Source organism: Manis pentadactyla, chromosome 11 (assembly GCF_030020395.1).
Source record: "Manis pentadactyla isolate mManPen7 chromosome 11, mManPen7.hap1, whole genome shotgun sequence".
NCBI lineage: Eukaryota > Metazoa > Chordata > Mammalia > Pholidota > Manidae > Manis > Manis pentadactyla.
In genome coordinates, this window is record NC_080029.1 from 44,128,356 (window position 1) to 44,416,713 (window position 288,358).

General features: G+C 39.4%; 1 protein-coding gene and 1 non-coding gene across 3 annotated transcripts; both read right to left on the minus strand.

Moving 5' to 3' along the window:
• Positions 1-13,316: 13,316 nt before the first annotated feature.
• Positions 13,317-220,751, minus strand: PELI2 (pellino E3 ubiquitin protein ligase family member 2). Of its 2 annotated transcripts, XM_036918601.2 has the most exons (6): positions 220,282-220,744; positions 169,711-169,840; positions 37,717-37,818; positions 28,564-28,761; positions 23,051-23,239; positions 13,317-18,026 (listed from the first exon to the last, which is right to left on the minus strand). In XM_036918601.2, the coding sequence occupies exons 1-6, from the start codon at positions 220,356-220,358 to the stop codon at positions 17,460-17,462; spliced, it is 1,263 nt and encodes a 420-aa protein (XP_036774496.1). In that variant the 5' UTR covers positions 220,359-220,744; the 3' UTR covers positions 13,317-17,459. The 2 variants fall into 2 exon arrangements, with proteins under 2 accessions (XP_036774496.1, XP_036774507.1); XM_036918612.2 differs by lacking the exon at positions 37,717-37,818 and having other exon boundaries at positions 220,282-220,751.
• LOC118929470 (U6 spliceosomal RNA) lies at positions 75,455-75,561 on the minus strand. Its single transcript, XR_005031585.1, has one exon. It is a non-coding gene; the product is annotated as a U6 spliceosomal RNA (small nuclear RNA).
• Positions 220,752-288,358: the final 67,607 nt, after the last annotated feature.

Consider the following 288,358-nt stretch of genomic DNA (forward strand, 5'->3'; position numbering starts at 1 on the left):
ATGTATTTGGCAAATCTTGAGAAGCATTGACTTTCTGAGCAGAGAAGTTTTTAGAGCCCTGAAACAGAAATTGGATAAATAAGAGCTGCATGGTCGAACCTAGCTCCTGTCCTGTAGTTTCTAATACAGGCTTAAGACTTCTTCCTCTTTGTTTAATGTAATGCAGCAAACTAAAGCTCCCACCAAGAATAACTAGAAAGGCCATAAAGCAAAATGAACTTTAAAATTATGTCAAAAGGCAGAAGAGGGATGCTGATGCCCATGCATCACAACTAGACAGGTGTATATTTTGAAAAAAGAATCGCAGAGAAGTGAGATGTTGATCTGCAGCCTCTTTTACCCAGGGATATTTGAAGATCCTGGATGAAGAATGAGAGCCTCAGAATCTGGTCAGAGGAGTGTTACTAGAGTTGGAGAAACCAGCAGAGGTCCCTACAGTCTTAGAAGGTTGGAACGACAAAGCCAATAGAGGATATCAAATTACTAGCTGTGAGTATGAGCATGCTGTGCGCATCCACTAAAATGTTTCACAGAAGGAATGGAGAATAGTGATCAATCCTGTAAGAAGGTAAAGTAGAAGCCAGATAAAAGAGATGTTGCTTTTTTTTCCCATCTACTGAGACAATCATGTGACTTTTGTCTTTTATACTTATTATGTGCTATGTCACACCGACTTTTGTATATTTAACCATCCCTGCATCCCAGGAATAAATTCCACTTGGTTGCAGTATATGATCATTTTAATGTGCTGCTGGATTCAGTTTTCTAGTATTTTGTTAAGGATTTTTGCATCTATATTCACTGGGGATATTGGCTTGTAGTTTTCTTCCCTTGTGGAATCTTTGGCTTTTATTATCAGAATAATGCTGGCCTCTTAAAATGAATTCGGAAAGGTGCCCTCCTTATCAATTTTTGGAAAGGGTTTGAGAAGGGCTGATATTAAGTCTTTGAATGTTTGTTAGAACTCACTGTGCCAAGTACATAAAGACTTTTCTTCGTTGGGAGGTTTTTGATTACTGATTCAATTCCATAGTAGTTATGGGCTGTTTAGGTTTTCTATTTCTTCATGACTTAGTGTGGGTAGGTCCTGTGTTTCTAGGAACTTACCTATTTCTTCTAGGTTATTCAGTTTGATGGTAGATAATTGTTTAGTTTCTTATGATACCTTTTATTTCTGCATCATCAGTTGTAATGTCTTTTTTCTTATTTCTGATTGTATTATTTGAGACTTCTTTTTAGTCTAGCTAAAGGTTTGTCAGTTTTGTTTATCTTTTCAAAAAACCAATTCTTAGTTTGATTTTTTTCTAACTAAAATATTTCTATTTTATTTCTGTTGTTATTTCATTCCTTCTAACTTTGAGGTTGGTTTGTTCTTTTTCTAGCTCTTTGAGATATAAAATTAGGTTGAGACTCAATTCATCCTGAAACCTTCATTTTCTAAAGTAGATTCATCCTAAAGATTAAAGAATGTAAGCAGAAAAGAAAACCCATTAAAAAAGATAACTATAGTCAATTGGTCAAGTTAAATAAGAAATTCTCATCCAATGGAAATGTTGGTGGGTTGTAGGGACTTGAAATTTGCCTAGCTTATTGGATCTCATAGCATAGGTTGTAGGATTGAGTTGTTACTCTTACTTTATACAAGAAACTAGCAGGAGAACCAGTCAAGCATCCTGATGTTTTCCACCAGCAACACAGGTGATAATCCAGCTTGGTATCCATTCAGTCAAGAGGTTGACTGTGCCAAGTAAATAAATTAATTCTAAAAAGCAGAATAGGACTTTGAGACTATCAAAAATAAGTTAGATGCATTTTTAAAAATTATTTTTTATTTTGTTTGTTTGGTATTGTTAATGTACAATTACTTGAACAACATTATGGTTACTAGACTCCCCCTATTATCAAGTTCCCCCACATACCCCATTGCAGTCACTGTCTAGCAGTGAAGTAAGATCCTACAGAATCATCACTTGTCTTCTCTATATATACTGCCTTTCCCATGTCCCCGCAAGCTATATTATGTATACTAATCATAATGCCCCTTTTTCCCCCTTATGCCTCCCTTCCCATGCATCCTTCCCAATCCCTTTCCCTTTGGTAACTGTTAGTCCATTGTTGGGTTCTCTGATTCTGCTGCTGTTTGTTCCTTCAGTTTTTTCCTGGTTCTTATACTCCACAGATTAGTGAGATCATTTGGCACTTGTCTATCTCCACCTGCTTCATTTCACTGAGCATAATACCCTGTAGCTCCAACCATGTTGTTGCAAATGGTAGGATTTGTTTTCTTCTTATGGCTAAATAATATTCCACAGTGTATATGTACCACAACTTCTTTATCCATTCATCTATGGATGGACACTTAGGTTGTTTCCATTTCTTGGCTATTGTAAATAGTACTGTGATAAACATAAGGGTGCATATGTCTTTTTGAATCTGTGATCCTGTTTTCTTAGGGTAAATTCCTAGGAGTGGAATTCCTGGGTTAAATGCTATTTCTATTTTTAGTTTTTTGAGGAACCTCCATACTGCTTTCCACAATGGTTGAACTAATTTATATTCCCACCAGCAGCATAGGAGGGTTCCCCTTTCTCCACATCCTCACCAACATTTGCTGTTGTTTGTCTTTTGGATATTGGCCATCCTAACTGGTGTGAGGTGATATCTCATTGTGGTTTTAATTTGTATTTCTTTGATGATTAGTGATGTGGAGCATCTTTTCATGTGCCTGTTTGCCATCTGAATTTCTTCATTGGAGAAGTGTCTGTTCAGCTCCTCTGCCCATTTTTTAATTGGATTATTTGCTTTTTGTTTGTTGAGGTGCATGGGCTCTTTATATAATTTGGATGTCAACCCCTTATCACATATGTCATTTACAAATATATTCTCCCATACTGTAGGATGTCTTTTCGTTCTACTGATGGTGTCCTTTGCTGTACAGAAGCTTTTAGTTTGATATAGTCCCACTTATTCATTTTGGCTTTTGTTTCCCTTGTCTGGGGAGATAAGTTCATGAAGAAGTTGCTCATGTTTATGTCCAAGAGATTTTTGCCTATATTTTTTTCTAACAGTTTTATGGTTTCATGACTTACATTCAGGTCTTTGATCCATTTTGAATTTACTTTTGTGTATGGGGTTAGACTATAATCCAGTTTCATTCTCCTACATGTAGCTGTCCAGTTTTGACAACACCAGCTGTTGAAGAGGCTGTCATTTCCCCATTGAATATCCATGGCTCCTTTATCATATATAAATTGACCATATATGTTTGGGTTTATATCTGAGCTCTCTAGTCTGTTCTGGTCTATGGGTCTGTTTTTGGGCCAGTAACAAATTATCTTGATTTCTGTGGCTTTGTAGTAGAGCTTGAAGTCAGGGAGCATAATAGGGAGCATAATTCCCCCTGCTTTATTCTTCCTTCTCAGGATTGCATTGGCTATTTGAAGTCTTTTGTGGTTCCATATGAATTTTAGAACTGTTTGCTCTAGTTCGTTGAAGAATGCTGTAGGTATTTTGATAGGGATTGCATTGAATCTGTAGATTGCTTTAGGCAGGATGCCATTTGGACAATATTAATTCTTCCTACCCAAGAGCATGGGATGAATTTCCATTTATTAGTGTCCTCTTTAATTTTTCTTAAGAGTGTCCTGTAATTTTCAGGGTATAGGTCTTTCACTTCTTTGGTTAGGTTTATTCCTCAGTATTTTATTCTTTTTGATGCAGTTGTGAATGGAATTGTTTTCCTGATTTCTCTTACTGCTGGTTCATCATTAGTGTATAGGAAAGCAACATATTTCTGTGTATTAATTTTGTATCCCGCAACTTTGTTGAATTCAGATATTAGATCTAGTAGTTTTGGAGTGGATTCTTTAGGGTTTTTTATATACAATATCTTGTCATCTGCAAACAGGGACAGTTTGACTTCTTCCTTGCCAATTGGATGCCTTTTATTTCTTTGTGTTTTCTAATTGCCGTGTCTAGGATGTCCAGAACTATGTTGAATAAAAGTGGGGAGAGTGGACATCCTTGTCTTGTTCTCGATCTTAAAGGAAAAGCTTTCAGCTTCCTGCTGTTAAGTATAATGTTGGCTGTAGGTTTGTCATATATTGCCTTTATTATATTGAGGTACTTTCCCTCTATACTCATTTTGTTGAGAGTTATTATCATGAATGGATGTTGAATTTTGTCAAATGCTTTTTCAGCATCTATGGAGATGATCATGTGGTTTTTGTCCTTCTTTTTTTGATGTGGTGGATGATGTTATAGATTTTTGAATGCTGTACCACCCTTGCATCCCTGGGATGAATCCCACTGATCATGATGGATGATCTTTTTGATGTATTTTTGAATTCAGTTTGCTAATATTTTGTTGAGTATTTTTGCATCTATATTCATCAGGGATATTGGTGTGTAATTTTCTTTTTTTGTGGTGTCTTTGCTTGGTTTTGGTATTAGAGTGATGTTGGCCTCGTAGAATTAGTTTGGGAGTATTCCCTCCTCTTCTACTTTTTGGAAAACTTTAAGAAGGATGGGTATTAGGTCTTCACTGACTGTTTGATAAGATTCAGCAGTGAAACCATCTGGTCCAGGTGTTTTGTTCTTAGGTAGTTTTTTGATTACCAGTTCAATTTCTTTGCTGGTATTTGGTCTTTTCAGATTTTCTGTTTCTTTCTGGGTCAGCCTTGGAATGTTGCATTTTTCTAGAAAGTTTTCCATTTCTCCTAGGTTATCCAGTTTATTTCCATGTAATTTTTCATGTATTCTCTCATAATTCTTTGTATTTCTGTGGTATCCATAGTGATTTTTCTTTTCTAATTTCTGATTCTGTTTATGTGTGTAGATTATCTTTTCTTCTTGATAAGTCTGGCTAGGGGTTTACCTATTTTGTTAATTTTCTCGAAGAACCAGCTCCTGCTTTCATTGATTCTTTCTATTGTTTTATTCTTCTCAGTTTTATTTATTTCTGCTTTAATCTTTATTATGCCCTTCCTTCTACTAACTTTGGACCTCATTTGTTCTTCCTTTTCTAGTTTCATTAATTGTGAGTTTAGACTGTTCATTTGGGATTGTTTTTCTTTCCTGAGGTAGGCCTGTGTTGCAACATATTTCCCTCTTAGCACGGCTTTCACTGTGTCCCACAGATTTTGTTGTTGAATTATTGTTGTCACTTGTCTCCATATATTGCTTGATCTGTTTTTATTTGGTCATTGATCCACTGATTATTTAGGAGCATGTTATTAAGGCTCCAGGTGTTTGTGGGCTTTTTTCATTGTCTTTGTGTAATTTATTTCTAGTTTCATACTTGTGTGATCTGAGAAGCTGGTTGGTACAATTTCAATCTTTTTTAGTTTACTGAGGTTCTTTTTGTGGTATAGTAAATGATCTATTCTTGATAATGTTCCATGTGCATTTGAGAAGAATGTGTATCCTGTTGCTTTTGGATGGAGTGTTCTGCAGATGTCCGTTAGGTCCATCTGTTCTAATACGTTGTTCAGTGCCTCTGTCTCTTTACTTATTTTCTGTCTGGTTGATCTGTCCTTTGGAGTGAGTGATGTGTTGAAGTCTCCTAAAATGAATGCATTGCACTGTGTTAGTATTTGTTTTAATTCTGTTAGTATTTGTTTCACATATGTAGGTGATCCTGTGTTGGGTGCATAGATATTTATAGTAGTTATATCCTCTTGCTGGATTGACCCCTTTATCTTTATGTAATATCCTTGTTTATCTCTTACTTTCTTTGTTTTGAAGTGTATTTTGTCTGATACAAGTACTGCAACTCCTGCTTTTTTCTCACTATTACTTGCATGAAATATCTTTTTCCATCCCTTTACTTTCAGCCTGTGTATGTCTTTGTATTTGAAGTGAGTTTCTTTTAGGCAGCATATAGATGGTTCTTCTTTTTTTATCCATTCAGTAAACCTATATCTTTCGTTTGGTGCATTCAGACCATTTACATTTAGGGTGATTATCAATAGGTACTTATTGCCATCACAGGCTTTAGATTCATGGTTACCAAAGGTTCAAGGGTAATTCCCTTACTATCTAACAGTTTAATTTAACTCAATTCATATGCTATAATAAACACAACCTAAAGGTTCCTTTTTTTCTCCTCCTTTTCTTCCTTCCCCATTCTTTGTATGTTATGAATCATATTCTGTGCTCTTTGTCTATCCCTTGGGTGACAACTATTTAGCCTTAGGAATACTTCCATCTATAGCAGTCCCTCCAAAATGCACTGTAGAGGTGGTTTGTGGGAGGTAAATTCTCTCAGCTTTGGCTTATCTAAAAATTGTTTAATCCCTCCTTAAAATTTAAATGACAGCCTTGTCGGGTAGAGTATTCTTGGTTCAAGGCCCTTCTGCTTCACTGAGTTAAATATATCATGCCACTCCCTTCTGGCCTATAAGGTTTCTGTTGAGAAGTCTAGTGTTCACCTGATGGGTTTTCCTTTGTATGTGATCTTTTTTCTCTCTCTAGCTTCTTTTAAACATCTGTCTTTATCCTTGATCTTTTCCATTTTAATTATTATAATTATATTTAATTTATATATTATTATATTATATTTAATTATTATGTCTTGATATTGTCTTCCTTGGGTCCCTTGTGTTGGAAGATCTGTGCACCTCCATGGCTTGAGGGACTATCTCCTTCCCCAGAATGGGGAAGTTTTCAGCAATACCTACTCAATGACACTTTCTCTTTTTCTCTCTCTGGTACCCCTATAATGCGAATATTGTTCCTTTGGATTGGTCACACAGTTCTCTCAATATTCTTTCATTCTTAGAGATTCTTTTTTCTTTCTGTGCCTCAGCTTCTTTGTATTCCTCTTCTCTAATTTCTATTCCATTTACCGTCTCTTCTACTACATCCAATCTGCTTTTAAATCTCTCCATTGCATGTTTCATTTCAGATATGGGATTTCTTAATGATTGAATCTCCAACTTAAATTCGTTCTTAAGTTCTTGAATATTTTTCTGTACCTCTGTAAGTATGTTTATAATTTTTATTTTGAACTCTCTTTCAGGAAGATTGGTGAGTTCAGTTTTGTTTGGCCCTTTTTCTGGGGTTTGTGAGATTTTGGTCTGAACCATGTTCTTTTGACATTTCATATTTCTGTGTGGTGCCCACTAGTGCCCAGAAGCTCCAGTCTCTGGAGCTGCTCAGCCCCTAGAGTGAGGTTAGGGGTTGCAGGGGAGTGGCACTGGTGCCTGTGGGGAGGAAAGAGCTTTTTCCTGATTCCTGGCTGCAGTGCTTGTCTCCAGTATCAGAGCCAGTGGGCCAAGCACACAGGTGTAAGCCTCTGTGCTTAGCATCTCTAGCTGCTGTAGGCAGGGCCTCCCTCTGGCTGGCCTGACACCAGTGCAGTGACTGCCGGTTTGCGAGCAGATGTCCGCAGGCCAGGAGGAAGGCGCAGCAGGCTGAGTGTCATAGTTGGGGGCCTCAGAGCTGAGTAGGCAGCCAGGGGGATGGAGCACCTAAAGCTCCTCAAAGTTCCCAATCTGCTGGGCAGAGCACACCCAGACAACATTGTCCCCCTATTCCTTCTCCTGCTCAGCAAGCTCCGTGCAAACCCCGCCCCTTCAGCAGCCTTCTAGCTCCTAGGAAGCCTCTCATAACACCTGCCTCTCCTCTGACAAGAAGCAGCCCAATGTGGATCCCCTCCTCCAGAAATGGCCGGAATCTCAGTTTCTCAAGCACTCTGCCTGTCAGAGCTCCCCAACATCTAGAGCACCACACAATATAGGTTTCTGCTCACAAAGCAGATCTCCAGGGCTGGGTGTTCAGCAGTCCCAGGCTTTCACCCCCTCCCTGCTCCATTTCTTTTCTTCCTGCCGGTGAGCTGGGGTGGGGTAGAGCTTAGGTCCTGCAGGATTAAGGCTTTCATATGTTACCCTGTTTCGTGAGGTCTGCTCTGTTCATGAGGTCTGTATGCAGTCTGGTGCAGCCTTCTTTCTTGTTGCTGTTTTAGGGTTAGTTGTATTAATTAACTATATTTTTGTACTATTTGTACTTACCTCTCATGCCACGATCTTGAATCTCTCTAGATGCATTTTTTAAATTGAGAAATATCTACCAACTGAAAGAGGAGTGCATCATTGTTAATAGTCTTATTCTCAAATGTGTAGTCACAAGTATATTTGCTATGTATGATTTTAATAAAACAATGTTATCATGACATGGTCATCAGCAGGAAACATGAAAATATTTCAAGCCACAGATGCTATGATACAGAACTGTGCATAAGCAACAACAGCTATATTTCTTAAAAGATTAGGGTTTAGGACTACATGAGTAGTGATGGCTAACACTGGGCTCACATTTGTTTCATTTCAAATAAAAGTAATTTTGAAAAAGTATGGCAATAGGTTCATAATGTCTACAGCCTACCAATTGTACTCCCCCCAAATTTTAAATACATTATATGGGATAAAAGGGAGTCTGTGGTCAAATAAATTTGGGATGTACTAGATTATCTTCCAAGGTTATAAAGTTATTTGGCCCTTTTTACAGAATAGTTTTTGGAACTTATTTTCTAAAGAGGACATGTTGGGAAATGTTCCTGCAAGGGAACTATATAAACCACTATAACTTACTGAGCACTTATTTATGCACCACAGTGCATATGTTCAGTTACCTTCACAACCCTAAGGAGTAGACACACTATTGTCACTCTGTTTTATAGATGAGGAAGTACTTGCCCATCCACTTAACCCAATGAATCTAAATAGTGAACATTTCTCCAGAATGTACACAGAAATCAGACTTTGGAATTTAAGTTTCCCTAAGATTTATTAGAAATATATTGCTCACTAGTAGGAACCCAAGGCCTATGAAATGTGCTGTGATGACACCAAGTTTGCTGATCCACAGCAGGTTTCCACATGTTGAATAACAATTTTGAGAACTCAGCAAGCCCCCCGAGTTATGTATAAATCTCATCTTTAACCCTAATTCCCTCAAACTAATCTGACAACTTCTGGAGATTTTTTCCCCTGTAAGGTGGAAATGGTTAAGAGCATAAGCTAAAGAAATTGATGGTAAAGGATAGGGAATGAAGTTTAGAAAGGAGGCAATGGAGTTGAGTCAAGTCCATTCACATTAAGAGAAAATGGAAGCTGGACTCAGAGGACAAGAAGAACCCTTGACCAGCAATGCCATCTGTTCCTGTGTCCATGTGAGGCTGCGTACCTCAAGTTTCCAGGAAACATCCTGGGTCAGCCAAAACCAGTAAATACAATAGGAATTCAGTCACTTGCACCACACAAGCATACAATCAATACAGATGTTTAGTTGAAGAATTTCTCAAAGCATGAACATGGATTACCTGCAAAATCATTTAGGTTGTCTGTTCAAAGTGTAAATTCCTGGAGATACCTAGAAAACTAGAACATAATCAGCCTCTGATGATGCAGCTAAGGAATCTGTATGGTAAGTAAACAACTCAGGGCACTCTGCTGTAAGCTCAAGTTTGAACCTAGAATTAGGCAAGAAAGAGTCCATTACTCCTCCTTTAAATAACAAGAATAACTTTAATATTCCTCAACTACAGTCTGTTTAGAAGACAAAAGAAAAAAGAAATGCTTCAGAATAGTGTATTTGGGCATTCCAATTCAAGTCCCATAATTGCCCAGGGGACACAACAACTTGAAAATAGTTTTCTCAGGCTTATAGCTTTGGCAGCCATTATCCACGGTCTCATTTCTCCAGCCTCAGACACATTTTGTGCTCCATAAGAGAGAACTTCCTTTTGCAGCTGTTTAATGAGAAACCTACCACGGACATACAAGTTATCATTTTTTGCTCTGTTCTCAAAGCCACATTTCCAAACTTATATAAAACAGTGTCTGTAATTAAATAACTTTAAGACCAGAATGATATTGAAGTCACAATTACAAATTCATATTTTTAAGTTGAGAAAGCTGTATCTCCAAATATTAACAGTGTTTATCTCTAAGTGGTGGAATTATAAATAGCTTTTATTCTTCATACTTCCCAGGTTTTAAGTTTTTTATTATAGTCCTTGGTTTATATTTAGATTATAAAAGTTTTCATTCATAAAAATACTTTTCAAAGAAGGTGGATTTTGACACCTCAGAATAGCATTCTATTCTTTCATGAGCATTTTATTCTATATTTTCAGAAATAGCATTGTATTTCTACTTTTTCATCCTAATGGCAAATAAAGGAGGCAGTTAATCTTAAAAATATGAAGCTGTTCAAAGGACACCACCAGTAGAACAAAAAGACATCCTACAGTATGGAAGAATATATTCATAAATGACATATCTGATAAGGGGTTGACATCCGAAATACGTAAGGAGTTTATACACCTCAACAACCAAAAACCAAATAACCCGATTAAAAAATGGGCAGAGGATCTGCACGGACACTTTTCCAAGAAGAAATTCAGATGGCGAAAAGGCACACGAAAAGATGCTCCACATTGCTAATCATCAGAGAAATGCAAATTAAAACCACAATGAGATATCACCTCACACCACTTAGGATGACCACCATCCAAAAGACAAACAACAACAAATGTTGGTGAGGATGTGGAGAAAGGGGAACCCTCCTATGCTGCTGGTGGGAATATAAATTAGTTCAACCATGTGGAAAGCAGTATTTAGGTTCCTCAAAAAACTAAAAATAGAAATACCATTTGACTCAGAAATTCCACTCCTAGGAATTTACCCTAAGAAAACAGGATCACAGATTCAGAAAGACATATGCACCCCTATGTTTATCACAGCACTATTTAAAATAGCCAAGAAATGGAAGCAACTTAGATGAATGGATAAAGAAGAGGTGGTGCATATACACAATGGAATATTATTCAGCCATAAGAAGAAAATAAATCCTACCATTTGCAACAATGCAGTTGGAGCTAGAGGGTATTACGCTCAGTGAAATAAGCCAGGCGGTGAAAGACAAGTACCAAATGATCTCACTCATCTATGGAGTGTAACAACAAAGCAAAAACTGAAGGAACAAAACAGCAGCAGACCCATAGAACCCAAGAATGGACTAACAGTTACCAAAGGGAAAGGGACTGAGGGTGGTGGATGGGTAGGAAGGAAGGGATAAGGGGACTAAGGGGCATTATGACTAGCACACATAATGTAGGTGGGGCACGGGGAAGGCAGTATAGCACAGAGAAGACAAGTAGTGACTCCATAGCATCTTAAAATGCTGATGGACAGTGACTGTAATGGGGTATGTGATGGGGACTTGATAATGGGAGCAATGTAGTAACCACAATGTTGCTGATGTGATGTTATATCAATGATACCTCAACAATAACTAAAAAAAGAATATGAAGCTGTTCCCAATCTTTCCAGCAGCTTTAATGGCAAGTGGAAGAGTGATAAGAAGGAATGAGCTATGTTGTAATACTTTGGAAAACATCTCAGGGTAGGCAAAAATGGGAGAATCCTGAGTATTTTTATCTGAAGGACTAAGGTGGGGTACTGTATTTTAATTCCAGGATGCAAATTTTCACAATCTAACATCTTGAAATTTAGTGTCTTTAAATATCTGTTATGAGGTGTAGTTCACATACCATAAAAGTCACTCTTTTAGAGTAAAATTCAGTTTCATTTAGTGAATTCACAGAGTTGGGCAACCATCACACTATCAAGTTTAGAACGTTTTCATCATGTAATAGTCACTCCTTACTTTTCTCTCTTTCAACAACTGGCCACCACTAATCTACTTTCTGTGAATTGCCTATTTCTGAAATATAATATGTGACCTTTCATGTCTGACTTCTTTTAACATGTTAAGTTCATGCATGTTGTACTTCATTAATGTTCATAGTCAAATAATATTCTGTTGCATAGATGTATCTATTTTGTTTATGCAGTCATCAGTTGGGACTTTTGGGCTGGTTCTCCTTTTTGGTTACTGTCAATAATGCCACTATGAACATTTTTGTACAAGTTTCTGTGTGAATGTTTTCAATTCTCTTGGGCACATATCTAGAAGTGAAAATACTGGGTCACGTGCTATTTTACCTTTTGAAGAAATGCCAAGTTATTTGTTCTGAAGTGGTTGCACCATTTTACAATCCCACCAACAGTGTGTGAGGGTTCCAATTTTTCAACGCATTGTCATCACTTGTTACTGTCTTTACTTTAGCCATCATAGTGGATATAAAACCATATCTCATGGCTTTAATTTGCATTTCTCTGATGCCTAATGATGTTGGGAATCTTTATGTGCATATTGGTCATTTGTACCTTCTTTGGAAAAATATTAAAATCTTTTGACTTTAAAGTTTATCTTTAAAGGTTATTTTTATTGATGAGTTGTATGAGTTCTTCATATATTCTGGATGTCTTTTTTCAGTCTTAAAATTTCCAAATAGTTCTCCCATTTTTTTTACTTTCTTCACAGTGTTCTTTGATTCACATTTTAATATTGAAGTCCAATTTATTTTTGTTGTTTGTGGGTTATTTTTGAAGAAATCATTGACTAATCCAAGGTCACATAGGTTTTCCTCTAAGAATTCCATAGTTTTAGTTCTCTGATCCATTTGGGGGTAATTTTTATATATTGTGTGAGGCAGAGATCCAACTTCATTATTTTGTAAGTGGGTGTCTAGTTATAAGTGGGTGTCTAGTTATCACAGCTCTGTTTGAAAATACTATTCTTTCCTCATTGAATAGTCTTAGTACACTTGTCAAATGGGATGTATCTCACAATCGCAACTATGTTTTTCTGTAACAGCACATTTTAAAATTCATAGCATCTTACTAGCTTTGACAAAGTACTGGAACACTTAACTCCTGAAATAAAAACCTATATAAATGCGTGGTTGTTTTGGGGGAATGAAAAATCTATTTCTCTAAAATCTATTTCAATGCTAAGATTCTTGAATATCAATGTGATGAAAAAAGCCAAATACATATATTTTCTTATGAAAGACATTAGTTTAAGGCTTGAAGGCTTACACACAATCCTTTTGTTGAAACTGAATGAGTATTGTCAGAGAAGTAGCAATATGACTATAATGCTCATGAAGGAAATCCATTAATTCTATAAACCAGATTAAATTTTCCTAGAATTTAGATTTATTTGACAGTGATGTAATGTCACAAGAAATAGTAATATAAACACCAAAGAAATTTTTTAAATAAAAAAATTAAGGGAATTTTCAGAATCCAGATTTAAACATATATTGTGCAGAATATTAAACAGTAAGATCAACTGGGATCAATTTGGAAGTTTGAGAAATGCAAAAATCAAGACTAGTTTTGTATCAGCTTCCTGAGTGTCCTGATGAACCCAATGATAGCCACAGAGTCTGAAGACAATGATTCACAAACATACTGAGATCCATTTAATAGTTTTTGAAGATTTTTCCTGTAAAATGGCTTGTATTTCCACAGGTACAATAGTGAAGAAATAAACTTTTCAATTTGACATGAAATATAAAAGAACAGTTTTACAAATATATCCATAAAATTTAACTGCTTTTAACACTATACATGGTAAATATGACCACCCTCTTAACTTCTAGACTATGTAGTACAGAAAAACAATCTGTCATCTCAGTTAAAAGGAACAACTTCCCTTCATCAACTTTTTTTGTTTAGAAACAGTTAAGTAGAACTGGAAAAATATTTGCTTTTCCTTATCTTCCTCTATAAATTCTTCACAGGATGAAAATTTACTTGAGAGGATGTAAGTTTTACTAAAAAGAAATACTGAACCTTCTTTTGTTTTACTACTTCAATAATGCTTGCATTCTTTTAAAAACATCCTGAAGTTGTCTCATTGGCCTTTGACTGGGTCCTAAAAAAATGATAATAGAGCTGTGCTCTATTGCCAGCACTGAAGGAGGAATGTTGGGCCCTCAGCCGATGAAGGCTAAATCATGGAGATATAAGATTGACAGCCAAGGGAACAGAGCTGGGTCTGGCTTACAATGAAGGTTCTGTGGTTTGTCTATCAGAAATTCCACCATTAGAAAACAAGATCGCATGAAGATTCCTAGTTCTCAGCATTAACAATGTTGTGATCACACATCCTTCCATGCAAATCCAAAGAAGAGAATGGCTTTAAAAAAGAAGTTGGTTGAAATATGGAACTGTAGGTAATGATCCTGTAACCTATGTTAAATTGAGGAGAAAACATACTCCTTTTAAACTCTCAAAAGTGCCAAATAACAATACTGAGCTCTCAAATAGCAGGGGTTTGAGTTCATGTAAGCAAAAATAAAGCATTGAAGCTTTATGAAGAAAAGAGTTCTCCTCGACTTTCCTAATACAGTATATGTAATAACTTCCCTACTGATACTCGAAATAAATTCTACTACAATCATGTATACCAGTTCCTGGCATATTTCTGCATCCAGATTCATTAGTCTCCTTAACGGAGCCCTTCAGTTTTCCAATGGCTTTCTCCTTTCTTTAAACCCTAACCCTGGAATTTTATAACCAGTTATACCACATGGCTTCCCTGAGGCACAAAGGTACCAAACCCTATAATTAAGTATTGAGGAATGATATATATGCTATTTATATTAAAATTAAAAATTTTGGGGGGCCACAGTTAGAAAAAAAGAAACTCACAAACCCAGGAAACTTAATACTTACTCTGCAGTGTGAACTGTAGCCCTTTTTGCAGAAAGAGGAACCAAATAAGGGGAATGTTGAATTTGTAACATGCGTGACCTGGCACCATTGATTATTAATAATAAAAAAATTCCAGACTAGAAAAATATTCAGAGTTGTATCCATCCGCTCTGAATTTTTCTTTTTTTTTTTGGTAGTAAAGTGACATAAACTGAAAAAAATAGTATCTATGGGAATACATTGCTGGGGCTTCACTTCTGGAAACCTATTCACAAAAGGCATTTTGGTCAGGCTGAGATCAAGATAACTGGTCAGCAATTTCTTATGTGTACACGAAGGGGAGTGGGACTCACTCTTCAGTGTGACGGCAGCAAGACATAAAAACAGAAGTGACCTCTGAGAAATCACTTGTTCTGAACTGTAGAGTTCTTTATTCTTACAAACTAAATTGCTCTCACCTCCGGAAAAAAAAACTCATTAGCCAAATTACAAGGGGATCTTCCTGGAAATGGCCAAGATGAACACGGGTTCTTTTCTGCAGATTTGCCACCTCCATGTGGTGCCTTAGGTAAGGTGCGAGGGGACCTCACTTGGAAGTCAAGGAAAAGAGGCGCTGATAGAGGGCAGTACCCGTACTCTGTACCCCTTCCAAGAGCTTGGGAATTTATTAGCCAAATTACAACTTAGCTATCTGAGTTTACTGAAAGTCAGTAACTTTTCAGGTTGGAAGGTAACTATATTTTGGGGTGTATGTTGCATGTAGAACTATAGACCTTGAGCTACAATAGTCCTTGAAAGGGAATTAAATGATAACTTTCCTGAAAAAAAAAATGTTTTTGCTAGGTAAAATCCAGCCTTTCTAGATGCAAGACCATTTATTTACCTCACAGGACGCTTTTAGGGTATCAAGTCTCCTTAAACCCAGACAGCAAGAAAAGGGACCCTGTGCTGCCTTTATCACTGTGGAACCCCAAGCAGCAAAGGCTGAAAAGAGAGGCTGTCAGTAAAAGCTAACCACTGGAGACTGGCTAGATCAAAAGGCATCCGATGTCTTCTAGGCAACTCCATGGCTCTCTTTCATTTTCTGCCTGCAGGTAGGTAAGATGCCAATGAAGGGACTGTTGTTGGATTTTCACATCACTTAAAATTGCCAGAACAAAAATGCCTCATCCTAAACAGTAATCTCCACTGAAAGTAAAGCTACTTTAACATGGAGAGGCTGAACATTTTATGTACTAAGTCAAATTAAGCAGTGGCAATCAAGAGTAATATATCTTATCACTTTAAGGGAAAGGACATTCAAAATGGGTTAGAACAATTGAAAATAAGCAAAATATTTGCTGGTAAGCAAAACACAGAAAAACCAATTCAAATATGGATACGGTATATCAGAATCATATAAATTATATATCTTTATGGAGGTTAAAAAATGTAGGACAGATGTGCAATGGTTGATTTATGAGGCTGTTAGTTTAAATATATACTTGCCCCACATGGTGGAGATCTACTCCCTCTCAGCCAGCCCTGGCAGTCTCATGTCCTAAAGGATCTTTATATTCTGGAAGAGTAATACTACTGGTACCAAGCACAGAGAATGAGCATCCAAGAATTATTATTCCAAATGAAATGAAACTAACAGAGAGGGATGGTGGAGCTCATATGAAATTCTGATTTAATTATTCCTCAGTAAACACTCATTTGCTCTCTTGAAATCAGGAATTTCAAATTATCTCTGCAGATGTACCACTTGGTGTTGTGTATATCTAATGATCACATTTAAAATTAGTTTGATTTGCAAACATTTTCAAAACTTACAAGGCTCCATAAGCTGCAAGGGAAGGTGACAGATGGCAGAAAGGGAGTGAACAAAAACGACTGTACCATTGTGTCATGTTGCTTTAGGCTTGCAGAATTTTGCCTTTCTTAAGAAAGAAAAAAACCTTATGAAACCCCCACAAGTGATTCTGAAAAGTAAAATCTGATTTTTAATCACTCTTAAATCTTAAACAATTCAGTAAGCAAATAAATAAACTTGAGCTTATAGTACCTAAGCCAGGTTTCTGCTGAAGTAATCACCCACAGTTAATGAATTTTTAAGAGGTGCTACATTTGAATCCAACAGTTTTAACCACACAAGGTGCATATCAGGGAAAGACCATATTAGACAGAAGTCACAAAAGGCCGGCTAAAAAGTTATGGAAGATTCTTTGTTTGAAATGTTAAGGTATTTGATGGATGTGTGTATAAAGTAATTCTTTTTCGCTGAAGCTAAAAGAAGAAAACATGACAGCATATGAATGCTCTAATCTCCCCCCAAGAAAAATAAATCCAAAAAAACCCCCAGATTTTAAAATAACCGCCTGTGCCTAAGGTTATATCTTGTGCACCAACCACATATTATAGGGCCGCTCCTTTGGTTTTGGTCAGATTCTAGCCTATATCAAGTACTTCCAGACACTGCATGTCTTTCAGTTACACTTACATCACACAGCACGGAAGGTTGCACATTAAGAGCCAACAACTTTTGAATAAATTTTTTCTACAGTGGTAAAATAAGATTTAAAGTCTTGTCTGAATTTACAAAGAAAACACTTGTTTAAAAATCCAAGGTTAAAATAAAAGCACGGCATTTTAAATCCAATCACTACAAAGACATTATGGTTTAATCAAGCAGATTTCAATGACAATGCTGCTGTTCTGAGCATGCAACACACCACTGGCATCTTCTGTTCCTGGCATATTTCATCACTGTGCCCCATCTTTTTTCCCAGCCTTAGGATCCCCTCCATTAATAAACAGCATTATAAAAAGGTAAAATCTAGAGTTAGTGGCAAAATCTTCACAGTAACTTGTTAATTAAATTGTAGGTGGCTGTTAAGGGCATCAGTCAACTGGCCCTTGGAAAATTAATTTGATGCAGTTCTGTTCCCCAGCCAACTGTGTGGCACAGAAAGGGCAGGCAGCATGAAATGCGTGAGTTCCATGAGGCAACGGAATCTGAGACCAATATTTTGCAGACTTCTCTGAGCAAACGTGTCCACAAGGTGTAAAAGCATGAGTTGGTGGTCCTGCATCTACATAAAACCCTGCCTCGCAGCCAAGCCAGAGAGGTACGTAGGGGCCCACAGTTCTGCACATGGGACACTCCCTCTCGTTGGCCTCAGTGTCGCTCCGATGACCCCAGTTGTGGTACCCGTGCACATGGCCACAGCTGAGGTATGCCCAGGGCTGCTTCTCCTCTACCACCTCTTTCCTGTTGATGCTGGGGAAGGCCAAGGTATTGAGCCCCACAGGACACTGCGGCCGGGCGGCATTGATCTCCTGACGGAGGGCTTCAATGTGTTTCTGAGTTGGAGCGTGGAAAAGGCCATCAGCTGTTCTCCAGAGAAGAGTGGCCCCACACAGGTCAATGAGGGAGCCATCCTGCAGGACGTTGGTCTCGCTTTCCACCTACAAGTTTGACAGACATGCCTTTAAAAGCAAAATTCAGCAAATTATGCCAACATTCCTTCCTCTCAAAATAAACAAAAATCATCTTTCAAGTAAACACAGGGAAACAGTTTATTCCATTGCCTCTAAAAAACAGGACTCAGGGAGTAACTTAGCCTCCCCGAGACTCATCTTTTATTTGAACACTGGATTTAATACACATACGATATACACAAAGTCCTCAGTGCAAATATATCTAGCTTTACCTGTTCCATGAATGTAGTGGTTATTTTAATAAACTTCACAAATCTCCTTAAAGTCTTATTTTTCCTCAATAACACAGTTACTCCTTGATCTCAAGGGACAGGAAATGGCCTGCTGGCCTATCCAGGGAAGGCTCATTCACCTGAAACAGAGCCAATCCAGAAGACCCTTGTGGAACCAGCAGTAACTGCAGAAGTGGTTCAATGACACCTCCGCTGACCCTTAGTTCATACGATCCATCATTTACCCTTAATTCCTAAGGGTTGGAGCAGAAGTGTTCATGGTCAGCCTTCATTTTTAAAGGTTGGCTGTGCCCTGTACACCATGTGCTTACAGGACTGATTAGAGTTGACGAGAAGTACAGCTAAACATGGTCAACAGGAATGAGATCACTACCTCCACGTGCCACAAGTGTTCTAAGTTCTGCAGGTACAAGTTCTATAAAACTTCGCCTTCATCCTGAAGAGTCATGTTCTCTAGTAGCAGGACGCAGACATCCTGGAGCCTGGAGCCAGCGAAGGTCAATGAGGTGCTGAAGGGGCTGTGTGAGGCCACATCACCACAGGGGAGCAGAGCATGGGCTCCCAAGCTTCCTGCTCTGGTTTGAATCCCGGCCCTGTCACTTATTGGCTTCTATGACCTTGGGCAATTACTTAAGCACCCCATGCCTCAGTTTCCCCTTCTGCAAAGTGAGATAAGGAGACTGTGAAGGTTAAATAAGGTAATACGAATAACTTTCTTAAAACATTGTCTGGCATGCAGTAAGCACTAGTTAATGTTTGCTATTCCTTTGATGATGATAGTAGGTCAGAAATGGTTTTTAAGAAGGGTTTCCCTTGAACAGAGATTTGAAAAAGATGTTAGGAGTCAGTGTGTGGGACAGAAGACACACCAGAAAGAGGCACAAGAAGGCATGTGCATTGAAGGGGCAACAAGGAGTTCGAAAGGTTCAACAGACAGCTGAAAATGGCTGGATGGAGCCCAGATGTTGGGGGGCAGAGCAAGAGACTCTGGCTGGAATTTTGGCTTCATGTACCCAAAGGGGATCAGTGGTGAGTTTTAGGCAGCTATAGAAGAACAGGTTTGCCTTTCCAAAAGGTCATATCCAGAAGTGTGAAGAATGGGTTGGATGGGTGTAAGACGAGAGGTGAGGAGACACAGAGGTTCTGTCTCCAGTGCACCCTGACAAAAAGTACCAGTGGTAACAGACAAGAGGACAGGTACTGAACAGGAGGAATTGGACCTGGCAGCCCTTAGCTCCTGATTTGAGGAAAAAACACTTTTATGTATTTGGCTTTCCTGTGTATAAAGAATGGGGCTTCCCACCAATAGGGAATATTGGAAAAATGACAGATTTGAGGAAAAGACAGTTAGTCTGGTTTGGGGGTATAGAATCAGAGGGTTGTGCAGTGTGAGAGGTGGTAATGCACAGAAGGCACACGTGACTGCAGCTTGGGTGACAGACCTGGCTTAGGGAAGCATGTCTGGGATTTATCACTGAGGAGAAGCCCCGCAAGTGGGTGAGACTGCCCAGGCAGTGTCCTGGGCATGGTGGCAGAGAAGGCCAAGGACAGAGCCAGGAGCACAGCCCACCAAGGCTGGGGCAGAGGAAAAGAACTGTGTAAAGGGAAGAGAGAGGTATGTGTGGGAGGAGAGAAATTGTGTCATTCTTTGGCTCAAGGGACTTGGCTGGCTCTTCACTGTCCTCAGGATCAAGCTCAAACTTACAAGTTCATTCACTGTGCGGCCAGTTGACATGAGCATGAATGAAGGCCACCCTACGCCGAGGGTGCCGTGTTTGAGCCTGTATGCATGCCCTTGGAATGCCCACAGACACATTCACAAGTGCCCTCTTTCTAGTATTCTCTGTCACAGCACACCCAGCCCAAGTCTGAAAAACTCCCACCCCCACCCCACTGGACTGGGAAACTCTGCCCCATCATTCAGGTCTCACTCGGATGTCACTTTGCCTGGAGTTTTCCTTTAATGAAGAAGGCAGCCCCTCCCTAATAATAAAGAACCAAATATTGCTAGTTAAAAAAAGTTAAGGTCCCAAGAAAATGATAAAGCGTACTCTTGTAAAGGACAAACATGTGACCCTGAGCCCTTTCAAGTGGCCTTTTTAAAGTCTGAAGTTCCCTCCTCACCCCATGCCCGCACTGAGTACCCCATGGTCTCCTGTCTGGTACCCTGACCTGACAGTGCATCCTGAGGCTCCCTTCCCTTCTGACCACAGGTCACTCTCAGAGAAGGTCTCATCTCAGCCCGCACCTGTGCCGAGAACTCTGATGTGGTGAGAAAGTGGGATCTGGTAGTGGCCATCCTGTGGAACAGCCCTTTCTTTCCTTCCTACAGGGAAGTTCTTGGTAAAAATACCTTATCACAAATTTGGGTCTATGGTCTGTCTCAGCAATATTATAAAGTGTTATCAACAAGATAAAGGAATAGGACAGAATTCAAAGTTTATCTGCCTGTTTTGTTTTTTGTTTTTATTCAGGGGGTTAAGCTCCTGGAAAGGCATATCCTCCACATTTAATTAATTACGTTCATCAAATACAAAGTACCAAGGCTCTATCACACTTGGTGCAATGATGAGACCATGGCAATTTGCTGTTAACAATTCACATTTAATGCTGAGTAAAATATTAATACAAAACCTTTTATCAGCACTAGCTTCACACTGAGGAGGCATCTACTACTTTAATAAAAAACAAACATCTGGACTTCTAGAAGATCACTGTATTCTCCAAACTTTTATGATGAATTGCAAAAGAGTACTGCCAGAGACTGCTCCCAAAATCTAATCTCCAGATAGACAAAATTTATATCAAATGCTACTAGCAACATGTACAGGGACAAAGTGTCATAAACTGAAACAGAAGCTCAAAGAATCAGTAGGTTTTCAACTTGGACAAACTGTTTTCCAGGTAAACAGGGGGTGGGGGTCCAGGGGAGGATGGGTCCTTTCATCCCCACAGTATCTCCCACAAACCCAAGATCAGATTGACAGAAGCCTGGAAACCTTTATTGTTGGCCAGGTCAACCATACACTATCAAACAGAACAACACAACTTTATGTAATCTAAGGGACTAACTCCAAAATTAGTCTATAATGCAACCCATTAACACAAGCTCTTCCTGGAGTTCTTTTCAGTAACACCATAACCTTCTCTGGCTCACACAGCTGCCTGAGCTAAGTCAATGCACAATCGCCAGGCAGGTAACACTCATCCTGTGATGTGCCCTCCTGGACAACCAGTCCTTGGTGGATTCCCATGTACACTTCACAGCGACCCTGGGAGGCCAATGCTCCTGTGTAAACAGTCTCAGGTGACACCCAGGTGTTACTCCCCACAAGATGGTACTGAGTACCAGTGTAGAGTCCAGACCCTGAATCAGGAAGCCCTGAGTCTCAATCTCATGTGCTGCCACCTCCTAACTCCATGGCATTGGGCAATATTTAAGTTCTCTGTGCCACACCTTCCTCATCCATCAACTGAGGATGATTTCACTTCCCTGACAAGGTTTCTGTGTACATTAAATGAGCTAATTCAGTGCCTGCACCCAGCAAGCATTTACTCACCTTTTACCGTTGCTATTCAAATGATTAATAACAGTTTGGCCAACCTAGGTCAGTTTTGCATAAAATCGTCTTAGAATCACAAACAAAAAGTTATTTGGAAAAACTGGTTTCACATTCTCTTTTCTATTTACAATCTCCTGAAAAGCATTTAAACCAAGTTTATTGAGTTAGCTTAGCTTTTCTTAGAAAGTGCTTCTTATATTCACTCTGTCATGATGCTCCAAGGCTGGGCTTTACTATAAAATGCAGAGGCTGTATCATTAGCTCAATAATGGTGTAAAATAGAAATAAAAATAACAATGCTCCAAAAATAAACATCCAGTAGAGAATAGCAAACCAGGTTAGTAAAACAGTCCACCATTTTTTCTCTCTTAGAAATATGTAGTTATCATCTTGCTGAAAAATGTTAGATCACTATGTGCTTTTCTATGGGGGTTTTGAAGAAAACTTTAGTTCTCTCTTAGTCTAACTTCTACCTAGCAATTAATTAGAATTACCAGAGTGGAAAGTTCACTGAGAACCTTTGGTCTGTTCAAGATCAGAAACCCTAAGCTTCTCATTGAAGGGATTGTAATTGTTCTCCATAGGAGAAAGGGTTAAAAAACCAACTGCTTTATAGCATTTGGGATAAGTAGTAATATTTATAGGAAAATATTAACATGTCAAGTCAATGTACCATATGAATTATTTCAGGTAAAAAGCTTTAGCTATGATTTGGTGAATTAATTATATAGGGAATATGCATTTATTTCTTACTATGAACTCAAGAAAAGCTAACTTGGTTATCTTTTAGTTCCAGGAAGTCTACTCTATAATTCTGTAATTCATAATTTTTATTAGTCTTGGGCTGTTCAGGATTTTTCTAAATAAGCAAAGTTTTACACTAAAAATATATTCACTCTTCTTAAAGTGAATTTAAGTACAATTTGTGGTGAAGTATATCATGAAAGATTATGCTCTTGAAGTAAGGAAAAAAAAGATAATTTTCTTCTACCATGGGAAAAGCTTAATCACATTAAAGGCAATAAGCTCATTTCCCTCTTACTTTTGTAAGTAACTATAGAATTCTCATTCTCCTGGGTCAGTGGTACATAGCACTTGCACCTGTACTAAGGTTTTGAATTTCAGAGGAAGAAAATGACAGGCCTTAAGTTAATTTTTATAGTATAGTACATTTTCCAGAGTGAAGTCTACTCACCAGCTTTCCCCTTTGCTGGGCCGACCTGGTTTCTCTCAAGGTGTACACATCTCCACAGACAGAGATCTCCCGCCAAACGCCAGGCTGGGACTCCTCAGTGAAGCCCCCTCTTGGATGCATCACCAGGACACCATTAGTAGTGAGCCCATCCATGTGGCCATCGGGATTTTTCCATTTTGCTGCTTTTTCCTAGAGAGCAGACCACAGAACAGAAAAAGTACTTAAAACGAAGGGATTCTATAATCTCTTTAAAATATTAGGTAGGAGCAGAGAAAAGTGATGTATTTTCATTTCCTATTTAAAGCTAATAATCAAAAAGACAAAATATGCAATTATTCCAACAATATGAAAGAAGTGCTAAAATGGATGAATGACTTATCCCTGGATATGCATTCATCTGAGAAGATATTATATTCATCTCAGAAGCCTAAAAACAGAAAGGAAGAAAAGATCCTGATGGCTTGGCCTCTCCCTCAGAGATTGTTTTAAAATCCCTCAGGAGATTACAGGAATCTACTATGTACTCTTCATTTCTATTTGTGCAATGTCGTCATCCTTTATACGTACAAATGCTTTATATACACTCATTATCTGGGAAGTATATAGAAGGAAGAAGGAAAAAAAGAATTTTTATTGAAATACAAAATTTCAAAAATTGTTAAGCTAACATGTTGTGGCCACTGTGTTTTCATATAAATCAATGTTTATATCTTCAAAGATGGAAGGCAAAGGAAGCTTGATATAATGGCAGGACAGACATTTTTGGAAAAAGAAACAATGGAGAGACAAACTAACCAAAAGGCAAGTGATAAGATGGCAGTAGTCAATGCTTGCATATTAGTAATCAACTTAAATGTAAATGGATTAAATTCACCAATCAAAAGGAACAGAGTAGCTGAATGGATAAAACACAAGACACAACTATATGCTGCCTATGGGAGACTCATCTCAACTCAAAGAAACTTAAGGCTCAAGCAGAAAGGATGGAAGATATTCCAAGCAAATGGAATTCACAAGAAGGGAGGTATAGTCATACCTAGAGCAGACAAAATAAACTTCAAGCCAAAGAAGGCTAACAAAAGGCAAAGAATGTCCTTATAGAGTGATAATGAGGTCAGTACATCAAAATGATATGACAATCATAAATGTACATGCCTCAACACCCAAGCACTTAATTATATTAGGCAAATAAAAACAGATCTAAGGGAGAAATAGACAACTATACAATAATTGTAGGGGACTTCAGTGCCCTACTATCAGTAGTGGATAGATCGTCCATACAGAACATAAACTAGGGAACAGTGGAATTGAACCACACTTTATTACAAATGGATTTACTAGACATCTACAGAACATCCCATCCAACAGCACAAGAATACAAATTCTTTTCGAGTGCACATGGGACACTCTCCAGGGCAGGCTGTATGATAGGCTACATAACAAATCTCAGCAAATTTAAGAAGACTGAAATCATACTATCTTTCTCTGAACACAGTGGTATGAAATCAGTAAGAGGAATATGAGATCATCAAATATATGAAAACTGAACACAGTTATACACAACTACTGGGTCAGAGAAGAAATAAAAAGGGAAATAAAAAATTGTCTTGAAACAAATGAAAACAGAAATGCAACATCTCCAATGTTGTGGGACTCAACAAAAGTAGTTCTTAAAGAAATGTTTAGAGTAATAATTGCATATATTAAGGAAGCAAAACAATCTCAAATAAATAACATAACTTAACCCCTTAAGGAACTAGAAAAAGAAGAACAAATTAAACCCAAAGTTAGGAGAAGGAAGGAAATATAAAGATCAGGGTGGAAATAAATGAAAGAGAGCAGAAAAACAATAGAAAGAATCAAGACTAAAAGCTGGTTCTTCAAAAAGATAAATGAAATTGACAGACCTTTAGCTAGCTAAGAAAAAAAAAAGACCCAAATAAATAAAATTAGAAATGAAAGAGGAGGCATTACAATGCATTACAATTGGCACTACAGAAATATACTGAATCATAAAGAGACTGCTATGAGCAATTATACGCCAACAAATTATATAACCTAGAAGAAAGGGATACCATTTCTAGAAACACACATCTTAACAAGACTGAGTTAGGAAGAGAGAGAAAATCTAAACAGACCAATAATGAGTGAAGAGATTGAATCAGTGATCAAAAAACTGTCAGAGAAAACTCCAGGACCTGATGGCTTCCCTGGAGAAATCTACCAAACATTTAAAGAAGAATTAACACCAATTCTCTTCAAACTTTTCCAAACTATCAAGGATGTAGGAACACTTTCAAACTAATTTTACAAGGCCAGCATTACTTTCATATCAAACCCAGATAAGGATACCACAAGAAAACTCTAGACCAATATCCCTGATGAATATAGATGCAGAAATGCTTTAAAAAAATTAGCAAACTGGATTCAATAACACATTAGAAGTGTTATAAACCACGAATCCTTCCTAAATCCTTAATGTCCTTATATCCATGACATCCCTGGATATTGTGGGATTTATCCCTGGGATGCAAGGATGGTTCAACATGTGCAAACCAATAAATATATCAAAACAAAGAGAAAAATCACATGTTCATATCAATGATACAGAAAAAGATTTTGACAAAACACAACATCCTTTCATGATAAAAACCCTTGACAGACTGGGCATAGAAGGAACATACCCTCAACATGATAAAGGCCATATATAACAAACCTACAGCTAACATATTCAATGGGGAAAAATTGAAAGTGTTTCATCTAATATCAGGAACAAGACAAGGATGTCTAATCTTACCACTCCTAATCAATACAGTACTGGAAGTCCTAGCTAGATCAATTGGGCAAGAAAAATAAATGAAAGGCATGCAAATCAGAAAGGAAAAAGTAAAACTGTTACCATTTGCTGATAAGACCTTATATATGGAAAACTCCAAAGAATCACTCAGAAATGGTTGAAATTTAATCAACAATTTCAGTAGAGGGATACAAAATTAACATAGAGAAATCAATTGCATTCCTTTACACTAATGATGAAACATCTGAAAAAGAAATAAACTACTCCATTCTTAATAGTATTAAAAACAATAAAATACTTAGGAATAAATTTAACAAAGGAAATATAAAAAGACCCATACAATGAAAACTACAAGACTTTGTTGAAAGAAAATGAAGATGAAAACAAATGTTCATGGATCAGAAGAATTAATATTGTTAAAATGGTATACTACTCAAAGCTATCTACAAATTCAATGCAAACCCCATCAAAATACCAAGGCATTCTTCACAGAAATAGAACAATCCTGAAATGTGTGTGCAATCACAAAATATCTTGAATAGCCAAAAGCAATTCTGAGAAAAAAGAACAAAGACAGTGGTACCATGCTTCCAGATTTCAAAGTATACTACAAAGCTATAAAAAAAAACAGTGTGGTACTGGTACAAAAATAGACACACTAATCAATGGAAAAGCATAGAAAGCCCAGAATTAAATCCTGGTATATATGGTCAACTAACACTATTCAAGTGAGCTAAGAACACCCAAAGAGGAAAGAATAGTCTCTTCAACAAACAGTGCTGAGAAAACTGTCGAAACACATGCAGAAAAATGAAACTGGACCTCATCTCATGCTACTCACAAAGATTAACTTTAAGTGGATCAAAGATTTAAACATAATTCCTGAAACCATAAAACTAGAAAAAAATGTAGGGAGTGGCTGTGTTTCCATTTTGTGCCTGGAATGGTCACTGTAGGTACTACTCCTTGTGTGTGTGCACTGCAATTACATGCAGATCTCCCTTTTCCTCATTATGCCTGACCTCTTCATTTTTTACTTCAAAAAGCTATAATTTGGCTTTTCTTTTGATGCTTAGTTTTATACAAGGGCATGTTACATTTACCTGAGGGCTTGATGTTGTCAAATCTGGCAGTAAAACCAAGAGAAATCACTTAAAAAGTTCTTGAAAATAAAAGAAGGAAATGAAAAAAACAGTTGGTGCAAGGTTGAACATATTTTGATGAGATTAACTGCATTGTTAATGGGAATGTAAATTAGTCCAACAACTACTGCAAATAATATGGAGGTTCCTCAAAATTTTTAAAATAGATTATCATGCAATCCAGCAATTCCACTTCTGTGTAAATGTGCAAAGGAAATAAAAACGGGATTTTGACAAAATACAGACACTCCAATGATTACTACAGCATTATTCACAATAGCCAAAATATGGAAACAACCCAAATGCCCATTAATGGATGAATGGATAAAAAAGATGTACATATACACAATGGAATATTATCCAGCCATGAGAAAGGAGGACAGCCTCCCATTTGTGATAAAATGGATGAAGCTGAGAACATTATGCTAAGTGGGGTATGTCAGAAAAAGACAAGTACCGTATGATGCAATTATATATGGAATCAAAAAAGTTAAACCTGTAACAGAGAGAGTAAAATGATGGTTACCAGGGGATAGTGGGAGGGATAAGAGTAATAGTGTTTAAGAGTGCAAACTTATAATGAGTAGTAAATAAGCCATAGAGATCTAATGTACAGCATGGTAAATGTAGACAATAATATTGTACTATTATTATGTAATGTGGTAAGTATTGCTACATTGGCAACATTACAATACATAAATGTATCAAAGTACCACACTGTACACCTTAAACTTACACAACGTTACATGTCAAATTTATTTAAAAAATAATAAAAACAATAAAAAAAAGAGATGAGGAAGAAACAGTGCCCCTTCTTTGGCTTGAATTTGTCATGCTGCAGGGTACATGCAGGTATCTTAAGGTATCTTCTCATGGCATCTCTCAGTCATAGTAAGAACTGAGGAAGCTGAAGGGCCCAAGGAGGCAGAGGGCACACTGTACCACTGAATTAACCAATCCTGTAGCTGACATTCCTTGGCACTTCTTGGTACATGGGATAACACATTTTCATTATTGTTTAGGCCATTTTTTTTCCTGCTAAAATATCCTGATTCAAAAAGGAACTATATTAAAACTGAATATTTACAAGACTAGAGTTTCTTTTATATGGAATCCTTATAAGGCAGAGAATTTTCATCCATTTTGTTCTCTGTGATATCACACCTGCAACAACCAATATGGAGTACTGCAAACAATAAAAATTTTTTGAATGAATGAATGAATAACTCGCTAACATTTTCCTTTGAGTGCTAGCTAATTCTAGATTTGGACTTTTATTTTTCTTTCTGAAATAAACCCCCTTAAATCTACCATAAATATATTAAGTACAATTTTAATATACATTTTTAAAAAATTATTGTTCATATTTTAATTAATATAACAAATAACAAGTAATGGCTTAATTATTTTCAGATTTTCAGTAACAGCTTTCCCAACTGGCCATCTGAACACTAAAAATCTCAAAATCTAACTAGAGGTATCATGCTAGGTCAATATTTTGGCCACAGTTACATGTTATATATGTTAAAAATGGGTGTTTTTCTCAAAACAATGTACTTGTTAACATTACTTACTCCAAGAAATATATTTTTGGAAGAGTCAAATCCGGCTGCAAATATCCGTGCTGTATAAGGTTCGTTCCTATCACACACAATTCTGCAGGCAAACCTGGATATGGTGCTTTGTGTGATCTGGGCTTCATCGTTGTTCTGACTGCCAGAAATGGTGTCTGTAACCACGAAGTCAATAGGGCTTTCTGTTGATCTGCCCACCTGAATAAATCAAATATACTCATCACTCACTTGAAAAATATCAAGCCACCATATTTTGTTCAAATGGAATGAATGTGCAGGATCCCTTTAGCATTCATTATCTCTGCACTGAGGGTAAGAATTCAATGAAAAAAAAAAACCTTTCAGTTTTGTTCCTTTTCTTATTTTACTCAGGGAGATATTATAGTAACCAACCGTCAGATATTACATATTAAAGAGCAAAGCTCAACTTTCTATTCTGGAGGACATTAGATCTTGTCCCAGATTGTAGCTCTTAGATCAGGTAAAAACATTTTTTTCACAGCAAATCTTTTAATTTTTTAACTATTTCCAGGTGGAAAATGAAACAAGATTTTAAAGGAGGCCAAAAAACAAAGAGACTCCTGACCCCCCCTTTTACCCAGCTCCAGGGGCTGGATTTCCCCACTCAGTAAATAACGCGGTGACTCACAGAAACGAGTAAGAATGGCCCCAACCTAGACAGAGAGATCAAATACCTGTTTATCATTACTCAGTGTGAATGAGAGTGAGGTAAGGGGCTCTCTAAGTTGGCCCAAAGTTTCAGATACAGTCAAATGAAATATTTAAATAACTGGTCTTAACATTTCGATTTTGGATTTTTTAACAACTCTTTGGGAAAGTCTAAAAAGTCTCCAATAATATTAAAATAAATTTTAATAAATTAAAATTGTCTTACTTTCCTTGGTAAGTTTAAATGCTGCCAGAAGTAACATTTCTTTAGGAATACCAGAGTGCTAGCAAAAGTGTTCATATTCAATAAATCCAAGTAAGACAGGCACTGCTCTGTCTTGTGGACTGAGGAGAGTTAAGTTTTTGTTTACAAATAAGAAAAACCTCAAGTTCAAATATTAAAATGTTTATGTAATGATGTTTCGTGAATCCCTACTTGGAAAATAGTGATGTTATATATGCCAAAGAGACTTCTTAAATTAAAATCATTTATATGTAAATGAAGCACTTCTCATTAAATATGATAATAATGTTCTCTACTAACAATAGTGACTGATTCTAAAGCTTCCAATGGGAAGAACAGAGTCCCCAGATGTGTACATATAAGGCCCCCAGAAGTCAATTTCCCAGTTCTCTCTCTCCTGATCTTAAAATTCTATCTAAAACATAAGCAATATAATACACTTTTTATCCAAACAAATAAGGGTGAAAAAAATATTATCCTATATATATATTATTTTGCTCTGCTTGCTTCCTGGAACAGTATAATTAAATTTCTTTTGTACATGTCACATATACATTCTCATGCATAGACTATCTCTGTTAAACCAACAGACAACAGACATCTATTTTCCCTTGTTTTTTATAATCCTTAATTTCTTGCCCTAAAGAAATATGCCTGGAATAAACTAAACTACTGGCTTCACTATAGCTCATCAACTTGAATAGAGGCATATTGGCTGAGAGTTTGCATTTCAGGTTTAGAAATCATCTGACTTGTTAAAAAATGCAACATAAAATCTAAATTAGAAATATTATAAAATCATATCATACAGTTCATCTTTCTAAAGTTGCAGAATCTTCCTTCTGGTAGATTCATTTAAAAGCTGAGCGTGTAACTCAGAAGCTAGTAATTCAGACTGCTATAATTTTTTTAAAGCCTTTTTTTAGCTACTCTCTTAGCTACTTAAGTATAAAATACAGTATTAACTTTAAACACCACGCTGTACATTAGATCCTCAGAACTTATTCAAATTACAAAACTTACAGTTAGAATTTTGTTCTGTTTGACCAATATCTTCCCATCTCCCCACCCATTGGTGACCACCATTCTAGTCTTTGTTTCTATGATTCTGATTTTTTTTGTATTTTAGATTCAAAAATCTAAATCTTATATCTATAAGTGATATCCTACAGTATTTACCTTTCTTTATTTTACCTTAAAGAGCTTTTATTATAAAAGTAACAGATACTTATTGCAAAACATTTCACAAATAAAGGGAAAGTATAAAGGAAAAAATAAAGGCTACTATAAACTCAGAACAAACCTGAATCGCTATTCCAATGAGGTTTAAGGAGTAAAATGTAAAAAGATTTAAAATTGCTTGGTCACCACACAAAACCCACAGCTCTCACAAAGATGTAGTCTCTGACCTAATTTTTGTCACCTCCATGGAAGAGGGCAAAGACTTTTCAAGCTCTGTTATAAGCTAAAAGCTAAAACCATACTAGGAGAATGTCATTCAACTGGCTCCTTGTCTTACAGAGATTACTCTCTTCCAGAAAGGCCATTCTGATTTCATCCTGATAGATTAAATTAATGTCTTGATAAATAACTTGGAATTGACTATAAAACTTGACATTTTATTCCAACTGTAACATACTGCTAGGATCAATTACTTCAAGTCATGATATTTATCTGACTGGTCATACAAGATTTGTTTACCAATTCACTTCCATTTAAATCTAACCTAACCTATAGAATGCGAGTATAATTTTACATGTTAGGACACAAATCTCATGTTGCTTTCACTGGGAAAAAAAAAACTAAGCCACTTTCCTACTGAAATCTCACCCAATGTGGAAAACTTGAAGCTTGTCCTTTCTTTTGGCTACTGGATCAACTCGAATTATTTTAAGAGCAGTCATGTAGACAAGCCAAAATGTTTCTGAATTCCATCAGCTATTCATGTTGCTCATGTACACAAGCCAAGATGCTTCTGAATTTCATCTGATACTCATATAGTGTTGATATGCATATACTAGCCACAGGGAGAATTAACTCCCTACCACTGACACTCATAGACACAGCACCATTTGGCACTTTAAATTTTATATACATCAGAAAAGTCTGGGTTTGTCTGGTTGTCAAAATCAGTATATGTAAGACTGGAAGGGCCTAGAATCCTCATTTTTTCCAGCCAATCCTATCCATGGCCCTGCATCTGGAACCTTACTTTTTGACTTCCCTCCTATGACAAGGATGAAATATTGTTGCTCCTTTCCAAGACCAGTCTCTCCACTGATGCTTGGGACCCCAATATTCTCCCTTTCCCAAGGATTTTGTTACTGATATTGCCTCCCTCTCTCTCCTGAATCATTAATTTCTTTCTTTTTATTGGTTTGTGCCATCAGCTGTCAAACACATTCTGGAGCTTCTCAAACTCTGTGACTCTATGGGGCAAAAGACCAGTTTTTAATTTTTTAAATTTCATCTTTATCACCTTTTATAAAATACAATAAAAATGAGTACTGGAAAATGATAAACGGCTTGGATGTTTCAGGATGCCAAACTGCTAATGTCTCCAAACACCTTCTCTCAATTTCCTAGTCATCTTATTCTGCACTGTTAACAGACATTTCACTGCTCAGCTAAGCACGGTTTGAGTAACACTGTTCTAGACTAATCTCTCATCTTTAAAAAGGCTTTGCTTCGCCTGTGAGCAACCCTCAAGCTAGAGCCACATTTCTCTGATTCACTCAACAGCAATACTTCTTGACAAACCTGTTGCAAGTCACCACCTCCATTTCCTTACTCATCCCCTTAATGTCTCTCCTCAACCTACTTCAGCTGAGCTTCCCTCCCCAAGGCTTCACTGAAACCACTCCTACAGAGGTTTCTGGGGCTTCTTATTCAGCCAGCATATCCTGGCACAGCTGTACCTGGTATTCAAATAATGAAACTCTTCCAGGCTAGTTGGTACATTGCCCTCCCCTTCTCTTTCTGTTCTTTCTCTAGGTAATTTCAGCAAATCCCATTTATTAGACAAAAAGCCCTGATCCCTCTCCCAGCTTCAGACTAGCACATCCCACCTCCACTTGGATGTCTAATAAGGATCTCAAACAAAACATGTTCCAAACAGAACCCAGATCCCCCTTTCAACCACTGGAGTCCCTCTGTCAATGATTGGCATCCAATTTGCTCCAGCCAAAAATCAATATCCAAGAATTACCCGTGAGTCTTTCCTTCCCTCCATAACAGATCGAGCTCTGTGGAAACCCTGCCAACGCTACCTCCCAAACACCCATTCATCCTTCGGCTTCTCCCCACCTCAGCTCCAGGTAGCACCAGCTCTTCCTTGGATTGCGCTACCTTAACCTCCAAACTGGACTCCTCATTTTCACACTTGCCTCCTGCATTCTTCTCCAGACAGTAGCTGGAGATACCTTTTAAAAATACAAATCAGATTATATCTCTTCCTTGCTTTAAGTCTTTAACAGCTCCCCCAACACTGGGATAAAACACAAATTCTTTACAAGGCCATACCTCTTGCAGCCTCTGCCTACCTCTCTAATCTCATCCCATTTCACTTCCCTCCTCCCTCACTCGGTTCCTGCCCTGGGGCCTGGTCTGTTTGCCTCCGAGTGCAGGTTCCCTAAGGGGAGCCTTAGCTGTCAGTGACTAGATGAGTATCTGTTAGGTGCTCAAGAAACAAAACTGATGGAGGATCATGTGTGAGACACACACACACACACAAAGAAATAGGTATTGAAAAAAATATAGATATCCTTTAACATTTTTCTCAACTAAATAGAAGCTAATTAAGTGTTACTATCTAAAACTACTGTAAACCAATTAAATTAGAAATCAAACAAACAAAACCCCAAAATGTAAGGCATTGCAGCACCCAGGCTTGAAGCCTGTAAGACTGAGAAATCAGAGACGATGAATGCTGGCTCCAGGGTCTAGCCAGTTTCCGTGCCACCACACTCAGAGGCATTTGGCATCACACTTCACTGCAGGGACTCTGTAAGACATTTCCTCACTTCCTTTGATTCCTTTCCTAAGTTATTTTGTTTTTTATATTTTACTTTATTAATAGCTACACTCTTTTTCCTTCATGTACCACTATCCTAGAATATAAGCTCAAACCCTGACTATTCTCAGACTTTCTCACTCAACGCATCTCTTAAATTCATATCTAGTTTTGATTTTTTCTCAGGCAATTAATATTTATGAGTTATAAGCCTACTAACTGATTTCACCGTGGAAAATGCAGCTCAAGGTACTTTTTTGGGTCATTCTGATGTTCTGCTTTTAAATGCTCAATTAACCTATGAATCATTTTAATGGGTAATAGGTAAAATGAACAGCCCTCAACACCAAGGTCCATACTTGAGAAATATGAATGCTATGTGCCTTTTGCTTAGAAATTTTTGTCACTGGTAGGCTTTGGACATACTGATAAAAGATGGAAAAAATTAAAAGCACCTTGGTTTGTTTTCAATGGTTAAGAGTTGCTTAATTCTACTCTGCTTAGAGAGATCTGACATTAATCCTCTAATACATCCAGTTAGTCTGTGAATGGAATCAGATTATTTTAGTAAAAATGACAAACATGGTATGTTTTCTTAATAAATCTATAAATTCTTGTGGAATCACCATGCTTGGTTTAAAGAGGTTGCATTGGTACTATCTAGAGAATACGGAACTCAGGAGACCTAAATCTTAGTTCTGCCACTAATGCCTTCTCTGCCCTTAGTTTAAGCTGCTTTCCTTTCAAAGATCCAGATTTCTCAGCTGTGAAATTAAGAAGTTAGTAAAGTGTAAGTTGGTATTTCTCAGTGTGGCCCATGAACCTTTGAGGGTCCCTGACACCTTTTAAAGGGGCCAGGTCCATGAAGCCAAAATTGCTTTCATAATGATATGAAGATATCACCTTTTCCATGGTGCTGACATTTGCTCTGACAGTACTAAAGAAATGATGTGCTTTAGCAGGAATTAAAGCAGTGGCACCAAACTGTACCTATGGTCTTTGGACTCGCCATTTGCAGTTAAAAAAAATAATGCCAATTTCACTTATGTATCCTTTTGATGAAACAGTGGAAAATTATTAATTTTATTAAATATCATATCTTTTAATATTCTGTGTGACAAAATGGGAATTGTGCATAAAGCACTCAGAAGTTCATGACCACATGGAGGTTCCTCAAAAAATTAAAAATAAAACTACAATGTGATCTAGCAATTCTACTCCTGGGTGTTTATCCAAAAGAACTAAAATCATTACCTTGAAGGGCTATCTGCTGCCCCTTGCTCACTGCAGCATTATTTATAACAGCCAAGATATGAAAACAGGTGAATGGATAAAGATGTGGCATATACATATAGTGGAATAGTGTTGAGTCTTAAAAAGAAAGAAATCCTGTCACATGTGACAATATGGATGAACCTAGAGGAAATAATGCTATGAGAGAAAAGCCATTTACTGAAGCACAAATAATGCATATTACAATGATATAAACAGAGTAGAATGGTGGTTGTCAGTGGCTTGGGGAGGGAGGTGGTGAGAGAAATGGGAAACTGTTGTTCAACATACAAACAGTTTCAGTTATGCAAAATAAGTTCTAGAGATCTGCTGTATAACATTGTGCCTATAGTTAAAAATACTGTTTTGTGCACCCAAAAATTTGTCAAAAGGGTAGGTCTCATGTTAAGTGTTCTTACTATAATTGAAAAAAACAAGAAGTAATAACAAGAAGCTGAAAAAAAAATCCAGCTAAATCTTTAATTCATTCTATACTTGCAGAGATGAGAGGGAAGGAAGTGAACAATCTGAGTGGAATGTGATCGTACAATAGTGAAAAATACACTATTTATGTCACAGCATGTCACTAAAGAATAGTAATGAAATTACATGTGCCATCAGAGTCACTTGTTGATTTTTTAATTGATAAAAAGTGTACCACTGACAACTGTAAAATTTTGATTCCGTTTTTTAATACTGGGAATCTTCTATGTAAAATAATAATGAATGTGTTCGCTAATTAACTTCTGAGTGCTTTAAGTACAATTCCCATTTTGTCACACAGAATATTAAAAGAATTGAGGTTTAACAAAATTAGTAATTTTCTACTGCTTCATCAAAATGATACGTAAGTGAAATTGGCATTATTATTATTGTTATTATTTTAGCTGCAAATGAAGAATACAAAGAACATTAATAGTTTGGTACTTATTTAGGGAGAGACTGACTTTGGAAGAGTGATAAGAAAAGGTATATAGAATATTATAGAATAGAATAGCATGAAGAGTAAAACCACTGTTAATATTTTGTCTAAATACGATTAATCTTACTTTTGAGTTCTAACTGGCTCTTAAATAACTATGTCTAAATCTATGACTATGTAAAATTGTTTAATTTTTCTAAATTAGCTATCACATTAACACGGTTAAAAAATCAAAACATGTGAAATACCTCCTAGTGTACCACCTGGTCAGCCCTCTTGCCCACAAAGGCAACTGCTTTATAAATAATGTCTTCTTAATTATTTTGGGGATTTTTGCATATATGCATCATTTAAATTATTTATACTAATTTAATACTTGATTGATATACTATTTAATATATTTAACAGCAACAGCCAATTATTTAACATTTAACATTAAATAATCTTAATTGGATATCATACTATCAAGGGCCCAATATATTTGATAATACTAATATTTAATTCATTAAATACATTTGGAGTACTTCCTGGGTCTATACATAGAGCTTCTCTGTTTTACAGACTTGGAAGCCTCCACTGTATGGCTGCACCTGAATTTATTAAACCGGTACCCTACTGAACGGTAGATTGTTTGCAATCTTTTGCTATTAAATCATGCTTCGAGCAATAACTCAATAAAAATGTCATTTTGGATATATTTAGGAAAATTTATAGGAAGAGAAGAGCTGAGTCAAAGAGTGCAAGCATTTTGTATTTTTCATAGATATTTCCAAATCACTGCTCCATAGAGGTTATACCAAATTCTAGGATGTAGGAGAGCTTCCCACATCTGAAATCTTTTGGATTTTTGCCAATCTGATATGGAAAAATAATCTCTCTCTGATTTTAAGTCACATTTCTATAAGTCAGGTTGAGTATATTCTTATTTTTAAGAGCTATTTATATCCCCTTTTTGATGTTAGTATCTATGATACCTTTTTGACATCTGTTTCAACATCACATCATTTACTTAATAATTCACCTTTCCATATAGATATGTGAAGCTTCATGGTTCTCAATTCATGTTTGTTTTGCCATATTAGCCTTAAATTTCTGTTGTCTTAAAGTACCAAATCTTGGATATATAATTAATTCCTTATTTTTTAAATTAACTGATGCATTTTTAAATTAATTCCTTTCCTCTGCTTTCTTTTGATGTATTTCTGGACTATCTTATTATACATCACTAAAGGTATTCCCAAATCTGTATATTCTTACTGTCATTAAAAAAAAAAAAAGAACTAAGATGTTTAGTTCTTTAATTTCCTTCCATCCTTTCAGAAAATGAAAGCACTTAAAAAGTTTTTACATTTTCTTCTGAGTACAATGTCACATCTCATGAGTTTTGCTATATAATATTCTCATAGTCATTTTTTTAAAAGGACTATAATTGTAGTTTTGATGTCTTCTTTTATTCAAGTGTTATTTAGGGAGTATTTTGAACAAGTTGGCTTTTAAAAGTGGCTTTAAAATTTTTTATTCTTGTTATTAATATCCCTTTTTAATTACATTGAACCTGAGAAGGTAGTCTTTATAATGTCTTCTTGCAAATTTAGAATTAAGTTTTCCCTTAGTCTTTCAAAAGCCAAACAAGAATTAATTTTCAAATATATTATCCTCACATCTTTCTCCTTGTACATCACCAAACGTTACTGTGCTAGAAGTCTTAATTATATACCAAAACACAGAATTGAGGGGGAAATGTGTTAAAAATTTCAATTAAGAAAAGATGTGTTATGGGGATGTAATGTACAGCATGGTGACTACAATTAATACTGTATTGCATATTTGAAGTAGGTGGTATAGTGTCCTGAAATTCTCATCATAAGAAAAAAATTTTTTTATAACTATGTATGGTGACAGATGTTAACTGGACTTACTGTGGTGATCATTTTGCAATAGAGACAAATATGGAATCACTACACTGCATATCCAAAACTAATATAATGTTATGCTAATTACATCTCAATAAAAAGAAAGAAAAGGAGATGTTACCTGAAACATATCCGTATCTTTATCATGTGTATACTCAACCACCACAGTCTGATTCCTTGACAGAGTGTATGATATACTGTGTTGACCTTTGCAGCTGATAGCCTAATAATAAAAACATATAAAAGTTCATTAAAACCTCACTCTACCAGCAAAACCAACAAAAGTCAGCATTTTCATAGAAGTCAGAGCCTGTCCCTGTGCTATGCTCTGAATTGCAGCAAAGCTTACAGTCGTAATTCTTGTTTACCCAATATTCTTAGTATGAACAATATTTTAAGTCAAAGTAAAGCTAATTTACTAGATTGCAAAATTTGATTTAATCACATTCCAGGAAAAAAAAGAACTTTCTCCTTATTACATTAATTCAGTGATAGAATTTTTAGATTAATAAGATTTATTTCAAATTTTAAAATTTATTTCATACTACAGTAGGCAAGTCAATAACATCCTGCTATATAGTATTTTTCCTACGTAAGATTATAATCACAGTTAAAGAATCAGTGAAAAAAATGTAACTGATCTGTAAGGATTTCTATATACTATACTATCCTAGCCAAAAATAATCATACTTATCTTCTTGTACATTTTATTTAAATCTTGTATGAGCAGTTGCTTAACCCAGATATTTGTTAAATAACCATAGCTAAGTTAGTTTTAACTTTTCTATTTTTAGACTAAAGCTAATAGTCTGTTTCAAGGAATCTAGAAAATGCATTTTTAAATAATGCATTTTTAAATAATATAGTATTCTTATTTTCTCCATAATGGTACATTTGAACATATCTTAAGCCGTGATCACATACTTTTAATACTTTCAAATGAACCAGAAGTTTATTTAAATTGTACTCCAAATTATTTTAATTACATGTTATTCATTCCACTTTAACCTAATTTATCTTCATTTCTACTCTTTTACATTAAGTATGAATAACAAAACTTTAATAAACCTTCCATTAAACATTTATTGAATTAATGACATGGCATGAAGACCAAGAAAACATCTGGAAGCAGCTGGACAAATATAGCATGTTAATGAAAATGTACTCTTGAACATTTGTATTTGACTAATATAACAGCTTAGAGCAAGAAATAGTACAACATCCCAAACCAACTTTGACGTTAGCCTGGTTAATCCCATGGTTATTAAATCATCTGCCCCGAAGAGCTTCACGAGGGAACTGATGTGTTGTGGTACATGCTCAAGATAATTTGAAATACTAATTTAGATACATAACATGGTCAGAAATCTAAAAAAGACTTCTTAGACTACTCAACTCCACTAACAAATATAATCTTAAATTTTTACTGGTCTGAGTCAGATAAATTCAATGGTGGTGATGTAATTTTTTGAAAGCCAAATAAATAAAGAACTATTTCCAGTTTAAGATAAATAGATGTTTTTTAGTTAGGTGAAAAAACTCACTTTAAGAAAAATAACTTTATTAAACTCAAACTTTTTCTTTCTTAGTAAAGCAGATTTTATTCTGGTTATAAAAGTAATACAAAAAGATAATACAAACTCCTTATTTAAAAAGTCCAACAGTGGAAAAAGCATAAAATCATCTGTACTCACTCCACCAAGAAATCTACGTGTCTGGATTTTTCTCTCTGTTGACAAAAATATATACACCCACTTTGTAAAAGCAGGACCACTCCAAACATGTTGTTTTATAACCTTATTTTTTACTTAATATATCACAGATATTCTTGATATGTAGAATGAGAAAAGGAAGTTGCCAAGTATTAGATATGTTCACAGAATGATTCATATTTTGTTTAAAACTTCTGTGTGTTTGTAACTAGATACACAGCAATATGATTTTATTTGTGGTGGGAGAAGAACTAGCAGGGTACAAAACAAACTTTTGACAGCGGGGAATGGAATAGAAGCAGGGTAAGTAGAGGAAACATCATCATTTTACTTTATATATATCTGCATTATCTATTCTAGAAAGGCATGTATTACTTCAGAAATTAATAAAAGTATACATAACAACTTTTTATATTAATTAAAATTATGTATGTCATTGTTTTGGGTTCTTCTGCACTATTGCATTGTATGCCTGTTATAGCATTTAAGCAATTGTCTGTTTAAGGACTTTGAGGCTGTTTCCGATTTCTGGTATTAAGAGAGTGTAGATGGGATAGGCTTGCATATGTTTTCTGCCCTTTCTCATCAGTTCTGAGTATTATCAATTTTTTTTATTAAGGTATCATTGATATACAATCTTATGCTCAGGTTTCACATGAGCAACTCTGTGGTTACTACATTCCCACTATTATCAAGTCCCACCACATATCCCAGACAGTCATGTCCATCAACATAGTAAGATGCTATAGAGTCACGACTTGTCTTCTCTGTGTTATACTGCCTTCCCCGTGCCCTTCTATATTATGTGTGCTAATCATAATGCCCATTAATCCCCTTATCACCCACCCTCCCCAGTCCCTTTCCTTTGGTAACTGTTAGTCCATTCTTGGGTTCTGCGAGTCTGCTGCTGTTTTGTTCCTTCAGTTTTGCTTTGTTGTTACACTCCACAAATGAGGGAAATCATATGGTACTTGTCTTTCTCTGCCTGACTTATTTCACTGAGCATAATACCCTCTAGCTCCATCCACACTGTTGCAAACGGTAGGATTTGTTTCCTTCTTACGGCTGAATAATATATATTATTCCACTGTGTACCACATCTTCTTTATCCATTCATCTACTGATGAACACTTAGGTTGTTTCCATTTCTTGTCTATTGTACTGGGCTGCTGTATTCTTAGGGTAAATTCCTAGGAGTGGAATTCCTGGGTCAAACAGTATGTCTATTTTTTAGTGTTTTGAGGAACCTCTATACTGCTTTCCACAATGGTTGAACTAGTTTACATTCCCACCAGCAGGGTAGGAGGGTTCCCCTTTCTCCACATCCTCGCCAACAACTGTTGCTTGTCTTTTGGCTGTTGGCCATCCTAACTGGTGTGAGGTGATACCTCATTGTGGTTTTAATTTGCATTTATTCTTAGCAATGTGGAGCACCTTTTCATGTGCCTGTTGGCCATCTGAATTTCTTCTTTGGAGAACTGTCTGTTCAGATCATTTGCCCATTTTCTAATTGGATTATTTGCTTTTTGTTCGTTGAGGTACGTGAGCTCTTTATATATTTTGGATGTCAACCCCTTATAGAATATGTCAGTTATGAATATATTCTCCCATACTGTAGGATGCCTTTTTGTTCTACTGATGGTATCCTTTGTTGTACAGAAGGTTTTTAGTTTAATAAAGTCCCAATCATTCATTTTTGCTTGTTTCCCTTGCACAAGGAGATATATTCATGAAGAAGTTGCTCATGTTTATATTCAAGGGAGTTTTGCCTATGTTTTCTTCTAAGAGTTTTATGGTTTCATGACTTAGATTCAGGTCTTTGATCCATTCTAAGTTTATCGTTGTGTATGGAGTTAGATAGTAATCCAGTTTCATTCTCTTACAAAGAGCTGTCCAGTTTTGCCAACACTAGCTGTTGAAGAGGCTGTCATTTCCCCATTGTATGTCCATGGCTGCTTTATCATATATTAATTGGCCATATATGTGTGGGTTTTTATCTGGACTCTCTATTCTGTTCCATTGGTCTATGGGTCTGTTCTTGTGTCAGTACCTAATTGTCTTGATTACTGTGGCTTTGTAGTAGAGCTTGAAGTCAGGAAGCATAATCCCCCCTGCTTTATTCTTCCTTCTCAGAATTGTTTTGGCTATTTGGGGTCTTCATGGTTCCATATGAATTTTAGAAGTCTTTGATCCAGTTCGTGGAAGAATGCCGTTGGTATTTTGATAGGGATTGAACTGAATCTGTAGATTGCTTAAGGCAGGATGGCCATTTTGACAATATTAATTCTTCCTAACCATGAGCATGGGATGTGTTTCCATTTATTAGAATCTTCTTTAACTTCTCTCATGAGTGTCTTGTAGTTTTCAGAGTATAGGTCTTTCACTTCCTTGGTTAAGTTTATTCCTAGGTATTTTATTCTTTTTGATGCAATTGTAAATGGAATTTTTTTCCTGATTTCTCTTCCTGCTAGTTCATCCTTAGTGTATAGGAATGCAACAGATTTCTGTGTATTAATTCTGCAGCATGAAACTTTGCTGAATTCAGGTATTATATCTAGTAGTTTTGGAGTGCATTTTTTAGGGGTTATGTATAATATCATGTCATCTGCAAACAGTGACAGTTCGACTTCCTTCTTACTAATCTAAATGCCTTTTATTTCTTTGTATTGTCAGATTGCCATAGTTAGGACCTCCATATGTATGTAGAATAGAAGCAGGGAGAGTGGGCATCCTTGTCTTGTTTCTGATCTTAGAGCAAAAGCTTCCAGCTTCTTAGTGTTAAGTATGATATTGGGTGTGGGTTTGTCATATATGGCCTTTATTATGTTGAGGTACTTGCCCTCTATGCCTATTTTGTTGAGAGTTTTTATCATGAATGGATGTTGAATTTTGTTGAATGCTTTTTCAGCATCTATGGAGATGATCATGTGGTTTTTGTCCTTCTTTTTAATGTGGTGGATGTTGTTGGTGGATTTTCCAATGTTGTACCATCCTTGCATCCCTGGGATAAATCCCACTTGATAATGGTGTATGATCCTCCTGATGTATTTTTCACTTCTGTTTGCTAATATTTTGAGTATTTTTGCATCTATGTTTAACAGGGGTATTGGTCTGTAGTTTTCTTTTTTTGTGGTGTCTCTGCCTGGTTTTGGTATTAGAATGATGCTGGTGGCTTCATAGAATGAGTTTGGAAGTATTTCCTCCTCTTCTACTTTTTGGAAAACTTTTAGGAGAATGGGTATTATGTCTTCTCTAAATGTCTAATAAAATTCAGCAGTGAATCCATCTGGTCTGGGATTTTTGTTCTCGTGTAGTTTTTTGATTACCGATTCAATTTCATTGCTGGTAATTGGTCTGTTTAGATTATCTGTTTCCTCCTGGGTCAGTCTTGGTTGTATTTTTCTAGAAAGTTGTCCATTTCTTCTAGTTTATCCAGTTTGTTAGCATATAGTTTTTCATAGTATTCTCTCATAATTCTTTGTATTTCTGTGGTGTCTGTAGTGATTTTTCCTTTCTCATTTCTGATTCTGTTAATGTGTGTAGATTCTCTTTTTTTCTTAATAGGTCTGGCTAGGGGTTTATCTATTTTGTTTATTTTCTCAAAGAACCTGCTCTTGATTTCATTACTTTTTTCTACTGTTTTATTCTTCTCAATTTTATTTATTTATTCTCCCTCCTTCTTTATTATCTCCCTCCTTCTACTACCTTTGGGCCTCATTTGTTCTTCTTTTCCCAGTTTCAATAACTGTGAATTTAGACTGTTGATTTGGGATTGTTCTTCCTTCTTTAAAAAGGCCTGGATTGCTATATACTTTCCTCTTAGAACTGCCTTCGCTGTGTCCCACAGAAGTTGGGGCATTGTGCTGTTTTTTCATTTGTCTCCATATATTGCTTGATCATTGATCCATTGATTATTTAGGGGTATGTTGTTAAGCCTTCATGTGTTTGTGAGCCTTTTTGTTTTCTTGGTACAATTTATTTCTAGTTTCATACCTTAGTGATCTGAGAAGTTGTTTGGTACAATTTCAATCTTTTTGAATTTACTGAGGCTCTTTTTGTGGCCTAGTATGTGGTCTATTTTGGAAAATGTTCCATGTGCACTTGAGAAGAATGTGTATCCTGCTGCTTTTGGGTGGAATGTTCTATAGATGTCTACTAGGTCCATCTGTTCTAAAGTGTTGTTCAGCGACTCTGTGTCCTTACTTATTTTCTGCATGGTTGATCTGTCCTTTGAGGTAAGTGGTGTGTTGAAGTCTCTTAAAAAGTATGCACTGGATTCTATTCCCCCCTTTAATTCTGTTAGTACTTATTTCACATATGTAGGTGCTCCTGTGTTGGGTGCGTAGATATTTATAATGGTTACATCCTCTTGTTGGACTGAACCCTTTATCATTGTGTAATGTCCTTCTTTGTCTCTTGTTACTTTCTTTGTTTTTAAGTCTATTTTGTCTGGAAGAAGTATTGCAACTCCTGCTTTTTTATCCCTATTGTTTGAGTGAAATATCTTTTTCCATCCCTTCACTTTTAGTCTGTGTATGTCTTTGGGTTTGAAGTGAGTCTCTTGTAGGCAGCATATATATGGGTCTTGCTTTTTAAACCATTCTTTAACTCTTTTGATTCTTGCATTCAGTACATTTACATTTAGGGTGATTATCTACGGATATATACCTATTGCCATTGCAGGGTTTGGATTCGTGGTTACCAAAGGTTTCAAGGGCAGCTTTTTTACTATCTAGCAGTCTACCTTAATTCACTTATTACACTATTATAAACACAGTCTGATGAATCTGTTTTCTTTCCCTTCTTTTCTTCCTTCTCCACTCTTTATATGGTAGGTGTCATATTCTGTACTCTTTGTGTATCCCTTGACTGAGTTTGTGGGTACCTGATGTAATTTTGCATTTGTTTACTGTTTAGTTTGTCTACTTCCTTTGCTGTGGTTTTATTTTCACTGGTGATAGTTATTTAGCCTTAGTCACACTTCCATCTAGAGCAGGCCCTTTAAAATACACTGTAGAGATGGTTTGTGGGAGGTAAATTCCCTCAACTGCTGCTTCTCTGGGAATTGTTTAATCCCTCTTTCAAATCTAAATGATAATCTTCCCATGTATTCTTGGTGGTTCAAGGCCCTTCTGTTTCATTGCATTGAATATATCATGCCATTCCCTTCTGGCCTGTAAGGTTTCTGCTGAGAAGTTTGATGATAGCCTGATGGGTTTTCCTTTGTAGGTGATCTTTTTTCTCTCTCTGGCTTCTTTTAATACTCTGTCCTTGTCTTTGATCTTTGCCCTTTTAATTATTATATGTTTTGGTGTTGTCCTCCTTGGGTCCCTTGTGCTGGGAGATATGTGGACTTCCATGGTCTGAGACACTATTTCCTTCCCCAGATTGGGGACGTTTTCAGCAGTTATTTCTTCAAAGACACTTTCTATTATTTTTTTCTCTCCTTCCCCTTCTGGTACCCCTATAATGTGAATATTGTTCTGTTTGTATTGGTCACACAGTTCTCTTCATGTTCTTTCATTCCTAGAGATCCTTTTCTCTCTCTCTGCCTCAGCTTCTCTGTATTCCTGTTCTCTGAATTGTATTCCATTAAGAGTCTCTTCCACCTCATCCAGTCTGCTTTTAAATCCCTCCATTGTTTTTTTCATTTCTTTTATCTCCCTTCGGAATTCATTCCTTAGCTCTTGCATATTTCTCTGTAGTTCCATCAGCATGCTTATGACTTTTATTTTGAATTATTCTTCAGGAAGATTGGTGATTTCAGTCTCACTGAGCCCTCTTTCTGGTGTTTGAGGGATTTTGGATTGAACAAGGTTCTTCTGCCTTTTCATAGTCCTGGAGCAATGGGAGTGTTCGCAGGCAAGTGGTGTGGGTGCCAGTTGGAAGGACAAAGTCATTACTGCTTCCCAGTTGCAGTGCCTGTCTCCGCTGTCTGTGCCAGTCAACAGCACACAGGGGCAGCCTCTGGGTTAATTCCCTAAGGTAACATGGGCAGGGTGGCCCTCAGGATGGCCTAGGGTGATGGCAGGCATTGCAGGTGAGCGACGTGGGTTCTGCTGTGAAGACAAAGCCCTTTCTTGCTTCCTTGTCTCAGTGCCTGTCTCCACTGTCTGAGCCAATCAACTGCATGCAGGGAGTGGCCTCTGAGTTACTCCCCTAAGCTGCCATGGTTGGGGTGGCTCTTGGGATGGCCAAGGGCGATGGTGGGGGTTGCAGGTGAGTGGCACAGGTTCTGTCATGAGGACAAAGCCCTTTTTGGCTTTCTGGTCGCGGTGCCTGTCTCCATTGTCTGGGCCAGTTAGCCGCATGCAGGGTGCGGCCTCTGGGTTAATCCCCTAAACTGCTATGGGCGGGGCTGCCCTCGGGATGGCCTAGGCGATGGAAGGGGTCGCAGGCGAGCTGCATGGGTATTTTCAGGGAAGGCAAAGCCCTTTCATGCTTCTCTGTTGCCATGTCTGTCTCCGCTGTCTGGGCCATTTAGCCATGCACAGGCAGAAGCCTCTGCATTAAGTTGCGTAGTTGCTGTAGGCCAGGCTGCCCTCCAGCTGGTCTTCAGCTATGGTGGGGAGAGCAGGTTTATGCACAGATGCTGGCAGGGAGGAAGGAGCGGCAGGCTGCTTATAATGGTGAGGGACCTCAGGGCTGCCCTGCCAACCAGGAAAAAAGGGTGCTTGAAGCTCCTGAAAGTTCCTAACCTGCTGGAATGAGTGTGTGGGATGATTTTGTCCACCTGTTCCTTCTCCTAAACCCTTGGCCCTTTAGCAGCCTTCTGACTGTTGAGAAATCTTTTAAAGCATCTGCTTTTCTTTTGCCCCAGGGCAGCCGGTTGTGGGAACCTGTTTGCAGTCTTAGTCTCTGACTTTGGGTTTCAGCTCCTCTCATCTCCAGAGCACCATGCAATGCGGATCTGTGCTCCCAGGGTACATTTCTAGAGCTGGGTATTTAGCAGTCCTGTGCTTCCACTTCCTCCCTACTCTGATTCTCTTCCTCCTGCCAGTGAGCTGGGGTTGGGGGAGTGCTCAGGTCCCGCCAGGTTGCATCTTTTTTACTTTACCCTTTTTCGTGAGATGTTCACTTCTTCCAGATGTAGACTGGCTGGTGGTGTGCTCTTACTTCTGGTCACTTTTAGGAATAGTTGTATTTGCTGTATTTTTAAAACATATGTGGTTTAGAGAGGAGATTTCCGCCACAGTTCTCACACTGCCATCTTTTCCCCCGAGTCTAAACTCAAACTTTTAAAACTAATAATCAGGGGGTGATTATTTATAAAGTAATTAATCTTAGGGTTCCTTAAAAGTGTATATTGCATTTGAGAATATTTAGTTCATGAATACATCAGCTTCCTTGACACATATACATTACATAAAATAAGAATGTGTATAGTTTGCCAGTAGTCAACAAAATAAGGAGTTAATGAGTACCATAACAGGACACCTTTTCAAAAGTTACACATTTTTGTATGATGGAACATTCTTAAGTACAGTGTTTCTCAAACTTTCTCTGAAGTTGCCTGGACTGGATGAGACTTACCTGATCCCTCAGAGATCAGGCTGCAGTGAAGTTGCTTATGCTGAGAACATCTTACCTTAAAAATGATTACAAATTTTGTATTCTCCCCCTAACATGCTGGCTAGATGTAGCATTTACCTATTTCCACATCAACTTGGAAATCGATGCCCCAGGAAGATTCACTGTGCTCTCCCCATGACCTGGCGCAGCCGTGGGCGCAGGGCCACAGATACTTCTGAGCCACTTGGGGAAGCCCCTGAAGTAGCCATTTTACAGGCACTAAGTTGTCACTAGACCCAATTCTTCTGAGGTATTTTGTTCTAAAACCATTCTTGTGACAAAAACTATTATAAGCCTATGTAACACATGAAAGAGGCAATGAGATGGAAAGCATTGGGATACTTGGGAATCACCCACAGCAAAGGGGGTCACTAGATCTTGGTGGACACTTGCCTGGCTGCCCCCAAACAGGGAAGAAAGCTCAGGGACTTGAGGCCTTGAATGCCTGATCCATGACACCTTGAATGCTGAACTCATTTAAAGAAAATTTACAATTTCAAAGTTCTGCAGTATTTTATGTGGCTAAATGTAAAAGACCAGGGTTAGAAAAGGTGGAAGCTGTTGGGTTAGGAAAACACTTTTTTCTGAGATATTTTTGATTAAGAAAGTCCAGCCAACAGTTATATTCTGGAAGCCTCTGGATTTGGGGAAGTAAAAAAATATTCTGCAGGGAGAAAAAGTCCTGGAAGTGGTGGGTGACTCTGGGCTTGCAGGTAATGTATTTCCCTGTAACAAGGATGGCTGAGGAGCTCCAGAATGTGTGTGACAGCCACCTCTAAGGGCTTCCAGTTCCAGCAGTGACTTCCCTCTGTTCATGCTAAGCCAGCTGAGGAGGCCTGCCTGGAAAGAGTCTTCCTGACAGGCTGCACCCGCAGGGAGGAGATGCAAGGTGATGAGCTGGCCCTAGAAGAGCTGGCCCTGGGATTTGGAGTCAAAGATGGCAGTCAAGACCACGCAGCTAAGGCCATCCATGGGATCCTCAGGGAAAAAAAGGTGCTGACTTCCTTTGATTACATGAATTAGGACTCACATGACCTTGTATGTGTATTCAAGTCTAAAGTGAGGCCAGATTTGGGTGGTTGGGGGGGAATTAAAAGGAGAGTTTGAGCTTGAAATCAGTTTTTGCTTTCTTTCTGGCCAGTGCATAAGGCATTAATGCTTTTTTGTTGTTAAAAACATCAGTTTTTCAACAATACTTCTTAACATTTAAAATATGATTTTCAGAAAAACAGGTTCTAGTAAATTACAGATTCACTGACTTGAATCAATCGTTTCAGGTATTTGGGAAATAAAAACTTTCCCAAGACACCAAGTTGCTTTGAAATCTCTGTCTGGACTATCAGAAAGGAGAATAGGTAAGGCTGTCTCTTGGCACTCACTGTAATGTAGTTCAAACACAATTACTATGACATAATGTGATTTTACTATTCCCATTCAAATTTGGAAACTAAGCACTTTAAAACTGTAAGAAGAACCAGCTCAACCAGCTGGCCTGGTAAGCAACACTGATCTCCTATAGTCACTTCTCTCTCGTGAGAAGACAGGGCCGCTGACTGCGTCTCACAACACCGTGTGCACCTCAAAGGCAGGCCAGGTCTCATCCTTCCTCCCGTCTGTAGCACTGAGGGAGTGGGGGGCCTGAGTGAATGGCAGATGAACAAATGAACTGCTCAGACAATGAGATGTAGAGCTTCTCTCCTCAGATCTCTCCCTCTCCTCTACTTTTTTCTAGCAAAAGTCTCTAGTGAGACTCTCAGCTCAAATTTACTGTGTGTAAATTTTATTATATTAAAAATAATCACAATCGGATTATGCTAGATAATTAAAATTACAGATCCACACAATAAAGGACTCCAACTTTATCCAGTTTAGCAAATTAAGCACTACTGTGCATTCCCAGGTGCCTAAACCAGCCCCTTCTGAGTCATGACAGTTTCTTCCTAGCTGAGAGTCTATATTTTCTTAGCTTTACTCTGCTTGTTTTAAATGCTCAGCTGAGCCATCCTCTGTCATTCAGGGCAACAGCTAGAATTGGTCGTCCCGGTTCAACTTAGACTACATGTCAGGGAGTTCTCCAAGCCTCCAGACTCACACAAATGTGGTTCATAATGCCTAAAGAATTTCCTTCCTCTTATAAACCCATAGGTACATACATAAAGGCACTTAGAAAGATATATAATATGTAATAATTCCAGAAAGGCAACCCTGCAAGATGCATAATGGGATGGATGCCTGTCTTCATGGAAGTCAAAGAGCTTTCATTCAAATTTTAGAAGTACAAAGGAAATAAATACTTTATTTGTTAAGAAGTAATTGTGTTAGCCCCCAGTCACAAAAGAAAAGGGAAAAAGCCCACTGAGAAACTAGAAACTAGGTTTCTAGAAAATGCTAATTTATTATAGTTATGACTTAGCTCACGTAAGCCCTATAAAGCTAAGTGAACCCTTACCAACTTTGGGAGAGAGAATGGAATCCACTATTGTGATAGACAATGCTGGTGACCTACTAGTGTCTTCACAGAGCTCACCTCCTGTGAAAAAGCCTGAAAATGCCAGTGCCAGCTCTCCCCGGCTTGTCCACAGCTAGAACACGGATCTGAGCCAACCCTGGCTAACAGGACTTAGGAGCAAACTGTGTGGAGCTCCTGGGGATGGAAACATCAAGAGCAATTCTTCCCTTTACTGTTAATTAAAAATGAATGTGCTGTTTGGAGCTGAGGTGGCCATCCCACAGTACAGTAAAGTCAAAGACTCTCAGAGAAGAATGAGCCATGGCTTCTTGGAGTGAACCAAATCTGGAACTACCGCCCTAAACTTCTTCTGAAAGAAAAATGAGTTTTAGGCTGGGTGTGGTGTTACTTGTATCTCTGAAACATCATTATACTGCTTGGCTCAAACTTCTCTCTCCTGGGCTTCTGGGTTTCTATTTGAGCCAACAGCATAACGATATTCCCAATCATTCAACACTTAAAGAAGCCCTCTCTTGTCATTGTTATCCATAAACAATTAGCATCACTACCATCATAATTAACAGGGAGTTAATGACAGCTCAATGATTTTACTGCATTAAGGCAAAATAACAAATACAAAGTAGAACAAACAATGTAGAAATTTCACATTTTCTCCTCAAATACAAAGTAATTGTTGGGTAACCAGTAATTACAAAAACGATTTATTCCCCAAAGATTTACAAGCAGTTCCTTTAAAGCCCATAATTTTCTGCTCTAGAGATTATTAGGTGCAATCTCATTAGTCTTCCCTTGAATGTGGGCTGCCCTTAGTAACTTGCTTGACCAAAATGCAGGAGTGACTAGGGGACTCCCACAGCTGGGTCAAAAGCTGCCTTGCAGCCTCTGCTTGCTGCCCTCCAGCATTCGTTCTTGGGGTCTGAAGCCTCCACATTAAGAAGCCTGATTACCTGCAGGCCACCACATTATAAGCCCAAACTGCAAGGAGAGGCCCTTTAGACTGAAATGCCATGTGGGGATAAGAAGGTCTCAGAGCACTAAGACATCTGAGTGAAGGAGCTGCCTTGAGAGTGGATCCTCCAGTTCCAGCTGTCCCAGCATTTGCCATGTGGGTCAAACTGCCCGTGCATGCCCTTCCCAAATCCCAACCCACAGAATCATGAACAAAATCAAATGATTTCTGCTAAGCCACTAGGTCTGGCATTAGTTAGCTACATGACAAGAGGCAACTGGACCAATCCCTTTGCAAAGCCTATTGCTCTGGTGCTAGAGCATTTTTCTTCTGCTTTAAGTGACTTATCATTTAAGACATCATGATTATGTTTTCTCCTTACCTATGTCCACAGGCCTGGGGTTAGGTGTATCTACTATGGAAGGCAGCACTGTGCCTGCATGCAGAGTAGAGGTTATGTTTCTAGTGGAAGTTTCATGGGTTTCTGAATGCAAGTTAAGAGGTTATCTGTGGTTAGAGAAAATATACAGTTTTACTGTGATAACCTTTAGTTGTTGAATGACTGAGATGTGAAGAAAATAGTATATTAGTGTTTAAAATAATTAAAGATTACATAAAAGGAATCTGAAAAGCATTCAAAAGATTCAGGGGAGGCAAAAGCCACAGAGTATGTCACATGGACAATTTTTAGTCCTTATATATTTGCAGCAGAAACAGAAGGGAAAACTAGGAAGGCAGGAGACAAAAATAATTAGTTATGTTAGAAGCCATGAAACTAAACTTTGGCAAACCACTTGTATGATGTATACCAATGGCACGCCTTGCTCTATGTCATTTAAGGGAATGCAATATTTGTGTACTCTGTGTGAACCTGAATTTCAAAAGAAATGAAATCCTTTTTCTGCAAATCTGCACCTACTTTCTCTATTACCAGGACTTTCTTAGAACCAAATGAATCAAGTGTTAAATAATCTCTCTTGTCTAGACACCCTGGATGCTGACTCTTCTAGGACCACAATTACTGCTCCTGGGCCACAGTGTCTGACTAAACCAAATGAATGTGTCTTTGGAAACAGCAGCACCCTGTGCAGTCTCCTCTGAGAGCAGGTACAATTAGTGTTGTTTTTACCTCTCGAAAGAGAGGGTTAGACACCTGGTGAGGCTTATTTACTGGAGGCACCGTTTCCAATTAGCCTCAAGTTATCACAGAGCTGCTCTGAAGAGTCTGTGTCTGTGTCTGAATGTAGCTATGTACACGGTGGTGCCATTCACTGCTCCTCACTCTTCAGTTTACAACCAAACACCTCAGGAAGAAGTCAGCCTGCCTGAGGGGACAGTCCTAGGAAATGTCCTGTGAACTCTACTCCGGAGGAGCTAGTGGCCCCTTTGTCCTTCAGGTTCCACCAAGAAACACAGTATGAGTTGTGGTCTCCTAGCCTTCTAAATGACATCCACACTCAGCACTCTTGAATAAGGCATGGAAGAGGAAGTACAGGCTCCCTGGCCAATCACTCCGCAGGTTTGAGTAAGTTTATGTTCAACTACTTTAACTGCTAATTCTAACTTGTAAGTTAATATTTCAGTCTATCCTACAATTTAAATAAGTAACTATGCAAAATGATTGCTGCAGAAATGACCTGATAAAATGGAAAAATAACTACACTGACCTCCCACAGCTATTCTGATTCTTAAATACAAGCATTTTATGATAGGATGTAGTGTTACAGAAATATCTTAATTGGTATAGAAAAACATAATGGAATCTGTTTTGGGATAGACTGAATAGGGCCAATGAATCGAACCTCTTGTTCAAAACAGTTTCTGATATTTATGTTTATGGCAGAAATGTGCACATTTATGAGCAAATGAATGAGTATGTTGTGAACTGTGCAGCAGCTTGGCAATAACTGGTAATAATGATTTTACCATCCCGGACACCATGACCACTGTGGTGCTGGGCAGTGTGGGAGGGTATTCGAGGGGACCAGTATATATGCACACATGACAGCTGTCCTGTGAGGTCACTGGCATTGCATCATTTCACTGCAATATCCACTGACCATCCAGCATGGGCAGAAGAAAATATTCTGCTAGATGGCTGTCTCAGTATGACTATCTGGTTTGTCCAGCTGAACTCCAAGTCGACATGTGCTTTAGAAAGAGAAGTAAAATCATGTGTAGACGTGACAGAGATCAACTTAATAAGTGGATTCTAATTTTGAGAAAACACACTGGACCCTAGGTTTAAATCCTCGTTCAGTCACCCACCAACTAACAGTATTATATAACCTCTCTGATTCTTCAGTGATCTTTATAACTCATCAACAGAGGGAGTTAAGATCAGTATCATTATCAGTAGGGAGTCACTATCGGGTCAGTATCAGTATCAGAGGGAGTGGTATCAGCAGCACTGATAACAATGTATTCAAAGCAGAAGGCCAATATACAACATAGCATTTTCTCTAATAAAGACTTCTACTTAGAGCTCGGCTTCATGACCCAAAGGCGCTTACCGTAAGTTCCTTGTAGTCTGTAACATGTGCTGTGGAGATTATTATTCTGTTTACCTTTAAGTATACGTTAGATATTGACTATATTAATTAGAGATAATTCTGGGATGCCAAACTTGTTTTCCTAGAACTAATGACTTTTATGTCAGGCTGACAAGTATAATTAGGCAATAAATTCTCAATCAGTCTGGCTCAAATTGCTACAGGGAAGGTGAGGTCTCTGCTAGTCTTGTCAATTTATATATAAAATATGTATGAATGCTACTTCTAAAGAGAAGAGGTAGCTAAAGGAATTTATTTTGCACAAACATATTCTTTAAAATATTCTATCCTTTCAAGGAGCCATATTTCAAACAAGTGACCAAACCATGGCCATGATTAGAAATCACAAAGTGCTAACTTGGATTCCATCAAAATTAACAGTGTTTTGCTCAATAAATAAATCAAAATAAGAAGCCTTTTTGTTAGAAGCAATGACTTTGAACTTGGCATTGGGCCACTCCCACATCCATCTGAGATCAGCTTATTGAGCTATTTGATAAACTTTGGCAGAGAACCTACTGCCTACACAGTGCTGGAGAGAGGCTGGGGCAGATGTGGTCAGTCAATGCAGCAAACACAAACGCCAGAGGGCAAGAATGTTTAAGGGGAGCCTGTTTCTAATTTGGAGTCACTCCTAATGACAATGAAGCTGGATTTGGTTGTGGTACCAGTCACAAGAGATGACCTGACTCAGACACAGTATGGAAACAAGGAAACACCAAGGGCATCAGTGGGGCAGTCAGGCAACAACACTTTCACATGCCCTGCAGAGAGCTGTCCCTGGGGATTCTACCACTCAGAGCAGATGAAAAGCCCCTTGAGGGCAGGAACTCCTGTCTTTTTAAATCAGCCTTCAACTCAGGCAGTATGTGTGTGGTTAGCAGTACACAGCAGGCTGAATTCCCACTCCATCACCAACTGGCTGGGAGACTCCTGGTGAGAGACGTAGGCGCTCTTACTCTGTCATCTTAACAAGTGCTGGTCCTGCGTCCAGGAAGATCATTGCTGTTTCAGGACAGAGGATTCAGCTACTTTATATCCACACAGTATATCACAAAGTGCTAAACAAGAGAAAGATTCACATTCAAGTCTGTATGGATTATCTCACTGTATTTTTAGAACCTCTTAAGCAAACCTAATATTTAATCTCCTTTTTTAGTTGTATTTGTCTCATCTCTTTTGGAAAATAGGGGTGAAGTACAGTTTTCCCACATAGGAATATCATGACAAGGACACATATCTAGAAACATAAACATGCTCACATTACCAATCACATTCCCTGCACTTGTCACCAGAAATGACAGACTATTTCTAATGGTGACTTGAAAAATATTGTTTAATGGAGACCCTGCAGACATCTCCCCTGCGACTGTGTCGCAGCTCCCATAATGCAGGAGAGGATGAGGAAGGAGCATCCTGAAAGTGCAAGGCGATGGCCTGGAACTTCACTGAACTCAACGCACACACAGCAGGTGTCAAAACTAGACCCTTGGCGCCTGGGATCTGACTCTGCAGCAAGGACCACCCCAAGGTCATCTGGAGAAGGATGGGGGCCACACTTGCCTGGTAAGAGGTGGAGAAATTGCCTTCCAACAAATGCATTGTTTCAAACAGCATTGCATTTGCTTTTGAATAATTTATGGTTCTCGAAGTGAACAAGAAGGGGCATGGGAAGAAATTAACATACACTATTCTTGTAAAATGCCAAGTATTTCAGTGAAATTTAAAACAATGATGGCATTTCTTATTGTTATATACCTTAAGACAAAGCAAGAGAGAGACCTAACTGCAGTCTCACATAAAAACAGGAGTCAATAATCTTTATGGGGGGATAATTAGTCAATGGACAATGCTTCACAGGATGCTTGTGAATCTGCCTGCTGCAGAATCTTGTATTACTTATCTATATATACAACTATTTGCAGAAATATGAGCTACTTACAGGAAACAAACCTAATTGAATGTATGAACCTGAATAAATATGAGCTATAAATAAAGACAAAGCATCTTGCAAAATGCCTAAGTTGAAAAAGTAAAATTCATTGTTCAATAATTTCATTTATATACTTTTTTTTGTCATTAATCTACAATTACATGAAGAACATTACGTTTACTAGGGCCCCCCCCTTCACCAAGTCCCCCTCACAAACCCCATTACAGTACTGTCCATCAGCATAGTAAGATGCTGTAGAATCACTACTTGTCTTCTCTGTGTTGCACAGCCCTTCCCGTGCCCCACCCCCATTATACATGCTAATAGTAATATCCCCTTTCTTTTTCCCCACCCTTATCCCTCCCTTCCTCCCATTCTCCCCAGTCCCTTTCCCTTTGGTAACTGTTAGTCCATTCTTAGGTTCTGTGATTCTGCTGCTGTTTCGTTCCTTTAGTCTTTGTTCCTATACTCCACATATGAGTGAAATCATTTGGTGTTTGTCTTTCTCTGCCTGGCTTATTGATACCCTCTAGCTCCATCCATGTTGTTGCAAATGGTAGGATTTGTTTTCTCCTTACGGCTGAATTATATTCCATTGTGTATATGTACCACATCTTCTTTATCCACTCATCTACTGATGGACACTTAGTGTGCTTCCATTTCTTGGCTATTGTAAATAGTGGCTTTTGGATGTAGAGTTCTATAGATGTCTATTAGGTCCATCTGTTCTCATGTGTTGTTCAGTGCCTCTGTGTCCTTACATATTTTCTGTCCAGTGGATCTATCCTTTGGAGTGAGTGGCGTGTTGAAGTCTCCTAAAATGAATGCATTGCATTCTATTTCCTCCTTTAGTTCTGTTAGTATTTGTTTCATATATGTTGGTGCTCCTGTGTTGGGTACATATATATTTATAATGGTTATATCCTCTTGTTGGACTGAGCCCTTTATCATTATGTAATGTCCTTCTTTATCTTTTGTTACTTCCTTTGTTTTGAGGTCTACTTTGCCTGATACTACTGCAACACCTGCTTTTTTCTCCCTGTTGTTTGCATGAAATATCTTTTTCCATCCCTTGACTTTTAGTCTGTGCATGTCTTTGGGTTTGAGTTGAGTCTCTTGTAAGCAGCATAGAGATGGGTCTTGCTTTTTTATCCATTCTATTACTCTGTGTCTTTTGCTTGGTGCATTCAGTTCATTTACATTTAGGGTGATTATTGAAAGATATGTACTTATTGCCATTGCAGGCTTTAGATTCATGGTTACCAAAGGTTCAAGGTTATCCTCTTTAGTATCTTACTGTCTAACTTGCTTATTGAGCTATTTTAAACACTGTCTGGTGATTCTTTACTTTTCTCCCTTCTTATTCCTCCTCCTCCGTTCTTTATATGTTGGTTGTTTTATTCTGTGCTCTTTTGTGTTTCCTTTAACTGCTTTTGTGGGTAGTTGATTTTATTTCTTGCCTTTAGTTAGTATTTGGTTGGTCTGCTTTCTTTGCTGTGATTTTATTTTCTCTGGTGACATCTATTTAGTCTTAGGAGTGCTCCCATCTAGAGCAATCCTCTAAAATACCCTGTAGAGGTGGTTTGTGGGAGGCAAATTCCCTCAACTTTTGCTTGTCTGGGAATTGTTTAATCCCTCCTACATATTTAAATGATAATCATGCTGGATACAGTATTCTTGGTTCAAGGCCCTTCTGTTTCATTGCATTAAATATATCATGCCATTCTCTTCTGGCCTGTAAGGTTTCTGTTGAGAAGTCTGATGATAGCCTGATGGGTTTTCCTTTGTAGGTAACCTTTTTCCTCTCTCTAGCTGCTTTTAAAACTCTGTCCTTTTCCTTAATCTTTGCCATTTTAATTATTATGTGTCTTGGTGTTGTCCTCCTTCGGTCCCTTCTGTTGGGAGTTCTGTGCACTTCTGGGGTCTGATCGATTATCTCCTTCCCCAGTTTGGGGGAGTTTTCAGCAATTATTTCTTCAAATACACTTTCTATCCCTTTTTCTCTCTCTTCTTCTTCTGGTACCCCTATAATGCGGATATTGTTCCTTTTGGATTGGTCACACAGTTCTCTTAATATTGTTTCATTCCTGGAGATCCTTTTATCTCTGTCTACGTCAGCTTCTATGCATTCCTGTTCTCTGGTTTCTATTCCATCAATGGCCTTTTGCATCTTATCCATTCTGCTTATAAATCCTTCCAGAGATTGTTTCATTTCTGTAATGTCCTTCTGGACATCATCCCTTAGCTCTTGTGTATTTCTTTGCAGCTCCGTCAGCATGGTTATGAGCTTTATTTTTAATTCTTTTTCAGGGAGATTGGTTAGGTCTATCTCCTTCCCAGGGTTTGCCTCTGTGATCTTGGTCTGTATCAAATTCTTCTGCCTTTTCATGGCGATAGAGGTATTTGTGGGGAGTTGGCGTGTGTGTTGGCCAAGAGAAAGTCCCTTCTTGTTGGTTTGTGGCCTTCCTCTCCTGGGAGAACCGCGACCCCTAGCGGCTTGTGCTGGGTAGCTGCATGCAGGCAGGGTTTCTAATTCTTGCCCAGCCACTGTGGAGCTCCGCGGTTGCCGTGGGTGTGGCCAGCCTCAGGCTGCTTCTTCAATATGGCAGAGCCGTGTCGGAAAGGGAATGGGCGGGAGGACATTTTATCTCCGTGAGGGGCCTCTGAGCCGTGCACTGCTGCCCAAGGGGTTAGGGCGCCCGGAGTTCCCTGGGATTCCCAGCTGCTGGGCTAAGTGTCCCGGGATGCTTCCATCCAGCTGTGGGGTCCCTGTTCCTTTAAGACTTTCAAAAAGCACTCGCTTTTCTTTGTTCCAGGTGCACCGGCTGCAGGGACCCGTTCATAGGTCTTACTGTCCTGTTTCCCTAGTTTCTAGCACCCCCCCCACACACACTGTGTGTCTGCGCTCCGGTGTGGATGGCTAGGGCTGGCTGTTTAGCAGTCCTGGGCTCCCTCTCCCTCCCTGCTCCGAATCCTCTCCTCCCGCCGGGAGCTGGGGTGAGGGGCGCTCGGGTCCCGCCGGGCTGGAGCTTGTATCTTACCCCCTTCGCAAGGCACTGGGTTCTTACAGGTGTAGATGTAGTCTGGCTGTTGTCCTGTGCCTTCTGGTCTCTCTTTTAGGAATAATTGTATTTTCAAAAATATATATGGTTTTGGGAGATTTCCGCTGCTCTACTCATGCCACCATCTTGGTTCTCCCATTTATATACTTTTTTAATAATGCATTTACTGGATAAAACAAGGTGTATCTTCACTTATATGTCATTTCCAAATATGTGTAAGTCAAATTATGCTGTACACCATAAATGTATATAATGCTATATATGAATCACATCTCATTAAAAATGAAAAAAGAGAAAACAAGGTATATCATTTCTAAAGAGCACTGGATGAAAAATACATACATATCCACCATAAACTATGTGTTGCAGTGAGTCAATAGTAAATGCAAGCCCTAATTTGTGTCATGAGCAGGCAAACTTCCAGATGCTATAAATTGAATCTGATATAAATTGATTTTATACTAACATACTCAAAAACCTGCCATATAATTATTTTAATATGTAGGTCAGTTTATCAGCTGTCAAAACAATCCCTTGAGTACTAAAGAATAAAAATAACTGAAATTCAACCTTGCTCAAAATAAAACAAAGTGCAATACCCTATTGATTATTTATAGTGATGGAAGCAAAAGTCTTCACTAAAAGATGTCAAAACAAGAGAAGGGAAGGTTTTCACTCTCTTCCCACATTTTACTTGAATTTTTATTTTTAAGCCTTGGCCTACACTTAAAGCTTGTCTGCTAAAGACTCTCATTTTCTTTAGGGAATAAAACCAGTTCAATAAGTCCACATCATAGTTACACAGATACATGAAAATATTTACTCTCAAAAGACATTTATCCTGGCAATTGGTACTTCCAGGATGTTCAACCTGCTAGAATCATACAAATTCCAATTCTAACATATAAAATTTTGAGTAAGACAACAACTGCCTTTCCTTGGAAGTACAAAGGAACATACAGGTACCTAATGCATGTACCTGCCACCATTACAAGCCATTCAAAATTGTTTTGGTAGAAGCCTGGATATACATTTGGATGTTAATTCTCAAGCCTCATTCAACTGCACTTCTTAAAAGGGCCCCTACTATGTATGTGTCCTTGGAACATACTGTGAGTCTCTTTCTTAACCTCCTTAGTACTACACTGACTTTGAAGAGTTGTTGGAAAAACTCAGATGATGTTTGTAAAGGACCCGAAGTACAATGTCTAACACATAATAATTACTACTATATTCAGCTATTCTTATTAAAATATCCATAATCTCTATCAGATAATTCTTAATTTTATAAAGTCCTCCAGGTTCTTGATTGTTTGGTAAGGCAAAGAATATTTTTAATTAGGGAATATGTGCACAAAGTGCCAAATGTTACCAGTGAATGGTATGCTTCCTTCCATTCAAGTCCTTGATCAGAGAGAGACAGACACTATTACTTATTGTGTATCTTTCTGGGGAAAATCTATGCATGCATGTATGTTTATTTATGTATATAATATTTATATAATATAATATAAAAAATATATATAAAATGATAGCATTTGTACAGTGTTCTGTTCCTGCCTCTTTCGGTTAACAATAACAGCTTGTAGAATGGTCCCCATAACCTAGCTCTTAGTGCTGTCTCATTCTCTGTGATGCATGCATATATCTAACTTATCTAATAATTTTTTTTTCTACTTTACAAGCAATGCTGCAGTGAATATCCATGGATTAATTTTGCAAAATGGGGATATATCTATAGAGTAAATTCCTAGAAATAAAATAACTGGATTAAATGTTACATGAATATTGAGAGGTATTGTCAACCTATTTTTCACAGAAGTTGTAAGTTAAAGTCTTACCAGATGTAGATAAGAGTGTGTTTCTTCCACCCTTACCAACATAAGAGTTATTGTTATGGTGTGTACTATCTAATATGTGAAAAATGATGTCAAGGTGACTTCAATTAGCATTTCTACTATAATGAACAAAGCTAAACATCTTTTAAAAAATGCTTAAAAGGCATTTTCTTTACTATGAACTGTTTACATCATTTACCCATTACTCTTTTGGGCTACTGGTCTTTTTATTATTAGTATGTAGGCACTCTTAGTATTTTAAGATATTACCCCCATTGTCTGTGATATGAATTACAAATTCCCCCACTCATTTGTATTTTGACTACTTAAGGTGGGTTTTTCCCCACATTTTTTGGAAGTTTATGCCATGAAGCATTGGTTTTGTTTTTGTTTTTGTTAAATGGCTTCCAGATTTTACCTCCAAATTAGCAAGGCTTTCCTCACTCTCAAATAAAGCAAGGAATTTTCTGGTTTTCTTTAGCACATTTACAATTTTACTTTTTATGTTTAAAAATATTACTTGAACTTGTCTGAACAGTCAGGAATGCGTGTAAAGATACAATTTCTATTTTTGGTATATATAAAGGTCATTACATGCACACCATACAAAATATGTTTCTCTTTCTTCTTGCATTTCCTGTGTATTTTGTTTAAAGAAAATGATGTTATTTGATATATAACTCTTAGACATTCATTGGGTTCACCTCTTTCCATTACACAGAACCCTTTGACTTACCACATTTTTAACCCTGAATTCAGTCAATATTAAGATCACAACTTCTGCTTTGCTTGCATATCATTGGTATGCTCTTCTTCATTGATATGCTCTTCTCCGTAATTTTGCCCTTAGTCTAAATCACTTTGTTTTAGATGTGTCTGGTATACAGTCTGTATGTGTATTTTTCTGTAATCCAATTCTTTTAAGATGTATATGTTTAGAACTTTTGCATTTAGTGATAAGCACAAGGTATATGCTGTATTTTCTGCTGGTATTGCTACTATCGCCTTTTATTAAAAACAGCTTTAGTGAGGTATAACACACACAATAAACTGCATCTAAATTTAAAATATACAATCTTTTGATAATTTTTGGCAAGTTTTGATATGTTTATATACCTATGAAACCATCATCATAATCAAAATAATATATATTTGCATAAACCACGTAAGTTGTCTCATCATGTCCCTTTGTAATTCAACTTTCCCTTTCAACCAACCCCTTTCTCATGCCTGGGCTACCAATTAATTGATTTCTATCACTATAGACTAAGTTTGTATTTTCTAGAAATGGAATCTTAATTATGTACTTTTGGTCTGATTTTATCTATCATTATTTTGAGATTCATGCATGTTGTTGAACTGTATCAATAGTTCATTACTTTTTATTGCTGAGTGGTATTCTCTTGTAAGGATATACCACAATTTGTTCATCTATTCACCTGTTGATGTTTTGGCTACTGCAAATAAAGCTCTTATGAACATACACTTTAATTTCTCCTGGGTAAATATCGAGGAATGGAATGTTTTACTTTTTAAAAAACTGCTAATTTGTTTTCCAAATTGATTGTACCATTTTGCATTCCCATTAGCAATAAATGTGAGTTGCAGTTGCTCCAAATCCTTTCAACTCTTGGTGTGTCATCTTTCAATTTTAGCAATCCTTGAGTATAAAGTGATACCTCATTGTTTTAATTTCTATTTCTCTAATGATATTGAGAATCTTTTCATGCGCTAAATCTGCCATCTATATATCTTGTTCAGTAAACTGTTCAAATCATTTGCCCATTAAAAAAAATAGGCTATTTTCTTATTAAGTTTTGAGAGTTTATTTCCAATACAAATTCTTTATTAGATATATGATTGCAAATATTTTCTCCCAGTCTGTAACTCATCATTTCATTCTCTGAACAATTTCTTCCAAAGAGTAGAAACTTTTAATTTGTTCAGCAATTTATTATACCATGAATCATGTTTGCTTTATAGCTAAGAAATCTTTGCCTAATCAAAAAAATCAAATGTTTTTCTCCTATGTTTCCTTTCAGAAGTTTTACATTTAGGTCTATGATCCATTTTGACCTAAAATTTGTACATGGTGAAATGTATGGATCGAAGTTCATATTTCTGCATATGGATATCTGAATGGTCCAGTACCATCTGTTTAAAAGGCTGTTTTTCAACTGAATTGCCTTTGCATCAGTTATCCATACATGTGGACTCATATTTCTGGATTCTATTGTGTTGATCTTTTTATATATCTTTATAGCAATACCGTGATGCTTGATTTTTGTAGCTTTAAAAAAAGTCTTGAAGTTAGTATGAGTATTTTAATTTTTTTTTCAAAACTGCAAAAGCTACTGGAAATTTGATTGGAATTATGTTGAACTTATAAGTCATTTTGGGAAGAGTGACACCAAGAAGTGACTGAGTTTTCTAATCTATAAACATGGTGTATTTCTCCATAAATTCAGAGATAAAATATTTCTCTCCGCAATATTTTGTAATTTTCAGTGTAGAAATATTGCACATTTTTTGTTAGAGTCACCCTTAAGTACAGTTAATTCTCATTATTCATAGTAGTTACATTCTATGAAGTTGCTGCAAACACTGAATTAATGAATTCTAAGGGGACACAGGGTTAGGGTCCACTGAGCCTCTGGTCACAACACTTTTGTCAATCAATCAATACATAACCTTGCTTGATGTGGGTTTCTGTTTAAAGACACTTTGTTTAATATATATATTTCTTATAAATAATTGTTTTAAGTATGAGAACTGGAACAAAAAGGCAGTAAGTGTCACCTTGTTCAAATTCAAATGGCAACTCAAATTTTTCATCCTTGCTGCTCTTTCCCACAAATGATTGGGAAAGTGCCCATGTACTGAATTTGGGATTACAAATAAATTTTAGTGAGTATGCATATCTGCAAATATGGACTCTGTGAATAATGAGGATCAACTGAACTGTATATTTCCTATGCTACTGTAAATGGTATTTTTTAAAATTCAATTTGTGAGCTTCTGCAGTGTCTTTTAAAAACATCTTTCACATTTTGGTCTGTTTTTGCCTTCTGTATTTTATATGATTTCTTAGAAGGGTTATATTTCTATTGTGGTTATTTTCATGTGTATAATTATAAATATGGTTGCACTCATTAACTCTAATAAGAGCAATGATAAATGAGAATATTTTAATTTCCTCTCTACCATCCTCCCATACTCATATTTTTAATTGATTTTACAGTATTTATTGTTACCATTAAATATATCTTTCTGTTTTAATGGATAGTTTTTGTCTCCCAGCTATAAAATCTAAGGATATTTGCATGCATACATTACCTCTCAACTTTTCTCCTCTTCCTGTTATTATTTCTACACTGTCAAAATTTATAACATGTACATTTTATTACGTATCAATTGCTTTCTCTTTTGTTTTAGTCCTAGAGACCACACTGAGTTTTATGTTTAGATGTCAATCTCTTTGCCACTGCATCTCCATTCACCTTCTGTTTGGCTGAAATTTGTCTTTTGGTAATTTCTTCAGTAAGGGCTCATAAAAATTCTAAATCCTGAGTTCTTGCATGTTCATTAATTATATTTAAAAGAAATTTTGAGCAAGAAATCTTGGGTTACTGTATTATGAAATCCTTGGGCAAAGGAATCAAAGCATAGCAAAGTGCAGGAACCTTCCAAAAAAACTGCAGATGAAATGGGTAGCAAAAATTGATAAAGTGTACTATACACAAAAATGATTTTTGTGCATAGTCCATCTTAAAAGTTACATATTCTGGCTATTTTTGGTGAGAATATCATCCAAATATATCAGGGATGTTACATAATACAAGAATCAAGTGGTGACAAAACAGCCACCAGGATATCATATGACAGTGGGAGAATGTCAAATCAGGAGAAAGACACTCACTGTGAGGCTCAGCCCCAACACTACCTACCCAAGTCCTTGGGCACATTGCTAAAACCCTACAAACCTGGCAAAAGAGGAAAGAAGTGGCATAGATTTTAAATGCCATTTCCCCATTGTAAGAATACAGTGTATGTATGGAGAAGAATTATTTTTATCATCTTCTCTCCAAACTCAGCTAGTATTAAACTCAGTTTACATTTCTTGAGAAATTAAGGGATGAAAGACAACAACAGAAGGGACATCTCAGAGAAAATAGTCTAATGTGAAAAAATCTGTAGATAATCCATTTATACATAATCAAAAAATCAATGGGAAAGTAAAATAGCTTGATATTGAGTGCAGTGGGGATTCAAATCAGATTTGGTTATTAACTCAATACGATTATGACTATTGATTGAAGTGTCTATCCATGCAGTAGATAAGAAAATGTTTATTCCTTGGGTGATGCTGTGGAGCACAACTCGCAGAACTGTAGCTGAAATGACCAGGGTCAACATTGTGTTATTATACCTGCTATCTAGCTAAAGGAAGACAAATGAAAGGACAGATTTGCCTTGGGACTCTGCCTGTAGATTGCTGCTTAAAATAAACCTGGCCTGCCTCCAATATATTTTGGAAAGAGAGAGAATGTAAATAAATTTGACAAATAAGATAAATGTGCTATCTAGTAGATGAAACCTGTGCTGAATGGTAAACCCTAAAGATGCCACCTATTAAAGCAACTTTCTATGTATAAAACCATGTGAGGCCACAGCAGACAAGTCTGAGTTAGGGCACTCAAAGTCAGCACTCTTCAGCTGTATATTTATGTGCTGGATTTTATTAGGTTAGTAATATACACACAAAAAATACTCTGCTTGGATACAACTCTAAAAACAAGAAACTCAAAACAGATTTATAAATTAAGATACACAGCTGTACCTTAATAACCGAATTAATAACAATTTCTGCATAATAGTACTTTTTCAAGGTAGAGTGTTTTCATGTATATTATTTTACTTAATCATATGAACCACACAACTATAATGTGGATATAATTATCCCCATTTTATAAAATAACTGACTTGGAGAGCATAATTGATTCCCTTAGTGAATGGATGTCTACATTGCATTGCATACTCTCATCATAATTCACTGCTTTTCTACAAAAGAATTTCCAAGCTTGGGGGAGGAGTGAGATATATATATAAACTTTCATAATCATTTATAATATATGACACCATAGTTTTGGGAATCAATTTGAAAGTGATGTAGGTCAGTCACCTATTAACCCCTTTCCATCATTAGAAAAGAAGAACCATAAGAGAAATAAGAGGAGAACCAGGAAAGCATGGCAACATGCAAATCAAATCTATAAATGAGTTACGAAAGCAGTGACAATCATAGGGACAGAGAGACAAAGCAGGAGAAAATCGGGACGGCCAATGGATTTAGGTCATTTGTACAATCACAGCACACAGTGACAAAATATTAATACTAGTTGAAATTGAGGCATATTCTTCAGAAATTTCTAAAATCTCCTGGACAGCACACCAGCCTTGCCAATACCATCCAGTCTGAAAAATTGCCAAGCTTGATTAAGCTGGGAAGATTTGTGGTATGTAGAACCTATCTCTCTGTAGTCAGAACATTCAGAGGGAGAAAAAAATACTTCAATTCCTTCCCATACAAGAGTCCTTTGAAGATCTAGAGAGAGAGCAGTTTGCACCTCAACTTCTGGTATTTCCTTCTTTTGATGAAAATCTCTCATTTCTGTTGATTTTCTTCAAAACACATGCCTTCAAATCCCTTCACTATCAGCACAGATCTGTCTACATTCACTATGAAGTCTCCATAACAGAACATCGCCATCTATACACATGGGCTGATCAGAACAAGCAAACAATTCTGCTTGTATCACTTTCGCATAAGGTACTGTTAGCTTCAGGAGGTACTCATCATACTCATGTGAACATTATCAAACCCTCAAATTTAGTTCATGAAAAAATGTTTTACATACAAAAACTTAGCTTTAACTATAATTTACATTTAATAAAATCCACCAATTTTAAGTGCACAATTTGATGAATTCTGACAAATGAATACACCCATTACTAACCATCTCTTCAATCAAGATACAGAACAGTTCCATCACTCCAAACAGTACCTTCATGACTCTTGGCAGACTATCTCCTCCCTACTTTCCCAACAACCAACCTGATCCACTTTGTTACTATAATTAAATCTTTACTAAAATTCCATATGAATGAAAAAATAATATGTAGTCTTTTGCATGTGGCATCTTTAAATTATCAAAACCTTATGAGATGTATCTATGCTGTATATATAGGTAGTTTGTTCCTTTTTCCTCAGGAGTGGTGTTTCCATTGTATGGATATTTTATGATTTGCTTGTCCAGTCATTAGTTGACACATTATTTCCACTTTCTGACTATTGTGAATAAGGCTTTGAATATTGTTCACATTTTCTCCTGGGAAAATTAAATACCTAGGGGAGGATTTGCTGGGTCATATGGCAAGCAGGGAGAAAATCTGTTATTTCTTTTTTTAAATTCTGGTATCATTAATATACAATTACATGAGCAACATTATGGTTACTAGACTCCCCCCATTATCAAAGTCCCACCACATACCCCATTACATCAGCATAGTAAGATGCTATAGAATCACTACTTGTCTTCTCTGTGCTATACTTCCTTCCCCGTGCCCCCCCCACATTATGTGTGGTAATCATAATGCCCCTTAATCCCCTTCTCCCTCCCTTCCCACCAGTCCTCCCCAGTCCCTTTCCCTTTGGTAACTGTTAGTCCATTCTTGGGTTCTGTGAGTCTGCTGCTGTTTTGTTCCTTGTTTTTTCTTTGTTGTTATACTCCACAGATGAGTGAAATCATTTGATACTTGTCTTTCTCCGTCTGGCTTATTTCACCGAGCATAATACCCTCTAACTCCATCCATGTTGTTGCAAATGGTAGGATTCATTTTCTTCTTATGGCTGAATAATATTCCATTGTGTATATGTACCACCTCTTCTTTATCCATTCATCTACTGATGGACACTTAGGTTGCTTCCATTTCTTGGCTATTGTAAATAGTGCTGCGATAAAAATAGGGGTGCTTATGTCTTTTTCAAACTGGGCTGCTGTATTCTTAGGGTAAATGCCTAGGAGTGGAATTCCTAGGTCAAATGGTATGTCTATTTTGAACTTTTTGAGGAACCTCCATACTGCTTTCCACAATGGTTGAACTAATTTACATTCCCACCAACAGTGTAGGAGGGTTCCCCTTTCTCCACATTCTCACCAACATTTGTTGTTGTTTGTCTTTTGGATAGTGGCGATCCTAACTGGTGTGAAGTGATATCTCATTGTGGTTTTAATTTGCATTTCTCTGATGACCAGCGATGTGGAGCATCTTTTCATATGCCTGTTGGCCACCTGCATTTCTTCTTTGGAGAAATGTCTGTTCATATCCTGTGCCCATTTTTAAATTAGATTATTTGCTATTTGTTTTTTGAGGCACATGAGCTCTTTATATATTTTGGATGTCAACCCCTTATCAGATATGTCATTTATGAATATATTGTCCCATACTGTAGGATGCCTTTTTGTTCTACTGATGGTGTCCTTTGCTGCACATAAGCTTTTTAGTTTGATATAGTCCTACTTGTTCATTTTTGCTTTTGTTTCCCTTGCCCAATGAGATATGTTCATGAAGAAGTTGCTCATGTTTATGTCCAAGAGATTTTGCCTATGTTTTCTTCTAAGAGTTTTATGGTTTCTTGACGTACATTCAGGTCTTTGATCCATTTCAAGTTTACTTTTGTGTATGGACTTATTATGCAGTAATCCAGTTTCATTCTCTTACATGTAGCTGTCCAGTTTTGCCTACACCAGCTGGAGAAGAGGCTGTCATTTCCCCACTGGATATCCATGGCTCCTGTATTGTATATCAATTAACCATATATGCTTGGGTTAATATCTGGACTCTTTTCTGTTCCACTGGTCCATGGCTCTATTCTTGTGCCAGTATCAAACTGTCTTGATTACTGTGGCTTTGTAGTAGTGCTTGAAGTTAAGAAGCGAGATCCCCCCTGCTTTATTCTTCCTTCTCAGGATTACTTTGGCTATTCGAGGTCTTTTGTGGTTCCATATGAATTTTAGAAGTATTTGTTCCAGTTCGTTGAAGAATGCTGTTGGTACTTTGATAGGGATTGCATTGAATCTGTCGATTGCTTCAGGCATGATGTCCATTTTGACAATAATTCTTCCTACCCAACAGCATGTGACGAATTTCCATTTATTACTGTCCTCTTTAATTTCTCTTAAGATTGTCTTGTAGTTTTCAGAGTATAAGTCTTTCACTACCTTGGTTAAGTTCATTCTTATTCTTTTTTGTTTTTATTCGTTTTGATGCAATTGTGAATGCAATTGTTTTCCTGATTTCTCTTTCTGCTAGTTCATCATTAGTGTATTGGAATGAAACAGATCTCTGTGTATTAATTTTGTATTCTGTAGCTTTGCTGAATTCAGATATTGGATCTAGTAGTTTGGGAGTGGATTCTTTAGGGTTTTTTATGTACAATATGTCATCTGCAAACAGTGACAGTTTGGCTTATTCCTTACCAATCTGGATTTCTTTTATTTCTTTGTTTTGTCTGATTGCTGTGGCTAGGACCTCCAGTACTACGTTGAATAAAAGTGGGGAGAGTGGGCATCCTTGTCTTCTACCCAATCGTAGGTGAAAAGTTTTCAGCTTCTTACTGTTAAGTACAATGTTGGCTGTGAACTTGTCATACATGGCCTTTATTATGTTGAGGTACTTGCCCTCTATACCCATTTTGTTGAGAGTTTTTATCATGAATGGATGTGGTATCTTGTCGAATGCTTTTTCAGCATTTATGGAGATAATCATGTGGTATTTATCCTGCTTTTAGTTGATGTGGTGGATGATATTGATGGATTTTCCAATGTTGTACCATCCTTGCATCTCTGAGATGAATCCCACTTGATCATGGTGTATGATCCTCTTGATGTATTTTGAATTCAGTCCCCTAATATTTGTTTTAAGTAGTTTTGCATGTATGTTCATCAGAGATATTGGTCTGTAATTTTCTTTTTTGGAGGTGTCTTTGCCTGGTTTTAGTATTAGAGTGACACTGGCTTCATAGAATGAGTTTGGAACTATTCACTCCTCTTCTATTTCTTGGAAAACTTTAAGGAGAATGGGTATTAGATCTTCTCTAAATGTCTGATAAAATTCAGCAGTGAATCCATCTGGTATGGGATTTTGTTCTTGAGTAGTTTTTTGATTACCCATTTAATTTTGTTGCTGGTAATTGGTCTGTTTAGATTTTCTGTTTCTTCCTGGGTCAGTCTTGGAAGGTTGTATTTTTCTAGAAAGTTGTCCATTTCTTCTAGGTTATCCAGTTTGTTAGCATATAGTTTTCCATAGTATTCTCCAATAATTCTTTGTATTTCTGTGGGGTCTGTTGTGATTTTTCCCTTCTCATTTCTGATTCTGTTAATGTGTGTAGATTCTTTTTTCTCTTAATAAGTCTGGCTAGGAGTTAATCTATTTTGTTTATTTTCTCAAAGAACCAGGTCTTGGTTTCATTAGTTTTTTTCTATTGTTTTATTCTTCTAAATTTTATTTATATCTTCTCTGATCTTTATTATGTCCCTCCTTCTGCTGACCTTGGGCCTCTTTGTTCTTCTTTTTCTAGTTTCAATAATTGTGAATTTAGACTATTCATATTCAATTGGGATTGTTCTTTCTTCTTTAAATAGGCCTGGATTGCTATATACTTTCCTCTTAGAACTGCCTTCACTGTGTCCCACAGTAGTTGGGGCATTATGTTGTTGTTTTCATTTGTCTCCATATATTGCCTGATCTCTGTTTTAAATTGGTCATTGATCCATTGATTATTTAGGTGTATGTTGTTAAGCCTCCAGGTGTTTGTGAGCCTTTTTGTTTTCTTTGTACTACTTATTTCTAGTTTTATACCTTTGTGAACTGAGAAGTTGGTTGGTACAATTCCAATCTTTCTGAATTTACTGAGGCTCTTTTTGTGGCCTAGTATGTGGTCTATTCTGGAAAATGTTTCATGTGCACTTGAGAAGAATGTGTATCCTGCTGCTTTTGGGTGGAATTTCTATAGATGTCTGTTAGGTCCATCAGTTCTAACGTGTTGTTCAGTGCCTCTGTGTCCTTACTTATTTTCTGTATGGTTGATCTGTCCTTTGGAGTAAGTGGTGTGTTGATGTCTCCTAAAAAGTATGCACTAGATTCTATTTCCCCCTTTAATTCTGGTAGTACTTGTTTCACATATGTAGGTGCTCCTGTGTTGGGTGTGTAGATATTTATAATGGTTATATCCTCTTGTTGGACAGACCCCTTTATCATTGTGTAATGTCCTTCTTTGTCTCTTGTTACTTTCTTTGTTTTGAAGTCTATTTTGTTTGAATCAAGTATTGCAACACCTGCTTTTTTCTCCCTATTGTTTGCATGAAATATCTTTTTCTATCCCTTCACTTCTAGTCTGTGTACATCTTGGGGTTTGAAGTGAGTCTCTTGTAGGCAGCATATTGATGTGTCTTGCTTTTTTTTATCCATTCTATGACTCTTTGTCTTTTATTGGTGCATTCAGTCCATTTACATTTAAGGTGATTATCGATAGACATGTATGTATTGCCATTGCAGGTTTTGTATTTGTGGTTACCAAAGGTTCAAGGGTAGCTTCTTTACTATCTAACCATCTAACTTAACTCACTTATTACACTATTATAAGCACAGTGTGATGATTCTTTATTTCTCTCCCTTCTTTTTCTTCCTCCTCCACTCATTATATGTTAGGTGTTTTATTTTGCAGTCTTTGTGTTTCCCTCAACTGATTTTGTGGATACCTGATTTTATTTTGCATTTAGTTAGTATTTGGTTGCTCTACTTTCTTTGCTGTGGTTTTATTTTCTCTAGTGACATCTACTTAGCCTTAGCAGCACTTCCATCTAGAGCAATCCCTTTAAAATACACTATAGAGATGGTTTGTGGGAGGTAAATTCCCTCAACTGTTGCTTCTCTGGGAATTGTTTAATCCCTCCTTCAAATTTAAATGATAATCTTGTTGGACACAGTATTCTTGGTCTGAGGCCCTTCTGTTTCATTGTGCTGAATATATCATGCCACTCCCTTCTGGCCTGTAAGGTTTCTGCTGAGAAGTTTGATGATAGCCTGATGATAGTCTTGATTTTCCTCTGTAGGTGATCTTTTTTCTCTCCCTGGCTTCTTTTAATATCCTGTCTTTGTCTTTGATCTTTGCCCTTTTAATTATTTTATGTCTTGGTGTTGTCCTCCTTGATCTCTTGTGCTGGGAGATCTGTGGACTTCCATGGTCTGAGAGACTATTTCCTTCCCCAGATTGGGGACGTTTTCAGCAGTTATTTCTTCAAAGACACTTTCTATTATTTTTTCTCTCTCCTCCTTCTTCTTCTGGTACCCCTATAATGTGAATATTGTTCTGTTTGGATTGGTCACACAGTTTTCTTAATGTTCTTTCATTCCTAGAGATCCTTTTTTCTCTCTCTGCCTCAGCTTCTCTGTATTCCTGTTCTCTGAATTCTATTCCATTAAGAGTCTCTTCCACCTCATCCAGTCTGCTTTTAAATCCTTCCATTGTTTCCTCCATTTCTTTGATCTCTCTCTGGAATTCATCCATTAGCTCTTGCATATTTCTCTGTAGCTCCACCAGCATGCATATGACTTTTATTTTGAATTCTTTTTCAGAAAGATTGGTGATTTCAGTCTCACCCGGCACTCTTTCTTGTGTTTGAGGGATTTTGGACCAAACAAGGTTCTTCTGCCTTTTCATGGCAATGTGAGTGGTCACTAGTGAGTGGCGCTTGTGTCAGCTGGGAGAGCAAAGTCCCTTCCAGCTTGCTGGTCACCTTGCCCATCTCCATTGCCTGTGCCAGTCTACCGCACACAGGGAGCACCCTCTGGGTTAATTCCCTGAGCTGTCATGGGTGAGGTGGCCCTCAGGATGGCCTAGAGAACTGGCCAGCAGCATGTGTTTGCCGCAAGAACAGAGCCCTTTTGTCCCTCCTGGACTCTGTGCCGTGTCCTCTGTGCCATTCAACCCTGTACAGGGGGCAGCCTCTGGGTTAATCCCCTTACAAGTGGTAGGCAGGGCAGCCCTCGGGAGGCCTAGGACATTAGTGGGGGTCATTAGCCAGTGGGGCATGTTTTCCGACAGAAGAGTCCCCCTTCATGCTTCCCGAACTCTGCACCAGTCTCTGCTGCATGTGCTGGCCAACCACACACAGGGAGAAGCCTCTGGGTTAATTCCCTGAGCTGCCATGGGTGGGCTATCCTCGGGATGGCATAGGGCACTGGTGGGAGTTGCAGGCAAGCAGTGTGTGTTTGCTGCAAGAAAAAAACCGCTTTGTGCTTCCCGCACTCTGTACCAGTCTCTACTGTCTGTGCCATTCAATCGCACTCAGGTGGCAGCCTCTGGGTATGGCCCAGTTAGGCGTGTGCAGGGAGAAGCATCTGTGTGGTTGCTGTGGGCGGGGTTGTTTCCTGGCTCTTCTGCAGCAATGGCAGGTCAGCTGGTTTGCTTGCAGTGCCAGCTGGGGGAAATGAACGGCAGGCTGCTTATTGCCATGAGGGGCTTCTGAGCTGCATTGCCACCCAGGGAATTAGGGTGCCTAAAGTTTCTTAAAAGTTCCCAGCCTGATGGGCTGAGTGTGCCAGGACGATTTTGTCTGTTAAACCCTTGTCCCTTTAAGACTTTTAAAGTGCCTGCTTTTCTTTTGTCCCAGGGCAGCTGGCTATGGGAACCTGTTCACAGTCTTAGTCTTGGATTTTGCTTTTCTGTTCCTCTAATATCCAGTACACCATGCAATGTGTGTCTGTGCTCCTGGTGCAGATTACTAGGGCTAGTTATTTAGCAGTCCTGTGTTTCCACTCCCTCCCCACTCTGATTCTTTTCCTCCCACTGGTGAGCTGGGATGGGGAGAGTGCTGGGGTCCTGCAAGGTCATGGCTTTGTATCTTACCTTTTTCAGTGAGATGTTGAGTTCTCGCAGATGTAGATGTAGCCTGGCTGGTGTACTGTATTTTCTGGTCACTCTTTTAGGAATAGTTGTATTTGCTGTACTTTCAAAATATATATGGTTTGGGGAAGAGATTTCAACCACCCTACTTATGCCACCATCTTGAGACTCTCTTCCTTCTGTTATTTCTTTATTCACACTCATGATTTGTCTAATACCAAAAGTATGAGTTTTCCATACCATATAATTCTGACACTAACTGCCTGGCATTAGTGCAGACCCTACAATTAGTTAGTCCCACTTCAGATATCAGTTGAGAGTAGGAGGTCCCCAGGTTACTCACAACTTCTATGCAACTTGGCTACAAACTGATGGCTCCCATTACCTCTAACTTTGATAATTTTCTAGAGTGGCTCATGGAACCCAGGAAATGTTTCCTTACTACTATTGATTTATTACAAAGGATATTTTAAAGGATACAAATGAACAGCCTGATGAAGAAGTGCATAGGAAGAGGTATAAAAGGGTCCCAAGCACTGGAGTTTCTGTCCATGTGGCCTTGGGTATGCCACCCTCTTGGCACATGGATGTGTTCATTTATCCAGAGGCTCCACAAACTCCATACTTTTTATGGAGGCTTCCTTCTGTAGGCATGATCAATTATTAACTCAATTTCCTATCCCTCTCCCCTCTGTGGAGAATGGAGAGTGTGGGGCTGAAAGTTCCAAGCTTTTAATCAGGGCTTGGTCTTTCTGGTGACCAGCCTCCATTTGGGAGTCTACCAAGAGTTAATTCATTAGAATAAAAGATATTCCAATTACCTAGAACATTCCCATGGATTTATGAGCTCTGTGTTGGACTCTCTTGTCACTCAGCGATTACAAGGGTTTTAGGAGCTTTCTGTCAGGAACTGGAGTCAAAGATGAAATATTGCAGAGAACCAGGGGTAGAGACCAAGATATATATATTTCTTACTATTTCATATATTGCAAGTGTACATTAATGTTTTTCCACAAAAAAGCAATCTGGCATTTTGATTGGAATTATGTTGAACCTATGGATCAATTTTTGGAAAACTGACATCTCAATAATATCAACTCTTCCAATTTTTGAACATTATTTATTTCTCCATTTTATTTAGGTCTTTTAAAATTTATCTCAGCAATGTTTTCAGTTTTTTGTATGAAGTGTTGCATATATTTTGTTAACTTTATCTACATTTATTTCTTATAATATCTTTATTGCATCATTTTCAAATTTTCTATTCTCAGTTATTCAATGCTACTATAGAAAAACTGATTTTTGTATATTGGTTTATATCTTACAAGCCTGCTAAATCCATTTATTAGCTTGAGAAGTTTTTTTTTTTTATCTACTGTAGGACTTTCTACATGGACAATCACATTGTCTGAGAATAAAAAGTTTCACTTTTCTGCCCTCCCCAAGTTGTATTCATTTTATTTCTCTTCCTTGCTATACCATACTGCTAGGACCTCCATCACAATGTTAAACAGAACTAGTGAAAGTGAATATGCCTCCCTTATTCCCAATCTAAGGGAGGAAAGCATTCAGTCTTTCACTGTTAGGTATGGTTAAGTCTAAGTTTTTCTTAGACATTCTTTACCAAGTTAGAACATTTCTTCTGTTCCCAGTTTCCTGAGAGACTTCATCATGAATGAGTATTTAGTTTATCAAATGCTTTTTGTGCATCTGTCATTTCTTTTTAGTTTTCTTTTTAGTCAGTAGATATGGTGATTTACCTTGACTAACTTTTGAATGATGAACTAACCTTGCATTCCTGAGATACTCAAAGCAAGAATCTTACAATTTCTTCCCTCCTACCCTTGATGTCACTGTCATATATTTTACCTCTTAATATGCTATAAACCTCTAAACTTCCTATATTATTATTAATTTTTCTTTAAGAAGTTAATTGTTTTAAAGAGATTGAAATAAGAAAGAAATGCCTTTTCATGTATCTTCCTTTTTACCATGCTTAGGGTGCTTTGTGTAAATACAAATTTCCAATTGGTATCTTTTATTTTCTGCCTGAAAAACTTCAATATTTCTTTTTCTAGTTTGTGAGCAATAACTGTTTTCAGCTTTGTTTGAAGTAGATCTTTATTTTCCTTTCCCTTTTGAAAGATATTTTTTGTTAAGTACAGAATAATAGGTTTTTGGTCTTCCCTTTTTTCTCTTTCTTTCCATATATCCCTTCTAGCACTTTCAAGAAGTTAATCCATTGTCTCTGCAATATTTCTGAAAAGAAGTTTTTTTGTTCTTTCATTTTTGTTCCTCTGTATATACATCCTTTTTTTCTCTGGATGCTTTTGAGATTTTCTGCTTATTGCTGGTTTTCAGCAACTTCATTGTGATGTGTATTACTGTTGTATTTCTTATGTTTCTTCTCTTTGGGGTTCACTGAGTGTCTTAGGTCTCAGATACATAATTTTTATCAAATTTGGAGAAATTTTGGACATTCTTTTCTTTCCTCCCCTATACCTATTTTTCTAAGATACCAAATACACATATTTGAGACCATTTTTCTATAATTTACTGTGACTCTTTTAATTTGTTTCAGTCATTTTCCCTCTCTTTGCTTTTTTTTTGTTATCATTAATCTACAATTACATGAAGAACATAATGTTTACCAGGCCCTCCTCCTCACCAAGTGCCCCCCACAAACCCCACCACAGTCACTGTCCATCAGCGCAGCAAGATGCTGCAGAATCACCACTTGTCCCCCCTGTGCTGCACAGCCCTCCTCGTGACTCCCCCCACATTATACATGCTAATCATTATACAAAAATATGGAACACTTCACGAATTTGTGTGTCGTCCTTGCGCAGGGGCCATGCTAATCTTCTCTGTATTGTTCCCATTTTAGTATATGGATGCCGAAGCGAGCACCCTCTCTCTGCTTTTACTGAATACTTTCTATTGCTATGTCTTCAAATTCACCAATCTTTTCTTCTTCAGTTTTTAATCGCTGTTACCTCATTCAGCTCATTTTCCATTTGACACATTTCATTTTTCACCTTTGGAAGTTTTGGTTGGGTTTTTTTTTTTGTACTTTCACTTCTTTCTTAAACATGTTCATGTTTTCATCTACATCCTTGATTATAGGGAATATAACTGCAGCAGTTGTTTTAACCTTCTTACTATTAAATCCATTTGTAATTTCTAGATTTGTTTCTGTTGACTATTTTTCCCCTTTCCATACAGGTCATTATTTACTACTGTTTTGCATTTCTGGCAGTTTTTGATCAGATGCTGGACACTTAATTTTATGGTTTTGGGTAGTGGATTTTGTTAAGGGTGTTGGACTTGTCCTGGCAGGCGGTTAAGTTACTTTAAATCAGTTTGCTTTCTCAAGGCTTGCTTTTCAGCTTTGTTAGGGCAAGCCCAGAGCAGACTTTGATCTAAGGATAATATAGCCTCATTACTTAGGCAATAATCTTGTGCAGACTCTATCATATTTCCCTTGTGCTATGAGATCGTTCCATTCTGCAGGTGGGAACATGAACTAATCCCCAGCCCTTTGTACGCTACAGAAATCATTCAACCTACCGTTTTTCCAGTGTTTCTTCCCACCCCTGGATGGGGTTTTACCCCATAAATGTGTAAAGCACTCCTTAGCCAGGGTCTCAAGGAGCACTGTAGTCTCTGCTGCTATCCAGAACTCTTTCTCCCTATAAAGCTCCATTATCTCTGGTACTGTCTTTCACAAATTCAAGCTGCCTCAACCATAATCTCTGGCTCTTCAACTCAGTGAGAATCATGAAGCTGTTTGGTTCCTCATCCCTGCTCTTGGGTCTGGAAACTGCCTCAGGCAGTAAATGGGGGAGAAAGAGGAGGTTGCCTCATTTATTTCTCTTCTCAGGAAACACAGCCCTGAGTTGCCTGTTGTCCAATGTATGCAAAAAGTTATTTAATATATTTTGTCCAGTGCTTCAGTTTTTGAAGCAGTGAGAGGGAAGGACTTTGTGTAGCAATTAATTCTTGATGAGTAGAAACAGAACTCTATTCTACATAAATTTAGAAAACCTCTAGAGAAGAGGGAGTGAATGACAGCTGGGAGAGAGGAGAGAATCTCACATACTTGATGACAATTTTAAACCTAATTCAACTTCTTGCATTATAACACTTCTGATAACATTAAATACTAAAGTCATACTCTAGTTCTCCACAATGCTATTTTATTCTGAGCACTTAATAAAAACTGATATTTATCTTGCTCATTTACTGTCTTCTTCCCAGCTCACATTATAAAGTAAGCTCTGAAATGGTAAGAACTTTTTGTGTTGTTCATTGCTATTACTTCCAGGACCTAGAAAAGTTTCTTAGACACACATACTACACAACTAATTTATGAGAGATTTATGTACATCTATTCTTTGACTTAGTAGGTACCTCTCTCACAATAGAAAACACACTTGCTATAAAGATAATTGTGGTCAAATAATATCCTATTTTCCACTGATATCCACTATATATTACTGAAATAGGGCCCTATATATTTGCAGGCAAATATTTAGGAAAAAAAATACTCCAATTCATATTATGAAAGGAAAAACAACACTATATACTTTGATTGTTGTCAAAGTAGATAATATATAATAATGTGGGTCATCCTATGTAACTAATCAGAGCTATGAGATGAAGGGAGACCTGTCTGAAATCTACCTGCAATAAAATCTTTTGTTATATAAAAAGTTATCAGCTAGGTTAACTAGTGATTTCATTTATTCTATATATTAGCTACTTCCCAAGAAGTTCTGAAGGTTTTTGCTTTCTAATTACAATGTGTGTTAAATAAGAAAAGCAGACTCAACCAACCTCAACATAAAACTTTGCTAGAAGATCCAAGGACAAATTGAAGTTCTTATGTACATATATCCATTCATATTTCAATAATGTTTTCTGGTTACCCCTTTTCTCCAGACAATACCTGGCTTCTGGCATTTCTAATTAATTTTTATTTTGAATTGGATGGTATTTTTCATCTAAACTAACCCAAACTGAATCCACCATGACCACCAATACACAAACACATCTTATAATGTTACAGGTTAAATTTGTTTTCACATAAGTAATGTTATGATTATATTTTCTAAAGCTTCTTTCAAAGCTTGTTGACTTGGCAAACGATGGGAATAATTTATAGTACTTTACATACAATAATGTTCCAATAAAGACTCTCTACTAATGAACACAGTGTAGGAACATCTCTGCTTTGGGCAGTCTTACTTTAAAACAGGGTTATGCTACCATTAATGATGATAATTATTTTCAAAGCCTAAACACTCTTTCTCAAGACTGGCTACTTACAGCACTCTGTACTATGGTGACTATACACTTGTTTATAAATTGTCAGCTCTTTACTGTCTAACTAGCACAATGTCTGGTACACAGAACACTCATAAATGCTTGCCAAATGAGTAAATTATTCAATCAGAATACCCTATCCTCTCAAGCATTTTAAATGCCTGAGATATTATTACCCTGTGCTATTCTCAAATTAAATGAATTAAAAATTCTCACAGCTTTACTTCATAATGTATTTATGCATCACTATGAAAAAAAACAAGAGAATTATGGTACACAATGTTTGGAGTCTCAAGCTGTCATGCCAATTTAGACAGAAACACAAGATGAATGTAAGTTGAACTAAAATATCATGTATGTGACTACTCTTGATGTAGCAACCCCCAGAGCTTTAACAACGTATCCTGATATGCTACACTAGCTTTAAATAACACCTTTAAAAGTTTACATCTAATGGTCCCCATCATTTATGCATAGAGTCCTCTTTCCAAGAGTTACAGGTGTCACACTTGAATCTTGGACTTGGTTTTGCCAACAACTGCAGAGCTGCAGGGTACGGTGAGACTAAAGCAGAGTGTGGAGTTAAACAGGCAGTCATGATCACAGGTCCACAGCATACCAACTCTGAGAACACAGGCATGTCACTTAACCTCCCTGCATCACAACTTTTGGGGATAATGATGCCCACCTCAGAGAACTGTTGCTAGGGTTAAACAGGGAAGCCAGTGGAAACTACTACTCCTTGACCTGAAGTTACTTAACCTTCATATATTACAATGTTCTCAGCTATAAAGTATCAGTAACTACCCTACTCTGCATGGTGTTTGTAGGGATAAAATGAAATACGAAAATAAGCTTGATTTTTTAAGTTTAAAGAGCTACACAAATATTATGCCACTATCTTCCCAGGAGGATCATTCTATTTGTGAATAGAAAGAGGTATACTAAGGTTAAAAAGTACAAATATCAAACAGAAGAGCACCTCTGTCAGTGACCCTTCACAGGGCCTGATATACCACTAACCCTGCCATGGGAAGTGGGCAGCTGAGTGTTTAATGGTTCACAACTGAACCCTCTTCTGAGGAAGTTCCCTTGGACAGCTTAATTTGAAGATGCCTGGGAGATGATGCTCTTCCCCAAGGGTGGCCTAGAGCCCATAACTAATGGGAAAGAAAAAGGTCAGACCCCAGTCTCCCGGCTCCCAGCAGGGCAACTGTGTGACCCCATGCTTCAGAGCTCTCTCCAGAAGGCTGAGGCTAGACTTTGGCTAAAAGGAGATTTTTTCAGCTTCTCCTCGGGTTCCCTCACTTCCTTACTGGTTTTTCCTAAAACAATTCCTTAAGAAAGCACTTACACAGGCTTTGCTCTAGAGAACTTAATCTAAGAAACCACCCATCTCTCTCATATTGACTTATCTGGCTAAAGTCTGACCGGCCTCCGCAAACTGAAATGTTTCCAGGATGGCCCAGGCTTTCATTCAGGCCTTCCAGTCTACCAGTACAATGCTCCTCAAGTCCAGAAACAAGACAGAAGTCAACAGTTGGGCAGAACACATGGTATGACAGGAGGGATAGGATACACACCCTTGCTTAGAGAATCCTCAGAAAGGAAGACAGGGTTTTCCAAAAGCTGCAGTTAAAGGGAACTTCCAGCTCTTACAGAACATCAGAGCATACCTGCCTCACCCCTGAAACACCCCTCCAATCTTGACTGCTCACAGCAGTCAAACACATCTCTCAGAAAGGCTTTCCCCACCTCAACAGCACTTAAATGACCTCATGATTCACATATCCACAGGGCCCAGATCAGCTGCTGGCCACAGCAGGCACTCAATGACCTTTGATGGAATGAGTTATTGCAGAGCTAATGCACACATTCTAATGGACAAAGAAGTACAGCACACATTTTCTGCCACTGTTCCCAGTCTACCTTCTCTGCTTTCCCACAGAACTCAACACACAGGTTGCCATGCTACTTCCAGTGCTGTTCAAGTCTTTGGTGTCAAGGGAACATAAGTGCCTCACTTCTTTACAAGACATACAAGCACCCCATGCTATATGCCTAGCACCATGTTCAGAGATTATAAAGATTAAGTTAGGCATATAGTTCCTGTCCCCAGGTTACTCACACAGGACCTTGTACCTCATAGATTACTCTAAACGTAGTTATTGAGTTAAACACACAGTAGCTTGGAAAAGTTGGGTAAGGATCCTAGAAGGGGGCGGTCCTTGAGCAGGATGCTAAGGTAATGGGATTTAGAAAGAATGGAGGAAAAAAGGTACCTTGGGGAGAGGAAGGCCTTCACAGAAATGGAGACAAGACTTGTAGATAAGAATAATACTGTGATTAAGGGCTGGGAGACAAATGTATAACATAAGTAAATGATGCCAAACAAATAGGAACAATTAACTGTCCAGGGTACTTGGTCTCACTTTTCTTTCCTCCCATGGATACCTGGAAATGGAGTGAATATCCAATATCGCTTGAATTTTAATGGATGTTAATACCTTAAGGTTAGAATTCTCATGGGTGCATTTCTGGAAAGTAAAAGATACCCATCTCAACCCTTTGAAACCAATAGCATTTCTGAGCACCAAATAATCCATCTTCCATGGTCAAAACACAGAACTAGTACTGGGATGAAACGATTAAAGTATTCCACCGTTTGCAGGAGGCGGAGCCAACATGGCGGCGTGAGTAGGACAGTGGGAATCTCCTCCCAAAAACATATATACTTTTGAAAATACAACAAACACAACTAGCCCTAAAAGAGAGACCAGAAGACGCAGGACAGTGGCCAGACTGCAGCTACACCAGCGAGAACCCAGCGACTGGTGAAAGGGGTAAGATACAAGCCCCGGCCCTGCGGGACGCGAGCGCCCCTCCCCCCAGCTCCCGGCGGGAGAACAATAGGCAGAGCGGGAGGGAGACGGAGCCCAGGACTGCCGAACACCCAGCCCCAGCCATCCGGGCCAGAGCGCAGACACAGTATATGCCCAGGGGGCCCTGGATACTGGGAGAACAGGGGGTAAGACCTCAGAGCGGGTGCTGAAGCTGATGCCCCTGTGACAAAGAAAAGCGGGGGCTTTTTGAAAGTCTTAAAGGGACAGGGACTTAACAGCTTGACGGAAACAACCCAGGTCACAGTACAGCAGCTGGAAATTACAGGGAAAACCGGGTGCACTAACCCCCTGGGCAACAGCTCTGAGACCCCTCACGGAGGCAAACAGTCAAGCAGCCCCCCCATCCATCACCCCACTGGGCGCTGCGAAAGCAGAGAAGCAGCCTGAGACAAATTCCGCCCACAGAAAGGGAAATTTCTCCCTTCCGGCCAGGCAAGACACAAAGACCCACTCTACACGCAATTACCCAACACAAGCCACTAGGGGTCGCAGTTGCCCCAGTAAAGAAAGGCCAGTAGTAAGTGAAAATTTTGGCCCTCCCAGCTGACAGTCAATAGCACCTGTCAACATGAAAAGGCAAAAAAATATGATTCAGACAAGACTAACCCAGACAGCTTCGGCATCTGCTACATCTTCCCCTGAGAAGGAATCTGGGGAGATAGATTTAGCCAGTCTACCTGAAAAAGAATTCAAAACAAAAGTCATAACCATGCTGATGGACTTGCAGAGAAATATGCAAGAACTAAGGAAGGAGAATTCAGAAATAAAACAAGCTCTGGAAGGACTTCAAAACAGAATGGACGAGATGCAAGAGACCATTAATGGACTAGAAAACAGAGAACAGGAACGCAGAGAAGCTGATGCAGAGAGAGATAAAAGGATCTCCAGGAATGAAAGAATTTTAAGAGAGCTGAGTGATCAATATAAAAGAAATAATTTAAGAATCATAGGCATTCCAGAAGAAGTAGAGAGAGAAAAGGGGATAGAAAATGTCTTTGAAGAAATAATTGCTGAAAATTTCCCCAAACTAGGGGAAGAAATGGCCTCTCAGACCACAGAGGTACACAGAACTCCCATGACAAGGGATCCAAGGAGGGCAACACCAAGACACATAATAATTAAAATGGCAAAGATCAAAGACAAGGACAAAGTATTACAAGCAGCCAGAGAGAAAAAAAAGGTTACCTACAAAGGAAAACCCATCAGGCTATCATCAGACTTCTCAACAGAAACCCTACAGGCCAGAAGAGAATGGCATGATATACTTAATGCAATGAAACAGAAGGGCCTCGAACCAAGACTACTGTATCCAGCACGAATATCATTTAAATATGAAGGAGGGATTAAACAATTCCCAGACAAGCAAAAGTTGAGGGAATTTGCCTCCCACAAACCACCTCTACAGGGCATCCTACAGGGACTGCTCTAGATGGGAGCACTCCTAAAAAGAGCACACAACAAAACACCCAACATATGAAGAAGGGAGGAGGAGGAATAAGAAGGGAGAGAAATAAAGAATCATCAGATTGTGTTTATAATAGCTCAACAAGCGAGTTAAGTTAGACAGTAAGACAGTAAAGAAGCTAACCCTAAACCTTTGGTAACCACAAACTTAAAGCCTGCAATGGCAATAAATTCATACCTTTCAATAATCACCCTAAATGTAAATGGACTGAATGCACCAATCAAAAGACACAGAGTAATAGAATGGATAAAAAAGCAAGATCCATCCATATGCTGCTTACAAGAGACTCACCTCAAACCCAAAGACGCGCACAGACTTAAAGTCAAGGGATGGAAAAAGATATTTCAAGCAAACAACAGAGAGAAGAAAGCAGGTGTTGCAATTCTGGTATCAGACAAAACAGACTTCAAAATAAAGAAAGTAACAAAAGACAAAGAAGGACATTACATAATGATAAAGGGCTCAGTCCATCAAGAGGATATAACCATTATAAATATATATGCACCCAATACAGGAGCACCAACATACCTGAAACAAATATTAACAGAACTAAAGGAGGAAATAGAATGCAATGCATTCATTCTAGGAGACTTCAACACACCACTCACTCCAAAGGACAGATCCACCAGACAGAAAATAAGTAAGGACACAGAGGCACTGAACAACACACTAGAACAGATGGACCTAATAGACATCTACAGAACTCTACATCCAAAAGCAACAGGATACACGTTCTTCTCAAGTGCACATGGAACATTCTCCAGAATAGACCACATACTAGGACACAAAAAGAGCCTCAGTAAATTCCAAAAGATTGAAATCCTACCAACCAACTTTTCAGACCACAAAGGCATTAAACTAGAAATAAACTGTTCAAAGAAAGCAAAAAGGCTCACAAACACATGGAGGCTAAACAACACGCTCCTAAATAATCAATGGATCAATGACCAAATCAAAATGGAGATCCAGCAATATATGGAAACAAATGACAACAACAACACTAAACCCCAACTTCTGTGGGACGCAGCAAAAGCAGTCTTAAGAGGAAAGTATATAGCACTCCAAGCATATTTAAAAAAGGAAGAGCAATCCCAAATGAACGGTCTAATGTCACAACTATCAAAATTGGAAAAAGAAGAACAAATGAGGCCTAAGGTCAGCAGAAGGAGGGACATAATAAAGATCAGAGAAGAAATAAATAAAATTGAGAAGAATAAAACAATAGCAAAAATCAATGAAACCAAGAGCTGGTTCTTCGAGAAAATAAACAAAATAGATAAGCCTCTAGCCAGACTTATTAAGAGGAAAAGAGAGTCAACACAAATCAACAGTATCAGAAATGAGAAAGGAAAAATCACAACAGATCCTGCAGAAATACAAAGAATTATTAGAGACTACTATGAAAACCTATATGCTAACAAGCTGGGAAACCTAGGAGAAATGGACAACTTCCTAGAAAAATACAACCTTCCAAGACTGACCCAAAAAGAAACAGAAAATCTAAACAGACCAATTACCAGCAACGAAATTGAAGCGGTAATCAAAAAACTACCAAAGAACAAAACCCCCGGGCCAGATGGATTTACCTCGGAATTTTATCAGACATACAGGGAAGACATAATACCCATTCTCCTTAAAGTTTTCCAAGAAATAGAAGAGGAGGGGATACTCCCAAACTCATTCTATGAAGCTAACATCACCCTAATACCAAAACCAGGTAAAGTATTCCACCGTTTGTATGAAAGGCGCAATGGAAGCATAAATACAGATGTCGAGGCAACACTTGGGAGAGAAGACTGTTTTCTTGGTGAATTGGTAATCAATCATGCTAATGAGGTATTCTCTCAGAGGAAAGTCCTCTTACAAAGTGCATGGCGAGTAGAAGCACCCAGCACATGACTTCCCGTCACCACCAGCACTTAACGAACATTCGTGGTTTCAAACAACTAAGCCTAGGAATAAGCAGCAATGGCCCCAGGTCTTTCCTTCACTCCAGACCCCAGTGAGAGTCATTCCCCTTCCTCTAATCCTCAACTAGCTGCCCAGTGTTGCAGATTTAGGCCCCAATTCCTGAGCTTGTCATTCAAAACTCAATGGGTTTTGGCCTCACATTACCTTTCTGGCCCAATCTCTCAATATGTGCCACATGACTTCCCTCTACTTTCCAACCCACCTGGTCCTCCCTTGCCTCTCCACCTTGGTTCACTGCTCAACCTGAATGCCTCCTTTCATATTCACACCTTAACAAAATGTGAAGCCCTGGTTAAAGATCACCTCTTGTGTGAAGGTTTCCATGACTCTCCTGATGATCAGAATGAATCACTCCTTGTTCTAGGCAGCTATTTTACTTCTCTGTGCTGTAAATTCCTTCAACTAAAAAATGGGAATAATGATCTATATTTTGTCACTTCAGAGTTATTGCAAGGTTCAAATGAGATGATGCATGTGCTTATTCTGAACTCTAACATCTTAAAAAGCTGAAGAAAAATGTGCACAGAACTTACTACTCTCATTGTTTACTATGTTAAGTGATGCCACACGTTTGTCTCAAGACACGTTCATTGCTTAATGATCATTACCATATAGACACTGAAAATTATTTTTGTACTCTATTTCAGATTCATGCAACCATTTTCAATGGTTAAGGCAACCCAATATTCTACAAGTATATTTCAACTAATTATACTGTTTGATCTAAAGAATTTCCAGGAAAAAGATGGCGGTGTAAGAAGGCAAGGCAGAAACCTCCTCCCAAAAGCACACAGAACATGAAAATACAGCAAATACAACTAAACCTGAAAATGACCTGAAGACTGCAGAACTGACTACCTACATCTGGGGAAGAAGAGAAGATCTCAGGGAAAAGCATAAAGGAGCAAAGCCACAATTCAGCAGGACCCAAGTCTTCCCCCTCCCCCAAACCACAGGCAGGAGGAAGAGGAATGGAGTGGGGAGGGAGTAGGAGCCCAGGACAGCTGAACACCTGGCCCTGGAGATCTGCTCCAGGAGTATGAACCCACATTACATGGTGCTCTGGTGATTAGTAGGACTGAACTCAACACTCAAAAACAGACAGAACACTCGGTGAGGCTGACATTCCAGCTGCTTGTGGAGAACCAGAATGCTCTATGGCCCCACCCCCAGGACAAAAGCAAAGCAGGCAGTTTGAAAGACTTCCCAGCAGTGAGAGGGGCACCAGAGGGGCAGGGTTATACAGTGCTCTCTGCTCAGGAGAAAGATCAGGTGTACAATACCTCCCCAGCCTGCCCTCAGCCCAACAGCTTAGGAACTCTCAGGAAGTCTCGAAGCTCCACCCTCCTCACTGGCAATGCAGCCCCCAGGCTTCTCCCTCTGGCACATAGCCCGTGCACCAGCAGTGCATCAACCTTTGCTTCCAGGTAGGCAGAAGGAGACCCTCCCAGCTTTCTCAGCCCTGTTTCAGGCCAGCTGGTAGCCATCCCTGAGAGTTCATTCCTCCCAGCAGACACTGGTCCTGCTCGCCTGTGGCCCCAGCCATTGCTGCAGGACAGGTGAAGGGTGGCTCTGCCCACAGCAGCTCCCCGAGTATTCTTCATGTGTGCAATGATCTGACAGCCCTGACAGCCCACCTGAAATCATATCACTACAAGCCAGCCAGAAAGATGCCCTGCCCACTGCATGCCAACAGCTGGGGTTGCCACAGAGGAAATTGAACTTCTGGGCCCTAGAAGGCACCTCCTATAGAAAGCTATTATTTCATAGGAAACACTATAAAAAATGAAAAGGGGAGGAATTTGGTCCAAACAAAACTATAAAACACCAGAAAGAAGGCTGAAACTGAAATTACCAATCTTCTTGATAAAGACTTCAAAGTAAAAGTTATAAACATGCTCACAAATGTACAGAAAAGTATTCAAGATCTCAGTGAGGACCTCAACAAAGAGACGACCTCCAAAAGAATAACTCAGAGCTGAAAATTACAGTATCTGAAATGAAAAATACAATGGAGGGACTTAATAGCAGACTTTCACAAATTGAATAAGTTGTAAAAAGATATGGAAATTAGGGAGCAACAAATCAATGAAGCTGAAAAACAGAAAATAGGATCTCTGGGACTGAAAGAATAATAAGAGAGCTGTGTGACCAAACAGAAAAATATTCTTATAATGTGGGTACCAGAAGAAGAAGAGAGAGACAAAGGGATAGAAAGTCTCTTTGAGGAAATAATTTTTGAAAATGTCTAGGCTGGGGAAGGAAATAGACACTCAAGGTCATGGAAGTACAGAGAACCTTTAACAAAAGGAACCCTAGGAAGACAACACCAAGACATATAATAATTAAAATGGCAAAGATCAAGGACAAGGAGAGAGTACTGAAAGCAGCCAGAAAGAGAAAAAATACTACTTATAAAAGAAACTCCATCAGGCTATCAGCAGACTTCTCAGCAGAAACTTTACAGGCAACATGGGAGTGGGATGATATATTTCATATGACGAAACACAAGGACCTCCAACCAAGAATACTCTACCTGACAAGATTATCATTTAAATTTGAAGCAGGGGATAAACAATTTTCAGATAAACAAAAGTTGAAGGAATCCACCACAACTAAACCACTCCTACAGGATATGTTAATGGGGCTGCTCTAGATGGAAATGTTGCTAAACCTAAATAGCTGTCACCAGAGAAAATAAACCTACAGTAAAGGTAGTAGACCAATTAATTACCAAGCAAGTATGAGATTAAATTTACTACTCAAAAAATCAGTCAAGGAATACACAAAAAGTGAAGAATATGAAACCTAATACACAGAGTGGAGGAGGAAGAAGAAGAAGACAGGGGGTAAAAGTACCCTTACATTGTATTTGAAATAGACTAATAAGTGATTTAAGATAGACTGACTGTTAGATAGTAAGGAAGCAATCTTGAACCTTTGGGAACCACAAATATAAAGCTTACAATGGCAATAAGTACATATCTATCAATAATCATCTTAAATGCAAATGGACTGAATGAACCAATCAGAAGACATAGAGTCGCAGAATGGATAAAAACACAAGACCCATATATATGCTGCTTACAAGAGACTCATCTCAGACCCAAGACAAACATAGACTAAAAGTGAAGATATGGAGAGATATTTCATGCAAATAATAGGAAGAGAAAAGCAAGAGTAGCATTACTTACATCAGACAAAACAGATTTCAAAAGAAAGTAACAAGAGACAAAGAAGGACATTACATAATGATAAAGGAGTCAGTCCAACAAGAGGATATAACCATTATAAATCTATGTTCCAATATAGGAGCACCTAAATATGTAAAACAAATACTAACAAAATTAAAGGGGAAAACAGACTGCAACACATTCATTTTAGGAGACTTTAACACACCACTCACACCAACAGACAGATCAGCCAGACAGAAAACAAGTAACTAAACAGAGGCACTGAACAATACATTAGAACAGATGGACCTAACAGATACATACAGAACATTCCACCCCAAAGCAGCAGGATACACATTCTTCTCAAGTGTACACAAAACGTTTTCCAGAATAGATCACATAGTAGACCACAAAAAGAGCCTCAGTACGTTACAAAAAACTGAAAATGTATCAAGCAGCTTTTCAGACCACAATGGTATGAAAGTAGAAATTAATTATGCAAAGAAAACAAAAAGTCCACAAACACATGAAGGCTTTAACACCATGCTCCTATATAATCAATGGATCAGTGACCAAATAAAAACAGAGATCAAGCAATATATGGAGACAAATGAAAACAACAACTCAACAGCCCAAAACCTGTGGAATACAGCTAATGCAGTTCTAAGAGGAAAGTATGTAGCAATACAGGTTTATTTCAAGAAACTAGAATAATCCCTCCAAAAAACAGTCTAAACTCACAACTAAGGAAATTAGAAAAAGAAGAACAAAGGAAACCCAAAGTCAGTAGGACGGACATAATAAAGATCGGAGTAGAAATACAGAAAGAATCAATGAAACCAGGAGCTGGTTCATGGAGAAAATAAACAAAATAAATAAACCCAAAGTCAGACTTATAAGAAAAAAAGAGTGTCCACACATAAACAGAATCACAAATGAAAAAGGAATAATCAAAATAGACACAATGGAAATACAAAGAATTATTATACAATACCATGAAAAAGTATATGTCAATAAGTTGAACAAACTAGAAGACACAGGCAACTTTCTAGAAAAATAAAACCTTCCAAGACTGACCCAGGAAGAAATAGAAAATCTGAACAGAACAATTACCAGTAATGAAATCGAACTGGTAATCAAAAAACTAAGAATAAAATGCCTGTTCCAGATAGCTTCACAGCTGAATTTTATCAAACATTTAAAGAAGAGCTAATACTCATCCTTCTTAAAGTACTCCAAAAGTAGAAGAGGAGGGAATACTTCCAAACTCATTCTATGAGGCCAGCATCACTCTAATACCAAAACCAGGCAAAGACACCACAAAAAAAGAAAATTACAGACCAATATCCCTGATGAACATAGATGCAAAAATACTCAACAAAATATTAGCAAACCGAATTCAAAAATAGATCAGAAATATCATCCATTATGAACAAGTGGGATTTATTCTAGGGATGCAAGGATGGTACAATACTTGAAAATGAATCAATATCATACACCACATCAACAGAAGGACAAAAATCACATGATCATCTCAATAAATAGAAGGTATGCACTTCAACATAATAAAGGCCATATATGACAAATCCATAGCCAACATCATACTTAATAGCAAAAAAAGCTGAAAGTTTTTCTCTAAATTGGGGGAACAAGACAAGGTTGCCCACTCTCACCACTTTAATTCAGCATAGTAGTGGAGGTCCTAGCCAAGGCAATCAGACAACACAAAGAGACAGAAGGCACCCAAATTGTTAAGGAAGAAGTTAACTGTCACTATTTGCAGATTACATATTTATTACACATAGAAAACCCTAAAGACTCCACTAAAAGATGATTAGAATAATTGAATTGAGCAAAGTTACAGGATACAAAATATGCAGAAATCTGTTGCAATCCTACATATTAACAATGAATTAGCAGAAAGAGAAATCAGAAAAATAACTCCATTTCAAATTGCATCAAAAAGCATATACCTAGGATAAAAGGGTTGACATCCAAATTATATAAAGAGCTCATGCACCTCAACAAACAAAAAGCAAAAAATCCAATTAAAAAATGGGCAGAGTTGCTGAACAAACACTTCTCCAAAGAAGAAATTCAAATGGACAACAGGCACATGAAAAGATGCTCCACATTGCTAGTCATCAGAGAAATGCAAATTAAAATCACAATGAGATATCACCTCACACCAGTTAGGATTGCCACCACCCAAAAGACCAACAACAACAAATGCTGGCGAGAATGTGGAGAAAGGGGAACCCTCCTACACTGCTAGTGGGAATGCAAACTAGTTCAACCATTGTGGAAAGCAGTATGGAGGTTCCTCAAAAAACTAAAAATAGAAATACCATTTGACCCAGGAATTCCACTCCTAGGAATTTGCCCTAAGAATGCAGCCACCCAGTTTGAAAAAGACATATGCACTCCTATGTTTATCACAGCACTATTTACAATAGCCAAAAAATGGAAGCAACCTAAGTGTCCATTAGTAGATGAATGGATAAAGAAGCTGTGGTACACATACACAATGGAATATTATTCAGCCATAAGAAGAAAATAAATCCTACCATTTGCAACAACATGGATGGAGCTAGAGGGTATTATGCTCAGTGAAATAAGCCAGGTAGAGAAAGACAAGTATCAAATGATTTCACTCATCAGTGGAGTATAAGAACAAAGAAAAAACAGAAGGAACAAAACAGCAGCAGACTCACAGAACCTAAGAATGGACTAACAGTTATCAAAGGGAAAGGGACTGGGGAGAATGGGTGGGAAGGGAGGGATAAGGGGGAATAAGGGGCATTACGATTAGCACACATAATGTGGGTGGGGGGGACACAGGAAAGGCAGTATATACAGAGAAGACAAGTAATGATTCTATAGAATCTTACTATGCTGATGGACAATGGCTGTAATGGGGCATGTGGGGGGGACTTGATAATAGGGGGAGTCTAGTAACTATAATGTTGTTCAAGTAATTGTACATTAATGATATCAATATAAAATTAAAAGAAAAAAGCATATGCCTAGGAATAAACCTAACCAAGGAGGTAAGAGACCTGCAGTCTGAAAACTACAAGATGCTCATGAGAGAAATAAAAGAAGACACCAATAAACAGAAATCTATCCCATGCTCATGGAAAGGAAGAATATTGTCAAAATGGCCAACCTGCCTAAAGCAATTTATAAGTTCAAAGCAATCCCTATCAAAATACCAACAGCATTCTTCAACAAACTAAAAAAAAATTGTTCTAAAATTTATACTGAACCACAAAAGACCCCAAATAGCCAAAGCAATCCTGAGAAAGAAGAACAAAGCTGGGGAGATTACACTCCCTGACTTCAAGCCCTACTACAAAGCTACAGTAATCAAAATACTTTGGTATTGGCACAAGAACAGAGCCACAGATCAATGGAAGAGATTAGAGAGCCCAGATATAAACCTACACATATATGGTCAATTAATATATGATGAAGTAGCCATGGACATACAATGGGGAAATGATAGCCTCTTCAACAACTGGTGTTGGGGAAACTGGACAACTATATGTAAGATAATGAAGCTAAATTACTAAGTCCATACACAAGAGTAAACTCAAAATGAATCAAAGACCTGAATTTATGTCATGAAACCATAAAACTCTTAGAAGAAAACTTAGGCAAAACTCTCTTGAATATAAACATGAGCAACTTTTTCCTGTACACATCTCCCTGGGCAAGGGAAACAGAATAAAAAATGAACAAGGGGGACTACATCAAACTAAAAAGCTCTGTACAGCCAAGGACACCATCAGCAGAACAAAAAGGCATCCTACATTATGGGAGAATATATTCACAAATGATTCATCTGATAAGGGGTTAACATCCAAAATATATAAAGAACTCATATGCCTCAAGATCCAAAAAACAAATAACCCAATTAAAAAAAGAATGGAGGACCTGAACAGACACTTCTCCAAAGAAGAAATACAATGTGCAACAGGCACATGAAAAGATGCTCCACATTGCTAATCATGAGGGAAAGGCAAATTAAAACCACAATGAGTTATCAATCACCTCAAATCAGTTCGGATGGCCACTATCGAAAATATAAGAAACAACAAATGCTTATGAGGATGTGGAAAAAGGGAAACTCTCCCACACTGCTGGTGGGAATGTAAATATTTTCAACGATTGTGGAAAGCAATATGGAGGTTCCTCAAGAAACTAAAAACAGAAATATCATTTGACCCACTAATTCCACTCCTAGGAATTTACCTCAAGAAAACAAGATCCCTGATTTGAAAGACATATGCACCCCATGTTTATCACTGCACTATTACAATAGCCAAGATATGGAAGCAAACTAAGTGTCCATCAATAGATGAATGGACAAAGAAGATGTGGTGCATATACACAGTGGAATATTGTTCAGCCATAAAAAGAAAAGAAATCCTTCCATTTGCAACAACATGGATGGATCTAGAGAGTATTATGCTCAGTGAAGTAAGTCAGGCAGAGAAAGCCAAATACCAAATGATTTCAATCATTTGTCAAGTATAAAAGCAATGCAAAACAGAAGGAGCAAAACAGCAGCAGACTCTAAAGACTCTGAGAAGGGACTAGTGATTACCAAAGGGGACGGGCTGGGGAGGATGGGTGAGGAAGGGAGAAGTAGATTAAGGGGCACTATATTTCGCAATCACAATATAGGTTGGTGACAGGGATGGTAGTATAGCATGGAGAATACAATTAATGACTCCATAACATCTTACTACACTGATAGATAGTGACCGCAATGGAGAAGGTGAGGACTTGATAATATGGATGAATTTGAACCACTGTGTTGTGTATTTGAAACCATCGTAAGATTGTATATCAATGATACTTTAATAAAAAAGAAAAAGAATTTCCAAAAGGATCATCAACACTGATGCCAGTTATGTAGCAGCTAGCCTAACAGAACCAAAATAGCACTCATGCATGTGTGTGTGTGTGTACATGCAATAAAACCGTGGGCATTTTTAGACCTTTTTCAGATATTTTCCAAACTATAGACATCTGTTGTTTATATTTCAAGTTGCCTCAAATATAAAAGTATCATCCTTCCAGACTGGGTAGCAAAGACTACTCACTAAATAACTACTTTCTTAATCAGATTCCATTAAGGCATCAGACAAAATCTGTCATGACATTTTTGTGCATATGATGGAGAAATACAATTAGAAGATTATTACCATAAATAGATTTTTATCTGGGTAAGGATTATACCTAAAAGATCAGTTTTGATAACAGAAGCCCCCTGGTGGAAACTATATAATTCTGCCCTAACCTCTACTGAATTGAACATCTGTTTAATCCATGATTTTCAAGATGTCAAGGAGAGTAGGCTGATCACAATAAAAGATGAAGTAAAACCAATAAATCCACCGAACAACAGGGTCAAAATCTATCCAAAATATAAAACATAAAAAGAGACCATATCTAACAAGATAAAACATTTTTAAAAAATAAATTTAAATTTTGATGTGTAGGTTCATCAATCAGGTCTCATGAAGAGATATATATATGTACAGGACTGTTCCCTACACGCTAAGTAGCATGAAGACAACCTAAACATCCATTAACAAGGGAATAGCTCAATGAATTAACGGGATATAGTACACTTTGCAGCTATAAACAGAAAAACTACACTGGACTGAAACATAATGATAAGGAAGAAAGTCTGATACATTTTGGGTGATAAAAGTAAGTTGGGGATATTGTATACATACTGTCCTACTCTTGTTTTTGTTTTAAAAGAATACTACATACATGTGTTTTCTTTCTTTTTTTAAAAATTGGGAATGTCTAAACCATTGATGTTTAATTTGTTATACTTCATTATATATATAGTTGTGTTTTATTTACCTTTTTATTCCTTGTTTTCTATTGTCCTACGTGTAGTACATCCCTATTTTAAGAAACCTAAAGTTCATTTTGGATGAAGCAGTTTTATCATCGTATTATTCTTTTTATTCTCGGTATTTTCTTCTGATGTATTTCTCAACACACTGATTCTCACCTGTCTCTAAACTGCTGTTATACTCATTCATTAAGTTTTATTCATTTTATTAGCCTGATGCGGGGAAGACATTTCTATTTTCTTCCCCTCAGTTTTATTGAAATATAATTTACACATAACATTGTGTACATTTAAGGTATACAATGTGTTGGTTTGATACAAATATACACTGCAAACTGATTACCACAATAAGACTAGTTAATATATCTAACAACTCACATAGCTTTTTTTGTAGTGAGAACATTTAATAATTACTCTTAGCAACTTTCAAGTATTATATAATATTAATACAGTATTAACTATAATCACCATGCTGTGCATTAAATCCCCAGAACTCATTCACCTTGTAGCTTGTAGTTTATACACTTTGGCCAACACCTCCCCATTTCCCCCACTTTCCAAACAACACCATTTTACTATTTCTATGAGCTTGGCTTTTTTAAGATTCTACATATAATTGATATACAGTATTTGTCTTTTTCTGACTTAGTTTACTTAGCTTAATGCCCTCGAGGCCCATCCATATTGTTTCATATCACAGAATTTCCTCCTTTTTTAATGGATGAGTATTATTCCATTGTATTTAAAAACAGAATCTTCTTTATGCATTCACCTGTTGATGGACTCTTAGGTTGTTTCCATGTCTCAGCTATTATAGTAATGCTGCAGTGTATGTGGGGGTGCAGACATCTCTTCAACATAGTGATTTCATTTCCTTCAGATATATACCCAGAAAGGATTGCTGGATCACAACATGGTAGTCCTACTTTTAATTTTTGAGGAACCTTCATACTGTTTTCCAAATGGCTATACCAATTTATATTCCCACCAACAGTGCATGAGGGTTTCCTTTTTTCCACATCCTTAGCAACTTGTTATGTTGTCTTTTTGATGACAGCCATTCTAACAGGTGTGAGGTGATATCTCATTGCATTTTGGATTGCATTTCCCTGATGGTTAGTGACACTGAGCTTGATGTAGCCCTGTTTATTTTTTGCTTGTCTTTTTGGTGTCATATCCAAAAAAAAAATCATTGCCAAGATCAATGCCAAGGACCTTTTTCCCAGTTTCCTTCTAAGAATTTTACAGTTTCAGGTCTTAAGTCTTAAATTCATTTTGAGTTAATTTTTGTGAGTGGTATAATAGGGTTCCAGTATCATTTGTTTGCATGTAAATATCCAAGTTTTTCTAACACCATTCATTGAAAAGACTATCCTTTCTCCAGTAAGTATTCTTAACTCCTTTTACAAACATTAGTTTACTATATATATTTTCATATGCATATGAATGTGCATGTGACTGTATATGTAAGAGCAACATTTGAGCTCTTAACTATGTCCCAGACATTATTCTATATGTCCTTTATATATATTAACTAGTTCATGCTTTACAATGAAACAGCTACAAATTCATATCTCCTATTTAGGGGCAGAACTTAAGTGGTAGGGCAAGAATGTAGAAAAACAATCACATGTCATACTAGAGCTACTAGAGCGGGGAAGAGTTTTCTTCATATATTTCTGCATCAAGATTTTCAGAGAACACACAGTAATTAAAAAAAGAAAATGTGGCTGAGGCAGCAGGTGTGAAACAAGTTGTGCAATATGAGTCAACAGTGCAATGAAATAATCAAAGAGAATAGGAGACACAGCTCTGCTACTTACTGGGTAAGTTTCCTTGAGCCATTGACTTAACACCTGAGCCTTAGTTTCCTTATCAGTGTACTGTTGATCTTCAAGCCTACTTGCAAAGTTACATGGGTTAAATAACACAGAACTGTGCCAAGCCCACACTTCCTGGCACACAGCCGGTCTGCTTTGGTAAACACTGCTTCTTAGACAACAAGAAAATAATTCTAATCAATACAGGTAGACCACAACTGTCCTGAAGAGCACTTGAATACAGAGACCAAGGGGCTAGAATGGATAAAGGAGATTCAAAACAGACAGGAAGAAGTGTTGAAAAAACTGGAGCAATTTGCCCTAGAAGTGATGTCTTAGTGGAGGATTAGTGGTTGACTTTACATAATGAAAGGAATATTAATTTTTTTGAAATGATTTTTTTTCTGTTTGTGATGGACAAAACCAAAACCAATACATAAAAGTTACAGGAAAGAGGAATCAGACTCACACACATATATATAAACCCTGTAAGAGCTGTAGCTGTTGTAAATGGAACCAAGTTGCTCAACAATGGACCTGCAATCCTTCTCAAGTCATGGCAGGCTTCACATCCTCTGCCCCACTAGGGAAAGTTCACAGAGAAATGTGCCAGGTATGCTACAGAAGCGGTTTGTGCCTACTTGGGAAGGATGGACTAAATATTCCTAAAGTCTCCTGATAGTTTAAGATTTATAGGATCTATGACATTCAAAGAAGCTATTCAGTTCAAAGAGTCTATTGGTTTATTAAGTATTGATATTTTTATGAGTGAAATGGTCTGGCTATCCTCATTTTTACAGATGAATAAACAGCTTCCAAAGGAAGATGATTTGCCTGTACAAATCAAATAATACAGACTGAACCCCAGTCCAGAATAATACTTCTTCAACCTCTAAAGCAGTGTATCTCAAATCTTGCCAATAACTTCACTCAGTGGGCATATGGTACACATACAGCTGATTAACTGCAATACAAATTTTTATATGTTCATAATTTTTGAGTATCAATAAAACATTTAAATAATAAGTATTCCATATCAGCACATTCTTACATCTGAATTCAGTGATATATTTAATCAATTGTCTGGATCCAAATCTTGCCTGATTAATATGTTTTAGTTTAAACAAGTTAGAAAATCACAACTCATTGTGTTATACAGATATCTGGGAAAGCTGCCATGTCCTCTTCCAGTGGGTAGTAGATTTTTGTATTAAGCAAGAATCCAGACCTTATAGAGAAACTTCTCATTAAAGGTTCCTCTTGACATCTGTCAGAGCCTAAGTCATCCCTAAAAGCTGAGAGATGGGATGTTTCAATTTTGGAGAAAGTAGCGCACATTGTTCGTTTTGTGTTCACTTGCCTCAGACTTTTACATATGCCCAACATATCATTGCTTCCTTGATGAAACCAGCCTAGGCTAGTATAGCGTTAAATTCTTGGCGAACAAGTGATCAGCAGCATCGTCAAGATTTTTAAAATTCTGAGTATCTTATTTTGTCATCGACCAGGAAGAGACAGATTAAATTAGGAAAGATTAAAATACTTACACTATATGACAACTAAGACGACAAGTGGCATCACAGGTATGGTTTTTATTCACATCAGGGACATGAGAAATACTTTATTTCATATCTTATTCAAAAAGATCTTGTCAGCTAGCAAAACACAACCTAGAAAAGCTGAGATATTTGCTTGCTGAATATTTCTTCATACAGCCCTAGTGGAAAATACACACTCAGTGATGCAGCCTTCATCACCCTCTTACTGGAACATGCAGAGTGTGAATCAGCACCTGCAGGGCAACATCTTCCTGGCTGCTACTGGGCTGGAGCTCTGTCACTGGAAATGCTAAGGAACCTTTCAGTTGACATCAGAGCTCACACACACAAAAAAACCTCTCCTTCTAAGCAAAGGGTCTCAATGGGAAATGACTGCATACTTCCCCCTGACTCAAGCTGTCAAACATATGCTGAAGGCTGACTCATACGCTGCATATCAGCGATTCCAGCAAACTGTAAAGCAAAGCATCATTCACACACATGTGACTGCTCTCCCATTCTACATACCAGTGATGCTACATGACAAGTGACAGCAGCATTTGATAAAGGGTAAAGCAGATTCCTCTTTCCCTTTGAGTGTGTTCTCATCAGCTTCACGGTTGATGTTGCAAACTTCTCAGTAAATCTGCTTTTCCTGTAACGAATGCAACTTTGAATGATGCCTCTGAGGTTTTATTCTATTCTGGGCCTCTGCCAACAAAATGCATCAATTTCACCCTGGAAAACATTATTTTTCCTTCATCTGGGAAGACTCAACTGGTTTACTAGAAAGGCCACTGTACTTTGTCTGAAAATGACTCAAAAGTGTTGAGAGTTTCATGACACTATTTGACAAAGTTTCAGAACAGAGAAAGCACTGGAGACTATGGACAAATAAGTCACATGCCAAGTAAAATCCAATTTTCAAAGAGTCATTGTGGTACTTTCTATCTACAATTTTTCTTTTTCTGTTACTTGAATGAAATTATCGACTTGACAGATTCACTGGTCCCTGGACACTAAGATTCACATTCTGTAATTACATGGGGTTTCTATCACTGTATTTATGATGTTATTTTAAGCTGTAGTATTTTATTCCTATTTTTGTCACTCCTTCTATACTCCAGTGAACCACTTCTGAATTACTGACCCCTTTTTGTGAACTGAAGAAAATAGCTAAAAAATTAAAAGATTAATAAAATAAAAATAATGTACGACTGTATGCTTACTATATGCTATGCAATAGTTGGAAGATTTTACATGTGTTAACTGATTTACTTTTCACCACCACTTTCGGAAGGACATAGTATTATTATCCCAAAGTTATAGATGGGAAAATTGAGGTATGACTTCACTTGCCCAAGGTCACAATGAACCAGGATTTGGGACCAAGCAGTTCAGCTCAAGAGCCTGTATTCTTCCCACACTATGCTTCCCCTCAAACAGGAGAAAACATACTTGGCAGACATCAGGACTGTTAGGTAAAATAAATGCACTGATGCAGTTCTTGTAGTCCACAGGTATTTCTTAGAAGGAGTATGTTAAAACAAGCTTGCCTTGAGAAGTCCGGAATAGCTTCTCAGGGAATTCACTGCGTCCCACTTCCCGGGAGAGATAATCTGGCTATGTAGGTCAAGAGACAAGGGGGTTAAAGACTGCTTTCCATCCTGTGCCTTAGGTCACAGCAGGGTGGAAATTAGCCTTCCTTGGCAAGTTGGTTACACAGGTTACATGACCTACCAAGTTACCCTCTTGCTCCTTTTGACTTCCTGTTAAGCAAGGGGCAGCTTTAGCTTTCTCATCCAGGCTCCCCTACCCCATTTTGCTAATATAATTTATTAAATGGATATTCACTGTTTTCATGGTTATGACTATGTATATAATGTTCACAGCTGAGTTTGTAGTGTATCAGTATATTTTCTTCCTTAATAAGTCTCTTTCTCCTGGAATTAATTGCAACCTTGTTTACGTTCTTTAGTCTTCTATTTTCCTATCACTAATTCATCTCTAAACTTTCTGCCATAACTGTAAAACTCTCTACAGAAACCCTTCAGGCAATCTATCAGTGTTTTCTCCTGACCTCCACATGCCTCACAGAGCTCTTCCTTCCAGAGGCCTCCACCTATCCAGGCAGAGCTGGAGGCCCAATACTCAGCTGTGTGCCCTCTCACCATGCTGGAAATTCCCTCTGCTTTCCTCTTGTGCTGGAGCTCTTGTTTTCTGCATAACATGTCTTCCTCTTTCCTGATTTTACTCCCTTATATTTGTGGAGCACATCCCCAGCAGGTAAACATTTTAGTCTTTATATATCTAAAAACATCTTACTTCTGCACTCACACTTGGCTTGGCTGGGTACAGAAATTAGGCTGGAACTCATTTCCCCTCATAAATAGCATATCGTTTTCATACTGCAAAGTTCAATGCTACCTGACTTCTGATCTTTTAGGCATAACCTCATTTTCTCCTCTCTGGAAATTTTTACTATCTTCCCTTTATACCTGGTGTTCTAAAAATCTCACAGGACATGCCTTGGCATTAGTTACTTTTTAGTTTTAATGTGATCCCAACAGAATTTATTTTTTGTGGCCTTCACCTACTCCTAGTGCATTTAACGGTGCCTATCATAGAGTAGGTGATCAATAAATCCAGGTAGAATGAGAGGACAAGACATGCCTGTACTTGCTGGGCCCTTTTAATCTGGAGGCACATGCATTTTCCTAAACTACTTCCTTGTAACTTTCTCCCCATCATTTTCTCTGGAACCCACATCTGTTGGATGTCAGATTCTTGAACTGATTCCCAATTTGAGTATCTCACTATTCAGCACATGGGCAAGTACTTGATCCCCTATTTTCAATAATGCACCATTTTCCTGCTCTCAACAAACACTCAAAAGAGAACATGGGCCTGTCCTCAAGCCAGTTTATTCCTCCGTGCAATGATTACAGGCTTTGGTCACCACCCAAGTGCACCTTGTCAAGAGGCAGTGGTCCTGTCCAAGCACATGCTGACATATTTCTGTGACTGAGTGTTAGGGAGCGAAGGATGGAAGCAAGAGATAAACTTCGTCCCTTCTTTCCTAAGATGCCTCTAGACTCTCTACAAGCAAATGTGTTGACCCCTTCTACAGCAACCTTCAAACTCCACATACAAGTATTTCCTCCCTGAAAAAAGATGTAATAATCTGCCTCAACCAACACTCTGAGACACCCAGACTTACACATATCATAGCCTAAACCATGTGACCAGAAACAGCACACTGTTTAATCAGGTGGGGGAAGGATTCAGATTCAAGTAGCCAGACTTTAGAATGTGGTTTCCTACCTACAACTACACTGCCTCAGAGACTCAAGTCCATCCAAGGTCAGCTGTTCCACTAGAGCTCTGGACCCTTCCTTTCTTGAATATCAAAATCTCTTTACCCACTCATGCCCTCTTCTATAGCTCTTGCTTTCTCCTGTACTGCCTCCTTAGACTGGAATTCAAACATGCTTAGAACTCACCTGTCTTCAGACCCCTCTTGATCCTCATCTCCCTTTACACTGTCTAACATCTTGAAAGAAATCTTTTTCTACTATCCCCACTTCATAATCATTCTTACTCATTGATTCTCTAAAATATGGTATTCATCCCCATAATTCTAATGAAACTGCTCTTGCCAATCATCACTAACAAGCTTGTCACACTTTCAGCATCATTCTTGTCTCTTCTCTCTCCCTTATCCTTCACATGTGGCCATTTACTGAGCTGGTCAGTTCTACCTCCTATGCTTCCTGGAACCCATCCTCTTCTCTCCACCCACAGTGCACCATCATCTCACTGCTGGGTTACTTCAAAATGTCTTTGACTTTGAGTCTTGACCTCCACACTGCACCCAGAGTGACTTTGCTAATACATAAATCTGATTATGTCATATCCCTGCTTAAACTACTGCTGTGGCATCTCGCTGCCCTTGAAATAATTTTCTAAATCCTTAGTATAGCTTATAAGACCTTCCTGATGTGGCACAAAGATCTTAATGGATACAGGACTGGGAGTTCAGAGGGGTTAAGAGACTTGCTGTCATTGCCAGTCCACCAGTAGTGGGAACAGAGTTTGAATCTGGTCCTTATCTCCAGATCCTACCCTTTTATGCTATTGATGAATTATTTTATTGTCTATTCTATAGGATCCATCCTCCTTGTCATTTCCATTAAGAAATGGGACCAAGAATTGATTATAGATGAAGAAACATGGACTCAGGGAACTTGCTACAAGTCCTACAGTTACTCAAGTTACTCAGTGGTCTAGCCACAACTCAACCTGAGCTCTGTGCTCGATGGGCTTTTCTAGGGGGCTTCCCAAATCACAGGTGCTGAGTACGGGTGGTTTCTCTCCACAGGTACATGGCAGGGGAGTCGGGGTGGGGGGCTCTATATGGCACTAAATTCAGAATTAAAAGAGCTGGGCTCTAATAGGTCCTCTACTAACTGTGTAAACTTATTCAAGTCCTTTCACTTGCATGAGTCTTTGTTTCTTCATTTGTTAAACGGAGCTACAATATGGTGTGTGTGTGTGTGTGTGTGTGTGTGTACATGCATAGACATATACAATATACGTTATATATGAGAGGCTTACTTTTTGCCTCTCAGGGTTCTTGTGGAAATGAAATGAGAAAAGAAACAGGGAAGTACTCTCTCTACAAATATGTTGTTGTTAGTACTAATAAAGGCAGGTTGAAAAGAAAAAGCCTAGAGCATGCTTAACCAAAGAGAGCATTACAACATTCCTGTTTATCTTGAATAAAGCTAGTTCTCATCTGTCGGATAGGATTACCAAACTCAAATATTTAAACTGAGTTAGATAAAGTCAGGTATTCTCCTGTAAAGTCCATTCAGAACTTTTAGAAAGCAGATATTCTAAGATATTCTATTCTTGAGGATTATTTCCATATTCTAAATACTTGTTCTTTATCTTTCAAGATTATCTAAAACTAATAAAAACAACTATTTTGTTTTGTGAAAACAACTATACAGACCAAGGCAGAAAATAAGTATTATTTGTGGTTTAATAACTAATGTGTTCCATTATGTTAGCCCTTTTATTAAAATGAATGTATACTTTAAAAAACATCTCCAAGTCACTAACAAATACTAGCATAGAAAGTCCTTTCTAAAAAATATGGGATAAGATTTAGAGTTAATTCATGCTTCCAATCAAAATCAATGAAAAAAACATTTTTCACCATTAATAATAAAGCATGTTTAATTTACTGCTTGAGTATCTTTAATTACTTCAAGGAAGTTTTCAAGTACCTTCCTAGCTTGCTCCTCTTCTAACCTCTTTTATGTCCAGGCAAGGTTTTCTTTTTTTCTAGTTCACTTGGACTGAACAAATCCCTTCATGTGAACCTCAAAAATAACTTTAACCCAAAAAATCCTCCTGGTTAATAGTTTTATCAAATAGGTTCACAGGCCCTGAAACTGTCAGTCATCTGGCTTGAGTTATGCTTTATGTCCTTGGTACAATTAGTTTCATGAACTATCTTAGTAACTGATTAATTAGATGCTAGATTCACTGTCTTAAATCTAAAACAAATCTTGTCATAAATGTAATCACAATAAGTACCAAACTAGTGAGCCCCACAGTCAAAAGTCAGGGAAATCACAACAGGAGAAAAGAGGGACCAAGGTTTTATTTCGAGAAGAGCAAAATAATTTTAGAGATGGATTAAGAACACTTAACACCTTTAGCTGCTAGTACCATGGCTAGCAATGCCTTCTGAAAATATTTATGACAAGAATCTAGATTATAACTAATAGATTTTTTGATACATTATGTACTAGATAACTGAAATCAGCAGGAAATCTAATTAGCGAAGTCAATATAAAATGGCAATTGACATCCAATGTTGGATAAAATGAGATTTTAAGAACTTTAATCTCTTCCCTTAAATTAAAGATAGTAAATGAAAGTCCTCTGTAAAATACCTTTTGAGTCACTATAACTACAAGAGGCATATTATTAATTCAGTAGATTTTGTTACTATTTATAACTGAGTAACTATCAACTTCCGCAGACAAAATTGATTGGCAACATATCAAGCCAAAGTGCTAGGTTTTTAAACCCAACAATTTAGGAATTTTTGAAACTCTAGATTATTTTATAATCAAGGAAATTGTTCTTAAGCAAAGATAAATAGAATCGTATTGGGGCTTACTATGTCTACTCCAAAAGGAATCTGGTAACAGCGCATCATTTATCTTTTTAAAATGTACTATTATCCATAATTTCAGGATGAATAAAATACGGCCTAAAATGGTTCACATGAAAAAGATCAGGGTGGTCAAAATACCAACAGCATTCTTCAATGAACTAGAGAAAATAGTTCTAAAATTCATATGGAACCACAAAAGACACCGAATAGCCAAAGCAATCCTGAAAAGGAAGAATAAAGCGGGGGGAATTATGCTCCTGACTTCAAGCTCTACTACAAAGCCACAGTAATCAAGACAATTTGGTACTGGCACAAGAACAGAACCACAGACCAGTGGAACAGAATAGAGAGTCCATATATTAACCCAAGCATATATGGTCAATTAATATATGATAAAGGAGCCATGGATATACAATGGGGAAATGACAGCCTCTTCAACAGCTGATGTTGGCAAAATTGGACAGCCACATGCAAGAGAATTAAAGTGGATCATTGTCTAACCCCATACACAAAAGTAAATTCAAAATGGATCAAAGACCTGAATGTAAGTCATGAAACCATAAAACTCTTAGAAGAAAACATAGGCAAAACTCCCTTGAATATAAACATGAGCAACTTCTTCATGAACGTATCTCCTTGTGCAAGGAAAACAAGCAAAAATGAATGATTGGGACTTTATTAAACTAAAAAGCTTCTACAGCAAAGAACACTATCAACAGAACAAAAAAGCATCCTACAGTATGGGAGAATATATTTGTAAATGATGTATCTGCCAAGGGGTTAACATCCAAAATATATAAAGAACTCATATGCCTCAACACCCAAAAAGCAAATAACCCTATTAAAAAATGGGTGGAGGATATGAACAGATAATTCTCCAAAGAAGAAATTGAGAAGGCCAACAGGCACATGAAAAGATGTTCCACATCACTAATTATCAGGGAAATGCAAATTCAAACCACAATGAGATATCACGTCATGCAGGTTAGGATGGCTAACATAGAAAAGAATAGGAACAACAAATGCTGGCGAGGATGCAGAGAAAGAGGAACCCTCCTACACTGCTGGTGGGAATGTAAGTTAGTTCAACCACTGTGGAAAGCAGTATGGAGGTTCCTCAAAAAACTAAAAATAGAAATACCATTTGACCCAGGAATTCCACTCCTAGGAATTTACCCTAAGAATGCAGCAGCCCAGTTTGAAAAAGACGTGTACACTCTTATGTTTATCGCAGCACTATTTACAATAGCCAAAAAATGGAAGCAACCTAAGTGTCTATCAGTAGATGAATGGATAAAGAAGAGGTGGTACATATACACAATGGAATATTATTCAGCCATAAGAAGAAAACAAATCCTACCATTTGCAACAACATGGATGGAGCTAGAGGGTATTATGCTTTCAGTGAAATAAGCCAAGCAGAGAAAGACAAGTACCAAATGATTTCATTCATCTGTGGAGCATAAGAACAAAGGAAAAACTGAAGGAACGAAACAGCAGCAGACTCACAGAACCCAAGAATGGACTAACAGTTGCCAAAGGGAAAGGGACTGGAGCGGGTGTGGGAAAGGAGGGAGAAGGGAAATAAGGGGCATTACGATTAGCACACATAATGTAGGGGGGGGCACGGGAAGGCAGTATAGCACACAGAAGACAAGTAGTGACTCTATAGCATCTTACTACGCTGATGGACAGTGACTGCAATGGGGTATGTGGGAGGGGACTTGATAATGGGGGGAATCTAATAATCACAATGTTGCTCATATAACTGTATATTAATGATACCAAAAAAAAAAAAGAAAAAGAAAAAGATCAGGGTGGGGGATAGGAGGAGTAAGGAATGGAGAGGGAAGAACTGACAACTCAGTGAATTAGAATGAACCAGGTGACAGAGCTCCTACAGAAGGGCAGAGGGCACTGACGAAGGAAGTATCTTGGCAGCCCACACTCTGGCAGTCCATCCTCCGACCAGGTGGGGCTATATTTGCAATATCTGATGCGGTGCTGACTACGCAGTGCCTGAGGAGCTGACAAGCTAGATACCTAATAGAAGGAAATCATCCTGATGTTTAGGGATGGAGATCTCAAGTCATACCACATGGAAAAGGGAGATGTACCTTGTGCTGTTTCAAAAAGAAGAATATTAAACAACAGGAGGAAATTAAAGGGAGCTAGAATTTAGTTCCTTATAAGAAGAAAGGATCTAAAAGTTGGAGTTGTCTGATTAGAATGGAATTCTTAACAAGTAGTGAGCCCAAATATTAAAGTGGGGTCTGGATGCATCTCTGACATAAATTCTGTAATGGGATGCGAGCCCCTCGAGGGGCAAGCAGACAGGCTAAAGAGAGCAGGTTCAAAGCAATCTTAAGAATTAACTAACAAACCTCCATTTCTGGGGGTTTGTCCATGTAGGTACTCTGACCAAGTCTCACACTAAAAACTAAGAATGTTGAATTAAACATTAAAGACAGATAGCTAGACACGACCTGGCTGGTCAGTAAGAAATATTAGAAGCCAAAGATTAAAGGTGGGAAGGCAAGAGGTAAGCAGGGGTCTAAAAGTAGTTTCTGCCTTGGGAGCATTTGCTGGTCAGGTTGGACTTTGGCTTTTGTTTTCAGCCTCATAATGGAAAAGGAAAAAAACAACTCAGGGCCTGTGTCTAATAGCACACACCAAACGACCATACCCTTAGTGTTTGCAAGAATCAGAACTAAACTGACACCTCAGAACTACAAAGAAAATTGCCTGTTTCAAATCTTGGTGCTAAAGGAAGGCAGGAGGTCTCTGAACCTCTAAGAATGAGAACTACAAACAAGACCTTATACAACTTTGTGGCCAGAAATACCTAGAGGTCCCCCAAACCTCAAGCTGAGAGTTGAATTTCGGAGGTCCTGGGGTTGGGAGGGACTAGTTACCTGGGGGAAGCAAGGCAACTCCTCTCTGGGGGAACCCACCCTCAACAATGGTTGCAGAGAATTCTCACAGACAAAAGAAGAAATATGAACTTACAGAACTGAAAAAACACATACAAAAGCAAGGTACCATGAGTAAAAGCCAGCAAAAATAAGAGTAGAATCAGAACTGTAAAAGCTTTAGCTACTGCATTTATCGCAACTAGAGTTGAGATGGAAGACATGTATAAACATGCATCTTACACACAATACTGAAAGCTGGCTAGGATTCTGGATATGCTGAAACCTCATTCGTTCTTCAAAAACATCCTTCAAAAGTTGAGCTGCTGTAACAGTTAATATAAAGTGTAATTAAAACCTGAGAATGGAAGTCTCTTCCTGGTATTTATTAAATTACAGTTCATATCTGTATACAGAGCTATAGCTAAACTAATGCTATGCAACAAGCCCTGCTACACACATGCCTATGGACATGTGTTTTAAGTCAACACCAAGTATGCTTATTTTGAAACACTAGCATAGGTCAATTGGTAGAATTTGTAAACTCTAAAAATTTAATTCTATCAACTTCACAAAAGAGTTGACTAAAAAAAAAAAAATTACAATACAAAATTTGTTAAAGTGATACCTGAACTTGAGCAGATAGCCACTTGGAAACTGCAAAGCTCTACTTTAAAACCCCTGTCATTTTCACTGCAAAAAGAAATAGAGGAAAAGGTGGGACATGGCCTCATTGGTATAGGTTCCAAGGCACAGTCTTCAGCTAACAGAATCTGGGACTAAATAAAAATTGAACATTGGGAAAATGCACTACAAAACAGAGAGGTTAACCAAGGTTTAAAATAATGTAATATCTGTATCCTTTTTCTTTGACTCTCCATTACCCAACTCTTTCCTTAGCTTCATACTTTAGTGCTAACATGCATTTATGTAATGTGTGTCAGGCAAAATCATCCAAGGACAGCATCATTTTCATGCTGCTGGTTTCAGTGACTCAGTGAAAAGACAACATCTGATACTGCTAGAAATACAGGACCCTGTGATCGCTTCATGTTTCCTTTTCTAAAAAGGCCTGTCATGGTCCAAACACTACTAATACTACTATTAGTCTTTAAGTTGATGGTGAAGAATCAGAGGGAAGAATAAAAGTAGGTTTATTAGACTATCTCTACTCATTTGACTTGGGCTTGAATGCTCTGGGTCAGGCTAATACTGACTGTCATGTGCCATACCACCAGGGACACCCGTCTTACTCTTCCCAGGACTGGACACCCTACACCAGGCTGCCCTCCACACCCCAAATTGGGCCACAGCCACTCCCCCTCCCCACACACATGCCTGTCTAGCTAGGACAACACTGTCCTCACCCCAGCTGGACCACCATGGCCCACATCCCCTCTTCTCCACATAGGTGGCCACATGGCTACCTTGTTCCATCCCACCTAGTGGCTTCTGGACTGAACTATTGAGAATGTGGACAAGGAAGAAATAATAATATAAAAGAGGAATGGGATAAGAAAATGCCAGGTTGGTGCATCTCTGAAATCTTTGCAGGTAAAATTAAAAAATAAGATAGGTGGCACATTTTCGTTTTACATAATAGTCATATTCCTGAAAATTTCCACTGACATTTAAGTTTTTCTACAGGAATCACATTTTAGAGCCCTGCAGGCCTTCTACTTAAAAGAACATGGTAGCAAGTTATTTCATAAAGCAAAGTCATTTTGTAGTCTGTTCTGCAAAATCTGATTTTCACCAAATGTGATCTTTTAAAGTCCTGGGACTTGAGGTAAGATATAAAGTTCACTAAATGCCAGTCAATGTACTCCAGAATTTCACAACTTATGCCTAAATAAACAAAATACAGTTCTATTATAATACAGAAGCCCCAGAGCATAATCTGTTTTAATAAAATTAATTAAAGGAAACATTCAGGAAATTTTTAACAGCTCACAGAATATCATCTTAACATGAGTGGCAATACATCTTAAGTCTGGAAGGGGTAGTTAAACTAGGAATTCATGAAGTTATTTTAGTGCAAACATATGCAAGCAGTTGAGTTTTTAGGGATATTTAATTATCTGTATATTTATGTAGAAATTTCATCCAAAATCCATCCAAGTGGGTAAAAAGCAATAACAAAAAAAAAAGCCCCAATGCTGTCTTCCCTTGCCTTTGTGTCATTAATTGTTATCAGGAAAAGAACAAAGCACCTCTTTGCCTCAAATGATCCTGGAATCCAGTGAGTTGGGTGGACAGCTGGGATCCATCCAAGCAGGCTTAAGTTGGCAACCATGGGCTGGTCCCCAGGCTGATACACAGGGAGGTGGGCAAGGGAGAAAAGCAAAGAGGGAATGGAGAATGAGCCCAACCAGGCCAGGGCAAGAACCTGGGAGCTAGGGCCCTGCTGGGGCAAAGGGGTGGACCCAGAGAGAGGCAGGGGAAGAGTGAGACAAGTGGTCAAGTCTACACAAGATAAACAGAAGAAATGAGGGAGACTGGGTTAGCTAGGAGCTAACTTGGGTCATCTAACCTGACTTCTGTGGCCAGAGGCAGCTTTAATGAGGAATCTTCCCCTGGCAACTCCAACTACAGCAGTCAGTTCCTAAAATGGCAAAGGGAGAGGAGACTAGTGTCAGAAGCATAGATCCTGAAACTGGACTGAGTTAAAATCCAGGCTTCACAGTGTATCCAATGACCTTGGCCAAGGTTCATAACCTCTCTGTGCCTCAGTTTCCACATGACTTACGGATCTTAAACATCAGACTGGAGACTAATGGAGCAAGGTGTCCCTCCCCACCCTGGAGGGGGCTGCCAGGCCATGGAAGGGCAGCTGTGGCAAAGTGCTTGGAGTACCTCAAGTAAGAAGGCTTCTGTGGATAGGTTTTCCCCAATGATCTGCTTCGGTAGCTTCTGCCTCCTAGAGGACAAGACAGACTGTGGAGAAAAACCAAGACAGGCAGAACTTCCCTGAGAAGGTAACAGTTATGGAGTTATGACCACAGCACCTTTACTTTCCCCTCACTGCAGCTTTCCTGCCACACCCCCCAGAGGAGAGCCCAGGCCCCCGGAGTGCACCCAACTGGCACAGGGTCCTGCTAGAAGCACGGTCAGCTCAGTTACTGTGAACCGCATCTCACATCACTTGGGTAGTGATGGCTCACTGCCCACAAGCCTCATTCAGGGGATCTTTCTAATCGCTGGTTCCTTCTCCAGCCTCAACAGCCTTCTTGTAGTTTTACCTCCTTCCACTACCTGTGCTCAGTTTGTGTTCGCATGCAGGCACCTAGATTTCTGGCACAGCTAGCCCATCTACCTTGCTCCTCACTGTTCTCACATAAGCAGCCTGATGCCCATCTCAGTCTGGATCTCTCCTCATTTTCCAAGGCCAGACCTCCTTCTCATCAGTCATCTTTACCCAACACTGATTACATACACATGTGCATATCCACCTCTGTGTACTAAGCACCTGCATTAGGGAAGCCTCTGGGGCAACATACACTGAAGATACACATATCTTCATGTATTGCGATCTTCATATTAGGCCAAGGAAGACACCAAGTGGCAAACCAGTGAATATAAAAGCGATGTGGCTGCAGCCATGACAGGCTTCTGCACAGAGCAGGAAGGGTCCCAGAGAAGGCGGCCAAAGCAGAGCAGTGAGCATGGGGGCCAGGGCTCTACATTTTGATTCAACTACACTTTACATATTGACATTTTTTGAGTCTCAAAGTCCAATGAAGAAAAGATTAACTTCTTAAAATACAGTAATACAACAAGCCTTGCACAACATACAGAAGTTAAACTATTACACAGGAAATAGACTTTCTAAACTGAGTTGCTTTTATGGGTTAATAATGAAAACAAAATTCTGACTAACTACAGTGGAAAGAACCTGTCTAAGCTCAGTTTCTTAAAGGAGTTAAAGATATAAAACACATTACATTGCAGGAATTCTATCCCTACTAAACTTTGAACATGTGACCCTTTTCTCAAGAACAATTTTACCAGCTAAGTTTCAGAACTATTGATAAGTTTTTAAAAAGCCACTAGAGGGCAAGATAGCAGTGGACTTCCCAAGGTGGGAGATTAACACAAACTGTGCACAGCACACATACCAAGTCACAGTCATCACCTGGTAGGATAGGAGCTTTGGGAGAGATTAAGTATGTGAATGCCAGAGCAGAGAATCTGCTTTTCCATGAGTCTAAACACAGTTCTCTACATGGGAAAGCAATATTAAATTGCTTTACTGAAGGAAATATTCCCATAACTGAACACGGAGCTCTTTGCATGAAGCCAACCCATTAAATGAATGTCTAAACCATCCAGATAACATTCAGGATACTTCTGAACCTGTCATGAGTTCTAAACCAGAACTTTTAAAGTGCACATACACATTTCCTCAATCCCCTTTCTTTCCTCCTCTAATGCCATGTTCATCCATATTCCCATATAACACCAATGTATGGTGCCTCATTATTTTTCAAGCTATAAAGTCATTTATTTTCCTCAGAAATATACTCTAAAGTACACTGACTTCACCATCCTTGTACATTTACATTGCCGAAATGGTGTGCGTATGTGTTTAGGAAAACAGGTAAATAAAAACTGGAAAATTAATCTCTTTCTGAAATTTTAGCAAATAGCACTCAGTTCTTATGAAATTAGAGTAAATGATTTCCAAATATGAAAACCCTACTGTGACTTCTTTCACCCCTCTGCAACTTTGGAAAGTCACTACCCTGGGTATTGAAACCTGCATCTGGCCCTCCATGAATTAGAAGTGATGGAGTATTTTCTAGTATGAAAAGGAAAATTATCAAGATGTGTGACCAACTTATAAATAGGCTCTTTTACTATTAGATTTTCCTTTCTCTATATCCAGTCCATATCTGCTTCCATACTTTGCTTCCCTGTTACTAGGACTGCACCTGACCCACATTCTGGCCTTCCTCTGCACACCTGCAGCCCACAGGGGAGCAGGATAATAATATGGGCATAGAGACGAGGCCGTTCCTCAGAGCCCAAGGGCCAGCTCTCACCACCTGTGGGCTGCAAGAATTCCATGGCAGGGAATCGGTTGGCTCTGGAGAATCCCACATATGAATCAAGAGGGAGAGTGTCAAGGCTCCAACACATTTCAAGCCATCCCTCCAGGGTCTCTAATTCCTCTAGACTGGAAGCCTGGAGAGCCTAATAATAAACTGTGCCACCTAGAATAAGCTCTCTAAACTCGGCAGTCAAGAGAAATCAACACCAGTAAAGGGAGTTAAGGTTCAGGAAAGATTCCACTGGCAGCAGGGCTAGGGAAGAGCAGCGTGACTTTCCTGGGTTTTGCAGAGCCCTCCTTTGGACTTTGGCCATGGGCTCTAGAGACGAATGGGGCCAGGAGCATCAAGATCAGTAGGAAGCCCACTGCTTTAGAAGCCTTGAGCAGAGGTGGGGGTAGCCATTCTCCTCCACCCCCATTCTGAAATCATTCCTTTGACTATTTACTGGTTCACAATCCATCATTTTACCTGGTACCTGTTCCCTGTTCTCCTCTCCTACACTCATATTCTGCCCTTTCTCCACTAACTTCTTTGCCCCCTTTCTACACCCCTTTTCAAACACACACACCTGGGTGGTCGTGTATCCTTCAGCCGGGCTGCACAGTGTACAAGGGAGCACAAGGGGCTGAAGCCCAGCCTGCACTCAGCTCCCTGAGCCATGTGCCCTAGTGATGAGCGCGGTCCACCACAGAAAGGAAGGCCTTTTTGTATCCTGCACAAAAGCATCATCCATTCAACAAGCTTTGTGCCCTAGGGGCAGTATCTGCCCAGAGAGGGCAACCATTTTCTCATTTGTATGGATGAGTTAGTTCTGCTCCTTGCCACCTTATGCCATCATTGAGAACTAAAAAGATCATTCAGAAATACTTTTCATTGTAAGTCATGACATTACATTAGTATGTCATTTCCTGGATAAAGAGTTTCTCTTTAAGTCAAATAGAGCTGTTTTACTGGAAATAAATGAATAAATAAAGGGTTTGGAAGAATGCCTGGCACAGGCTCACATGGTGAGTTCTGTGTAAGTATTAGATGCTTTACTTTCACCTTTCAAAGTGCTGTTCAACACTGGCTTTACCTAGCAACTCAAATACTTCTGTAATGGTGTGCAGAAAATCTACCTTAGATAAATGAAGAGAAGTCTTTCCTGTTTCTCCTCCATATCTGCAAAATGATTGCTGGAATTTGAAAAAAATGTATCAGAGCTGCAAATATATGTAATTAAACCACACATATGCAGACCAATGAAAAGGACATCTTGCTATGAAGATTAAATGAGGTGGCAGATGTGAAAAGCTTCTAGCACATTATAGCGGGAACTCGGTAAACATTTTTAAAAAGTTAAAGAAAGGGGGCAGAAAAATTCAAAAGCAGTACAAAACTAAAAAAGGAGAGCAGAGGTCATTACTTTGAAAGGAAATAGACATTAAATCAAAACAATTGTTATTCCAGTCAATGACTTCTTGCTCTGTGTTTCTCCTGGCGGGAGGGATGAGGCAGAGACTTAACTGGAAAGCCTCCCACAGTTGCCACACATTGTCAGGATACATGTCTTGAACTCTTCACAATTCTGTTAGCTGAGCACTGTGTTACTCCTCTTTTTTAAAAAAAGGAAATAAAAGGGAGGACATAACCACCCAAAAGAGGGTTAAAGTAAAATTTGAATGCTTACATTATCAACTATTTATTTAGAATCACCCATCCATTGAGAGCTTTGGGCTTCCTGCAGTAGCTTTCCCTTGCCCATTTGTACAAAAGTGAAAGGAGGGAGAACTTAAAACCTGTGCCTCTCGCACTCAGGGGTTTTGTTAGTCTTGCCATCTCAGTAGAGATGTTAGAGAAGATACTCAATCCCAATTTAGGATCTGGCAGACAGAGTTCTTCTGTAGTTTGTTTTATAAAATGAAATGATTATTCCTGAGTACTGTGAGTAGGCATAGATTATGGCATTGAAAAAATGGGTGCCAGTTTCCGTATTTTTGCCTCAACAGTTAGCAGGCAAGCCGTCAGGGCCCGTAGCTAACACTACAGGCCCAGGGCAAGCTGAGGCCGGGAACCCACTTTTCCACATTTTCCATGTGACCTTCTCTGGTCATCTCACCTTCACCAAAGCTGTCACTCTTTAACCTGAAGGACACCTGAGCTGTTCCTTTAATGTCTCAGGGACTGAGCGATGCTCAGGGCAAGATTCTCCTTAGGTAGGCCTTTTCTCCTCCCCTTCTCACTTGCCTATATTAAGGGCTCCACATGGGGTCTGTTCTTTTAGGACCAAATATTACAGGTCTCCAGGCTAGTCTATGAAACAACCTCAGCTTCCTAGAAGTTCTGAGAGTGGGCTTTGTCTCAGGTTTGTTTCTGCTGTCCATGTCACAGATTCATGTATGACCTGCTTGTCCACCTCATCTATAAACTAGGTTACATAGAACTTTTCTTCTTCATAGCACTTTTATCAGGACAGAATCCTGTATGTCTGAAAACTGAATAAATGTATTATTGGTATAATTTTAACTATGCAGCTATATGTATTTTCCAGAAATCTTCATAGTGTTCTGAGTTTTAATCATCAGGATTGGCACCATTTGGTGATTTTCATTCTTCCTATTCCCCATTTGCACGTGCACCTTTTTTAGACCTCCCTCATCGTGGTGGTGGCTACCGGTTATTTGTTAAAGACCTGAATATTCAAGCTATGCTACTACCCTGTCCTCTTCAGTCACAGGGCAGATTGCACCCTTCCTTCTTTTTCCTTTGCATTGTCATACTCTGAAAAATTTCAAACTACAAGAGCAAACATTGATTATTTCATCTCATGGTTTTGACACAATCAGTAGCACTGGGATCACTCCATCCAGTGCTGTCTTTTCATACAAACTCTTACATAAATGCCAAAACAGGGAGGGTACTGCTTGGTTTCTGGGTGTTTCTTCCAGGGTGAAAATTTACTTGTTTCACAAGAAAACAGTAGACATATGTTGTATCTTATAACTATATTGCTTCAAAACTATCATTTCATTTTTATTTTTCCCCAAATACTAGCTTCCAGCTAGATTGTCATCTGTGTGTCAAACAGTGAAACACTCCCCTGCCTGTGCACCTTTGCACACATGAAATCAATCTGATTGCAGAGCTGCAGAGTTAAGCCATTTTCCTGTTGGTCACCTTTGTGCTGGTGAGTATGCCCTGTCACAGGAGTCAGCGGCTGGGACACATCTCAGGTGTTCCTCTTGTCTGGGGCCTTATTAAGAGACCAGAAGCAAGGAACAAGCTATAGCTAACTGACTGCAGCCTCAGATAAGAACATGCTGGGTAAAAGGGGAAAGCTCTCAGTGCCTGTCTTCTGCTTACTATTTACCTGGACTACTGGTGATAGGATTCCCATGGCGAGCATTAATAGAGCAATAAAAAGTGTTAGCAGAACACAAGTTAATCAGTTCTGTGGCATGAGTTTTCTCAATCCAGAGCTCCTTTAAAGAGCCTGTATCTACTAAAGACACACCAAGGGACTCTTTCTGTAAGGATGTTGGCTGCCTTAAATCCTTTGTGGAATGGGGCAAGGTATAAACATGTAGAAATAAATTAATCTAACTGGATAAAATGAGTGTATGTCATGTCACTTTTTAGTTTACTAACCTAGTATAAATTTCCTAATTTTCTGCTGTACATTGGGTATGGAAGTGGAAATGGAATAGTCAGTCAGTTAAGAATTGTCTATAAGCAACAAATGAGTCCTGGGAGTAGGGCTAAGGGGACTCTTCTGAGCGTCTGGCAGCTTTTTTGCTGATCCTGACTGTTTCAGCCTGTTTAAGGCTGACAGAGAGGCTGCTGCAGAAGGTAAGACATGACTAATAGCTTAGTGCCACAGGGTAAAACAAAGCACCTTGTAGTTACTAGGCAAGGACCATAAAAGAATAGAGACTGAACATTAAAAACAGCTAGAATGTAAAGAGTGAAAAGAGAGCTTAACTTCAGGCAAGTCAACATTAATGAAAAAGCAATCTCAGAAGAACTAAGATACAAGGACACTCAAAATGGCCTGGAATGGAAGAGACCTTCACTTAAGGATCTGTTGACTATTTGAAAAGAGAGGAAAGGGAAAGAACAAGAAATCGACCTGCTTATGTCCAAGAAAATGCAAGGACCAGGGACCTTAAAACATCCAGGCAAAGCAGGGTGGGAATGTGGCCTGCTGCTTTCCTGGCACGTGACCGCATGACTGCCCCTTCGTATTTCTCACCTTTGGGAACTAACTCTCATCACATTTCATTCTGACCCAGTGCTCTGTCTGTGCACCACCATGCACTCTGCGGACACAGCGCAGTTTCAGACCGACAGCTTTTTGTAACTTAGTCTGTGATCTCGGCCAATCAAAGCCTCCCTCCCTGTCTCCCTCTTCCTCCTTTCTCTCCCCCAGCCCCTCACCCCACCAACACACATGCGCACACACACTCGCTCAGAAGCTTGCTCCTGATTTTCTAAATGTATTACCACAGAGACAAAGCTGAATAATATTTCCCTCCCTTGAGAAAAATAAAGGAAAACATCTTGGAGGTAGAAGAGTAGTGAGTAATACATTAGCCTTAAAATGTAGCACAAAACATTAACTTGTACATAACAGAAGGCTTCTACACAGTCCTCAACAGGTCCAAACTGGCAACACTTAAAAGTAGCAATGTTGTTTTCAGCACCAATCACTTTTATTAGAAGATACCTGGAGTAACTTCTCTGCTCTATAGCCATAAGGTATAAATAAGAAAATGATATTCTTGACTTATATTTTAAACACTAGACTAATTTTGCTTTGATTGAACATCAGAAAAGAAAAATATTAAAATCTTTAAGTATAAAAACTGCTATTTGAAAAAAACACACATACCAGATTACATTCTCTGAAAGGAGATGTCCCAGAAAATGAGACAGCTTAGCTACTGAAACACCAAAGATAGGGACAGAATCAGTCTGTTCATTTATTAGACCACTGGCTATGGAGCCAGACAAAACAGGGCTCAAATCCCAGCTGTGTCACTTATTAGCTGTATAATATATTCATCAGGTTTCCTATCTACAATCACTTTTTTCATCTATAAAACAGGGATGGCCAGCATACCAGCTGACAGGGTGGCTGGGAGGAATTGTGTAAAATACTATATGAAATGTTCTTAGCCAAGTGCTTGCCTGGTAAATGACCCTTAATAAATAGCAGTCTTCATCAGCTGGCATGAGCCAGAGTACACAAAGAGTGTTTGCGGATGGGAGAGATGGCAAAGCTAACCACTGGGGAAGGGCAGGCTGAGGGGGAGGTGAACCTACGAAGGACCAAAACTGCAGGAGAACAGAGAGAGATGCCAGACCAGATGCTGAAGTCTCAAAGGTTAGACAACGATGGCAAAGAAAATGCCTTTTCCTGTTACATGTGTTTTTTTTTTTTTTCTGTAATGCAGCATGTACCTACCTTTCAGTATGGAGCAGAATAAAGGAATATCAAATGTTTTGTTTAATACAACTGTCAAAAATGGCACATATGCAGGTAAAGAATGAGCTCTGCCCTGATGTCATTCAAAGAGTGACAGCAAGTGGATATCTGGACAGGCAGGACACCCTCTCTTCAAAGCCAGAGGACTCATCTTCCTACCATAATCACACAACACTAATATCACCTGTACAGTTCATGTGGGCCGAGGGGCTAGCTGGGTTCAGATCCACCTATGTGGTTTTGGGCAAACCTCTTACTCCCTTAAGGCCTCCGTTGCCTTGTTGTGAAAAGGGGAGACACACCACTAGTATTTCTGCCTCTCTATTATTATTGTCAAATAAGATGTGTATGAAACTGTAAAGAAGCAAATGAATGTAAGGAATTCTATGATTAAAACCACCTATTGGGAAACACTTTCCTTAATGTATTTAACACACTATTAAATTGAGATGCTGACAAAGGACTGTGTAACTTAGGACACCTTTGGAAATGAGTAAATCCTTAAGTTATTATATAGGTAAGCAAAATAATTCTTAGAAACACTTAAACAATGTATGCTAATCAGCCTTAGAAACAGCAGTAACTGTCAATAGCTCATGGCAAAGAGCCAACTGTCAGCCTGGTAAGTAAATGCCTAAGAAAACTGAATTAGTGTTTTCAGAGGAGCCAGAAAACTAAGCCCTGATGACAGGAATTCTGATAGCAATGGAGCTCTGAATCTGGCCCGTGCCTGCAGAATTCTGTTCCTTTCTTCCCTCTGAATTAGATTAAAATGAATGTAATTACCAGTGGTTTATAGGTGCCTAACCAGTGTTCACTGAAAAACTACTATCAGATATATGAAAACTCAGACACTGCAACTGAGACAGAGAATTGAGAAAAAGGATACATATTATGTGAAATATCTGCCTTTAGGAGCTACTATGTTTGCAGCAAGAAACAGCCTATGTCTTGTTGGGTATAATGTGGGTATCTTACAAAATAACAATCCTGCCTTAATATCCAACAAGATTAGCTCACACCCTGCTAAACAAGTCACTTAATATACTGTTATCATAAACTTGGAAATGAATCTAGAGAACAAGATGGAGCACAGTGTAACTCCATAACTAGCTTAGAAAGCAGAAAATAAAACAGAAAGGGACCTTCACAGAAAACACTACATCCAAACTAGTGCAATGGAGTGCTGTTCCAAGATCGTCTGCTGTCCCCACCCCACCCCACCCCCAGGTCAAGAACACTCCCACATACATGCAATCCAAACCAAATACAAGACGCATTAATTCACGAGTACATAAAAAGCAAATTCATCAGCAACTAGTTTTATTTTCATTTTTCCATAATGCTGATTAAACAAAGAAGCAATATTAAATGCTACCTTGAAAGCTTAGAGATGACATCTTTGCAAAATATAAACCAGATTAAACAAGCTCCCAAGTAGTGTTGACATGTATTTCCCATATAAAAAGAAAACTAAAACAGTAGCACAAGTGTGTTATATTTCAGAGCACAACAACATGAAATGTGACTACAAAATAAATCTGCATGATTTCTATAATCCACTGCAGTGCCATTACTTTATGGTCATGCTATGAAATTTTAAGCTATTTGTTAAATAGCTTAAATTTGTGGCAGATGCTCACAAACATTAGATACCTAAGTTCCACAAACTGGTGACAGTGACAAGACCTGACAAGTATAATTAAATAATCACAAGTTCAATTAAAAATTTTATTTGGACAACAGGGCTACATTTCAGACTGATTTTCTTAAGACTCAGTTAATTTGGAAAATAAAATGCTCCTTGACTCATGTATTTAGCTTCGAAAATGTATACTTGAGTTAAAATATTATATCTTAACACCAAATATGTATTTTTAACAGTCAGAAACAAAGAATCTTAAATCAGTTAATTCTTTTGGTCTTGGTTCATGAACTAATGATTTTTTAAAAAGCTACTACTGTCTTAAATCTAGAAAACACGTATTGTTTCCTTCTACTTAGCTATTTGAGGAAACCCAAAATCTGTGTGAAAAGAACTCCTGAAGTGTATCTACTAACAATGCCATCAGCTCCATTTCCCTTCAGCTGGGTATTCTGTGTGCAGTTCTGTTATAGCAACAGCATGGAAGGTGTCTCTCCTCAGACCCCTCAGCACTCCATGAAAAGGGGTCAGCCTGCAGGACACATTAAAGTCTATCACTACAGAATTATTGCCTATTGAGTAAACAGGTATCTGAAGATAAGAAGAACAAGTTCAATTGCTGAGTCTTAAAACAAGTGAAACTGATAGAGATCTACTTTTGCATCATCTGTATTACCAAGCAAGACTAATGCATATATTATCACAATTACGCGATTCATGAATGAGCTGTGTGGCATCTTAAAACTAAATGGAAGGGAAATACTAATTACTGATACTTCCTTTCCTCAAATCACTGATCAACTGTGTGACTAGTAACTCAAAATTTTCAAAACAGAGGTTTAAGTAAAACAGTTATTAACATTCCCAGCAACTCTAAATTAAAAAATAAAGTCAGAAAAAAGATGTTCAAGTAGAGAACTAACCCCATGCAATCATCACCATTGCTCATGAGCTCCCCTATCAAAGAGGGTAACACGGCACTGTGCTGTCTACTTCCTTGGCCATTTCTCCCCAGGCTGTGAACCCTAATGGTAAGACCTGCCTTAGCCTATCTACCCCCAGCATCTTGCCCAGCCCCCTGATTCACCATAGGTAGGATAAGAAGTTGGGAAGAATACCCCATGTGGCGTTCAACACATCCTCAATATCTCCCCTGCCAAGTTTATCCTTCTAACCAACCTTCTCCGACTAATCAAACACAGAACTTCAAAATACTATTTTTGTGTCCTTCAATATCTGAGTATCTTACAGATGCAAAATACGTACTTTCACCAAAAAGATGAATATCCATTTTCTGTGCTCCAGAGGTTATTATGCCCACCAGCCCCTCCAAAGCTGCCCCTGATGTGTAATGGCAACTGACTCCAAGTTCAGTTCCCTCTAGGGAACAAACCAATAAGAAATCACTTGATAAAATTCACCCCACTGGACATGGTCAGGAGGATGACTGGGAAGAAGAAGAAAGACTAAAAGCAAGGAGGTTCTACAAAAGCAATGATCATAGGCATATTATCATTTGTGGATATTCTGAAACAAAATTCCTCAAACCCTATCAATCCAACTGGTGAGTGCTATCAACATCCAAAAATGAATTCAGAGAAAAATGATCATTACTTTCTACCCCAAACTCAGCCCCAACACCTGTCAAAGTCACAACATAGGACTCAACGCCTTCCAGCCCCCTCCACTCACATCCCGCACCCACAAGCTCCATGCCGCACAGCAGCAGACTCCCATTTCTTCTGGCTTCCTTAGTCCCTGAGCTAAGTGAGAAAGCAAGACAAAATTTCTAGCTCTGCATCTTAATTAATTTAAGAATATACTTCCCTGTGGACCCTGATGAGAGATCTATGAGTTTTACGGAACTATACATAGTGACATTAAGACAAGTCCTGTAAATGAGTCCTTAAAAGCTGCTGCTATATGAGGCTCACATTTGTCATTCAGAAAACTGATATATCCCACAGCAGAAACCAAGTAAGCAAATAAACCTAAGCTCTATGCAGGCATCTTCCTACCCATTATCAACAATGTTCCCTCCGAGCCCCACTCTCGCCATTTTAATTCTCCTCTCTCTACCACTGGCTTATAACTTCACCCCAAACACATTTTTTGCCTCCTCCATCCTAAAAATGCCACTAGCATCATCCTTCCATTCACTATGAAGCCCCCAAACTTCTTAGGGACAATAATCCACCTGCTGCTTCAATCCCAGCTCTTTTTCCAGCCACTCCCTGCAATCTGGCCCTTGCCTGCCTTTTACTGAGAACTGCCCTAACCTGCCCTGTGGAATTGCCTCCCCGCCTCTCATGCTAACCTGACCTGGCCCTCTATGCCCTTAAAGTGGGCTGCTTCCTAAACTTCTAATAAGATAATTCTTTTCTGGATCTCCTTCTGCCTCTACTGTGCAAAACTCTGTAGGATGCCAAACAGAAATAAAATTCATAAAAATACAAGATGAATTTCATTCACACACGTTGGAGAAGAAAAGACACTGTTACCCAGGCTACTTCTCTACTTCCTGAGAGGGTGATAAGGATGCCTTCCAAGGCTAGAGTTTGTGTTCTTTATAATCTGATGCTGAGGGTTGTCTGTCTGTACAGCCACTTTCAGTTTCAGGAACAATTCTAAAGATGGACTAGAGTTGCTTAGAAGACTGAAGGGCAATGACTGGCAAGCTGCAGGTCTGGGAAGAGGACCCTGTCGTCCGCTTCCAAGCCAGGCTCCCCAGAGGGCACACACAGGAGGCACAGACCAAGAACTTCATGATTCCTTTCACCCCCCAGCACCTCTGGTGTGTGTTGCCTTATTTCTTACCCACGGCTCATGCCTCTCCAATCCTGCAGGGCAGGTGTGTGCTCAGCCCCTGGGTACATGCCCAGACTGGCCACTGGAAATGTGTCCCTGTCCTGTTCCAGCCTCCAGAACCTGTGCAAGTAAAGTTACAGTGAGTTTTACTGCTCCTTACAGCAGCTTCAGATGTGCACTGTGTAATTCTGGCAGCACAGCTGCCTGGGACTATGACAAACACTTCAAAGTCAAATCTTTCTCCAAAAGCTGATCAATAAGGCAGCATCAAGGAGTTTCAACTGTGCTCAGCAAGCCTGCCATCACCACCCCTTCCTCATGTCACATACCGAGTCTTCCAGCACCCCTGTGGGAGCTCAGCTAAACCTGTGGAGGACCAAGACCCCAAGCACAGAGCCTCTGCCTCTGGGGCCAGGGGCCCAGCCTGCCAGGCAAGAGAGTTGAATGGTGCTTGGGTCAGCTATTGGACTTCAGGTCTTTGATTGCAATGTTCCACAGAATTAAACTTCCATTCCTGGGGGAAAGTCAACATGCATGTATTTGTATGGATTATGAGTTGGAAGCATGGATTTTTCCCTCTTAATAAAGATAAGTGACTTAGCTAGATCTACAGTAAAAAAAAGGCCTTTTTAATAGTATCTGTGCTTCACTCCAACTTGACATTCAATCGTTTGGCAACCTTACCAGCTGGAAATAAATACAAAAATAACATGTTTAATACCTTTAGAAGGAAATTGCTCTAAAAATTTTACATAAGTCAAATGCCTATTTTATTTATATTTACCCATCTATCTACCCAAAATACTTTTCTTACTAGATGATGCCAAGTGCTATGACTGGAGCTGAAGATAAGCACACAGAGCATACTCTGTCAATGTCTACGATGAGGTTAGAAAACCTACCTAAAAATATGTAAAAAATACAAGATGCTCTGTAAGAGGGGCACATCAAGTACTTTGCATTTAAACCCAGCCTGTGGATGTCAGGGAGACAGAGGTAACCACTTGGGGGATAGGCTTCCCAGGCAGTGACAAGCCATGAAAATGCTGTTATCTTAACCCAGAGGTCCACCTACCAATCAACAAAATCCCCATAACCTCAGGTCCCCATGGCGACCCTCTCAGTGGCAGAGGCAGTCTGCTGCCTACTAGGCAATTGGTGCACCGTATCCGACTGGAGTTGCTTCAGGGCTGGGAGCTGCCTTTTCCTTTACCATGAAGGAGCAGAGTGCTTGGCCAAGGTGATGGAGCAAATGCCCAAAGATCTGAGATGTTTAACTTCCCCCCTATTGTGGCTTCTCATTGGTCATGTTTCATGATAAAGAATCACAGGTAGGCTAGAAAAGCTTCTGAATAGCTTGGAAATCTTGTATATACAATATGCTTAGAGGTGTGAGCTGTACTCAGACACTCTCATTAGTTCCTTAAGACCAAGGAAATGAGCAATACTTACCACCAAAAGCAAAAGTTTCTACAAATTATTTTTAACTAGAGAGAAGTTTCAGTTTTCATTTATATGGACAGAAAACTCTGAAGCTCTCCAGCCACAGGTCACACAGAAATAGCCAAGTCCTAGCCCCTCTACCTATGGCCCACAGCACTCCAGACTGAAGCCCCTAAGCCCAGACACCCTAAGTCCTGCACTATCGTGGGCAACTTCAACACACTTGGTGGCCGAATGGAACCTTAGCCTTTCAATTCCTACCTCATTAATCACAGAGAATTTCATTATATTCAACTATTTTCAATGCCATTCTTTGGGCTTCATCATCTCTATGTGCAGAAATCTTAAATTTGAACCAGTCTAACCACAAATTCCTGTGCTGACTCTTACATTTGGTAATTCCACAATATTTGTTTTTTAGCAATTTATCAAATCCTCCCCTCTTGGTCTCTCTTTTTTTCCCCTTAGTTTAAATATTTTTAAAGAAATACATGTACATTTTCTTAAAACAATCAAGGCTTAAAATGAAACACTGAAGCCTCTGCCCCTCTCTTTCTTTAATACTGATTTCCCCATCCCAGAGAAAACCACTTTCAACTCCTGTGACTGTTTCTTAATTTCTTTTGTAATTCTGAGCAGCACACTTTTACAATTTCAGACAATCACTGGTTGAGCTCTTTCCCCCTTCTTCTTCCTCCACACCCCTCCCATCAAGATACACATACTTTTTATTCTTCTAAAAGGGTTACACTACAATTTGCAGTTAAATGATATTCACCATTGGTGTTACAGTTTTACCCCCTCTTATCCATGGATTCCAAGAACCCGAGTGGATGCCTGAAACCTCAGATGATACTGAATCACCCAAAATATGCTGTTTCTTCCTATATATATATATATATGTATATGTATATATATATATACACACTATGTTAAAGCTTTATAAATTAGACACAGAGATTAACAATAAAATAAAACAATAACATATTGTAATAAAAGTATGTGAATGTGGTCTCAAAATATCTTATTGTACTTACCCTTTATCCCGCGATGATGTGAGATAATAAAATGCCTATGTGATGAGATAAAGTGAGATAAATGATGTAGACACTGTGATGGGGTTTAGGCTACTGCTGACCTGACCTTATGTCAGAAGGAGAATCATCTACTTCTGGACCACAGTTGACTGTGGGTAACTGAAACCATGGAAGGCGATACTTAGGATAAGTAGGGACTACCATATTTTGACTATGTTAACATTGTTTGAAATTAAGCCTTGTAGTGAACTATGGTTTGATTTCCTTTCTTGTTCACTTGGTATTTTCCCTGAAGCTTTGCTTATCTTTTATTTTGTTTATGGTGATCATTAATTAATCTCCAGCTTCTTCCATAGAAGTATAAATCCCTCTCAATGCAGTCATATGCATAATCCATTGGTTCCAAGTTTTTTCTTGGATATTCCCTCTTGTAAACTAAACCTTCAGCCTCCTGCTCCAACCTGGATAGAATGTTCTTGGGTCTATCTGCTCTACAGCTGCCATCCTGGGATTCCCTTTGTCATCCTGGGAAATCCTTTGCCTTTCTCTTCTGTTGGATATTACCTAGATCCCAAGCATTCCTTTCTCTACTTCCTCAATTAGATAGAGCACATCCCCTCGTAACTTCATGGAAAGGGTACAGAGCCATTACATTCTTGTATCTTTACAGTTTAACAGGAAAGAGAACTTTAGGTTGGGAATAATTTTCATTCACAATTTTAAAGACACTGCTTCACTGTGCTGCTGACACAAGACCACTCCTTTTCTAATTCCTGGCCCTTTACATGTGATGATTTTTCTCCCTGGAAGCTATTGGGATTCTTTATCTCCGGTATTTTGAACTTTACAGTGATGTGCCTTCATGTAGCTCTTTTCTTCCATCACTGCTGAGCACTTAGGGTTGAGTGCCCAATCTGGAAATTCACTTCGTAAATTCTGGGTTATTTTATTCTATTTTACTCCATTATTCATTTGATAACTCCTTCTAGTTTAAGATTGATATTAATTGAATGTTAGACTTTCTAGACTGATCCTCTATTTTTCTCCTTTGTTTCTATGACTTATTTTTCTGTTCTACATTCTAGGAAATACTTTCATTTTCCAAACCTCTATTTTATTTTTATCCTGGCTACTTTTCCTCAACATTTAATTTTTGAAAAAACTTCAAAACTAGGTAAGTTTTAAAAAGTAATACCATGTTTAAAACAAAATTAAAAAAAATAATACACTGGATATCTTTCTTTACCCTTTATTTAGATTTATCAGTTGTTAACATGATACCACACGTTTCCCCTCTTTTTATGTATACATTTTTTTTTCTTTTGTCAAACCATTTGAAATGTTGTATTTCACTCTTATACTTTAGAATGCTTTTAAGAACATGGACATTCACCCTACCTGACCACAATACCATCATCACAACCTTTTTGTGATATGACACTAAAACTCAACACCTGGTCATTTCTTAAAGGTTAGTTGCAACATGGAATCTGAAATCAGATTACTGTTACATTAAAAGCCATTGATGTTATACTTTAAATAGATCTTTTAACTATGTATGAGTAAAACACATATGAGTTATGTATGTTACATCAAGCATTAGTCATTTGAGGAATGTTAGTTCACTGCATTGTGTAAATCTTCCATATTTTGACACATTATATGTATATATCAAAAAATCGACAGGGGCGTAAGATGGCGGCGTGAGTAGAGCAGCGGAAATCTCCTCCCAAAACAGCATATATCTATGAAAATATAACAAAGACAACCCTTCCTAGAATAAAGACCAGAGGACACAGGACAATATCCAGACCACATCCGCACCTGAGAGAACCCAGCGCCTCGCGAAGGGGGTAAGATACAAGCCCCGGCCCCGCGGGAGCAGAGCGCCCCTCCCCCCAGCTCCCGGCGGGAGAAGAGCAGGCAGAGCGGGAGGGAGACGGAGCCCAGGACTGCCGAGCACCCAGCCCCAGCCATCCGGGCCAGAGCGCAGGGCCCTCGATACTGGGAACACAGGGCAGCAAGAACAGTGAGCGGGCACTGGAGGCCGGGTGTCGGAGGACATAAGAAAAGCGAGCGACCATTTCTTTTTTTTTTTTGCTTTTTTTGCTGTTTTGTTTTGGCGAGCGCTTTTTGGAAGTCTTAAAGGGATAGGGACCCCAATACTAGGGAAACAGGGCAGCAAGACCGGTGAGCAGAGGCCCGAGGCTGGCACCGGAGAATAAAGAAAAACGAGCGACCACCTTCTTTTTTTTAATTAAAAAAAATTTTTTTTTTTTTTTTTTTTTTGGTGGTCGTTGTTTTGTTTTGGCGGGTGCTTTTTGGAAGTCTTAAACGGGCAGGGCAGGACACTTAATCCAGACTCAGGGAATCCAGGGATCTCTGGGCACCTTAACCCCTGGGCTGCAGGGAGCAGGGAGGCCCCTTACAGAGATAAATAGCCTCCCAGCCGCTCCTGCTCCAACGCGACTCCACCATTTTGGAGTAGCTGCCCGAGCCAGGCCACGCCCACAGCAACAGCGGAGATTAACTCCATAGCAGCCGGGCAGGAAGCAGAAACCCTGTCTGCGCACAGCTGCCCAGCACAAGCCACTAGAGGCCGCTGTTCTCCCAGGAGAGGAGGGCCACAAACCAACAAGAAAGGAAGTCCTTCCAGCCGTCACTCGTCCCAGCTCTGCAAACTATTCCTATCACCATGAAAAGGCAAAGCTACAGGCAGACAAAGATCACAGAGACAACACCAGAGAAGGAGACAGACCTAACCAGTCTTCCTGACAAAGAATTCAAAATAAGAATCATAAACATGCTGACAGAGATGCAGAGAAATACGCAAGAGAAATGGGATGAAGTCCGGAGGGAGATCACAGATGCCAGAAAGGAGATTGCAGAAATGAAACAAACTCTGGAAGGGTTTATAAGCAGAATGGATAGAATGCAAGAGGCCATTGATGGAACTGAAATCAGAGAACAGGAACGCATAGAAGCTGACATAGAGAGAGACAAAAGGATCTCCAGGAATGAAACAATATTAAGAGAACTGTGTGACCAATCCAAAAGGAACAATATCCGTATTATAGGGGTCCCAGAAGAAGAAGAGAGAGGAAAAGAGATGGAAAGTATCTTAGAAGAAATAATTGCTGAAAACTTCCCCAAACTGGGGGAGGAAATAATCGAACAGACCACGGAAATACACAGAACCCCCAACAGAAAGGATCCAAGAAGGACAACACCAAGACACATAATAATTAAAATGGCAAAGATCAAGGACAAGGAAAGAGTGTTAAAGGCAGTTAGAGAGAAAAAGGTCACCTATAAAGGGAAACCCATCAGGCTAACATCAGATTTCTCAACAGAAACCCTACAGGCCAGAAGAGAATGGCATGATATATTTAATACAATGAAATAGAAGGGCCTTGAACCAAGGATACTGTATCCAGCACGACTATCATTCAAATATGATGGTGGGATTAAACAATTCCCAGACAAACAAAATCTGAGGGAATGTGCTTCCCACAAACCACCTCTACAGAACATCTTACAGGGACTGCTCTAGATGGGAGCACTCCTAGAAAGAGCACAGCACAAAACACCCAACATATGAAGAATCGAGGAGGAGGAACAAGAAAGGAGAGAAGAAAAGAATCTCCAGACAGTGTATATAACAGCTCAATAAGCGAGCTAAGTTAGGCAGTAAGATACTAAAGAGGCTAACATTGAACCTTTGGTAACCACGAATTTAAACCCTGCAATGGCAATAAGTACATATCTTTCAATAGTCACCCTAAATGTTAATAGGTTGAATGCACCAATCAAAAGACACAGAGTAACAGAATGGATAAAAAAGCAAGACCCATCTATATGCTGCTTACAAGAAACTCACCTCAAACCCAAAGACAGGTACAGAATAAAAGTCAAGGGATGGAAAAACATATTTCAAGCAAACAACAGTGAGAAGAAAGCAGGGGTTGCAGTACTAATATCAGACAAAATAGACTTCAAAACAAAGAAAGTAACAAGAGATAGAGAAGGACACTACATAATGATAAAGGGCTCAGTCAAACAAGAGGATATAACCATTCTAAATATATATGCACCCAACACAGGAGCACCAGCATATGTGAAACAAATACTAACAGAACTAAAGGGGGATATAGACTGCAATGCATTCATTCTAGGAGACTTCAACACACCACTCACCCCAAAGGATAGATCCACCAGGCAGAAAATAAGTAAGGACACGGAAGCACTGAAAAACACAGTACAGCAGATGGACCTAATAGACATCTATAGAACTCTACATCCAAAAGCAACAGGATATACATTCTTCTCAAGTGCACATGGAACATTCTCCAGAATAGACCACATACTAGGCCACAAAAAGAGCCTCAGAAAATTCCAAAAGATTGAAATCCTACCAACGAACTTTTCAGATCACAAAGGCATAAAACTAGAAATAAACTGTACAAAGAAAGCAAAGAGGCTCACAAACACATGGAGGCTTAACAACACGCTCCTAAATAATCAATGGATCAATGACCAAATCAAAATGGAGATCCAGCAATATATGGAAACAAATGACAACAACAACACTAAGCCCCAACTTCTGTGGGACACACCAAAAGCAGTCTTAAGAGGAAAGTAAATAGCAATCCAAGCATATTTAAAAAGGAAGAGCAATCCCAAATGAATGGTCTAATGTCACAATTATCGAAATTGGAAAAAGAAGAAAAGATGAGGCCTAAGGTCAGCAGAAGGAGGGACATAATAAAGATCAGAGAAGAAATAAATAAAATTGAGAAGAATAAAACAATAGCAAAAATCAAAGAAACCAAGAGCTGGTTCTTCGAGAAAATAAACAAAATAGATAAGCCTCTAGCCAGACTTATTAAGAAGAAAAGAGAGTCAACACAAATCAACAGTATCAGAAACGAGAAAGGAAAAATTACAACGGACCCCACGGAAATGCAAAGAATTATTGGCGACTACTATGAAAACCTATATGCTAACAAGCTGGGAAACCTAGGAGAAATGGAAAACTTCCTAGAAAAATACAACCTTCCAAGATTGACCCAGGAAGAAACAGAAAATCTAAACAGACCAATTACCAGCAATGAAATTGAAGCGGTAATCAAAAAACTACCAAAGAACAAAACCCCCGTGCCAGATGGATTTACCTCGGAATTTTATCAGACTTACAGGGAAGACATAATACCCATTCTCCTTAAAGTTTTCCAAAAAATAGAGGAGGAGGGGATACTCCCAAACTCATTCTATGAAGCTAACATCACCCTAATACCAAAACCAGGCAAAGACCCCACCAAAAGAGAAAACTACAGACCAATATCCCTCATGAACGTACATGCAAAAATACTCAACAAAATATTAGCAAACCGAATTCAAAAATACATCAAAAGGATCATACACCATAACCAAGTGGGATTCATCCCAGGGATGCAAGGATGGTACAACATTCGAAAGTTCATCAACATCATCCACCACATCAACAAAAAGAAAGACAAAAACCACATGATCATCTCCATAGATGCTGAAAAAGCATTTGACAAAGTTCAACATCCATTCATGATAAAAACTCTCAGCAAAATGGGAATAGAGGGCAAGTACCTCAACATAATAAAGGCCATCTATGATAAACCCACAGCCAACATTATATTGAACATCGAGAAGCTGAAAGCATTTCCTCTGAGATCGGGAACTAGACAGGGATGCCCACTCTCTCCACTGTTATTTAACATAGTACTGGAGGTCCTAGCCACGGAAATCAGACAAAACAAAGAAATACAAGGAATCCAGATTGGTAAAGAAGAAGTTAAACTGTCACTATTTGCAGATGACATGATACTGTACATAAAAAACCCTAAAGACTCCACCCCAAAACTACTAGAACTGATATCGGAATACAGCAAAGTTGCAGGATACAAAATCAACACACAGAAATCTGTGGCTTTCCTATACACTAACAATGAACCAACAGAAAGAGAAATCAGGAAAACAACTCCATTCACAATTGCATCAAAAAAAATAAAATACCTAGGAATAAACCTAACCAAAGAAGTGAAAGACTTATACTCTGAAAACTACAAGTCACTCTTAAGAGAAATTAAAGGGGACACTAACAGATGGAAACTCATCCCATGCTCGTGGCTAGGAAGAATTAATATCGTCAAAATGGCCATCCTGCCCAAAGCAATATACAGATTTGATGCAATCCCTATGAAACTACCAGCAACATTCTTCAATGAACTGGAACAAATAATTCAAAAATTCATATGGAAACACCAAAGACCCCGAATAGCCAAAGCAATCCTGAGAAAGAATAATAAAGTACGGGGCATCTCACTCCCCAACTTCAAGCTCTACTATAAAGCCATAGTAATCAAGACAATTTGGTACTGGCACAAGAGCAGAGCCACAGACCAATGGAACAGACTAGAGAATCCAGACATTAACCCAGACATATATGGTCAATTAATATTTGATAAAGGAGCCATGGACATACAATGGCGAAATGACAGTCTCTTCAACGGGTGGTGCTGGCAAAACTGGACAGCTACATGTAGGAGAATGAAACTGGACCATTGTCTAACCCCATATACGAAAGTAAACTCAAAATGGATCAAAGACCTGAATGTAAGCCATGAAACCATTAAACTCTTGGAAGAAAACATAGGCAAAAACCTCTTAGACATAAACATGAGTGACCTCTTCTTGAACATATCTCCCCTGGCAAGGAAAACAACACCAAAAATGAGTAAGTGGGACTGTATTAAGCTGAAAAGTTTCTGTACAGCAAAAGACACCATCAATAGAACAAATAGGATCCCTACAGTATGGGAGAATATATTTGAAAATGACACATCCGATAAAGGCTTGATGTCCAGAATATATAAAGAGCTCACACGCCTCAACAAACAAAAAACAAATAACCCAATTAAAAAATGGGCAGAGGAACTGAACAGACAGTTCTCCAAAAAAGAAATACAGATGGCCAACAGACACATGAAAAGATGCTCCACATCACTAAATATCAGAGAAATGCAAATTAAAACTACAATGAGGGATCATCTCACACCACTAAGGATGGCTGCCATCCAAAAGACAAACAACAACAAATGTTGGAGAGGCTGTGGAGAAAGGGGAACCCTCCTACACTGCTGGTGGGAATGTTAAGTTAGTTCAACCATTGTGGAAAGCAGTATGGAGGTACATCAAAATGCTCAAAACAGACTTACCATTTGACCCAGGAATTGCACTCCTAGGAATTTACCCTAAGAATGCAGCAATCAAGTATGAGAAAGATCAGTGCACCCCTATGTTTATCGCAGCACTATTTACAATAGGCAAGAATTGGAAGCAACCTAAATGTCCATCGATAGATGAATGGATAAAGAAGATGTGGTACATATACACAATGGAATACTACTCAGCCATAAGAAAAGGGCAAATCCAATCATTTGCAGCAACATGGATGGAGCTGGAGGGTATTATGCTCAGTGAAACAAGCCAAGCGGAGAAAGAGAAATACCAAATGATTTCACTTATCTGTGGAATATAAGAACAAAGGAAAAACTGAAGGAACAAAACAGCACCAGAATCACCGAACTCAAGAATGGGCTAACAGGTACCAAAGGGAAAGGGACTGGGGAGGATGGGTGGGTAGGGAGGGATAAGGGGGGGAGAAGTAGGGGGGTATTAAGATTAACATGCATGGGGGGGTAGGAGAAAAGGGAGGGCTGTACAACACAGAGAAGGCAAGTAGTGATTCTACAACATTTTGCTATGCTGATGGACAGTGACTGTAAAGGGGTTTATAGGGGAGACCTGGTATAGGGGAGAGCCTAGTAAACATAATATTCGCCATGTAAGTGTAGATTAGTGATAGCAAAAACATAACAAAACAAAAAAAAAAAGGGCAGTTCCTGTGTGGTAACATCCAATGAGTTCTACACAAGGGTATAAAGGGCATATAAAAGTGTAGGCAAAGGGTCTGTTTGCGTTTATACAGAAGATCAAAGCCTAATTGGGCTACAGCGAAAATGAACTAAGATACGATATGAAAGAGAACTTCCAACATCAGCACTCTCTGGAAGACTCATGCCAGAAGATGATCGTCAAAAAACCCCAACAAAGATCCACGCACTGCTACAGCTGTAGATGCACTCATCCCACCAGCTCCTGAACTTGCCATGGGAATGAGGAAGGAGATATCTAAGCTGGCCTGTGCCTACAGTAAAACAACAAATTTGACTGGATCTATACTGTTGGAACTCAAACAAGAATTAGGAGAAGTGCAAATTGTAGCGCTCCAAAATCTTACAACTACAGACTATTTACTGTTCAAAGAACATAAGGGAAGTGAACATTCCCCAGGAATGGGTTGTTTTAATTTGTCTGATTTCTCTCAGACTGTTCAAGTTCAGTTGGACAATATCCACCATATCATAGATAAGTTTTCACAAATGCCTAAGGTGCCTAACTGGTTTTCTTGGTTTCACTGGAGATGGCTGGTAATTACAGATATGCTTTGGTTATGTAACTATACTCCTATTATGTTAATGTGTGTGCGCAATTTAAGTAGTAGTTTAAAACCTATACATGCTGAAGTTACAAGAAGATATGTCAAAGAAATAATCAATGTTCCCATGTTTTCTTCCGCCTGCTACTTCTATAGCTTTTCTTCTTCCTTCCTAATTACAACCCTTAAATAGAATTCGTGCCTCATATCAAATTTACCAAGTATCATAATTCTTCCAAGTGGTAAAGATACCTCAAGACAAATGCTGGGCATAGAAGCTACAGGGCATAAATATGCAAAGAAATAAAAAGCTAACCATTTCAAACAATAAGGCTTCTCTCTCACTTACCAACTTTACATTTCCCTGTATGGCCCCGGAAGATGACTGGTTAGCCAGAGACGGGTAAGATTCCTCAAGGGAGGAACAACCTAAGACAGGCACAGTTGCAAGGGGGTCATCAGGTGAGAAATTGGGGATCAACAGAGGTGAGGCTTAGAACCTCACCCCCCTGTTCTGAGAGAAATCTTCTGCATACGTGGATGTTTTATTGCCCTTGTCTAGCTTGGATTAACACATAGTCTACAGGCACACACCTGATCATCTACATTTGCTCTCTTACAACACTCTATGTTTTCTACCTTTATCTTGTATCTACCTACCACTTCAGCATTTTATTAAAAATAATAATAATAAAGAGAGAAATGTGGTATCCACATATAAATCAAGTATAAAAACCAAATGAGTATTCATATTTGAACTGACTGTTCATAGTTCATAATGCATGAGCAAAACCGAAAGTTTCTGTGATGACTGCCCTTGTACTGTTCACTATGTAACTTATTCATTATGTAAGAATTTGTTCTCCATGTAAGAACTTGTTTGTTATGCCTCCGAAGATTGGAGACTGACGAAAATTAGGCTTGGGGTGGATTAATGATTGTGCATTGAGCATTGACTCCCCTATACAGAATTTTATTGTTGTTAACAACCATTTCATCAATAAATATGAGAGATGCCCTCACAAAAAAAAAAAAAAAAAGACAGACTTCCAATGGTAAAATAAATAAGTAACCGGGATGTAATGTATAGCATAAGGAATATAGTCAAGATATTGTAACAGCTTGGTAGGGTGATAGCTGGAACCTAGAATTATGTATATAAATGTTTTATCACTGTGTTGTACACTTGAAACTAATGTAATGTAATACTGTGCGTCAACTACCCTTCAATCAAAAATAATTATCTAAAAAAGAAAAAAATTGTATTTTTACCCACCACCAAGCTCAGCAGAAATGTCTTAAGTATTAGAAACTGTCAAGCCTTGGTGGCAAGATAGTTTCCCCAAATGCTAGTTTTTGTTTTAAAGTTTGAATTTTAACATGGGCAACAAAAACTCTCCACAGCTCTCCTTTAGAAAATGGGTGCCAAATACCCAAATCTGAGTAACCATGTTTATACGTCACTCTCTTAGTAAAAATGCTGCTGCATTAGTGGCCAGTTCAGCTTGCAAGTCAAACTGCACAGTGCTTTTCCTAGAGGCAATTATCATACTGTGGCATGTGACGGGAAAGTTCTTTACATGACTTCTCCTTGTATCATGCATAATGAAATGATGTGTGTATTCAAGGGTAGAGATACAATCAAAATAGTGCTTACCGCTTCAAGTGAAACTGCATTTTTTTTTTAAACAGCAGGTGCTTTGTGGCAAGTGAAGAATGAAGTTACTAGTTTGGAGCTCCTGTCTTGATTGACGCTAAGGTACCAGCAGCTTCACCCATCATCACTTGCTTTTGCACCACCAGAGCAAATGTCAATGAGGAGGGAAAATGCAAATGCAACAGCATCCTAATGGCCTCTCTCTCACCTTCCAGCCAGATGGAAATACTTCTAATTCTTCAAGCAGATTTTGCTATGTCTTTCTCAACAGTCATTTCTGCTCTTTTGCTCAGCCTTCCCTCCCGATTTGTTTTTCAGGCCCTACACGTCATCTCCTTTGAAAAGCCCTACTCCCTTAAACAGGGTAAGGCAGCCCTGCTGGGCACCCCTGCAGCGCCTGTATGCCACGGCAAGGGGCTTTAGAAGGAGCTCCCGAGAATCCATTCCCCTCTGGCACATGCCCAAACCTGGCAAGTACTCAAGACCCATTGTTTCTTTGCTCACAGACTGACTCCTAAACTGTTAATGCTCTCTCTATATAGCTGGCTGATACAACTTGATAACATAGCCATTTGAATTTAGGAATCAGTCCATGCTTGATATGCAGAGGTGTCTGGCTTTTATTGACTATATTTGAAAAAGATGAGAGTATTATGTTCACCCTATGAGTCCCAGTCCTGATTTCCAGACAATCCCAGTGTGCTTATCTTCTGGAAAAGGGGCCAGACTCCATCCAGAGAGAAGGCATGATGGTCCTCTCCCCAGGACAGGCAAAGGCAACAAGGCCCACTTCTGCTCAGGACCATTGCTCTGTCATTCTCCACCCTCTGGCCAGGCCTGGAGGGCCTCAGCTGCCCTCACAGCTGCCCCCTTTCAGCCACTAGTTGGCACTGGCATGAAGCCCCCACAGTGACGGCATTCTAGTCCTTCTCAGCCCTCTTTCGCAAGCAGCCACACAGCCCCTTTTCCTTCACTGGGGCTAGGTGACATTAAAGCTTAATTGGGCTTTATCCACACTGTGTGACACTGTGTTTCTATGGAAATACAATCTGCAGAGGGAAAATGAGCCTGCTAGAAAACCAGTCCCTTTTCCTAATGCATCCCAGCAATAACATGTTCTGGTAGGACTTCTGACTTTCCTGCTGGGATCTCCTATTAAACTATAATTCCTGGAGAGTAGTGAGCATAATATCCCTGGTACCTAACACAGAACCTGGAATACAGGAGATGCTCTGCTGAAGCAACTAAATGAGACAATGTACATAAAGTTGTCAGCATAGTGACTGGGGCACAGTAAGGAGCCAACAGTGGAAAATGTTCTGATTTGGGTATGGTGACAGTGACAATGGTATTAGGGTTTATAGAGAGATTATTGTGCTGGCCTTGTTGGCAATGTGCAAAGTGTATCACATGTTAAGATCTAGTAATCTTACCCTGTGTCTAATGAGAAGTGATGCAGTACATGAATCTTAAAACCCCTGTTCTTTGGTGGTAATTTTTGTTACTAGTTTCCACTGTCTTCCCTGGATTTCTCTGCAGATCCACAATTCAATAGTCAGGTAATCACTGAAAACTAAGAGCCCTTATTTGATAAGTTGTTGAGCATACTCTGATTAGGTATGGCCAGGAGGCTTCCAGGCATGGCAAGTCATTCTCATGTAACATGCAGCAAATCCCTCAGAGGATAGTGCTGACAAGTTTAATAAAAGGAGTGGCAGTGATCTTGGAATTTCAGAAAACACTTGACAGAGTTCTATACCAAAGGTTAACAGCCAGTGTGTGAGAGTCATAAACTGAGAGGGAAATTGGTATTAAATTGATAAAACACTGAGCAGCAGGAAACAAAGGAAATGTTCAAGAAGGAATGAGATAAGTCACAGAACACTGCATGGGCTGGTGATCAATTTCAGGATTTTTATGTTATTTTAAAACATCTGAAGGGAAACCACTTGATGTAGTCTAGGAATGTAGAACCATTAGAAAAACAAAGTGGCCTTTAATGGAATACTGGTAACAGAAATACTGCATCCAGCTAGCACATGAAAAGAGTCATTTACTGAATTTTGACATGACAAGTTACTGGAGTGCTTGGAATGACCAGAGCAGTGGCTGTTCAACTGGAAAGAAGCTCCTAAAAGCTTTACAAACTATAATCCATTTGGTAAAGGAGAATGTTGTAAAATGAGGACAAGCAGAGAGATTTTTTTTTTGTCAACTAAGAATGACTTTTTAAAACATGTTCCTTGAAAGGGAAATGGAAAGATGATAGGCAAACCCACACTTTAATAAACCTTTTGTTTTCTTTGATTAACTCCGGTAACAAGTCACAACTAATCCGTTTCAATCAAGTAAAAGGAAATAGTTTGAGGCACTGACCCCGTAATCAGAAGACTAGAAAGTTCCTGAGTTTGTGCTAATTAGGTCACCTTCCAACTGCAAATGCCCTAGTCAATGAGGTGTGTCACTTCAGCTCAGCCTCTGCAAAAGTGAGTGAACTTCTCAAGAGCTGCCACACTTCCTGCTGGGGAACGTTTGCTTGCAAGCTAACTGCTATTTGGTAGATTATCTGTGGTCTTTTTATGCATCAAAATAATGGTTACTGTGGTTCACAGGAAAAAAAAAAATCCTATTCTCGAATTACCCCCTTAAACATCCATGATACTTAGAATACCTTTACTAGATCCAACACCAGGCACAAGTGCCCTCCTGCCACCCTCGGGGGGCCAGCCTTGCAGCAGCTCTTCCAACTGGTGCTGAGCGCAACAAGAGCACATGCCACAGCTTTGGCTCCATGGGAACATCGTTTGAAGGGACATTTTATTGACTTTCAAAACTACTGAATGGTTTCACTTTTTAAATATTCATGTTAATTTTCCATGGAGTCATTACCTTTATCTGTGCTTCCAAGTGTTCCTACTTCCTCCTGTAACAACGGAAGAGGAATTGATGCTTAGGCCACTCCTATGGCATGCCCAGGAGCTTGCCCAATCAATCGTCTATCCTCAAGCTCTGGTATTTTTAATCTCCCCTTCCCCACAGGCTCACGGACATTTAGCATTTAAGCATGCTCAAGACTTCCACATTAAAAAACTATGAATATACTCTTCCTTGACTCCACTCCCCAACCAGTGTCCCACTCTTGTCCCCTGTTCACAAACTGCCTGAGTTTCCTTCACTGGCTCTACAGGGTCACTGCCCCCAACCTCACCTTTTCTTCTTCCCCTCTGGACGCTTCCCCTATCTGAAAGGCTCTTCAAACATACCCAGTCTCCTCGTCAGTTTAAAAGCTCTCCCTAGGGGCATTCATTCTCTTTTCCAAATACCATGTTTATGCCGAGAACTCCTGAAACCTGCCCAAACCTCACTCTGCGCTCCAGACCCATACATCTTCCAGTCTTCTCAACACCAGCACTCGTAAATCTCACAAATGCCTCAAATTCAACATATCCAGAACTGAAATTACCTTCTCCTATGCTCCACCCCCACTCCACCTCAAAAAGACCCTGGTCCTCCTCCAGGTTGCATTCTATCCACCCATGTCCTCGAGTGAGAAGCCCAGGGGTCATTCCAGCTCTCTCACCTGCCAGCCCAACTGGTCTAAGGACTACTCCAAGTGTCTGATTCATCTACTATGTGCATATCATTCTCAACTGTCCACTTCTATTTCCACTGCCGCTGACTCAATCTAAAACACCACATCCCCTGGGCTGGACTGCTGCAACAGCTTCTAAATGACCTCCAGGTACTCACCAACCTTAGAAATCGGATCACTTCTATAATGCCATCGCAATCGCTAATGTGGCTGCTCTAAAATGGAAAATTTGATCTCACCACTTCCCTGCTGAGATCCCTCTAATGCTTGCCTGACACTTGGGACTGACATGTCCTTTCGGGAGCTCAGTCCTGCTTACAGCACAGGTCTCTATACCTAACCCCTCCCCGCGGCAGGAATTCCCATCATCCTCTCTTGCTGCAAGGCCTCTGCACTGGCTCCTTCTTTCTAAACTTCCCTCATCTTCCTTCTGTCCAAACCCCATTAACATCATTAACCTCTGTTCTTTTTTGAGAAGACACAGCTGAAAACTCACTTCCTGTAGAAGTGGATATTCTCTCTGCTCTTCAGAGTAGGACAGACACTCCTGTTACATACAGTCATAACCTCTTTCTGAAACATCCCCATAGTTACTCATATGACCGTACACCAGACTGCAAGATCAGCTAGAATGAAGACTGGGTCCACAATGAGCAGCTGGCACAGTACAGGTTCCCTCAGCAGGGGTTCAACAGATCTTAGTTAAATAAATCATAAAGTCAGTAAGTAGCCTTATATACAACTATTTCACTGCATTTTTAATCATTTCTGTGCCTTTTACTATCCAACTCAGAAAAAAATATTAATGGTTTTATAATCAGAAGATTCTCAGAAAAAATGTTCAGATATGGAGGACATTTACATATATACACACACACACAAATCACACATACACATTACACATCACACATATACAAATCTTATACACAGATATGTATTATATACACACAGATCAAAACATTAAAGATCAGAGGTCTGAAACCCACCCAGCACCCCTTTTTTCTCTCAATTAGAAAAAATGCTCTCATCTTTTCCTTGCTCCTCAGCCTGATGCCCAGGCATCTCTTAGCCATATCTCATATCCAGAAAACAAGATCATTTATTCACTGGTATGACCTGCAACTCTAGAAAGCCAAAACAGTCCTGAACTACACATCAAACATTGACACCAAAGGTCTCAATTTACCAACAGGACTCCCTCAATTACAAATGGATGAAGAAATGAAGTCTAACCAACAACTTTAGCTTAGTGACACTTTTCACAACAAACACTGGACTAAGTCTGATATAGTATAATCATGAAATCATTAATCAACAAATGTCACCCATCTTATAGTAAAAAGGTATAAAAACTAAGCAGCACATTTGAAGTCAACACACACCATTCGTTTATTTATTCATTCAACATTCTGAAGAGCACGTCTGCACACCAGGCACTGCCATGAGGACCCAGAGTTAAGAGATGAGCAGAACACACACAGTTCCCACCCTCAAGCTCTGCCACGTATAGGAACCGGGCCTTCCATTAAATACTCTGCTCCAAACCTAGTAATTCTATTGTTAAGACACTTCACAACTCAATGAACCACTAAAATACAAATAAGCACAAAGATAAGCTGTTGCTGAAATGACATCGCAATGCTAAGATGGCAAATTCTGTAAAATCATAATCAAATTTCAGAGTTTCTAAAATGTGAAAATGTATTTTTTAGAATCAATGAAACCTGAAAATATATTTTTTAGAATCAATGAAACCTGAAAATATATTTTTCAGAATCGATGAAACCTGGTCTTCTAATCTCAAACTCTTCAATGTTTTCAACAGCAAGTTGTGGTTTGATGTCCTTCATAAATGTGTTTTACCACAAAGTTAGAGAAAGTTTTAATTCTCAGAATTGACCTTGTGGGGAAAAGCCACATGACTCAACAAAAATGCAAACTCTCCATCCCAACTGTCCCTTCTGAAACAGTCAGACCTACAGAAAAGGTTAGAGTCACATAATTGTTAATGTTTTTGCCACATTTCCTTGTGTGCTTGGGCTTTCTATTTATACCATATAGTGTGTTTTGTGTGTGGAGAGAGAAAAAAAAATATGCACATACCTTTTTTCTAGCTGAATTATTTCAGAGTAAGTTGGAGATATTATGCTTCAATCCTAGACATTTTAGCAATTCCTACATAGTCATAACACCATTACCACCTCCAAGAAATTAACCTTCATACCGTGATTATTACTTTATTCCATATTCAAACTTTCCTAAGTGTTTAAAACTGACATTTTTTTTAAAATCTAGGACCCAAGGAATGATCACACACTGCATTTCATCATCCTGTCTCTTTTAAGAATCTCCTTTAAAAAAAGACCAGCTCCCCTGCTATTTGGTCTTCCATGATAAACATTTTTGAAGACTCCAGGCCAGTTGTCTTGGAAAATGCCCCATGATCTGGATTTGTCTGGCTGTTTCTTAATGATCAGATTCAGGTTCAAGATGTCATCAAGAACACACCTCAGATGCTAGGTTGTGTGCTTTCCATTGTGTCACATATGGAGGCACATTCTCCAAGACAGCCGTGTCCTACTCAATCATGCTGCCATTAAGCCCTATACTACAGGCCCCACCCCCTGCCTCCCCACCCACATCTTCCCCACAGCCTGACTTCAACTAGCTGTACCTGAGGACAATCGAGAATCACCAGACATTTAGGAGAACCCCAAAGACAGAGCCAGAGACAGAGCAAGCAGGATGCTGGCTGTGAGCAGGCCTGGAGACCAACAAGTTCTGAGCAGGGCTAACAAATAGAGGTGCCAGGAGGACTGCCTCCACCATGGAAAACACAACTGGCAGGTAACTGATGAGTCAGATGATGCTAAGGAGAGATTTACACCTCTATGGGAGAGAGGAGGCATTAAGTCATTCTAGAAAAACTGAAAACTAAGCAGAAAGAAAAGCAATTATTACTGAAGGATTATTTTTACATTTCAGGCAAAACTTCCTAAAATAATATTTTTGCTAAAGGGATTGATATTCTATCTACTTCTCCCTTCCATTTTTACAGTCAGACCCATTGTTATTTGGTGACAATTGAGAGTATTTCTTTATAAAAATACTTTTTATCTTCCCAAGTTAGATAACTTAAAGTTAGTTAGGAGTGTGGGTTTTGGAGGGAAATACTGCTTCCTGTTTCAATAGCAACCATGCAATACCTACATTTATCAAAGTAACATACTGTACACCTTACACTTAAAATGTAACAAGTCAAATTTACAAAAAAAAAAAAGCATGGGCCCTGGAGACCTGGCACTGCCACCTACAAGCTGTGTGATGTTGGCAGGTTAACTCAGGTGTTTCTGTGCCTCAGTTTATTTATAAAAGGGGTAACAGAACTGACCTGACTTGTTTCTAAGCGTGAAATGAGTTAACACATGTTAAGTGCTTAGAACAGCACCTAGCACACAGTAAACGTTCAAAACATTTTGCAATCATGGTGAATATCACTACTATTGTAAAGTTAAAAAGGCTGTTTGAACTTCAAAATGACACAGCAATAAGAATTCAGCTTTTGTAGAAAAGAGCATGTATTGATTGACCATTTGTTCATGGGATTGTTATAAATAATTAGGCAAATTCTTGGTTATACATTCCTAACTGCTTCTCAGTAAGCCACAGTGCAACTGAGCCCCCACTGACATAGCAGAGAGACGTTTAACAGCTCAAAACCATTGCTTCACAAGTGCTGTGTGATTTCAACACGTGAACACCTAGGAGATCTGAATGGGTTCAGGTGGAACCTAACAGTACAATTCAGCCCAATTATACAGAGAGTTTTTTTTTTTCTTAACATCTATAGGTAGGCTCTTAGTAAATGTTGGTTGAATGCATGCAAAATTCACTGTGCACAAGAACAAAGTGAAGTGCCACTGCTATACTTTCTAAAATCCCTAGACCATTCCTGGGTAACTCTCACCATGGAAACAGCCTCCAGGATGAAAGACCATCTTACATTAAGTAGAAGGTACCTTACAAGCCTCCTTAAAAAAAAAGCAAAGGTCTGTCACAGGCTCCAGCTTATTTTTCTCCCCATATTCTCCATTTCTCCTAAATATCTCTCTCATGGAAAGGCCACCAGCAAATCCAGAACAATCCCTTGATAGAATAATGAAATGTGAACAACTGCATGGAAACAGGACTTAGAGTTTCACTTTACACCTTCCTCACTGAAGCTCAGAAAGGGTGAATCATTTATTCAGAGTTCCATGCAGGAAGCAAATTTCAGACCTCCAATTTCACAGGCCAGTGCTCTGCCTTGAGTGTACATTTAAAGACCAAAGCTCAATGTTATTTTATTTGGTGTTCCATGCATAGATCAAATGTGTTTTAATATTAAAGATGACTATGTGTACCTTTTTGATGTAAAAAAAACATCTTGTGAAACCCAAACATATTTGTGCAATCCTTAGATGGTTTCATTTCATAATGATCATTAATAGTCTCTACACCAGGCCAAATCTATGAGACAAACAATCAGAATATTTGAAATGCAATATAAGATAATTAATGAAAAAACCTGTTACAATATTAAAAACTAGTCTAACAGGAACTGTAACAAGAAGAGTTCTGAGTCAGGATCTCAGTTATTCTTTTTCTTTTTAAGAATCATCTTTGCCTGAACTGTAGTCTGTTCACTTAAATCATCAACATCCCAAAAATCTAATATATGAGATTCCAAATACAGGATTCTATTTTTGGTTGAATGGTGGTTATCCTTTTAGCAAGATTTCTTTCCTTTTTAGGCATCACTTCCAATTCTGGATTGTACCCTATGTGGTAACAACGCCGTGTGTGGGCCTTACAAAAGCAGACCTGGGTCTCAGAGCAGCTGAGTCCCCATTCTACCTCACACGCTGTGTAATCTTGAGAAGGTTACCTAATCACTCTATGTCTCACTCCTCACCTGAAAAATAGAGATGATAAAAGTCCTACTTCATGAAGACTGTTCAAAGGAAAAATAAATATATGAAAAGCTCTTAGTACAGTATCTGACAGTCAAGCACACTGTATTTGAGCTCTCGTTGTTATTACAGCCATCTGGTCTGGTAGTAGCAAAAATAAGTACCTTGAAGTTCATTCTATTTTCCTCAAGTAAGAAAAACAACAATGAGTATTTGGAAAATGAATTATGAACTAGATTACAAAGAATGCAAACATTTATATCAAGGTTTTGAATTCTGGCTTTAAATCATCACTCCTTGTTTTGTATGAACTCTTCATTCATTGTACAGACTTAAACTACTGACTGCCAGGAAATCTAAGCTTCAAGCGACCTGTTGTCTACCAGGTGAACAAACCAAGTGTTGCTGCACACACATAAGGTAAGTTTCTATAATGAAGATAAACTGTAGGTACACTCAATCAACACTGAGTCACTAAGATTTATCAGCACCATCTGTGTACATGGCATGACCATAATAGAAACTTCAATACAGCCGAATTAAATCCCTGAACCCCAGTAAGCTGAGGGCAAATTATATATAAATACTGGAGAAACAGCTGAGAGATTGGTGCATCATGTATGTTCACATATTTTAATTAACCAAAATGACTTATCTGTCTATGTAACCAGTAGAGCTTGGGTATAATCAGAATAAAGTCAACTGGCCATTAAACTTACTTCCTTATAATAGAGATTTCACTCATACTTGTCAGTTATAAGCCTTGATTCATTGCAAACCACACCCTGAAAAATTAACAGAAAGAACAATGAAGCACTGGGTGAATTTAATTAATGTATTATTTTAAATTTAAATGTAATCTCTCATTTTAGTATTCCCAATAAAGAATGGTTTTTAGTTAAGTCTGGGAATGTATCATCTGTGATTAGTTGGATCCCTTCATCCTCATAGTTTCTAGTTCCTTAAGTGGATTCTGCCTCGGCAGCAACATATGAAAGGAAGAAATGGCCCAGACTAAACTGTCTCTTGTATAAACACAAAAATGGAACAGAAGTAAATGGCCTCTGTTAGAGCCGAGGCAGAACGGAGTCATTCAACTTCCAAACACGGATATGTGGAGACATTCAGGACCGTCACTGAACATGATTCAAATACATCACGTGATTACTCTCATGAGAAAGGCCTTGAGGAGCAAGACAGAAACTTTTTGCTCAAGCAAGACAGTAATAAAATTGCTTTTCTTTATAGGGTTACTATAAGAGATGAGAAAGACAGGAGCGAAAGTTCATAAAAGGAAATAAGTAACAGTAGGAAAAATAAGTCAACATCCAGCTCTTTGAAAATATGATTAAAATAAGATATCTACAACAACAAAAAATACAATATTAGGAATAGAAAAGGGGATATAATTACAGAGATGAATGATTAGAACTATGTATATATTATTTATAACTTTGTTAGTAAATCCAGAGCAAAGGGAAGATAGTCAAACTATACAATTACTAAAATTGATCACAGAATACGCAGAAAACAAGAACCAAAAACTATATACACAGACATATAAAAATCAACAGCACTCCATTTTATGAAGAACTGTAAAACATTTTTAAAGTAGATATACTTATGATAGCAATCACAATCATAAATTACCTAGGACTAAATTTTTTAAAAGAGATGGAAAATCTGTATGGAGAATAACTTTATTAAAAATCATAAAAAGTGACCTAGTAGAAATCATGTTAAGAGACAGGAAGATTCACTACAGTACAACTTTTACTCCAAATTAACCTATAAATGACCTGCAATTCCCATCAAAACTCTAAACAAGCCTTTTGATAGGACCTGGCAATTTGATCCTAGAATTCATATGAAGTGAAATGGGCCAGGAACAGTGAAGATGCTCCTGAGGAACAAGGCAGGTGATGCTTACCTCAACAAACACAAAGATTTATCATAAAGGCATAGTAATTAAAATCGTGTGCTGTTGGCACAGGGATAAATAGACCAATGGAAAACAACAGTGCTATATGTGATGGTCCACCTGTTTGTGAAGCAATTTAATATACAACTGAGAAAGTTAATGGCATAAAGTGCAAAGAAAATTGGTTATCGACACAGAAAAACAAAACTGCATCTCTACTTAGCCTACAACCCACACAAATTCTGGACGGTTTGGTGTTCTATTAAAAGCAAAATTTTTAAATGTATTAAAAGACAGTATCAGAAACAATGTCCATGATGTTAGCATAGGAAAAGATTACTTAGATCAGAGATACAAAAGCCCAAGCCACAAAAAAGGTGTGTGTGCACGTTTGAGTGGGATTTATCTGACTACATTAAAATTGTAAACCTTGCAACTTCTGACTTCCAGCATTATGGAGTGAGGAGGGCAACCAAATCCTCTCCCCAAAATGCAAGTCGGTAACATCAAGTATCTGGAAGACTATGAAGAAACAGAAACTCCAGTATTGCTGATAGGAGTGTGAAATGCTGCAAACAGCTTGGAGAACAGTCTGGCAATGGCTAGTGACAGACCATGAACTTCACCTTACCAAGCACCTCCATTCTAGGTGGTAGGTCTGGAGAAACTACTGGACTGCACATGTGCCTGCAGGGCCCTGAGACTGCTCTGCCCCACAGTAAAATAACGTCTGTCCACACAGTCAGAAGAAGAGAGATCTGGGGAACACAACCAGAGAGCCAAAGAGGGCTCCCAGGATTATATGGGAAATTTAATACATGAGAACAGTAGCAAAAGAAGTCAGTAAAGAAAGGATGAACTGTTCAGTTAAGGGAGGGGGAACTGCTTCTCCTGAAAATAATGCAGGTGGACCCCTTACTTCACACCATATACATGACCTGTCATCACATCCCTTCATCACACTCTGCAGTTGTCCTCAATATCCATCAGGACCCCTTCCATCAAACCAAAATTCAATCCATCACTTTAATCACTCCTGTAAAAACCCATCCCTCTCTGTCCTGCTTGTCAGACTCTAAGCCAGTTTTCTTCTTTCTCCACAACTGCAGCCAAGCAGAATACTAGTGTCACTTTAAATCAGTCTCAACCCTCAAGTGGCCTCTCACCACTATCCTGCTGAGATTTGCAACAATTCTGTTTGAGTTAACTTTCTTCCGTACTCGACCTCCTACCTTTCTTTAAACTTTCTTCCTATGAACCTAATTCCCTTTTGCAGGTATAAGAACAAAATCCATTGTATGGGAGTGTCTTCACACCCCCTGCAACAAATATGCACACTTGCCTGAGGTTGGGATCCTTCCTCCCCACCCACTTCTATTTCTACCCCTCCCGTCCCATCTACAAGCTATAACAGCCATAGGCTGAGACACATCTATTTTCCAAAGGACCTGTTCCCTCAGTTACACCTCTCTCACCTCTTCATCAATCTTTTTCTTTACTGTAACATCTCCATCACCACGTGAACATGCCCTTCTATCATCCATTAAAAAGTAAAAAAAAAAAAAACAAAACACCTCTCTTGACATCCAAACCCTTGGCTATCCTCCCCCTAGTTTTACTGCTCCCCATCACTGCATCTTCTCCAAGGAGTTGCCAAAGGTATGCTCTTCACCTCCTCAGCCCACTCCACTCTCGACCTAGTCAATTTCCATCAGCTTTGCTGTAGCCAATGTAACCACCAATCTGCAAGTGTCAAATCCCCCAATCTCTCCTCTCCTAATCTTCTCATATCATTCAGCAGCATCTGATGCTGTCAACTACTCCGTTTTGCTCTAGAGACACTCCTCTCGTCTTACAGATGCTAAGCTCTCCTAGTCTCCTCCTAGTTTTCTGGCCACTCTTTACCAGGCTTTTTCTAAAGTTGGGCTCTCCAGTGCTCAGTCCTAAATCTTTTGCCCTGCTCTACTGAGTTCCCGAATCATACCTACAGTTTGTGCCCCCAAGCCTTCCACTTATATCTTATTGGCACATCAAACCAAACAGGTCCCAAACCTAACTCTTGAATTTCTCCCTACACTGGCTCCTCTGCTGCCTTCAGTCCATTGAATGACATCACCATCCACTCAATTATAATATATTGCACTTAGACCTGTTGTTTCTTTCTCAAAAATATGTCAACTTCTCTGTATTTCCACTGCCAGCACTCTGTTGTACCAGTCAGGGTTTTCTAGAGAAACAGAACAAATATGCACGCATGTGTATAGAGACAAAGTCTGTTTGTTTTCATTTTTTTAAGGAATTAGTTCATGTCATCATATGATAGAGGATGGGAAGTCCAAAATCTGCAGGGTAAGCCAGGAGGGTGGAGACCAGGGAAGATATGATGCTACAATTAAGTCTTAAAGCTGTCTGCTGAATTCCCTCTTGCTTGCGGAGGTCAGGTTTATGTTCTGTTCAGGGCTTCAAATGAGTAGTCCCATCAATCAGCATTATGGAGGGCAATCTGTTACTCAGTCCACTGATTAAAATGTTAATCTTATCCAAAAGCAACCTCAAGGCAACATCAGAATAACGTGCAACCACATATCCAGGCTCTGCAGCCCAGCCAAGTTGACATGTAAAATTAACCATCACACTAGTCTAAGCATCCTCATCTCTGACTTAGCCTATTATACAGTAGCCTAACTGGTCTCTCTGCTTCTATCCTTACACTCCAATCAAAGCCAAAGATGCTCTTCCTTTGTAAGTATCTCCCTAACCCCCTTTCCACTTACCAATAGCTTCCTACTGCACTTAGATTAAAACCAAGGTCCCTTACACCAGGATGTGAAGAGTCCATTATTTCTGGATTCCCATCTCATCCCAGGTTCCAACCCTCCATTAGTCAACCCTCAAATCTGCCTCAGGGTCTTGAAAAACACTGCTGGCAACACTTTTCTCCTCTCTCTTTACAAAGCTAACTTCTATGTATTCCTTCTTAGCTCAGCATTACTTAAGTTTGTGTCCCTGGACCACACAATATTCTCCATTACTGTTTCCTTGGCAGCACAGAGCACAGATGAGAATTACATCTCTTTGGTTACTTATTTACTGCCTGCCTCTGCCACTATAACTTCTGTTAGTGCCCATGCTTGTTTCACACATTAGTGCAGAGCCCAGGGCCTGGCACAGAGGAGACACTCAGTCAATGTTAATTTAAGTATTTAAAAAATTCAAATGGAAGAGAAAGCTAAGTTTTAAAAGGAAAATCAAAAAGGCATTTGAAAAAATAGAAGATATGTAAATCTTAGGATATTTTTAAAGAAAAACAAGAAAGATACTAAGTAAAAAAATTCCAGATAAGATTACATCAAGGTTAAAAAAAACCTCAAATGTGGGATTAGACACCACGAACAAAGTTTAAAGACAAACAGATGCAAAAAAAAAAAAAAAATATATATATATATATATATAAGGGGTCTTATAAATTTTAAAAAGTCAAGCAATTAAAAAATAGGCAAGGAATTTAAGCACATACTTAATAAGTGCCAGGAAATTTACAGAAATTCCAACCTTAACCCATCAGATTGGCAAAAATTACCTGACATTTACAAATAATGAAAAATATTTTTTAAAGATTCAAAATAATGATTTAAAAATGATTCTGTTTTCAAATGGGCAGTAGTGTACACTCTCAGCACAGTGAGCCAGCCGGCTTTGGCAGGTAAGTGAAAGGAATGTGGGAAAGCAAGGGGCTTAAGATTTTTTTCCTTCCAACCACACCTACAATGGATCCATATGAAATTTATTTGAAGTAGAGGATCAGACATTTTCCAAAGCAAAGATCACCAACCCAAAGACAGTGACATAATTACAGTCTCATCACCAAACAGCAAGATAAGGACTAAAATTGTTCTGTGACTCAAATTCCTCAGTAAACCCAGACTCAGAAGTACCTCCTTCAGAAATGAAAGCAAACACATTAGTTTCAGGATTCACAATCTGTACCTCCTTGTACCTTGGAAGAAGACAAATCTAATTATTTTAAGGAGGGATATTACTCCTAAGTAATCTTCTTGCTTCTCTCTGGCTTTTAAATTCAGCTGGTATTAATTCTATTTATATGATATATAACCTCTCCAATCTTGGAAATTGAACTTAACACAGTATTTTAAGCATTCCTGTATTCTATTTTATTCTATCAGAATCTCCTCCTACCACAGTATTCTTCAATTGACATTTTGGAATCAAATAAAAGATATACTCTGCCAACTAGGAATATACTTGTGGAAAAAGAACTCACCTGTCAGAAGTGCCATTTACATTCTGCTCAACTACATGTGCAAACTGAAGCTTGTGTTGGTCCTCAGCCCCTAAAAGTGGTGTCCAGAACTGCCTGATGGATGGAGTAAGCTTTTTGACATGATTCACATTTTTTCCCCCAGCTTTACTGATTGTCACATAATATTGTGCCAGTATAGGGTGTAAGGTGTACATGTTGATCTGAGCCACACTTTAAAAAATACTGTTTCCATAGCTTTAGCTGACACTTCCCATAATGCCACATCATTAGCAGTTCTTTGTGGTGAGAGTATTTAATAAAATTTACTCTTCGCACCTTTCAAGTGTACAATCCAGTGTTACTAACTAGAATCACAATGCTGTACACTCACTCAATCCTCAGAACTTACAACTTAAAGTTTGTACCTTTGACCAACATCTCTCCATTTCCCCCACCTCAAGCCTCTGGTAACTATCATTCTAATCTCTTTCTCTGAGTTCAGTTTTAGATACCACATAAAAGTGATATCATACAGTACATCTTTCTCTGTCTTATTTCACTTAGCATAATGTCCTCAAGGGGCATCCATGTTGCTGCAAACTGCAAGATGTCCTTCTTTCTCATGACTGAATAATATGCCATTGTGCATGTATATATACACATTTTATTAACTTATCCATTGATGAACTCAGGTTGTTTCTATATCTTGGCTACTGTGAACAATGCTTCAATGAACAAGGGAGTGTAGATCTCTCTTCAAGATCCTATTTTCATTTCCTGTGGATATATACTCAAAAGTGGAATTGCTTTAATATATAGTAGTTCTACTTTTAGTTTTTTGAGAGCCCTCTATCCTGTAGCAGCTGCACTAACTTACATTCACACCAACAGCATGCAAAGCTTCTCTTTTCTCCACATTCTCACCAACACTTACCTCTTTTTGATGACAGGCATACTGTTAGGTGTAAGGTGGTATCTCAGTGTGGTTTTGATCTGCATTTCCCTGATGATTAGTGATGTTGAGCACCTTTCCACATACATTTTAGCCATTTGGAAGTCTTTTTTGGAGAAATGTCTGTAGTTCCTCTGTTGTTTTTTTAATAATTGTTTTTGCTATAGAGGTGTATGAGTTCCTTATATATTTTGGATATTAACCCCCTATCAGATATCTATGATATGCAAATGCTTCTCCCTTTCCACAGGTCACCTTTTCATTCTGTCAGTTTCCTTTGCTATGCAGAAGCTTTTTAGTGTGATGTGGTCCCATTGTTTCTGCTTTTGTTGCCTTTGCTTTTGGTGTCAAATCCAAAAAATCTTTGCCAAGACCAATGTCAAGACACTTTTCCCATTTTACTTTAGAAGTTTTATGGTTTTGGGTCTTACATTCTTTAATCCACTTTGAGTTGATTTTTTTGTGTGGTATAAAACAGTGGTCCACTTTCATTCTTTTGCATGATGCTGTCCAATTTTTCCAATATCATTTCATGAAGAGATTATTATCTTTCCCCACTGAGTATTCTTGGCTTTGGCTCCTTTGTCATAAGCTAACCATATGTGTGTGGATTACCAGGTCCTCTATTCTGCTCCACTGATATATTTTGTGTCAGTACCATACTGTTTTGATTACTGTGCCTTTACAGTATAGTTTGAAACCAGGAAGTGTTATTCCTCCAGCTTTGTTCTTCTCCAAAACTGCGTTGGCTATTGGGGTCTATTGTGGTTCCATATGAATTTTAGGATTGTTTTTCTATTTCTGTGAAAATGCACTGGAATTTTGAAAAGGATTGCATAGAATTTGCAGACTGCTTTGGGTCTGATCTATATTTAGGTAACCAAAAGATCTCTGTGGAATCACTCCAAAATCTAAGAAATATTCAATATAAACAGAAATATCAAAGGTAGGACCGTTTCTTCTGATGATGGTCTGCAGTATTTTATTACAGAACATGGTGGCACTTAGGAACGGAATCCCCACGTTTCATTAGTGCCAATTTTCATAAGTGAAAATATCTCCACTGCCTCTAAAGCCTTTACTAAATTGCTGAAAGGTCTTTCACACAATAACTCTGTTTTATAGCCTCTAAAATGCCCAACTAGCATCAGAATTGCCTTAGTGAACAGATGCTACTGAAAACTGCTTCAGTCTCAAACCAGCTGCTGGGTGAGAATGGATGATGTCATGGGAGCATCACAAGAACAAGGAGTAGAACCTCAGTAGACCACTACGTGTAGGCGAGTGAACCACAGCTCTGTCCTGGGCTGGGTGTGTTGGTTTCTTCACGTCCTACCAGGAAACTGGACAATGATGACATGGTAGACCAGGAGACTAGAGAGCCCAGATATAAAACCAACCATATATGGTCAATAAAGGAGCCATGGGTATACAATGGGGAAATTATAGCCTCTTCAACAGCTGGTGTTGGCATATAATTTTTCATAGTATTCTCTAGTAACTTTTTGTATTTCTGTGATGTCCATAGTGATTTTTCCTTTTTCATTTTTGATTCTGTCTATGTGTGTAGATTTTCTTTTTTTCTTGATAAGTCTGGCTAGGGCTTTATCTATTTTGTTTATTTTCTAGAAGAACCAGCTACTGCTTTCATTGATTCTTTCTATTGTTTTATTCTTCTCAATTTTACTTATTTATGCTCTAATCTTTATTACGTCCCTAATATTGTCAAAATGGCCATTCTGCCTAAAGCAATCTACAGATTCAATGCAATCCCTATCAAAATACCAACAGCATTCTTCAACAAACTAGAGCAAATAGTTCTAAAATTCATAAGGAACCACAAAAGACCCCAAATAGCCAAAGCAAACCTGAGATGGGAGAATAAAACAGGGGGAATTATGCTCCCTGACTTCAAGCTCTACTATAAAGCCACAGTAATCAAGACAATTTGGTACTGGCATGAAAACAGACCCACAGACCAATGGAACAGACTAGAGAGCCCAGATAAAAACCCAACCATATATGGTCAATTTATATATGATAAAGGAGGCATGGATATACAATGGGGAAATCAGATGCTCTTCAACAGCTGGTGTTGGCAAAACTGGACAGCTACATGCAAGAGAATGTAACTGGATTATTGTCTATCATCATACACAAAAGTAAACTCAAAATGGATCAAAGACCTGAATGTAAGTCATGAAACCATAAAACTCTTAGAAGATAACACAGGCAAAAATCTCCTGAATACGAGCATGAGCAACTTCTTCCTGAACGCATCTCCTCGAGCAAGGGAAACAAAAGCAAAATGAACAAATGGGACTACATCAAACTAAAAAGCTTCTGTAAGCAAAGGACACCATCAACAGAACAAAAAGGCATCCTACAGTATGGGAGAACATATTTGTAAATGACATATCTGACAAGGGGTTAACATCCAAAATACATAAAGAACTAACATGCATCAACAACCAAAAAGCAAATAACCCTATTAAAAAATGGGCAGAGGATATGAACAGACACTTCTCCAACGAAGAAATTCAGATGGCCAACAGACACATGAAAAGATGCTCCACATCACTAATTACCAGGGAAATGCAAATAAAAACCACAATGAGATATCACCTCACACCACTTAGGATGGCCTGTATCAAAAAGTCTAAGAACAACAAATGCTGGCTATGATGTGGAGAAAGGGGAACCCTCCTACATTGCTGGTGGGAATATAAAGTAGTTCAGCCATTGTGGAAAGAAATATGGAGGTTCCTCAAAAAGCTCAAAATAGAAATACCATTTGACCTGGGAATTCCACTCATAGGAATTTACCCAAAGAATATAATTCCTCAGATTCAAAAAGACATACGCACCCCTATGTTTATTGCAGCACTATTTACAATAGCTAAGATACGGAAGCAACCTAAGTGTACATCAGTAGTTGAATGGATAAAGAAAATGTGGTACATATACACAATGTAATGTTATTCAGCCATAAGAAAGAAACAAATCCTACAAGTTGCAACAACATGGATGGAGTTGGAGGATACTATGCTCAGTGAAATAAGCCAGGTGGAGAAAGACAAGTACCAAATGATTTCCCTCATTTGTGGAGTGTAACAATGAAGCAAAACTGAAGGAACAAAACAGCAACAGACTCACAGACTCCAAGGGACTAGTGGTTACCAAAGGGGAGGGGTGGGAGAGGGCGGGTGGGGAAGGACAGAGAAGGGGACTGAGGGGTATTATGATTGGTGCACATGGTGTGGGGGGATCATGGGGAAGACAGTGTAGCACAGAGAACGCAAATAGTGACTCTGTGGCATCTTACTACACTGATTTGCAGTGACTATAATGGGGTATGGTGGTAACATGATAACATGGGTGAATGTAGTAACCACATTGCTTTTTTCATGTGAAACCTTCATAGAGTGTGTATCAATTACACCATAATAAAAAATAAATAAAAATAAAACAAAGACTAATTTGCTGAAAAACAAACTCAATTATGATTTCCCCTTAGGTCTCCATTCTGTGACACACACACACACACAAAAAAAAGCAGTGATGGAAGGGAAGATATGATATGATACCCAATATTCTTATAGGCAATAATAATAAGCCTGGTTAATGTTTATTAAGCATTTGCAATGTGCCAAGTACCATTCTAAAATGATTAATTGAGAGATGAGAAAACTGAGGGACAGCGGGGTTGTCACTTGGCCAAAGACGAGTTGGGATTTCAGCCCTGGGAATCCACTTCCAGAACCTGTACTCTTAATAAGACTCTGTAATTACTATAGTTTAAGGGTTTAAATCACTGGACCTCGCTAGGGTCATTCTGCACCCCCAGGGGACCCTGAGCCACATCTGGAGAGAGTTCTGGTTGTCACAACTGGGGTCACAGGTACTGCTGACATTGACTAGAGGACAGGGATGCTGCTGAGCATCCCACAGCAGACAGTGCTGCCCACAACGAGGACCCGTCCGGCCAGACCACAGTGCTGAGGTTGAGAGGCTCTCATCTAAAATAATCTTCCTTAACTCCTAAATGATCTCTTTCTCCTTTACCACTGTGCAGTATGACTCAGTGTAGGAAATAATGAAGAAACACACAACACTAGAAACACATCAGTGGAGTAAAAGCTAAGTGGAAGAAAATTCAATAAATTGGTGCTAAAAGCTTTATTCAATTTTTCAAAAACAAAACAAAAAACTTCCCCATTAAATAAAAAGCTTATAATCTAAAAAAAAAAAAAAAAACAAAGATAGCAACCAGAGTCAAAATGTCTTTAAAAAAAACAGATTTTGTATATGGCTCAAGTAGAAAAGTTCTCAAGAATAGAGTTTGGTTTACTAAATTTGAAGATTATAGTTGGGCAGTGACTCTGCTAGAGGAATTCGGGTTGTCTCTAAAATCTCACAGGCACAGAAGGGGGACACAGAGAGGAACTCCTCATGGGTACCAGCAACACCCCTCAGGGAAGGACCCTCCTACCAGCTGACAGCAGACAACCCGATCTGAACATGAGCATTAACCACTTCTGCTGTCTTCCCCTTCACCACATGCCCAGCCCAGTCAACACTTCTGCAGGAGAGTGATGGCGCTTGTTGTTGGAAGCCCACTCCCTCACCTCTACCCCACCTTCCCACCCCACCCTGCACCCCATGTGACTCACTGCTACAACCAGCCACACTTCACTTTCCCACTTGAGGATTCCACTCAGGTATCAGGTAAAGATTAAATTTCATAAGTAAGAAAACATTTCAACCAATTCAACTAAGATGCTAAAACTACATCTTTTCTGAGAAAAGCTTTCATCTATCTCTGGGCAAAAGTTATTAAACTCCTTTGTACTTCTATGAAATCATGTAAATTAACTGAGAAGCAAAGGAGTCTAAAAATCATGGATGTCTATTGCTCATTCCATCACTGAACATTTCTCCTCAGGGGCCTACCAGCAGAAGTAGGACCTGCTCTCAAGGAGCTTACAGCCTGCAGAGAACAGAGACTGGCTGGGATGAGTCTAATGCAAGGCAGGGGGACTGACACTAGAATAGATTTTACTGTGGAGGGGGCATCTGTGGACAGTCAACTTTCAGAATAAAGGTTTGAGGATGCTAGTTTTGGGGTGTGCAATTAAGTAAGGAATGTAAATATGAAGGATGTGCTTACATTTTTAAGTACTGAAATCCAGCTACACAGCCTATGAGAATGAGCACCTGTGGCAATTGAAAGAGGAATCATGCTAAAGGCTTCTCAACTCCCTTTATGTTTTCATTGGTGGTTTAGTTCATGCTGAGCAAAGACTGCTGTGTGGGAGGGGTCCAGAGTGGCTTTCAGAAGACCTTATTATTCCACCACATCTTTACAACTCCCTTGCTCAGTAACTAAAAGAACAGTTACTCATTCCCGAGAGCCTACCCCTCCAGGAGGGGTGTGTACTGTCTGTCCCTCTGTGCAGCCCCCACAGTAGCTCTGAAACGGGCTGGCCTACCCAGGGGGGCTCTGTGGTTGTCCTGGTAGATTGGTCAGCAAAGAGAAGAGCCAAGACCCCAGCTGGGTTCATCTGCCCTCCACGGCCGTGTTCCTGCCTCCCACATCAGGCTACCTCCTTATTTCACAAATATGAGAACTGAGGAAAATCTGGTATGCGGACCCCCAACTGTAATGTGGGCCTATGTTCCTCAGGAGAGAAAAACACCACCATGAAATTCACAGTTTCATATAAAATCAGAGTTCTTCCCCAAAATACTCAATTCTGTAAAATCATTACTGTTTGAGTAGGCTAACCCGGTTTCTGACTGAGTTTATGATTTCCACTTGTGCAACAAATAGCTCAGTTTTAAACTGACGCAAGCTGATTTCAAACTGAGGTGAATGTTGGTAGCTTTTACTGACTTGCGTTTATTTTAATTTCATTGCCTGAAGTAAAATAGCTAACTTTAGAAGAAGAAATGTAATGATTTACAAAAAAACTCAACTGAGGTTTTAAGTGTGATTAAACCTTTAAACCATACTGTATAACATAATGAATATTCACACAAAGGAATACTGTTCAGCAATGAACAGACTACTATATCCAATGTGGGACATTTCACTCACCAAAATAATGCTAAATGAAAGAAATCCAAAACAGAAATGTGTATGCTATAGATCCAATTTATATAAAGTAAAAAAACAAAGACCACTAATTTTTGGTGTTAAATCTTAATGGTGGTTACCTGGTCACTGCTTGGTGGGGAGGGGGAGTGACAGAGAGGGATAGCAAAAGGGTCTTTTCAAGTGTTGGAAGTACTTTTTCTTGATCTAGGTACTGCTTAAATGGGTGCATTAATTTTACAAAAATCCATCAGACTCTACACTTAGGATTTGTACACTTTAAAAGAAAGTCTTCTTGAACTAAAAATGCTACATGAGATCTGTTTACCAGAATTCCTATTCTTCTGCATGTTAAGGGAAGCAAATTTAACATTAATTCCACCTAACCCATAAAATATATATATCAATGGTACTCAGAAGTTAAAAAAATCAGAAGTTAGGATTTTTTATACTATATTACAGAGTAAAATTAAAATGATTCTTTTAAATGCTGGGGAAAAATAATTGACATTCATGTTAAAAAATTCAGCCAGGCACTATGGAAAGGCATAAAGGTTTTTTTTTTTATAACTATTAATGTGAAACAAAGATTTTACTCTACATTGAAAAATGTACAGAACTGCTCCTTTGTTTGAAAGGCATGTAATGAGACTAACGTTGGCAGTACAAAGAATGCATAAGAAACCAAAACCAACCTAGGCCAGATGGCATTTTCATATAAGAAAGCCTTATCAAAATGCTCTAATTGGTAAGTACATTTTCGAGGAAGGAAATATACTAATTTTCCAAGTTAGGGGGTTCAATAATTCAGAAACTACTCATTAAACCTCCACTGCTGTGATCTAAAGAATATGACAAATGCAAATTGTAAAATTTATAGAGGAAACCTGTATCTGAATCATGAAGCAGTTTTATTTTAATCTGTCAGTGAATTTTACATAGAAATTTCTTATGTAATCAAATTGCCGAGAATTAAGTATGGATGCTGTGTTTCATCATATCCTGAGCCCATTTATAATTTCTCATAACAGCTAATAATACTGATTTCTCTGCAGAGTATTATCTAATGTTAATCAGTTGCTACCACGTATTAGGCGTCTGTAATGACCCAAGTACTTCCCTTCATGAGTTGCTACCTAGAGTCAGATTGTACTATATCCAAATATTTGATGCCACCCCCTAACAAGAACTAAGAATCCCCAACCTTTAAACTGAGTTAGCCATGATACTTGCTTTTAGCCAGTGACATGAAAGTAGATCACTTCCTTAAAGGCAGAAACTTTCAGAGCTATATTCTCTCTCTTACCTCCCTCCATGATCTTGGAAAATAAGTCAAGATGCACCCTCCATCTGGGTCCCTGAATTTCCACAATGTGAGTAATAAGTATTCTGTGTTGTTGTAAACCCACTGATATTTGGAAGTTATTTACTGCAGGATAATCTGGCCTATAAAGACTGACACAAATCTCTTTTATAAAAGTGGAAAATGAGACACAGGAAAGTATTTAGCACAAGAGTCTACAGCTAGTAAATTGGGCAAACCAAGAATTCAGGAAGTCTGAACTTCAAAGCCCACAATTTCATTCAATTCCTGTTTTCAGAATTTACAAAAATGAACTACAGCTGACCCTTGGATAACATGGGTTTGAACTGCCTGGGTCCACTTAAATGCAGGTTTTTCAATAAATATATGGGAAATTTTTTTGGAGATTTGCAACATTTTGAAAAACTTTCTTTCACTCTAGCTTACTTTAAGAATATAGTATATACAACATATATAACATACAACTGTGTGTTAATTGACTATTTATGTTATTGCTAAAGATTCCAGCTAATAGTAAGCTATTAGTTTAGTTTTAGAGGAATCAAAAGTTATATATGGATTTTTTACTGTGCAGGGGATCAGTACCCCTAACTCCCACATTGGTCAATGGTCATCTGTATTTCTTAAACTCTCAATAATAAATATATCTTTAATATTAATAATAATAAACTCTCAATAATAAATATATTTAATATTCCTGGAATCTTAAGGAAGAATGATTCGTTTTTGTATAAAGCTTGTTACCACAATGTTATTTATAGAAGAGAAAATATGAAAACAATAATAGGAAAAAGAATTTACCAAATGCACCTGGAATATAAAATTCTGCTATGCAGAATACCAATGCGTTAGTTATCGACCCATTAGAACAACCAGCTGTCCCATCACACCCCAAAGGCAGCTCACACCGTTTGATTACTCATTCAACAGACTGTGCTGGGCAGTGGGAATACAGATGGGAAGCAGAGTCCCTGCCTTCTAGAAGCCTGCTGCCCAGCATGACAAGACAGTAAACCAACAACTCTAACAGCATCCGAGCACCTGTGGAGAGATGCATGTTTAGGGAACCCTGGAGTTCAAAAGGACTTCTCACTGAGGCTGGGAGTGAGGAGTGTCAGGGGGAGTTTCTAGAGGGAAATGATCTCTGGGCTGTGTCTTAAAGGATGTGGGAGTATAGACCAGAACATGTTCTAAGAGATGAGATGAAAGGTGCGGAAGTGAGGGAAAATGTGGCCAGCTGGGGAATTCAACTTGAATGTGCAGGCTGGAATGCAAGGAAGAAGGGGACACTCTTGGAGCGCCTACTGGGCAGCAGAAGAAGGATTAACAGCAGGAGCCCAAAAGAGCTACACTCCTGAGAGCTCCTGTGCCAGGCTCTACAAACCAAGCTCCCATGAGCTCTGACTGGTAAGACAGAGGTCCCCAAACACTCAGGATGCACCTGACACGGACTTGATCAACAACGAGCTTGTAAGTAGGTATTCCTGTGAATCAGTCAGCAGGACAGGACTTCAGAGAAGCTGAAGTACTTTCTCACAAAAGATAAGGTCAACTGTACACTTTAACATGAAAGGCAAAGGTGACCAAGACAGGCCACAGCAAATCCCAGTTAATGGTATCTCTGTGCCCCAACCTTAAAGGCAATGACTTCTTTCCAGCTGCACAGGATCTGGATGTACCTTTCAATACTTGCTGTCATAACTGCCACTGCAAACAAACCAGCTCTTTATATGCAAGCCTCTATCACTGTTCCTTTTGTGGAAAAATCTCTCTGCAGAGCACCTGATCAGACTGGACAGCTTATCCTACCAGTGCTAATAATCCTTAAGTCAACAAAGCAACTTCCATTTTTACTAACAAATACCACATATTCATTTATTTTATCATTACAGTGGTCCTAGTTTGGAAATTAACATATTTTCCAAGTCATACTCCTAGGCAATAGGAGAGTCAAGAGCACAGTCTAGCTTGGTTCCCGTCTCAGAGCACTTTCTACCTACAGCAACAGACCGATATGCCTGGGTCCTGGGCAACACACCTGGCTTCATGGCCAGACTCTGCTTTCCGGTGCTTCCCTGAACTTCACAATCCTTGCGTAAAATGAGAAGTCAGGCTGAATAAGGTTCCTTCCAACTTTCATGTTCCATGTTTACAGAAAGAAAAGTTATAGCAAAAGATTCTCTTCCTCCATGAAAAGACAGGATGGGAAGTACCTGAATCAGTCATAATTCGAATACATCTGAGTAAAGGCATAATTATTAGTATAAATACAAGCACTCCCCCACACCGACAAGTTAAAAGCAACTCTGTAATAAAATTGTGCTTTAAGGACAACACAAATTAAATATGATTTTTCCAACTAATACATGAATCAAGTCAATAGTATAATTACTATATAATCAGTAATGCAGATAATTACACCAATAATTAAGTTATTGAGTGTCAGAGTCAAGCTTTCCTGCTCCAGTACTCTGGAATCAAAAGAAAGAGAGAAGAAACCTCTTTCCCAGCCTCCTAATTCTTTGATGGCTTCTCTGTCCTTTCATTTCCCCCAGTGCAGGTTAAGAGCTGCTCAACAATACAATGTACGTTTAATTTAATTTCTCATGAAATGCTACATTTAAGTTTCCCCCTGCTGCTGTAACAAATTACCATAGAACTGGGCAGCTACAAACACCACTAACTTATTATCTCACAGATCTGCTGGTCCCAAGGCTTGGCTGGTTTCTTTGCCCAAGTCTCACATGGTAGACATCAAGGGCTCAGCAGGACTAGTGTGCCTTTATGACACTGTAGGGAAGAATCTGTTTCCAAGGACATTCAGGTCACTGGCAGATTTGAGTTCCCTGTGAGTACAGAACTGAGGTCGCAGCATCCTCACCGCTCGCTGCCAAAGCTGTTCTCAGCTTGTAGAGGGTGCCACACAGTCACTGGCTCCCAGCTGCCTTCTTCCATCTTGAAACCAGGAACAGCAGGTGGAGTCCTGCTCATGTTTCTAGCTCTCCTGTCACCTCTTCCCTCACATCTGATTCTTCTGCCTCCCTCTTCCACCCTTAAGGGCCCTTGTGATTACACTGGGTCCACCCCAATAATTGAAAATAAGCTTCCTATTTTAAGTTCCATGACCTTAAGTCCATCTGCAAGGTTTCTTCCCCCACTGAGGTAACATTCCAGGTCCCAAATATTAAGGCGTGGCCACCTTCGGTGGTGGAGGGAGAGGGGGACCATCATTCTGCTGACCACATTGTAAATACAGAAAAGACATAAGTGTCTTGTTTGCTAGAAAACAATTAGTAATTCTTCTGCCCACACAGGAAAGCGGAGATTTAGATTACATATCAATGAACTGAAAAATGGCAGCAATGACCTTGTGATTATTCTGTGCATAAAAAAACAGTAAGTTGTTAGTGCTTGAAACAATGAAACTGTATGCTAGAAAAAGGGTTAGAGAAAACAAAAATGTTAGTGTCCAACTACATTGACTGCTGAAACTAAGAAAAATGTGATGATTTTTCTCTGAATCTATCTTCAACTTCGTGGAATTATTTGTAGGAGGCACTGTGAATCATGTGTCACATTTTAAGTTTACAAGTACTATAAAATACCTTAAAACCTATCTAAAGGCTCTCACACAAATCTGAATGGAAAATGGTGATAAATAACTATGCTGTTTCAGATCATCAACCAGGAAAAGTCAAGCTGCCTAGCTTAAACACAACAGTAAAAATCTCAACATTTTATTTAGGTGATTTGGGACAAAATGTACTTAAAAGAAGCCTGTTTATTTTGTGAACAACAGAAGTCAAAGCTAAATCAAATAAGATGGGAAAAGAACAGCTTACAAATTATTAAATTTACACTATTTGCAGTGACAAAAACTATCAAAAACTTCAGAAAAAACATGAAAGTATTGATTAGCCAACATACAGAAATGTTAGTTAACAACAACCAATTCTTGGTGTTAAAACACACTATGTAAAACAAAGTGAGATAATCACCTAATCAGATATCCAAACTGAGCTGCATACCACAGTGATATTTATTAGAACTATAAAAATTTTTTAATATATAAATTTTAAAACATTCCCATTTATTCTTTAAATAACATGAACACACAAAGTATAAAACTACACCCAAGTCACACAAGTCAGAGCACAATTTTCAAATCATGCTGTCCAAGTCATCTGTTAATTGTTAGAAATTACTGGTGTGATCTTTTGATGTATCTGTGACAAACTAAGCAACATTTGAGCTATGATTTAATGACAAACCAAACTCTTCTAATAATTTCCCCCATTTAATTCAAAGACAACAGGTGAATCAAGTCGATTATATATTTTTTCCATAACATAATAGCATTCACAGTAAATCTCCCATTCCCTTCTGCTGAACTAGTAGAAATTAAATCCATTTTTTTCTAGCCCTAACTAGTATCAATTAAATCCACTTTTTTTCTAGCCCTAATAGAGATTTTTATATTCACTATTTCTATTATCACCTAAACAATGAAAATTACTTATTGGATTATCATATTCAATTATCTAGCTTAATTTTATAAGATTTTATTCACCTTCAGTCTATGGTACTTTGAAAATATCAACTGGTTAGATTCCAATGATCAATAAGTTAGATGTTATTGAAAGTTATATTATTTAGGTTTATCAAATAAATGTATTTTCATGTAACTTGGATAATTTCATAGTTTTTCTCTTGAAGTATTCTGATTTCAAATTTGATTCTCTTAAATATTCTTTGCTTTTCTATCATATTTTCCTGTATTTGGTTTTATATCCTCTATCACTTATTATAATGTCAAATAAATCTATTCATTTAATAATTGAACATTTTCTTTCTTCTAAAACCAGAGAAATAAGAACGGTTATAATAGCATGTTACAAAGCCAAATCTCCAAAATATTTAATTATCCAAATGCTATCTCGAATTTCTAAATATATATTAAAGTGAATATTGAAGTCTTTATGTGATTCCCAAACTGAGCTGCATACCACAGGCTGCCTATTTAAAGGCAAACACATCATTATTTCAATTCTAAATACTTCATTATTGCAATTCAAGTTCTTAAGTATGTTATTTTAACTTTCTGGAATTTTATATCAAATATCAAGAAAAAATGTTAAGCAGTTTATTTGGTTTTTCTCTCTCTATGGCGTCATCAGAGGTAATTAAATACAACAAATAAGACAGCTTCAAATGAAAACATCCAAACGTTTTAGAATTTCAGCTGAGATTTTTTTTTCTCCCTAGCACAATGCCTGTATTTTTGTCACAAAATTCATAAGGCTTTCATGCAAATATTTCTCAGTGATACCATTTTTCTTCAGTATGATAATAAAGTTTAATATATTTCATATGTTATTTCTTTAGCTCCATGAAAACAACCATCACCTATCTTCAAAGTCTTGAATATTTTTAAGTAAATTATTAATCCACTTCTATACGAAATGGCTGGAGCTTTATCAGTACAGACTGAAATTTTACTGTCTTGATTTATAAGTTTTCAAAAAGTTGTTTCCTAATCTCAACAGATTAGGTCTGAAAACTCTAAATTCCTATGATACCTTTATATGAAAACTATTTTTTGAAGTCTTAATAAATACTTTAAGTCAGAAAATTAAACTGTACATAATACATAGTGGTGGTATTTCATAAATACTTTTTTCCCTTTGTTTTAGCAATGCTGATAAAATGTTTTTAGAAGTTATTTCAAGTTTTTGGAAACTGATTCATGTTTTTTTTCCAGTTTAATGAGATATATCTGACATTATAATACTGTGCAAATTTAAAGTACAGAACATGTTGATTTGATATACTCATACATTGTAAAATGATCGCCACCTTATCCTTAGCTGACACCTCCATCATGTCACATAATTACCATTTCTTTTTGTAGTGAAATTCTTTAAGATCTACACTCTGGGCAACTTTTAAGTATATAAAACATTATGTTAACTATAATCACCATGTTGTACATTAGGTCCCCAGGACTTACTCAAGTTAGAACAGGAGTTTTGTATACTTTAAGCAATAAATATAGAAATTTTATACTAGGATATATACAGGCTATATAGAGTATTTGCCTTTCTCTGATTATTTCACTTAGCATAATGGCTTCAAGGATGATCCATGTTGTTACAAATGGCAGGATGTCCTTTGTCATAGGAGAATGATATTCCGTTGTACATAATGAAATACCACACTTTATCCATTCAAGCATTGGTGGACACTTACATTGTTTCCATACTTGGGCAATTGTGAAAAATGCTGCAATGAACATAGGAGTGCAGGTATCTCTTCAAGATCCTGTCTTCATTACTTTTAGATACATACCCAGATACGGCATTGCAGGGTAATATGGTAGTTTTAATTTTTTGAGAAACCTCCAAACTACTTTTCATAGGGCTGTATCAATTTACATTCCCCCCAACAGTGCACAAGGGTTCCCTTTTCTCCACATCCTTACCAACACTTGCTATCTCTTGATGTTATGATAATATCCACTCTAACAAGAATGAGGTGAAATCTCATTGTGGTTTTGATTTGCATTTCCCTAATGACAGTAATTTTGAGCACTTTTTCATGTACCTGTTGGCCATCTGGATGTCTTCTTTGGAGAAATTTCTATCAGATCCTTTGCCCAGTGTTTTAATAAGATTGTTTTTCTGCTATTGAGTTCCATGACTTCTTTATATATTTTAGATGTTAACCCCTTATCAGATATGTTTCGTGAATATCTTTTTTCCCATTTGTAGATTACCTTTCATTTTGTTGATGGTTTCCTTTGCTGTGCAGAAGCTTTTTGATTTGATGTGGTCCCACTTGTTTATTTTTGCTTTTAATGCATTTGCTTTTGGTGTCAAGTCGAAGAAATTATTGCCCAGGTCAATGTCAAAAAGCTTACCCAATATGTTTTATCTTAGGATTTTTATGGTTTCATGCCTTAACGTTCAAATCTTTAATCCACTTTGATTTTCTTATACCACATAAGATAGTGGCTCAGTTTCATTCTTTTCCATGCAGCTGCCCAGTTTTTCCAACACTGGTTATAGATGAGACTGTCTCCTCTCCACTGAGCACTTTTGGCTTCTCTATCATAAATTAACCATATATATGGAATTCTGGGCTCTCTATTCTGTTCTATTGACCTATGTATTTGTTTTTATATCAACACCATACTATTTTGATTACTATAGCTTTGTAATATACTCTGAAATCAGGAAGTATGATGCCTCTAGCTTTGTTCTTTCTCAAGATTGTCCTGGCTACTTGGGATCTTCTGGGGTTCCATATGAATCTTGATATTGTTTTTTCTATTTCTGTAAAAAATGCCATTGGAGTTTTGATAAGGATTGTACTGAATCTGTAGATTGCTTTGGATAGTACCGACATTTTAACAATATTAGTTCTTTCAATCTATGAGCACAGAATTTTTCCACTTATTTATGTCTTCAATTTCTTTTATCAATGTCTTACAGTTTTCAATAGACAAGTCTTTCACTTTCTTGGTTAAATTTATTCCTTGGTATTTTATTCTTTTTGATGTAATTATAAATGGGATTGTTTGAATTTCTCTTTATGCTGTTAATTTTTATTATACAGAAACAATATACTTCTGTATATTGACTTTCATCCTGCAATATTACTTCATTTATTCTAATAGTTTTTTTGTGGAGTCTTTAGGGTTTTCTATATATAATATATGTCATCCTCAAATAGTTTTACTTCCTTTCCCATTTGGATGCCTTTTATTTGTTTCTTCTCTAATTGTTCTGGGTAGGGCTTCCAGTACTGTGTTGAATAAAAGTGGTAGAGCGGGCATCCTTACCTTGTTCTAGATCTTAGAGGGAAAGCTTTCAGTTTTCTACTGTTCATTATGATGTTAGCTGTGGGCCTGTCATATACGGCCTTTACTATGTTGAGATAACAAACTGGGTGGAGAGGGAACTTGAGTTTTTTTAAATATCATAAGTGGATATTGAACTTTGTAAAATGCTTTTCCTGCATACATTGAGATTGTGTGATTTTTATCCTTCATATTGTTAATGTGGCATATCAAATTGATTGATTTGCAGATATTAAACCATCCTTGCATCCCAGGAATAAATCCCACTTGATCATGGCATATGATCCTTTCAATATGATCCTTTTAGGATCCTTTAACATACTGTTAAATCTGGTTTGTTAATATTTTGTAGAAGACTTCTGCATCTATGTTCATTAGGAATATTGACATGTAATTTCTTCTCATGTATCTTTGTCTGGTTCCTTTCTCTTCCATTTTTTGGAAGAATTTGAGAAGGATTAATTCTTTAAAGGTCAGGTAGAATTCATCAGTGAAGTTCTGTGGTCCTGACTTCTGTTTGTAGGGAGGCTTTTGATTACTGATTCAATCTCTTTACTATTAATTAATTTGTTCAGGTTTTCTTCTTCCTGATTTAGTCTTGATAGGTTATATGTTTCTAGTTAATTTGCCCAGTTCTTCTAGGTTGACCAATTTTTTGGCATGTATTTGTTCACAGTAGTCTGTTATGACCTTTCTATTTCTGTGTTATCAGGTGTAACATCACCTCTTTCTAATTTTACTTGAGTCTTCTTTTTTCCCCTGGATGCAGGCTTGACAAACAGTAAGTGCTTCAGAAGTAAATTCTGCTACAGCCTGTATGAGTTCACACTGAAATTTATATTAGTTGCTCTGCTTCTCAGTTATAATTATATTACTCACAGACCAATAAGGAAGAGTTACAATATCTTATCAACCAGTAGCGCTGTTCTAGTGCAAACAGCTTAAGTGCAGTCCAGTTGCAACAATCATATTAAATGGCCCTAATTTTTCTCTAAATAGTCACTTCAAAGCCACTGATACTTTCCATTTGGAATATGCCAAGTGGAACAAAGTGATACTCAGCTACTTTTTGAAAGTAAAAATAACCAAAAAAGGAGATTTCAGTAAGGCACAATCTAAGAAGGGAAAGCCATGATGAAGAGTTTTCCACAGTAATGTTGCTAAGTTTAAACCATGTCTGCTAGCAAAATATTTGCTTATCAGGCACCATCACCACTATAATACTACTTACAAGTTAAATAATAGCCAAATAGTTGCTCCACATCATTAAAAAGAAAATGAACAAATGTAAATCAACTGAAATTCTCCATCATATTATGCCATTTCCTCTGTTTAACACACCTCAATGTCTTGCCTAAGCAATAAAAAAAAAATTCAAATTGTTCAAACAGGACAAGAGCTCCAGATCTTCCTACCCTCCTGGCTAACTCCCTCTTTACCCCTCAGCTTGAAGCTCACATGCCATGTCTTCAGAAAGCCTTCGCTATCTACCCAGTTTAAACTCTGCTCCCTTTTCTCAAGCACCTTATTTCTTTGCCTTCACTGTGCTTTTCACAATACACAGTTAAATATGTATTCACATGATTACTTATTGTTTGCCTACTTGATAGACAATTAGCTCCATGCAGATACATTTGTTCCAGTACATCCAATACTTAACATGATGCCTGGCTACAGAAAAGTGCTAGATATATATTTGTTGAATAAACGAATGGTGAATAAATTGCTGATTTGCCCTATGGCTATGTAACCAAACTGCCAAAAGTAAAACAGGACTTTAGGTTTTTTAAAACACATTATGTAAGAGGACAAATATCTTTGAGTATTACTATTCCAAGAGCAAATATGTACACAAAGATTACACAAATAGCAATTACACAATAGCAGCACATACTTCCCCATCCTCATCTGAATTAGGCTGGACATTGGCATGCATGGAAGACTAAAAGGTCCCATTTCCCAGCTGTCACTACCATCAGCTAAGGGATGCGCCTTGGTTTGCCCCCAGATTGTGGGGCAGAAGGGGGAAAACAAAACAAAACACAGTCAAAAGGCCAAGCACTCAAATTCTAACAATGACAACCACACCCACCCTTTTAAGGCCCCACTATTACAACTCCAAACAAAGTGGACCCTTTCATTACAAATACTGCAGAATCAAATTTCAGAGCAAACTACTGCTGATTCAGGTCAAACAACTTTTGCCAAGGACTACCACATACCCTGACATTCTGGTGGGAAACAGGGTAAGCAAGAAGGAAGACAAGGAAAAGAGTCCATCAGAGCCTGGGAAGGGCCCACAGCCAGGGACTCATGAAGAGGAGTGTCAAAAAGTACGAGGGAAAAGGAATATGGGGTGAAGTCAACACATAACTAGAAGCTAAGCAGGCTAACAACTGTAGCAAATAAGGGCAGGATAAAGGGCTGGGTGTCTGGATGAGATTAGATAAAAAGTATATGTATATACAAGTAAGATGAAAATAATGGTCACTTTCAATGGCAATGGCTATAATGTCCACTATATCAGTGAAAAAGTAGAACAGAGGTGCCAAGTCTCTGAAACGGAATAAGTGAAAAGCACTACGAGCCATGGATGCTAATGTATGGTTTACTAGGGGCTGAGGAGAAACAGACTGGGCTGGGTAGTGAAATACACATTGAAATATGCAGAGAAGTGAATGGCGGGTCCATGAGGTCAGGAGAAGCAGGCAAAGAGGCAGTTTACATCAATAATGTAGGGTTAAAAAAGAAGAGACTGAAACATAAACAGAATGAAATCACTTCTAATACTGTGAATTGGAAGAGATGGAAAAAAGAGTATATTGGTGAAATACCAGGAATCAGATGAGGCAGCAGGAAGAACATCTGAAGAAAAGGTAAACATGTAACAGACTTTGTCTAGGGGGAAACCGAGCAGGAGGCAGCAGGAGTGGCAGGAAAAATCTGACCAGGGGTGGATGGGAGTATGAGAGGGAACAGAATGGGTGAGGGATCTGTAAGGTGCTAGGGTCTTGTAGGGTGGGTCACTAGGTACAAGGCCCTCAACATGAGTGAGACGCACAAGGGTAAGGCAGTATGAAGTAGTTGATTAGCTCACAGTAAGGAATTCTGGTACACTCATGGCTCTTGGTCGTGGTTGACTGACTCGGACTAGGTCTATCAGGTTGTAATTTCTGAAAACGCAAAACCTTTGAGATAGAAGGTAGCTGGAGCCGAGTTACTTTGTAATGTAACACCCTTGAAAGAATATCCTTGTTAACCTCTATTGATACTTCAGTTGTCCTCTCTCTCAAAACCTAGTGACTCAACTTTTCCCCCAGATTATGAGAGTTGTTAATATCCTAACTTTTCATCATTTCTCCATTTGGGTTTTTTTTTCAGCCAGAATCATTTCTGCTGCTTGTAACTGAAGTATCTTGCCTGATTCAAGATGGCCCCTGCCTATAGCCAACTCATTAATTTTATAAATGAGGAAATTGAAGCCCTGAGAATATATTTTTGCCAGGTTACAAAACCAAACCTCAATTTTCCCTATTAACTAGAACTGTGGGTGACAATTTTAAACAGTTTTAGACAGCCAATTCCCAGAAGAGTTACAATTTAAATAGCTTTGGGTAAAATAATAGGCATCAAGATGAAACATAGAAAGCTAAAACTGTAGCAGATGGAGGTGGCTAATAAGGAAGAGCCACTGATTTTCCAATAGTAGCTATTAGAAGAGATTTCATATTCTAGCCATATCTCATGTTCTATCATAATATGAAGCCAGAGTAATCAAGATATCTGGAAGTTTTTCTTAGTATCTGAAGCCAATTTGATTAACTGATTCAAAAATCTGACTAAAAAAGTAAAAAAATTAGAGCCAAAGGAAAGAAATGTCAACATACAGACAAAATTATAAGGATCACATCTGAGTTATCATCATATGCTTAAAAACATTTGTCCTGCTATCCTTCACCACCAAAAAATCATGGACTCGAAAATGTTTCTCAGCCTTCCAAAGTTCTGTTGCTAATTCACTTCCTCCTTTTCTCAAAAGCTTTGTAAGGCTGATTTCCTTTGTTTTCCCTACAAAGTGTTCTTCCTTTCCTCAAACTTTTACTTTATTTCCCTTTCTCTAGCCAAAAGCTTGGACCCTAAATAGCAATCTTTCCTGTTTCCTGTTTTCTTGGTGTTTACTATTTTCTGATCTAACCATTCCCCTCATTAATACAAAACAATTTTAATTGGTACATTCCAGCAAACTTTTTCCATGGCCCTGCTTCAGACACAAGAGTTTTTTTAAATAAAAACACTAACAAAGGTGATCTGTTTCTAAGCCTGAGTATAAATACCACATGTGCTCCCATGAAGCTATTCATTTCTCTTTGAACCATGGTTTTCAGTAAAAATGGGAATCAAGTCTTACTTACTCCAGATGGTCCAAATCCATTGTGATAAACAATCATGTACAGTCAGTGCCCCACGTGAAATACTTCAGGTAAATAGTATTTTATAGAAAAGGAAGTATATTAATGAATTAAATAATTTGTTTAACTAAAAGAAAAACTGTCATAAAACAGCTAGAATATTAACAATCAGAATGGAAATTCAGGTTTTCTCCCACTCATGTATCAGGAAATAAATGAAATAATCATAAAAAATTAACATTTTATATACTTCAAATTTATGAGATGAAATACATATAGTAGACTTATTATATCACTTTGTTCTGTTTACTTCCAATCTTTCTAATAATTACACAAATTCAATTCCATGTACATATAGATTATGTGAAAACATCCACTACTCAATTAACAGAAGAAAAATCTTAACGCTATTTATACCAAGATTTAATACAAAAATTATTTAGGATAAAGAGCATTTACCTTTCAACCATACCTATTCTAATCGATCTATGTTGGTTCCACTATATCCCAACACAGAGGTTCATCACAGGGTGAAGGGTGGGGAGGATTTGCCCACCCACCCCAACTCCAGTAGGGTATATGTGGCAATGTCTGGGGACATTTTTGGTTGTCCACACTGATAGTGGCAGTTGGGGGTGGGGATGATGTGCCACTGGCATCTACTAGGTCAAAGCCAGGGATGTAGATAAGCATATATTGCATAGGACAGCTCTTCACAGCAGAGAATTACCCAGCTTCTAATGGCTGAGAAATTCTGTCCCATAGAGGAATAAGATGGAAAGGAAAAAAGCAGCTGATAAGGAATAACCATGAGTCCTGTCTGCCGAGGTCCACCCCATTCTGCAGGAGCCACCTACCTTGGATGCCTGTGGGGTGGATATCACATGGACCGTGCTGGGTTTGACTCCATTGGCCTTCGGCCGTTTATAAAGAGCAAATCGGCTTTTCCTCCGACCTCTGTCTCCATTAGGTAAAGCACCGTTGTACCTATAAATGGATATGAAAGAGTTTATTTATTTGCAGGTTTAAAAGTCTTAAGAACTAAAGTTAGATGGAATAAGGGAAAAGGAATGGTCGGTCCTAAAGAGTTGCCCACTAGATGCCCCACAGAAGAAATGGGCTGCAAAACAGACTTTGGCTATAAAAAATTCAAATCACTTCTAGAAACTTAAAAGTGATATACAAAGTAATTACAGGTTTCCTATTCTATGAAGTCAGACTCTTCAAATCTTTCTGGAAAGAGACAGAGTATAAATAAGTACATGAGAATTCTGCAGAGGCTGTATTAGTGCTGGCTCAATTCAGCAAGCATCATTCCAACAGACCCCAGAGAAACACTCAAGAAATATTTTTAAATGAACTAGTCAGAAAATAGCATGCTAATTAAACCTCATATCTCACTCTCAAATCATGTTAACATCTGCAGGATCTTTATTTGTAAGAAAACCAAGTTCGGTTACATTCTTAAAAGCTCCAAGTTCACTACATTCATTGCTCATTTCCAGTTGAGCCCACGAACTGTCAAATAGCTTAAAAAGTCAGCTGGAAAACACATGTCCTCAAGCCGACTGCCTGTATCAACGCCTTGAGCTAGTATCAGTGCTTAAAGGAGACGCAGGACTGCAGTTAGTGTTTCAGGTTTAAGTGCATTCTTAAACTCTGGATTGGTGGGTCCTGTGTGATCTGACTGTGGACTCATGTCACCACACTGACAGGACTGCTCTCCACCTCCCCTTTGGGAGAAGTTCTTTTCAAGAGAAAAAGAGAACTGAAGGGAAAGAAGTCATTTTAAATGTACATGGGTAAATATGACTGCTCCTAGGCTGCCTTACACACTCACAGGCAGGGGCAGCGGGTCTGATAGCTGCTGCTTCTCTTAAGTCTTGCCTCTGCCACTTGTCTAATCACACACAGAAGGAGGACATGGTGGCCAGGACAGCAAAGAGGACAGAAGGCCCACAGAGAACAGGAAAAGTTGGAACAAAGGGGTTTGTGTTTGTTTTACAATTTGGTAGCAATAGTATGACAATGGATTTAAATTATCACCAGAAGTTATTCCTGCTGTGTTTTTAATGTTTCCACTGTCATCACAAAGGAATGTCAGCTACATAAAAAAGTCTCTAGAACACAGAGATAATTTATTTCAAGTCTTATTCCTCTTTTTTCTGAGCCAAGATCAGGATGTACATTATTTTCTTACACATATTTGTGATTGCCTTTGTACATACTGCACATCTCTGTAAGTAAACAACCATTATAAACTCACTTTGCTTTAATATATTTTCATATCACTTCAATCAAAATGAATAATCTGTATTAAAAGAAACATATGTGAATCAATTAAAGCCAGAATTTCAAACAATTTAGAGGAACATGGTCATCACTGAGGCCTAGAGGCAATTGGTACAACACCTGGCAAGGTTTCTTGTGCCCCTCACATTTTCCCAGTTCTCTGCTGCATCTTTCTCTCAGCTTTTCACTGCTGGTCAACAGGAATTAACCTAGGAGAAGCATGGCAGATGTTTTACAGGGATCTGCTCACAGCACTCCCTTCTCAGGAATCTCTCTCTTAACTCCCTGCAGTGAGCCCCTCAGCCCATCTGAATGAAAAGGCCAGGCCAGGGCCCCCACCACCACCCTGGAGCTGAACAGCTGGGGGCGGACACCTGGCCCAAGCTGGCCAGTGACATTCTCAGCGGCTGAGGGACAACCAGCCCTTCTCTGTGGGTAGTTGGAGCTGTAAAATGTTAGCACAGAAGCTGTGGGGACATCACGATGTTACATGATGAAGAAACAGAGAAGGAAGGAATGAAGCAGATGAACAGAGACTAGTAACAGAAAGAAACGGAAAGAGGATCCTTAAAGGCTTCCATTGATCCCGATGTACTCTGACCCTTGTACATGAAATTCTTTCTAGTTTCAGCTAACTCAGGTTGGTTTCTGTACACTACAAAGCCATAACTAGTATCACGGGGGAAAAAATGAAAACAAGAAATGTCCACCTTAACATATGCAGAAACATTTTAATTTAATTTCCTGGGCACAGATACAGAGATATTGCAGGTTAAGCAAATAATACGCTATGTACTGACTGCCTACCTAATACACCTAGATGATGATCAGTGAAAAATCCCACTGGCAGTAATTAAGGTTAACAGTGGAAAAAACAGTGTCAAGATGAGAAGTTGCTAATTAGGTTAAGCTACATGGTCAATGATTCAATATGTATAATGCTAAGTGCTAGAACTATTATGATGAAGACCAGCGTCCCTGCGTTAAGAGCTCTCGGCTTAGAAGCAGAGAAAGGCACAATGTGTAAAGGTAAAACACTCATGCAACAAGACACACGTAGTCGCACAAAGCACATGGGAAGAGGCATTAGGGAAGGCCTCATGGAGCCGACTTTGCTTAAACTGTCTTGAAATCTGAACAAGACTAAATGGGGGATGTGGGGCAACAGTATGTACAAAGGCAAGGAGGAACGTAGGTAGTTCAGTACGATGAGGGCATCAAGTTCAAGAGAAGTAGGCTAGGAGAGTAAAAGGTATGCAGGGCTCAGATTACAACCGCCCGGTACTCATAAGGGGCAAGGCTTTTCACCCTGTGGGGATGGGGAACTAAACTAGCATGACTGGATACAAACTAATCATTAGGGCAGCCCAGAGCAAGATGGACATCCAGGTAAGACTCAGGATGATCAGATGGGAGAACTATCCTAACCACAGGGTAAGGGGTTGAATGGTGGCCCCAGAAAGATGTGTCCATACTCCAGAACCTGTGACTGTGACCTTCTTCATAAAAAAAGTCCTTGCATATGTAGTTAAGAATTTGGAGATGAGATCATCCCAGATTACTGGGGGCCCTAAATCCAATGACAAGCATCTCTGTAAGTGACACACAGTGGAGAGAGATGCAGGGAGAGAGGTGACCATGTGAAGATGAAGGCAGAGACTGGAGTTAGACAATTGCAAACCAAGGAATGCCTGGAGCTACCAGAAGCAGGAAGAGGGACAGGAAAGACCTTCCCATGGGGACTTCAGAGGCAACATGGCCTTGCTGATACCTTGATTCCAGACTCCACAACTGTGAGTAAGATCTACAGGTGTAGGCCACCATGTTTGTGGTAATTTGTTACAATAGCTACAGGAAACTATACCACAAAGCAGCAATGGTGGAAATGAGATGGAGAATTAGACAGAAATGGTAGACAGCTGTTTTCAATGCTACGTGGACATCAGAATCACCAGGGAAGTTTCATAAATATACATATACCCAGGCCTAAAGAGCTCCTGCCTCAGCAGTTCTGGGACAGGGCTCCAGGCGTGCACACTTTACAGTGCCTCAGCGGATGCTCACAGCTGAGCCCTGGACTTTAAGGCAAACCAACAGTACCTGGTGACCTGTCTGGCTGCAGAGAGGGAGGGACAGAGAAGGAAAACATCATACAGGCTTCTGGCCTGGGCCAGGATGATGGCCTTACTCAAAAGCAAAACAGGAATTATGAGGATATCTGGGGAAGACATGTAGGAGGCAATTGAAGTGACAGACCTGGGTGTCTTCACCATACAGGTGTGACCAATGAAGTCATGAGCGTAAATGAGGTTACCCAAGAAAAAGGTACAGAAGAAAGAAGACGGCAAGGACAAACCCAGGGAAATACAACCATTTAAAGAAACAATCCCTTTGCCATCACAGGCAGAAGGACCAGGAGAAAGTTTTATCATCAAAGACAAGAGAATGTCAGCAGTGTTAAATCAGTTAAGAGGTCAGTTCATAGAACACAAAAGCATAACCATGATTTGGAAAAGATCAGGACTGGTGACCTCACCTTCTTCAAAGCAAACATCCAAAGTGAGAACAAGCAACCCCCACCCCACCCCACCTCACCCCCACAACCCCCCAGTCTCACTCAGTCTCCATTCCTATCTTCTCAGGGCCAAAAATCGTGAAAGGGTACTCCACTCCACTGTCCCCACTTCCAACACTTGCTGATGCTTCAATCCACTATCATTTATTTGATCTTTGCATCCACATCTACAAATACAAGTCACTTGTCACGCACCCACCACCCTATCCAACATTCTCCCCTGCACGTCTCCCTGTGCTCTCCTATCAAGGACACAGTGTGCTAGACTAGAGGTGGCCACAAATTCCCATTACTTCTCCCACTGACAGCTGAGTTTAATTACCTTCTCTCTAAACCCAGGCTGTCCTTAAGCGTCTAGTTAACCAACAGAATGTGGAGGAAGTAATGTTCTGAGACCTTCGTAGGCAGGTCTGAAAGGGCCTGACAGCTTCTGACTGCAAGCCTTGCAAGCCTTGAGCATCCATGTAAGAAACCTGGGACCACCATACTGGGGAAGACACATGCAGGCACTCCAGTCAGCAGTCCCAGCTGAGCCCAGTCTTCTAACCAGCCCGTTAAGACACCTGTCATGTGAGTGAAGCCATCTTGGACCATCCAGACCAATCCATCCATCAGCTGACTACCACCAAATGATCTCAGCTGATACCATATGGGGAAGAATTGCCCAGCTGAATACTGCCCAAACCCCTGACCACAGAATCATGCAATAAATAAAATGGTAATTATTTCAAGCCACTAAGTTTAGGATAGTTGGTTACACAGGAACAGAATGCCTAGGACAAGCCCCAACCCTTCAACACAGCCTCCCTCTTCCTAATCTAAGTCAGACATGGTCACCTCCTCCTGAGCATCATCCCAGAATCTTCCCCTTGCCCTCCCCATCTCCCCATGTGGCCACTCTTCCCCCTAGGGAACATGACACCCATTGCCAGCACCAGGCACAGTGCGGGGGCACACGGCAGGCATTGAAACCCTGCAAGCTGACTACATGACAGGACAGGAGGACTATCTTTTGTATAGTGGAGTGGGGCCCAGACATAAAAATGAAATTCTGCTTACAAAGGCAAAAAGTAATTATTCCATGAAAGAAGGTCAGAACGGTCCCTGGCCTGGCAAGCTTTTCAGTCACTAAATTGGTAGAAATAAAATTTCCAAGTGCTGCTGACACACCTGTTTCAACTGATAAACAGAAAGTAGTTGTAGTTTGAGTCAAACCTGTAAGTTGCCTTTCAAGTTCTGTAAAAAAAAAATTCCAGAGACTTAAAAATATCCACTTATTTAGTAAGCACATGATAAAAATTTAACTCTTCATATATGCAAAACAAATAGTTAACAGAAAAGTGTTTTGGAGGTTACACAGGTTTATCATTCATTTGCAAGAAACCTCAAAATAATAAAGGACTGTTCTTGGCTTAAAATTCAGAGTTCACATATTAATGTCTTTTTTAATAGCATTTGCTGTGCACTTACTATGTGCAAAAAAACATTGTAAGGTAGGCATATGATGCCTAGTGGATTGAAGGCTTGAATGGCTGGAACACAAAAACTTGCATGACGAGGAAAGGGCAGACAGGACATGAATCCACACCTGGTTTTGTCCAACTCCAAAAATCAAACTCTCCAGTAGAAAGCACCAACAATTCTTAAGTTCAAGGCATTTTCTGTCATACAACACAAAGACAGTCTTGAGACCTGCCACCTCAAAACGGATTTGTCAAAAAGAATTTTCTACAGGAAAGAGGGTGTCAGGGGCTCCCAGTCACATTTTGGAAGCAGCACATTTGATCTAACTAGCCTGAACTCACAGAGCAGCACCCACGTGGGAAGGGGGAAGAGAAGGCAGGCTCCCCAAAAGCAGGTGTCCTGAGCATCCAATGATCACATCCCAGAGGCAGCCTGGCTTCTTACCACAGACTGAAGGCTCTGTCCTCCCTCGAAAGCAACATCTCTGTCACTGGCACAGATGAATCACAAGCAATCACTAACCATAGGATGAACAGTGACACTAGAAACAGGAGACATCAAGGCATGGAGGGCACAGAGTCTGATAACACCCCTGCAGCTTGGCACCTGTCAGGACAAAGCACACACTCACTACCATAGTGAGTCCGCTACTACATCTCTAAGAAAATGCATGTAAACCAGTATGGGCCTGACAGCAGCTTTATGTTATTACAGTCCCAGCTCATTATTTAAACTGTCATATGCATCTGGATTTGCCTGGCCTGAATGAGCTTTATATATTAAGCCCAGGGACCCAGCAGTGTTTATTCCTCAGTGTCTAACAAATGCTACATGTTGTATAGACTCATAAAACAGACTTTCATTTCTAGCCAGAGAACTAATTATGGCAGCACCATAACAGTTCATCCTCTATGATAACATGCTGCAGCTTTTTAAACATCAGAGAATCTTCCTGGGCAGGGCCTTCAAATGAAAATGCTCAATGCTCCATTTCTGGTTGAAAATGGTCTTTGCTCCAAGAAACTCCTTAAGAACTATTGAATATGAGAATATATATATATTTGCTCAAGAATGCATCAAATGAGATGCATGGGGTAGGTTAGGCCCCAGGACTCAGTGCTAAGGGGTTACGAATACAAAAAAATCTTGTCTCCTGACAGACTCAATCAGGTAGAGAAGACAGACCAGGTAACAGTTATAAAATGACAGTGATAAATGCTAATTAAACTGAGTCAGAAAACAGAATAGTAAATTTTGAATTAGGAAATGGTGACATGTCTTGGCAAGCCCTACACATGCAACTTGAGTCATGAAACCTTAATGGTCTTCATACCAGACCGTGACAACACAGATTAATTTTGTTTATCTTATACCATTTGGATTGGATGCTCTATGAGAAGTTTCCCATTTCTTTGTATACCCTCTTCACCTCCACACAGTACCCTAAAATGAGGAAGGACTCTATAGAACAGTCACAATGTTAGTGTGGAAATAATGATAATGGTGTGGAAGCCAAAAGTCTGGAATTCTAGCTCCAATTCTTTTCCTACTCTGTGTGGCAACCTTACCTAAGTGAGTCTGTGTCCTCAGCTGCAAAGATAGCAACAGAGTTACAAATTCAATTTTAAAGAGAGACTCCCAAACGTCTTTCAAACATTTCAATTCAATATGGACACAGAAGGCATTTCATCCAATGGAAACAGCAGCATCCCATCTCAGAAGGGTAAAAGTTGTGGCTGTTATTTTATCTACTGGCTTCTATATCCTGCTACAGTTCCAAAAGACTCCCCAGTCTTTATGGCACTTGAGATGTGACAGTTATACTGTTAGGTTGCCTTTTTCTTATCTTGAGGTTTTTTAGCTCCCAAATCTCAAAATATTTCCCAAGGCTAAATATTAAAAAAAAAAAAAAAAAGTTTTTAACATAGAAACACAGTATTGCCCCCACATAAGTAGGTTTTAAGCTGTTCATCCAGCATTCATACACCACTACCCACTCTCATCCAGGCCCCCTGCAGCAAAAGGTATAGTGTGAAGGTAAGAGCAAGACTGTATCCCAGCTCTGCATCCAGTGCCGTAAGACTCTAACTAGTCTCTGGACCTCTCAGAACCTCACTTTTCCCCGTAAAGTAGGAAGAAGGCATAAGGTTCTACAGTTTAGATTCTGGTGCCCTGTGGTGTTGGAAGTGGGGCAAAGCCATCTAGCTCAGGAGCAGACCCCAGCCTCGTTAGCACCACACCTACACTCACCCCTGGACAATCAACTCTGTTCTTTCCTACATCTATTCACTTCCCATTGACTCGGAGGGTTATGCTTCCCTACCTGATCTTCCTCCAACCAGGCCATACAAAAGAAAAGAACATGCAAAGCAAATCCAGTTTACCTAAGAAACAAAGGGAATGTTTATGAAAAGAACATTATCGAATATTTAGCCATTTGCTTCTTTGCCATCTTTCTCTTCCCTTTTCGACTTCAGTCTTGTCACTGAGTCACATAAGATTAAGTTCTTTACTGTACTGAATCTTTGACTTTTGAGCATTGTGGGAGGTCCAAGAGCAGAGCATTTTTCAATAATGCCTAAAGATATGCTAAGCACCAGGAATAGGGAAGGTATTTCTTACTTTTAAAACATTAAAGGCTACTTTTACTTTGCCATTGTCTCCAATAGCACAATTCATGAACAACCAGATGAAGATTTCTCATATCTTCTTAAATTAGTACTACCTTATATTCATTCCATGCTTTTCGTGTTTCACCAATAATTTTGAAAAGCAGACTATATCCACATACTCCTTCAATCACTGTAACATTGTTTATTTTAGCCTCTCATCACCTAAACTAAGATGTTAAGTTCATAAATTGTTAAGTGGTAGACTGAAATATCAGTTCCGATTCCTTACTCCTTGAAACATGTCCTTTGCCGTGACTTTGTAGCTCCAGGTATCTTCGTCACCCTGGACTCTATGTTGGGCCATGTGACCTGCTTTGGCCAATGAGATGTTAACAAATGTGACATAAGCAGGAGCTTCAAATGTGCTTGGCAGTTGGGATTATCCTCTGGTACGTCTGCCACAGCCACAGGAAGAATATGTCCCAGCAGCCTGCCAAGGAGGGTGATCTGCCAAGGAGGATGAGAGATACCTGGAGGAGATCCAACCACATAAATAAAACACAAATAAAAGCCACTCATCACATCCCAGAGTGAAGCCACCTCAGCGTACCCACAGGTTAATGAGAATAAATGACTGCTGTTTAAGTCACTGAGTTTGGGGATGATTTGTTATACAAATTATGTGGCAAGAATTAAATGATACTCTGAATTTCAAAAGCAAATTAAGTAGTTTCTTTAGTACCTAAAGACTTTGGTCTGAAGACAAAAAATATATTAAATAAATGCCCAAAAGTCTTTCATATAAATAGACTTTCATTCTGAAGGAAGAAGTCTAAGATTAGAATTCCAAATGTATTCTTTTTAAATGGCTATGAGAGATGGTTTTTTTAAATGCATACTTCTTAAAGAGGATGATGAAATCAAATTGTATGTCTTATTTTTTCTTTTCAGTAAGTCATTATGTCAGTTGCAATCTGCGGTCTATCAAATAAGCTACATAATGTGTGTATACAAAGGTCTTAATCTCTAAAAATCAAATTTAGACAAAAGAATTAGGATAAAATTACTAATTAGCAAAGCACTGATTCTTTTAAATCTGTTTACATACAATTTCTACTATAGTAAGTGTCCTCTAAAAAGTGAGCACCTCAAAGCTTGTCTAAAAAAGAAGCATCTTAAACTAGCATTAGGCCCATCATCTTATATACACTAAGCTATGGACATTTTAAATAAAGAACTTGATGGTACAAAGAAATTTGACTACTGACCCAAAGTCTAAGAATGAAAGCCAAAAACTGAAACACTGGAATTTCTTCTGTACCACGATAACTACTCCTAACTACCAAAATAATGATTTCCTCTTTTTTTAAAATTTCATGGCATGCCTCTGACGACTCTGCTAAAAGAATCACACTGATATATGCTTTACTAGTGTTAACCTTAAAGTTTTAGAGTATGCATAGGGAATTTTTAGAAATTCCTAAAAATATAGACATGCTAGAAAAAGCAAATCCAACTTTTTATCCTTATACAGCAATGCCACACACATTACTTGCTAAAGTGATAATTGTTGCATACAACAGCAGTTAAGTTCTCAACACAATTTGTTGTAGAACACACTAGCTTTATTCAGTTACCCATAATAGAATTTGGGGTGGGGAGTGATTTTATACCAAATATAAATACTTTTGAAAGAACTACAAATCAAAGCCATTTGTAGCTGTATGTCATGCATATTTATGCTACCTAGATTCACCCCCTTTCATGTAATTTTTCTAAACATTTTTCTCCTTCTGGAATAGCTGAAGCAAAAGAATAGAAAATATTGGAAATAAAAGTGTGTATAAATCAAGTTTATCTCAAAAAATGAAATCACTCTATAAGCACATTTTATAACAGCAAAGTAGCAGTTGAATCAAGCCAATTACCCAAGGAGGCTTCTGAGCCTCTCTGTAGTAAATGATTTTTGTAACAACTAACCCTTCAGTGCTACAAAGCATATTATCTTGAAGTTAATTTTGGTTTGAAGCATTAGAACCACCAGGGAAAAAAAAACACCTCATATGCATCATGAAAATACATTAATTTGCCAATCACCACAAGTACATTGTTTTTAATGGGTAATAGGAGTCAGTCAACAGCCATATACATAATCTGAATACAGGGAGAATCTTATCAAGAATTCATGAATCTGCACACATCAGAAGTTTTTCCCCCAAATCCCCCAATTTACGAATTATTAAAATATAAAAAGATTAAGAAATTTCTAGCCATATTCAGAGAGGCACAGTTTGACAGCTACAAATAACCTTAGATACATACTGATTCATTATATAGAATATACCATGCATTATCCAATGTAGTAGCCACTAGCCATGTGTGATTAAATTTTAATTATAACTGAATAAAATTAAAAATTTAGTTCATGCTACCCACAATTTCAAGTGCTCAATCACCACATGTGGCCAGTGACTACCGTACTGGACATCAGAGCTACAGACCTTTCCATCATCACAAGAAGTTCGGCTGGATGGTACTGGGCTAGATAGTTAAGGAAGTCCAATCAAGAGGCATCTTTGAGCCAGCTGGTAGTAGGATCCTGAGTCCTAGGGATTTTGTTCTCAGAAATTCTAAAATTTGACAGTTTTTAGTCTCTGTTTCTAATTAAGTTCCTTGAAATAACACCAAGGTTAGATGATATTCTCAAACTCCATATCTTTACTTGAAGATGTTTTTTTGGTACTTAAGAAATGGCCAACTGCCTTTTAAGGGAAAACATATATTTTGCTTGAGGATGAAGCATTTTCTCTAGGGACATATTTTGGAATTTGCATCACTATGTTCTAGAGAAGTATGATTCACACATAAAAATTCACTTTATAAACAACTTCTAAATTCAGATTTAATACAGACATTGAAAAAGCATTTGATAAAATTCTTTGTCTATTCCGGATTTTAAGAGCTAAGACTATTTCCTTCCCATAATTATCAGAAGATAAAAACAATAAAAGCATTTGTATTAAAAATCAGTAACACAACAAGGGTGCTCATTATTACATTTTTTACTGAACAGTTCTAGAAGCCTTAACCTAATCAAAAACATCAAATTAGAAATGAGATTACCTGTAGGAAAGATATCAAACAGTGTTACTGCTATAGTAATTAGAACAATGTATTTCTTCAGAACAAAAACCACAAACCAATGGAAAAGATGTATTCCAGAAACAGACTCTGACTATATAAGTAATATAATATGAAGAAAAGGACCATACCATCAATGGGAAAGAAATAAGATTATTCAAATCAGTTGTGTACAGAAACCAACTTGCTACTTCGAAAAAAACTGTTTAGAGCTGCATCTCATATTCCACCACAAAACTCTAAAATAATCAAAATTGATGTGAAGACATAAAACTAAAGAAGAAAACATAGTTGATTATTATATCCCTCAATCAGTAATGTTCTAAAATTCAATACAGTGGAAAAAAAATACTAAGAAAAAGATTGGTATTCTTAAATATGTGAAAATCTGGACTTCTGCATATCAAAAATTATTAAATCACATATCCAAAGCTAGAAAAAACCCTGGAAGTAATATGACAGAAGCTTAATACTTTTAATAGGTAAATGACAGCCAGCCATAGATACACAATAGAAAACCCGGCAAACAACATAAATAGAAAATTGAGAAAAAAAAACAACCAGTGGCTGATATGTTTAAAATGTTCAATTTCATCAGTAATCAAAAAGATGCAAATTAAACATTTCACTGTTTGCCAATAAATCCCCAAATGTTAATATAACACAGAACTCTAATACACTGCTGGTGAGAATGTTAATTGGTACAATCTTCTGTAAAATAATTTAGCAACCTGTATGAACACCCTCATAAAAGTATTCATGTTCTTTGACTTAGTAATTCTAATTTGAGGAATCTATCATCAGAACATAATTTTGAAATGCCAAGTCAAATTTTATTCATAAAGATGTTAATTATGTCATTATTTAAAATGGCAAAAAATAAACCCTGAAAATAGCCTAAAGGTTCAATAATAATGGATTAAGTAGATCATGCAATTCTACATGAAATCCTATTTATCACAGTTACTTATTAGCAATGAAAACAGATTGAAAAGACCAGAGTACAAATTGTACATATGGTATAATGTCTAGTATGTTCCATATATTTAATATCTTTAGGAAAAATACACCAAAATATTAAGAGTGATTACTACTAAACAGTGTAATCACAGAAAAATAATTAAATCACATATCTTCTAAATGTTTATGTTGAGCATATGTTAAGGCAGAATGTTTTAAAAAGCATATATTCATTAAATAAGGTAGCATCATTATTTCAATTTCTATTGAAATTGTACAGTATTAATCAATTTAGATCTGAAACAAGACCCAGAAATAAAAATCAATGAAACAATAAAATATTCCTGAGGATGGGAGAAGGATTTAAATTTATCCTCCATAGAAAGCCACAATGTATATCAATTGTTAAATGGCTACATTCACAAATATCATTTATGTATGAATTATCCGACTCACAAGTAGAATTTGAAGCTGTTACTCTACCAAAAAAAAAAAAAAAAAACTCTTTGCATCTATCATTCTTGTACTTCCTAAGTTTTAAAAAATTCTCAAGTTTTCTATTTCTTCTAAGACAGCTATTCCTGACATAAATTTACTTAATTCTTTTGTGAGGAATCTTCAGCAAATGTTTAACTCATGTGGTTTATCATTAGAGCACAAAAAATGGTTTCTATGGCCTAAAAAATGAGCTTTTGAAGTTTTTTAACTCTGAAAAATCTGTGACTGGATTCATTTCTAAGGAAAGAGTTCTCTCAGCACCGTGACTCCGGCAATGTCTGACCTTCACTTCTGACACGTGCCCATCCTCCTGATACTTTCCCCCAATGAACAGAACATTAGGTTATATATTTGCAGTGTGACTCCGATGACAGGAGTCAGGAGGAACTGCAGGCAACTCAACAGTATTAGCAGCCTGATATGATACGTATTAAACTTTGAGGCAGGTCAGGATTCTTCATACTGCTAACATCGGTATATACAGAACCTATTTTCCAGAATAGTTACAGAAGCACTACACAAAAACAAACCTATAAATTAAAAGGCTCATTTTCAAATGAGTTTGTCAAGTAAACTAAGCAGGCTTTTCTGCTCTTATCCTTCTCACAGTTTTTAATACGCTAATATGCTCTATGAATTTCAAAGTGGAAGACACAGCATGCTGTATTTCCCAAATTTATTTGACCTAATATGCTACTATCATGGTACATGCATAACCATCTCCTGTAGTCATGTTCTAAGCAGACTCTGGGAACTGGTAACATAGGTGTGTATACATACCAAGCAGCCCAGTTACTATAAAAACATGGGATGATATCTTGAAGAAAACAGAGTTAGAAGTAATTGGACTGCATATTGCCTTTCCCATTAACAGACATTTTCTAACTGACATAACTGAATCAACTTTAATAAATGAACTTGATTTTACAGCCATCTTTTTACTATTACAGCTCTAAGAATGAATAAGTTTACATAGTTAGAATGTTTCCTTTACTTCTTTGGTATATTAATGACAAGCCACAGTGAAGGAAAAGCTACAAATGTAAAATTGAGAGGTCAAAGCCACAAACAGCTCCTAAACATTTCTCACAGTGACCCAAAGGAAGCCAAAACAAGGCCAAGCAGGAGCTTAGAAATCTAAGGAATGGACAGTAATTACAGTAACGCTCTGGCCACCCAGCAATATCAGGTATTGAGGCAGGCCAGGGAGCCCAGTCTCTGGTTTACCTCCCATGGAAGAGACTATTCACTGTCCCCCAACAGTTATTCTCTCTTCCTCCTTTCAGTAAAACAGAAGTCACAGTCACTGACATGTACATAATGCTTCCTCTGTGCCAGGCCCTGTCCTGAATGCCTTACATGCATTAACATAATGGCCTAATATCTCACCATAACCCTGGGGCAGGTATTCCTATTTCCCATTTTAAAGACAAGAAAATGGGCACAGAGCTTAAGCAACTTCCCTGAAGTCTCACGGCCATTCAGTGGCAGAGCTGGGACTCTGATCAGTCCACCTGCAGGAATCACCCTCAGGTTCCCCTGCAGCTAGGTGTGGTCATGTGACTGAGATGATGGAATAGGAACTACAACTTCTGGTTCTTCTCCTTAAAGCTGAAACTGCTTCCTGATTTTCCCTTTCCTGAGGGCTGGCACACAGATGGGAGATAGGACAGCTTGTACTAGGTGAGACCAACTCCTTGAGAATACATGGAAGGAACAGGCTTCTGAGCGGCCCTGTGTCCTACAGCAACCATGGACTGCTCAGTGTTGGGCTATTCCATGAGAGAAGACATTATATTCCAGCCATGTTATACAGGAATATTTTGGAGATGTTAGAGGAACTTAACCACATTTTGTTACAGCCCAAAACTTGCTTTGTTTTCTTAAATTAACTCTTAGTAATTTGTTACTTAATAACTTAGTTCTCATTTAGTCCAGATAACTAACTTATTGGTTTTCTTGGCACTGTTCTAAGCACTTTACCTATAAAAACTCATTTAAACTTAAACCTATGGGGAAGGGGGCTATTAATATCCTCACCCAATAGAAGAGAAACTGAGGCACTGCTTAAGCAATGTGTCCACCATCACAGAGCTAAGAGGTGGCAGAGCTGGGGTGAAAACCAGAACACTAAGTCCTAGCTGAAGAGTATATTCCAATGGTTGAGGTATCGAGTTCATGTAACATGCTTAGCAAGTTCAGGGACTTGAGAAACACACAACACTTAAAATACAGAATGCTGCTCTGAAACAGGTCTGTACACCTACTGATAAGAGGTGCTAAGGGAATGTCAAGGATGGAACATCTGGGGCAAGTATGGGGTAAAGATAAACAAGGGTCAAAAGGGAGTTCACAGGAGAAAACTACAGAGCAACATGCATTAGATGGGAGGTAAAAACTCACCAGTAAGTGGGGGCAAGAGATACACAAAGGACTATGCACAAGTTCTGTGTGGCAATAAACCCCTGCAGCTGCTCCCAGAGTTAGCAAAGATGCTTCAAAGAGGCTCCACAGACACTCCGGGTGGGTGTGGACCACACCACCACCAGGAAACTGGTGTGCCTGGGGTGGGGAGGGAAATCACCCAATTTACCTTGCATTTCATTTTTACCTTTTCTTTCCAAGTTTAAGCTGTAAATACCACAAAGGTGCTTGGACCTCTCATTTGCTTAAGGTCTTAACATTCAAAAGGCAAAAATCACTTTACAAAGAAGGTGACTGAAGTCTAAGGTTAAGTTCTATCAGATTTCTCAGGATCTAAGATTGAAGGAACCTTGCACATCATCTGGCCCAGCCAGCCCCTACACTGTAGCCAGAGTCCACTTTGCTATCTCTGAGACACTAAGCCAAGCCAGCTACTACTGGAACAGGGCCATAGGGAGGCAGCTCATGGTGGGGTCCATGTCTCTGTTACAAGTCTTCCCTAAGTTAAATTTGGCTTCTTATTCATGTTTACCCAGTTTTTGCATCAAGTCTTTTTTTTTTTTTCCTGGATAATTATTTTTTATTGAAGAGTAGTTGACACACAGTATTACATTAGTTTCAGGTGTACAACACAGTGATTCAACATTTATATACATGATAATTCTAGGTACCAGCTATCACCATACCAAGTTGTTACAACATTTTGACTATATTCCTTATGCTATACATTACATCCTGGTTACTTATTTATTTTACAATTGGAAGTGTGTTTATATACACATATATATATATATATACATATATATACATATATACATATATATATATATATTGTGTGTGTGTGTGTGAGGGCATCTCTCATATTTATTGATCAAATGGTTGTTAACAACAATAAAATTCTGTATAGGGGGGTCAATGCTCAATGCACAATCATTAATCCACCCCAAGCCTAATTTTCGTCAGTCTCCCATCTTCTGATGCATAAGGAACAAGTTCTTACATGGAGTACAAATTCTTACATAGTGAATGAGTTACATGGTGAACATTACAAGGGCAGTCATCACAGAAGCTTTCGGTTTTGTTCATGCATTATGGACTATAAACAGTCAGTTCAAATATGAATATTCATTTGATTTTTATACTTGATTTATATGTGGATACATTTCTCTCTTTATTATTATTATTTTTAATAAAATGCTGAAGTGGTAGGTAGATACGAGAAAAAGGTAGAAAACAGTTTATTGTAAGAGAGCAAATGTAGATGATCAGGTGTGTGCCTGTAGACTATGTGTTAATCCGAGCTAGACAAAAGCAATAAAACATCCACGTATGCAGAAGATTTCTCTCAGAACAGGAGGGGGGAAGTTCTAAGCCTCACCTCTGTTGATCCCCATTTTCTCACCTGATGGCCCCCCTGCGACTGTGCCTGTCTTAGGTTGTTCCTCCCTTGAGGAATCTTACCCGTCTCTGGCTAACCAGTCATCTTCCGGGGCCATACAGGGAAATGTGAAGTTGGTAAGTGAGAGAGAAGCCTTATTGTTTGAAAAGGTTAGCTTTTTACTTCTTTGCAGATTTATGCCCTGTGGCTTCTATGCCCAGCATTTGTCTTGAGGTGTCTTTACCACTTGGAAGAATTATGATACTCGGTAAATTCAACATGTGGCACGAATTCTATTTAAGGGTTGTAATTAGGTAGGAAGAAGAAAAGCTACAGAAGTAGCAGGTGGAAGAAAACCTGGGAAGATTGATTATTTCTTTGACATATCTTCTTGTAGAGTAACTTCAGCATGGGTAGGTTTTAAACTAATTAAATTGTGCGCACACATTAACATAATAGGAGTACAGTTATGTAACCAAAGCATACCTGTAATTACCAGCCATCTCCAGTGAAACCAAGAAAACCAGTTAGGCACCTTAGGCATTTGTGAAAACTTATCTATGATATGGTGGATATTGTCCAACTGAAGTTGAACAGTCTGAGAGAATTCAGATAAATTAATTAAAACAACCCATTCCTGGGGACTGTTCACATCCCATATGTTCTTTTAACAGTAAATAGTCTGTGGTTGTAAGATTTTGGAGTGCTACAATTTGCACTTCTCCTAATTCTTGGTTGAGTTCCAACAGTATAGATCCAGTCAAATTTGTTGTTTTACTGTATGCACAGGCCAGCTTAGATATCTCCTTCATCATTCCCATGGCAAGTTCAGGAATTGGTCGGAAGAGTGCATCTACACCTGTGGCAGTGCGTGGATCTTTGTTGGGGTATCTTTTGCTGATCATCTTCTGGCATGAGTCTTCCAGAGAGTGCTGATGTTGGAAGTTCTTTTTCATATCGTATCTTAGTTCATTTTCGGAGTAGCCAAATTAGGCTTTGATCCTCTGTATAAACACAAACAGACCCTTTGCCTACACTTTTATATGCCCTTTATATCATTGTGTAGAACTCACTGGAGGTCACCACACAGGAACTGCCTTTTTTTTTTTATCATTAATCTACCCTTACATGACGAATACTTTGTTTACTAGGCTCTCCCCTATACCAGGTCCCCCCTATATACTCCTTTACAGTCACTGTCCATCAGCGTAGCAAAATGTAGTAGAATCACTACTTGTCTTCTCTGTGTTGTACAGCCCTCCCCTTTCTCCCACCCCCCTATGGATGCTAATCTTAATACCCCCCTTTTTCTCCCCCCTCTTATCCCTCCCTAACCACCCATCCTCCCCAGTCCCTTTCCCTTTGGTACCTGTTAGTCCATTCTTGCATCAAGTCTTTTTAAGCAACACAAATGAGCCTACCCCCCTTTTCTACCTGACAGCTGTTCAAATATTTAAAACCATAGCAATAAAAGGGTATCTTCCAAGTACTATAAACACCCCAAATAATGTAAACAGATATTTAAACATTTTTAAAGTGTCTACTCCAAAAATTCATTAATACTCTACCAGTCTGGACTATGTCAGATATAGGCTACCCTGAAAAAATTAAAGTGGCTGAATATATTTAAAAATGGTAAAAACAAAAGTAATAGAAAATGGGATCAGTTATGAGATTATATTGGATCAATCAACATACACGACATTCATTAAAATGTCTTCACTCTCAAACTATTTAAATGTCTTTACTTTGGCCATATGTGGGAAATGGTTTCCTTCAAGTTGGCACATTGGCAGTTAACACTGGATCTTAATGTTAACCACCAGACATACTTGACAGTTACACAGTGTTTTTTGCCAGTGACATAACCCCCATAATATTTCCTCCTCAAACTGTTTTGCTTTTAAGGAGATCAAAGCATTTTCCTTATTTATCCTTACACCCACCTTGAGGATGGTAGCAAGCACATAGGGGTCTCAGTTATTAAAGGTCCCTCTTAATGTGGTAATACCCCTCCCAAAGACTTCTAGAAAATCCATCAATCTTGTCCACAAGGGAGCTGGGACCAGCACAGAAAGTTATAGGGAAGCAGAATCTTTTAAGTCTCCCACCACCAGACAAAAAGGAAGATGACAGGAAAAAAAAAGGTATGTTCTGTACATGAGAAGAAAGACATTGTGTCCCTTAAAAATAATAAAAGCGAAGCAAAAGAGATGCATTATCCCCTGAAAAATACTTGAGCTTTTAAACCAAGAACAAAAAGTATACAATATTTTAAACAGAGATCTTAACACCTTATTCACAGATGCCACAAAGGTTATCAGTGATATAATCTGGAAATAAACTGAGACACTACAGCTTGTGAAGGTCAGGTAAAAATTAATCTGGCAGAGTGACAAAAGGTTCTTCACACCTGTGATGTAGTTTAAAAAGGAAAGAAAGTAAAAGGTAGACTCTCATCTCCAAGGAAACTGGAACTATTGAAACCAAATGGAGAAGTACTTGGTGGTGAAATATATTCTTAAACATGTCTTCCCTCATAGCATTGTCTTCATGGACCCAAACGCTCCTTCAGGCAGGCATTTTAGAAAGCATAATTCCACATGGGATTCCACTTGGCAAGTAATAGAAGAATGAAGAATGAACCGCAGCATCCAGGGTATCTAACCAGAATAAAGAGAACCTCTGCACAAGGGGAAAGTGAAGCAAGAAAAAGTACCTTTCATGCAAAGCCCTTACTTTTCAATGATCACAGATACGGTTTATCTAATAGGTTCATACATGTTGGTATCTAACTTCACAACTTGTTTCAATTTTATTACAACTCTGGTTTAAATGTTTTATTTACCTTCAGAGGAGGATCCACATATATGAAGCCAAAAAAAAAAAAAAAAAGCTTAAAGACTAGTATAAAGGATTGGGGTAAAATGAAAATCTTCATTTCCAGAACACAAGGGCTTCGGATTAATTAAACAACGTAAGGAGGTGGTTTCACTTCCAAAGCTCTTTTTCAATCAACAGGTGGCTCTGGATTTAACCTATCTGAAAGAGAGAGTGTCCCCACCGGATGCTGCTGGATGGCTTCTCACTTTCCAGGCACACCTGCATCCCACCCACTTTTCGCCCAGACCCCTCACTCAGCTCACCTATCTGCACATCCTTACTGAGGACCCACGGGTGCCACACACTGTCCTAGGTGCCAGTGTTACAAACATGTAAGTCCCTGCAGCCAAGGAGTAATGTGGCCCAGCGGAAGGACACAGCAGCAAACAATGTCACAATACTCTGGGGCAAAGTGAGAGGCCTGTGAAAGTCTTGTGAAGCATCAGGAAGAGAAGGGCAGGGAGAGACATTTGAGCACCTCGGTAGCCGGGTGTTAGTCTTGGAAGGATGAACTTACACGTCAGAGTGGACAAGGGCTGGTGCAGGGAAGAACTGGGTCCCCCAGACCACCAGAGCAGGTGCTGCAAAGGCAGGCAGCTCTCAAGAGGCAGGGCACCCGAGCAGCCACAAGCAGTCCACCAGGCTACATGCTGTGCCGGGGGGGACCCAAAGCAGTGGGGGACAGGGCCTGCACTACGAAGGCCCTTTCACCCCTGGGGAAGTTTACGCTGTACCTGACAGTCAATGGGCACACATTTTTACATAAAACCTAGCAGGGTCAAAACTGCTTTTCATTGCTAACAGAGCAATCAAGCGATGCTGAGGATAAACTGGAATGAACAAAAAAAAGAAGAGGAATTAGGAGGCAACAGACATGGCAAGAACAGGAGAGAGGCATCAGATAGGAAGAACATTTTAAAAACTAGTGACCCAGAAGATGTGGGAGGTGAGGGAAGGATCTACACTGACTTCCAGTTTCTGATTCGCATAGTTTATGGTGCCAACTGCACAGAAAGAAAATTAAGCTAAGGAGGCAGATTTAAGTGGGAAGAGAGATACTGATCTTGGTGAACTTCAAATTGTGACCAAAGGTATGAAGTGATCTGTACTTCCCATCTAACACCATTAAAGCATTAAACCTAAACCTGTCTGTTCCCATCCTATTTGCACACAGAAGTCTTTTACCAAATCTGATTCTGACACAACTTATCACACAAATAATGCTGTGGCCAAAATACTATAAGAGTAGTGACATAATGATACTCTAGTTTTCCTTTTCAACACATACATTCAAACCACACACTTAAAGATACCCACTCATCCTCCTACACATTTCTGGCTTTTCCCTAACTTTCTAAAAGCTTGGCCAGAGTAGTCCATCAAAGGACAAATAGAGGGTTGTGCTTTTAGCCTAGGTGGAGAATACTAGAGGGGTGTTTTTCCAGATTCCAGTGTCTGACAAATAGTTCACATAATACCAGAGCTCAAAAAGAGAAAAAATAATGGTAACATTAAACAGAAATAAAACAATATCCTCAGAATCCACACTGCACAAACCTGAGGTGTAGGAATCCACATCAATAGGAGATAAAGAAATGACCCATCCTACTACAGTGACTTTCACATTTCTCCTTCCATGCCTCACAGACAGAATGACTTGCTGCCAGTAAGACTATATACTCGGCAAGATGACACAACATCTTTGCAAACCAGTTTGTCAGTTTTTTAAAAAGTTAAACTGGAACTTATCATAAAACCCAGTAATTCCACTCATAAGTATATCCACACAAAGACCTGCAAGCAAATGTCCCTAACAGCATTAATCATAACAGCCCAAAATTGGAAACAATCCAAGTGTCTGTCCATCAACTGGTGAACAGATCAACAAAATGTGGTATGTCCATACACTGGATTATCATTTGGTCATAAAAAGGAAGTACTGATATATGCACTACAAAACAGATGAAGCTTGAAAACATTATGGTAAATGAAACAAGCCAGACACCAAAGATCCTACTTATAGGAAATTTCTAGAAAAGGCAAAATCTGACTGGCAAATTTTTTAAGTATAGACTGGCATGAGGGAAGACTGGAGTGACAAAAGTTTCTAAAACTGAATTGTAGTGATGAATTTATAAATGATGAGACAAATCTACTGAACCACTGAACTGCATGCTGAAATATACAGTTTTTAGAAAGTTCGGGAAAAGCCAGAAATGTGTAGGAGGATGAGTGGGTATCTTTAAGTGTGTGATTTGAGTGTATGTGTTGAAAAGGAAAACTAGAGTATCATTACTCTAGATGGAATGGCATACGAATTATGCCTCAATAAAGCTGTAAGAAAAACAGACTACTCAGAAGAAAAATGAAGACTTTAAGAGTGTTCTAACACAAGCAAAGCATCTCTCTCAGCAAGTTAACACCAGAATTCCACAGTAAGGCTTGTGTTAGAATGCTGCCATCGACTTCAGTTCTCCTTTGCAGTACATGGCACAGCACTGCCTGCCCTTGCCTCCAGGGCCCCAGGACCTCCCACATGCTGTTAGTTTGCTCACCACTTCTCATCCCTCTAGCTTTACCCTAAATGTTAACACTTTCTCCTACCATCCAGGGCACCTTATACATGATTCTAGTATAGCCCTGAGTCATCAGATGGAAACTGTATTTGCACATCTCTTTACAAGGATTCATGGACTTTTCCTTGGGTATAAAACTAGATTTTCTATCCTCTGGCATTTAGAATCAGGATGGAGCAAATTATTACCACTTTAATTGCCTGACACTAAAACGAAACCAACAGAGGCAGACCTAGGGTGCACTTGGGTCAATGGAAGGCCAACTGAAATCACACTGCACTGTATGAGAACAAAGGCTTCAGCAGTTCCAAACGGGAACTTCTGGTAGGAAGCCTGAGTCATCCCACAGCAGCAGAGGCATGCCAAACTCAGAAACCTTGGTGACTCGATGCAGTATTTTGTATCGCAAATGGTGCTTTTGTTTTAGCAAAACAATATTATTGTCACATTAACTTAATACAGTTAATTTGGGCACACATTTTTACATAAAATGTGACTTTGTAGTTTTATATTGCACTGTAGACTGGCTTTGGTTTATAATGGTACAAGAGACACAAGCATAAGGTGTTTATTCCTAATTGCATGGTTATACAGACCTAAGTAACATTATTTAAAAAGTAATGTAAGTCAACATGGGAGGCCAGATAATTCATTCTTTGAAACAGAACCATGTATTATTGAAGTTAGAGAAACGGTGCACTAGAATAAATGCTTTAATTGCAGAGTCCTCATCGTTTCCTCTCTAGAGCCCAAATGGCAAATGAAAAACACTCATAAAATATGGGTAAATAAATGACAGTTTGCATAATGCTACCACTCCAAAACAAGAAAAAAAATGCATATTGTATTGTATGGTGATGCTCCCAATTCATCTACTTTGAAGCTTGAAACTATGGGAAGTTTCTGTTTTTTCAAACCAAACTTTAACCAAAAACTGAAAGTAACAGGAGGAAGGAGTGGGAAAAGAAAGGGAGAGCAGGCATTCTGTGGAAGGAATGAATCTGTCTCTCAGTGAACTATGAACAATTTCAATATTAACCCAAAGTAGAGAGAATATCTGTAAATGTTCTTGGAGTCCAGGATTTAACCAACCTAACACCCACCTTCTGTTCTCTTTTTACCTCCTTCTAAGGTGGGTCTTCCATTTCACTCCTCTTAATGGAAACACTGTCAAAAGGGAGTTGGTAATAAAGAAATATTAGGATGGATGGTCTTACTTTATTCATTCAACAGCTAAACCAGGCACCATACCACACCCTGGGGATACAGGGCAGGTCTGAATAGGGGTACAGTAAAGATATCAAATAAACAAGATTATAAATAACAGATAATTGGAGATTCTGACAAGCGCTATCCTATATTCAGCACCACATTTATAAATTTTACATAGAAAACAGAGTGCTTAAAACCAAATAGATATGAGACACCATATCTATTTCTCATGAAGGTATGGGTTAACAATTTGGTTACTATTTCATTCACATGGGGAAGTGTGATGGTCAGTTTTATTTTTCAATTTTGACTAAACTACGGTTCCCATTTAAACACTAATCTAGGTGTTGCTGTGATTGTTGTATGTGATTAACATCTAATGCTAAGTATTAGCATTAACATCTAATGCTAAGTAACAATGCTAAGTATTGTTGATGTGATTAACATCATAGTCAGGAAATAATCCTAGATTATCTATGTGGGCCTGATTCAGCTGAAAGGCCTTAAAAGAAAAACTAAGCCTTCCTTGAGAAGAAATTCTGCCTGTGGACAGAAGCTTCGGGGCACACTCAAGAGCGCTAGCCTGTCCTTCCTGATGGCTGCTCTATGCCCTTTGGGCTTGCCTACCCAGTCGCCCCATGCGATTCTTTGCAATAATCTAGTATATCGTCTACTAGTTTTCTTTCTCTCACTGAACCCTCAATGATACAATTGAATGAGTTAATATTTACTGTAAAGAATAAGAACCAGATTTCTCACTGCCTAAGAAAGAAGTTAGAAGTCAGAGGGAAAACTACAATGAACCTTGTGGTATTGGGCTGGAATCAGTTATCAGGATGAACTAATGCTTTTTAACATATATTTATACAGAGAGACATAGAAGTATAGATGTGTATGTAAGCACAGGTTAGTTCATATGTATCTTTCCTAGCTTGATCTACTGAGGGGGCCTAAGAGCAATGACACCCCAGTAGTAATAAACTCACACTCAGATCTTGTTTTCTAAAAATCATTCTCTAGTAAAAGGAACCAAAGCTCTTTGGAAACATGGTTGATTCCAGGGCTGAGGTAGGAAAAATACAAGAGAAGTCTGAAACATCTTGCAGCCCCAGAAAACAAGGAAGTGCTTGACAAAGGTAGGACATGTCAAAAGGACACAGGAGCCACCCTGAAGGAACTTCCAGTCGCCAGGCACAGAACAATGCGAGTCAATAGTATTTTTGGATTGTAACCCATAAAATATCCATAACTTTATGCTGATACCAATAAATACATAAATGGAGAAGGCTCACAGAAGGATCCCAGTTAACAAGTACAAAAGGAATGAAGGAAATACAAAAATCACCATTAGGCAAACAGTAATAACTTGCTGGCAAGATCCACTGATGGATGCTAAAAACCAGTGGAACAAACACAAACATCAGGCTCAAAGGGTCTCCCCCACGGTACTTTTATCAATTACAAAGGAAAAGACAGAAGCTTTACAGAGGAGAAATTACACAGCCATCACCTTAGCCAAGTGATCAAGGCCTCTCACCTTCACATACTCCTGACACACTACACTGAGAAGAGCATTCCTTCTGTGGACTTGTTGACACAGCCGCACAGCCTCAAGCTAATCGTGAGAACACATCAGACCTACCCCTATTGCAAGACAGTCTACAAAATACAGCACTCATCAGAACAGTCATGGTCATGAATGACTAAGGAGCCGTCACAGACTGGAGGAGACTAAGGATATATAGTGGCTAATGCAACATGCAATCCTGACAAGATCCTAGAGCAAAAACAGACCTTAGGGGAAAATCCGGGGAAATGTACACAAAGCCTACAGCTCAGGTACTTGTATTGTACCAGTGTTAATTTCCTGGTTTTGATAACTGTTCTGTGGTTATGAAAGTTGATAACATTAGAGGAAGTGAGGTGAAGGGTGTACATGAATCTCTGTACTATTTTTATAATTTTTATGTAAGATTAAAGTTTTTCAAAATAAAAAACCATAAAAAAGCTACTGTTCAAAAAAGATCTAAATCTGGCCCTACATTTAAAAATGTTTTAAATATAGTACAGTAGTCTGGATCTAATTTAAAATAGGAAGATTGTATACTATTTTTACTAAAGATATTATAAATGTCAATCTTAGGTGTTTTAAAAAAGAAGTATGCCATTTTCATCTCATCCTCTTCATTTAAAAAGAAAAGGAAGGATATTGATCTGAAAAACAGAAATCAAACAGAATTTTTGTAAAGAATTTTGTAAAGGATGAATGTATATGTAATTATGTGTACATGAGTATACAGAGAGAAGGGCCTGATTCATTTATTCATTGCTTAATAAATTCCCACTATGTCCCAGTGATATTTCAGTCACTTGCCAGCTCTAGGGACATGACTGTAACATGGTCCTCATGCTTCAGAGCTCACATTCTCATTAGAGTGGCACAGACAAAACCAAGTAAACAAATGTAAAATAAATACAAACCAGGATATAGCCTATAAAGGACATAGGATGCTGTGAAAGAGAATAAGAGGTGGGGGAGGGGGAAACACAGAAGCATATGCCAGATCACCAGGGCCTTGGAAGCCACTGAGCAGTTTAAGCAGTCATTGACATGATCTGACTCATGTTGGCCACCCCCAGCTGCTGTGTGGGCATGCCCTGCAGAGGAGCAGGGAGGAGCCTGGGGGTGGTCGGGACACATCGCATGCTCCTCCATGTGGTAAGACCTATGGGTGCCTTATATTCCCCTTCATGCATTTCTGTATTTTCCAAATCCTCAACAATGAGCACATTAAAGCTTCCATAAAAAACGCAATTATCTGTAAAAAGAAATAGGAGGTACTTCAATTCACCACTCCTGTATCTGTAGATTGTAACCTTGACATCTCATATTGTAATCCTTTCTCCTAAGAATGGTGTTCAGGGAAATGATAGAAAATTATTGCATTTTCATATCTGGGAAGGAATGAACATACTCCCAAAGTTTCTGAAGTCTCGTATCTCTTCCTAAGGAGCTCAGGGTTAGTGGGGAAGCTATCACTTCTAAGCATTAAATTCCTAACTCTGAAAATTCACTGAGAGACATCCAAGGACAATCCCTGGTAAATGGTACCAAATGCCTGGCATAAGCCCATCTTCTCAAACTGTACAGTGTGTGGGACAAAGCCCCCATTAGTTAACAGCATTCAAGATGTAGCATGTCCCAATTTTGCCCCACAGATCTGTAAGTGGGTAATAGATTGATTGCTTATTTCCTTGAATACCTGGACGTGTCAACATGTGAAGTTCTGCTCATGAGCCCACAGCTACCTCTTTTTCTCAAAGGCCACTAAAGACGGATGGCTGAGTTCAAGTCACAATAAATTAGAGATCACTGTTGATGAAAGAACTCTCTAGAGCTGGAAAAGATCAGAACTATAAGTACGGTACGGAAGGGCTCTGCGCAACACACCTCACACTTTTACTGAAGCTTGGCAGTGCCTTCCTATAATGCACAAAGCATCTGCCTTGTAATAAAATACTTTGAATCCACAAATATAGTGCATGAAACAAACTGATCCCCTAAAAACTGTGAGGCAGATTCCACCTCAGAAAAATCTTGATAAAAGAGAAACAGGTGTTTTTTTTGCCTAACTGGCTATCCACACACCAGCCAGTCTACATACATCCTTGAGGGACACTGAAGGCTCATGCAAGATTCTAGTTTAACATCTATTCTACATTTAATTTTCCAGATCTATACACACTGTAGACAGAATAATGCCTGAGAAGTGTTAAACATTTTCATTTTTGAATCAAGCTACCACTTTGTCTTAAGCTGATTAAAGCAAGTTATACTTGCTCATGAGATGACGGATGCCGACTAGATTCAGTGTGGTGGTAATCATTCTGCAGTATATGGAAGCGAAGCTGCTGCACTCCTTAAACTTATACAATGCCATGTCAATTACCTCAATAAAACCAAAAGAAAAACCAAAACACAAGTTGTACTTTTATCTCATCCAAGGGAACCCCAGTCAGTATATGCAACTGCCACTCTAAGCCTGCTGGTCCAAGCCTTGCCATTAGCCCTCTGGGCTTCCCCCAAACCAGACAAGACTACCACTCTCGCATTACTAACACTCTCCTCAGCTGGTAAGGCAACTGAACAAAGTACAAGAGGAAATGAGGACAGCAATAAACACTCAGCTACTGTGGCAACTTCCACATGCTCTGGCCAGCAAACCCGCCACACTCCACGCATCTGCCCATGCCTTCAGCCTTCCCTCCATGCCTCGGAGAGCTGCAGTCTCCTGATAATGAGTCCGCCCGTCTTGTCCACTAGACCCCATTGGCTCTAGTTCTTGCATCATCTATTTTTCCCTGTCTTGTGGTTGAACAAAAACTTCAACCTGAAAACACTACTGAGTCCTTGACATCAAGTTAAAAAACTAAAGATAATTTTACGCCTTGAACATTCTCTTTTCCTGTGGCCATTCCATAAAGACTGGTTGTCAAAGACCCTCCTAAAGGGAGTTAGTGACCTTGCTGAGGACTGTGCTAGCTCTGCACATAACCCTTTAATGGAACAATCTTTACTTGGAATTTTTCACAAGAACTGCTTTTCAGAGAAGGAGTCATCTTTAAAGATTTGCTTAAACTTAATGTCCTTTCTAGACCTCACTGTAAAATAAAAACTAAGGATACACTACTGTTGCATACAGTTGATTTTAGTACTTTTGAAAAATTAGACGAACCTGTCCTTAAGAATATATTCAAATGGTTCATGTAAAGCAACCACTGGTACTATTCTAAATGGCTATCTGGGATTGGAGGAAAGAGTTTGTAGTCAGACTTTTCAGATATAGGTACACCCAACTGAGACACCCTATTCTGAATTACACATTTGAGGCATGATGCAGCCAGAATCAACAGGGCCGCATTTTCATTTCATTCAGAAGTTAGCTAACAAGGAGGAAAGGGGGAAGGGGAAAAGAGAAAAGGTACATTTTCAGACAGTCATTCATTCTGAAAGCCAACTTAAGCAGCAATGAAATGTCCTACCAAAGACAAGCCTCAAATACTAAAGTCCGACCTCTCCCTTTTAACAAGGGAATTGGTTTGCACCACACTTTCCAAAGAAAGGAGCCCTAGGAGGCCAACTAGAAAGCTTGCTAAATGGGAGAAGGGTGTGACAGGATTATTGCTGTGACTTCTCTAGGCCCTAGTTTTTCTGTTCTTCATTTATGCTAGTGGAATCTCACTGGTTGCCAGAATTGTATTTTTAGAAAAGTAACTTTTAGAAAAATTTGCAACAAGGAAGAACAAATATGCAGACTGAAACATAAAAGGTGGTAAGCATAAAACGGGCCCTCAGGCACTTGACTCAAAAGTAAATCTCAACTTAAAAAATAAGCTGAAATATAAATATACACAAAGAAGAGGAAAAACGTAAACAATGGTGAAAGGAGGTACAGATATGGGAAAAGGAGTCAGTTCAATAGGAAATGAACTTCAGTAGTGCTCAACAAAAACCTAACGGGTACTCTGCTTAGAAAGTAAACAACTGCATACAAAGCACATATTACCACTTTTTAATGTAGTTTGATAATTAGTCTAAGACAATTACATTTTGAAACTACCAAATACAAAAAAAACCCAGCATTGCTCCTTACAGTCTACCTTCTTGGCCCATCTGCCTCCCTTTCCTGCCTCCCTTCCCTCCCGCACCCCCAGCTACACCAAACCAAGGGAAGTGACTGGGTATGTAATAGCCAACCCACTTAGGGTGCCAAGAAGCCAAGCATGCAGTTAGGTAATTAAGGATTCTGTGGCTTATCCAATGAGTCCACCTCCACCCAGCTGTCCCCACAACTGAGATGCTACATTCTCGAAATCCCTCTAGCTCCCCGTCGGCTGAACCAGCTTGAATCACTAGTTACCCTGCGCTTTCCCACAGATTCCCCACATGTTCATCAACTTTGTCAGCAGGAAAGCAGTGAAAGCCAGGCTGGAAAAAGGCACCTGAGAAAACAAACACCAATAGCACAGGAGAAATAATTGCTTCAACATGAAGTATTTCCACAATCACGCTATTGAGTCTTCAAGCAAGCTGAACAATAGACATTACTAGACTGACAATATTTTGAAAACAGTTTTCTCAGTGTATCTTTTAGTTATGCCACAAATCAATCACAATCAGAAATAAATGCCATTAACTAGTAAATCAAATGTTTATAATTTTAATATTCCATCATTATTCGCACATTTCTAACAGGTAAGACCTGGCTTTTTCTTAAGTGTGCCAAATAGATCCTTTTACAAACTTTCTGAAGTCAGAGCTTTACAAATTCAAATTTGTAAAAGCCTTAATGTATAATGTTCTTGTTATTATGTAATATTCCTATTAAGCAGATGCCATTTTATAGTCTTTTCCTGCACATACTCATGAAGTATTTTCTGTATTTGTCAGTCTTTGAAAGACAACAAGAACCATACAACCACCTGTGCTTTGATTTGATTAAAAAGTTGTAGGGTTTTCCAAAGATAGGAAAAGCTCAAAACTTGAAAAATGCCTTTGCTAATTCCCTCATAGGACTAAAACTCTAAAAACAAGGTGCTCTGGTCAAAACCTATGTAAAAATAAGTTTGAGGACTCAGTACTTATTACTAACTACATGTACAATTTTCAAAGGATATTTCTGAAGTTACTTTTACCTCCTCATGAAAAATGACTACACTAAACAACAGCCAGTTCTTGGAGAAAGCAATTTTCTGAGCACTTATAACACTCCCTGAGCACATAACAGATGGAGGCTGCCTGGGCACAGGGCCGGACCCCGGGCCGGCTGCTCGGCGTCTGAACACGAACACAGGGCGGCGTTCTCCAGCCGCTGTGTGCAGGCCAGGCAGCAGCCACAAGGCTGCCCCGAGGACGCATCCTGGAGCGTCCCAGAAACTGCAGAGGGAGAGAAGTGGTGGTAGGCAAGGTGCCGCAGCCCACAGCAGATCAGCATGCTGTCCCGCTCAAACTGAAATGTCCGAAACAGGTTAACATTTCCATGAAAATAAGACAAACTCTTAACAGGTTTCTGAACTCTTCTGCAAAGAAGAATCCAGGTTTAACTCCCTTAAAAAAGTACATTAGCTGCTTGAATGAATTCGGAACTGTTTAAGATGTTAAATCCAAACCCCATCAGCCTCAAGTTTAATGATAACAATGTTGGTTTTCAAACAACTAGGATAAAGTTAGAGATCACACATGAATGTGAGAAGTCATTTTTCATAAACTATACTGGAGGTGATGAAGAACAGGGTCAGAGGACCCTACAGGGAACCTGGAGGAAAGCCTACTGCAGTGGAATCCAATGGCCTCCGAAGTTGTAGGCAGCTTAGTTGTCCAATCTTTTCCTCCACTTTAACCCAGATATGAAGGGATTACTTGGTCTGTGGTCCAAAAAGTTCTTTTCTCGTATTACCCACTCCAATGACTGAAAAGAAATTTCTCAAATTTTACGTGAGAAAAAACTTACTGCGCACACCTAACAGCCTCTCCCAAGGAAAGAAAAGTTACTATGGGATTCTTACGACAATGAGAAGTCATAAAACGCTTTTTGAAAGAGGTTCCAGATCCCACCTTAGACTCCTCTGTGAATGTGATGCTTTCCCCTCTAATGTATAAGTAAATGAATACAAGCTTCTACTGGGGAGGGGGGGTGTAATTCACTTTGTTAGGCTAACACCCCACCAAACCTTCGGGACCAGCTTGGCAACAACTGCCACCTCTACCCGGAAAGCAAGGAAGAGTGAAGTGCCTGTTCAAGGGAAGCTGAACACAGACTACCTCTCCACTGGCAGGGTCTTCACCTGAGACTCAGAGGAACTACCAAAGGCAAAGAGCCAAGGGCTCCTGCAAAGAAATGATCTTGGGGTGCACACACCTTCAACGAGAAGAGGGGGAAGACGAGGGGAAAAGGAGGGCTGGCGGAGGGGGAGAAAAAACAGCCGACAGACATGCACTCCACTTCAGAGTGAAACCACTGGCAGGCATCCTGTATAAATTCCATGCTTTATACATCAGTTAAAAACACTTGACACTCAGTAAATTACATCAGAGAGTGTCACAATTACCAAGGTCAGTGAGCTGAAGTAGTCACTTATTTTTATGCTTAAACAAAAAGCATTCTTCACATTGAGCAGCCCTGGAGAATGATACATCACATATGACATCTCCAGCTCTGCTTTAGTCCCAATTCTCCTCAGCTGAAACCCTGCTTTAATCTCATTTTCAACAGCCCGAAAACATTAAAAGAAACCACCAGTTTAAAAAGTTAAAAATATAATCTGGCAGTTAGCTTCTAAATTACATGCTCCCAGGAGCAAATGTTTATTTTGTTGCCACACTATGTAAAGCAGAGCCTCTAGGCACGACCAAAGAAACTGTGGCCCTCCACACCACACCCCCTGGGACACAAAAATGCAGAACCAAGTGCATAAACAGAACCCTCAACCAACAGGAATGCCTTCCCTACAATCTGCCTAAGTTTACAGCGAGTCATGTTAACGTTACCATGATTTTTATTTTTTAAAATGTATAGGAATAAAATGTTTGAAAAGAATTTTCAGAGGATTCTTTTGGGTCCCAGTTTTCTACCTTTTAAACTCAGTAATACTCAATGATGACTAATGTTCAGAAGGATCAACAAGGCAAGCCTAACCCAAAGAGATGCAAGCAGACTCCATGTATTTGGATTAGCAGAAGCATGTATATGAAAAAAAGAAAATCCTCTACAGGTTTCTGCTGAATCATCTCTCAACCTAACACCTCGATGGTCCATAAGTTTGCCGCTCCTGAAGTAATCTGTTTAACTGAGATCTTCACTACATAAAGCGAGGTTGTTAATTGCCTGGCTAAACTTTCTCAGCAGAAAATGCATTATGTTGTTAGTCCTTTTTTATCTGTTACTTCTGATATACACAAGAGTTCCAGCTTTTGAAATATATTCTATCAGAAAATAATGGCTGTTTTCAATTTAATAATAGTCATCATGTGTAGCTAAGTATATTTATAACAGAAAGCCCAAAATGTCAGCTCTTGGAGAAAGCTTTTAGACAGACCTTCAGTAATAAACAGATTCATCAACCACCAACATTCCAAGAAAATCTCTGGGCTACCATCCGGAACATTATTTCTCACATTGAGAAAACACCTACAATTACAGATCATGTTTCAATGAGAACAGGTGCCCATAATACAAGAGGAAGAGAATCTACAAGGCAAAAGTGACCAGCCAAGTACTCACTGTGAGTCTTATTATGATCCAAACTTAACAAATTCATCACGCCGCTTTACAAAACCACAGTTCACAAACCATATGGACTACAGCTTTCTCCCAAGGATTTGTGCACACCCTGAGAAACAGACCATTTCCCCTCTACTTGTTAGCAAGTCGTGAGGCAGTCCACAGGCTCACAGGACCGTGAGATTTGTGTGTCTCCCACTTAGAACAGAGCGTTGGGGCTGCAGACACCTAAAGAACAAGGACCCTAATTCAGAATAATTTATAGCACCACACTGCTCCCCCATGTGTGTTAAGTTTTTACCACATTTCCCTTTTTGTTATAAATCCAATAAAGAACCTGATATTTAGACATCTCCTTATTTATTATGGTCCCACTAAGAACTGGAATGGGAATGGAGAAAAGAGACAAACATTCATTTGAGAATTCTACACACTGAAGGTGGGGTAGGAAATGGACTGGGGGAGGAGGGAGGCACAATAAAAGAAAACCAGGGAAGATGGCTTACATTCCCCTGCTATACACAACTTTCTTCAGCAGAAAGAAATAAGAGTTTAATGACAAGATCTCTGGTTCCTCATAGTGATTTTGAGAGAAAGAAAAGGAATGAAAAAATAAACTCAAGCTGGCTTCCAGAGTACCCCAGCTGTCTTACTTCAAACATATAACAAGCTGTACTCAACATATGATGGAGGAAAAGTCAACAAAGAGCAAGTATGTTTGTAGGGACATGAAAAAAGAAACCAGCGAAACAGCAAAATCATACATACATTATAAGCATAAAGCTCTCTTAAAAAAAAAAATCAAAGGAAAGAAGTTGGAAAGTAGAAGATGCAGAGTGAAAAAGCACACACAGCTAGCATACAAACACAAAGGCTGGCTGTGATAAATATCAGGAAAAAATAATGGAAAGAATATTTATCTGCGACTTCAGAGCAGAAAGATAAGAAACCAGAGCAACTAATTTTGAGGAAAAATAAAGATTTATCACTGTCAAAGCATGTTAGGATTTGCTGATTTTTCTAGGCAGATTTTCAATACTGCATACTAAAATAATTTAAAGCAGAAAGCTGCAATTACTGTCAACATACCACGTTCCTGGACTCCTCCACTTTAACTCCTTCTCTTTCCTAAACTTTAAAAGGAAATCTTTAAATTCACCATCATCTCATTTCAAGGCCAAACAGTTAACTGTCAATGAGTTGTGTCAATATTTGTGCACTGAAATACCTTACAATTTTCTTTGGAAGATGCAAACAAAAGAATACCTACCTTTTAGGAAGCTAACTAAAGAAATATAAATAAACTAAAACCTATTTAAAAGTAAATAATCCATTCTTAAAAATTGGAGCAGGGAGCAAAGGGGGAAGAGGACATCCTTGCTAGAATCCTCACATTTCCAGAGCAGCATTTCTTCATCCATATCCTGGACCATCCACCAAGTGCCAGGTACTAGGTGAGGTGCTGGGACACAGTGCAGGTGAGAGCCAGGGCCAGGCTGAGGGGGCTTCTTAAGGAGCACCTGGTTACAAGGCATGAGAACTCACTAGAAATAAGTGCTTTGAGCTGGCAGAAAAAAGCAAGGGCTTCAGGCTGGAAGTGACGACACCAGAGCTAAATCCTAACCCCTGAGCAGGATGTAGCAGGCAGAGGAAACTGCGTGCAAAAAGCACAAGTGAAAAAAAGTGCAGGAAAGTTCTAGAAATGAATAATGGGGGGCTGGGAAGGGCCCCAAGGGCAAGGAAGTAAGTTATCTTGGGCCTGACCAGGCAATTGTGTGGAATTTAGTATCCTTCAAAGCACGCTTTTCTCTAAGTATCTGAGGAACTTATTTTTAGAAGAAATACCCTTAGCATACATACTAGTCTTTCAGAGATTTTTCTGAAGATCCCAGTGGATATAATAACCCTGTATTTCTCCTCCTCCATATATCCTGTCAGAACAGATAGAGACCTGAGAGATCCCATGGCAGTTCCCGATGCCACAGAAACACTCACGCCAAAAAAAAAAAAGAAGCAGAATTTGTGTTACATAACCTAGTAACATAAATCTGCTCTGATCAAGATAAAGTGTATTTGGCTTACTTTCAATGTTTTTCTAGCATTAATCAAATTCTCTTAAAATGCAGGTCAGTGGCTAATACTTTAAAAAACACATATACTATGCATAAAATGAAGTGTGTAAAATATTTTTGTACATAGACAATAACTAGATGTGACTGTGCAAAAAAAATGAAAATAGTATTAGCAAGTGGGTGGTCTTTCTTCCTTCTTTCAAAATTGTAATATTGTTTATGTCATCTTTTTAGCACACAGTTTTTTAAATTAACTCCATATTACCTGAATATAAATCATCAGGCTTAAAAAAATTTCCATTTGCAAATTTATCAGTGGATGAAAGGTAAACAATTAGTGCTAACATCTAAAAGTTACAAGAATCTACAACACATAACTTAAAACTGATTTAACCCTGGAGAAATTGGGGTGAAGTAATTACACAAGCAAAATCGAAGCGCATGTGATTTATGGTAACTAACATGGTGAGCGTTCAAGTGGATAAAAAAACACTAATCAGATCACAGAAAGATTCACTTCAACCGAGCTTAAAGGACCACAGAGAGACCTACTGAGAGAGTGGGGCTCTATTGTCCAAATTTGATCTGAATGGAGGTAACAGGAAAAACAGAGGCAGGCGTTCACTGACCCTTTTGCTGGGCCTCAAGGACAGGAACATAAAGAGAAGGGTCAGCAGACAAAGCCATCAAGCAGTAAAGAGAGGTAGCTCCCTGCAGGGCTGTCCCCTACAACACTGTCTACCCCATCCCAGCTGGTCCAGAGGGAAATCACCACTATTGCTATTGTTATAATCACAACTTCAGAACCTGATGACAAACATTACAGTTACATCCTTCAGATCTTTAGCAACAGTTATCACCAGTGATGACATGAGTTGAGAAATAGAATGTGCATAAGCTTTAGGCTATAAAACCTGGATTCAAATTCCTGAACTTCAAAATCCTTTACTAACTGTGCAGGCTCACAGGAGTCACTCAATCTGGCATCTCTGCTGCCCCATTTCTCCAATGGCAATGACATCGTGTCCTCTGAGGCCCGCTGAAATCAAGTGCCTCGCATGTGGCAAGGGGCTTGGGCCCCATTGTAAGCCTCTCATACCATGCCCAGGACCCCAAGTTCTTACTGCCTCCCACAGTCAGTAGCCAGGAGAACACAGGAAAGCCTCTGCTCAGACCTCCTCACTACCTACAAAAGGAGAAGAAACTACACAGCATACCCTAAAAAAATGGGTTGAGGAGAACTTGGTTCTTCTCTTCTAGAGGGGTCCCTTCAGAGCTAAAGAAGCCTACAGGCTTGCCACCACAACACTAAACTACTTGGCACAAGGGAGCAGTTTCATTTCTTATACAATACAGAGTCTATATATGCTTAATTATCCAGGACAGGATTTCCAATAAACCCAAAACATGAGCTTTGACTGGGGCGGAGGATGGGGTGGAGGTGGGTAGTGGAAAGGAGAGCCCACAAATTATTAAGGTTACAAAGATTTATGTCTTTCCTCTCTCATCTGGGAAAAAAGTGAATTTGTTATTTTAATATTTAAAACAGTAGTACTTGGGCAGACAACCATTATAAGACAATAATTCAACTGAAGGGCATTCTAGTGCATGTAAACCACTCAAGTTTCACCCGGGTGTAGTTTATTACATTATCAGAACCTCCTGATTGAATTACTTTCCTGCAGTGCTTCCAAGTCCCTGCTTTACCCCCATATAACATCTATTATCACTTATCAAGATGCTGTATTTGTCCTTCGGTAATTTACCATCTGATATCTTAGGACGCCTGTTTCTTGAGAACGTTTTTTCACAAACTCTGGGTCGTATGCACCTCACCGCATCTGTAACTGAGAAGGATTGACTGTCCTCACAGCAAGGTTGAAACCGTACAGCATGAAACTATGGCAGCTTCTAGAAGGGTCTAAGTCAACAATTTCATCAAAGCTTAAACTTGGCATCTGGTCTAAGTTAGCACTTAGGATAAGCATATAAAAGGCACTTTTCCTGGACTGCTGCTGGCCGATGCTTTTCAGATTGGGTAAACTAAAGCCGTTGCTGGAACGAGTTATATTAAGTACTATTAGTGAGGAGATGGAGAGAAGCTGAGTTCTTTTCCCTTAATCAATACTAACAGGAAGATCAAGAGGCAGGAAAGGGAAAATGAACACACAGTGACATTCCTATCCAGACCAAGACAGACCTTGGGGAGGAAAAGTGCTTGAAGCCCCTTGACCAAGCTATAAACAAAATAAAAACCTAGCCTAAATCATCACCAATAATGGCAAAAGAAAAAAGAATGATTTCAGGGGTGCATATGCCACAACTACTGAGATAAGAGAGCTTTTCTTGAGAAAGGAAGAGTGACACAATGAGTCAGTGTCTTGCCAATGGGTTTCAGCCCCAGGCAATGCTATGGATTCCATATGACCAAAGAAATTGACAGCAAAATGTTCTTTGGGGTGAAAGGGTTTATTACCCGGCTTGCTCTCCCAGCGGTAGGTTAAGCACTAGCATCTCTGCCTCCGCCCAGAGCACTAGGCCGAGCTCTCTATATAGTGCAGTAATAGCTTATTGCCTAAAGATGTGGAAGCAGTAGCCTAGCAACAGGCCAGTTACATCATCAGGTGGTTCAAGTTCAGTGAGGATCCTGGCCATAGGAACCCCAACTTCCCCACAGTCAGCTTCAGCAACTAAAGAAATGAACTTTGACTTATTTTGGATTATAAAAGCAGGTCTTCTTTAAAGCATTAATTTAAGGTAAACAGAGGCAGATATGAGGATTTATTCCATAGAGGTCATACATTTTATTTTTTTGAAAATACACTAGGAACACAATGCATAAGTGGACAAAGCACATTATGTAGGCCATTTCCCCAAAAAAAGTAAGTATTTAAAAATGTTAACCTTACTGGTAACTTCTTCAAATGAGTGAAATTTTGTTTCACTGTGTGAAGTTTTTTATGAGAATACCAGTACAGAAAGCATTTCACTAAAACAGAAATAAGTAATGAAGGTACACACTGCACATACATGCACAGTAAAGGCTGTGTCAACAAGCAGTGGGTACTGGTGTAAGGCCCAGGTCCGCATCAGAACTCTGTCACAGAAGAGCCCAGCAATCTGGACACGTTTCTCAAGCACAGCTCAAGTTCCTGTTCTACAAAATTATAAGTGATGGTACCTACCTCCCTTGGTCAGAATTTAAAAGGCCATGCAGACCAGCACCCTGCACAGGGCCTAAGAGTAAGCACTCAATTACAGGATACTGAGGCATCATCATCGCCACCGAAGTACTGGCCCTGCGCTCACAGCCCCAAAGAGAAAACCAAATAGCAACAGCCTAGCTGGAATTTCATCATCCTTGCCAGGAAAAAAAGAGAAGAGGCTCAGATCCTGATGCTCCTCATCAATGATGATTTTAAACTGTGGTTCTGACCAGGGACCCCACTGTAACTGAAAGGAGCAGAGCTCCCAGAAGCCAAGAAGAGGTGAGGTGGGAGCAGGGCAAGCACACAGGGCACTCACTGCTCAGAGACCTCATGCCCACTGCAGTCATCGCAAGAATATAAATCTGCTCTAGTTTCCCCGCAACAAGGTCACTACACCCCCAGAGGAGCTGTTCTATGGGTGACACTGGTCCCACCTGCCGCCACACTTCCATTGCTGGCACAGCTCAGCCAGGGATGGCCTAGACACTGGGCTGCCCTAAGGGCCCGGAGGCAGGACTCCCCCAAAAGGTGAGTCACTGGATGGTCTGCTGGCTCATCCTCCTTGGAGGCAGGGGAAGGAGGGCTGTGGGGCTGCAGGTGCGCTCCACTGGGCCGGGTGGACAATGCCCGTGAGATGCCGTCACGTGGGCATTCAGGGGAAGCAGAGCTCTGGAGTACAGTCGGCTGAGTGTATAAAGTTTCTTTGATTGCTGACTATTCTGCCCAGTGGGTTCAATCCCAACACCTTCATCAGTTCAGTACAAGTTTCCCAAGCACCCTATGGAGTGAACAAACAAATGAATGTTCACTTTATGCCACCATTGCTATCTCTCAGAGGAGGGCGAGACCCACGATGAGCCAATGTCCCTTGGCAGGGGAAGGGAAGCAAAGGTAGGGGGAAAAGAACTACAACAGAGCAGACTCAGACCATTTGGAGGTTTCCAAGACCTCTGTCCTGAGGGTGAGTTTACCCAGCTACTTAGGAGGCCGAAACTGCCCGCTGCCTCCTCCGTATGGAAGAACTTCTTGAAAGTGGCCAAGGCTTCTCAACCCCAAAGGCCTAAATCTTTAAAGGACCCAGGCCACCCTTCCTTTCAGGTCTCTCTCATTACACTGGCCTTTCAATCCCTCAATTTCCAAACTCATCGACGTCTCTCAGCTAATCAGCTTCTAAATGTGCCTTTCCAAATTCTGCTCTCCCCATGACCTTCAGCTAATTCCTACTTCCCCTTTCCATTTCAGTTTAAATGGAAGACTTCCCTCCACAAAAAAACATGTTTGGTGCTGTATGACACACCCCCATAAAATCTTGTACCTCTTAGCAGCACCCTGCCAAGCTTAGTTTGTTTAAAGTCTGTCTTTCCTGATAGACTGTGAATTCCATGAAAACAGGAACCACTCTATTATTATCTACTATGTGCCCAGCACAAGCAGTGATTGACTAATTGATAATACTCCAACTTCATCTCCTGCCCCAGGCACTTGAGTCTCCAACCAAATTCCTCAAGGTTTCAAAAGCCCTATGCCTTTCACTACTACTGCTCTGTAAAAATCCAGGTCACCTTGCAAAACTGCTCATATTTCCTCCAGGATATCTTTCCAGGTATCCCAGCAATACACATGCTTCTGACCTTCAGCCTGGTGGAAGAATCAAGCTTAAAAGCAACACAGACCTACCCTCAAATCAGGCCTTGCCACTGATGAGGTGAGTGACCTGAACTGGAGCGTCACTTCCCAAATAATAAAATCTAATCCGTGGGATCGATCAAGCAGAACATCCAGTACCCAGGGCACTGGAAGTAACAGCTGCCTCCATCCACGCCTCCTCCACACTGTGCACATCTTGTGGCTACTGTCTTGTCCTTAGATTGTACACTCCTGTGGGACACTTCTCTATGTGGGTCCCTTACAGTGAAATCATCAGCATCATCAAAACAGTATCAGTACCAGCAACATCTCACACAGACTGAGACAGTGCCATACATTATCTTAAATAATTGTTTTCTTGTATCTTGTATATTATATACAAGTACATATATGTATAATGTAATCTTACATCTTGTACATTAAGATAGTGTGCATATTTAGATAGTGTGCAATTTCTAGTATGTACAGTGGATCCCATTTTTTTAAATCCCAATAAATACACCCACAGAGAGTACACATGCTATAAAACATCTCTCTCTATATATACTTGGTATGCCAAAAGTCTTCATGCAGTTTTAAGCTTTAAAAACTACAAACTTCTAAAAGCTACAGATTTACAAACCACATCATTTAGAAGTTGATTTCAATTTCTTTTAGACTTAGTTTGTAAATTTTGAATGCAAAACTTTTAATTTTACATGTGTCAATCCCTCCATTAAAAATGACAAATGTTAAAATTCCCCAAACAGAATCTGGGTAAATTTTAAAAGCTACATTCACTTCAGCACTACAGGAATCTGTTTTTTCTCTCTTTTTATGGCAATGTGCTCCACTTGGAGGCAGTAACTGGCGGATTCTACACCCACAGTGCTTTCTCACCACCCTGAGTACTGAGCAAGTAGAGTACAACGGCCCATGTCATGGGCCCATACATGGTACACCAAGAATATATAGAGATGTTTTATAGCACGTGTACTCTCTGTGGGTGTATTTATTGGGATTTAAAAAATGGGATCCACTGTACACACTACAAATTGAGCACTATCTAAATATGCATACTATCTTAATGTACAAGATGCAAGATTACATTATACATATATATACTTGTATATAATACACAAGACACAAGAAAACGATTACATAAGATAATATATGGCATCCCAGACCATGCCATGTCAGAGTGATCTTCTGCCTCCTTTGCCTCTTACCAGGCCCATACTTGGTCTCCACAGTGTGAATGCAGCATGTAAAGTATTTCAGGAACTCTACTTCCTTCTTACTGCTGACAGTCACAGACAGGGACAACCAATATAAATGAGCTTTTCATCCTGTCATTTCACCACCCAACTGTGTGTTAAAACATTGTTCTGGCCGGTTCATTGCGCTGTACCTGCAGGATGCTAGTACAGATTACCTCCCCTTCTCAAATCTGTTAGTGCTGTTATTTCATGTCAGGTGGCATTTAAAAGCCTAAAAACCTGTGTCATGCATTAGGTGGCCAGGTTTAAAGCTGCTTATGTTTGAGTCTACCAGAAACACGGCTGCCTGCTAAGCTGGGCCATTCTTCAACTGCCATGCTCTCAGTGAATTTCAGGAGATAATATTTACTATGGAGATGAACAAATGCAAAGAGACTTGTAGATGAGTTATACATGATAAAGTTATTCCACAAATGCTTTTGTTAGCTAAGATTCTCAGACCATATAGTACTTAATGCTTGGAATAACTCATCTAAAAGACTGAAACTATGCTTACTAAAATAATCAATAACTTGAAGGAAGCAAAAACAACTCAACAAAAATTGAGTGCATTATGTCATATTACTAATCAGATGTGACAACTGAGCCACATACAAACATGGTACTGTGGTGACTGAGTTGTCTACTGCAGTGTAACAAACCACCTCAAAAATGGAGTGGTTTAAAACAACAACTGACACTCACAGTTCTTTAATTTGGGCAGAGCTTGGTGGAAACAGCTCATCTCTGCACCATTTGGTGTGGACTGGGGTAGCTGGATGGACTATAGGATCCAGGCTAGCTTCCCTCACAGGCCAGCTGCCACAGTTACGTGGCTGGGATGGCCGGGGTTGGCCTGGCCTCTTTTCCCTTTATAATCTCTCACATGCCAGAGCCACAGCAGGGCAGTCAGACTTCTGCATGTGGCAGCTGCCTACTAGGAGGGTGTTATGGACTAAACAAAGTCCTAACCCCCAATACACTTCATAATGTGATGGCAATTGAAGATAGGGCCTTTAAAGAGGTCATTAAGGTTAACTTAGGTCATGTGGGTGGGCCCTAATCCAGTATGACTGGTGTCGTTATAAGAAAAGGAAGGTCTACCAGGGATGGACACACGCAGAAAGACTGTGTGAGAACACAGTGAGAGAGAACCATCTGCAAGCCAAGCAGAGAGGCCTCAGGAGAAATTCAACCTGTCAACAGTTCCATCTTGGACTTCCAGCTTTCAAAACTGAAAAAATAAATTTCTGTTGTTTAAGCCACTGAGTCTGTGGTATTTTGTTATGGCAGGCCTAGCAGACTGATGCAGAGGACAAAAACAGATGCTACAACACCCAGAAGACAATATTCAAAAGTCACAGAGTGTCACTTCTGTAATACACACTGGTCAAAGCAAATCACACACCAGCTCCCATTCAAGGAGAGGAGATTCCCCTCCTAATGGGAGGGCCAGCACACACATATAGGGAGCTACTGCTGATTGAATTTGAAGACAACAGGGGAAGAACATGGGATGCAGTCAAAACCCTGAGCTCACTTCTCTGACCTCCAACTGGCTGCAAGAAGTTGGGAAAGTTGTGTAATATCCTCCCCTCAATACATGGCCTTTAGGTGCAATTCTTTCCTTGGATGGTTTAAAGGATCCAACAACTGAATGATTATTAAGTGAAAATAGGTCAAGTAAGTGAAAAACTATGCTGAGCACCATAAACTGTTGATGAACACAGTAATCTACACTATAACTCTCCTGTATAACTTATGTATAACTACAGAGCAAAAACACAGATTCCATGTTGAATTCTATCCAAGAGCATGTAGTAACAAAAGCACCCAAACCATAATGGAATCTCATGTACTACGGCAAGGATCCAGTCTGTGTAATTTTCTGGGATCTGGAGTGAAGCACAGTCCTTTGTGTGTGGTTCTAGTGCTTAGAAAGGGCCTTCCCTCAAGGTGACCAACAATCATTCAAGTGCTCAGAAAACCCTAATTGCTCACCATCACACATTCTGGCTATATTACAGTGTCCCATAGCTCTGTGTCATGAGAAAGGAGGAGGAGCCTGGCAGGCTCCTCAAGGGCACTTGGTAATAGTAAGCAGTCATTTTACCCAACAGCCTAGAAGCCAAACACACAACAGCCTGATCTGGTTGGATTCTGAATAGTACTGGCTGGACTAGTACTATTCAGAATGGAATACAAAGCTTGAAATAACGATGCTCCTAAAAACAGATTTTGCATGAGCAGAAAAGCAGGGAGCAAACAGAGCTAAGTGTTTGAGAGAGAAGCATTATGTGGATGGCTGGAAATAAAACCTCAATCAAGAATGACTTGCAATAGTCTTAAACCTGATGCTGAAAATACCCCTGATGCATATTTATTAGGTTTGTCATCCAAGTGGCTTATATTCCATAGTATTTCCAGCCATCATTAACAGGCACTAATGACCACAGCCTTTCAACGCCAATGTGGTGCACTGCAATGCATCTCAGAGCAGCTGCTGGAACTGGAACAGATGGCCTGCTTTCCTGCAAGGCAGAACTTTCTGCAGGTGACAAAATGACTGTTAGGCGACTGACAAAAAGAGAAGCAAACAAAAGTTGAAACTGGAATATCTGATGTCAGTAAAGTAGATGTTTAGTGTTGCAGGGAGCCTTTAACTTAGGCTCTGAAGGGTGGGAGGATTATTTACAAAACTGCAGCTGTGCCACAGAATCGGAGTGCTCCTTCCAAATCAAGAAACATTCAAGGAGCCCCCGAGATTCCTCTGTGATGAGCAGGGTGCTGAAGTGTGTCACAGAAATCTATTCCTTCCAGACACTGGGTGAGTACCTACTAAGTGCCTGAAAAGATATGCCTGGCTCCCCAAGGGTGTGGAGGTAGGAGTCCCTGCCCTTCAGGGATGAAGTTCAATGAACTCTACTGGAATGCAATTACCACTCTGGGCACGTGGCAAGCTGCACAGCGGACTGAAGCATGTTTGTGTCTAGGGATGTTAAATATATATCCTTATACTTGTTTATACTTCTATTTCCCTTTGGTAAATTGTTTACATGCTTTGCCTCCTTAACTAATAGAAAACTCAGAATCCTTTGGCTGTAAGAGTGGAAGCCACTCAGGGTGACTTGAACAGAAATAATTTAATAGAAATTGAAAAAGGTAGGATGCCTCAGAAAACACAGGATTGTTTTCTGAGAAGACTTGTTCTGATTATTCTGTCTACCTTATCCCTAGCACGTTTCCCTGCTAGGCACCAACCCTTGCCCACCCAGTTACTCTCCTCCCTGATCCTGCTCCTCTTAGCACTCTCTGCAATTAAATCTCTTATCTACCCGCTTCCTGGCTCACAGACACTGCCCATCCCTCCCACTACGAGGTAAGCTCCCACAAAAGTAGGGTCATTTTCTATTTCAGCCACTTCTACACTCAATCACTGGTTTGCATCCATACTAGAGGGGTGCTGGTCCTCAATCAATATTTTTGACAGTGAATGAATGATGAAACACACAGAACTCTGGGCAGGGATACAACTAGGTCTCACGAGGGACAGGAACTGGAATTCTGAACCAAGACAGCTGCTTGCTGGCTCACACTCCCTCCACTCCCTCTTTTCCTGTCTTGTGGGTACCAGCTTTGTTTCTCCCTGTACAACCACTGCAGCCCTCTTTGCAGAGGGCATTCTCTACTCCTGTTTCAGAGCTGCAAACCCTCTACAGTATCCTATGCCCTTAGGGTGAAGTCCAAAATGCTTCCAATAATTTATAAGCCCTTCATGGCCTGTCCCCTTCCTGATCTCCCACTTTATTTCATTCAATCACTCTTTTCTAGCTATGCACGGCTTTCCTCTGCTCCTCAGAGAAGCACACATGCTCACCCCCGGGGCTCAGCACACTGTGCCTCCTCTTCCAGAGCACTCCTTCCCTCTCCCCTAAACCTGGCCATCCTCTTCCCACAGGCACAGAGTTAGGTGGCCCTGTTAGTGTGTCCCCTGCCATAGTCTACACTCTGTAAACTGCTTCTTATCTCCCTACCTAGACTGTAGCAGTGACAGGAATCACGCCAGTCTTGTTCCTCACATTTTTTAGGGCCAAGCACAGCATCCAACATGTACTAGATGTTCAAATATTTGTGGAATAAATAAATGAAGCATGTATCAGTAATGACTGTTCACTAAGGGGCTGTGACAAGAATAAGATAGTAATTCATAAGGACAAGGAATGTGCCTGCCTTGTCCCCGTGTATTTCCCATGCCTGGAAGAGTAGATGCCCACTAAATATTTGTTGAATGAATAAATTCCTGGCTTTCCTGATGTAGCTCCTCCCCTTTCTCTCCCACTTGAGAAAATACATCAGAATGGAAATGGGTGAAAATAGACATTATTAAAGGGACATCTCAGAATCATTCAAAAGATCCACACTTTATTACTTATCATAAATTACTGGACATGTACCTTAAAACTAATCATCACCACATTGAGATAGTGGTTGAGAAAAGTTGATTCAGACAAGGCTAAGAAGTATAAAGCACTTTACTCTTAGTATTTTATTTTCACAAGATGAAGGTGACAGTAAACCCAGTAAGAACTAATAAGTTACCTTCACTTTCCCAAAATAGATTCTATACATCCCAGAAGAAACCTCTAATTAAATCGAAGACATTAAAAATTCCTTTTCAGTTATTTTTTTCCATACCAATGTGGTCCATGAAGTAGCTGTTCTCTCCATTCAAAAGCCAACCTACAGCTCCACACACTTATTTCAGAGAGGCCACATTGCTGATCCCCACACAGCAAATATAAAAATCACTGCCCCAAAGTGACAGTACTGGATCCCCTCCAATGCAGCAATTGGTATGATTTGGGTTTTTTGGTCTTCTGTGTGTACGTGTTTTATCTCTTGGATAAAGTATGTGTGGTAAAGTTGCTGGGACATGAATCAACCTGGTTTTATTTTTTTTTTATATAAAGTTCCCTAAATATCAATTACACGATGACATACAACCAAAAATGAAAAGTACTAATGAAGATTTCAGTCTTTGTATGTTAAAGAGAGAAACAAATCTGAGAAAGCCAGACACGAAACCACACAGACAGCCACACACTCCAAACAAGGCTAAAGTTAGTAAAGGAAAATATAGCAACCCAAAGCCAGTAACATCATGACCCGTAATAGCCTACAGAATTAGATACTCCATCTACACAAACAGATCTGAGCTCTTTAGATCACCCCACACGCTGAGGGACAGTAAAGATTTTGTTTTATTTAAAAAAACAAGTTCAAAGGCCTTTTAGTCTATAAAGGATACTAGTGTTTGATGTCTTTGGTCCCGAATTAGAGAGGAGGATGAGAAAAGGAAGAGTGTTAGTGTATATTTTAAGGTTTCTTATTACTACCAAGGGGAAGGGTAGTCAAGGCAAAATGCCAAGGTTAAAACAAAACTAGCATGTACAAATTGGGAGCTGCTTGTTTAAAAAAGAAAAGAAAAGACCATAAACTCTTCAAGCAACAGTCCTCTGTCTTATCTGATAGAATGCTGTACCATTCAAAGGAAAAAAGCCAGGTACCTCTGACCTTTTAGCATTTTGCAGACCTTGGTCAGTTTCCATTAAAATATTTCATTTCAGTCATTTTTATAACCTTCTTTTGCAGAGGTTTTTAACCTGTTTTTTGCATCAAGGATCCCCTTGGCAGTTTGGTGAAGCCTACGGAGCCCTTCTCAGAAAAATGTTTTTAAAGAGCACAAAAATAAAATACAAAGGATTATAAGTGAAATCAATTATACTGAGTTATCAAGATAGTTTTAAATTGTGATACAATAATATATGTACGTCTGTATCAATGCATGAAATAACAATTCTAGCAGCAGGTCTATTTGATACTCATAACTGAGTGAAATACTAAATTTCAGTTTGCCTATAGTGAAAATAGAGATGTTTTTTTTTGTTGTTGTTCCTTCAAGTTCAAGGACTCCCTCAAGTCCATCTGTGGACCCTAGGTTAAAAACCCTTGGTTGAGAGAGCCAATAAAAATACATTTTGTGAAGCATCAAATGAAAAAGAAAGTATTGCAAAATGTATTATCTATTCAACTGTGAGCTTAGGGGAACTAAGAGTAAGCAGTATTTTTCTGAAAACCATCATGGCCCATTAGTCAGCAAGCAAGCTGCATGATTCAAATTGAATCCAGAAAGGGACTCAACTCCCTTCATGCAAGTTAGAAAAAACTGAAGCTTTGAGGAACTGAGAGCACTGCTGGAATCTGCCCTAAAGTGGGGAAACAGTGACCCAGCAATGCAGTGATCCAGCTCAACTATGAACTTGAACAAATCTCCCTCCTTCCAGAAGCCTCCGTTTCTTCATCAGTAAAACAAAGGGCTGAACATGTACCATGACCTCTTAGGCCCCTTCCAGTTTTAAAACACTGTCAACGGATATGTTCCTTACGCTAGCTATTTCAGCCTAGGGAGCTTAATTTCAAAACATCACTACTTTTCTTAAACTTGGAACAGAAAGTTTTACCAAATTAGTACAACTTAACACCAATGAGCCAAATATATGTAAACCATCACAACGTTTTTTTTTTTTTAAACCCTGTTTTGCACATATCTACTTCAAAATAAGTAATCACATCATTGGTCTTTTCTGTTATTAAGACAGGTTCCATTCTAATCCTCCCACCATCACCACCTTAAGAATATACAGAACATATGCTGAGCTATCTAGAACATATTAGCTATGTATCTTCCACACCTGAGCCAACTGAACAACTGCGCACAGACCGCACAAGGCCCTTGAAGACTACCTGCTCCAGTCATATTCCATTATTGCTAAAGAAACTGAGACAGGATGAGGGACTACACCAAAATCACAAAGCCAGTCAGTAAGAAAGCAGGAATTCAATCAGGGGCTTCTGACTGTACCTTCCGGCTCTCCCCACTACACTGAATTGCCTCAAATCCTGACACATTTCCCCCAACTTTTAACATTTTCAACTTCCCCCAACTTTAACAAGCCTGGTTTTAAATTAACAGCAAGAAAGAACCAACAGTTAGACTGGTCATTTTCTCTACCTCCAATTACATACTGGGTACAACAAAGAGTTGTGCCTATGATACATTCACCAGTTAGAATTATGAAATAATTAAAGTCCACTAATCTGCCCAGAAAATGATGAACCTACTAAAATCCTAACTACCTGGCAATTCTCTTAATATTGTGTAGCACATGAAAAAACTCAGAAGTATTTGTATATGGATATAGATATATACATATCTAGTTCCTCACATATACATATACATAGATATATGTATACATATAGTTCCTCAGTCTGCTGTCCAGGATTTCTCAGTAACATTTTAGTATGAAATTTAGAAGAGAACAAAAAGGACAGTAGCATAACAGTACAAAAAAAAAAAAACATTGTATCTTATAAGCAAAAAAATCAATATCAATAGTGGGAGTTTTAGATTTCAAGATTAATTTTATCAAGAAGAAAACCCACTAGAAAATTTCTACCAATATTTACATGCTAGAGGATCAAGTATGCAAAGCTGATATTCATTTGTGTTCATTATTACTGTTGTTTTAAGAGGTAGGGCACTATCTCCAATCATAAGGGTGGGATATGAATTAATGTCTTTTTAAAAGTCTACCTACTTATTCGCTATTTCCCTGGCATTCTTCAGTGTATTCAATATTGCTAGAGAGTCAGAAACCTACTCTTAAAAATACGACCTCAATTCTTCTCGAGTATTCAAAAACCAGACTAGCATCTTCTCAGCGGTCTGATCTCAACTCTCATTTTACTTCCTCAGAGACCTGCCCTGACCTCATGGCTGGAGAAAGCAATACCAACCTAGAGCAGACATTCCCCAAGATAACAAACTTCTGCTGATAACTTGGCAACACCTGAAATTGTCATTTATTATTCATTTGTTTACTTCTCTCTTTCTGTTTATGCCTGCCACTCCATGCTAAAATGAAAGCTCCCTGCTGGCTACTGGATCCTCAAATGCCTAAACAATGCTGGCATATAATACAACATGCACAGGTAAGAGTGGAATGTCTGGGCCAAAATGTTCAAGTGGCAACAATGTCATACTTAGTGTTGCCTGGAAAGCCATTAGTAAAGGTCAGAGCACACCCAATTGGCAATGCATTTCTACAGCCTACTTTCCAGTAAGACTATGATACTACGACAATTCAGGATATAAATCATTTTCCGGGCTTTGAAATGACCCGCACTCTGCTATGAACACAAAACCTCCCCAGGTCCACTCACACACCCCTTTTTCTGAAATGTCTCAACAATGATTTCCTTAAAAGGAAATAATGAAATAAAGTTCTGACATAAATTGATTGTTTTTGTCAGGTTCACAGTGTTAAACATACTTTGAAGCCAGTCACACAAACAAAACCAAACTCCACAAAATTAGGTTGGGAGGTTGGGCTGAGGTTACATAAAACAAGCTAACCTCTGGCTTATAATGTCATTCTGCCCTCCTTCCAGAGAACCCTGACATCTGCTTCTAAATGTAATTCAGATGCAGGTGAAGGTGCGAAAAGCGCTTCTCTGCAAACAACTTCAAAATAGGTAAAAGATTTCAATAATACTGCACTTTGTACTACGGCAACAACGGAAGGAGGACCAATTTTGCACGGTATCTAGAAGCTTCTCTTAACAATTTCTCTCTTTAATTTTACTTTTAAATCGGCACTTACTTCAAGGTATTCAGTTATAAAAACACGTTTTTCAGAGTTCCCTGAGTTTTTCCACAGCCCAAGACTCATCTGTGTGCTGAGCCTCCCTATCAGCACCGAGGACCTGAAGACAGATCTTTCAACAGAGGACAAAAGCGCGGGTCCGGGAGTGACACATCCAAAGGGAAATATAATCCCTTCTCCTCCAGTACTCACCCCAAGTTGCTCCCTCTCCCGAGTGTCCTGCACACACACCCCACCCCATTCCGCTCCCCTTTCACTGCCCACTTTAACCAGCTCTAATCCCGCGAAGCCTCCCTCCGGTTTATTGAGAGTAAACAATAGAAATGTCACAAGGAAACTCAGAAAGTAGATGAAGTCTCTAATTGCTGCCGTTTAAATTGTAGATAATTACTATCTTCAAACTGTGGTTTTCACAGGCGGAGAGGGAATCGGGGTGGGCGAGGCAGGAGAGCTCCCCGCCGCCGGAGGACGTGTGCGAGGCCGCGGCCCGGGACGGAGGCGATGAGGCTGAGCGCCCGTGGCCGGGCAGGCACAGCGTGTCCTGCCCGCTCCGGGACGCTGCGGGCTGGGAGAGTCGAGCGCCGGCCAGCACGCGCGGGTCACAGACAGTTCACTGCCCAGGCTGCGGCGGCCCGCGGCGGTCACCATAACAATGTGCGAAGCGCTGCCCGCGGACGCCGCCGCGCAGATCCCACTGCCGCGGCGGCCGAGCCCGCAGCGCCCTGCGCGGGGTTCCGGGGCCCGGGGGGCACAGTCCGCGAGGACAGACGGCTCGGGGGCCGGGCCCCGCTGGCCTCTCAGCTTCTCCAAGTAGGGGGACTCCTCCGACACCGCGAGGTGCCTGCGACAGTGGCGCCCAGCCCGGCCCGTGCCCGCTCTCCCCCGCTCGGGGAGCGCGGTGAAGTCGAGCCCCTGCCCCTCTCGGAAGAGACCTGGACTTGGTCCGCAGGCACAGCGCTCGCCCCAGTCTCCGCCGCCGCCGCCCGGGGCCGGCCCGCTCCGCCACTTCCTCCGCCGCCGTCCTCCGCAGAGCCTCGGCGCTGATGGGGGGGCCCGCGCCCCCGCGCCCGCGTTCCGGCCCTCCGAGGCGCCCCCGCCTCCCCAAACGCTCCCACAGTCCCCAAAGAGGCCCGAGCCATTCCCTGGCCCGGCTCTGGGATGCGGGCACGCGGCGGCCACCCAGCCCGGAGCGCTCGCCGCCCGCCCGGAGTTCCCCGGGATCGGGGATCCCTGGACTCACCCCAGCACCACCAGCTCTCCATATTTCACCGGTTCCTTGTTGGGGGCGCAGTGCTCTTCCTGGCCGGGGGAAAACATGGAGCCCCGCTCGGCCGCCGCCGCCGCCGCCTCCGCCGCGATCCCCGCCGAGTCCGCGCCGCCACTACAATCCCATCCCGAGAAGGGGGTGAGCGCGCCGGGGAAGGGCACGGCGGCGAAGGGGGCGCGGGGCGGCCAGTCCCGCGGCTGCTCCGTCGTGGCTGCGCGGCTGCCCCACCGGGCTCTCCCGAGCACCGCGCGCCGCGGCCGCCCCGAGCCGGACTCGGCAACAAATGGGACCAAGCAGCAGAGCGACCTGCCCGCACCCACCGCCGCCGTCGCCGCCGCCGCCGCCGAAGCCCCGCGGGAGGAGGGAGGCAGGGAGGGAGCGGAGGGGCGGGGGCAGCGGGCCGGTAGGGGCGGGGGCAGGACCGCGGAGCCGCCCGGCGGGCGCGCGGGCAGGTGGGGGCAGTGCAACCGTCCGCGGAGCTCCCGCCCGCGCGGCGCCCCTCCCCGGCGCGTGGGGCTGTCCGCGTCCACTGCCCGCCCCCTCGGGCCCCGCGGAGCTGCGGCCCCCGTGTTATGTAAACATAGAGTAAAAGGGAAAGGAAGTTCTTAAAGGAGCAGTTCTATTTTTTTTTCTCGCTTCCTTCCCCAAACTTACCGTGCGAGGTCCTCAGCCCTCGCCGCCGAGTTCTCTAGCTGCCTAAGACTGCTCAGGATCCCGAAACGCAGCGGTCAGGGTTCCCAAGCCTAGCCTGGTTTCCCCGGGTTTAGTTAGATGTAAATAAAGAACATCCTCTTGGGGTAGAAGACCGTTTGCTTTTCCCGGGGTCACTGTGTAAAGGCAGACATCTGGAGGTGTCGCACACAGCACCTGCGTTTCCCCTCTTCCAAAACCAAGTCCTTCAAAGCTTGAAACGGTTATAAATGTGGAGGACTTTGCTACTGATGCTGGATTAGAAGGCTTTTTGAAGGCACTTGGAGCGCCCCGCCTTTGTACGTGATGTAGCCATCCAGTTTGTCGTCAGCAGAGGTCCACATGATTTTTTTTTTAAGTTTTTGTTTTTTTAATCCAGACTCTACCAACTTTTCCCATACCTTTTCTCAATCCCCTAAGGGATTTAAGTGGAAATTACCTAGCTGAACTTTTTAGTGAATATAAATATTCCTTTGTTACCGTAACAATGCGCTACGTTTGCTTTAAGCTTTGCTAAATAGTTTATACTAAGGCTTTAAAATATTTTAGAGGGTAATAGTTACTGACTGCTGTTTCTCATCATGCAGGATTTTTTTATTTTACCATTTATTAAGGATCCATAACATGCTAGAAACTCACCATATTATTGCCAGTCACTGCCTCTCAAAACTGCTAAGTATTTAACGAAATAAATACTGCAAAAGCTACCCTAGGTATAAACAGTGACTGGTTGGCTATGACCATAAGGAAAAAGGCTAGGAAAAAAATAATTTCACCTGCCACTCAGCATCCTTTGTCTAACATTCTCTGGCAGGTTATTACTGTAGTGATATGATGTTTTGTAATGCCATTAACTGATTTTTTTTTAATTGAGGCTTTAGAAATCAATTATTTCAAAGTAACTAAAGCCACACCATTGATAAGCCAAACACACAAAAAATGCTTCAAACAATTAACTTAATTCAGCTAAGTATAGAAATTGTATATTTCAGCTGAATAGAGCTATTCTGTACATTTTGCAAATTCTTTGTGTTTTTATATATATATATTGTTATAGTTTTAACCAACAATCCTTCACTAAAGAATTGAATGCTTTCTCATTACCAGTGTCCAGGTGTGAATTTCTGTCTCAATTTCTGCTTGATTAATGTTATCTTTTCTATTAATATTATCTACTCTATGCTCCTACTTAGCATATAGATGTAAGACTAGCAAAGACCTACCAGAATCCTGCGGCATTTAGGCAGTCCCCTGTTATTTAGTACCTGGCTGTGCCCTAACTTCCCAAAGCTTTCTGTTACTGCTACCGATCTCTAGGCTACAATTCCCTCCTCCTTCCTTCTCGCTTGGCATGCTGTGCTTTTGTGCATTGCACTACACAATTCTGGCTCCATTTCCTCCTTGCTGTGCTCTGCATCTGCTCTTAGGAAGAGGAAAACAAATATTTATTAACCTCCTACTAAGTTCCAAACACTAGGCTGAGAGTTTCCCTTAGGATGTCCCAGTCTTTGCAGGCTCTCCATTGTAGTTGTCTTCCCATGGGTGTCCTTCACTTTCAGAAGGGCATCTCTTTCTTTCTGCTCTTCCAGCATGTCTTGGAGCATGTTTATAGTCCTTAATCAGGTCTGCCTTTATCAGAGTTACTTACAGGAGGTGTTGCTTTGAAGGAGTTTTTGTATTAGTGGAGGCATTTTATCCTACACAGTTCAGTTTTGTGCAGACCAGTTTTGTGAATCATTCTGAGGCCTGAAAGCCTCAAGATGCATACAGGGGCCAGGAGTGGCTCTCTAATGAGCAAATAGGCTGAATGAGGACTGTGGCAAAATGGTGAGCCTACACCATCTACATGGGGCATTGGACATCCCTTCCAGCTTGTTGTAACCATGAATTTTACACAAAATCTCCGAACTTTTAACTGTGGGCAACTCGCTTGAGTTCTGTTTTGTTTTTTATTTTAAACACAGCATGGGCCAAACAAAACCATGTCTATTTCCTAGATTGGGCCCAAGTTCCCCAAATTTGCATCCCTGAATTTCAAGAAAATGCATATGAGAGAAGGTAAAAGAACCTTGTCAAGTAGGATCAAATGGCAGGGCTGGGAGGGGAACAGAGTAGTGGGGCATAACTTGATTTTCTCAGAAAGTCGATTGTTCCTATAAAAGTCTTATGTCCCTATAGCAGTCAGCTGGCAATTTCCTCTGCCCTATCCCTTCTCAGAGGTTTCTGCTTACAACTTAAGCCAATTATAACATTGCCCCACCATCCCCAGCTAATATTAGGAATCTGATCCTGGCATGAATTTATCTCTTCTTCAATGTAATTGTTTTAGTTAGTAGCTCCAGGCTGGTGGGACAATCTGGCTGTGCCATCTGCCAACCCACTGAAAGCCAGGGTGGGTTCAACTGACCTGGCTGCCAGGAAGACCTGCCCCTTTCCTTGCTGCTTGCTATACACTTATGTCTCCCCTAAATTGCCCTTCTAAGGATAACCACCCACAGCAGCCTAGAAGAAGTTGATGCTATATCTTGGGCTACCAGAGGCCATATATTTACTATACAAATAAATAATCTAAGGCTTTCTTTTGATTTCTCTCCCTGGTTTGTCTACCTCTTTTAAGTCAGAATGAAAAGATTTAATGAGAGGTTTATGTTTATCTTATTTATACCTTAAATAAAATCAATCAAATCCCTGTCAATATTTCTAGAATGAAGAGCCAAACTTTTGGTCACTCTACATTCTACCTTACATGCTCATGTTAGGAAAAACTGGAGAATAAGAAAATACTTTCAAATATATTTGCTTGGACAAACTGATTTTCTTTTTTCATGAAACCGTCACATTTTGATTTTTAAATTTAATATATATGTTTACTATATTTATATTAAATTATATATATATATTACTTTCCAGATTGGGAGAGTAATGTGAGCTCTTTGACAGAAGTTTAGAAAACATGAAGAAAGGATTTTTTTTTTAAATCATCTATGGTTACATTAACCAGAAACAACCCTATATAATGTTTATGGATTTCCTTCACCTTTTTTGTTTTTTTGACATAGTATTGATAATGCTGTGTGTAATCACCCTTTGCACAGTTCATCCTCCCTTTTTTCATTTAATACTATATTATGAGCACTTTTCTCTTGTGACTAAAACTTCATCAACATTTTTGTTGTTTCATCTTAAGTATCAACATCTATTAACCATCAATCTTTCATTTCTTTTGGAACATTGAGAAGACTTCTAATTTTTGGTCTTATAAATAATAAATATTCATATTTGTTATTACCTTATGAAAACAGATTCCTCCAAATACAGTTGTTACATTAAAGGGCATAAACATTTTTAAGACCCTTTGATATGTATTTCCCAAGGGTTTCTCAGAACAGTTAAGCCTGCCAGTTTATACTGTAGCTAGCAATAAATGAGAGAGCCTGCCTCAGGGAACTCTGACCAGCATTTTGACACCCTTACTAATAGGAAAGGTGGTAAGTTTTATTTGCATTTCTTTGCTTGTTATTGTGAGGAGCACTCATTTTTTCTTTTTAATCTTGGTAAAAATCACCTAACGAGCTCTATCCTCAACAATTTTTTAAGGGGACAGCACAGTATTAACTACAAGCACAATATTGTACAGCAGATCTCTAGAGTTTTTCATCTCACATGACCAAAACTGTATCCATTGAACAGTAACTGCCCACTTCTCCCTCCCAGAAACCCCTCTCAACCACCGTTGTAGTTTCTATTTTAATGAGTTTGATGATTCAGATTCCTCACATAAGTGGACTCTTGCAGTATTTATTCTGCTGTAACTGGCTTATTTTTGGCAAGTTGTCCTCCAGGTTTATCCATGATGTAGCATATGACAGGATTTTATTCTTTTTATGGCTGAATAAATATTCCATTGTATGTATACTACTACACTTTTTTAATCAATTCATCCATCAATGGGCATTTAGGTTGTTTTCATTTCTTGGCTAATAAGAATAATGCTGTAATGTACATGGGAGTGCAAATCTCTTTGAGTTGCTGATTTTAATTCTTTTCAATAAATACCCAGAGGTGGGATTGCTAAATAATATGATAGTTGCATTTTTTTTTTTGGAGGAACTTTTTTTATTTTTCATAGCAGTTGCACAATTTTACACTTCCGCCAACAGGATACAGGGTTCTAATTTCTCTATATCCTTTTCAACATCCTTTATTTTCTATTTTTTTTTATATTGAACATCCTAACAGGTGTAAGATGATATCTCATTATGGTTTTGATTTGCATTTCCCTAATGATTAGTGATGTTGAACATCTTTTCATATGTTTGCTGTATTTGTTTATGTTCTTTGGAGAAACGTCTCTTCTGTTCCTGCCCATTTTTAATCTTTTTTTTTGCTATTGAGTTGTATGAGTTTCTTAAGTATTTTGGATATGAATCCTTTATCATATATTTTCAATCTCTCATATATTTTCAATCCATTGAAAATATTTCCTCCCATTCCACAGGTTGCCTTTTCACTCTCTCGATATTTTTTTTTTGGTTTTTTTTTGCTGTGTAGAAGCTTTTTAGTTAGATGTAGTCCCACTTGTCTATTTTTGCTTTTGTTGCTGGTGCTTTTTATTGTCATATCTAAGAAATCATTGTCAAGACCAATATCATAAAGCTTTTCCCCTTTGTTTTCCTATAGGATCTTTGGAGTTTCAAGACTTATGTGTAAGCTTCAATCCATTTTGAGTTGACTTTCGTATGTAGTGTAAGATAAGGGTCCAATTTCATTCTTCTGCATGTGGCTATCCAGTGTTCCCAGCACCAGTAGTTGAAGAGACTATCCTTTTCCCATTGTGTATTATTTTAACTCTTGCCTAAGATCTTGACCTTATACACATGAGTTTGGTTTGGGGCTCTATATTCTGTTCCATTGGTCTATATGTCTACATTTATGCTGGTATCATATTGTTGACTACTATAGCTTTGTAATATGTTTTGAAATCAGGAAGTCTGAGACCTCCAGCTTGTTCTTAAGATTATTTTGGCTATATAGGGTCCGTTGTGGTTCCATATGAATTTTAAGATTGTTTTTTCTATTTCTGTATAAAGTGCCATTGGAATTTTGATAGAGATGACATTAAATCTGTAGATTGTTTTGGGTAGTATGGATATTTTAATAATATTAAGCATTCCAGTCCATGAACATGGGATATCTTTCCATTTATTTGTGTCTTCTCTCATGTCTTTCATCAATGTTTCGTAGTTTTCAGTGTTCAAGCCTTTGATCAACTTGGTTAAGTTTATTCACAGGTATTTTATTATTTCTGATGCTATTGTAAATGGCATTGTTTTCTTGATTTCCTTTTCAAATAGTTCATGGTCATTGTATAGAAACACAATTAATTTTTGTATACTGATTTCGTATTCTGCTACTTTACTGAATTCATTTATTATTTCTAACATTTTTGGTGTGGAATTTTTAGGATTTTCTACATATAAGATCATACCATCTGTGAACAGATAATTTTACTTATTTCCCAATTTGGATGCCTTTTATTTCTTTTTCTTGCCTAATTTCTCTGGTTAGAACTTCCAGTACTATGTTGAATAGAAGTGGCAAGAGTGGGAATCCATGTCTTGCTCCTGACTCAGAGGAAACACTTTCCATTTTTCACCACTGAGTGTGATACTAGCTGTGGGATTTTGATATATGGCCTTTATTATTTTGAGATATTTCCTTTTATTCTTAGTTTGTTGCATGTTTTTTCATTAAGAAAGGTGGTGGATTTTATCAACTGCTTTTTCTGCATCTGTTAAGATCATCATGAGATTTTTGTCCTTTGTTCTGTTAATATGGTGTCTCACATTGATTTTCATATGTTGAACCATCCTTGCATCCCATAAATAAATCCACCTGGTCCTGGTGTATGATACCCTAAATGTGCTGTTGAATTCAGTTCACTAGTATTTTTTTGAGTGTTTTCTCATCTATATTATTAAGGGTATTGCGTGTAGTGTTCTTTTCTTGTAATGTCTTTTTCTGGCTTTGTTATCAGAATAATACTTGCTTCATAAAATGAGATTGGAAGTCTTTCTTCTTATTCAACATCTAGAAGAGTTTGACAAGTATTGGTATTAATTCTTCTTTAAATGTTTAGTAGAATTCACCAGTGAAGCCATCTGGTATTGGAATTTTCATTGCTGTGAGGTTTTTGATTACAGAGTCAATCTGAAGAAGTGATAATAGTGTCCCCACTTTCGTTTCTGATTTTGATTATTTGAGTCTTTCTTTTTGTTCTCTTATTTAGCCTAGCTAAAAGCTTGTCAATTCTGTTGCTCTTTTCAAAAAACAACTTCTTAGTTTGGTTGACTTTTTTCTATTGTTTTTCTATTTTGATTATTTCTGTTCTAATCCTTATTATTTTTTCTGCTAACTTTGGGCTTAGTTTGGTCTTCTTTTTCTAGTTTCATAAGGTGTCAAATTAGGTTATTTACATGAGATTTCACTTTTATTTTAAGGCAGGCGTTTATTACCATAAAGTTCCATTTAGTACTGCTTTTACTTCATCCCATAAATTTTGGTATATTGTAGTTCCATTTTAATCTATCTCAAGACATTTTCTAGTTTCCCTTTTGGTTCCTTTTATGACTCATTGATTGTTCAAGAGTGTGATGTTTAATTTTTTTTTGCTATTGATTTCTAGCTTCATTCCATTGTGGTCAGAAAAGATAGTGGGTATGGTTTCAATGTCCTTAAATTTAGTATGACTTGTTTTGTTATCTAACATGTCATCTATCCTAGAGAATGTTCCATGTATACTTAAGAATGTACATTCTGCTGCTGTTGGGTAGAGACAGTCACTTTTTTAACAGTCACATGGTTGGGCCATATTGAGCTTGTAGTCAATAAAATATTAGCTTTTTGTCAGATGAACTGCTTTTAAGCAGGATGCATCTCACCAGGACCCATACAATTGAATTATTAAATCTACATGAAATATTAAATATTTATCCCTGTTATACTTCTAATTTGTTAGGTTTAGACAATCCAATGGGTTCTTTTTTACTCACTCTTTTAAAAAGACTTAAATTTTTTCAAAAAATAACACATATAGGTAGTAAACAATTCAAATAATACAAAAGAGTAAAAAATGTTTTAATCCCACTTTTATCTTGTGGTTCTCCTCTCTAATGGAAACCATTTATTGGGAAATGGAAGTTTTCAACCAGAATTTCTCACCTGGCTTTGATAGGGATGTGCTTGCACATCATTGGGATGTTTGCCATGGCAGAGTAGCCCATCCAACACGGGATGGTCGGTCCAGGGTACGGAGTGGAGAGTAATGGCCATTCTCTCCTCCCCTCTGTTCCTGGTATGTAAAAATTGGTCAGGAGTCTTCTGGTCACCAGGGAGTCTTCGATGGAGTTCCTGCTGGAGGAAGGGGCCTGGGAAGCAGAGTGCATGCCAAGGCCAGAGGGACCAAACTTGGGAAGCAGAGCCAAGAGAGAGGGGGCAGACAGCACACCATGGCCAGAGAGGGAGGACTTGGGAGTGCACTGGGAGAGAGACTGAGCTATGAGAAATAAAAAGCCTTTCCCCAACCTCTCACCCATGCTTTCCTTCCATTCTATTGCATTCATAGAGAATTTGTCCCAGGCAGAAAACCACCTTTCCCCCAAGAGCCACACTATTATCATCAATTTCTTGTCTACCTTTCTAGCACTATTCTCTATGTATGTTTGTGTAAATAATTCCAAGAAAACACACAGAAATGTCAGCATATTATACACAGTTCTTTTCACTTATAACACTGCATGATATAACAGAGTCATCTCTGGAAGATGTGCACAAGATCTGAAAGCATGATATTCCATCCAGAAGGTACAACCAGTACAAATGCCCTGAGATGAAAATGATCTTGACAAATATTAGGAACAGAAAAAACTCCATGTTGCTGGAGCTGACTGAATGAGCAGGAAAAGGATATAAAATAAAGTTGTAAAGGTTGGTAGAAGACAGATCATTCAGGGCATGAGGGTAATGATGTCAACACAAGATTTGCTTCTCTTTGATATTGGAAATCACTGGAGAGTAGCATATGGCTATTGAAACAATACAAAATAAAATCATCTAACAATTTTACCTACATAGGTATTGTTAGACCAAAAAATGCAAAATCAACATAAACATTTTAGATGCTACATGATAAATGATTTTTGAATAAAGGAATTTGTTTTTATATTCTTAGCTCAAGGCCAGAGTTACTGCAAACAATGAAGGGAACATGTAGCAGTGAGATAGTCCTAAGAGAGGGCCTCCCTGCTTTCTTCTTCCACTGAGACAGGGACTCAAGGAAAAACGTTAAACTGAGGCAGGAGAAATGGAAAAGGACTAAATAAGGAGACAGAGACCTCAGTTCTCCATCACCTAATGCCTTCGTGGCCTGCCCATCTATGAAATAGGAATAACAATTTCCTGTCTATATATCTCACAAGGTTTTTGAGACAATCAAATGAGATTAGTGCATGTAATAGTCATTTGTACACTGCAAAGTATTAAAACACATTTAGTGCTGTCATCTTAAAAATAAAACTACAGGAAGAATATTATGGGAGGGAGAATTTGGAAATATTAAATAAAAATGTATCAGTATGTGTTGAAACCTTCCTGTACCTGTTTTGTGTAGCCCTATAATAATAAGTCAATTTGATAAATATTTATTTAGGACATATCATTGTAAGGCATAGTATAGATGCAGCAAATGGCACAGCTGGGTGTAAGGCATCAGGAAACCAGGAGTCCTGGAGACTCACATTTTGGAGGTAAACCTGATCCAGAATGAGAGACAATGAGGGAGGGTGTGGGACTCTAGTAGAGTCCACACAGTCTAAAGCTTTCCTGCTGATTGTGAAATGTTCCCATTGTAGCAACTAGGACATTGGAATCTAAATAAGAAATGAACTCAATTGAAAATGCTTTATGAACTATCAGATGCTATGCAAAATAGCCTGATTATGAGGGAGTACTAAAAAATTCAGCTGATGTCAGGAAGCTAAATCTAAAATTATGATCTAATGTTTCTTCCCCCACTAACTTGCTTGTGACTGTCCATTTGACCTTAAATTATACTGGATGCATTCGTTTGATTCTTACTTTCTCATGTTCTTTTAAATTCGGCCATTATAATTGCATATATGAAGTAGCTGGGTGTGTTTAACTGCAAAATCAACACATGAGGCAGTGATCTAATATCCATTACCACAGGCCTGTTTGTGCGAAAAACCCAAGGGCACACTGATACATCTCAGCACAGGTGGAGCTGACCCCCATGGTCAACAGTTAAAGTAGACATGAGCACCAGATAACAGGGAGAAGTTATAACTACTCCCTAAGCTAAAAAATAAGACAAAATGACATTTTTCATTCATTTTGAAAGAACTTAAACCGAGGTTGCAGCTTAATCACAGTAATGGGGGAGTTAAACACTTTAAAACCCACAAAACCAAAACTACTAATTCACAAAATATTTACCTGCCTGGTGAATACAAGCTCCTATTAACCTTTGGCTTTGCTTTGGCCACTGGTCAATTATACAAAAAGTCTTTCCCTTCTTGTTGTGCTCAATCTTGTTATGATTAGCTGAAGTTAATATGCCAGAAAGATCTGCAGTTGACTAAAAACAAGCCATAAATACAAACAGAGAAGAACCTTAATTGAACTAACCAAATTTATTTCTTCTATGAAATTATCTACGTTTAAGTAAATGTTAAGCATTTTGTTAACTGTGTCCTCTTCTATGTCCAGACCAAATAATGCTGAAAGATAATTTTAAAAATCTTAAAAACATCAAATCCCTTGTCCTCTCCCTCCTCCACTAGGCACTTAAAAGTTCATAATCTTTCTGGCATTTATCAGACTTACCATATGTTTGGTACTATACATTATATTCACTAGGGAAGTTTTCTGCACGCTATAATCTTTTTATAATAAAATCATATGGATATTAAGTTGAAATGTCTATAGCTCTAAGCATGTTTTTTCATTCACAATAGAGATTTTATTAAGCAACTTTGGAGGATAATGAATGTATTTTGATGATGACTGCAGCTGTCTATTACTGCAAAACAAAACACCCTAAATCTTAGTGACTTAAAACAACAAACAAAAACTACCCATGGTCCCATCAGCTAGGGTTAAAGGATCAGGGTCATACAATCAAACATAGTTGTTATGGGAGCAAGTTTTGGAGGAAACAGGATGTGGACTGGAAAAATGCCTCCAAATTATCTATTATAATTATAATTCCAGTGGAAAGAAAGCAGGAAAATTAGAGTGTAAACAAAATACTAAAGTATAGAAGGAGTTATGTATTTAATACTATGTGTGGGATAAAAACGAGTAAGAAATGTATAACTAAAGAAGTAAGCAAAGAATAGTGAAAGGGACCAACTGGACAAAAAGAGATAAGGAAGTTTACCCCCAGCTGAGATCACTGAAAAGTTTGAAATATAGGATGAATAATTTAAACTTGAAGAAGAGAAGTCTTACTGAAGAATTGAGACAGGAGGTGATATGGTCAAAATAGTGGGAGAGAAATTGACATTTAATCATTTAAAATAAGAGAAGAGACAGTAAGTGTCAACCATGTGCTGAGCCCTGGAATTGTTTTAATAGTGTGGTTCTAGAGCATCTTAAGGGTGTACACTGTCTAGACAGCTGCCAAGGGGTTCCACTCCTTCATGTTACTGCAGAGAGAATGACAATAAAGGGAGAACAGCTCAGTGCCCCCCTCCCCAGAAAGAAAAGAGGGCAAATTAGATAGGAGCATCACCTTTAGTGCAAAATTTTTCTTCTCATTCTTTAGTTTTCTCTGCCTATAATTGAAGGTATAGTTAATATTGTATTTCCCTCACAGAGTCATGAGAAATGCAAAGTTGGGTTTTGTTTTAGAGTGTTAAAGAAGGACCAGTGTCAAACAGCAGCTTTGTGGCTGAGCATCCTGTGGCCTTCAACAAGTCTCTACCTCACTCTGTCTTACTCCTAAAGTGCAGTAAATAATTAGACAGGACACAACGTTTATTATGTGCCAGGTACTATTGTATAGGCTTTACACAAATTAACACATTTAATCCCCACAATAACCACATGAGGTAGGTGCAATGATCATCATCCCCATTACATAGATGAGAAAATTGAGGTATGGAGCATTTAAGTGCCTTGACCAAGGTTATATAGCTAATAAGCAATGGACAGCTTTAGACCCAAAATATCTGGTTCTAGAATCTATGAAATATGCTATGGTGCCTCTTCACATTTTAATTTATACCTATTGGCAATATTGGCTGTATGTCCTTTTATATCTGTCATCAGCAGTTTCTGTCTTATGTAAACTTCTTGCATGCAGGACTATATAACTAACCAGATGTACCTCCCTGTCCTAAAGTGACTTAAAAGCACAGGGACAAAAATGCCTATTCACAATATACTGTGTGGGGAAATCATAACCTGTTTTGGTCCACCTTCCAGGAATTGCTTGATGCTCTTGAGACCACTTGAGTCTCCCAGTACTTTCCCTAAGCATGCCAGAGAGCCATTTCTCTCTTATGGATGACAGTGATGGAGACCCAATCCCTGGTACTGCTGCACTGCCTTAGTGCTACGCATGCACACACATACCCTCACACTCCACTCCCTGATGTTACAGAGGCACTGGCGCATCCAGCTTTCCCCCAGATCTCTTCCACCTCAGTTGCCAGAGTGACTATGTAATGTAAGGTGATTAAAAGCTCACTTCAACTTCTTTGCCCTTCAGACTCCTTACCCTGAGGCAGGAAGGAGTTCAAAGCTTTGCCAAGGAGCCATCCTGCTTATTCAAAGATTGGAAAAGCCTCCCTGTCATGCCCCAATCCCCTCTCACTAGACCCAGAACTGGAATGGCCCAGTCACCTCTGAGCAGCACACGTTTTCATCCCTCTGTTGGTGGGTGTATCTCCTGAAGCTGAGTCCTTAGCCAGCTGCTAAATTTGCTACCTCAGTGAGGGTGAAGGAGAGGTCCAGTTGGTGCCTCTGGGAAAGCAAGCTGACATACAAATGCTCTCCACCGCTCCTGCCCCCAGATTTTCTCAGATTTCATTATTGAAAGATCAATGTTAGTATCACAAATATCAAATTATCAAGTTTCACTGCCTAATGTAAGTTGGCAGCCCTTACCCTTTGTACATGAACCCAGGATGAGATGCTGTTAAAGTTAGGCCTCTTGAGTTACTTAAGATAGTTTAAGAAAAGGGAGGTTTTGCTGTAATTGTCCATGTGATCAAACCCAGAACTGGGGCAGCTCCTGGGACCCTGTTCTGTCAGTGAGCTGGCCATCCCTCAGAAGGTGCCTGGTGTGTAATGGGCCGCTGCTTTCCTCTTTCTCTCTCCAAGCAGCTTTCTTCTACTGATTCATGTTTTCTTCCCTTTTTGACTTTTGCACAGCACATTGGCAATCAAACTTCTCTATGTTATCATGATTCAGCTTCTGCTCCTAATAATACTTCCTAAGTTCCTTCTTTGGCATATCTTAGTTCCAGTTCCTGAGAAAGGGAATATGATTGGCTCCACATGTTTTTCCAACATCAGGTTGGGGTTGCAGGTCAGCCTTAGTCTGGGTCATTCCCCCTGGTCAATCAGCCAGTAAGGAAGAATCAGATGCTAGAAAACACAGCTGCCGATGGTGCTGTCTCTCATTCGGGTACAGACTGCCTCACTAGAAGCTACTGTGAGATGGCAGGTACCATAAACATAGCGTAGGTGGGATATTTGGGGCTGAATTGAAGCAAGCTCTTGGAAACAGGTATTATTAATGTTACAAATTTTACACAATTAAATTAAAATGACACCATTTAAAATTTTTTTTATGTTCATATTTACAGTCATTTCTAGTCAGTCTTTATTTTAATCTTTAAGATGTAAGATTATCCATATGTTACAAAGTCAATTCTTCAACAAATTCAAATGTTATTTTTGAATAAAGCAGAGTTTTAAATGAGTAAATTATCAGAGAAAGATTCAAGACTACTTATAATCTCTTTCATCTGCTTAAGCTTCAAAAGTATCTCCAGTTTTTTCAATCTTTTCCCGGGAGTTTGATTTCCATGATCTCCAACCACACTTGAATTTAAGCCCAATGATCATTACCAATGAAACTACCAGAAGAAACAAAAACGTTTGAAGGATTTATCCTTATTGTTTGGCTTCTAACTTGGGACCTGCAAGCCCAGGGTTCATGAAATTATTCTCTAAAGATCATTTGTGGAAGAGAATTAGCAGGATCAGAGATGCAGATGTATTTTAGCAATAAAAAGTGAATTAGTTTTTGTTACAAAACATCAGAATGAATTTTCATCATTTTTATTTTAAATGTTCTTGTGGCAATCTAATCAAAAACATCTACTCCTTCCAAAGACAGATTTCCAGGGCAATATTTGAAGCTTCTTGTTCTAGATATATCTATCATTTATTTCTGCCCACATCCCCTGTTGGAAGAACTTTTCCTTCTAACAGCCTTAAAGGGGTATGACTCATCCCCTTGATAAGTGGACCAAGAGTGGGCATGGGACTCAAACTAGGCCATTCAAATTTTCTCTCCTAGAATTTTTGGAAATTGAAACGTAAGACTGAATCAAATGACATTTTAAGCTCCAGAGCCATAAGGTCATACAGACTTAATAATGGAGTTAGCTTCATGGCCAAATTAAAGACACTAAATCCAAAGCTAGGTGTAGCTGAAGTTATGGGGATGTAGACTCCAAAAGGCCTGTCCAAGAAGCTGATTTCCACAGGGAGGATATGGAAACAGAGCTGATATGCAAACAGAAGTAAAGAGAGGATTCTAAGAAAGACCAAGAGAAATTATCTGCCTGGAGATAAATGAGTTCTTTAAGTTCCCAGCTATATCATCAGAATCATAGGATTTCTTCATTACCTTACAATAAATTCTTTACTTCAACAAGCTTGAGTGTTTTTCTTTTTCTTGCAATAACATTAAGATAATTTTGTGTGTGTGTGCATACTTTAACTCTGGATGAAGACTGCATTTGGTCTGCCACAAAAGACAGAAGGGGATAGCATCCACCCTTTCCAGCGATCCCTGAGGAAAACTGAAGGTACACAGCAAAGCATGCCTATCCAAAGTGTTGGCAAAGAACCACGGTTTTCATCCAGAATAGGATTTGATGAGTAACCACTGTGACAGATGGAATTTAAGAGAAAAACTTTTCCTAAGGAGATGGATAATTCAGTCACTGCTATCATTCATCGATTATATTGAGTGTCCACTATATGTCCTGCGAACTGTAAATCATTCTGGAGCCCTCAAGATTAGGTGACTTATCAACAAGATTTCCAGTGGAACTATGAGTGTATCACAGTTGTAAAAATATAGCTTAGTCCATTAAAGGCCAAGGATGATTTCAAGCAGAGAGCTCTGGGCTGGAGAGTTGGGGGAGGATTGAGTCACATAAAAAATTCAGCCCTTTCTTGCTTGTATTTCTATAACAGGTTTAAACAAAGTCCTGTGAGCAAGTTTCTGAGATAATTCTGAGCAAGTCAACAGACATCAATTAAAAATATATCTACTGTGCACTTGGCACTAAACATACGCTAAGATGAAAAGGGCTTGGCTTCTAGTCAAGGAGCTTTTGTACTGGAAAGTGAACTAAGATAAACACATCCAAATGGTTTTTATATCCTTTTGTATTTTATCAGAGATACCATTCATTCATTAGATTCCTGTCTGTATTGATGACTGAATGATATGTTGGTGGATTCTGTAACTGTTTGAGACCTTTGTGACTTCTTCTTGATCTCCTGTCATTAATTTAAATTCTATCCCATTAAGAATGGATGTGATTCCAAATAATGTCATTATTACTTGATAAGGGCATATGAACTGAAACCCCTCAACTTGCTTTGTGGATAGAGCCCAGGAAAGTCCACTAAGTCTTAACCCTGCAAAGTATAGTGGCAGTCTTGAAGCAGTGATATATTTGGTGCCTTTTTTGTTGTTGAAGAAAAGGCAAACAGCACAACCCCCTGAATCCACAGAGCATGAGTAAGTTAGAACACGAGTTGTCTACAGGACGAACGCCAGGAGGGCACTGTGGTACAAAAGTTCAAGGTGTCAGTCACATTCATGAAATAGAATAAATATACAAGTATCTTTGGATTCCAAAGTCAACTTGCCTCTTTCTTCCATGATGTATCAAGAAACTCTTTTAAAATTAGTTAAAGGCCCTGGCACAGTTGGGATTGGAGACTTAGAAGGGGAAAGCACAGGATGAGAAAACATGGAGAAAGCATCTTCAGATACACAGTCCTCCTTAAGTGCTTCATAATCATTGTTACAGTTGAGTGCCTATCAAATTATAGCTGAAGACCAAGTAAAACACAGACCTTTTCAGAGAAGTTACTGCTCAATTAATGGCCAGATAGGGCAAAGGATAAATTCTTTAAAATGTCAGGTATTCAATAAGTCATATTCTTAGAGAGAAAAAAATCCCTTCCAGAATTCAGGCTTATTGCCTAATATAAAAGTCATGGTTTGTATCTAGCAGGAATTTACAAAGACAAACACAAATGCTGCAATATTAGTCCCCAAAGCTCCATAATCAAACCAAGGGATTTTTAGCTGGTCTGAGTCACTCAGCTATGTCCCCCAAATGTCATGCTATCAAGAAGCAAAAGACTCCACAGTGAATTATTTCAGCTAGGAGTCAAATGGACCCTAACACAAAAACTTTTGAGAGTAGGTGGACTGTGGCTATGGAAAGATAGAGCAGACCAATTTGATGAATAAATGAATAAATCTAGTTTTGAATACCACAACCATCATTTAGCAGATCTCTGACTTTGGGCAAGCTACCTAACACTTCCACACCATTCTCTCTTGTGTAATAACCCTAGGGTTATTGTGAGAATTAAGAGGTGTAACACATAGAGCACAATACCTAGCATGTGCGGGACAATCAATTAAGATCAGTCCGCATTCCCTAGGATAGCCTGGAAATAAATGTCAAGTTATAGTTTGCTTTTCATTTTACTTTACCTATTTCTCCCATTGGATTAGAGGGGCAATGTTGTGGAGTGGTTAAAGCACACACACAGCAAGTGGACTTGAATTTCCAGGGCTCAAGGCCTGGTTTTATTGATTTCTAGCTGTGGAACTTTGGGTTAGTTACTTAACCTCTTTGCAACCCAGTTTCCATTGAGGATGAACTGCTTAATATAGACACTTGGAACCGTGTCTGGTACACAGTGAGCATGTTAAGAGTTGTTGCTATAGTTATCACACTGTTGTTAACTGTGTCCTGGATAAAGTAGATATACCTTCAAGAAACTTACTTCAATAAAGATTTTCCCTCTGGTTGTCAACTCATGTCTTGGATAATGTGCATTGTGAACCACCTTGACATTTTTTATCCTTATGGCAGATTGCATTTTTCTAAAGACAACTGTGACAGTAACTCCCATCTCACATGCCCTTCTACAATGTGGCCCCTCCCCTTGAATCTGCCTGGGCTTTTGTGGCCAACAGCCTGTGGTGGGAGTGATGCTGTGGGTCTTACCAGGCAATTCAGCTTCTGCCTCGTTTGCTGGAACCCTCACATTTGGGGCCCTGAGACTGCCATGCTGCCAGGAAATCGACCACATGGAGAGGCCACATGGAGCTGCTCCACTCATCAGTCCAGCTCTTCAAGTCACTTTAGCCCAAATGCTAGATACAGGAGGGAAGCGGTACCTAGACAGTTCCAGCCGCCAGCCATTGGAAAGGTCAGCTTCTCAGGCTTCCTAGCTGAGATCTCAGACCTCATGGAGCAGAATCAACACATCCCTTTGTGCCCTATCCAAGTTCTTGACCCACAGAATCCATGAGCATATTAAAAATGGTTGTTATTTTAAGCTGCTATATTTTGAGGTAGTTTGTTATGCACCAATAGTGACTGGAGCACTTTCTTTCAAGAACAAAGTTCCATTATGTTTAAACTTCCCTGTAGTTACCATGTGAAAAAAATCAATTTTTGACAAACAGAAAATATGGCCTTCTTCATAATAATTCATGGGAGTAACTTGAAAAATAGACATTTTAAATTATACTTTTTATGAGTTGATAGGCAGGGCCTGGAACTGGAGTTTATATATTACATGCCAAAAAGGTTTGCATGGTTTTCTTCCTCCAACACGTGTACAATTATTTTTATAGAAGTAGAGTTCCCAAGAAGAAATGCCTTTTTTGTAACTGGAGCAACAGAAGTTTCTTTGGTGTTTCCTAACTGTGAAATAGAAATCATCTAGAAATGGTCAAACAGCTGTATTCAATTATCACTGAGCATTTTAAATAACCAGGAGCCTGAGATTTGGGATTATTCACAGCAGCTAGTTATAGTGGTGAAAGGGTCTCTATCGACCAGCGTCTATAACTGTATTTGGATTCCTGTTAGCCAGCAGTGCCCCTTGCATAGCATTACCTTGGGGAAGCCAGGCTTACATATCAAAAGGTGGAATACTTTGTAGCTAGGTAAAGAGACAAGCCAGTCAGAGAGAGGGTTTGCTCTGTGTTAAATAAGGACATAGAATCCCATTTCTTAAGGGAAGCTGTCCTGAGAGCAACCATCTGTCCTGTTCTGTCTTGTTTTTCCAGGCCCTCCTGACTTCAAACCAGAAGTTCTGGTAAGAGCTGACCTGAAACATTTCCATACTGTCAGCTTCTACCACTTTCTCGAGGGCAGCTCCATTCTGTCCCATCGGTGTTTTTGAGAAGCTGTGTGCTGACAGCGGAGGACACAGGAGGCCAGGGTACTGAGCAGTGACAGGAATGTACCTGCCATGTGGCCCGAAAATTCTCCTCTGACTTCCTAAGTGTTTGAGGACCTCCTCCTTGTAAGAAGTGTCTTTTTGCCTGGACCCCTCCCCCCTTCTTCTGCTAGGCAAACGGTTGCCCCTGTGACCCCAAGGCTATAGCTCACAGCGAGGGCTTTGCTATTAGAGACACCTGGATTTGATTTCCGACTCCTCCACCTACTAAACCTATGACTTAGGGCAAGTTACTTAAATTATCTGGTCATCAGTCTCTTAGCCTGAGAAGTGGAGACAGTAATATACCTGCCTTGCAAGATTCTAGTGAGAATTAAAGAAATAATGCATCATAAGCACAAAGACAGTGCTTAGAGCATAACCAAATGTTCACTGTGTATTAGCTGTTATTTAGAGTAAGTGAATGTGCATCAGATATTAGAATAAGGAAGAGCTTTAAAGTCCAGATCCCTCTTCCTAAGATGCTCTTTGGATTTCAAAATTACTCCAGGTGTGCTAGGAAGAGGCAGAGCTGCTGAAGTCAATAAAAGTCACCCCAGACATCACCTAAGGCCCTGCTGATGGGCTTTGTTGAGGTCAAGCCCCTAGTGGGGTCATGCATTACTGGTTTAAGAGGTGCTATATGTTAGTTGCAGCTCCCACAGGATTGGGCAGTGAGAATGGGGTGGCTAACAGAGAGCAGCATCCTATAGGCTCAGGAATCCAGACACACACACTTGCTTTCTGTTCATCATAGTGAGGAACTCCCCTGACAGTGTATTAATTACGTGCCATGCATTCCCATGTGCTACAGGGATTGGCTACCCTATTCAAATGTATACTTGTTCTTTAGGGAGGCCAGTGTATCTCATTTCACACTTATGTAACAGGCCAGACCCAAGACCCAGCTGGCCAAGCATGCCAAGCAAAGCAACTCTGAAGGGATTTTCTGTGTCATATGCAGCAGCAGGTCCCAGGGCCCCAGGAATGAACCTAAAGAAGATGTTATGTGTCTTTAATTTCCCATCTCCTTCTCTCTTGTGTTCCCCCTCCCTCAGTGCTAGATAGGCTGTCCCAGGCCCTGTCTCCTCCATGCATGACCAATGGTACTCTGCCCTATCTTCCCACCTCCAGAACTTCCCAAGCTCCAAGAAAGCTCTCCTTCAGTTCTCGGCAGAGCAACACTCTCATTATTCTTTTCATAGGTCCCTTATCTACTTAAGCTAATTCACAGTGAGCTATGAGTGGCCAACAGACTTTGGTATTTAGAAATCCAGGGCAATGGATTGAACTGTGGCCCCCAAAAGATGTCCAAATCATCACCCCCACACCTGTGCATGTGACTTGATTGGGGAAAAGAATCTTTGCAGGTGTAATCACATGTAGGATCTTGAGATCACCCTGGACTAACTGGGTGGTCCCTAAATCAAATGATAAGTGTCCTTATAAGAAGAAAAGACAGGGACACAGAGAAGAATGACATGTGAAGACAGAGGCAGAGCCTGGAGCTATGCAGACACCAACAACAAATGCCTGATCCACGGGAAGCTGAGAGTCAAGGGAAGAGACTCCCTTAGAGCTTTTGGAGTAAGCAAGTCCTGACATTGATTTTGGACTTCTGGCCTCTAGAACTGTAAGAGAATAAATTTCTGTTGCTTGTCCTAGCCATGACAATTACACAACACAAAGAAATAAAAGGCATCCAGATTGGCAAGGAAGAAGTTAAACTATCCCTGTTTGCAGATGACATGATACTGTACATAAAAAACCCTAAAGAATTCACTCCAAAACTACTAATATCTGAATTCATTCACCAAAGTTGCAGGATTCAAAATTAATACACAGAAATCTGTTGCATTCCTATACACTAATGATGAATGAGCAGAAAAAGAAATCAGGAACACAATTCCATTTACAATTGCATCAAAAAGAATAAAATACCTAGGAATAAACCTAACCAAGGAAGTGAAAGACCTGTACTCTGAAAACTACAAGACACTCATGAGAGAAATTAAAGAAGACACCAATAAATGGAAACACATCCCATGCTCATGGATAGGAAGAATTAATATTGTCAAAATGGCCATCCTGCCTAAAGCAATCTGTACAGATTCAATGCAATTCCTCTCAAAATGCTAACAGCATTCTAGTTCTAAAATTCATATGGAACCACAAAAGACCCCGAGTAGCCAAAGCAATCCTGAGAAGGAAGAATAAAGCTGGGGGGATTATGCTCCCCGATTTCAAGCTCTGCTACAAAGCCACAGTAATCAAGACAATTTGGTACTGGCACAAGAACAGACCCATAGACTGGTGGAACAGACTAGAGAGCCCACATATAAACCAAAGCATATATGGTCAATTAATATACAATAAAGGAGCCATAGATATACAATGGGGAAATGACAGCCTCTTCAACAGCTGGTGTTGGCAAAACTGGACAACTACATGCAAGAGAATGAAACTGGATTATTGTCTAACCCCATACACAAAAGTAAACTGAAAATGGATTAAAGACATGAATGTAAGTGACGAAACCATAAAACTCTTAGAGGAAAACATAGGCAAAAATCTCTTGAAGATTATAAACATGAGCAACTTTTTCCTGAACGCATCTCCTCAGGCAAGGAAAACAAAATAAAAAATGAACACATGGGACTACATTGTGCTAAAAAGTTTCTGTACTGCAAGGGACACCGTTAGTAGAACAAAAAGGCATCCTACAGTATGGGAGAATATATTTGTAAATGACATATGCAACAAAGGGTTAACATCCAAAATATATAAAGAACTCACACACCTCAACACTCAAAAAGCAAATAACCCTCTTAAAAAATGGGCAGAGGATATGAACAGACACTTCTCCAATGAAGAAATTCAGATGGCCAACAGGCACATGAAAAGATGCTCCACATCACTAATTATCAGGGAAATGCAAATTCAAACCACAATAAGATATCACTTCACACCAGTGAGAATGGCCAACATAGAAAAGAATAGGAACAGCAAATGTTGGCGAGGATGTGGAGAAAGGGGAACCTCCTACACTGCTGGTGGGAATGTGAACTAGTTCAACCATTGTGGAAAGAAGTATGGAGGTTCCTGAAAAATCAAAATAGAAATGCCATTTGACCCAGGAATTCCACTTCTAGGAATTTACCCTAAGAATGCAGCAGCCCAATTTGAAAAAGACAGATGCACCCCTATGTTTATCGTAGCACTATTTACAATAGCCAAGAAATGGAAGCAATCTAAGTGCCCATTAGTAGATGAATGGATAAAGAAGATGTGGTACATATACACAAAGGAATATTATTCAGCCATAAGAAGAAAACAAATCCTACCATTTGCAACAACATGGATGGAGCTGGAGGGTATTATGCTCACTGAAATAAGCCAGGTGGAGAAAGACAAGTACCAAATGATTTCATTTATCTGTGGAGCATAAGAACAAAGCAAAAACTGAAGGAACAAAACAGCAGCAGAATCACAGAACCCAAGAATGGACTAACAGTTACCAAAGGGAAAGGGACTGGGGAGGGTGCATGGGAAGGGAGGGAGAAGAGGAATCAGGGACATTATGATTAGCACACATAATGTGAGGGGGCATGGGGAAGGCAGTATATATAGCACAGAGAAGACAAGTAGTGACTCTATAATATCTTACTGTGCTGATGGACAGTGACTGCAATGGGGTATGTGGGGGGACTTGATAATGGGGGGAATCTAGTAACCACAATGTTGCTCATGTAATCATATATTAATGATACCAAAAAAAATTTCTGTTAATTGAAGCCACCCAGTTTGTGATCACTTTTAAATAGCAGCCTCAGGACATGTGTATACCTGGTAACCCCCACTACCAGCATCCCAGGGGCCCACTGAGCATGGAGGACTTCCTCACACGTTATTTCAATGGGTCTTCCCAAGGAGGGCAAAAGTAGATAGCCAATCTCACCTTGACAGATGAAGAACCTGGAGTTCAGAAAGGTTCAGCAACTTGCTCTCTGACAGAGCTATAGGATTCAGTTACTTCTGTGCCTTTCTACCAGTTGCCCAAAGGAACGGTTGCTGTCCGTTTGATTTTTAAAGAGGAGCCTATGGTCCCCAATGCATATTTGACTGGTAAAACTCCTCTTTAGTTCCCTTTACCTCCTCACACTGCCGCTTTGTCTTCAGAACTCAAGACCCACAAGTCCTAGCTTTCACAGAGCAGCTGACTCAGAGGCAAGAGGGAAGAAGGCAAGGCTGCCTAAAGTACCGCAAAACATAAAAACATGATTCTTTGTGGTTTTTCTACTTCCCTTTCCATGCTCCTTCGTCCACGTTCAACCAATACTACATCCTACCCCTTCTCTAATTTGTGGATGAACTGTTTAGCAATGCTATTAATTCTATCTTTGTCATGTGTACTTCAGCCTGTTTGTTTAAATTAAATGTTATTATCACATTTTGGTCAGTTTCCCATCCTCTACTTTTCCATAGCAATTATTCTTCCAGCCATATATTTCAGTATGTTTCAGACATGTGTTCATTCTCATGGATTCACTGCGATTCCCCTTAAGTGGTCCATAGCCATCAGTCGCTGACATCAGTTCACACCCTTGTACTTACAGGGGATCCAAGCCGCTAAATATCAGCAACAATGTATCAGTTTTGCCTTCTTGTCCTCATCATTGTCATCCACCTCTCTCTCTGGAGCTGCTCAAATGTTCCAGCATCTTTGTAAGGCTGAGAGGTGCTGAAGTGGGCATATATTTATTGAGTGGCACCCCTGTATATAGCACTGTACTCCAGTTGCTATAGAAATAAGCTAGAAAAATCTAACTCTGGATCCCTATGTCTCACATATTCAAATTTAGATGAACTGTGACATGGCTCCAAAAAAAATTATGCCATCTTCTATGAGATGAAATGCAAACCTGCAGTTTCATTTTGCTCTTCAAACTAACAAAGCTGTCATGTAAAGAGAGAAGAAGTCATTTGTCTGTTCCATTGTATTTTCTCTGGACTTCAGGGAGCTTAATTTATAGTGAAAACTTAGTGCTGGATATTCTAGTTTCTCTGAAGCTTAATGGAGCAGGAGATAAAGATAGAAGGGAGAGGGTTACAACAGAATGACATGGCACATTTTTCTAGTGCCTGCTATGACAAACTACTTTTGTTTTCCTTATACTATTTCACAGAAATAGAATCTGCTTGGTGCCTGGCCAAGACTCGCTGCTAAGCCCAAGGAAGAGGAGTAGAGGTGAGGCTGTGATCTGAAACGTGTACTATGAATCAGAGAACACAGTAAGGAACCCAAACCAAGCACTGAGTATGCAGAGGGAAATAGGCAGAATCTCTATTTCTGATTGCCCTCCTTTTGAGCCAAGCTTTCATCATTTTTCTTGAAAAGAAGTTGAAAATCAATCCAGTCTACACACCACTTTTTAGCTTTTGTTACTATAAAGCTTGCATTCAATGTGAAAGTGGTGTTGCTGAGAATAAAGCCATTAAGAAATGCTCAATGGGCTGGGAGTGAGGAGAGAAGAGAACACAAACAGGAGAGCATAAAAAGTTTTCTCTCTCATTAAAGTAAATCTTTAAAATAACATTTACCCTCTAACCCACAAAGACTAGGAAAACTTGTACTTGGGAAAACACTTGAATAAGTCCTTCCGTGGTTGAATTAGAAATCCTGTGTTGCCGTATTTCAAAGGGAAAAGGATTTACATGAGAACAGTAAGAGAGGACTTACAGATATCATTTCTCAGTGAACGGCATTAAGATGTATTAAGTATTTAAAGTCACTTGGTTTACGAGTGCAGGCTTTTGAGCATCACAGGTAACATACCTGAGGAAGGGGCCAAACTGTTACAATGCGAGGGTTTCATTGAGAGTTGAATGAGAGCTTGGAAACATTAACTAAGGAGGTATAGAAACCACAACACTTACCTTTGCTTTTATTTTCTTTGAAGAGGGGAGACAATCACTTTGATTAAGCATGTAATTGTACAGGGGGAGGTCGTGACAGCTAAGAGTTTGAAAGAACAGTAGGAATAATTTAAGTTGGTTGTTAAAGAGAAAGTTTCTCACAAGAAGCTGGAGATGTTAGTTTAAAAGACTTTCAAATGACCGAATAAAGCTTTGGCCAGATCATGCTATCCCTTCCCATCACGTGATTCTATAAACTAGAGCAGTAGTATTCTGTACAGAGGCAGTGAAAGATAGTGACAAAGTGCTTTCACGTTGAAATCAAACAGATGGAGGTTCAACTCTCATATCCACTTCTTGACAGCTGATTAAGCCAAGCAAGTCATTTAGCTTAGCTCAGGTTTAGTTTCTCCAATTGAAAAATGGGGGCAATAATAGTGGTGTGTACCACCTAGTGTTCTTCTGGTGAGAGCAAAGAGAAATAATGGATAGTAAATGCCAATCCTCAGTCCAGAACACAGCAAACATTCAGTAACTATTAACCAGTACTGTCACTACCATTATTGTTACTTCAGCAAAAGCAAGATAATAGCCTAAACTGCTTCCTTCTTCTTTTCATGCATATCTCATGCCAGTAGGATATAATAATACATACAATTAGTTTAATCATATAGTCACTGTCCTGTTACTACTTCAAGTTCTTCAGGAATTGGAAACAAAGGTCTCCTAAAGCTGCCTACACATTTCTTGTCTGGGTTGATCTTTAACCTAGAGCTGCAATATTAACCTAAACTGCTGCATTCCACAATACTTCACTGGACCAATATCAGCTTGGGCATCACATCACCAGGAACACACTACCTTTTCATTGCTAATTTGCAGTTTCTTTTGGGTCTCAGGGCTTTCAAAATTGGATATGGTCAATTTCATTACTAGAGGTCTGTAGAGTCAATTTTAAAATCATTAATCTTTGTAAACTCAAAGGTGCACCCATCAGCAAAGTTTCTTGCCGAGTTTTCATTATTCTGGGCTACTGAGTGTATGGATATCAGGCAAAATCCTTCTCATAGCAATAAGATCATAATGACTCAATTATAAAGTGGTTATCTGCTGCAAGTGATAAACAATTCTTGCATTCGTACTGAATACTTTTTAAATTGCTGCAAATGAGTTGCTGTGAGTTCTTAGGAGCACCCAGCTAATGATGGCTATGCATGAAAGCTCTGGGAAAAGCCAGGGAAAGATTAGGTGACATGGGAACAATCAAATTAAAAAATGGGAGTGCATACTTCTTTGTCTAGTCCTTTACGAAAAGGGAGAAAAAAATGAAAAGGTCTGTACCTTTGCCTATTTGCTTAGTTTTAGAATCCCTACATAATGTCTGAGAAAAGCCACATGTGTGTTTGTTTTGTGTGTGTGTGTGTTTTTCTGTTTATTTACTTTTTTCTGGATTTTGATCTCAGGTAAATATGATTAAACAGGAAAATGTAGGCAATTGCTGTCTGACTAAAAAAAATGAACAAATACACATACAAACAAAAAGAAATGAATTTCACAGCTCAGAGACCACTACAAGAACAGGGAGGGTCTCCTGACATTTTCTCCAAGAAAAGCCAGTCTCCAATAAATCAGCTTTTGGAAACAACAGTAAAAAATGAACAGAGGTAGATAGAATAAAGGCAAGCTACTTTACCTTGCAAAGTTAAGTTTAGATCTCATTTTTAAAAATATTTTATGCAGAATTCAGGGTGTGAAGGAGAATCTGCTTAACAAAAGACACAGAAACCCCTCAAATTTGGGGAGCTCTTTAACCAGCCCCAAGACAAAAACATCATGATGAATATCCTGTTGTGGATAAAATGAGAGTTCCAGTGGCCAGGATTCTCACCTGACCCTGGTTGACTAGCTCACTGCTCACCTGTGGGCAATACATGGCTGTTGACTCTATATAAAGAGCTCTGCCCAGTGCTCTACGCATGACACGGTGGCAGGGCTGCAAGGAGAACAGAGGCTGGAGTGGTGGCAGCACTGAGGACAGAGGCCCAGAGGATGGCTGTGTGGGATGGCTGTGCAGGCAGAGAGGCCCAGAGGATGGCTGGGCGGACAGAGGGGCCCAGAGGACGGCTGTGCAGACAGAGGGGGCGCAGAGGCAGAGACTCTGCCTCTGCGCCCCTCTCTCTGCACAGTCGTCCTCCGGGCCACTGTTCCGAGCACTGCCACCACTCCAGCCTCTGCTCTGCTTTCCTGCAGCCTTGCAGTCATGCCACCGTGTCGCCCAGAGCACTAGGCGGAGTTCTTTATATAGAGTCAACAGCAATGTATTGCCAACACGTGTGTAGTGAGCTAGCCAACCAGGGCCAGGTGAGAATCCTGGCCACAGGAACTTTGATTTTATCCACATTCCACCCTTCCAGGATTCTCTCCTCTCAGTCTATGTGCCCTCAATCCTCTGCAATGGTCCCTGTGCAAGAAAGCTGGAACATTGTAAACTCCACAACAACATAATACAATATATAAATAACAAAAATTACAACAAATTATAATAATCCTCAAACTTGAGGCAATCCATTGCATCCTGGCTGTATTCAAATCAGTTCCAACAAATTATAATAACCCTCAAGCCTGAGGAGATCCATTGCCACCAAGTGGTCACCCTGGCTGGATTCAAACCAGCTCTACTCAAAGGAGTTAACCAAAAGGACCATGGGTGGGGTGGGCCTTACAATACCCACCTTCTCCAGCCTCTCCAGCAGTAAGTCTTGCAGACACACAGGCTGATCTTGTTGCTTTATCTCTGCCTTCTGCTTCATCCTCAGCAGCCGGAACCGCTGCTCCAGTCTCAGTTGTTGCCACAGCTCCAGTCCAATTTCTCTGTGTCTGCTCCTGCCTTTTCAAACCAACACACATCTGTATCACTGTGACCTTCACGGGGCCCTTTAAATTCTTCCTTCGAGAAGCAGACCGTATTTCCTTTTGTGCTTGAGCCTGAGGACAGAAGCAGAGCATGGACTGCTCCACAAGCTGAGGAGGGGACTGCACCTCTCCTGGAAGAGCCCGCGGTTGCCGAGTCCTTCTGGCTTTCCACCAGCTTTCAACCAGGTGGGATCTCTACCAAGGAGGGGTCAATGCCTCCAGCACCAACCGGGCCTCCATACCCACCTGTTCATCAAACCTCCGTTCCTCCATTTCTGGGGCTGACCGCTCCACTACATCCTTCTCTTGCCCCATGGCACCCAGCAGCCTATATACTGCTACTTCTCATGCTGCTCCTTCTTGGGCCTCTTTGTAGTGATGCCATTTCAGTCAGCTTTCTCTTGGGGTGGACCCCAGTCCTCCACCCCTTCACAGTACCACATGTCCACAGAGGACACTCGAGTGTCTCCCTGTCCATAGGCACAGCCTGCTGAAACACTCCTCCCATGAAGGCAGCCTGTTCTTTTTCCTTGGTCACCAATGTGCCCTGCCAACATCACCAATTGTCCTGCCAGTGGGTTTCAGCCCTGGGCAACTTCACTATGGATTCAATATAACCAAAGAAGTGACAGTAAAATGTTCTTGGGGTGAAAGGGTTATACCCAACTTTATCTCCATGGTGGCAGGTCAATCACTAAAATCCCATTCACTCAAAGTGAGTCTGCATGCAGCAAGCCGGTCTCTGCCTCTGGTTCTCTCTACCCACACAGCCATCCTCTGGCCCTCTGTCCTCGGTGCTGCCACCACTTCAGTCTCTGCTCTGCTCTCCTGCAGCCTTTCAGCCATGCCACCATGTCACCCAGAGCACTGGGCAGAGCTCTTTGTATAGAGTCAATAACATCGTATTGCCCACATGTGTGTAGTGGGCTAGCCAACCAGGGCCAGGTGAGAATCCTGGCCACAGGAACTTTGATTTTATCCACACTGCCATAATGATAATAAAAATCTTCATAGTTCATTTTCCACAGGAAACACCAAATAGGACTTCCTGGGAAAGGCAAGTCCCTGTGTAAGATTTGGTCTTCATTATTTTTATAGCAGATGGGGCCAGAATCAGCTCAAGCTTCCTCATGTGCAGATGCCAGCCAGTCGGCCCCTAATTAGTAATGCACCGCGCCGCCAAATGGTGTCTCCTTCCATCTGCAGACTGAAGCTGTGGTGACAGGCAATGCAGCACCTGAGAGCGAGACTCCACCTACAAATAGTCTGTAGCTGCTGCAAATGTGCCAGGTAACAAAGGAAGCTGATGATGCCTCCGTTTTCACTTGTTTTTCCATTTTACCTCCTCAAAAGGAAATTCCAATTTCTCAAAGTTTACTGGTCATGGAAATGAAACTATTTCTTGTCTCACCACTTATTTTCCCTACTTCATATTTCTCATGTCTCTTTCTCACAGAAAGGAAATGGGAAGGATATTTTTCTCTTAAATAAGGGCCTGGGGAATCTTTCATGTATTTTTTTTTCTGGGCCCACATGATAATTTCTGAGTGCATGGATGTATTTTTTATCTTTTCTATACCATTTGAGGGAAAGGATACCTGGTCAATCCTTCTGCCAAGCAAAATGGACATGCATGGCCCACAGAAGCTGCCCAGCACCCCTGCTATCCTCACCTTCTCCACTGGCTGCAGCCAATGACCTCAGGGTTTCATGTCAGCCCCAGAAGTGCCAGGACCCTCCCTGTATCCCATTATGACTGGCTTTGTCAAGTCCATGAAGACAAACTTAAACGTTTTTAAATCCCTTTTTCTGACTCACCACGATTAAGAGAAACATTTCAGCAAATAAAGAAGTAACAGAAAGAGGTAGCTTTTCTGGTCAAAGAAAAACTCCAATTCTCCTTCAGGGATATGTGTGTGTGTGTGTGTGTGTGTGTGTGCGCGTGTGACAAATGAGAAAATTTTACACTCATCCTTTGTCTTCATAGCAGTGTCCAGCACTTTTTAGAGGTTTTTCTGCAAGATTGCATTAAAAATAAAAGTAAATAATTAATGACATGTTCTATTAGGGCAACCCCAGAACAAGCCTTATGTTATGTCCCCCAAAAAAGTCCCTCACTACTTTCTAATTGGCCCTTGGCAGTAAAACTTTCAATGTCTAATAATTTATATTTTTAAGAAGAGATTGGCTATCTTCATCTCTGAAAACATGGAGACAAGCATCTTCTAACATTATTATAGCTTTTTTCTGTCTTCATAATTTTCAACTCATAGGAGCAAAAGCAAATATTCAAGATAAAATGGGTCATAACAATAGTTAACATTTAGTGAGCACTTAATTTGAGTCTGAAATATGCTAAGAACTCTATACCCATTCCCTTATTTAATTCTCAGGACAACGCTGCATTGGAACTAGTATTTTCCTCATGTTAGAGATGATAAAACTGGAGATCAGAGAGATTTAGTAGCTTGCATAAAGTCACACAGGTTAGGGCCATCTGATTTCAGCATCTAAATCCCTATCCATAGCACTTTCCTGCCTTTGAGAAATGATTGGCTCCCTAGAACTTCTTGAGGAAAATCTTGCTTTGGATGTGTTTGCCAATCCCCTTGTAAATAAAGGGCTACACTGGCATGCTTCAGCCAATCCCTTGCCACGTGTTTTGTATACAGGAGTATAGACAAGGCCAGAGATGAATCTCTTACTGAGAGTGGCTGGTTCTAGCAGTTGGAAACATCCTAATTAGCTGGTGCTGTGGCTTTTGAGATTTCACTGTTAGCCAGACTTTCCTGTAGTAGTTCTGGTGACAAATATCCTGGGACAAAATTAGCAATCACACACTTAAGTAAGCAACATTTTTAGGCAAGCAAACATTTTATAAGGAAAATAATGTGAACTTCAACCCTAGGGTTTTTTATTCTTTCTTGTTCTTTAATCTTGCCTTCCCATGAGGGATGGCTTAGTGTCATAATAAATCAAGAGACGTCACAATGAAAGTAGGGAAAAGACAAGATTATTTTGACTCTACAGACTTTGACTTCTGTATCCAATACAAATTATTGTAAGAAACACCTTGATTTGGCTAAGAAGAACCCTATTTATTATTTGAACAGATGTGGGGTCCACCCCCACACCACCACCCCCAGCCGACTCTTTAGAAGCAACTTTCTTACTCTTTTTCTCCTCAATGCCCAGAAGAATAAAGTCCCTGAAATGAGATAAAGGTCAGCGGCTGACACAGACTCAGTAATGTCTTTCCCACCTCCCTTCAGGCAGTTAAAATTTTCCTTCTTTATTGAAATGTTGTGCTCAGTAGAGGTATAAACAAATGGTAAGGGAACATTTATTTAATGGTCTGACAGCTTAACCAAATCTCCTTGTAGCAGAGTTTCCATTTTAAGATTCCATTCTCATATGCCACAAAGGGAAATTCATACTCATAGGAGAACATAATCTCGTGTGAAAACCTGTCACGTTGATGGTACCTCCTCCACAGCTAAACTGTTCACAGGGTTTGTAGAGGCACAGCTACATTAGCACATTCATGCTGAGTATCCACCACCTCCTTCTTCTTGGGAAATCTCGGCATTGAATGAAATAATCAACTAATCCTTTATGCAAATACTACTGGTGAATATGGGCCACTTAGCATAGATGCCTTTCCTTGCCATCAGGAGCATTAGTGTTGGAAACACCTTCTGCCAAGAACTCCAGTCATCCTGTCATGAACTATTAATTCAGGGATCAGTCGTCTTGTTGGCAGCTAACCACCAAATCCACCAAGTTGTGTTTAATTTGCTCTTAGAGGATAGACTGAGTTCTTCTCCTTCAACTGTGCAGGAGTGATGCCTCACTGCGTGTCCCGGAAGACGCAACGGCCAAAGCCTGTGAACAATGCAGCGTCTTTAACGGCTGTTAGTGGCCTGGCTGATCTGCTCCAGGCAGCTGTACCTGAAAGCAACGGCAAGATAAACACAGCCACTTGCACAGGCTCTTGAGGAAGATTCGGCGCTACTCTGCCAACTCAGAGTTTTCTATTAACAAATGCTAACATGGTCTCCCAACAGCCTGCTTGTTGGCCCAGGAAAAGAATGTGCTGCTTCTTGGGCAACAGGATAGAGTGTACAGCAGCAATGGCAAGAGTTGACGCCTATATTTTTCTTATGAAATGTACACACGCGGCCTGCCTTCTCAGCAATGACTCTCTTCTTGGGTCAATAGACGGATTTTGATTGGGGTGTATCTTCTGCTGCTCACTCCTAGTCCAGAGGCAGGACAAGGCGCCACCCATGGCCTTAGGGTAGAGCTTTTACCCCAAGGCCAAACCAGTCGACAGGCCGTATTTCTCCTGGTCACCGAAATTGGTTCAGGAGGTTTGTATGTGAATTGCTGGATGTACAAAGGCTTTGATATTTCCTCTTTTGTTCAGATTTGCAAGCATGTAGCTCTGGAAACTACTGGAAGACACTTTACGTCCACATAAGGCCTGAGCTTAGACCTGGTATGGAGGAACCCAAAGAAGAAAGGAGAATAATAATTTTTGTGGTGACATCATGTAACCCTAACAAAGCCACCTCTGAAGCTGATTTCCCATGGGCTCTCCAGTTTTTATACAAGTTTTTACATGGGCTGATTTGATTATGTTATCTGTCACATACAACAGAAACAATCACAATTGACACAGCTTTAAAAAATTACCTTAAAAAAATTCAAAGAACAATTATCCAAGAATCTTAGGTATTAGCATAGTCAAATGTGTTTTTTACTATTTTCGGGACAATAACATTTCAATTGCATCTTACCAAACTAATGGAGAATCATCATGATAAAGGCTTTGGCACGGGCTGAGTGATCCTACGGCCCACCCTGCCATATTACAGACACCGGGAGACTTACCTAATGTGACCCAGCTGGTCATTCAATTAATATTTTGAGGAACAAACTTTTTGAATATCTTTGTAAGCTCAGCATCTACATCACTATTTACTACCTATAATGCCTTATACTTGTGTGCTTAAAGTATAGCTTCTTCCAAAAAAAAAGACTGCTTCACTCATATAAAATATATGTGAAATCTAAGTCAGTTCACATTTTTGAGCCCTAGAAATGTGACTGAGTCTCAAACTTGACAGAATGAATTTTCCCATCCATATCCATGTCCATAACCATAATCAAGACCATAACACACTTACACACACACACATAACACACCATAACATAACCACTGCCCTGAGATGTCATTCCATCCCTTTGATATTATAAGTCATTAAGGAGTGATACCCCTCTGCTTAGGATTCCTTGCCTGGTATATGTGACCATTATAGTTTTATTCTTAATGTTAGAGTCACAAAGTTGGTTCTTCATTGGCAGCCTAGAGGCCAGCCATCAGCATGCAACTGAGAAAATGCTGTCCCTGATCATCTCATTCTTGATTGCCATAGTAAGATTACGACTAGGCGATATCTCTGGCATGATTAAGTACTCTAGATCACTAGATTTCTGCCACCTTTTCCCCCAAATACTTTTGAAAATGTTGATGAAATCTCTTGGGCTATTCAAATAATTCAACTAATAAAATCTATTCATTCAATGTTTCAATAAATACCATGTGCCAGGCACTGTTTGAAATGTTGGGGTAAAGCTATGAACAAAATTTAAAAATCTCTGATCCTGTGGCACATACATTCTAGTGGGGAGGATAATAGGTAAGTAAAATATATAGTTAAAAGAGAGATAAGTGTTAAAGATGGGGTGGGGGGGGGAATGAAGCAGAAAAACAAGATGGGCTTTCCTGAGATGGTTTGATTTGAGTAAATAAGGAAATGAAGGAGCTCTACAAAGGGTATCTGGGAAAGGAGTGATTCAGGAAGGAACAGCAAATGCAAAGGTCCTGGGGCAGAAGCATGCCTTAGGAATGTTTGAGAAAAGCATGGAGGAGAATGTATCTTCATTGGGGTAACTGAGAGAGAGAAGTAGGAAATGGTGTCAAGAGATATAAGGGCATCATTGTGTAGACTTGGTATGTATTCTGGAGTAGATGGGAAACCCTTGGAAGATTTTGAGCAAGGAGTATCATAATCAGACTTTGTGTTCTAACAGAGTATTTCTGGCTGCTGAATTAATAAAAAAAACTGCAGAGGGGCAAAGGCAGAAGCAGGGAGACTCGGAGTAGTGAGAGGTGATGGGAGAGTTGGACCAGGACAGTAGCAAGAGGGTGATGCAAAGACTGAATGCTGTACATACTTTGAAGGCAGAGGCAACAGCATTTGCTATAAGGTCATATATAGAGTGTGAGAGAGAGCAAATAGTCAAGGATGCCCTTAAGGTCTTTTGGCTGAAACAACTAGAAGAATGGAGTTGCCATAAACTGACTACAGAAGAAACTGGTATCTTCTGTAACATTCAGGGAGAATGTTAGGAACTCAGTTTAGAACACGTTACATTTGAGATGCCAATTAGACATCCAGTTGGAGATGTCAAGTGGGCAGGTGGTTTTATGAATTTCAAGGGAAGGTCTAGAGTGAAGACACAATTGTGGGTCATCAGCACAGAGATGGTACTTAAAACCATAATACTAGAAGTATTTACCTACAAAGTAAATGTAATTAGAAAAGTAAAACACCCAAGGACTGAGTCCTGGAGGAGTCCAACATTTAAAGTTAGAGAAACAAAGAAGACCCTGATCAGTGCGGGAGAAGGAATGCCAGGAGAACCTGGAAGCCAGGAGAACAAAGTGCTTCAAGGAGGAAAAAGGCATTGATTTGGTCAAAGGCTGCTTGTAGGTTAACTGAGATGAGGTCTGAAAAGTTACACTAGATTTAGCAATACTGTAACTCATTAGTGACCATAAACAATGTCAAACCAGCCTTGAGTGGGTTCAGGAGTCAGGGAAAGAAAAGCAACTGGAGTTTTCAAGAACAGATGCCTCTTTCAAGAGGTTTTTCTCTAAGGGAAGGAGAAAAAATGAGGTATAACTAGAAGAGGAAGTGGAGTCAGAGAGGGTACTTTTTAAGAGGATAGGCCTAACAGCATGTTTGCATATTGGTCCTGCAATCTTGGAGGTGCAGGAGAGAGCAGGTAGAATTGCTAGAGCAAACGTCCTTGGGGAGGGCTGAGGGACAGGATTGTGGCCAGGTGGAGCCATTGGCCACGGGCAGGAACAAGGTCATCATAGTGACAGGAGATAAGGCATAGATGAGGCCAGAGGCAGGTGGGTTGGCAGGTAAAAGGCAGAACCTGTGACAGTTCTCTGATCACTTCCTCTTTCTGGCTGAAGGAGTGTGTGTGCCACCCAAAGAGGTTGTTTTCCAACATTTTGCAACGCTAAGGACTGTCAATGTCAAGTATTTTGTGACTGTGAAACCTAACAGGAACTGGGAGTTTTGCACCTAACTTAGTGTACTCTGAAGAGTAAAGGGCTCTACTGTCCTCAGACTAGGCCTGTCTTTCTAGAAGCAAATTCCTGACACTCAGATTGGATGGTTCTGAGGAAGTCTCACATCCCTGATTTGTCACTGCTTGCGGAAGAGACAGCAAACCTTCCATTATCTTGATTTCACGAGTGCCTACCTTTCTGTCTTTCACAAGGTTGCCCTCTCTGTCAAATCCCTTTGTTCAGGAGATCATAACTGCAGAGGCAGTAACAGTGATTAGCAGACCAAAAAGAGATCCCAGGGGAATTCCAGCATGTACCTTAGTGGTTTTCCCAGATTTATACTGGATTTTTCCCTGATCATTTCTTTCTCTGCTTACCAAAAATAAAATAATTTCTGTCATTAAAAGAAAAAACCTGCTTAAATTGCCTGGGGAGGACTCTGTAAAGCTATGACTGATGTAATAAATACACTTCTGCACAAGTTAGAATTTGAGATCTTCAATGTCCAGGAAGGTAGGGGAAGGAAAGGGAATGGGATTTGTTACCCCATCTAATTTTGACTGTTCTATGGGGTAGGGATTGTCTCTGTTTTATAGATGAAGTTCAGAGAGAGAGTAAGTAACTTGCCCCAAGCCAAGACCTAGCAAGTAAAGGACCTAGCCTTGAACCCTGGACACTCAGAGCTCTGGGCCATGTTCTGTTCACTGTACTTTGCTCTACAATCAATTAGGAAAGGCAAATGCTGTGTCAGAATGTGATAAAGGGCTTTTCTGCCCTGTCACTAAGCTGGCTGTCCAAGTAATTCAGAAACTCCTACTTCAAGCCCTTGTTCTGTGGGGTTTATGCTATAAAGGGCCTTTTGTTATTCCATGGGCATTCTGAACTCTGTTTTCTGCCAAGGAGACTTTTACTTTATCAGAAATCTCTTGGGTGTATAGATGCCCAAACTATTTGATTACCATTTTCTTAGCCAAAAAATCAGTAAGGGAAGATGCCTAGGCCCTCAACTGGAATGTGAATCTGCTTTTTTTTTGTCTTTTGGATTCTTTACTTTCAAAAACAACTTCCATCTTGCCCTGTGGCGGTGTTGTTTTCCTTCTCTGCATTGTATGTCTCAAATATATTTCTGAGGCATTCCAAGTGGACATTTACTACTTTTTACAGATCAGCTTTGCCAAGCACATGACCTACAGTGGCCACTCCATTTTTTATTTTCAGAGTTCCCAGCCCCATTTATGAGCAGTCTTTAGTGGGGAGATGGAGGCCATCGTGGGCAAACTTCCTCTGCCCCTTTGTCCTTAGCAGCAGATTTGCTTAGTGCTCATCCTGTCTTCCTTTCTCTTATCTCAGAGGCAGGAAGCAGGGTCCCCTATCATTTCCATGATGATCTTTTTATATATGTCCTTGATCCCCTTCCTCCCATCTCTTTGGGAATCTCCTCTTACAATTTTAAGCCCATGCTCAAGCTAATGTCTAACTGCCTCCTCTTTAGAAAAATTTCTTCCTATTTTCTTAAGCTACTGCCCCATTTCTTAAGTTTTGTTGTCAGACTTTTTGGAAGAGATGCCAAGCACAACAGCTTTACTTCCTTTTATTGCAACTTGTCCTGACCATTCCACTAACATCTCTTACTGGGGACACCACCAGTAGGCTTCTAATCACCAGGGTGAATGGCGGGCTCTAGGTCTGCATTCTGTTTAGCGTCTGCAGAGCTTAGAGTGTTGGCACCAGTTCAGGCCTGGGTATAAGTCCTAACTGTGGCACCTCTTAGTCTTGCTAGGAGCTTTAACATAATGCTTAGCACATAGTAAATATTCTACAAGTTAGTTATTACTCTCCTCATGTTATTATTAGACATCTCCTCTTGGAAATTCTTTCATTCCTTAGCTTCCCTACCACTGAACTCTGGGTTCTCCTCCAGTCTTGGATGGTTTTCTCTAAGCCTTCTCCCTGGCCTCTCTTCTGCCTCTCTTCCCTAAATGTAGGCACTCTCCCAGCCTCTGCCTTTCCCTTTTTCCTTTTCCCACTGTGTTCTTTCACTCAGGTATCTGTCCCGCAGTCCCCCTGTCCCCTGGGTGAGAGGCTCATCTCTAGCTACCAGCATGACTGTTCTGACTGACTGGAGGTCTCCCTGCTCCCCCTGTCTAGTGGAGGCCCATCCTTAATGCCACTGTCATCTGGAAGCCTTCCAGTCTCATCCATCCTTGGTCAGAATTCAGCTCTTCCTTGGGAAGCCTCTTTTCATAAAAATTCCCATCTCTGCACTTACATAGTTCAAAGGAATATGGGTGATTCCTTTGAACTATGGTTGGGAATGTATTATTTATATTCCCTCATTAGACTGTTGGCTCCATAGGGCAGGAACCATATTTTAATCCCACGCTGAGTGTGGTATATTTCTCATGGTAGGCTGAACCCATCTGAACCAACAGGAAGGGCAAGTGGGGTCTGGTGGGTGTTCAGACACCCAGACACCTCCCAAATTCGCCTCCAAGTCCAAACACTCCATGGGTGTTGAAGGGAAAACATAAAAATGAGCAAAGTGGAGGGGGTGTGGAACCTGGGATTACAGAAACTGGGAGAGGACTGGTAAAGGAGAGCCAAAGGGAATGGTAGGGGTGCCTAGGGGAACAGGGAGCAAGAAGAGAAATGAAGGGAGTCCCACTTCTTGACCCAGGGCTTCCTGTTACAGGGCCTTTATTTCTCTCATGAATTTCTCTGGCCCAGAGAGAACAGAACCAAATTTCACAAGAGTACTTGGAAGCTTGTCATTTAGAAAAGTTTGGAAGATCTTCATACATGAGATACTAGAAAGAGAGAGAGGGTTTGGATTATTTCATAACTAGTCTTTAAGTAAGGTAAACACCTTTGAGTACAACTAGAAAATACAAAACATAATACTCTCCTTTCGTTTTCCAGATGATACACTGAAACAGTGAAAATAAGATACATTGATCACACTGACTATAAATATCTATTGAATAAACTTTTATATAACCATTTGAGAAATAGTGATAACTTATATATAGAATACATATTTGCACCTCTTTGCTTTACTTATCCTTATACCAGATTGGGGGGTGTATGGAGAAACAATACATCAAATTCATTTTTTATATCAGTTTTTCTCTTTCCTCCATTCTACTTTGCATAAACAGTACACAGTATAATTAATTAAGCTGAAATCCCACAGTCTGGTCTCCTAATGTGATCACTGAAACACAGGCCAGATGTTAACACAAACCCTAGTTTGACAAGACCTTCTCCACTCTTGAGAGTCCTCCTAGAACATTCCATGGGCAGTTTTAGAATCTTTATTTTTGAAAACTGGCATACAAAACATTTTTCCACAACAGAAGAGAAACCAACAACATCCTATTTGCAGCGGAAGAAAACACCATTGGGATGACACCTCAGTAACACATTTGGGTGATGGCTGATCACAAGACAGTTGGCTTTGGAGTCAACATATCAGATTTCAATAAAAAATATATAGCCTGGATAAGAATAAACTCTCCTGAAAGTTCAAGCTTCTCTACTGGCTGGGGATTCAGATGGGGGATCAGTCACACTTGTAGATGACTCCAGAGAAATGAGGATTCCTATCTGCAGACAGATGAAAAGAAGGAGGAAATTTTCCTTGGATGCTTTGCTGGAGAAGTGTTAGAAACAAAATAGTCTATCACATCTTTCTAACAACATCGGCTGGTATTCTCTTGCCAACAATTCAATTGGTTTTAAATGTTAAACGTGGAGAATTGCATCACCCGTCTCAGAGGTCCACAGGCTCACTCCTGCCTAACATGGGAAATGAAGCCATGAAAGCTGTGACATCCTAGCATCAGCAGCGCATCCTCTTTTGCTTTGTCTTTGCAACGACAAGTAGAAGACAGTACAATGAGGCAGTTATAAATGGCAACATATTTTCAATTTGGTCTCAGTTTAGATATAGTCCATTGCCCCATACAGATCTTCTCTGTGCAGTAGGGGCTGACTGTACAGACCGTACTAGCTGGGCTTAGTTAATGAAACACACTGGCAGGAGGCTGGACAGTGAGCGAGGAGTGAGGCCCGGGTGTTTATTTCACCGGCCCTCTCCCTGCCACATGGCAATGGCCTGGCTGCATCACTACCAAAGCCCATTGCTCCTGTCAAATGCCCTCTCCATACAGCCACTCCTTCTGGATTTTCCAAACCACTTGTCCCTTCAGGCCTAGGAATGGAAAGGGTTAGCAAGAGTTCCTGTATTAAACACCTGAAGGTTAGTGGTTTGAGCATACTGTCTGCTTCCTGCTATATCCTTACTGAAATGTGGGACAACAGTGCTGGATTACTGCTGGCTTCCCCTAATGATATTGTCTTGAAGATTCAAAGACTGGTGTACAGATGACAGCCAATACTGTAATTCTTTGTTGTTGTTGACCTTAGACATGGGAGGAAGGGAAAATACCATGTATTTCCTATTCCTGACATAGGTCTTGATCATAGTGGGTAAAGACTGGGCCAAAGTAACCTCATTCTACAGTTAAGTCTCTGATCCTGGAATTCAGTCAAGGCTTATTGATGCTTTTCATTTTCATGTTGCAGATACTCGAATGTCAATGCCCATATCATGGAAGGGGATTATTTATAACTAGGACAACATTTAAAACTTTACAACTATACCATCCTATAAAACTTACAAGTGGCAGGTGAGATTTTAAAGCACTCCTGTTTGATTCAATGTCTGTCCCATAGGCTATCCTTGGTTCAGTGTTTTGGTTTTTCTCCTTAAATCTTCCCATTTATATACCAGCAAGACCTTTTTTCTTTAGTTCTCATAATTTTCCAAAAAAAGTTATTTAATCCTCCCTCAGAAGGTAAATATGTTGTAGAAACTAGAATAAGGAATAGGAGCATACTGATCAAACATGTTTTCTTGAAGTCAAACCTGACTCTTTTTGTGTGCTGAAATTTGTCTTTTGGCAAAGCAAGAGCTAATGGGAGTTAACGCCTCTGCACTTTAATAGACTGAGTCACTCAGAAGGCTGCTGATGCCCCTGGATGCACGGTGATCCCGATTTACTACGAGGAGATTTTATGTGACATCATGCAGCTGTTCTGCCTTCCCGCAGACACATGCAGCAGAAAGTAGTCTCTGAAATAATTCTTTAATATTAAAGTACATTTGAGTACAAATGAAATACGAGGAAATGTATTCATCTGGATGGGAGATATAAATACAGACTTTTTTTTAAAGAATGGAAATGTGTTTTGAATTGTCAGTATCTTTCAGCCAGTTGCTTGATGAGCTTATGGCCTTAACTGTCAAGACTCTGCCTAGATGATTTATTATTATTATTTTTAACACTGAAACAAAATTTTTACCATTTCTAAGGCATATCAGGGATTAGATTCACTGAAATGAAGACCAGGGAGGCAGAGCTTGATGGATCGGATCCATACGCCTTTCCCATCACAGACATCCAGAATTTATTCATTCAAAAAAGTTCATTAACAATATCTAACCATAAAATAGTGTATTATAATTAAGGCTTGGACCACAGGCTAGTGGGGCAAAAATAATGCAGCAGTTACATCTTATGCTGGGGCTGAGTAGTGAAGGGAGATTTACAGTTTTGTTGAGCATTGAAGGATGAGTTGAGAGCTCATCTGTCAGACAAGAGGGTGAGGAAGGAACTCCAGTCAGAGAGAACAGCACATGTGAGGGCCCAGAAGAGAATTCCCGATGTGACCAGGGGATGGAGACTGGGCCAGGTGGTGTGAAGCCCTGTGTGCCACGCCAAGGAGTCTGGACTTTGTCCCAGGGTCAGTGGGAAACCTTAAAGGAGTTTGATTCAGGGAAAGCACATAATCACATTTGTATTTTTGAAAGGTTATGTTTGAAATGTGAATGGCTGGGAGGAGGCTTGGAAACCAGATAGGACGTCATTGTAAAAGTCAAGGTAAAACTGTGTGTATTTGAATTAGGGAAATGGCCCTGGAAGGAAGGGAAAAGAGGTATCTCTGAAAGATACTGCAGAGTCACCAATCGCTTGCTGACCAGCTAGCTGTGGGAGTGGGAGGTAGGCGGAGTGAGGGAGAGTGAAATGAAATGAGTCAGAGATCATTTCGAAGTTTCTAACTGGTGACCCAGAGAGATATGCTTGTGAGAAGAGAGAATGAGTTCAGCTACTGATATGCACAGCAGCTGGGCCATCCGGGTAGAGATACCCACTGACTGAGGAAATATGAGGCTGGAGCTCAGAAGGCAAGTCAGGGCCTAAGAGGGAGATGTTGGAAGTCATTGTTTCATCCACACTGATGTGATGGGGAGGATGAGCTTGCACAGAGAAAGCACACAGACTGAAAAGAGCAAAGGAGAAAGGGACAATTCAGAGGCCAATGGTCCACAGGCTGTGCTCTAAGCCTTTTCTGGATAAAGCTTTGTATCCCTGGGCTTTGTAGACAGTGGCCTGGGATTTCCTGTCCCTTTCTCCTTTGTCCTGGCATCTCTGGCCACAGCTCTTCAGGCTTGGCTCTGGCTCCAGAACCTGGTACCTGACTTTTTGCCTGGCACAGGGGTCTGCCAGTGGCTTTGGCCCCTGGGCCTCAGCCACTGGCCAAGGCCTGCTTTTTGCTTTCCTTGGAGCATACAACACCCTGGCCCTGTTGGCAATCTTACTTTCTCTTGTCCTAATTTGGTCTCTCAGGCAACCAGCCCCTGTGCTGGGTTTGGGGTAGAGAGTTTGGCAGGAAAGAAAAAGTAGATACATATGAAGGTGGGGTACAGGAAGTTCAGCTAATGGGGTCCACTCCTGTGATATCCCTTGCTGAATCTGCATCCTTCGCCCATGAGGCCATGTCCATAGCAAGATTTCCAGGCTGTCTGAAGGCTGCTCACCCAAGAGTTCTTGAGAGCCATTTCCCAACCCCCTTCCCACTTCTTATAAAATATATGTTTAAACTGCCTTGGCTACATCAAAAACAAAACATTCCTACAAATTAAAAACTTTCTGGATTCCTTGCCTTGTCTCTGAGCTTGCTTTTGAACTACTTACTAATTAGCTAGAGAAATATGTGCTTTGTGTTTCCAAAAAAAGAAAAGGGGGAGACCTTGCTAAAGATAGCTAGCTCTGGTGGAAGATTTTTTTTTTTAATTGAAGAAGCTGCAACTAAATGTCTGCGTATTCCAACACCATTTAGCAAAAGCTGTCTCTTGTCCTTAAAAGTGTGGAAAGCACTAAATGAGAAGTCTCTCACACAGCAGGTGACAATGAAAGGCTCTGGACTTTCAGAACTAGAGACTGGATTATATAAAATAATCCTCTGTGCAGAAGCAGAAAGCTCAGTCAAGTGACTCTTAGCAATGCCCTGACTCTGAATTTGAAAATGGGTGTACATACCATTTTAACTGAGCTAACCCCAGAGCTTTTCATCTCATACTAAAGGATGGCAAAGGCTGCTCTCTCCCTTCATTTGATGAATGACTGTGGAACCACCACATTTGTCTTATAACTGGCAGCAATTCTCAAGTCAGTGATAATGAGGGTCTTCCTAACAAGGGAGGCAAATGCTCTAGTGAGTTAGTTGAAGGCCACTGCTTCTGCCCACCTATTTCCCATCCAGTTTACAGCCAAACGAGAAGCCCGCTGGCCAGGGACACACACTAATGGATTTAATAAAATGATGTTTCCAAATATAGAACCCTTAAATAATGATCATAAAATCTCACAAACATCTCTTCTTTATTAACCCATAGAATAATACTATACTGAGCATAGAACTGAACAAATCAAAAAGATTAAATCTGCCTCTTTATTTGGAAGAATTCCAGAAAACTGGAGTTGTTTCCATCCCACCCATACTGCACAGTAGAGAGTTGCATGGATAGGTTAATACCATCCAGCTGCTACTGACTAATGTAGTGGATGAGGGAATAACAACATATTTTTTAAGAAGAAACACAGATTTTAAAACTAAGGGACAAGGTCACTAAAGATGAATATCAGGCATTTGGTCCCAGAATATAGAAGACATAGACCTAATAAAGTTGAAAGCCAGAATTTTGGATTTGTTCTGTTAGACATCATGAGACTTTTACTCAATGACCTCTAAACCTGGCATTTATTTCAAATAGGCATTGGAATTCCCATGTACTGGCATGAAAACATGAATTTCTGGGACCAGGAATACCTACACTTTTCAAAACATATTTTATAGCAAGTCAGCAGCTCTCCCAAAGACGGAGTCCTGGATGCTCCCTCCCAAACTTTAGACACAAAGCAGAATACAGGCTCCTCACTCCCTTTGTTCCTTCATCTCTGGAGAGCGTGCTCAACAGAATGGCTGAAGAAAAAATGAGATTCCAGAGGTTCTGTGTTGTTAGCGCCACAATATTCCCCAAAGTGAATCAGTGCTACAATTGACACTTCATTTAAATGCAAGAAATTACAGGTGTATTTTTTTTCTTCTCATTCACTCATTCATTCTTCAGTTATCTTTTTAAAAACCCATGAATTTATTAAGTACATTCCACATGCTACATACTGTGCTAGACGTTAAAGAATTAAAGATGAGACAAAAGTCCTTGAAAGGCAGAAAAAAATAGATTAAAAAAAGAACCAAATAAAATCTTATAGTTTCTATTAATGGGAGCATTTACCGGATGTGGTGGACAAACCAAGGAGAAAATGGTCCATCTGCTGTGTGTGTGTCTCGCATTTGTGCACATGTGCACAGGCAGGGGTGGCGGCCGAGGCTGACAAGGTAGTCAAGATGAGTCGACACTGACAGGAGACCAGGAGGGAGGGGGGCGTTTCAGAGAGAAGACCCTGGGGCACAGAGCATCCTGGAGGGTGTGAGCCTTTCCTCATGGCTGGGACCAGGAGTGTTGGTGAGAGAATCAAATGACAGGGGAAAAAACACGGTAGGAGCAGATTTCAGAAGGCCTTCAAAGCTGCACTAAGAAGATTGGATTCTATCCTGCAAGTCACGGAAGGGCTTAGGCATATTGGAATTCTGGAATGGTCTCTCTCACAGCAGGGTGAAGCACAGGTTAGAGGGCAGGAGGCCAAGGCAGGGGGCATCCAGGTGAGAGCCAACTAAGGGAACAGGAGTGGATGGGAACAGAGACTCAGGAGGAATACCAGGGTGGATGAAGGCGAAAGCAGCTTCAGGTGAGACTTAGTGTTTGGCTTGGGTGTTGGGTGGCTCATCCATGGAGACAGGGAGACAATGGGGCAGGAGTGGAAGATGACAAATCCAGCTCCACTTTTTGAACTGGAGTTGCCTGTGGGACATGAGGGTGAGAGGTCCAGTGGGCAAGGGGAGATGTGGGTCTAGATTGTTCTATGAAACAAGTCCGTGAACTTCACTGGGAAAAAACTGCACCTTAGTTTTCATTAATCTCTAATTAAAATTTGTATTTAGAAGGGCAGGCAACAACCCACGAGGTATTAGCAGGACCTCTGATTTTGGAACCAGTGGAAATGACAGGTATATTCATATTGGGTTTCAGTTATTGAAGACATCTTGAAATATCATTTATTTACATTTATCACTTCCTCAAAATGATAGTAGCTATTAGGCCAGCTGCTAAATATTATTTAATATTAACAAAAAAGCATACACATTATATAACACATTTATTTGTAATATTTTAATAACTGTATTTCTACATGACTTGTTTCGTTTGTAATCCCTTTCATTTTATGTTAAGTATATAAAAACACTAAGGAAGGAGAGTTGATGGGTCTCAGCGGGTGGCCAAATATATCCATGGACCAAAGAAAGGTCAAGAATCTCTAGTCCAGAGTTTGAAGGCTTCAGGGCTGGTCAATGACTCACAGACTTTTCCTGAGCTGTGACATGCTGAGAAGGATGTGACCTATTCCAGGGACTCCACAAATAGACTGGGACCAAAAGGAAATGGTTGACTGAAAGAGAAAACGAAATTTGTACCTGTTTGATTAGGAAGCCTTTGCCTTCTGGAAATAGTTGGCCTTTATATATCCAGTCTCTCAGAATATGCTCTGGGCTGGTCCCCTTATTGCTCTTGGGGATATTGTGCAGATGAGGTCTATGGCTGTAGGCTGATCCCAGAGCAGAGCATCTTACAGTGAACATCCCTTGGCAGGGTTTGAATTGTTTGTAAAAAATCAGTTCTGCAAAACAAATGACAGGATTGTATCATTGTCCCTGGGAAGATCTTTTCCTCTTCTAAATCTGAATCCTACAGTTTACGAAGCCATAAAAACACAGTGTACTACTGAGCACAGAAGAAACTTGGGGGAGACCAGCTCAGGGGGCCACAAGACCAGATGTGACCACAGGCTTTGTTCTTCCATGGGAGACACAGGGCCTTTCTCTGTTCATGGAGCCCCTTGCTTTTCAGCCGCTCAAGGCTGAGAAGGACAAGAGTTTGGAATGGACACTTGGCCTTCACGCTGACCCTCTCTCATCCTTTAGTTCTGCATCTTATGGCTGTTCTTGGGAAGCAGGACAACAAAATTGCTATGTGATTTTTAATTCTTAGAATATGTAAAAGTCCACCTCAGAAAGTCAAAACCCTGCAAATTCACTTCCACAAATCTGTGCTACCAACATCTCACTCACATGTTTCAGAGTGTTGATTTGATATCGTTTATGATACTGGAAATTGGAAACAACCTAAAAGTTTATGAAAAGGCAACTGGGTAATTAATTATGTTTCATCCACACTTATGGAGTACTCCAAAGTGTTTGAAAAGAATACACCACTATGGATAGATATTTATACTGCATTTCACTACAGGAAAAAAGAATTACAGAATAATATATTCAGGGGCCTACACTTTAGAAAACAAAGTGCTTGTAAAGTCGTGAGGTATATCTGTAAACTTCCAGATAAGGACCTAAAACATGATCCTTGAACTTAACAGTGCTTATTTGGGAACTTAGAGTGGAATCTGATGGTTAGGGGAGGAGGAAGTTGAGAGTATCAAAGAATAATTTACACTCTTCACCGTAATCTCTCTTTATAGTTTGAAGTACAAAATTACTGTTGAGATTTAAAGCATAATTGAAAGAAAGATCACATTGCTTCTTATCTTGTGTAGTTGTAATCATCTAGTAATAGGGTTTCAGATGTTAATTTGTTAAGAAAACCATGCTGTATCAGAAAAAATTCTATTTTAGGATTAGGTCTAACTGTGAATAACAGATATCCAACACAACAGTGTCTCAGAGAAGCGAGGGCTGTATTTCTTTGGAGGCAGACAATCCAGGCTAGTTTAGCAGCTCTCTGTCCCTGTACATCCTCCCTCTCTTGTGTGTGGCCTCATCCTTGCAGTCCAGGATGGGGCCTGGAGTGATAACTGTCTCACTATTGTCAGAAGCAGAATGGAGGAAGGGACAAAGAAGGGAGTCCTTTAGGGGCAGACTCAAACCAACTGTCTGCATGCTTTTGTCTGGAATCACTGGCCTCTATATTGTATGAGAGTGGAATATACAGTGTGACTGCATATTTCTTCTATGAGTCCAAAACGCAGATGAAACCTTTAGACATCCTGGCTGCTGATTCTAGACCAGACAGGAGCACCTGAAGCCCTCTTCTCTGGCATTTCTCTTCTCTTCTTCCTCTCTCCACATTGGCCTTCTGCGTTCCCTTACCCTGTGCTCCCCACCTGCATACCGCACTTCCGTTAGCTAAGCAGGGCCCGCTCAGGACTGAAGAGCTCCCTGCTGTGGAGGCTGCTCTGGGGTTTGCTAGACCCCATATTGGAAGGCAGGTCATGAATGAAGGCATCTTTCTGAGCAGCTCTTGGAGAATTAGCTCTTAGAGTGTGAAACAGAAAGATACAAAGGGGAAAAGATGCAGCCACTCAGCCAAGTTTGAATTCAACTCCCGGCTGCAACTATAGATAATCTGGAGTGTGTGCTTGTTTTGTCCATGTGTGTGTGTGTGTGTGTGTGTGTGTGTGTGTGTGATGTTTATATGAAATTTTAGCTACTTGATCTCTCATCCAAACCCAACACCTCCCTTATGACATTGTGCATTCTCTTTTTTTTTACACTCTTATTGAGACAGAATTAACATATAACATTATATTCATTTTAGGTGTATATATATATATCCATGGACCAAAGAAAGGTCAAGAATCTCTGGTCCCAAATTTTAGACACAAAGACTAAAATTATTTTCAATATATATATGTATATATATATATATATGTCAAATCTTTAGGGATTTGACATATGTATATGTATTGCAAAATAATTTTAGTTAACATCCATCACCTCAGAAAGTTACGACCACACATGTGCTCAAGAAGCTGGCAAACAATGGCTACTTAGGAACATTGAATGAGTGACAATTGGTTAGTTAGTAGCTCCCATTATTCTTTCCTGTTTTCATCCTGCCCCTGCCCCCACCTTCTTGTTTATCCACCCTCTTGTCAATCCTGAGCTTTCAGGCTGCTCAGATATCTCAATCACAAGGAAGTCAATCTGATCAATTAATACACACTATGCTGTTTTAGGGACCTAAGTAGACAGGCTCTGGAGCATTTTGTAATGGTCTTCAGGAGCCAACTGTGTGTATCTCCTTTCAACACTGAATTCAGCGACATCAGGTGGGTAGCTTAAAATCAGCTGTAGCGGGAATATTTACACCAGAGAAATGGGCAGATGCTACAAATTAGAACCTTATAATTATTATTCATTATTATTATTTTGAAAGTCAGTGTTAAACATTTACCAGTATACCACTGACTTAATATATTCCACTATTCCTTACTTGTCCCCCAATCCCTTTTCTAAAAGAATTAAGGGATAGGTTTAATTTGAAGACTGACTCACCAAGAAAGACAAGAAAGACTTTGAGTCCATATATTTATAAAGCAAATCCTTTTCCCTACTCTCTCACTCCAGTTTTCACAGCTCTCACTGTAGAGTACATTCAAACTTTAGCTCTGCTTGCAACAATGCACTATGTGGTTTTCCAGAACAGGTTAAAATAAAATTAGAATATTTTAGGGATCTTAGCTAACTTCTCTGTATCAGGTTAGAGAGAATGAAAAGACTACCTCATGAAGACATCTTCCAGTCCTCAAATTGGACCAAATATGGTGCTTAAACTTGACATCAGTTCATCTACATCTATATCTATATCAGTTTTCTATCTGTCTATCATCAATGTATTTGTCTGTGGTTTCCATTCAAGCTTCTGCACTTCTGGCTTCTGAAACCAAAACTACACTAAAATTCCATAGAAAATTACCTGTCTCCTGGCCTAGAGAGAGGAGCACAGACCCTAAGACTTTTAGGTCTGCCAGAAAAATAGGATATTATCTGATGTAATGTAGTGTCCTCAACCTTACCACACATCAGCATTGCCTGGGGAGCTTCAAAAAAATGATGAAGGTCTAGGCCTCACCACAGGCAAATTCGTGAGAATCTCCTAAGTTGGGATAGAACAGTTCTAATTTTAGCAGGTCCCCAGGTGATTCCAAGGTGTCATCAGAAGAGAACCATTGATCTAATCGCCCCTCAGTTTTCAGGTGAGAAATCTGAGCCTCAGTTCCAAATGCCTTACTCAAAGCCCCAGGGTGGCCAAGTAAAGGCAAAAAGTGTCTAAGTCTCAGATCTCTTTGACTTCCAGATGGCAGATCTGTCACAACGATGCTCCAAAACTCAGGACTTCCCCATCCCTGTTTCCAAAGACCCAAATCTGAGTCATAGAAACAATGAAAGCTTTCCTATGGCAGAATCTCATCAGGTCTGATTTCACTTATAGTCTAATTGATCCTTGATGTTGAGCAAATTATTTCCTTATATTTTCCCAGTATTTCAGTATTGCTAAACAAAAGGGACAGTCTTTGTGATAAGACATGGTAGTGTAAATTATGTAAAGATGGGGACTGCTGTGTCTAATCTTTTCTGTGTCGAGCATAGGGTCTGATCAAGGGCCACATGCCCATTAATCCATCTATAAATACCTAATATGTTCAGTACCTTGGCTAGATGTTTTGACCCATTTGATGATGTGGTTAAGGTGTGACTTTGAAATCCTATAGCCTGGGTTCAAATCTTGGCTCTGTATTGGCCAATGTGAGACCTTGAGTTAGCTAACCACTCGTGCTTCATTTTAAAAGAATTAAAGTATTATTCTTAACATGGCTGTGCAGATGGAAGAGGCAGTGTATATAGAGCACTCAGCACAGTGCCTGGTCCAAGACCACTCAACAAGTACTAGTTATCATCACTGCTTGGTTGTGTAAGCCTTTCTCTGTCTCTTTGCCTGAATCCGGCTGGGAGTGCTGCAGGAACTGCGGGAACTATGAACAAGGGGTCAGGACACCCAGATGTTAGGCGAGAAGCAGTTTATTCGTGCCGGCACTCGCTCAGCTGATTCCTATCCAAAGGCTGAGCCCTGAGCACAGCTGGGCCATGCCTTTTATACGTTCACTACAAGGGTAAAGGAGAGTCAGCCCCCAGGAATGTTGCAGTGGGAGCTGTCAGTGTACTATAGGTTCAGCCAGAATGCTAGTTATGTTTTAACCTATCTCAGTAAAGGGCACCCAGATACTCTATTGTAAACTAATTGGCCTACATGACTATGATCAACTAGCTGTTCCATATCACTGGGTCCCTGTGGGGGGTACATTGTTACATTGCTTCAAACTCAAGCACCCTGGTATTTCTCTGCATTCTTAAAGCCTTAAAGAAACATTGTGCCTTTTCTTGGCTTGGCTACCTACCACAGGAGAGAAGAGGAGAAAACAAGATAAGAGGCTATGAAGTGGCGGCCTTGGAGCATCCTGAGCCAGGGTTTCTGGCTTGGCTTGGCTGGTTACTGGTAGCTGAGAGGAAGCTGAGCCGCACCCCAGGGAGGACACGGAAGAGGAGGCCCTGGAGCGGTGCACTCGGGGCTGTCCCCTTCTTCCTCCCTCTGTGAACGACATGGATTTTCTAATTTTAGAAGTCTATGTTATTAGCACTGAATTATTATTTTTTAAGTACATGATTCTAAGAAAGTCATCAGAAAATTGATTAGCTTATAAAATGTGATCTATAGAAAACTTTTCAGGGATGCTAGTATTAATCTGTATAATTTAAAATATTTTTATTGAGATACACTTGATATATAACATTATATTCATTTCAGATGTACAGCATAATGATTCAATAATTGTATATACTGCAAAATGATCACCATAAGTCTAGTTAACATTTGTCATGACACAGTTATACTTTTTTACTTGTAATGAGAACTTTTAAGATCTCTTAGCAACTTTCAAATATGCAATGCAGTATTATTAAATATAGTCGCTGTACTGCACATTAGGCATTGATTCTTGAGGGCAGCAGACCCAGTGGTCCTCCTGTTCCCTCTTGTCCCTGTAAATGGGCACTGGCCTGCAGGCCCGAGCTGCCAAACCTGAGGCATGCCGACACAAAGCCAGCCCAGCAGCCAGTTACCTTTTCCTGCTTCCCCCAGGGCTGTTTCTCCGCTAGTTTGCTTTTCACTCAGCATCCTAGTTCAGCAGGCATCTCCTCTTCGACTGATAAGAGATGCTATCGGAAACCTGTCCCCATTCATAACACTGATGTAGCTTCTGCTCTTCAGAGCAGTTTTTAATGAAAACTCCCATGAGATTAAAGCAGAGCAGACGAAGGCACAGAGAATGATAAACGTGCTGAAGCAGAATAAGAAACAGTTCAGAGATGCTTGGGTTGCTGTTGCTCCTTTACACGAACATTTTATGAAAGACATCGGCAAAAGTGTGAAAAGCCTTCCATCTCATTTTCAAATATGAGCACAGGATATTTCCTTCTGGTCATAATTGAAGGCAGAAACACATTCATGCCTAGGGCCACATGTGGAATTCAGTCTCCCCCTCAAAAAGAGTATTTTTCTTAAAACTGGCTTTAAGGTTGTAGAATGAGGAACTGTAGCAAAGAAGCATACTGGAAGATCAAAATGCGGTTGGACAGGGCTTTCAGAATCTGATTAGATGGAAACCTGAATTTGCAAAATACTTTGGCATACGACTATTCACTAAGGATCACTCACCACCCAGGCAAAGCAGAATACACTTGCCTATAGGAATATATAAATATTTTCTTTTCTTGTTTCCTCCACCATTTTGCTCTCTAACTATGTTTTCAGTTCTCCCTAACAGATGTCTGCCTGCCTACCCAAGCCCCATTCTTGTTCTCAGCAACTTATCCAAATTTGAATTTCCCACAAAGCTGATAACCTAAGACATTCAGGAAATTACAAACAAAATAAGCATTCTCTCCAAGCTCAGAATAATCAGGTCGCCAATCTTGATAGTATTCCTGAACTGGTGAGAGATGGTAGCTTACCCAAACCCATTGTTGAGAACTTAACTAGTCTTTCAAGGTCACAAGAAAATTCTTCCAAGGTTAGAAATAGAACCCAAGACCCCTGAATGATGGTTGATTATTAATTAATTACTTAATTAATTAAATAGTTATTGAGCAATTGCTATATGTTGAACACTTTGCAATATACTAGAACAAATCAACAAACCAAAAAGATATGCTCCTGCCTTCTTGCATAGGGGGAAAGCATATCTACAAGTACAAACTCGAGTGTTATGTCACCTGCTCTCGTGGGGGTTGGGGGGTTGGGGGTGTGGGGAGAGGAGGGTGGTCAGTCAGAGACACTTCCCTTATGAAACAGCATTTGAGCTGAAACCTAAGAGATGGACAAGTGGGAGTCAACTAGATGAAGGGGTATAGCCTGGGGGAGTAGAAGATTCCAGGTGGAAGGGAACTCATGTGCAAAGATACTAAGTGCTTGCCTATGTATCTCTTCTTGACCATTGAATCACACAAAATGCAGCTGCAGGGTTTTTGTGTTGTTTTTTTAACTACCTTGTTTTATCTTCCCTTTGATTCAGGTAGGTCTTTTTTAAGAATGTAATGTCCGATTACCAATATCTGTTCTGACAAAAATCAGCAAGTACTAGTTTAGGAGGAAAATAAAACTGAGTCTGGAGTGACTTGTTTGGTATGATATTAAAAATTATGAAAATAAAGAATTGTTTGGCATTAATTCTAAATTCATCAAAACATTGATCTTCTTTCATATTATTCCAGAATTGGAAAAGATTTGCCCCACCCCAACTCTCTAGATTTTTACCTAATTCCCATTAAACTCAATCCCTCCTTTACACTTTCCTACTTTCTTTTCCTGGCATACAAGGGAAAAAAAGCATAACTTAGGAAGAAGCGTAGAGGTCATGATGCCACATGGGAAATAAGAGCTTTAGAATTCCTAGGGAGACTTCAATATCTTGCTGTCATCTTAAAAGCAAGGAAATTTGAAACGAGTTAGTGAGCTCTGCATACAGAAGGAGGTGGGATAGAGTAATTAGGAGACGCCAGGGAAGTAATGCTGTAGTACATTCAGCGATTTTCAGTTCACTCTACTAGATGTGAACTGCCACAAACTGATTAAAGCCCCCTTGTCTGGTCTTTCCATCTTCTCTTAACAACCCAACCCACAGCACTTTCTAAGTCACAGATCTGGAGTAGTTAAATATTGCAGGAGACATAAGTTGTGAGCTAGTTCACACACCAGTTCAATGCATGGATTCCAGTCCTAATCTAAATGGGGAGAATGAAGGGCACTGGGCTGTGACAGGGAATAACTTCTCATCGTAGACGGGGAAAGCATGGGCAGTCAATGGCCATATAGATTTATTATCCATTGTATATCTGTACTTCTGTGTTTGAATTATATATAAGGTCTTGAGACTTTTAAAGTGCTGAATCTAAATGGGAAATTGTGATTCATATGAGTGCTAAATGTTACAATGTTACAGTTTTAAAGAAATGAAGCATTCTTTAAAGTTCTTTCTAGTTTGCGTCTTCAAAATTTATGTAAAAATCAAATTGATAGAGGTTAGGATGCCGGCTACAAGTCCACATGGGAACACTGGTTTAGGAAATTCTAACCCTACAAGAATATCAGACTACCAGTGACAATATAAGAAGACCATACAAAACAATGTTATAATTGTATAATTAGTCTTACAGATGATCTCAAAGAATGAGTCTAGCTGAAGGAGTTATCTTCAACCTGCTACTAACTCCAAGAATAATTAAGCCATATGGCCCCTTATTATGGCTTCACAATCATTCGGCAGTTTCCTCTTCTCTCAGTTCTCATACTTGTCAGCAGTACCAACCTCTCTTCATCTCCTCCAGAACAGAAGCCTGGAGTGAACTTTTCCCATTCCCCATTGTTAATCATCTGTACATAATCCATTACCAAGTATTTTTCTTCCTTCACCAGTCTCTTGGGTTAGTTCTTTGGGATTCTTTTTCTTTTTCACCATCCTACTCCAAGCCCTCATCACCCCAGCTGGGATATTGTATTGCCTAGCCTGTCCATGATTAACCCGACTCCTCTTCTATGTTGAATTCTCCATTGTGTGAATCTTGATGGGAGGTTGTGATATTGTGATTTACAATGAGAAATAATATATTTGATCTTTGTCCTTGTTTCTGGCACAAAGCTCTTAAAACCCTTGGAACTTCCTAAGTGATGAGAGCATAAAAGAGTCTATTGTTATGCTAATGCAGTGATTTTTGGAAAGCCAGTAGGTGACCAAAGGATAGGGCCTCGTTGCCAGGGCACGTGATCATGTGATTAGCGTGTTGGAACTTTCAGTCCCACCTCCTGACCCTTAGGGAAGGGGAAAAGGGCTGGAGGCCAAATCAATCAGCAATGGCCAGTGATTTAATCAGTCTGCATAAGTAATGAAGCCTCCACAAATACCCAAAAAGGATAGGATTCAGAGAGCTTCCTGGCTCGTGGACAGGTGGAGATTCCAGGAGAGTGGCACCCCTGGAGAGGGCTTACAAGCACAGTGCCCTTTCCCATACCTTGCCCTATGCATCTCTTCCATCTGGCTATTCCTGAGGTATATCTTTTTACAATATACCAGTACTCTAATAAATGAAATGTTTCTTTGAGTTCAATTAACTGAACCCAAGTAGGGTGCCATGGGAACCTCTGATTTATAACCAGTTGGTCAGAAGCACAGGTTACAACCTGGACTTACGATTGCCTCTGAATTTGAGCAGGTGGAATATTGTGGGGCTGAGCTCTTAACCTGTGGAATCTGATGCATCTCGGGTAGATAGCGTTAGAATTGTGTTGAGTTATAGGACACCCAGCTGGTGCCCAGGACCTGCTAGGTGGTGTGTGGGAAGCAGTTCCCCTACCGCCCCCCAACCTCCACCACCCCATATACATACACATTGAAACTGGGTTCAGAATCATGAGAGGTAGAGACCACTTCCTTCTGTAGAAACCAAAAAGGGCAGATCATTTATCTTCCAGCTTGCCTCAGGTGCCTGATCCTGGGCTTGACCAATCAAAGGTACCCATCCCAGACTCTAAATCTGGCGCAGGATACACAGGGTTGGAAACGCTGAGAATCACTTTGCTGCAGTCACAGTGGCAGAAGGGCCAGCTGGGGAGCGGGGGGTAGCCACCAGGTCAACTACGGCTGCCGTGCCCGGTGCTCAGCTGGTGTCCTCATCAGACCAGCTCCACGGGAGTGATTTCAGCTGTGGCTCTGGCTGTGTTGCCCCCTTCAGTTCTGCTCATTTCCTTGACCTGGTTCTCTAAACTTCCCAGCATTTCTGTGAGCTATGCAAAAATCCATTTGAAAAATTCCTTTCATGCTTAAGACAGCAAGAATTGGTGTCTGCTCTGAGAACCTGCAGTGATAGTAGTCTCTGAAACTGCCCCTCCCCCCATACCACTGCCAGACTCTTACAGACCTGGCCTTGGTCAGATCATTTCTTAATATATGCTTAAGAAGGTACAAAGAGTTTTGCATGAGGTCAGCACTCCGAACAATCCAGCCTTTCTTAATCTAACGGGAACTACCATTTTCTCTGCTCCTGTCTAGCCAGTGATTTTCAAACATATTTTTATGAGATCCATAGAAATAAACAAAATTAAGACCCAGCACAAACATGAACCTGAAGCAAACACGTCATGAAAAAGATTTATTCTTCTTATACAACAAGCTTCAATATTTTCTATCCCATTCTTTCCCCCCCACTTTTTAAAAAGTGCTTGTTGACTCAGCACACTGATTTGTAAAACCTTGGATTTAACCTATGTTTGTGGTTTTCAAGCCACCCACACTGTTACCAATTTATGACACAGGCAGGAAGTACATAAAGGAATTAATGGAAAACCTTCAGTGAATCCTGCTTTTTCTATTAGAGTTTCTTATATTTACATAAATTTTGCAGCAAACAAATATGATATTGACATGACAAAGAAGGCTTGGGAAAATGTCATTCTCAGGACTATTGAATAATACTTAAATACAGAATTAAATCAGTTACAAAATAAATGTCCTTCCAAACTTTGCTTTTGCATATTACTGTGGAAGAACAGTTTGATTCCACATTCACAAAGGCATTTTTTGCCTAGAGTTGGTGTGGATAAAATGAAAGTTCCTGTGGCCAGGATTCTCACCTGGCCCTTTGCTGGCTGGTTCACTGCACACGTGTGGGCAATACGTTGCCATTGACGCTATATAAAGAGCTCCACCCAGTGCTCTGGGTGACACGGTGGCACAGCTGCAAGGCTGCACAAGAGCAGAGCAGAGGCTGGAGTGGTGGCAGCGCTGAGGAGACTGGGATGGCTATGCCCAGAGGATGGCTGTGAGGGCAGAGAGGCCCAGAGGCAGAGACTGGCTTGCCATGTGCAGACTTGTTCTGAGTGAACGAGATTTTAGTGACTGACCTACCACTGTGGAAATAAAGTTGGGTATAACCCTTTCACCCCAAGAACGTTCTACTCTCATTTCTTAGGTCACACTGGATCTATAGCAAACTTTCCCGGGGCTGAAACCCATTGGCAAGACAGTTGGTCTCTGATAAAGTTCTGCTTTGCTTCAAGGGCCAGGGCACTGGCTACTATGATTTGACCCAGAATGTTTTCTACAGAAACTCTAACAAAACACACGTGTAACACATCATTGCTGGCAACTTTTAAATAAGGAGGTAGATTTAGACTATTAAAACGATTACTCTAAAATGATGAGAAAAATCTAAGTCTACAAGGGTGGGCATGAAGAGTTTCAAAGAGCTGTTAAAACTTCAAACGACACTTTTGGAACCCAAAGGTTGATTTGGGAGATGGAAATGGGACGGAGGATAGGGGTTGGAATGAGGTGGAAATGGACAAAACACTACAACTCAGGTCTGTTAGTGGCACATCTGAGACCCCTGCCCTGGGTATATCCTCTCAGCAGCTGCAGCCCTTTTATGACTTACCTCTCCTGTCCACCAGGTTCCCCTTGTCAGTGTACTTAGTCCTAATGTCCAGTGGCCTGTAGCTTTTGTGCTTTGCAGCCCACTGCAACAACCTGTTTACCTTTGTGAAGAGCTAATAGGTAGTAGATGTGCTTCTTTGAGGTTAGAATACATACTGAAATAAGACAGGAAAGATTATCTTTCAGTTAATTCCACAGTGGTTCATATTCCCACACATCACTGTATTCATCCATCTTTGTGGGCCTGAAAGCTAGCCCTGTGGAATCAGATACACAGAGCAGATTCTCCCCACAAGTGCTTGGGAGAGCATAAATAATGACCTTCTCTCCCTTCCTCCTATTGGTTGAAGTCTCCTAGACTCCTGGCTATCCAATCACTTTGGAGTTTCTGCAGCTATCTGCTTCATATCTCCCTTTCTCTACATTAAAAAAAGCACAGAAGGGCTACCAAAATAAAAACAAACCAGAAATCACTTGGTAGACAGAAAAATGCACCCTGCATCCTGCATATTCATGGTCCCATTTCTGCTCCTTCTCCCTCCCCTCCCGCACCCCAACCTGCCATTCTCACCCTTTTCAGAGCTTCAGGCTTTTGGTGCAGAGAAAAACTGCCACTATTAGGGGGATTGGTAACTATTTATTCTTTCTTTGTCTAATCCACAGGGACATCTCTGCCTTTCTCTGCACTACCATTTCAGGGTGGGGGGGTAAATGAGAGAAGTTGACTAATGGATCATGGAAAAGAACTCTGGAAATTGGATACAATCAATAACAATAATTTCTAATGCTCTTAATGCTGCCCTGCCCCCAAACAGTGGGGATCACATAGAATAGTGGTTGAGAACCTGTAATCAGATGACTTTGGTTTAAATCCTGGTCTGTCTCTATCTCCTTATTTGACCTTAACACATAACCTCCCAAAGCCTTAGTTTCCTTCTTTGCACTTTAGGTATAACTATAACCCTTTGCAGGGACAGAGGTGTGTGCTCCAGGTTCTGGGAGTGTGCACTGAAATGGAAAGGATACTCAAGCCACATGTTCCATCCACATCATTGTCATCCCAGTGCTTCACCAACTGGATGCCGTAGCCGTCAAGTCCCTGGTGGCAATGTGAGAATGTGGACAACTGTTTTCCCTAATGTGATTTAACGTTATGGGCTCAGGAGCTCACCTTTCCCTCATGGCACATCTAGTCTTTAAAAATAAAAAACACCTTTGGCCCTCCTGGTTGGTTCATTTCCTGGTGATATGACCCCAACCTGAGGTTTCAAAGCAGATTCTTTCCTTGTCAACAGCATGTATGGCGCACAGGGGCATCCCATTCAGAAGCAGTGACCCAGGTGCTGAAAACTGATGCTTTTGATGTCAGATGAATACATTTCATCATCTAGCAAAATTCTCTTTCCAAAGCGAAAAGCAGCTGCCCCCTCCCTTCCTTCCTCTCTTCCTTCCCTTTTTCTTTCCTTCCTCCTTCCCTTGCTTCCCTCCATTCTTCCTGCCTTCTTTATCTTTTCTTTGCCTGTTTGCTGCCAGAAACCTCTGGGTTATTTGGGACATCTTTATTTTTATTCTGAAACAAGGGTGTTCGACATCAACTGAATATCATGACTTCTTGCAAAATATCTGGGTAGTGTGTCTAATTAGATCCTGGCATTGTAAACAACTCATAGATCCAATTTCTTCTTCTGTTAAAAAAAATAATGTCCCTGGAGGACATCAAAGTAGACTAAAATAATTTCCCCATCTGTGAAAGGTTTCACAGACAAATAGTACTTAAACTGAGAAATCCCTTAATAAATTTGCCAGTAGACCAATTCTCCTCAGCGGTACGAGGGAGGCTTATAATAGGAATCCTTTGTGCATTGTGCAAGGCAAACATGCATGCATTTTACATGAGCAAATTCTAGACCAACCAGCCATGATTCCTTTTTCAATTACACTTTCCCCAAAATAAACCCCTTTAGAACAAATTCTCGAAGGTTTTCTCTCCATGATTGTAAGCTGCGCTTGGAGCCCCAGAAAGAACAGAAAGGGAAAACTGAGAGTCAAAGGTTTCCATGTAACCACAGTTATTTCTTGCCTTGAAAGCTGCCTATTTTTGTTCTCTCTAGAAAGAGAATTGCAGATTTTATGTCTGTATCAAAATTGACTATGTATTTTTAGTTTGGCCAAGCTCAGACTTTAAAAAATTTACAACACAAGAGACACAAAAAATAATACTTATCACTCTTTTCTTCACATCACTGTGCGTTTGCTCTGCACATGTGCATGCTCGAAGTCACCTCGCTTGTTGGTTTTACTGTGAAACACTACACACTTAAAAGTAGCAAAAGGAGGATACTATGAGGAGAGCAGTATTCTTGGTCTGAACTGATTCAAGGCTCTTATTCAAAAATAATTTAGCTAGACCTTTGGTTAATATTTTTTCAGATGATTACTCAATAAACTCTGGATCCAATCAACTCCAGTTAGTGCTGCCATTTAAACAAATTGTGTGAAGCCTGGATTTCACTTTTCTAGGGGTAAAAAAAATGCTTCATGTTGGAAAACGAATCTTACTTAGTTTTTATGCTTGCATAATTAGTGGCCTTGTACCAAGGGGAGAAATGCTTTACACAAAGAAATACTGAAATCAATAAAAGTAGAAAGTTAGAAAGCAGTAGAAAATAAGAGGGAAGAAGTACAGAGAAGATGGAATAGAAACAGAGGGAAGGGGTGGGAAGAGAGAGAAAGAGAGAAAGAGAAAGAGAAAGGATACGGTGGTATGAGCCTTTACAAAGAGCAGGAAAAAATAATTTAATGACTGGATTAGGTCACCATTGGATCTCATTGGTGAGTACAGCATAACAGACACTGAGAGTTTATCCAAAAAATCCTTCAAGTTCTGATACAAAGTTTTCAAATGCTTATGCAAACCCAGCAAGCCATATCAGGATGGCCTGAGTGAAGGTTATTCTTAATATAACCCACATGGTAGTTGGGGCTCTCGCTAGCCCCTGAGGGCTAGGCAGGTTTGGCTTGAAACCTTGTTTCATTTGTCATACAGATCCACATCTCTGGACCCACTCTGTGGTTTGTCTATTCATTTTCTTAATGCTGTCTTTTGATGAGCAAAAACTTAAAATTTTGACAAATAAAATTTATCACTTTTTCTTTTGTGGTTCATACATTTTAAGTCCTACCTTATAAATCTTCATCTATTCCAAGGTGGAGATGTTTTTAACATAAGATTTCAAACAATTTTACATTGAACATTAGACAACCTTGCTGGCCTCCCTCCACCAAGATTTCACACTGGCTACTCGGAGCAGAGATGCTTCAGACTAACACCACCCTGTGGCCCCCTCGCTCCCACACCCTCCAGACGGTGCCCCAGGCCGAGCTCCAAGAAGAAACTCCATAATCTTCTCCCTCTAATATCGAGCCATCTGAACTTGGGAAACTCCAGGATTAACTTCGCAATACTAAAATCTACAAGCTGTCCAGCAAATCGAAAGAGATTTCAAGGACACAGTTGTAATTTCAAGGACATAGCAATGTTCTTCTTCTTTACATTATTGAATCAGCTCAAACTTCCAGCCCAGGTTTCCCATCAAAGTTTTGGGATTTTAGATTAACTCTTTTACTGAAATTAAAGGCAAAACCTTCAACATCTGTTGACTTCAGACACTTGCTCCTTTTTACCATTGTGTCTATACTTCTGGGGATGATGTGATATGGTTGCATAATAAATGAACAAAGCTACTTCTCTCCATGTTTACACACACCTTCATCATCTGGTCTTAATGACATTCCACAGAGTCATCCGTAAGTCTGGAATGTTGTCCTGGTGACTATTCCTCTTACTTCTAATTCCTGAGACCATTTCAGCCATGTCTACATATGGAAAACCCTGCATTGCAGGATTACTTAATAATAAAAGGACTCGATCTTAAAGAGCTTTTCTCAAGAGTTAAGCTCTATCTTTATAATTAATAGATATTTTTTAAGTGTATCTTTTGCTAGATTTCAAACTGTTCTATCATCTCAAGTTGAACACATCACAAAGAGAATTTCTTTCCCTCCAAAATGGCTCTCCTTTCCAACCGTCTCATCTATGGCAGGGTTCAAATGCTGGGCGCTCTGGACTCTTACATCCTCACTACTCTCTCTCTGTTCCTATGGGCTGTTCTTTGGAAATGCCTATTTATCCTTTCTTCTCCACACCCACTTTAGAGCAGATCTTCCTTGAGTTACTAAAGTAACTTCTAATCTATTCTTCCTAAATTCTTTTTCTTCTCTCACTCCTTTGAACCTGTCATAACCCTCCATCATTTTTAGACTAGGCAGATCTTTCCTTTTTTGCTCAATAACCTACATTGCAGCCCTCTGGCCAACCACACCTGCCAGACTTTGCAGTCTCTTGGAGACGACCTCACCCCCACCCTGCATCTGAGTTATTTCCCAGCATGAGCTCTGCTCCAGGAAACCAGTGTCCACACTCTCTTCCTGTGGGTCCCAAGTGGTTCCATTTTTGAGCTCTTTGCTTGGGCTCTTGACTCTCCCCAAAGATACCACTTTTCATAGTCACTTTCTAAATCCTTCTCTTTCAAAACTTGGCTCATCTATCTTCTTCAACTAATTTCTCCCTTCCTAAACTATTGCTGCACTTATAATCCACTGATCCTACTTTGAAATATCTGAATAACACCATCCAGCTCACAGAGTTCATGTGATAATCAAATGGAAACACATGAGAAAAAAGGTCAACATGCTTACATTATGGCCTCTATTAGACAGGAAACTGAGCCCTTGAGGCCTCTGGTAAGTAGATTTGGACTCTGCTCCTCCCCTTGACATTTCTTTTTATAGCTACTAATTTACAAGGGGACTAGAGCCTCCTGGGGAAAACAAAAGACTTGAGTGCCACCCACTATTGGGATTCACACACAGCTATGTCTGATGGACTGAGTTGGCCCCAGTGAGAGTCAGAAGGACAACAGTCTTTAGAGAGAGCTTATCAGGGAGAAGGAGAGTCTAAACTAGTAAGCCCGAATGGAGAGGTGAGTTCAGGAATGGCCCAACAGCTGATACTTCCAGAAACTTCCTGACCTAGTCCAGGTGACAGCATCCGTCATTGTAGAAAAAGAGCTTAGTTGTGTGGAATGAAATGAGCTGTAGATTAAGCCCCAGAGCACTGTGAGGCTCAATAAACCTTACTGACAACCTTCCTTCTCTTTCTCCACCCCCATAGCTGGGCTGAATACAGAGGAACATTCTCTTTTTGCCAAAATGGTGACAAGATCTCTGGCCTCAAGGTACAGTGGCATTATTCCAATTGCCCAAACAATGGGCACAGTGGATTCTCACCTCCACAGGTGGCTAGAGGGACTGGAGCCAAGTTCTACCCCTAGAGGGGCACCTCTGTGGACCTGCCAGGGCCCCAGGCTACAGATTCTTGGCTCAGCTTGACACGGATCACAGTGGCCGTTTGAGTAAGTGAAAGGTTGAATCATACTTTGAGACTCTCTATTCTTCGCTGCATGGGCCCAGGCCCCCAATTAAATCTCTCAGGATGGTTAAGGCCCATTTTATAGTTCTGAAAATGAAGTGTAATCTTTCTCCTTTACACAAAGGCTGAGACTCAGAGTACACTAAAAACAAACACACATGAATGCCGCCTGCTGTCCTCCCACAACCAAATGGCAGGGGAAGGGGAAGATTCCTATAAAGAGAAGGGCCAATGTTTCTCATCAATTCAGGTGGGGCCCAGTGCAATCTGACTGTGGGGAAGGACTTGTTCTGATGGCCTATGGGTTCCCAGGAAGCTGGGTTCTTCTCGCACCTGGAGAAGAAACTGCCTGAGCGTTAGGAGGCCGCAGATGCTACAATTGCAGTAGCACAGACCAGGTGACTGTCTTCCTTCCTCAGACTGCTCTGGGACCCTTCTTTCCAGGGCGCCAGCTAATGGGGACTGTCTCAGAAGGACAGTACCCTGTCATGAGGCTGAGCTGTCTTGTCATATCATAGGTAAATAACTCAACCTTTAAAATCAAGGCCAGTCCCATACTTACATTTCAAGCATAGCATTACCACCAACATTGAAAATATTGTATTAAGATCAAGTTACATCTGCCACATACATATATATCCCATGGTCTTCAACTACACTAGGGTAAAATCAGATGTCCAAAGAAAGAAAATCTCATTGCAAAGTGACCTTTGTTTAGGAAGCCCAAGGCCACAAAAAGGGGAGGGTGCCAAAGTCTCGACCAAGATATTGGTGTAACCAAAAATTGTGAGGCATTAATGAGACTGTCTGGCTTCAAGACCCAGGGGCAACATAGCCGTTTCATAGTTGTGTGTGTAGATTTCTAGCATGATTATTATTATGGAAGTTGAACTGTGTAATGTGTTGTATTTGAGTATTAATTTCCTCTTGCATTTGTTTTCATAAGCTTAAAATATGTCAAAGTTCTCAGAATCCTATAAAACATTTGTGTACACATCTAACAAGGAACAAATGTTAGTGTTTTAGATTTTACCTCCAGGGTTTTTCTAAAACTATAAACCAAATAGAATATTATGGTTAGAGTAGACCTTCTTGTTTCCCTCTCCAGCACTATTTATTTCCTTTCCTGCCCCCTTACAGTTGGCTCCTGGTGCTTATCCTCCATGTCCATGTTTTTAATCTTTTAAAAATCTTATATCCACTCATATCCCTGGACAATGTATGGTACTGCTTTGCATTTTTAATTTTTATGCCAAAGCTATCATACTGTACAAATCTTTTAGCAACTTGCTTTTTTCCCTTCATTTTTTTTTAGACGTGTCCATATTGATATACATACATCTAGCTCATTCGTGCATCACTGTCTTACCAAAGGCCAGGGGTAGCAGTATCATGAGGGCATCTGAAAAAGGCAGAATTCCAAGCCCCAATCCAGACCTAAACAGCCCCAGATTGTTCCTTTGCACATAAAAGTCAGAAAAAAATTGCTGCATTTCATCAAAGGACAACACCACAATTTACTTATGGTATATAATATACAAATACATTATAATATACATGTATATATACTTATTGTTCCCCTATTGATGGACATTCAATTTTTTGCTATTTGAAACAATGCTGCAATGAATGCACTTGTCCATGTCTTAAAGTGCACATATGTAATCATTTTTAGGGTAATTACTTACAAGTAGAAATGCAAAGTTGAAGGTATGTTCCCATATCCATCTTCAGCTTGATACTGCCAAATTGCTTCCCAAAGAGGTTGTGCAAAATTTATACTCCTTTGTGCAGTATATAGTCATATCTTTGACAACACTTGATATTGTTAAGGCTTTTTTGAATTTTGCAAGTTTGATGATAGTGAAATTATATATCATGTGATTTTTCTTCTTTGTACAGCTTTATTGAAGCACATTTGACATACATCAAGTTGCACAAAAAGAATACAATTTAATGTTTTGACATATTTATACTCTTATGAAACTATCATCATAGTTAAGATAATGAACATGTCTGACATCCTCCCAAATTTTCTCATGTCTTTCCACAGTCTCTCTCTCCTGCTCCTCTCCCTGCTCAAGTCTCTTCAAGAGACATTATACCTTTTCACACGTAGCACAAGAACATTAGGCTAATAAACTTCTACTTCCTTCCTACTGGTCTTTGTGTATTGTTTGTTCTCACACATTTTACCTCTACATATGTTATAAACTTCACAACACAGTATTATGATTTTGGTTTTAGATGGCCAGCTATCTTTTCAAATGATTAAAAATAAGAAATAAAAATCTGTTGTATTTGTAGGTGTGCCACATACCTTTGTGTAGATTCATATTTCCACCCGGTATTGATTTTCTTCTGCAGAGGATTTCCGTTAACACCTCCACAACTGTGGGCTTGCTGGTGATTAAGTCTTATCTTTTTTGTCTTGGAAGGTCTTTAATTTACCTTTGTTTTATTTATTTATTTATTTATTTATATTTTTTTGAGAGGGCATATCTTATATTTATTGATCAAATGGTTGTTAACAACAATAAAATTCTGTATAGGGGACTCAATGCACAATCATTAATCAACTCCAAGCCTAATTCTCAACAGTCTCCAATCTTCAACCTTTGTTTTTGATTAATGTTTTTGCTGGCTATCGAGTTCCAGATTTTGTGTGTTTCCTTTTCACAAGTGTTTCCAACTTCAGTGATGTTGCTCCACTGTTTCCTGGCTTGTATGTTTTGGTGATTAAATCTGCTATAAATTTTAATCTCTGGTTTTCTGAAAACACTGTGTCTTTTTGCTTTAGCTGCTTTTAAGATTTTCTCTTTATCACTGGTTTCAAGTAAAACCTTGAAAAAAAAAAACCAAAAGCTTTTATTCTTTTTTTTTTGGTTATGATGTCCTTAGTGTGGCTTTCTTCATTTTTTGTGTTTTTATTTGGGGTTTATGGAATTTCTTCAAACTATAGGATTATAATTTCCACTAGATTTGTAAAAAATATTGGTCATTTCTTCAAATATATATATATATGTTTTTTATTCATTTCTTTTTCTTAGACTTTACATGTATTAAGCCACCTAAAACAGTTCCATAGCTCACTGATGCTCTGTTTTTTAAGTCTTTTTTTCTCTCCATGTTTCATTTTAGTTTCAATTGCTACATCTTTAAGTTTACTATTCTTTTCTTTGTCAGTATCATATCTGCAGTTACTCTCACTCAGTGTAGTTTTTGTTGCAGACATTATACTTTTCATATCTATAAGTTCTATTTGAGTGTTTTTTTTTATATCTGCCATTTCTCTATTTAACATGCTCCACCTTTCTTCTACATTCCTGATTGCATGTATATAGTTAAAATAACTATTTCAATGTCCTTTCATACTACTTCTATTACCTGTGTTATTTTGGGATAGTTTTCAATTGGTCGATTTTTCTCCTCATTATGGGTCATATTTTCATGTTTCTTTGCATACCTGGTAAGTAATTTTTTATTGGGTCCTAAATGATTGTGTATTTTCCTCTATCAAGAGCCAAGAAAAAGAAAAACTTTTGTACTCCTGTAACTATTTTTGAACCTGGTCTGGGACACAGTTAACTGGAAACAGTTTGATCAGTTCAGGACTTGCTTTTATGCATTGTTGGGTAGGCGGAGCACTCTTTTAAACGGGGGTAACTTCCCGCACTACCAAGGGAGTACCCTTGTGAAGACTCTACCTAATGTTCAGAAGACATGTAAATTCTGAGGTTTTTTCCACTATGGCTGGCAAAACCCCAAACTTTGTCCAGTACTACATTAGTACTACATTGTTTTCTCTAATCCTTTCTGATGGGTCTTTCTCCAGCCTCAGATGGTTTCCTCAGATGCTAATCAGTTTTCAGGTGAAGCCTTCTGTGCAATCTCTCTTCTCTGGGGTTTTCCCTGCAAACTTTAGCAACCGTGGACTCCCCAGACTCCCACCTCTGCTTCCTTAACTCAGGGAGGCTTTATCAGGCTCCCCCTGGGGTCTCCCTCCAAAAGACAAAAGTATTTTGGAAGGAAGCTAGGTTGTTATAGGGTTCCCATCTCTTAGGGATGCCTCTGCTTTATATCCAATATCCAGTAATATTTTACAGATTCTGGATATTCATTCTTTCTGGCCATGTGCATTGCCAATATCTTCATGTTGTGCCTTATATTTGACCTTATTTCATCATTTATTTTATTGTGCCGAGGTTTTTCATTTTAGGGACCAATTTGCCAATTTTTTCTTTATGAGCTGTGCTTCCTGTTTCTATGTAAGAAATCCATTCCTTTCCTGGGATCATAAACAGATTTTTTTTTTCTATATCTTCTTCTAATAGTTTTGAAATTTTGTTTCAGGTAGTCATATTTTGGGGATAAAATTAATGAGATTACATCTATACTCATTGGTCTGGAACCCAGAGATACTTGAATTATGAATATATTAATAGTAACATCACAGTTTCACATGACTTGGCATTATAACTATCTCAACATTTTTTGTTGTGATTGCTTATTTGGAGCAAACTACTAAAAGGTGAGATTAGTTAGTACAAAATAAGTAAAGAAAACATATACTTTATTTTTCATAATACCTAGAGCCATAGCTTTTTTACTCTGATTGTGGCTCAGAATCACCGTGGCATGTCTTCAACATACCTAGGCTGGCGTCTACCCAGGTCTCTTCAGTCAGAATCCCTAGCAGTGATGCTCACTTAAAAGCTCCATAAGTGGTTTTGATGTACAGCATGCTGAGAGCAATTTTAATCATAAATGTATGTTCATAAATATTTTCTTGCATTTAGTAGCCATTAATTGAGCATCAATCATGAGCTAAATACTATGTTAAGTGGTAGAAAATAGATGTAGTTAAGTCATAAACCTGTCCATTAGGAATTCTGTTTAGTGGAAGATGCTGACCCAGAAACGGACAATTTTATATAAACATAGATACAATGTTACAAATGCAGTGATGGGGATATGCAGAGGGACTATGACAGCATGGAGGACAGGCACCTAACCCTAAGTCAGGTGTGTGGAGGGTCAGGAAAAGCATCCACCTGGAGGAAATACCTGTACTTAGTTGAAAGAATAAGTATTAGATGTCTGGTGAAAGGAGAAAAGAAGGAAGATATCACAGGCAGGGAGGACAATAAGCAGAAGTATGGAGAATACAGTCCAGGAAAATAAACATTGCTTAGTGACCCTGCATCTTAAAGTCCAGGAAATAAAAAAGGAAAGCATTAATGCTAGAGAGGTCTGGCAAATGTCAGATAAAAGAAGGCTTCAAATACCCTGAGGATATCCAGTTTTAACCAATAGGTCAGTGCTTTCCAAACTGTAGCATATTCATGAATCACTTGTGGATCTTGTCAAAAAGTTGACTCAAAAGGTCTGGAGTGGGGCCAGAGAGTGAATTTTCTAACAAGCTTCTAGGTAATGTATGTGGAACATATTTTGGGCAGCAAGGCCATGTAAATAGTCCACCATGTAACAAGACCAAGAAATCTGGGATTGGTGTGCTGAAAAGACCATGTGTAGGCATTGTAGTTGATGGTGCCAGTGGAGCCCAGCACTTCCAGCTTCAGTGAAGCCATCCTGGGCCCTCTATACCAACTCATCCATCCTCTAACTACCTGCAAGTAACCCTAGCTGTTGTAGAGCAGGAGAATGCCCAAGCAAGCCCTCTCTGAATTTAAGATCCATAAGATTGTGAGATATAAAAAAAAAATGGTGGTTGTTTTAAGCCACTAATGTGCAGAGTTTAAGGCCACTGCAATAGGTGACGAAGAACTATCAAAAAGGTTTAGGCAGGGAGCTGATGTGAACATGTCTGTGTTTAATGTAATTGTGGTCACTTACATGAGGATAGATTTGAGGGGAAGAAGACTTGAGATAGGGAAACTAATTAGGAAGTTGCTACAGAAATCCAGGAGAAAATTGATGGAGGCTTAAATTAAAACAATTGTAGCAGTGCTGGAGAGGACAGGATGAATGAGAAAGATTCAGAAGACATATAGTTCTAGGACATTGGATGTGGGAGATGAGGCAAAGGAAGGAGACCAGAATACAGTAAAAGAATACAGCCTCGGTGCCTGGATGGATGATGGTGATGCTCACAGTGACTGGGGGCATCAGAGAGGCAAGTGTAGCAATGAGATGAGTTCATCTGGGGACACGCTGACTTTGTGTCACCTGTTATATCTAGGTGGGACTATCTGGGAGGCAGTTGGATATATGAATTTGAATTTCACAAGAGGTGTGTTAGCTGCAAATATTGCTCTGCATGGCATCATCATTTAGATAGTAGTTGAAACCAAAAGAATGGATGTGATTGATCTCCCAGGGATGGTTGTGAGCGATGCTTACACTGCCTAGATCAACCCCCATTCCATCCTCTTTATATGGCATCTTCGTAGTCTGCAAAGATGGAAAGGCCTCAGATGACATTTGTCTGTCATCTGGAAAGCAGATGTGAAGCTGCGGCCATTCTCTTTCAGCTCTTTCTGCTGGCAAGTAAGGTCACGCATTCGTGAGCAAAGAAGCAATTGC

What these genes read in the sequence shown, in the direction of transcription:
- PELI2 (XM_036918601.2), bottom strand. Translation starts at nt 220,358, where the DNA reads ATGTTTTCCCCCGGCCAGGAAGAGCACTGCGCCCCCAACAAGGAACCG. An exon ending in GGAGAGCTGGTGGTGCTGGG is followed by an intron (nt 169,841 to 220,281) that starts GTGAGTCCAGGG and finishes ATCCATTTATAG; the next exon opens with GTACAACGGTGCTTTACCTA. An exon ending in AAGATACGGATATGTTTCAG is followed by an intron (nt 28,762 to 37,716) that starts GTAACATCTCCT and finishes TGATTTATTCAG; the next exon opens with GTGGGCAGATCAACAGAAAG.